This window comes from Anser cygnoides, chromosome 10, assembly GCF_040182565.1.
Source record: "Anser cygnoides isolate HZ-2024a breed goose chromosome 10, Taihu_goose_T2T_genome, whole genome shotgun sequence".
NCBI classification, from domain to species: Eukaryota; Metazoa; Chordata; class Aves; order Anseriformes; family Anatidae; genus Anser; species Anser cygnoides.
Window position 1 is genome coordinate 23,906,360 of NC_089882.1, and position 288,358 is coordinate 24,194,717.

The following is a 288,358-nucleotide window of genomic DNA, read 5'->3' on the forward strand; positions in this document are numbered from 1 at the left end:
ACTGCAGTGCATCCCCAGTGTTGCCAGTGCACTCTCTGGAATCAGTGCAGTGCATCCCCTGTGGTGCCAGTGCACTCTCTGGACTCACTGCACTGCATCCCCAGTGGTGCCAGTGCACTCTCTGGACTCACTGCACTGCATCCCCAGTGGTGCCTGTGCGTTCTCTGGACTCACTGCACTGCATTACCATTGGTGCCAGGGCACTCTCCGGACTCACTCCGGTGCATCCGCAGTGGTGCCAGTGAACTTTTCCGAGTCACTGCACTGCATCCCCATTAGTGCCAGTGCATTCTCTGGACTCACTGCAGTGCATCCCCAGTGGTGCCAGTGCACTCTCTAGACTCACTGCAGTGCATCCCCAGTAGTGCCAGTGCACTCTCTGGAGTCACTGCAGTGCATCCCCAGTGGTGCCAGTGCACTCTCTGTAGTCACTGCACTGCATCCCCAGTGTTGCCAGTGCACTCTCTAGACTCACTGCACTGCATACCCAGTGGTGCCAGTGCACTCTCTGGACTCACTGCAGTGCATCCCCAGTGGTGCCAGTACACTCTCTGGACTCACTGCACTGCATCCCCAGTGGTGCCAGTGCACTCTCTAGACTCACTGCACTGCATCCCCAGTGGTGCCAGTGCACTCTATGGACTCACTGCAGTGCATCCCCAGTGGTGCCACTGCACTCTCTGGACTCACTGCAGTGCATCCCCAGTGGTGCTAGTGCACTCTCTGGACTCACTACACTAAAGCCCCAGTGGTGCCAGTGCACTCTCTGGACTCACTGCACTGCATCCCCAGTGGTGCCAGTGCACTCTCTGGACTCACTGCACTGCATCCCCATGGTGCCAGTGCACACTCTGGACTCACTGCAGTGCATCCCCAGTGGTGCCAGTGCACTCTCTGGACTCACTGCACTGCATTCCCAGTGGTGCCAGTGCACTCTCTGGACTCACTGCACTCCATCCCCAAGGTGCCAGTGCACTCTCTGGACTCACTGCAGTGCATCCCCAGTGGTGCCAGTGCACTCTCTGGACTCACTGCACTGCATCCCCAGTGGTGCCAGTGCACTCTCTGGACTCACTGCAGTGCATCCCCAGTGGTGCCAGTGCACTCTCTAGAGTCACTGCACTGCATCCCCAGTGGTGCCAGTGCACTCTATGGACTCACTGCAGTGCATCCCCAGTGGTGCCAGTGCACTCTCTGCACTCACTGCACTAAATCCCAAGTGCTGCCAGTGCACTCTCTGGACTCACTGCACTGCATCCCCAGTGGTGCCAGTGCAATCTCTGGACTCACTGCACTGCATCCCCAAGGTGCCAGTGCACTCTCTGGACTCACTGCAGTGCATCCCCAGTGGTGCCAGTGCACTCTCTGGAGTCACTGCAGTGCATCCCCACTGGTGCCAGTGCACTCTCTGGACTCACTGTACTGCATCCCCAGTGGTGCCAGTGCACTCTCTGGACTCACTGCAGTGCATCCCCAGTGGTGCCAGTGCACTCTCTGTAGTCACTGCACTGCATCCCCAGTCGTGCCAGTGCACTCTCTAGACTCACTGCACTGCATCCCCAGTGGTGCCAGTGCACTCTCTGGACTCACTGCACTGCATCCCCTGTGGTGCCAGTACACTCTCTGGAGTCACTGCACTGCATCCCCAGTGGTGCCAGTGCACTCTCTAGACTCACTGCACTGCATCCCCAGTGGTGCCAGTGCACTCTATGGACTCACTACAGTGCATCCCCAGTGGTGCCAGTGCACTCTCTGGACTCACTGCACTGCATCCCCAGTGGTGCCAGTGCAGTCTCTGGACTCACTGCACTGCATCCCCATGGTGCCAGTGAACACTCAGGACTCACTGCAGTGCATCCTCAGTGGTGCCAGTGCACTCTCTGGACTCACTGCACTGCATCCACAGTGGTGCAAGTGGACTTTCTGGACTCACTGCACTGCATCACCAGTGGTGCCAGTGCACTCTCTGGACTCACTGCAGTGCATCCCCAGTGGTGCCAGTGCACTCTCTGGACTCACTGCACTCCATCCCAAAGGTGCCAGTGCACTCTCTGGACTCACTGCACTGCATCCCCAAGGTGCCAGTGCACTCTCTGGACTCACTGCACTGCATCCCCAGTGGTGCCAGTGCACTCTCTGGACTCACTGCAGTGCATCCCCAGTGGTGTCAGTGCACTCTCTGGACTCACGGCACTGCATCCCCAAGGTGCCAGTGCACTCTCTGGAGTCACTGCACTGCATCCCCAGTGGTGCCAGTGCACTCTCTGGACTCACTGCAGTGCATCCCCAGTGGTGTCAGTGCACTCTCTGGACTCACGGCACTGCATCCCCAGTGGTGCCAGTGCACTCTCTGGACTCACTGCAGTGCATCCCTAGTGGTGCCAGTGCACTCTCTGGAGTCACTGCACTAAAACCCCAGTGGTGCCAGTGCACTCTCTGGACTCACTGCACTGCATCCCCAGTGGTGCCAGTGCACTCTCTGGACTCACTGCACTGCATCCCCAGTGGTGCCAGTGCACTCTCTGCACTCACTGCACTGCACCCCCAGTGGTGCCAGTGCACTCTCTGGACTCACTGCAGTGCATCCCCTGTGGTGCCAGTGCATTCTCTGGACTCACTACACTCCATCCCCAAGGTGCCAGTGCACTCTCTGGAGTCACTGCAGTGCATCCCCAGTGGTGCCAGTGCACTCTCTGGACTCACTGCACTGCATCCACAGTGGTGCCAGTGCACTCTCTGGACTCTCTGCACTGCATCCACAGTGGTGCCAGTGCACTCTCTGGACTCACTGCAGTGCATCCCCAGTGGTGCCAGTGCACTCTCTGGACTCACTGCAGTGCATCCCCAAGGTGCCAGTGCACTCTCTGGACTCACTGCACTGCATCCCCAGTGGTGCCAGTGCACTCTCTGGACTCACTGCACTGCATCCCCAGTGGTGCCAGTGCACTCTCTGGACTCACTGCAGTGCATCCCCAGTGGTGTCAGTGCACTCTCTGGACTCACTGCACTGCATCCCCAAGGTGCCAGTGCACTCTCTGGACTCACTGCAGTGCATCCCCAGTGTTGCCAGTGCACTCTCTGGAATCAGTGCAGTGCATCCCCTGTGGTGCCAGTGGACTCTCTGGACTCACTGCACTGCATCCCCAGTGGTGCCAGTGCACTCTCTGGACTCACTGCACTGCATCCCCAGTGGTGCCTGTGCGTTCTCTGGACTCACTGCACTGCATTACCATTGGTGCCAGGGCACTCTCCGGACTCACTCCCGTGCATCCGCAGTGGTGCCAGTGAACTTTTCCGAGTCACTGCACTGCATCCCCATTAGTGCCAGTGCATTCTCTGGACTCACTGCAGTGCATCCCCAGTGGTGCCAGTGCACTCTCTAGACTCACTGCAGTGCATCCCCAGTAGTGCCAGTGCACTCTCTGGAGTCACTGCAGTGCATCCCCAGTGGTGCCAGTGCACTCTCTGTAGTCACTGCACTGCATCCCCAGTGTTGCCAGTGCACTCTCTAGACTCACTGCACTGCATCCCCAGTGGTGCCAGTGCACTCTCTGGACTCACTGCACTGCATCCCCAGTGGTGCCAGTACACTCTCTGGACTCACTGCACTGCATCCCCAGTGGTGCCAGTGCACTCTCTAGACTCACTGCACTGCATCCCCAGTGGTGCCAGTGCACTCTCTGGACTCACTGCACTGCATCCCCAGTGGTGCCACTGCACTCTCTGGACTCACTGCAGTGCATCCCCAGTGGTGCTAGTGCACTCTCTGGACTCACTGCACTGCATCCCCAGTGGTGCCAGTGCACTCTCTGGAGTCACTGCACTGCATCCCCATGGTGCCAGTGCACACTCTGGACTCACTGCAGTGCATCCCCAGTGGTGCCAGTGCACTCTCTGGACTCACTGCACTGCATTCCCAGTGGTGCCAGTGCACTCTCTGGACTCACTGCACTCCATCCCCAAGGTGCCAGTGCACTCTCTGGACTCACTGCAGTGCATCTCCAGTTGTGCTAGTGCACTCTCTGGACTCAATGCAGTGCATCCCCAATGGTGCCAGTGCACTCTCTGGACTCACTGCACTGCATCCCCTGTGGTGCCAGTGCACTCTCTGCACTCACTGCACTAAATCCCAAGTGCTGCCAGTGCACTCTCTGGACTCACTGCACTGCATCCCCAGTGGTGCCAGTGCAATCTCTGGACTCACTGCACTGCATCCCCAAGGTGCCAGTGCACTCTCTGGACTCACTGCAGTGCATCCCCAGTGGTGCCAGTGCACTCTCTGGACTCACTGTACTGCATCCCCAGGGGTGCCAGTGCACTCTCTGGACTCACTGTACTGCATCCCCATTGGTGCCAGTGCACTCTCTGGACTCACTGTACTGCATCCCCAGTGGTGCCAGTGCACTCTCTGGACTCACTGCAGTGCATACCCAGTGGTGCCAGTGCACTCTCTGTAGTCACTGCACTGCATCCCCAGTCGTGCCAGTGCACTCTCTAGACTCACTGCACTGCATCCCCAGTGGTGCCAGTGCACTCTCTGGACTCACTGCACTGCATCCCCAGTGGTGCCAGTACACTCTCAGGAGTCACTGCACTGCATCCCCAGTGGTGCCAGTGCACTCTCTAGACTCACTGCACTGCATCCCCAGTGGTGCCAGTGCACTCTATGGACTCACTACAGTGCATCCCCAGTGGTGCCAGTGCACTCTCTGGACTCACTGCACTGCATCCCCAGTGGTGCCAGTGCAGTCTCTGGACTCACTGCACTGCATCCCCATGGTGCCAGTGAACACTCTGGACTCACTGCAGTGCATCCCCAGTGGTGCCAGTGCACTCTCTGGACTCACTGCACTGCATCACCAGTGGTGCCAGTGCACTCTCTGGACTCACTGCAGTGCATCCCCAGTGGTGCCAGTGCACTCTCTGGACTCACTGCACTCCATCCCAAAGGTGCCAGTGCACTCTCTGGACTCACTGCACTGCATCCCCAAGGTGCCAGTGCACTCTCTGGACTCACTGCACTGCATCCCCAGTGGTGCCAGTGCACTCTCTGGACTCACTGCAGTGCATCCCCAGTGGTGTCAGTGCACTCTCTGGACTCACGGCACTGCATCCCCAAGGTGCCAGTGCACTCTCTGGACTCAACTGCACTGCATCCCCAGTGGTGCCAGTGCACTGTATGGACTCACTGCACTGCATCCTCAGTGGTGCCAGTGCACTCTCTGGACTCACTGCACTGCATCCCCAGTGGTGCAAGTACAGTCTCTGGACTCACTGCACTGCATCCCCAGTGGAGCCAGTGCAATCTCTGGACTCACTGCAGTGCATCCCCAGTGGTGCCAGTGCACTCTCTGGACTCACTGCACTGCATCCCCAGTGGTGCCAGTGCACTCTCTGGAGGCACTGCACTGCATCCCCAGTGGTCCTGGTGCACTCTCTGGACTCAATGCAGTGCATCCCCAAGGTGCCAGTGCACTCTCTAGACTCACTGCAGTGCATCCCCACTGGTGCCAGTGCACTCTCTGGACTCACTGCACTGCATATCCAGTGCTGACAGTGCACTCTCTGGACTCCCTACAGTACATCCCCAGTGGTGCCAGCGCACTCTGTGGACTCACTGCAGTGCATCCCCAGTGGTGCCAGTGCACTCTCTGCACTCACTCCACTGCATCCCCAGTGGGGCCACTGCACTCTCTGGCGTCACTGCACTGCATCCCCAGTGGTGCCAGTGCACTCTCTGGACTCACTGCACTGCATCCCCAGTGGTGCCAGTGCACTATCTGGTCTCACTGCAGTGCATCCCCAGTGGTGCCAGTGCACTCTCTGAGTCACTGCACTGCAATACCAGTGGTGCCAGTGCACTCTCTGGACTCACTGCAGTGCATCCCCAGTGGTGCCACTGCACTCTCTGGACTCACTGCACTGCATCCCCAGTGGTGCCAGTGCAGTCTCTGGACTCACTGCACTGCATCCCCAGTGCTGCCAGTGCAATCTCTGGACTCACTGCAGTGCATCCCTAGTGGTGCCTGTGCAGTCTCTGGAGTCACTGCACTAAAACCCCAGTGGTGCCAGTGCACTCTCTGGACTCAACTGCACTGCATCCCCAGTGGTGCCAGTGCACTGTATGGACTCACTGCAGTGCATCCCCAGTGGTGCCAATGCACTCTCTGGACTCACTGCAGTGCATCCCCAGTGGTGCCAGTGCACTCTCCGGACTCACTGCACTGCATCCCCACTGGTGCCAGTGCACTCTCTGGACTCACTGCACTGCATCCTCAGTGGTGCCAGTGCACTCTCTGGAGTCACTGCACTGCATCCCCAGTGGTGCCAGTGCAGTCTCTGGACTCACTGCACTGCATCCCCAGAGGTGCCAGTACACTCTCTCGACTCACTGCATTGCATCCCCAGTGGTGCAAGTGGACTTTCTGGACTCACTGCACTGCATCCCCAGTGGTGCCAGTGCACTCTCTGGACTCACTGCAGTGCATCCCCAGTGGTGCCAGTGCACTCTCTAGACTCACTGCACTCCATCCGCAGTGGTGCCAGTGCACTCTCTGGACTCACTGCACTATATCCACAGTGGTGCCAGTGCACTCTCTGGACTCACTGCACTGCATCCCCAGTGGTGCCAGTGCACTCTCTGGACTCATTGCACTGCATCCCCAGCGGTGTCAGTGCACTCTCTGGACTCACGGCACTTCATCCCCAAGGTGCCAGTGCACTCTCTGGACTCAACTGCACTGCATCCCCAGTGGTACCAGTGCACTGTATGGACTCACTGCACTGCATATCCTATGCTGACAGTGCACTCTCTGGACTCACTGCAGTGCATCCCCAGTGGTGCCAGTGCACTCTCTGTAGTCACTGCACTGCATCCCCAGTCGTGCCAGTGCACTCTCTAGACTCACTGCACTGCATCCCCAGTGGTGCCAGTGCACTCTCTGGACTCACTGCACTGCATCCCCAGTGGTGCCAGTACACTCTCAGGAGTCACTGCACTGCATCCCCAGTGGTGCCAGTGCACTCTCTAGACTCACTGCACTGCATCCCCAGTGGTGCCAGTGCACTCTATGGACTCACTACAGTGCATCCCCAGTGGTGCCAGTGCACTCTCTGGACTCACTGCACTGCATCCCCAGTGGTGCCAGTGCAGTCTCTGGACTCACTGCACTGCATCCCCATGGTGCCAGTGAACACTCTGGACTCACTGCAGTGCATCCCCAGTGGTGCCAGTGCACTCTCTGGACTCACTGCACTGCATCACCAGTGGTGCCAGTGCACTCTCTGGACTCACTGCAGTGCATCCCCAGTGGTGCCAGTGCACTCTCTGGACTCACTGCACTCCATCCCCTGTGGTGCAGGTGCACTCTCTGGACTCACTGCACTGCATCCCCAAGGTGCCAGTGCACTCTCTGGACTCACTGCAGTGCATCCCCAGTGGTGCCAGTGCACTCTCTGGACTCACTGCAGTGCATCCCCAGTGGTGTCAGTGCACTCTCTGGACTCACGGCACTGCATCCCCAAGGTGCCAGTGCACTCTCTGGACTCAACTGCACTGCATCCCCAGTGGTGCCAGTGCACTGTATGGACTCACTGCACTGCATCCTCAGTGGTGCCAGTGCACTCTCTGGACTCACTGCACTGCATCCCCAGTGGTGCAAGTGCAGTCTCTGGACTCACTGCACTGCATCCCCAGTGGAGCCAGTGCAATCTCTGGACTCACTGCAGTGCATCCCCAGTGGTGCCAGTGCACTCTCTGGACTCACTGCACTGCATCCCCAGTGGTGCCAGTGCACTCTCTGGAGGCACTGCACTGCATCCCCAGTGGTCCTGGTGCACTCTCTGGACTCAATGCAGTGCATCCCCAAGGTGCCAGTGCACTCTCTAGACTCACTGCAGTGCATCCCCACTGGTGCCAGTGCACTCTCTGGACTCACTGCACTGCATATCCAGTGCTGACAGTGCACTCTCTGGACTCCCTACAGTACATCCCCAGTGGTGCCAGCGCACTCTGTGGACTCACTGCAGTGCATCCCCAGTGGTGCCAGTGCACTTTCTGCACTCACTCCACTGCATCCCCAGTGGGGCCACTGCACTCTCTGGACTCACTGCACTGCATCCCCAGTGGTGCCAGTGCACTCTCTGGACTCACTGCACTGCATCCCCAGTGGTGCCAGTGCACTATCTGGTCTCACTGCAGTGCATCCCCAGTGGTGCCAGTGCACTCTCTGAGTCACTGCACTGCAATACCAGTGGTGCCAGTGCACTCTCTGGACTCACTGCAGTGCATCCCCAGTGGTGCCACTGCACTCTCTGGACTCAATGCACTGCATCCCCAGTGGTGCCAGTGCAGTCTCTGGACTCACTGCACTGCATCCCCAGTGCTGCCAGTGCAATCTCTGGACTCACTGCAGTGCATCCCTAGTGGTGCCTGTGCAGTCTCTGGAGTCACTGCACTAAAACCCCAGTGGTGCCAGTGCACTCTCTGGACTCACTGCACTGCATCCCCAAGGTGCCAGTGCACTCTCTGGACTCACTGCTCTGCATCCCCAGTGGTGCCAGTGCACTCTCTGGACTCACTGCAGTGCATCCCCAGTGGTGCCAATGCACTCTCTGGACTCACTGCAGTGCATCCCCAGTGGTGCCAGTGCACTCTCCGGACTCACTGCACTGCATCCCCACTGGTGCCAGTGCACTCTCTGGACTCACTGCACTGCATCCTCAGTGGTGCCAGTGCACTCTCTGGAGTCACTGCACTGCATCCCCAGTGGTGCCAGTGCAGTCTCTGGACTCACTGCAGTGCATCCCCAGAGGTGCCAGTACACTCTCTCGACTCACTGCATTGCATCCCCAGTGGTGCAAGTGGACTTTCTGGACTCACTGCACTGCATCCCCAGTGGTGCCAGTGCACTCTCTGGACTCACTGCAGTGCATCCCCAGTGGTGCCAGTGCACTCTCTAGACTCACTGCACTCCATCCGCAGTGGTGCCAGTGCACTCTCTGGACTCACTGCACTGCATCCACAGTGGTGCCAGTGCACTCTCTGGACTCACTGCACTGCATCCCCAGTGGTGCCAGTGCACTCTCTGGACTCACTGCAGTGCATCCCCAGCGGTGTCAGTGCACTCTCTGGACTCACGGCACTGCATCCCCAAGGTGCCAGTGCACTCTCTGGACTCAACTGAACTGCATCCCCAGTGGTACCAGTGCACTGTATGGACTCACTGCACTCCATCCTCAGTGGTGCCAGTGCACTCTCTGGACTCACTGCACTGCATCCCCAGTGGTGCAAGTGCACTCTCTGGACTCACTGCAGTGCATCCCCAGTGGTGCCAGTGCACTCTCTGGAGTCACTGCACTGCATCCCCAGTGGTGCCAGTGCACTCTCTGGACTCACTGCACTGCATCCCCAGTGGTGCCAGTGCACTCTCTGGACTCACTGCACTGCATCCCCAGTGGTGCCAGTGCACTCTCTGGAGGCACTGCACTGCATCCCCAGTGGTGCTGGTGCACTCTCTGGACTCAATGCAGTGCATCCCCAGTGGTGCCAGTGCACTCTCTGGACTCACTGCAGTGCATCCCCACTGGTGCCAGTGCACTCTCTGGACTCACTGCACTGCATATCCAGTGCTGACAGTGCACTCTCTGGACTCCCTACAGTACATCCCCAGTGGTGCCAGCGCACTCTGTGGACTCACTGCACTGCATACCCAGTGGTGCCAGTGCACTCTCTGGACTCACTGCAGTGCATCCCCATTGGTGCCAGTGCACTCTCTGCACTCACTCCACTGCATCCCCAGTGGGGCCACTGCACTCTCTGGACTCACTGCACTGCATCACCAGTGGTGCCAGTGCAGTCTCTGGACTCACTGCACTCCATCCCCATTGGTGCTAGTGCACTCTCTGGAGTCACTGCACTGCACCCCAGTGGTGCCAGTGCACTCTCTGGACGCACTGCTCTGCATCCCCAGTGGTGCCAGTGCACTCTCTGGACTCACTGCAGTGCATCCCCAGTGGTGCCAGTGCACTCTCTGAGTCACTGCACTGCATTCCCAGTGGTGCCAGTGCACTCTCTGGACTCACTGCAGTGCATCCCCAGTGGTGCCACTGCACTCTCTGGACTCACTGCACTGCATCCCCAGTGGTGCCAGTGCAGTCTCTGGACTCACTGCACTGCATCCCCAGTGCTGCCAGTGCAATCTCTGGACTCACTGCAGTGCATCCCTAGTGGTGCCTGTGCAGTCTCTGGAGTCACTGCACAAAAAACCCAGTGGTGCCAGTGCACTCTCTGGACTCACTGCACTGCATCCCCAAGGTGCCAGTGCACTCTCTGGACTCACTCCACTGCATCCCCAGTGGGGCCACTGCACTCTCTGCACTCACTGCAGTGCATCCCCAGTGGTGCCAGTGCACTCTCTGGACTCACTGCACTGCATCCCCACTGGTGCCAGTGCACTCTCTGGACTCACTGCACTGCATCCTCAGTGGTGCCAGTGCACTCTCTGGAGTCACTGCAGTGCATCCCCAGTGGTGCCAGTGCACTCTCTGGACTCACTGCACTGCATCCCCAGTGGTGCCAGTGCACTCTCTGCACTCACTCCACTGCATCCCCAGTGGGGCCAGTGCACTCTCTGGACTCACTGCACTGCATCCCCAGTGGTGCCAGTGCACTCTCTGGACTCAGTGCAGTGCATCCCCAGTGGTGCCAGTGCACTCTCTGGACTCACTACACTCCATCCCCAAGGTGCCAGTGCACTCTCTGGACTTACTGCAGTGCATCCCCAGTGGTGCCAGTGCACTCTCTGGACTCACTGCACTGCATCCCCAAGGTGCCATTGCACACTCTGGACTCACTGCAGTGCATCCCCAGTGGTGGCAGTGCACTCTCTGGACTCACTGCACTGCATAAACAGTGGTGCCAGTGCACTCTCTGGACTCACTGCACTGCATCCACAGTGGTGCCAGTGCACTCTCTGGACTCACTGCACTGCATCCCCAGTAGTGCCAGTGCACTCTCTGGACTCACTGCAGTGCATATCCTATGCTGACAGTGCACTCTCTGGACTCCCTACAGTACATCCCTGTGGTGCCAGCGCACTCTGTGGACTCACTGCACTGCATCCCCAGTGGTGCCACTGCAGTCTCTGGACTCACTGCACTGCATCCCCAACGTGCCAGTGCACTCTCTGGACTCACTGCACTGCTCCAGCCGCGGCAGCCGCTCAAGCCGCACCAGCCGCGGCAGCCGCTCCATCCGCGGCAGCCGCTCCAGCCGCTCCAGCCGCGGCAGCCGCTCCAGCCGCTCCAACCGCGACAGCCGCTCCATCCGCGGCAGCCGCTCCAGCCGCTCCAGCCGCGGCAGCCGCTCCAACCGCGACAGCAGCTCCAGCCGCTACCGAGTGGAGCGGCTGCCACGGCTGGAGCGGCTGCCGCGGTTGGAGCGGCTGCCGCGTCTGGCGGGGCTGGAGCGGCTGCCGCGGTTGGAGCGTCTGCCGCGTCTGCCGCGGATGGAGCGGCGGCCGCGGCTGGAGCGGCTGCCGCGGATGGAGCGGCTGCCTCGGCTGGAGCGGCTGGAGCGGCTGCCGCGGTTGGAGCGGCTGCCGCGTCTGCCGCGGATGGAGCGGCTGCCGCGGCTGGAGCGACTGCCGCGGCTGGAGCGGCTGGAGCGGCTGGCGAGGCTGGAGGGGCTACCGCGGCTGGAGCGGCTGCCGCGACTGGAGCAGTGCAGTGAGTCCAGAGAGTGCAAACGCACCAGTGAGAATGGAGTGCAGTGAGTCCAGAGAGTGCACTGGCACCACTGGGGATGCACTGCAGTGAGTCCAGACAGTGCCCTGGCAACACTGGGGATGCACTGCAGTGAGTCCAGAGAGTGCACTGGCACCAGTGGGGATGCAGTGCAGTGAGTCCAGAGAGTGCACTGGCACCACTGGGGATGCAGTGCAGTGGGTCCAGAGAGTGCACTGGCACCATTGGAGATGCACTGCAGTGAGTGCAGAGACTGCACTTGTACCAATGGGGATGCACTGCAGTGAGTCCAGAGACTGCACTTGTACCAATGGGGATGCAGTGCAGTGAGTCCAGAGAGTGCACAGGCACCACTGGGGATGCACTTCAGTGAGTGCAGAGAGTGCACTGGCACCACTGGGGAGGCACTGCAGTGGGTCCAGAGAGTGCACTGGCACCACTGGGGATGCACTGCAGTGAGTGCAGAGACTGCACTGGCACCACTTGGGATGCAGTGCAGTGAGTGCAGAGAGTGCACTGGCACCACTGGTGATGCAGTGCAGTGATTCCAGAGAGTGCACTGGCACCACTGGGGATGCAGTGCAGTGAGTCCAGAGAGTGCACTGGCACCACTGGGGATGCAGTGCAGTGACTCCAGAGAGTGCACTGGCACCCCTGGGGATGCAGTCCAGTAACTCCAGAGAGAGCACTGGCACCACGGGGGATGCACTGCCGTGAGTCCAGATAGTGCACTGGCACCACTGGGGATGCAGTGCAGTGAGTCCAGAGAGTGCACTGGCACCACTGGGTCTTTAGTGTAGTGAGTCCAGAGAGTGCAGTGGCACCACTGGGGATGCAGTACAGTGAGTCCAGAGAGTGCACTGGCACCACGGGTGATGCAGTACAGTGAGTCCAGTGAGTGCACTGGCACCACTGGGAATGCACTGCAGTGAGTCCAGAGAGTGCACTGGCACCACTTGGGATGGAGTGCAGTGAGTCCAGAGAGTGCACTCGCACCACTGGGAATGCACTGCAGTGAGTCCAGAGAGTGCACTGGCACCACTGGGGATGCACTGCAGTGAGTCCAGAGAGTGCACTGGCACCACTGGGGATGCAGTGCAGTCAGTCCAGAGAGTGCACTGGCACCACTGGGGATGCACTGCAGTGAGTCCTGAGAATGCGCTGGCACCAATGGGGATGCAGTGCAGTGAGTCCAGAGAGTGCACTCGCACCACTGGGGATGCACTGCAGTGAGTCCAGAGAGTGCACTGGCACCACTGGGGATGCAGTGCAGTGAGTCCAGAGAGTGCACTGGCACCACTGGGGATGCAGTGCAGTGAGTCCAGAGAGTGCACTGGCAACACTGGGGATGCAGTCCAGTGAGTCCAGAGAGTGCACTGGCACCAGTGGTGATGCACTGCAGTGAGTCCAGAGAGTGCACTGGCACCACTTGCGATGCAGTGCAGTGAGTCCAGATAGTGCACTGGCACCACTGGGAATGCACTGCAGTGAGTCCAGAGAGTGCACTGGCACCACAGGGGATGCAGTGCAGTGAGTCCGGAGAGTGCTGTGGCACCACTGGGGATGTAGTACAGTGACGCCAGAGAGTGCACTGGCACCACTGGGGATGCAGTGCAGTGAGTCCAGAGAGTGCACTGGCACCACTGGGCATGCAGTGCAGTGACTCCAGAGAGTGCACTGGCACCACTGGAGATGCAGTCCAGTAACTCCAGAAAGTGCACTGCCACCACTGGGGATGCACTGCAGTGAGTCCAGATAGTGCACTGGCACCACTGGGTATGCAGTGCAGTGAGTCCAGAGAGTGCACTGGCACCACTGGGGATGCACTGCAGTGAGTCCAGAGAGTGCACTGGCACCACTGGGGATGCACTGCAGTGAGTCCAGATAGTGCACTCGCACCACTGGGGATGCAGTGCAGTGACTCCAGAGAGTGCACTGGCACCAGTGGGGATGTAGTGCAGTGAGTCCAGAGAGTGCACTGGCACCACTGGGGATGCAGTGCAGTGAGTCCAGAGAGTGCACTGGCACTACTGGGGATGCACTGCAGTGACACCAGAGAGTGCACTGGCACCACTGGGGATGCACTGCAGTGACTCCAGAGAGTACACTGGCACCACTGGGGATGCAGTGCAGTGAGTCCAGAGAGTGCACTGGCACCACAAGGGATGCAGTGCAGTGACTCCAGAGAGTGCACTGGCACCTTGGGGATGCAGTGCAGTGAGTCCAGAGAGTGCAATGGCACCTTGGGGATGCAGTGCAGTGAGTCCAGAGAGTGCCCTGGCACCACTGGAGATGCACTGCAGTGAGTCCAGAGAGTGCACTGGCACCACTGGGGATGCAGTGCAGTGAATCCAGAGAGTGCACTGGCACCTTGGGGATGCACTGCAGTGTGTCCAGAGAGTGCACTGGCACCACTGGGGATGCAGTGCAGTGAGTCCAGAGAGTGCACTCGCACCACTGGGGATGCACTGCAGTGAGTCCAGAGAGAGCACTGGCACCACTGGGGATGCAGTGCAGTGAGTCCAGAGAGTGCACTGGCACCACTGGGGATGCAGTGCAGTGAGTCCAGAGAGTGCAGTGGCACCACTGGGGATGCAGTGCAGTGACTCCAGAGAGTGCACTGGCACCACTGGGGATGCACTGCAGTGACTCCAGAGAGTGCACTGGCACCACTGGGGATGCACTGCAGTGAGTCCAGAGAGGGCACTGGCACCACTGGGGATGCAGTCCAGTAACTCCAGAGAGTGCACTGGCACCATTGGGGATGCACTGCAGTGAGTCCAGATAGTGCACTGGCACCACTGGGGATGCAGTGCAGTGAGTCCAGAGAGTGCACTGGCACCACTGGGGATGCACTGCAGTGAGTCCAGAGAGTGCACTGGCACCACTGGGGATGCCATGCAGTGAGTCCAGAGAGTGCAGTGGCCCCACTGGGGATGCAGTGCAGTGACTCCAGAGAGTGCACTGGCACCACTGGGGATGCAGTGCAGTGAATCCAGAGAGTGCACTGGCACCACTGGGGATGCAGTGCAGCGAGTCCAGAGAGTGCACTGGCACTACTGGGGATGCACTGCAGTGACTCCAGAGAGTGCACTGGCAGCTTGGGGTTGCAGTGCAGTGAGTCCAGAGAGTGCACTGGCAGCTTGGGGTTGCAGTGCAGTGAGTCCAGAGAGTGCACTGGCACCACTGGAGATGCAGTGCAGTGAGTCCAGAGAGTGCACTGGCACCCTGTGGATGCAGTGCAGTGAGTCCAGAGAGTGCACTGGCACCACTGGGGATGCAGTGCAGTGACTCCAGAGAGTGCACTGGCACCACTGGGGATGCACTGCAGTGAGTCCAGAGAGTGCACTGGCACCACTGGGGATGCAGTCCAGTAACTCCAGAGAGTGCACTGGCACCACTGGGGATGCACTGCAGTGAGTCCAGAGAGTGCACTGGCACCACTGGGGATGCAGTGCAGTGACTCCAGAGAGTGCACTGGCACCACTGGGGATGTAGTGCAGTGAATCCTGAGAGTGCACTGGCACCACTGGGGATGCTGTGCAGTGAGTCCAGAGAGTGCACTGGCACCACTGGGGATGCAGTGCAGTGAGTCCAGAGAGTGCACTGGCACCACTGGGGATGCAGTGCAGTGAGTCTAGAGAGTGCACTGGCACCACTTGAGATTTAGTGCAGTGAGTGCAGAGAGTGCACTGGCACCACTGGGGATGCAGTGCAGTGAGTCCAGAGAGTGCACTGGCACCTTGGGGATTCAGTGCAGTGAGTCCAGAGAGTGCACTGGCAGCTTGGGGTTGCAGTGCAGTGAGTCCAGAGAGTGCACTGGCACCACTGTGGATGCAGTGCAGTGAGTCCAGAGAGTGCACTGGCACCACTTGGGTTTTAGTGCAGTGAGTGCAGATAGTGCACTGGCACCACTGGGGATGCAGTGCAGTGAGTCCAGAGAGTGCACTGGCACCTTGGGGATGCAGTGCAGTGAGTGCACAGAGTGCAGTGGCACTACTGGGTATGCACTGAAGTCAGTCCAGAGAGCGCACTGGCACCACTGGTGATGCAGTACAGTGAGTCCAGTGAGTGCACTGGCACCACTGGGAATGCAGTGCAGTGAGTCGAGAGATTGCACTGGCACCTTGGGGATGCAGTGCAGTGAGTCCAGAGAGTGCACTGGCACCACTGGGGATGCAGTGCAGTGAGTCCAGAGAGTGCACTGGCACCACTGGGAATGCAGTGCAGTGACTCCAGAGAGTGCACTGGCTCCACTGGGGATGCAGTGCTGTGAGTCCAGAGAGTGCACTGGAACCACATGGGATACACTGCAGTGACTCCAGAGAGTGCACTGGCACCACTGGGGATGCAGTGCAGTGAGTCCAGTGAGTGCACTGGCACCACTGGGAATGCACTGCAGTGAGTCCAGAGAATGCAATGGCAACAATGGGTATGCACTGCAGTGAGGCCAGAGAATGCACTGGCACCACTGGTGATGCAGTGCAGTGACTCCAGAGAGTGCACTGGCACCACAGGAGATCTCACTGCAGTGCATCCCCAGTGGTGCTGGTGCACTCTATGGACTCACTGCACTGCATCCCCAGTGTTCCCAGTGCACTCTCTGGAATCACTGCAGTGCATCCCCTGTGGTGCCAGTGCACTCTCTGAACTCATTGCACTGCATCCCCAGTGGTGCCAGTGCACTCTCTGGACTCACTGCACTGCATCCCCAGTGGTGCCAGGGCACTCTCCGGACTCAGTGCCGTGCATCCGCAGTTGTGCCAGTGCACTTTTTCGAGTCACTGCCCTGCATCCCCATTAGTGCCAGTGCACTCTCTGCAGGCACTGCACTGCATCCCCAGTGGTGCTCGTGCACTCTCTGGACTCAATGCAGTGCATCCCCAGTGGTGCCAGTGCACTCTCTGGACTCACTGCACTGCATCCCCAGAGGTGCCAGTGCAATCTCTGGACTCAATGCAGTGCATCCCCAGTGGTGCCAGTGCACTCTCTGGACTCACTGCACTGCATCCCCAGTGGTGCCAGTGCACTCTCTGGAATCATTGCACTGCATCCCCAGTGGTGCCATTGCACTCTCTGGAGGCACTGCACTGCATCCCCAGTGGTGCTGGTGCACTCTCTGCACTCAATGCAGTGTATCCCCAGTGGTGCCAGTGCACTCTCTAGACTCACTGCAGTGCATCCCCAGGGGTGCCAGTGCACTCTCTGGACTCACTGCACTGCATATCCAGTGCTGACAGTGCACTCTCTAGACTCCCTACAGTACATCCCCAGTGGTGCCAGCGCACTCTGTGGACTCACTACACTGCATCCCCAGTGGTGCCAGTGCACTCTCTGGACTCACTGCAGTGCATCCCCTGTTGTGCCAGTGCACTCTCTGCACTCACTCCACTGCATCCCCGGTGGGGCCACTGCACTCTCTGGACTCACTGCACTGCATCTCCAGTGGTGCCAGTGCAGTCTCTGGACTCACTGCACTCCATCCCCATTGGTGCTAGTGCACTCTGTGGAGTCACTGCAGTGCATCCCCAGTGGTGCCAGTGCACTCTCTGGAGTCACTGCACTGCATCCCCAGTGGTGCGAGTGCACTCTCTGGACTCACTGCACTGCATCCCCAGTGGTGCCAGTGCACTCTCTGAGTCACTGTACTGCATTCCCAGTGGTGCCAGTGCACTCTCTGGACTCACTGCAGTGCATCCCCAGTGGTGCCACTGCACTCTCTGGACTCACTGCACTGCATCCCCAGTGGTGCCAGTGCACTCTCTGGACTCACTGCAGTGCATCCCCTGTTGTGCCAGTGCACTCTCTGCACTCACTCCACTGCATCCCCGGTGGTGCCACTGCACTCTCTGGACTCACTGCACTGCATCTCCAGTGGTGCCAGTGCAGTCTCTGGACTCACTGCACTCCATCCCCATTGGTGCTAGTGCACTCTGTGGTGTCACTGCAGTGCATCCCCAGTGGTGCCAGTGCACTCTCTGGACTCACTGCACTGCATCCCCAGTGGTGCGAGTGCACTCTCTGGACTCACTGCACTGCATCCCCAGTGGTGCCAGTGCACTCTCTGAGTCACTGTACTGCATTCCCAGTGGTGCCAGTGCACTCTCTGGACTCACTGCAGTGCATCCCCAGTGGTGCCACTGCACTCTCTGGACTCACTGCACTGCATCCCCAGTGGTGCCAGTGCACTCTCTGGACTCACTGCACTGCATCCCCAGTGCTGCCAGTGCAATCTCTGGACCCACTGCAGTGCATCCCTAGTGGTGCCAGTGCACTCTCTGGAGTCACTGCACTAAAACCCCAGTGGTGCCAGTGTACTCTCTGGACTCACTGCACTGCATCCCCAAGGTGCCAGTGCACTCTCGGGACTCAACTGCACTGCATCCCCAGTGGTGCCAGTGCACTCTCTGGACTCACTGCAGTGCATCCCCAGTGGTGCCAATGCACTCTCTGGACTCACTGCAGTGCATCCCCAGTGGTGCCAGTGCACTCTCTGGACTCACTGCACTGCATCCTCAGTGGTGCCAGTGCACTCTCTGGAGTCACTGCACTGCATCCCCAGTGGTGCCAGTGCACTCTCTGGACTCACTGCACTGCATCCCCAGTGGTGCCAGTGCACTCTCTGCACTCACTGCAGTGCATCCCCAGTGGTGCCAGTGCATTCTCTGGACTCACTACACTCCATCCCCAAGGTGCCAGTGCACTCTCTGGAGTCACTGCAGTGCAACCCCAGTGGTGCCAGTGCACTCTCTGGACTCACTGCAGTACATCCCCAGTGGTGCGAGTGCACTCTCTGGACTCACTGCAGTGCATCCCCTGTTGTGCCAGTGCACTCTCTGGACTCACTCCACTGCATCCCCAAGGTGCCAGTGCACACTCTGGACTCACTGCACTGCATCCCCAGTGGTGCCAGTGCACTCTCTGGACTCACTGCACTGCATCCACAGTGGTGCCAGTGCACTCTCTGGACTCACTGCACTGCATCCCCAGTGGTGCCAGTGCACTCTCTGGACTCACTGCACTGCATCCCCAGTGGTGCCAGTGCACTCTCTGCACTCACTGCACTAAAACCCAAGTGGTGCCAGTGCACTCTCTGGACTCACTGCACTGCATCCCCAAGGTGCCAGTGCACTCTCTGGACTCACTGCAGTGCATCCCCAGTGGTGCCAGTGCACTCTCTGGACTCACTGTACTGTATCCCCAGTGGTGCCAGTGCACTTTCTGGACTCACTGCAGTGCATCCCCAGTGTTGCCAGTGCACTCTCTGGAATCAGTGCAGTGCATCCCCTGTGGTGCCAGTGCACTCTCTGGACTCACTGCACTGCATCCCCAGTGGTGCCAGTGCACTCTCTGGACTCACTGCACTGCATCCCCAGTGGTGCCTGTGCGTTCTCTGGACTCACTGCACTGCATCCCCAGTGGTGCCAGTGCACTCTCTAGACTCACTGCAGTGCATCCCCAGTAGTGCCAGTGCACTCTCTGGAGTCACTGCAGTGCATCCCCAGTGGTGCCAGTACACTCTCTGGACTCACTGCACTGCATCCCCAGTGGTGCCAGTGCACTCTCTGGACTCAATGCACTGCATCTCCAGTGGTGCCAGTGCACTCTCTGGAGGCACTGCACTGCATCCCCAGTGGTGCTGGTGCACTCTCTGGACTCAATGCAGTGCATCCCCAGTGGTGCCAGTGCACTCTCTGGACTCACTGCAGTGCATCCCCACTGGTGCCAGTGCACTCTCTGGACTCACTGCACTGCATATCCAGTGATGACAGTGCACTCTCTGGACTCCCTACAGTACATCCCCAGTGGTGCCAGCGCACTCTGTGGACTCACTGCACTGCATCCCCAGTGGTGCCAGTGCACTCTCTGGACTCACTGCAGTGCATCCCCATTGGTGCCAGTGCACTCTCTGCACTCACTCCACTGCATCCCCAGTGGGGCCACTGCACTCTCTGGACTCACTGCACTGCACCCCCAGTGGTGCGAGTGCAATCTCTGGACTCACTGTTGTGCATCCCTAGTGGTGCCTGTGCAGTCTCTGGAGTCGCTGCAATAAAACCCCAGTGGTGCCAGTGCACTCTCTGGACAAACTGCACTGCATCCCCAAGGTGCCAGTGCACTCTCTGGACTCAACTGCACTGCATCCCCAGTGGTGCCAGTGCACTCTCTGGACTCACTGCAGTGCATCCCCAGTGGTTCCAATGCACTCTCTGGACTCACTGCAGTGCATCCCCAGTGGTGCCAGTGCACTCTCTGGAGTCACTGCAGTGCATCCCCAGTGGTGCCAGTGCACTCTCTGGACTCACTGCACTGCATCCCCAGTGGTGCCAGTGCACTCTCTGCACTCACTGCACTGCATCCCCTGTGGTGCCAGTGCACTCTCTGCACTCACTGCACTGCATCCCCAGTGGTGCCAGTGCACTCTCTGGACTCAGTGCAGTGCATCACCAGTGGTGCCAGTGCACTCTCTGGACTCACTGCACTCCATACCCAAGGTGCCAGTGCACTCTCTGGACTTACTGCAGTGCATCCCCAGTGGTGCCAGTGCACTCTCTGGACTCACTGCACTGCATCCCCAGTGGTGCCAGTGCACTCTCTGGACTCACTGCACTGCATCCCCAAGGTGCCAGTGCACACTCTGGACTCACTGCAGTGCATCCCCAGTGGTGGCAGTGCACTCTCTGGACTTACTGCACTGCATAAACAGTGGTGCCAGTGCACTCTCTGGACTCACTGCACTGCATCCACAGTGGTGCCAGTGCACTCTCTGGACTCACTGCACTGCATCCCCAGTAGTGCCAGTGCACTCTCTGGACTCACTGCACTGCATCCCCAAGGTGCCAGTGCACTCTCTGGACTCACTACACTAAAGCACCAGTGGTGCCAGTGCACTCTCTGGACTCACTGCACTGCATCCCCAAGGTGCCAGTGCACTCTCTGGACTCACTACACTAAAGCACCAGTGGTGCCTGTGCACTCTCTGGACTCACTGCACTGCATCCCCAGTGGTGCTGGTGCACTCTCCGGACTCAATGCAGTGCATCCCCAGTGGTGCCATGGCACTCTCTGGACTCACTGCAGTGCATCCCCAGTGGTGCCAGTGCACTCTCTGGACTCACTGCAGTGCATTCCCAGTGGTGCCAGTGCACTCTCTGGACTCACTGCAGTGCATCCCCAAGGTGCCAGTGCACTCTCTGGACTCACTGCACTGCATCCCCAGTGGTGCCAGTGCACTCTCTGGACTCACTGCACTGCATCCCCAGTGGTGCCAGTGCACTCTCTGCACTCACTGCACTAAAACCCAAGTGGTGCCAGTGCACTCTCTGGACTCACTGCACTGCATCCCCAAGGTGCCAGTGCACTCTCTGGACTCACTGCACTGCATCCCCAAGGTGCCAGTGCACTCTCTGGACTCATTGCAGTGCATCCCCAGTGGTGCCAGTGCACTCTCTGGACTCACTGCAGTGCATCCCCAGTGGTGCCAGTGCACTCTCTGGACTCACTGTACTGTATCCCCAGTGGTGCCAGTGCACTTTCTGGACTCACTGCACTGCATCCCCAGTGTTGCCAGTGCACTCTCTGGAATCAGTGCAGTGCATCACCTGTGGTGCCAGTGCACTCTCTGGACTCACTGCACTGCATCCCCAGTGGTGCCAGTGCACTCTCTGGACTCACTGCACTGCATGCCCAGTGGTGCCTGTGCGTTCTCTGGACTCACTGCACTGCATCCCCAGTGGTGCCAGTGCACTCTCTAGACTCACTGCAGTGCATCCCCAGTAGTGCCAGTGCACTCTCTGGAGTCACTGCAGTGCATCCCCAGTGGTGCCAGTCCACTCTCTGGACTCACTGCACTGCATCCCCAGTGGTGCCAGTGCACTATCTAGACTCACTGCACTGCATCCCCAGTGGTGCCAGTGCACTCTATGGACTCACTGCAGTGCATCCCCAGTGGTGCCAGTGCACTCTCTGGACTCACTGCAGTGCATCCCCAGTGGTGCTAGTGCACTCTCTGGACTCACTACACTAAAGCCCCAGTGGTGCCAGTGCACTCTCTGGACTCACTGCACTGCATCCCCAGTGGTGCCAGTGCACTCTCTGGACTCACTGCACTGCATCCCCATGGTGCCAGTGCACTCTCTGGACTCACTGCACTCCATCCCCAAGGTGCCAGTGCACTCTCTGGACTCACTGCAGTGCATCTCCAGTTGTGCTAGTGCACTCTCAGGACTCACTGCACTGCATCCCCAGTGGTGCCAGTGCACTCTCTGGACTCACTGCAGTGCATACCCAGTGGTGCCAGTGCACTCTCTGGACTCACTGCCGTGCATCCCCAGTGGTGCCAGTGCACTCTCTGGACTCACTGCACTGCATCCCCTGTGGTGCCAGTGCACTCTCTGCACTCACTGCACTAAATTCCAAGTGCTGCCAGTGCACTCTCTGGACTCACTGCACTGCATCCCCAGTGGTGCCAGTGCAATCTCTGGACTCACTGCACTGCATCCCCAAGGTGCCAGTGCACTCTCTGGACTCACTGCAGTGCATCCCCAGTGGTGCCAGTGCACTCTCTGGACTCACTGCAGTGCATCCCCAGTGGTGCCAGTGCACTCTCTGGACTCACTGTTCTGCATCCCCAGTGGTGCCAGTGCACTCTCTGGACTCACTGCAGTGCATCCTCAGTGGTGCCAGTGCACTCTCTGGACTCACTGCAGTGCATCCCCAGTGGTGCCAGTACACTCTCTGGATTCACTGCACTGCATCCCCAGTGGTGCCAGTGCACTCTCTGGACTCACTGCAGTGCATCACCAGTGGTGCCAGTGCACTCTCTGGACTCACTGTACTGCATCCCCAGTGGTGCCAGTGCACTCTCTGGACTCACTGCAGTGCATCCGCAGTGGTGCCAGTGCACTCTCTGTAGTCACTGCACTGCATCCCCAGTCGTGCCAGTGCACTCTCTAGACTCACTGCACTGCATCCCCAGTGGTGCCAGTGCACTCTCTGGACTCACTGCACTGCATCCCCAGTGGTGCCAGTACACTCTCTGGAGTCACTGCACTGCATACCCAGTGGTGCCAGTGCACTCTCTAGACTCACTGCACTGCATCCCCAGTGGTGCCAGTGCACTCTATGGACTCACTACAGTGCATCCCCAGTGGTGCCAGTGCACTCTCTGGACTCACTGCACTGCATCCCCAGTGGTGCCAGTGCAGTCTCTGGACTCACTGCACTGCATCCCCATGGTGCCAGTGAACACTCTGGACTCACTGCAGTGCATCCCCAGTGGTGCCAGTGCACTCTCTGGACTCACTGCACTGCATCCACAGTGGTGCAAGTGGACTTTCTGGACTCACTGCACTGCATCACCAGTGGTGCCAGTGCACTCTCTGGACTCACTGCAGTGCATCCCCAGTGGTGCCAGTGCACTCTCTGGACTCACTGCACTCCATCCCAAAGGTGCCAGTGCACTCTCTGGACTCACTGCACTGCATCCCCAAGGTGCCAGTGCACTCTCTGGACTCACTGCACTGCATCCCCAGTGGTGCCAGTGCACTCTCTGGACTCACTGCAGTGCATCCCCTGTGGTGTCAGTGCACTCTCTGGACTCACTGCACTGCATCCCCAAGGTGCCAGTGCAGTCTCTGGACTCAACTGCACTGCATCCCCAGTGGTGCCAGTGCACTGTATGGACTCACTGCACTGCATCCTCAGTGGTGCCAGTGCACTCTCTGGACTCACTGCACTGCATCCCCAGTGGTGCCAGTGCACTCTCTGGACTCACTGCACTGCATCCCCAGTGGAGCCAGTGCACTCTCTGGACTCACTGCAGTGCATCCCCAGTGGTGCCAGTGCACTCTCTGGACTCACTGCACTGCATCCCCAGTGGTGCCAGTGCACTCTCTGGACTCACTGCACTGCATCCCCAGTGGTGCCAGTGCACTCTCTGGACTCACTGCACTGCATCCCCAGTGGTGCCAGTGCACTCTCTGGAGGCACTGCACTGCATCCCCAGTGGTCCTGGTGCACTCTCTGGACTCAATGCAGTGCATCCCCAGTGGTGCCAGTGCACTCTCTAGACTCACTGCAGTGCATCCCCACTGGTGCCAGTGCACTCTCTGGACTCACTGCACTGCATATCCAGTGCTGACTGTGCACTCTCTGGACTCCCTACAGTACATCCCCAGTGGTGCCAGCGCACTCTGTGGACTCACTGTACTGCATCCCCAGTGGTGCCAGTGCACTCTCTGGGCTCACTGCAGTGCATCCCCAGTGGTGCCAGTGCACTCTCTGCACTCACTCCACTGCATCCCCAGTGGGGCCACTGCACTCTCTGGACTCACTGCACTGCATCCCCAGTGGTGCCAGTGCAGTCTCTGGACTCACTGCACTCCATCCGCATTGGTGCTAGTGCACTCTCTGGAGTCACTGCAGTGCATCCCCAGTGGTGCCAGTGCACTCCCTGGACTCACTGCACTGCATCCCCAGTGGTGCCAGTGCACTATCTGGTCTCACTGAAGTGCATCCCCAGTGGTGCCAGTGCACTCTCTGAGTCACTGCACTGCAATCCCCAGTGGTGCCAGTGCACTCTCTGGACTCACTGCAGTGCATCCCCAGTGGTGCCACTGCACTCTCTGGACTCAATGCACTGCATCCACAGTGGTGCCAGTGCACTCTCTGGACTCACTGCACTGCATCCCCAGTAGTGCCAGTGCACTCTCTGGACTCACTGCACTGCATCCCCAGTAGTGCCAGTGCACTCTCTGGACTCACTACACTAAAGCACCAGTGGTGCCAGTGCACTCTCTGGACTCACTGCACTGCATCCCAAGTAGTGCCAGTGCACTCTCTGGACTCACTGCAGTGCATCCCCAGTGGTGCCAGTGCACTCTCTGGACTCACTGCAGTGCATCCCCAGTGGTGCCAGTGCACTCACTGGACTCACTGCAGTGCATCCCCAGTGGTGCCAGAGCACTCTCTGGACTCACTGCACTGCATCCCCAGTGGTGCCAGTGCACTCTCTGGAGTCACTGCACTGCATCCCCAGTGGTGCCAGTGCACTCTCTGGACTCACTGCACTGCATCAACAGTGGTGCCAGTGCACTCTCTGGACTCACTGCACTGCATCCCCAGTGGTGCCAGTGCACTCTCTGGATTCACTGCACTGCATCCCCAGTGGTGCCAGTGCAGTCTCTGGACTCAATGCACTCCATCCCCAGTGGTGCCAGTGCACTCTCTGGAGGCACTGCACTGCATCCCCAGTGGTGCTGGTGCACTCTCTGGACTCAATGCAGTGCATACCCAGTGGTGCCAGTGCACTCTCTGGACTCACTGCAGTGCATCCCCACTGGTGCCAGTGCACTCTCTGGACTCACTGCACTGCATATCCAGTGATGACAGTGCACTCTCTGGACTCCCTACAGTACATCCCCAGTGGTGCCAGCGCACTCTGTGGACTCACTGCACTGCATCCCCAGTGGTGCCAGTGCACTCTCTGGACTCACTGCAGTGCATCCCCATTGGTGCCAGTGCACTCTCTGCACTCACTCCACTGCATCCCCAGTGGGTCCACTGCACTCTCTGGACTCACTGCACTGCATCACCAGTGGTGCCAGTGCAGTCTCTGGACTCACTGCACTCCATCCCCATTGGTGCTAGTGCACTCTCTGGAGTCACTGCACTGCATCCCCAGTGGTGCCAGTGCACTCTCTGGACTCACTGCACTGCATCCCCAGTGGTGCCAGTGCACTCTCTGGACTCACTGCAGTGCATCCCCAGTGGTGTCAGTGCACTCTCTGAGTCACTGCACTGCATTCCCAGTGGTGCCAGTGCACTCTCTGGACTCACTGCAGTGCATCCCCAGTGGTGCCACTGCACTCTCTGGACTCACTGCACTGCATCCCCAGTGGTGCCAGTGCAGTCTCTGGACTCACTGCACTGCATCCCCAGTGCTGCCAGTGCAATCTCTGGACTCACTGCAGTGCATCCCTAGTGGTGCCTGTGCAGTCTCTGGAGTCACTGCACAAAAACCCCAGTGGTGCCAGTGCACTCTCTGGACTCACTGCACTGCATCCCCAAGGTGCCAGTGCACTCTCTGGACTCACTCCACTGCATCCCCAGTGCCAGTGGGACTCACTGCACTCTCTGCACTCACTGCAGTGCATCCCCAGTGGTGCCAGTGCACTCTCTGGACTCACTGCACTGCATCCCCACTGGTGCCAGTGCACTCTCTGGACTCACTGCACTGCATCCTCAGTGGTGCCAGTGCACTCTCTGGAGTCACTGCAGTGCATCCCCAGTGGTGCCAGTGCACTCTCTGGACTCACTGCACTGCATCCCCAGTGGTGCCAGTGCACTCTCTGCACTCACTCCACTGCATCCCCAGTGGGGCCAGTGCACTCTCTGGACTCACTGCACTGCATCCCCAGTGGTGCCAGTGCACTCTCTGGACTCAGTGCAGTGCATCCCCAGTGGTGCCAGTGCACTCTCTGGACTCACTACACTCCATCCCCAAGGTGCCAGTGCACTCTCTGGACTTACTGCAGTGCATCCCCAGTGGTGCCAGTGCACTCTCTGGACTCACTGCACTGCATCCCCAAGGTGCCATTGCACACTCTGGACTCACTGCAGTGCATCCCCAGTGGTGGCAGTGCACTCTCTGGACTCACTGCACTGCATAAACAGTGGTGCCAGTGCACTCTCTGGACTCACTGCAGTGCATCCACAGTGGTGCCAGTGCACTCCCTGGACTCACTGCACTGCATCCCCAGTGGTGCCAGTGCACTATCTGGTCTCACTGAAGTGCATCCCCAGTGGTGCCAGTGCACTCTCTGAGTCACTGCACTGCAATTCCAGTGGTGCCAGTGCACTCTCTGGACTCACTGCAGTGCATCCCCAGTGGTGCCACTGCACTCTCTGGACTCAATGCACTGCATCCCCAGTGGTGCCAGTGCAGTCTCTGGACTCACTGCACTGCATCCCCAGTGGTGCCACTGCACTCTCTGGACTCAATGCACTGCATCCCCAGTGGTGCCAGTGCAGTCCCTGCACTCAATGCACTGCATCCCCAGTGGTTCCAGTACACTCTCTGGACTCACTGCAGTGCATCCCCAGTGGTGCCAGTGCAATCTCTGGACTCACTGCACTGCATCCCCAAGGTGCCAGTGCACTCTCTGGACTCACTGCAGTGCATCCCCAGTGGTGCCAATGCACTCTCTGGACTCACTGCACTGCATCCCCAGTGGTGCCAGTGCACTCTCTGCACTCACTGTACTGCATCCCCAGTGGTGCCAGTGCACTCTCTGGACTCACTGCAGTGCATCCCCAGTGGTGCCAGTGCACTCTCTGGACTCACTGCAGTGCATCCCCAGTGGTGCCAGTGCACTCTCTGGACTCACTGTAACGCATCCCCAGTGGTGCCAGTGCACTCTCTGGACTCACTGCAGTGCATCCCCAGTGGTGCCAGTGCACTCTGTGGACTCACTGCACTGCATCCCCAGTCGTGCCAGTGCACTCTCTAGACTCACTGCAGTGCATCCCCAGTGGTGCCAGTGCACTCTCTGGAGTCACTGCACTGCATCCCCAGTGGTGCCAGGACACTCTCTGGAGTCACTGCACTGCATCCCCAGTGGTGCAAGTGGACTTTCTGGACTCACTGCACTGCATCCCCAGTGGTGCCAGTGCACTCTCTGGACTCACTGCAGTGCATCCCCAGTGCTGCCAGTGCACTCTCTAGACGCACTGCACTGCATCCACAGTGGTGCAAGTGGACTTTCTGGACTCACTGCACTGCATCACCAGAGGTGCCAGTGCACTCTCTGGACTCACTGCAGTGCATCCCCAAGGTGCCAGTGCACTCTCTGGACTCAACTGCACTGCATCACCAGTGGTGCCAGTGCACTGTATGGACTCACTGCACTGCATCCTCAGTGGTGCCTGTGCACTCTCTGGACTCACTGCAGTGCATCCCCAGTGGTGCCAGTGCAATCTCTGGACTCACAGCAGTGCATCCCCAGTGGTGCCAGTGCACTCTCTGGACTCACTGCACTGCATCCCCAGTGGTGCCAGTGCACTCTCTGGACTCACTGCAGTGCATCCCCAGTGGTGCCAGTGCACTCTCTGGACTCACTGCACTGCTTCCCCAGTGGTGCCAGTGTACTCTCTGGAGGCACTGCACTGCATCCCCAGTGGTGCTGGTGCACTCTCTGGACTCAATGCAGTGCATCCCCAGTGGTGCCAGTGCACTCTCTGGACTCACTGCAGTGCATCCCCACTTGTGCCAGTGCACTCTCTGGACTCACTGCACTGCATATCCAGTGCTGACAGTGCACTCTCTGGACTCCCTACAGTACATCCCCAGTGGTGCCAGCGCACTCTGTGGACTCACTGCACTGCATCCCCAGTGGTGCCAGTGCACTCTCTGGACTCACTGCAGTGCATCCCCATTGGTGCCAGTGCACTCTCTGCACTCATTCCACTGCATCCCCAGTGGGGCCACTGCACTCTCTGGACTCACTGCACTGCATCACCAGTGGTGCCAGTGCAGTCTCTGGACTCACTGCACTCCATCCCCATTGGTGCTATTGCACTCTCTGGAGTCACTGCACTGCATCCCCAGTGGTGCCAGTGCACTCTCTGGACTCACTGCACTGCATCCCCAGTAGTGCCAGTGCACTCTCTGGACTCAACTGCACTGCATCACCAGTGGTGCCAGTGCACTGTATGGACTCACTGCAGTGCATCCCCAGTGGTTCCAATGCACTCTCTGGACTCACTGCAGTGCATCCCCAGTGGTGCCAGTGCACTCTCTGGACTCACTGCACTGCATCCCCACTGGTGCCAGTGCACTCTCTGGACTCACTGCACTGCATCCCCAGTGGTGCCAGTGCACTCTCTGGAGTCACTGCAGTGCATCCCCAGTGGTGCCAGTGCACTCTATGGACTCACTGCACTGCATCCCCAGTGGTGCCAGTGCACTCTCTGCACTCACTGCACTGCATCCCCTGTGGTGCCAGTGCACCCTCTGCACTCACTGCACTGCATCCCCAGTAGTGCCAGTGCACTCTCTGGACTCACTGCACTGCATCCCCAGTAGTGCCAGTGCACTCTCTGGACTCACTACACTAAAGCACCAGTGGTGCCAGTGCACTCTCTGCACTCACTGCAGTGCATCCCCAGTGGTGCCAGTGCATTCTCTGGACTCACTACACTCCATCCCCAAGGTGCCAGTGCACTCTCTGGAGTCACTGCAGTGCAACCCCAGTGGTGCCAGTGCACTCTCTGGACTCACTGCAGTACATCCCCAGTGGTGCGAGTGCACTCTCTGGACTCACTGCAGTGCATCCCCTGTTGTGCCAGTGCACTCTCTGGACTCACTCCACTGCATCCCCAAGGTGCCAGTGCACACTCTGGACTCACTGCACTGCATCCCCAGTGGTGCCAGTGCACTCTCTGGACTCACTGCACTGCATCCACAGTGGTGCCAGTGCACTCTCTGGACTCACTGCACTGCATCCCCAGTGGTGCCAGTGCACTCTCTGGACTCACTGCACTGCATCCCCAGTGGTGCCAGTGCACTCTCTGCACTCACTGCACTAAAACCCAAGTGGTGCCAGTGCACTCTCTGGACTCACTGCACTGCATCCCCAAGGTGCCAGTGCACTCTCTGGACTCACTGCAGTGCATCCCCAGTGGTGCCAGTGCACTCTCTGGACTCACTGTACTGTATCCCCAGTGGTGCCAGTGCACTTTCTGGACTCACTGCAGTGCATCCCCAGTGTTGCCAGTGCACTCTCTGGAATCAGTGCAGTGCATCCCCTGTGGTGCCAGTGCACTCTCTGGACTCACTGCACTGCATCCCCAGTGGTGCCAGTGCACTCTCTTTACTCACTGCACTGCATCCCCAGTGGTGCCTGTGCGTTCTCTGGACTCACTGCACTGCATCCCCAGTGGTGCCAGTGCACTCTCTGGAGTCACTGCAGTGCATCCCCAGTGGTGCCAGTACACTCTCTGGACTCACTGCACTGCATCCCCAGTGGTGCCAGTGCACTCTCTGGACTCAATGCACTGCATCTCCAGTGGTGCCAGTGCACTCTCTGGAGGCACTGCACTGCATCCCCAGTGGTGCTGGTGCACTCTCTGGACTCAATGCAGTGCATCCCCAGTGGTGCCAGTGCACTCTCTGGACTCACTGCAGTGCATCCCCACTGGTGCCAGTGCACTCTCTGGACTCACTGCACTGCATATCCAGTGATGACAGTGCACTCTCTGGACTCCCTACAGTACATCCCCAGTGGTGCCAGCGCACTCTGTGGACTCACTGCACTGCATCCCCAGTGGTGCCAGTGCACTCTCTGGACTCACTGCAGTGCATCCCCATTGGTGCCAGTGCACTCTCTGCACTCACTCCACTGCATCCCCAGTGGGTCCACTGCACTCTCTGGACTCACTGCACTGCATCACCAGTGGTGCCAGTGCAGTCTCTGGACTCACTGCACTCCATCCCCATTGGTGCTAGTGCACTCTCTGGAGTCACTGCACTGCATCCCCAGTGGTGCCAGTGCACTCTCTGGACTCACTGCACTGCATCCCCAGTGGTGCCAGTGCACTCTCTGGACTCACTGCAGTGCATCCCCAGTGGTGCCAGTGCACTCTCTGAGTCACTGCACTGCATTCCCAGTGGTGCCAGTGCACTCTCTGGACTCACTGCAGTGCATCCCCAGTGGTGACACTGCACTCTCTGGACTCACTGCACTGCATCCCCAGTGGTGCCAGTGCAGTCTCTGGACTCACTGCACTGCATCCCCAGTGCTGCCAGTGCAATCTCTGGACTCACTGCAGTGCATCCCTAGTGGTGCCTGTGCAGTCTCTGGAGTCGCTGCAATAAAACCCCAGTGGTGCCAGTGCACTCTCTGGACTCACTGCACTGCATCCCCAAGGTGCCAGTGCACTCTCTGGACTCAACTACACTGCATCCCCAGTGGTGCCAGTGCACTCTCTGGACTCACTGCAGTGCATCCCCAGTGGTTCCAATGCACTCTCTGGACTCACTGCAGTGCATCCCCAGTGGTGCCAGTGCACTCTCTGGAGTCACTGCAGTGCATCCCCAGTGGTGCCAGTGCACTCTCTGGACTCACTGCACTGCATCCCCAGTGGTGCCAGTGCACTCTCTGCACTCACTGCACTGCATCCCCTGTGGTGCCAGTGCACTCTCTGCACTCACTGCACTGCATCCCCAGTGGTGCCAGTGCACTCTCTGGACTCAGTGCAGTGCATCCCCAGTGGTGCCAGTGCACTCTCTGGACTCACTGCACTCCATCCCCAAGGTGCCAGTGCACTCTCTGGACTTACTGCAGTGCATCCCCAGTGGTGCCAGTGCACTCTCTGGACTCACTGCACTGCATCCCCAGTGGTGCCAGTGCACTCTCTGGACTCACTGCACTGCATCCCCAAGGTGCCAGTGCACACTCTGGACTCACTGCAGTGCATCCCCAGTGGTGGCAGTGCACTCTCTGGACTTACTGCACTGCATAAACAGTGGTGCCAGTGCACTCTCTGGACTCACTGCACTGCATCCACAGTGGTGCCAGTGCACTCTCTGGACTCACTGCACTGCATCCCCAGTAGTGCCAGTGCACTCTCTGGACTCACTGCACTGCATCCCCAAGGTGCCAGTGCACTCTCTGGACTCACTACACTAAAGCACCAGTGGTGCCAGTGCACTCTCTGGACTCACTGCACTGCATCCCCAAGGTGCCAGTGCACTCTCTGGACTCACTACACTAAAGCACCAGTGGTGCCAGTGCACTCTCTGCACTCACTGCACTGCATCCCCTGTGGTGCCAGTGCACTCTCTGCACTCACTGCACTGCATCCCCAGTGGTGCCAGTGCACTCTCTGGACTCACTGCAGTGCATCCCCAAGGTGCCAGTGCACTCTCTGGACTCACTGCACTGCATCCCCAGTGGTGCCAGTGCACTCTCTGGACTCACTGCACTGCATCCCCAGTGGTGCCAGTGCACTCTCTGCACTCACTGCACTAAAACCCAAGTGGTGCCAGTGCACTCTCTGGACTCACTGCACTGCATCCCCAAGGTGCCAGTGCACTCTCTGGACTCACTGCACTGCATCCCCAAGGTGCCAGTGCACTCTCTGGACTCATTGCAGTGCATCCCCAGTGGTGCCAGTGCACTCTCTGGACTCACTGCAGTGCATCCCCAGTGGTGCCAGTGCACTCTCTGGACTCACTGTACTGTATCCCCAGTGGTGCCAGTGCACTTTCTGGACTCACTGCACTGCATCCCCAGTGTTGCCAGTGCACTCTCTGGAATCAGTGCAGTGCATCCCCTGTGGTGCCAGTGCACTCTCTGGACTCACTGCACTGCATCCCCAGTGGTGCCAGTGCACTCTCTGGACTCACTGCACTGCATGCCCAGTGGTGCCTGTGCGTTCTCTGGACTCACTGCACTGCATCCCCAGTGGTGCCAGTGCACTCTCTAGACTCACTGCAGTGCATCCCCAGTAGTGCCAGTGCACTCTCTGGAGTCACTGCAGTGCATCCCCAGTGGTGCCAGTACACTCTCTGGACTCACTGCACTGCATCCCCAGTGGTGCCAGTGCACTATCTAGACTCACTGCACTGCATCCCCAGTGGTGCCAGTGCACTCTATGGACTCACTGCAGTGCATCCCCAGTGGTGCCAGTGCACTCTCTGGACTCACTGCAGTGCATCCCCAGTGGTGCTAGTGCACTCTCTGGACTCACTACACTAAAGCCCCAGTGGTGCCAGTGCACTCTCTGGACTCACTGCACTGCATCCCCAGTGGTGCCAGTGCACTCTCTGGACTCACTGCACTGCATCCCCATGGTGCCAGTGCACTCTCTGGACTCACTGCACTCCATCCCCAAGGTGCCAGTGCACTCTCTGGACTCACTGCAGTGCATCTCCAGTTGTGCTAGTGCACTCTCAGGACTCACTGCACTGCATCCCCAGTGGTGCCAGTGCACTCTCTGGACTCACTGCAGTGCATACCCAGTGGTGCCAGTGCACTCTCTGGACTCACTGCACTGCATCCCCAGTGGTGCCAGTGCACTCTCTGGACTCACTGCACTGCATCCCCTGTGGTGCCAGTGCACTCTCTGCACTCACTGCACTAAATCCCAAGTGCTGCCAGTGCACTCTCTGGACTCACTGCACTGCATCCCCAGTGGTGCCAGTGCAATCTCTGGACTCACTGCACTGCATCCCCAAGGTGCCAGTGCACTCTCTGGACTCACTGCAGTGCATCCCCAGTGGTGCCAGTGCACTCTCTGGACTCACTGCAGTGCATCCCCAGTGGTGCCAGTGCACTCTCTGGACTCACTGTTCTGCATCCCCAGTGGTGCCAGTGCACTCTCTGGACTCACTGCAGTGCATCCCCAGTGGTGCCAGTGCACTCTCTGGACTCACTGCAGTGCATCCCCAGTGGTGCCAGTACACTCTCTGGATTCACTGCACTGCATCCCCAGTGGTGCCAGTGCACTCTCTGGACTCACTGCAGTGCATCACCAGTGGTGCCAGTGCACTCTCTGGACTCACTGTACTGCATCCCCAGTGGTGCCAGTGCACTCTCTGGACTCACTGCAGTGCATCCGCAGTGGTGCCAGTGCACTCTCTGTAGTCACTGCACTGCATCCCCAGTCGTGCCAGTGCACTCTCTAGACTCACTGCACTGCATCCCCAGTGGTGCCAGTGCACTCTCTGGACTCACTGCACTGCATCCCCAGTGGTGCCAGTACACTCTCTGGAGTCACTGCACTGCATACCCAGTGGTGCCAGTGCACTCTCTAGACTCACTGCACTGCATCCCCAGTGGTGCCAGTGCACTCTATGGACTCACTACAGTGCATCCCCAGTGGTGCCAGTGCACTCTCTGGACTCACTGCACTGCATCCCCAGTGGTGCCAGTGCAGTCTCTGGACTCACTGCACTGCATCCCCATGGTGCCAGTGAACACTCTGGACTCACTGCAGTGCATCCCCAGTGGTGCCAGTGCACTCTCTGGACTCACTGCACTGCATCCACAGTGGTGCAAGTGGACTTTCTGGACTCACTGCACTGCATCACCAGTGGTGCCAGTGCACTCTCTGGACTCACTGCAGTGCATCCCCAGTGGTGCCAGTGCACTCTCTGGACTCACTGCACTCCATACCAAAGGTGCCAGTGCACTCTCTGGACTCACTGCACTGCATCCCCAAGGTGCCAGTGCACTCTCTGGACTCACTGCACTGCATCCCCAGTGGTGCCAGTGCACTCTCTGGACTCACTGCAGTGCATCCCCTGTGGTGTCAGTGCACTCTCTGGACTCACTGCACTGCATCCCCAAGGTGCCAGTGCACTCTCTGGACTCAACTGCACTGCATCCCCAGTGGTGCCAGTGCACTGTATGGACTCACTGCACTGCATCCTCAGTGGTGCCAGTGCACTCTCTGGACTCACTGCACTGCATCCCCAGTGGTGCCAGTGCAGTCTCTGGACTCACTGCACTGCATCCCCAGTGGAGCCAGTGCACTCTCTGGACTCACTGCAGTGCATCCCCAGTGGTGCCAGTGCACTCTCTGGACTCACTGCACTGCATCCCCAGTGGTGCCAGTGCACTCTCTGGACTCACTGCACTGCATCCCCAGTGGTGCCAGTGCACTCTCTGGACTCACTGCACTGCATCCCCAGTGGTGCCAGTGCACTCTCTGGAGGCACTGCACTGCATCCCCAGTGGTCCTGGTGCACTCTCTGGACTCAATGCAGTGCATCCCCAGTGGTGCCAGTGCACTCTCTAGACTCACTGCAGTGCATCCCCACTGGTGCCAGTGCACTCTCTGGACTCACTGCACTGCATATCCAGTGCTGACTGTGCACTCTCTGGACTCCCTACAGTACATCCACAGTGGTGCCAGCGCACTCTGTGGACTCACTGTACTGCATCCCCAGTGGTGCCAGTGCACTCTCTGGGCTCACTGCAGTGCATCCCCAGTGGTGCCAGTGCACTCTCTGCACTCACTCCACTGCATCCCCAGTGGGGCCACTGCACTCTCTGGACTCACTGCACTGCATCACCAGTGGTGCCAGTGCAGTCTCTGGACTCACTGCACTCCATCCCCATTGGTGCTAGTGCACTCTCTGGACTCACTGCAGTGCATCTCCAGTTGTGCTAGTGCACTCTCAGGACTCACTGCACTGCATCCCCAGTGGTGCCAGTGCACTCTCTGGACTCACTGCAGTGCATACCCAGTGGTGCCAGTGCACTCTCTGGACTCACTGCCGTGCATCCCCAGTGGTGCCAGTGCACTCTCTGGACTCACTGCACTGCATCCCCTGTGGTGCCAGTGCACTCTCTGCACTCACTGCACTAAATCCCAAGTGCTGCCAGTGCACTCTCTGGACTCACTGCACTGCATCCCCAGTGGTGCCAGTGCAATCTCTGGACTCACTGCACTGCATCCCCAAGGTGCCAGTGCACTCTCTGGACTCACTGCAGTGCATCCCCAGTGGTGCCAGTGCACTCTCTGGACTCACTGCAGTGCATCCCCAGTGGTGCCAGTGCACTCTCTGGACTCACTGTTCTGCATCCCCAGTGGTGCCAGTGCACTCTCTGGACTCACTGCAGTGCATCCCCAGTGGTGCCAGTGCACTCTCTGGACTCACTGCAGTGCATCCCCAGTGGTGCCAGTGCACTCTCTGGACTCACTGTTCTGCATCCCCAGTGGTGCCAGTGCACTCTCTGGACTCACTGCAGTGCATCCCCAGTGGTGCCAGTGCACTCTCTGGACTCACTGCAGTGCATCCCCAGTGGTGCCAGTACACTCTCTGGATTCACTGCACTGCATCCCCAGTGGTGCCAGTGCACTCTCTGGACTCACTGCAGTGCATCCGCAGTGGTGCCAGTGCACTCTCTGTAGTCACTGCACTGCATCCCCAGTCGTGCCAGTGCACTCTCTAGACTCACTGCACTGCATCCCCAGTGGTGCCAGTGCACTCTCTGGACTCACTGCACTGCATCCCCAGTGGTGCCAGTACACTCTCTGGAGTCACTGCACTGCATACCCAGTGGTGCCAGTGCACTCTCTAGACTCACTGCACTGCATCCCCAGTGGTGCCAGTGCACTCTATGGACTCACTACAGTGCATCCCCAGTGGTGCCACTGCACTCTCTGGACTCACTGCACTGCATCCACAGTGGTGCCAGTGCAGTCTCTGGACTCACTGCACTGCATCCCCATGGTGCCAGTGAACACTCTGGACTCACTGCAGTGCATCCCCAGTGGTGCCAGTGCACTCTCTGGACTCACTGCACTGCATCCACAGTGGTGCAAGTGGACTTTCTGGACTCACTGCACTGCATCACCAGTGGTGCCAGTGCACTCTCTGGACTCACTGCAGTGCATCCCCAGTGGTGCCAGTGCACTCTCTGGACTCACTGCACTCCATACCAAAGGTGCCAGTGCACTCTCTGGACTCACTGCACTGCATCCCCAAGGTGCCAGTGCACTCTCTGGACTCACTGCACTGCATCCCCAGTGGTGCCAGTGCACTCTCTGGACTCACTGCAGTGCATCCCCTGTGGTGTCAGTGCACTCTCTGGACTCACTGCACTGCATCCCCAAGGTGCCAGTGCACTCTCTGGACTCAACTGCACTGCATCCCCAGTGGTGCCAGTGCACTGTATGGACTCACTGCACTGCATCCTCAGTGGTGCCAGTGCACTCTCTGGACTCACTGCACTGCATCCCCAGTGGTGCCAGTGCAGTCTCTGGACTCACTGCACTGCATCCCCAGTGGAGCCAGTGCACTCTCTGGACTCACTGCAGTGCATCCCCAGTGGTGCCAGTGCACTCTCTGGACTCACTGCACTGCATCCCCAGTGGTGCCAGTGCACTCTCTGGACTCACTGCACTGCATCCCCAGTGGTGCCAGTGCACTCTCTGGACTCACTGCACTGCATCCCCAGTGGTGCCAGTGCACTCTCTGGAGGCACTGCACTGCATCCCCAGTGGTCCTGGTGCACTCTCTGGACTCAATGCAGTGCATCCCCAGTGGTGCCAGTGCACTCTCTAGACTCACTGCAGTGCATCCCCACTGGTGCCAGTGCACTCTCTGGACTCACTGCACTGCATATCCAGTGCTGACTGTGCACTCTCTGGACTCCCTACAGTACATCCACAGTGGTGCCAGCGCACTCTGTGGACTCACTGTACTGCATCCCCAGTGGTGCCAGTGCACTCTCTGGGCTCACTGCAGTGCATCCCCAGTGGTGCCAGTGCACTCTCTGCACTCACTCCACTGCATCCCCAGTGGGGCCACTGCACTCTCTGGACTCACTGCACTGCATCACCAGTGGTGCCAGTGCAGTCTCTGGACTCACTGCACTCCATCCCCATTGGTGCTAGTGCACTCTCTGGAGTCACTGCAGTGCATCCCCAGTGGTGCCAGTGCACTCCCTGGACTCACTGCACTGCATCCCCAGTGGTGCCAGTGCACTATCTGGTCTCACTGAAGTGCATCCCCAGTGGTGCCAGTGCACTCTCTGAGTCACTGCACTGCAATTCCAGTGGTGCCAGTGCACTCTCTGGACTCACTGCAGTGCATCCCCAGTGGTGCCACTGCACTCTCTGGACTCAATGCACTGCATCCCCAGTGGTGCCAGTGCAGTCTCTGGACTCACTGCACTGCATCCCCAGTGGTGCCACTGCACTCTCTGGACTCAATGCACTGCATCCCCAGTGGTGCCAGTGCAGTCTCTGCACTCAATGCACTGCATCCCCAGTGGTTCCAGTGCACTCTCTGGACTCACTGCAGTGCATCCCCAGTGGTGCCAGTGCAATCTCTGGACTCACTGCACTGCATCCCCAAGGTGCCAGTGCACTCTCTGGACTCACTGCAGTGCATCCCCAGTGGTGCCAATGCACTCTCTGGACTCACTGCACTGCATCCCCAGTGGTGCCAGTGCACTCTCTGCACTCACTGTACTGCATCCCCAGTGGTGCCAGTGCACTCTCTGGACTCACTGCAGTGCATCCCCAGTGGTGCCAGTGCACTCTCTGGACTCACCGCAATGCATCCCCAGTGGTGCCAGTACACTCTCTGGATTCACTGCAGTGCATCCCCAGTGGTGCCAGTGCACTCTCTGGACTCACTGTAACGCATCCCCAGTGGTGCCAGTGCACTCTCTGGACTCACTGCAGTGCATCCCCAGTGGTGCCAGTGCACTCTGTGGACTCACTGCACTGCATCCCCAGTCGTGCCAGTGCACTCTCTAGACTCACTGCACTGCATCCCCAGTGGTGCCAGTGCACTCTCTGGACTCACTGCACTGCATCCACAGTGGTGCAAGTGGACTTTCTGGACTCACTGCACTGCATCACCAGTGGTGCCAGTGCACTCTCTGGACTCACTGCAGTGCATCCCCAGTGGTGCCAGTGCACTCTCTGGACTCACTGCACTCCATACCAAAGGTGCCAGTGCACTCTCTGGACTCACTGCACTGCATCCCCAAGGTGCCAGTGCACTCTCTGGACTCACTGCACTGCATCCCCAGTGGTGCCAGTGCACTCTCTGGACTCACTGCAGTGCATCCCCTGTGGTGTCAGTGCACTCTCTGGACTCACTGCACTGCATCCCCAAGGTGCCAGTGCACTCTCTGGACTCAACTGCACTGCATCCCCAGTGGTGCCAGTGCACTGTATGGACTCACTGCACTGCATCCTCAGTGGTGCCAGTGCACTCTCTGGACTCACTGCACTGCATCCCCAGTGGTGCCAGTGCAGTCTCTGGACTCACTGCACTGCATCCCCAGTGGAGCCAGTGCACTCTCTGGACTCACTGCAGTGCATCCCCAGTGGTGCCAGTGCACTCTCTGGACTCACTGCACTGCATCCCCAGTGGTGCCAGTGCACTCTCTGGACTCACTGCACTGCATCCCCAGTGGTGCCAGTGCACTCTCTGGACTCACTGCACTGCATCCCCAGTGGTGCCAGTGCACTCTCTGGAGGCACTGCACTGCATCCCCAGTGGTCCTGGTGCACTCTCTGGACTCAATGCAGTGCATCCCCAGTGGTGCCAGTGCACTCTCTAGACTCACTGCAGTGCATCCCCACTGGTGCCAGTGCACTCTCTGGACTCACTGCACTGCATATCCAGTGCTGACTGTGCACTCTCTGGACTCCCTACAGTACATCCACAGTGGTGCCAGCGCACTCTGTGGACTCACTGTACTGCATCCCCAGTGGTGCCAGTGCACTCTCTGGGCTCACTGCAGTGCATCCCCAGTGGTGCCAGTGCACTCTCTGCACTCACTCCACTGCATCCCCAGTGGGGCCACTGCACTCTCTGGACTCACTGCACTGCATCACCAGTGGTGCCAGTGCAGTCTCTGGACTCACTGCACTCCATCCCCATTGGTGCTAGTGCACTCTCTGGAGTCACTGCAGTGCATCCCCAGTGGTGCCAGTGCACTCCCTGGACTCACTGCACTGCATCCCCAGTGGTGCCAGTGCACTATCTGGTCTCACTGAAGTGCATCCCCAGTGGTGCCAGTGCACTCTCTGAGTCACTGCACTGCAATTCCAGTGGTGCCAGTGCACTCTCTGGACTCACTGCAGTGCATCCCCAGTGGTGCCACTGCACTCTCTGGACTCAATGCACTGCATCCCCAGTGGTGCCAGTGCAGTCTCTGGACTCACTGCACTGCATCCCCAGTGGTGCCACTGCACTCTCTGGACTCAATGCACTGCATCCCCAGTGGTGCCAGTGCAGTCTCTGCACTCAATGCACTGCATCCCCAGTGGTTCCAGTGCACTCTCTGGACTCACTGCAGTGCATCCCCAGTGGTGCCAGTGCAATCTCTGGACTCACTGCACTGCATCCCCAAGGTGCCAGTGCACTCTCTGGACTCACTGCAGTGCATCCCCAGTGGTGCCAATGCACTCTCTGGACTCACTGCACTGCATCCCCAGTGGTGCCAGTGCACTCTCTGCACTCACTGTACTGCATCCCCAGTGGTGCCAGTGCACTCTCTGGACTCACTGCAGTGCATCCCCAGTGGTGCCAGTGCACTCTCTGGACTCACCGCAATGCATCCCCAGTGGTGCCAGTACACTCTCTGGATTCACTGCAGTGCATCCCCAGTGGTGCCAGTGCACTCTCTGGACTCACTGTAACGCATCCCCAGTGGTGCCAGTGCACTCTCTGGACTCACTGCAGTGCATCCCCAGTGGTGCCAGTGCACTCTGTGGACTCACTGCACTGCATCCCCAGTCGTGCCAGTGCACTCTCTAGACTCACTGCACTGCATCCCCAGTGGTGCCAGTGCACTCTCTGGAGTCACTGCACTGCATCCCCAGTGGTGCCAGTACACTCTCTGGAGTCACTGCACTGCATCCCCAGTGGTGCAAGTGGACTTTCTGGACTCACTGCACTGCATCCCCAGTGGTGCCAGTGCACTCTCTGGACTCACTGCAGTGCATCCCCAGTGCTGCCAGTGCACTCTCTAGACTCACTGCACTGCATCCACAGTGGTGCAAGTGGACTTTCTGGACTCACTGCACTGCATCACCAGAGGTGCCAGTGCACTCTCTGGACTCACTGCAGTGCATCCCCAAGGTGCCAGTGCACTCTCTGGACTCAACTGCACTGCATCACCAGTGGTGCCAGTGCACTGTATGGACTCACTGCACTGCATCCTCAGTGGTGCCAGTGCACTCTCTGGACTCACTGCACTGCATCCCCAGTGGTGCAAGTGCAGTCTCTGGACTCACTGCACTGCATCACCAGTGGTGCCAGTGCAATCTCTGGACTCACAGCAGTGCATCCCCAGTGGTGCCAGTGCACTCTCTGGACTCACTGCACTGCATCCCCAGTGGTGCCAGTGCACTCTCTGGACTCACTGCAGTGCATCCCCAGTGGTGCCAGTGCACTCTCTGGACTCACTGCACTGCTTCCCCAGTCGTGCCAGTGCACTCTCTGGACTCACTGCAGTGCATCCCCAGTGGTGCTGGTGCACTCTCTGGACTCAATGCAGTGCATCCCCAGTGGTGCCAGTGCACTCTCTGGACTCACTGCAGTGCATCCCCACTGGTGCCAGTGCACTCTCTGGACTCACTGCACTGCATATCCAGTGCTGACAGTGCACTCTCTGGACTCCCTACAGTACATGCCCAGTGGTGCCAGCGCACTCTGTGGACTCACTGCACTGCATCCCCAGTGGTGCCAGTGCACTCTCTGGACTCACTGCACTGCATCCCCATTGGTGCCAGTGCACTCTCTGCACTCATTCCACTGCATCCCCAGTGGGGCCACTGCACTCTCTGGACTCACTGCACTGCATCACCAGTGGTGCCAGTGCAGTCTCTGGACTCACTGCACTCCATCCCCATTGGTGCTATTGCACTCTCTGGAGTCACTGCACTGCATCCCCAGTGGTGCCAGTGCACTCTCTGGACTCACTGCACTGCATCCCCAGTAGTGCCAGTGCACTCTCTGGACTCAACTGCACTGCATCACCAGTGGTGCCAGTGCACTGTATGGACTCACTGCAGTGCATCCCCAGTGGTTCCAATGCACTCTCTGGACTCACTGCAGTGCATCCCCAGTGGTGCCAGTGCACTCTCTGGACTCACTGCACTGCATCCCCACTGGTGCCAGTGCACTCTCTGGACTCACTGCACTGCATCCCCAGTGGTGCCAGTGCACTCTCTGGAGTCACTGCAGTGCATCCCCAGTGGTGCCAGTGCACTCTCTGGACTCACTGCACTGCATCTCCAGTGGTGCCAGTGCACTCTCTGCACTCACTGCACTGCATCCCCTGTGGTGCCAGTGCACCCTCTGCACTCACTGCACTGCATACCCAGTGGTGCCAGTGCACTCTCCGGACTCACTGCACTGCATCCCCAGTGGTGCCAGTGCACTCTCTGGACTCACTGCACTCCATCCCCAAGGTGCCAGTGCACTCTCTGGACTTACTGCAGTGCATCCCCAGTGGTGCCAGTGCACTCTCTGGACTCACTGCAGTGCATCCCCAGTGGTGGCAGTGCACTCTCTGGACTCACTGCACTGCATCCCCTGTGGTGCCAGTGCACTCTCTGGACTCACTGCACTGCATCCACAGTGGTGCCAGTGCACTCTCTGGACTCACTGCACTGCATCCCCAGTAGTGCCAGTGCACTCTCTGGACTCACTGCACTGCATCCCCAGTAGTGCCAGTGCACTCTCTGGACTCACTACACTAAAGCACCAGTGGTGCCAGTGCACTCTCTGGACTCACTGCACTGCATCACAAGTAGTGCCAGTGCACTCTCTGGACTCACTGCAGTGCATCCCCAGTGGTGCCAGTGCACTCTCTGGACTCACTGCAGTGCATCCCCAGTGGTGCCAGTGCACTCACTGGACTCACTGCAGTGCATCCCCAGTGGTGCCAGAGCACTCTCTGGACTCACTGCACTGCATCCCCAGTGGTGCCAGTGCACTCTCTGGAGTCACTGCACTGCATCCCCAGTGGTGCCAGTGCACTCTCTGGACTCACTGCACTGCATCAACAGTGGTGCCAGTGCACTCTCTGGACTCACTGCACTGCATCCCCAGTGGTGCCAGTGCACTCTCTGGATTCACTGCACTGCATCCCCAGTGGTGCCAGTGAAGTCTCTGGACTCAATGCACTCCATCTCCAGTGGTGCCAGTGCACTCTCTGGAGGCACTGCACTGCATCCCCAGTGGTGCTGGTGCACTCTCTGGACTCAATGCAGTGCATACCCAGTGGTGCCAGTGCACTCTCTGGACTCACTGCAGTGCATCCCCACTGGTGCCAGTGCACTCTCTGGACTCACTGCACTGCATATCCAGTGATGACAGTGCACTCTCTGGACTCCCTACAGTACATCCCCAGTGGTGCCAGCGCACTCTGTGGACTCACTGCACTGCATCCCCAGTGGTGCCAGTGCACTCTCTGGACTCACTGCAGTGCATCCCCATTGGTGCCAGTGCACTCTCTGCACTCACTCCACTGCATCCCCAGTGGGTCCACTGCACTCTCTGGACTCACTGCACTGCATCACCAGTGGTGCCAGTGCAGTCTCTGGACTCACTGCACTCCATCCCCATTGGTGCTAGTGCACTCTCTGGAGTCACTGCACTGCATCCCCAGTGGTGCCAGTGCACTCTCTGGACTCACTGCACTGCATCCCCAGTGGTGCCAGTGCACTCTCTGGACTCACTGCAGTGCATCCCCAGTGGTGTCAGTGCACTCTCTGAGTCACTGCACTGCATTCCCAGTGGTGCCAGTGCACTCTCTGGACTCACTGCAGTGCATCCCCAGTGGTGCCACTGCACTCTCTGGACTCACTGCACTGCATCCCCAGTGGTGCCAGTGCAGTCTCTGGACTCACTGCACTGCATCCCCAGTGCTGCTAGTGCAATCTCTGGACTCACTGCAGTGCATCCCTAGTGGTGCCTGTGCAGTCTCTGGAGTCACTGCACTAAAACCCCAGTGGTGCCAGTGCACTCTCTGGACTCACTGCACTGCATCCCCAAGGTGCCAGTGCACTCTCTGGAGTCACTGCAGTGCATCCCCAGTGGTGCCAGTGCACTCTCTGGACTCACTGCACTGCATCCCCAGTGGTGCCAGTGCACTCTCTGCACTCACTGCACTGCATCCCCTGTGGTGCCAGTGCACTCTCTGCACTCACTGCACTGCATCCCCAGTGGTGCCAGTGCACTCTCTGGACTCAGTGCAGTGCATCCCCAGTGGTGCCAGTGCACTCTCTGGACTCACTGCACTCCATCGCCAAGTTGCCAGTGCACTCTCTGGACTTACTGCAGTGCATCCCCAGTGGTGCCAGTGCACTCTCTGGACTCACTGCACTGCATCCCCAAGGTGCCAGTGCACACTCTGGACTCACTGCAGTGCATCCCCAGTGGTGGCAGTGCACTCTCTGGACTCACTGCACTGCATAAACAGTGGTGCCAGTGCACTCTCTGGAGTCACTGCAGTGCATCCCCAGTGGTGCCAGTGCACTCCCTGGACTCACTGCACTGCATCCCCAGTGGTGCCAGTGCACTCTCTGGTCTCACTGAAGTGCATCCCCAGTGGTGCCAGTGCACTCTCTGAGTCACTGCACTGCAATTCCAGTGGTGCCAGTGCACTCTCTGGACTCACTGCAGTGCATCCCCAGTGGTGCCACTGCACTCTCTGGACTCAATGCACTGCATCCCCAGTGGTGCCAGTGCAGTCTCTGGACTCACTGCACTGCATCCCCAGTGGTGCCACTGCACTCTCTGGACTCAATGCACTGCATCCCCAGTGGTGCCAGTGCAGTCTCTGCACTCAATGCACTGCATCCCCAGTGGTTCCAGTGCACTCTCTGGACTCACTGCAGTGCATCCCCAGTGGTGCCAGTGCACTCTCTGGACTCACTGCACTGCATCCCCAAGGTGCCAGTGCACTCTCTGGACTCACTGCAGTGCATCCCCAGTGGTGCCAATGCACTCTCTGGACTCACTGCACTGCATCCCCAGTGGTGCCAGTGCACTCTCTGCACTCACTGTACTGCATCCCCAGTGGTGCCAGTGCACTCTCTGGACTCACTGCACTGCATCCCCAGTGGTGCCAGTGCACTCTCTGGACTCACTGCAGTGCATCCCCAGTGGTGCCAGTACACTCTCTGGATTCACTGCAGTGCATCCCCAGTGGTGCCAGTGCACTCTCTGGACTCACTGTAACGCATCCCCAGTGGTGCCAGTGCACTCTCTGGACTCACTGCAGTGCATCCCCAGTGGTGCCAGTGCACTCTGTGGACTCACTGCACTGCATCCCCAGTCGTGCCAGTGCACTCTCTAGACTCACTGCACTGCATCCCCAGTGGTGCCAGTGCACTCTCTGGAGTCACTGCACTGCATCCCCAGTGGTGCCAGTACACTCTCTGGAGTCACTGCACTGCATCCCCAGTGGTGCAAGTGCACTTTCTGGACTCACTGCACTGCATCCCCAGTGGTGCCAGTGCACTCTCTGGACTCACTGCAGTGCATCCCCAGTGCTGCCAGTGCACTCTCTAGACGCACTGCACTGCATCCACAGTGGTGCAAGTGGACTTTCTGGACTCACTGCACTGCATCACCAGAGGTGCCAGTGCACTCTCTGGACTCACTGCAGTGCATCCCCAAGGTGCCAGTGCACTCTCTGGACTCAACTGCACTGCATCACCAGTGGTGCCAGTGCACTGTATGGACTCACTGCACTGCATCCTCAGTGGTGCCTGTGCACTCTCTGGACTCACTGCAGTGCATCCCCAGTGGTGCCAGTGCAATCTCTGGACTCACAGCAGTGCATCCCCAGTGGTGCCAGTGCACTCTCTGGACTCACTGCACTGCATCCCCAGTGGTGCCAGTGCACTCTCTGGACTCACTGCAGTGCATCCCCAGTGGTGCCAGTGCACTCTCTGGACTCACTGCACTGCTTCCCCAGTGGTGCCAGTGTACTCTCTGGAGGCACTGCACTGCATCCCCAGTGGTGCTGGTGCACTCTCTGGACTCAATGCAGTGCATCCCCAGTGGTGCCAGTGCACTCTCTGGACTCACTGCAGTGCATCCCCACTGGTGCCAGTGCACTCTCTGGACTCACTGCACTGCATATCCAGTGCTGACAGTGCACTCTCTGGACTCCCTACAGTACATCCCCAGTGGTGCCAGCGCACTCTGTGGACTCACTGCACTGCATCCCCAGTGGTGCCAGTGCACTCTCTGGACTCACTGCAGTGCATCCCCATTGGTGCCAGTGCACTCTCTGCACTCATTCCACTGCATCCCCAGTGGGGCCACTGCACTCTCTGGACTCACTGCACTGCATCACCAGTGGTGCCAGTGCAGTCTCTGGACTCACTGCACTCCATCCCCATTGGTGCTATTGCACTCTCTGGAGTCACTGCACTGCATCCCCAGTGGTGCCAGTGCACTCTCTGGACTCACTGCACTGCATCCCCAGTAGTGCCAGTGCACTCTCTGGACTCAACTGCACTGCATCACCAGTGGTGCCAGTGCACTGTATGGACTCACTGCAGTGCATCCCCAGTGGTTCCAATGCACTCTCTGGACTCACTGCAGTGCATCCGCAGTGGTGCCAGTGCACTCTCTGGACTCACTGCACTGCATCCCCAGTCGTGCCAGTGCACTCTCTGGACTCACTGCACTGCATCCCCAGTGGTGCCAGTGCACTCTCTGGAGTCACTGCAGTGCATCCCCAGTGGTGCCAGTGCACTCTATGGACTCACTGCACTGCAACCCCAGTGGTGCCAGTGCACTCTCTGCACTCACTGCACTGCATCCCCTGTGGTGCCAGTGCACCCTCTGCACTCACTGCACTGCATACCCAGTGGTGCCAGTGCACTCTCCGGACTCACTGCACTGCATCCCCAGTGGTGCCAGTGCACTCTCTGGACTCACTGCACTCCATCCCCAAGGTGCCAGTGCACTCTCTGGACTTACTGCAGTGCATCCCCAGTGGTGCCAGTGCACTCTCTGGACTCACTGCAGTGCATCCCCAGTGGTGGCAGTGCACTCTCTGGACTCACTGCACTGCATCCCCTGTGGTGCCAGTGCACTCTCTGGACTCACTGCACTGCATCCACAGTGGTGCCAGTGCACTCTCTGGACTCACTGCACTGCATCCCCAGTAGTGCCAGTGCACTCTCTGGACTCACTGCACTGCATCCCCAGTAGTGCCAGTGCACTCTCTGGACTCACTACACTAAAGCACCAGTGGTGCCAGTGCACTCTCTGGACTCACTGCACTGCATCCCAAGTAGTGCCAGTGCACTCTCTGGACTCACTGCAGTGCATCCCCAGTGGTGCCAGTGCACTCTCTGGACTCACTGCAGTGCATCCCCAGTGGTGCCAGTGCACTCACTGGACTCACTGCAGTGCATCCCCAGTGGTGCCAGAGCACACTCTGGACTCACTGCACTGCATCCCCAGTGGTGCCAGTGCACTCTCTGGAGTCACTGCAGTGCATCCCCAGTGGTGCCAGTGCACTCTCTGGACTCACTGCACTGCATCCCCAGTGGTGCCAGTGCACTCTCTGGACTCACTGCACTGCATCCCCAGTGGTGCCAGTGCACTCTCTGGATTCACTGCACTGCATCCCCAGTGGTGCCAGTGCAGTCTCTGGACTCAATGCACTCCATCTCCAGTGGTGCCAGTGCACTCTCTGGAGGCACTGCACTGCATCCCCAGTGGTGCTGGTGCACTCTCTGGACTCAATGCAGTGCATACCCAGTGGTGCCAGTGCACTCTCTGGACTCACTGCAGTGCATCCCCACTGGTGCCAGTGCACTCTCTGGACTCACTGCACTGCATATCCAGTGATGACAGTGCACTCTCTGGACTCCCTAAAGTACATCCCCAGTGGTGCCAGCGCACTCTGTGGACTCACTGCACTGCATCCCCAGTGGTGCCAGTGCACTCTCTGGACTCACTGCAGTGCATCCCCATTGGTGCCAGTGCACTCTCTGCACTCACTCCACTGCATCCCCAGTGGGTCCACTGCACTCTCTGGACTCACTGCACTGCATAACCAGTGGTGCCAGTGCAGTCTCTGGACTCACTGCACTCCATCCCCATTGGTGCTAGTGCACTCTCTGGAGTCACTGCACTGCATCCCCAGTGGTGCCAGTGCACTCTCTGGACTCACTGCACTGCATCCCCAGTGGTGCCAGTGCACTCTCTGGACTCACTGCAGTGCATCCCCAGTGGTGTCAGTGCACTCTCTGAGTCACTGCACTGCATTCCCAGTGGTGCCAGTGCACTCTCTGGACTCACTGCAGTGCATCCCCAGTGGTGCCACTGCACTCTCTGGACTCACTGCACTGCATCCCCAGTGGTGCCAGTGCAGTCTCTGGACTCACTGCACTGCATCCCCAGTGCTGCCAGTGCAATCTCTGGACTCACTGCAGTGCATCCCTAGTGGTGCCTGTGCAGTCTCTGGAGTCACTGCACTAAAACCCCAGTGGTGCCAGTGCACTCTCTGGACTCACTGCACTGCATCCCCAAGGTGCCAGTGCACTCTCTGGACTCAACTGCACTGCATCCCCAGTGGTGCCAGTGCACTCTCTGGACTCACTGCAGTGCATCCCCAGTGGTGCCAGTGCACTCTCTGGACTCACTGCACTGCATCCCCACTGTTGCCAGTGCACTCTCTGGACTCACTGCACTGCATCCTCAGTGGTGCCAGTGCACTCTCTGGAGTCACTGCAGTGCATCCCCAGTGGTGCCAGTGCACTCTCTGGACTCACTGCACTGCATCCCCAGTGGTGCCAGTGCACTCTCTGCACTCACTGCACTGCATCCCCTGTGGTGCCAGTGCACTCTCTGCACTCACTGCACTGCATCCCCAGTGGTGCCAGTGCACTCTCTGGACTCACTGCACTGCATCCCCAGTGGTGCCAGTGCACTCTCTGGACTCACTGCACTCCATCCCCAAGTTGCCAGTGCACTCTCTGGACTTACTGCAGTGCATCCCCAGTGGTGCCAGTGCACTCTCTGGACTCACTGCACTGCATCCCCAAGGTGCCAGTGCACACTCTGGACTCACTGCAGTGCATCCCCATTGGTGGCAATGCACTCTCTGGACTCACTGCACTGCATAAACAGTGGTGCCAGTGCACTCTCTGGACTCACTGCACTGCATCCACAGTGGTGCCAGTGCACTCTCTGGACTCACTGCACTGCATCCCCAGTAGTGCCAGTGCACTCTCTGGACTCACTGCACTGCATCCCCAAGGTGCCTGTGCACTCTCTGGACTCACTACACTAAAGCACCAGTGGTGCCAGTGCACTCTCTGGACTCACTGCACTGCATCCCAAGTGGTGCCAGTGCACTCTCTGGACTCACTGCAGTGCATCCCCAGTGGTGCCAGTACACTCTCTGGACTCACTGGAGTGCATCCCCAGTGGTGCCAGTGCACTCTCTGGACTCACTGCAGTGCATCCCCAGTGGTGCCAGAGCACTCTCTGGACTCACTGCACTGCATCCCCAGTGGTGCCAGTGCACTCTCTGGACTCACTGCAGTGCATCACCAGTGGTGCCAGTGCACTCTCTAGAGTCACTGCACTGCATCCCCAGTTGTGCCAGTGCACTCTCTGGACTCACTGCACTGCATCCACAGTGGTGCCAGTGCACTCTCTGGACTCACTGCACTGCATTCCCAGTGGTGCCAGTGCACTCTCTGGAGTCAGTGCACTGCATCCCCGAGGTGCCAGTGCACTCTCTGGACTCACTGCACTGCATCCCCAGTGGTGCCAGTGCACTCTCTGGACTCACTGCACTGCATATCCAGTGGTGCCAGTGCAATCTCTGGACTCACTGCACTGCATCCCCAGTGGTGCCAGTGCACTCTCTGGACTCACTGCAGTGCATCCCCAGTGGAGCCAGTGCACTCTCTGGAGGCACTGCACTGCATCCCCAGTGGTGCTGGTGCACTCTCTGGACTCACTGCACTGCATCCCCAATGGTGCCAGTGCACTCTCTGGACTCACTGCACTGCATCCCCAGTGGTGTCAGTGCACTCTCCTTAGGCACTGCACTGCATCCCCAGTGGTGCCAGTGCACTCTCTGGACTCACTGCACTCCATCCCAGGTGGTGCCAGTCCACTCTGTGGACTCACTGCAGTGCTTTCCCAGTGGTGCCAGTGCACTCTCTAAACTCACTGCACTGCATATCCAGTGCTGACAGTGCACTCTCTGGACTCCCTACAGTGCATCCCCAGTGGTGCCAGCGCACTCTCTGGACTCACTCCACTGCATCCCCAGTGGGGCCAGTGCACTCTCTGGACTCCCTACAGTACATCCCTGTGGTGCCAGCGCACTCTGTGGACTCACTGCAGTGCATCCCCAGTGGTGCCAGTGCACTCTCTGGACTCACTGCAGTGCATCCCCTGTTGTGCCAGTGCACTCTCTGCACTGAATCCACTGCATCCCCAGTGGTGCCACTGCAGTCTCTGGACTCACTGCACTGCATCCCCAACGTGCCAGTGCACTCTCTGGACTCACTGCACTGCTCCAGCCGCGGCAGACGCTCAAGCCGCACCAGACGCGGCAGCCGCTCCAGCCTCGGCATCCGCTCCAGCCGCGTCAGCCGATCATGCCGCGGTAGCCCCTCCAGCCGTGAAAGCCGCTCTAGACGCTCCAGCCGCGGCAGCCGCTCCAGCCGCTCCAACCGCGACAGCCGCTCCAACCGCGACAGCCGCTCCAGCCGCTACCGAGTGGAGCGGCTGCCACGGCTGGAGCGGCTGCCGCGGTTGGAGCGGCTGCCGCGTCTGGCGGGGCTGGAGCGGCTGCCGCGGTTGGAGCGTCTGCCGCGTCTGCCGCGGATGGAGCGGCTGCCGCGGCTGGAGCGGCTGCCGCGGATGGAGCGGCTGCCTCGGCTGGAGCGGCTGGAGCGGCTGCCGCGGTTGGAGCGGCTGCCGCGTCTGCCGCGGATGGTCGGCTGCCGCGGCTGGAGCGACTGACGCGGCTGGAGCGGCTGGAGCGGCTGGCGAGGCTGGAGGGGCTACCGCGGCTGGAGCGGCTGCCGCGGCTGGAGCAGTGCAGTGAGTCCAGAGAGTGCAAACGCACCAGTGAGAATGGAGTGCAGTGAGTCCAGAGAGTGCCCTGGCACCACTGGGGATGCACTGCAGTGAGTCCAGAGAGTGCCCTGGCAACACTGGGGATGCACTGCAGTGAGTACAGAGAGTGCACTGGCACCACTGGGGATGCACTGCAGTGAGTCCAGAGAGTGCACTGGCACCACTGGGGATGCAGTGCAGTGGGTCCAGAGAGTGCACTGGCAACACTGGGGATGCACTGCAGTGAGTGCAGAGACTGCACTTGTACCAATGGGGATGCACTGCAGTGAGTCCAGAGACTGCACTTGTACCAACGGGGATGCAGTGCAGTGAGTCCAGAGAGTGCACAGGCACCACTGGGGATGCACTGCAGTGAGTGCAGAGAGTGCACTGGCACCACTGGGGATGCACTGCGGTGAGTCCAGATAGTGCACTGGCACCACTGGGGATGCACTGCAGTGAGTGCAGAGACTGCACTGGCACCACTTGGGATGCAGTGCAGTGAGTGCAGAGAGTGCACTGGCGCCACTGGTGATGCAGTGCAGTGAGTCCAGAGAGTGCACTGGCAACATTGGGCATGCAATGCAGTGAGTCCAGAGAGTGCACTGGCACCACTGGGGATGCACTGCAGTGACTCTAGAGTGTGCACTGGCACCACTGGGGATGCAGTGCAGTGACTCCAGAGAGTGCACTGGCACCACTTGGGTTTTAGTGCAGTGAGTGCAGAGAGTGCAATGGCTCCACTTGGGATGCAGTGCAGTGAGTCCAGAGATTGCACTGGCACCACTGGGGATGTAGTGCACTGAATCCAGAGAGTGCACTGGCACCACTGGGGATGCAGTGCAGTGAGTCCAGAGAGTGCACTGGCACCACTGGTGATGAAGTGCAATGAGCGCAGAGAGTGCACTGGCACCACTTGGGATTTAGTGCAGTGAGTGCAGAGAGTGCACTGGCACCACTGGGGATGCACTGCAGTGAGTCCAGAGAGTTCACTGGCACCTTGGGGATGCAGTGCAGTGAGTCCAGAGAGTGCACTGGCACCACTGGGGATGCACTGTAGTGAGTCGAGATATTGCACTGGCACCACTGGGGATGCACTGCAGTGAGTCCAGAGAGTGCACTGGCACCACTGGGGATGTACTGCAGTGAGTCCAGAGAGTGCACTGGCACCACTGGGGATGCAGTGCAGTGAGTCCAGAGAGTGCACTGGCACCACTGGTGATGAAGTGCAATGAGTCCAGAGAGTGCACTGGCACCACTTGGGATTTAGTGCAGTGAGTGCAGAGAGTGCACTGGCACCACTGGGGATGCAGTGCAGTGAGTCCAGAGAGTGCACTGGCACCTTGGGGATGCAGTGCAGTGAGTCCAGAGAGTGCACTGGCACCACTGGGGATGCAGTGCAGTGAGTCCAGAGAGTGCACTGGCACCACTGGGGATGCACTGCAGTCAGTCCAGAGAGTGCACTGGCACCACTGGGAATGCACTGCAGTGAGTCCACAGAGTGCAGTGGCACCACTGGGTATGCAGTGCAGTGAGTCCACTGAGTGCACTGGCACCACTGGTGATGCAGTACAGTGAGTCCACTGAGTGCACTGGCACCACTGGGGATGCAGTGCAGTGTGTCCAGAGAGTGCGCTGGCACCAATGGGGATGAAGTGCAGTGAGTCCAGAGAGTGCACTCGCACCACTGGGGATGCACGGCAGTGAGTCCAGAGAGTGCACTGGCACCACTGGGGATGCAGTGCAGTGTGTCCAGAGAGTGCGCTGGCACCACTGGTGATGCAGTACAGTGAGTCCAGTGAGTGCACTGGCACCACTGGGGCTGCACGGCAGTGAGTCCAGAGAGTGCACTGGCACCACTGGGGATGCAGTGCAGTGAGTCCAGAGAGTGCACTGGCACCACTGGGGATGCACTGCAGTGAGCCCAGAGAGTGCAATGGCACCACTGGGGATGCAGTCCAGTAACTCCAGAGAGTGCACTGGCACCACGGGGGATGCACTGCAGTGAGTCCAGATAGTGCACTGGCACCACTGGGGATGCAGTGCAGTGTGTCCAGAGAGTGCGCTGGCACCAATGGGGATGCAGTGCAGTGAGTCCAGAGAGTGCACTCGCACCACTGGGAATGCACTGCAGTGAGTCCAGAGAGTGCACTGGCACCACTGGGGATGCAGTGCAGTGCCTCCAGAGAGTGCGCTGGCACCACTGGTGATGCAGTACAGTGAGTCCAGTGAGTGCACTGGCACCACTGGGGCTGCACGGCAGTGAGTCCAGAGAGTGCACTGGCACCACTGGGGATGCAGTGCAGTGAGTCCAGAGAGTGCACTGGCACCACTGGGGATGCACTGCAGTGAGCCCAGAGAGTGCAATGGCACCACTGGGGATGCAGTCCAGTAACTCCAGAGAGTGCACTGGCACCACGGGGGATGCACTGCAGTGAGTCCAGATAGTGCACTGGCACCACTGGGGATGCACTGCAGTGAGTCCAGAGAGTGCACTGGCACCACTGGGGATGCACTGCAGTGAGTCCAGAGAGTGCAGTGGCACCACTGGGGATGCAGTACAGTGAGTCCAGAGAGTGCACTGGCACCACTGGTGATGCAGTAGAGTGAGTCCAGTGAGTGCACTGGCACCACTGGGAATGCACTGCAGTGAGTCCAGAGAGTGCACTGGCACCACTGGGGATGCAGTGCAGTGAGTCCAGAGAGTGCACTGGCACCACTGGGTATGCAGTGCAGTGAGTCCAGAGAGTGCACTGGCACCACTGGGGATGCAGTGCAGTGAGTCCAGAGAGTGCACTGGCACCACTGGGGATGCAGTCCAGTGAGTCCAGAGAGTACACTGGCACCACAGGGGATGCAGTGCAGTGAGTCCGGAGAGTGCTGTGGCACCAATGGGGATGCAGTGCAGTGACGCCAGAGAGTGCACTGGCACCACTTGCGATGCAGTGCAGTGAGTCCAGAGAGTGCACTGGCACCACTGGGGATGCAGTCCAGTGAGTCCAGAGAGTACACTGGCACCACAGGTGATGCAGTGCAGTGAGTCCGGAGAGTGCTGTGGCACCACTGGGGATGCAGTGCAGTGAGTCCAGAGAGTGCACTGGCACCACTGGGGATGCAGTGCAGTGAGTCCAGAGAGTGCACTGGCACCACAGGGGATGCAGTGCAGTGAGTCCGGAGAGTGCTGTGGCACCACTGGGGATGCAGTGCAGTGACGCCAGAGAGTGCACTGGCACCACTGGGGATGCAGTGCAGTGACTCCAGAGAGTGCACTGGCACCACTGGGGATGCAGTGCAGTGAGTCCAGAGAGTGCACTGGCACCACTGGGGATGCAGTGCAGTAACTCCAGAGAGTGCACTGGCACCACTGGGGATGCACTGCAGTCAGTCCAGATAGTGCACTGGCACCACTGGGGATGCAGTGCAGTGAGTCCAGAGAGTGCACTGGCACCACTGGGGATGAACTGCAGTGAGTCCAGAGAGTGCACTGGCACCACTGGGGATGCAGTCCAGTGAGTCCAGAGAGTGCACTGGCACCACTGGGGATGCAGTCCAGTAACTCCAGAGAGTGCACTGGCACCACTGGGGATGCACTGCAGTGAGTCCAGAGAGTGCACTGGCACCACTGGGGATGCACTGCAGTGAGTCCAGAGAGTGCAGTGGCACCACTGGGGATGCAGTACAGTGAGTCCAGAGAGTGCACTGGCACCACTGGGGATGCAGTACAGTGAGTCCAGTGAGTGCACTGGCACCACTGGGAATGCACTGCAGTGAGTCCAGATAGTGCACTGGCACCACTGGGGATGCAGTCCAGTGAGTCCAGAGAGTGCACTGGCACCACTGGGGATGCAGTGCAGTGAGTCCAGAGAGTGCACTGGCACCACTGGGGATGCAGTGCAGTAACTCCAGAGAGTGCACTGGCACCACTGGGGATGCACTGCAGTGAGTCCAGATAGTGCACTGGCACCACTGGGGATGCAGTGCAGTGAGTCCAGAGAGTGCACTGGCACCACTGGGGATGAACTGCAGTGAGTCCAGAGAGTGCACTGGCACCACTGGGGATGCAGTCCAGTGAGTCCAGAGAGTGCACTGGCACCACTGGGGATGCAGTCCAGTAACTCCAGAGAGTGCACTGGCACCACTGGGGATGCACTGCAGTGAGTCCAGATAGTGCACTGGCACCACTGGGGATGCACTGCAGTGAGTCCAGAGAGTGCACTGGCACCACTGGGAATGCACTGCAGTGAGTCCAGAGAGTGCACTGGCACCACTGGGGATGCAGTGCAGTGAGTCCAGAGAGTGCACTGGCACCACTGGGGATGCAGTCCAGTGAGTCCAGAGAGTGCACTGGCACCACAGGGGATGCAGTGCAGTGAGTCCGGAGAGTGCTGTGGCACCAATGGGGATGCAGTGCAGTGACGCCAGAGAGTGCACTGGCACCACTTGCGATGCAGTGCAGTGAGTCCAGAGAGTGCACTGGCACCACTGGGGATGCAGTCCAGTGAGTCCGGAGAGTGCTGTGGCACCACTGGGGATGCAGTGCAGTGACGCCAGAGAGTGCACTGGCACCACTGGGGATGCAGTGCAGTGAGTCCAGAGAGTGCACTGGCACCACAGGGGTTGCAGTGCAGTGAGTCCGGAGAGTGCTGTGGCACCACTGGGGATGCAGTGCAGTGACGCCAGAGAGTGCACTGGCACCACTGGGGATGCAGTGCAGTGACTCCAGAGAGTGCACTGGCACCACTGGGGATGCAGTGCAGTGAGTCCAGAGAGTGCACTGGCACCACTGGGGATGCAGTGCAGTGAGTCCAGAGAGTGCACTGGCACCACTGGGGATGCACTGCAGTGAGTCCAGAGAGTGTACTGGCACCACTGGGGATGCAGTGCAGTGAGTCCAGAGAGTGCACTGGCACCACTGGGGATGAACTGCAGTGAGTCCAGAGAGTGCACTGGCACCACTGGGGATGCAGTCCAGTGAGTCCAGAGAGTGCACTGGCACCACTGGGGATGCACTGCAGTGAGTCCAGAGAGTGCACTGGCACCACTGGGGATGCACTGCAGTGATTCCAGAGAGTGCACTGGCACCACTGGGGATGCAGTGCAGTGAGTCCAGAGAGTGCACTGGCACCACTGGGGATGAACTGCAGTGAGTCCAGAGAGTGCACTGGCACCACTGGGGATGCAGTCCAGTGAGTCCAGAGAGTGCACTGGCACCACTGGGGATGCAGTCCAGTAACTCCAGAGAGTGCACTGGCACCACTGGGGATGCACTGCAGTGAGTCCAGATAGTGCACTGGCACCACTGGGGATGCACTGCAGTGAGTCCAGAGAGTGCACTGGCACCACTGGGGATGCACTGCAGTGAGTCCAGAGAGTGCAGTGGCACCACTGGGGATGCAGTGCAGTGAGTCCAGTGAGTGCACTGGCACCACAGGGGATGCAGTGCAGTGAGTCCGGAGAGTGCTGTGGCACCACTGGGGATGCAGTGCAGTGACGCCAGAGAGTGCACTGGCACCACTTGCGATGCAGTGCAGTGAGTCCAGAGAGTGCACTGGCACCACTGGGGATGCAGTGCAGTGAGTCCAGAGAGTGCACTGGCACCACTGGGGATGCAGTCCAGTGAGTCCAGAGAGTACACTGGCACCACAGGGGATGCAGTGCAGTGAGTCCGGAGAGTGCTGTGGCACCACTGGGGATGCAGTGCAGTGACGCCAGAGAGTGCAGAGGCACAACTGGGGATGCAGTGCAGTGAGTCCAGAGAGTGCACTGGCACCACAGGGGATGCAGTGCAGTGAGTCCGGAGAGTGCTGTGGCACCACTGGGGATGCAGTGCAGTGACGCCAGAGAGTGTACTGGCACCACTGGGGATGCAGTGCAGTGACTCCAGAGAGTGCACTGGCACCACTGGGGATGCAGTCCAGTGAGTCCAGAGAGTTCACTGGCACCACTGGGGATGCAGTCCAGTAACTCCAGAGAGTGCACTGGCACCACTGGGGATGCACTGCAGTGAGTCCAGATAGTGCACTGGCACCACTGGGGATGCACTGCAGTGAGTCCAGAGAGTGCAGTGGCACCACTGGGGATGCACTGCAGTGAGTCCAGAGAGTGCAGTGGCACCACTGGGGATGCAGTGCAGTGAGTCCAGTGAGTGCACTGGCACCACTGGTGATGCAGTACAGTGAGTCCAGTGAGTGCACTGGCACCACAGGGGATGCAGTGCAGTGAGTCCGGAGAGTGCTGTGGCACCACTGGGGATGCAGTGCAGTGACGCCAGAGAGTGCACTGGCACCACTTGCGATGCAGTGCAGTGAGTCCAGAGAGTGCACTGGCACCACTGGGGATGCAGTGCAGTGAGTCCAGAGAGTGCACTGGCACCACTGGGGATGCAGTCCAGTGAGTCCAGAGAGTACACTGGCACCACAGGGGATGCAGTGCAGTGAGTCCGGAGAGTGCTGTGGCACCACTGGGGATGCAGTGCAGTGACGCCAGAGAGTGCAGAGGCACAACTGGGGATGCAGTGCAGTGAGTCCAGAGAGTGCACTGGCACCACAGGGGATGCAGTGCAGTGAGTCCGGAGAGTGCTGTGGCACCACTGGGGATGCAGTGCAGTGACGCCAGAGAGTGTACTGGCACCACTGGGGATGCAGTGCAGTGACTCCAGAGAGTGCACTGGCACCACTGGGGATGCAGTCCAGTGAGTCCAGAGAGTGCACTGGCACCACTGGGGATGCAGTCCAGTAACTCCAGAGAGTGCACTGGCACCACTGGGGATGCACTGCAGTGAGTCCAGATAGTGCACTGGCACCACTGGGGATGCACTGCAGTGAGTCCAGAGAGTGCACTGGCACCACTGGGGATGCACTGCAGTGAGTCCAGAGAGTGCAGTGGCACCACTGGGGATGCAGTGCAGTGAGTCCAGTGAGTGCACTGGCACCACTGGTGATGCAGTACAGTGAGTCCAGTGAGTGCACTGGCACCACTGGGGCTGCATGGCAGTGAGTCCAGAGAGTGCACTGGCACCACTTGGGATGGAGTGCAGTGTGTCCAGAGAGTACGCTGGCACCAATGGGGATGCAGTGCAGTGAGTCCAGAGAGTGCACTGGCACCAGTGGGGATGCACTGCAGTGAGTCCAGAGAGTGCACTGGCACCACTGGGGATGCAGTGCAGTGAGTCCAGAGAGTGCACTGGCACCACGGGGGATGCAGTCCAGTAACTCCAGAGAGTGCACTGGCACCACGGGGGATGCACTGCTGTGAGTCCAGAGAGTGCACTGGCACCACTGGGGATGCACTGCAGTGAGTCCAGAGAGTGCACTGGCACCACTGGGGATGCACTGCAGTGAGTCCAGAGAGTGCAGTGGCACCACTGGGGATGCAGTACAGTGAGTCCAGAGAGTGCACTGGCACCACTGGTGATGCAGTACAGTGAGTCCAGTGAGTGCACTGGCACCACTGGGAATGCACTGCAGTGAGTCCAGAGAGTGCACTGGCACCACTTGGGATGGAGTGCAGTGTGTCCAGAGAGTGCGCTGGCACCACTGGGGATGCAGTGCAGTGAGTCCAGAGAGTGCACTGGCACCTTGGGGATGCACTGCAGTGAGTCCAGAGAGTGCACTGGCACCACTGGGGATGCAGTGCAGTGAGTCCAGAGAGTGCACTGGCACCACTGGGGATGCACTGCAGTGAGTCCAGAGAGTGCACTGGCACCACTGGGGATGCAGTCCAGTGAGTCCAGAGAGTGCACTGGCACCAGTGGTGATGCACTGCAGTGAGTCCAGAGAGTGCACTGGCACCACTTGCGATGCAGTGCAGTGAGTCCAGAGAGTGCACTGGCACCACTGGGGATGCAGTGCAGTGAGTCCAGAGAGTGCACTGGCACCACTGGGGATGCAGTGCAGTGAGTCCAGAGTGCACTGGCACCACTGGGGATGCAGTGCAGTGAGTCCAGAGAGTGCACTGGCACCACTGGGGATGCAGTGCAGTGACTCCAGAGAGTGCACTGGCACCAGTGGGGATGCAGTACAGTGAGCCCAGTGAGTGCACTGGCACCACTGGGGCTGCATGGCAGTGAGTCCAGAGAGTGCACTGGCACCACTTGGGATGGAGTGCAGTGTGTCCAGAGAGTACGCTGGCACCAATGGGGATGCAGTGCAGTGAGTCCAGACAGTGCATTGGCACCAGTGGGGATGCACTGCAGTGAGTCCAGAGAGTGCACTGGCAACACTGGGGATGCAGTGCAGTGAGTCCAGAGAGTGCACTGGCACCACTGGGGATGCACTGCAGTGAGCCCAGAGAGTGCAATGGCACCACTGGGGATGCAGTCCAGTAACTCCAGAGAGTGCACTGGCACCACGGGGGATGCACTGCTGTGAGTCCAGAGAGTGCACTGGCACCACTGGGGATGCACTGCAGTGAGTCCAGAGAGTGCACTGGCACCACTGGGGATGCACTGCAGTGAGTCCAGAGAGTGCAGTGGCACCACTGGAGATGCAGTACAGTGAGTCCAGAGAGTGCACTGGCACCACTGGTGATGCAGTACAGTGAGTCCAGTGAGTGCACTGGCACCACTGGGAATGCACTGCAGTGAGTCCAGAGAGTGCACTGGCACCACTTGGGATGGAGTGCAGTGTGTCCAGAGAGTGCACTGGCACCACTGGGGATGCAGTGCAGTGAGTCCAGAGAGTGCACTGGCACCTTGGGGATGCACTGCAGTGAGTCCAGAGAGTGCACTGGCACCACTGGGGATGCAGTGCAGTGAGTCCAGAGAGTGCACTGGCACCACTGGGGATGCACTGCAGTGAGTCCAGAGAGTGCACTGGCACCACTGGGGATGCAGTCCAGTGAGTCCAGAGAGTGCACTGGCACCAGTGGTGATGCACTGCAGTGAGTCCAGAGAGTGCACTGGCACCACTTGCGATGCAGTGCAGTGAGTCCAGAGAGTGCACTGGCACCACTGGGGATGCAGTGCAGTGAGTCCAGAGAGTGCACTGGCACCACTGGGGATGCAGTGCAGTGAGTCCAGAGTGCACTGGCACCACTGGGGATGCAGTGCAGTGAGTCCAGAGAGTGCACTGGCACCACTGGGGATGCAGTGCAGTGACTCCAGAGAGTGCACTGGCACCAGTGGGGATGTAGTGCAGTGAATCCAGAGAGTGCACTGGCACCACTGGGGATGCAGTGCAGTGAGTCCAGAGAGTGCAGTGGCACCACTGGGGATGCAGTGCAGTGAATCCAGAGAGTACACTGGCACCACTGGGGATGCAGTGCAATGAGTCCAGAGAGTGCACTGGCACCACTTGGGATTTAGTGCAGTGAGTGCAGAGAGTGCACTGGCACCACTGGGGATGCAGTGCAGTGAGTCCAGAGAGTGCACTGGCACCTTGGGGATGCAGTGCAGTGAGTTCAGAGAGTGCACTGGCACTACTGGGGATGCACTGCAGTGACTCCAGAGAGTGCACTGGCACCACTGGGGATGCAGTGCAGTGACTCCTGAGAGTACACTGGCACCACTGGGGATGCAGTGCAGTGAGTCCAGAGAGTGCACTGGCACCACTTGGGATTTAGTGCAGTGAGTGCAGAGAGTGCACTGGCACCACTGGGGATGCAGTGCAGTGACTCCAGAGAGTGCACTGGCACCAGTGGGGATGTAGTGCAGTAAATCCAGAGAGTGCACTGGCACTACTGGGGATGCACTGCAGTGACTCCAGAGAGTGCACTGGCACCACTGGGGATGCAGTGCAGTGACTCCAGAGAGTACACTGGCACCACTGGGGATGCAGTGCAATGAGTCCAGAGAGTGCACTGGCACCACTGGGGATGCAGTGCAGTGAGTCCAGAGAGTGCACTGGCAGCTTGGGGATGCAGTGCAGTGAGTCCAGAGAGTGCACTGGCAGCTTGGGTTTGCAGTGCAGTGAGTCCAGAGAGTGCACTGGCACCACTGGGGATGCACTGCAGTGAGTCCAGAGAGTGCACTGGCACCACTGGGGATGCACTGCAGTGAGTCCAGTGAGTGCACTGGCACCACTGGAAATGCACTGCAGTGAGTCCAGAGTGCACTGGCACCACTGGGGATGCAGTGCAGTGAGTCCAGAGAGTGCACTGGCACCACTGGGGATGCAGTACAGTGAGTCCATAGAGTGCACTGGCACCACTGGGGATGCAGTACAGTGAGTCCAGTGAGTGCAATGGCACCACTGGGAATGCACTGTAGTGAGTCCAGAGAATGCACTGGCACCACTTGGGATGGAGTGCAGTGTGTCCAGAGAGTGCGCTGGCACCAATGGGGATGCAGTGCAGTGAGTCCAGAGAGTGCACTCGCACCACTGGGGATGCACTGCAGTGAGTCCAGAGAGTGCACTGGCACCACTGGGGATGCAGTGCAGTGAGTCCAGAGAGTGCACTGGCACCACTGGGGATGCAGTGCAGTGAGTCCAGAGAGTGCACTGGCACCACTGGGGATGCAGTCCAGTAACTCCAGAGAGTGCACTGGCACCACGGGAGATGCACTGCAGTGTGTCCAGATAGTGCACTGGCACCACTTGGGATGGAGTGCAGTTTGTCCAGAGAGTGCGCTGGCACCAATGGGGATGCAGTGCATTGAGTCCAGAGAGTGCACTCGCACCACTGGAGATGCACTGCAGTGAGTCCAGAGAGTGCACTGGCACCACTGGGGATGCACTGCAGTGAGTCCAGAGAGTGCACTGGCACCACTGGGGATGCAGTCCAGTGAGTCCAGAGAGTGCACTGGCACCAGTGGTGATGCACTGCAGTGAGTCCAGAGAGTGCACTGGCACCACTTGCGATGCAGTGCAGTGAGTCCAGAGAGTGCACTGGCACCACTGGGAATACACTGCAGTGAGTCCAGAGAGTGCACTGGCACCACAGGGGATGCAGTGCAGTGAGTCCGGAGAGTGCTGTGGCACCACTCGGGATGCAGTGCAGTGACGCCAGAGAGTGCACTGGCACCACTGGGGATGCAGTGCAGTGAGTCCAGAGAGTGCACTGGCACCACTGGGAATGCAGTGCAGTGAGTCCAGAGAGTGCACTGGCACCACTGGGGATGCAGTGCAGTGAGTCCAGAGAGTGCACTGGCACCACTGGGGATGCAGTCCAGTGAGTCCAGAGAGTGCACTGGCACCAGTGGTGATGCACTGCAGTGAGTCCAGAGAGTGCAGTGGCACGACTGGGGATGCAGTGCAGTGACTCCAGAGAGTGCACTGGCACCACTGGGGATGCAGTGCAGTGACTCCAGAGAGCACACTGGCACCACTGGGGATGCAGTGCAATGAGTCCAGAGAGTGCACTGGCACCACTTGGGATTTAGTGCAGTGAGTGCAGAGAGTGCACTGGCACCACTGGGGATGCACTGCAGTGAGTCCAGAGAGTGCACTGGCACCTTGGGGATGCAGTGCAGTGAGTCCAGAGAGTGCACTGGCACTACTGGGGATGCACTGCAGTGACTCCAGAGAGTGCACTGGCACCACTGGGGATGCAGTGCAGTGACTCCAGAGAGTACACTGGCACCACTGGGGATGCAGTGCAATGAGTCCAGAGAGTGCACTGGCACCACTTGGGATTTAGTGCAGTGAGTGCAGAGAGTGCACTGGCACCACTGGGGATGCAGTGCAGTGAGTCCAGAGAGTGCACTGGCACCAGTGGGGATGTAGTGCAGTGAATCCAGAGAGTGCACTGGCACTACTGGGGATGCAGTCCAGTAACTCCAGAGAGTGCACTGGCACCACTGGGGATGTAGTGCAGTGAATCCTGAGAGTGCACTGGCACCACGGGGGATGCAGTGCAGTGAGTCTAGAGAGTGCACTGGCACCACTTGAGATTTAGTGCAGTGAGTGCAGAGAGTGCACTGGCACCACTGGGGATGCAGTGCAGTGAGTCCAGAGAGTGCACTGGCACCTTGGGGATGCAGTGCAGTGAGTCTAGAGAGTGCACTGGCAGCTTGGGGTTGCAGTGCAGTGAGTCCAGAGAGTGCACTGGCACCACTGTGGATGCAGTGCAGTGACTTCAGAGAGTGCACTGGCACCAGTGGGGATGCAGTGCAGTGAGTCCAGGGAGTGCACTGGCACCTTGGGGATGCAGTGCAGTGAGTCCAGAGAGTGCACTGGCAGCTTGGGGTTGCAGTGCAGTGAGTTCAGAGAGTGCACTGGCACCACTGGGGATGCAGTGCAGTGACTTCAGAGAGTGCACTGGCACCAGTGGGGATGCAGTGCAGTGAGTCCAGAGAGTGCACTGGCACCACTGGGGATGCAGTGCAGTGAGTCCAGAGAGTGCACTGGCACCACTGGGCATGCAGTGCAGTGACTCCAGAGAGTGCACTGGCACCACTGGGGATGCAGTGCAGTGAGTCTAGAGAGTGCACTGGCACCACTTGAGATTTAGTGCAGTGAGTGCAGAGAGTGCACTGGCACCACTGGGGATGCAGTGCAGTGAGTCCAGAGAGTGCACTGGCACCTTGGGGATGCAGTGCAGTGAGTCTAGAGAGTGCACTGGCAGCTTGGGGTTGCAGTGCAGTGAGTCTAGAGAGTGCACTGGCACCACTGGGGATGCAGTGCAGTGACTCCAGAGAGTGCACTGGCACCACTGGGAATGCAGTGCAGTGACTCCAGAGAGTGCACTGGCACCACTGGGGATGCAGTGCAGTGAGTCCAGTGAGTGCACTGGCACCACTGGGAATGCACTGCAGTGAGTCCAGAGAGTGCACTGGCCCCAATGGGTATGCACTGCAGTGAGTCCAGAGAATGCACTGGCACCACTGGTGATGCAGTGCAGTGACTCCAGAGAGTGCACTGGCACCACTGGGGATGCAGTGCAGTGAGTCCAGTGAGTGCACTGGCACCACTGGGAATGCACTGCAGTGAGTCGAGAGATTGCACTGGCACCACTGGGGATGCAGTGCAGTGAGTCCAGAGAGTGCACTGGCACCACTGGAGATGCAGTGCAGTGAGTCCAGAGAGTGCACTGGCACCACTGGGGATGCAGTGCAGTGATTCCAGAGAGTGCACTGGCACCACTGGGGATGCAGTCCAGTGAGTCCAGAGAGTGCACTGGCACCACTGGGGATGCAGTCCAGTAACTCCAGAGAGTGCACTGGCACCACTGGGGATGCACTGCAGTGAGTCCAGATAGTGCACTGGCACCACTGGGGATGCACTGCAGTGAGTCCAGAGAGTGCACTGGCACCACTGGGGATGCACTGCAGTGAGTCCAGAGAGTGCAGTGGCACCACTGGGGATGCAGTGCAGTGAGTCCAGTGAGTGCACTGGCACCACAGGGGATGCAGTGCAGTGAGTCCGGAGAGTGCTGTGGCACCACTGGGGATGCAGTGCAGTGACGCCAGAGAGTGCACTGGCACCACTTGCGATGCAGTGCAGTGAGTCCAGAGAGTGCACTGGCACCACTGGGGATGCAGTGCAGTGAGTCCAGAGAGTGCACTGGCACCACTGGGGATGCAGTCCAGTGAGTCCAGAGAGTACACTGGCACCACAGGGGATGCAGTGCAGTGAGTCCGGAGAGTGCTGTGGCACCACTGGGGATGCAGTGCAGTGACGCCAGAGAGTGCAGAGGCACAACTGGGGATGCAGTGCAGTGAGTCCAGAGAGTGCACTGGCACCACAGGGGATGCAGTGCAGTGAGTCCGGAGAGTGCTGTGGCACCACTGGGGATGCAGTGCAGTGACGCCAGAGAGTGTACTGGCACCACTGGGGATGCAGTGCAGTGACTCCAGAGAGTGCACTGGCACCACTGGGGATGCAGTCCAGTGAGTCCAGAGAGTGCACTGGCACCACTGGGGATGCAGTCCAGTAACTCCAGAGAGTGCACTGGCACCACTGGGGATGCACTGCAGTGAGTCCAGATAGTGCACTGGCACCACTGGGGATGCACTGCAGTGAGTCCAGAGAGTGCACTGGCACCACTGGGGATGCACTGCAGTGAGTCCAGAGAGTGCAGTGGCACCACTGGGGATGCAGTGCAGTGAGTCCAGTGAGTGCACTGGCACCACTGGTGATGCAGTACAGTGAGTCCAGTGAGTGCACTGGCACCACAGGGGATGCAGTGCAGTGAGTCCGGAGAGTGCTGTGGCACCACTGGGGATGCAGTGCAGTGACGCCAGAGAGTGCACTGGCACCACTGGGGATGCAGTGCAGTGAGTCCAGAGAGTGCACTGGCACCACTGGGGATGCAGTCCAGTGAGTCCAGAGAGTACACTGGCACCACAGGGGATGCAGTGCAGTGAGTCCGGAGAGTGCTGTGGCACCACTGGGGATGCAGTGCAGTGACGCCAGAGAGTGCAGAGGCACAACTGGGGATGCAGTGCAGTGAGTCCAGAGAGTGCACTGGCACCACAGGGGATGCAGTGCAGTGAGTCCGGAGAGTGCTGTGGCACCACTGGGGATGCAGTGCAGTGACGCCAGAGAGTGTACTGGCACCACTGGGGATGCAGTGCAGTGACTCCAGAGAGTGCACTGGCACCACTGGGGATGCAGTCCAGTGAGTCCAGAGAGTGCACTGGCACCACTGGGGATGCAGTCCAGTAACTCCAGAGAGTGCACTGGCACCACTGGGGATGCACTGCAGTGAGTCCAGATAGTGCACTGGCACCACTGGGGATGCACTGCAGTGAGTCCAGAGAGTGCACTGGCACCACTGGGGATGCACTGCAGTGAGTCCAGAGAGTGCAGTGGCACCACTGGGGATGCAGTGCAGTGAGTCCAGTGAGTGCACTGGCACCACTGGTGATGCAGTACAGTGAGTCCAGTGAGTGCACTGGCACCACTGGGGCTGCATGGCAGTGAGTCCAGAGAGTGCACTGGCACCACTTGGGATGGAGTGCAGTGTGTCCAGAGAGTACGCTGGCACCAATGGGGATGCAGTGCAGTGAGTCCAGAGAGTGCACTGGCACCAGTGGGGATGCAGTGCAGTGAGTCCAGAGAGTGCACTGGCACCACTGGGGATGCAGTGCAGTGAGTCCAGAGAGTGCACTGGCACCACGGGGGATGCAGTCCAGTAACTCCAGAGAGTGCACTGGCACCACGGGGGATGCACTGCTGTGAGTCCAGAGAGTGCACTGGCACCACTGGGGATGCACTGCAGTGAGTCCAGAGAGTGCACTGGCACCACTGGGGATGCACTGCAGTGAGTCCAGAGAGTGCAGTGGCACCACTGGGGATGCAGTACAGTGAGTCCAGAGAGTGCACTGGCACCACTGGTGATGCAGTACAGTGAGTCCAGTGAGTGCACTGGCACCACTGGGAATGCACTGCAGTGAGTCCAGAGAGTGCACTGGCACCACTTGGGATGGAGTGCAGTGTGTCCAGAGAGTGCGCTGGCACCACTGGGGATGCAGTGCAGTGAGTCCAGAGAGTGCACTGGCACCTTGGGGATGCACTGCAGTGAGTCCAGAGAGTGCACTGGCACCACTGGGGATGCAGTGCAGTGAGTCCAGAGAGTGCACTGGCACCACTGGGGATGCACTGCAGTGAGTCCAGAGAGTGCACTGGCACCACTGGGGATGCAGTCCAGTGAGTCCAGAGAGTGCACTGGCACCAGTGGTGATGCACTTCAGTGAGTCCAGAGAGTGCACTGGCACCACTTGCGATGCAGTGCAGTGAGTCCAGAGAGTGCACTGGCACCACTGGGGATGCAGTGCAGTGAGTCCAGAGAGTGCACTGGCACCACTGGGGATGCAGTGCAGTGAGTCCAGAGTGCACTGGCACCACTGGGGATGCAGTGCAGTGAGTCCAGAGAGTGCACTGGCACCACTGGGGATGCAGTGCAGTGACTCCAGAGAGTGCACTGGCACCAGTGGGGATGCAGTACAGTGAGCCCAGTGAGTGCACTGGCACCACTGGGGCTGCATGGCAGTGAGTCCAGAGAGTGCACTGGCACCACTTGGGATGGAGTGCAGTGTGTCCAGAGAGTACGCTGGCACCAATGGGGATGCAGTGCAGTGAGTCCAGACAGTGCATTGGCACCAGTGGGGATGCACTGCAGTGAGTCCAGAGAGTGCACTGGCAACACTGGGGATGCAGTGCAGTGAGTCCAGAGAGTGCACTGGCACCACTGGGGATGCACTGCAGTGAGCCCAGAGAGTGCAATGGCACCACTGGGGATGCAGTCCAGTAACTCCAGAGAGTGCACTGGCACCACGGGGGATGCACTGCTGTGAGTCCAGAGAGTGCACTGGCACCACTGGGGATGCACTGCAGTGAGTCCAGAGAGTGCACTGGCACCACTGGGGATGCACTGCAGTGAGTCCAGAGAGTGCAGTGGCACCACTGGAGATGCAGTACAGTGAGTCCAGAGAGTGCACTGGCACCACTGGTGATGCAGTACAGTGAGTCCAGTGAGTGCACTGGCACCACTGGGAATGCACTGCAGTGAGTCCAGAGAGTGCACTGGCACCACTTGGGATGGAGTGCAGTGTGTCCAGAGAGTGCACTGGCACCACTGGGGATGCAGTGCAGTGAGTCCAGAGAGTGCACTGGCACCTTGGGGATGCACTGCAGTGAGTCCAGAGAGTGCACTGGCACCACTGGGGATGCAGTGCAGTGAGTCCAGAGAGTGCACTGGCACCACTGGGGATGCACTGCAGTGAGTCCAGAGAGTGCACTGGCACCACTGGGGATGCAGTCCAGTGAGTCCAGAGAGTGCACTGGCACCAGTGGTGATGCACTGCAGTGAGTCCAGAGAGTGCACTGGCACCACTTGCGATGCAGTGCAGTGAGTCCAGAGAGTGCACTGGCACCACTGGGGATGCAGTGCAGTGAGTCCAGAGAGTGCACTGGCACCACTGGGGATGCAGTGCAGTGAGTCCAGAGTGCACTGGCACCACTGGGGATGCAGTGCAGTGAGTCCAGAGAGTGCACTGGCACCACTGGGGATGCAGTGCAGTGACTCCAGAGAGTGCACTGGCACCAGTGGGGATGTAGTGCAGTGAATCCAGAGAGTGCACTGGCACCACTGGGGATGCAGTGCAGTGAGTCCAGAGAGTGCAGTGGCACCACTGGGGATGCAGTGCAGTGAATCCAGAGAGTACACTGGCACCACTGGGGATGCAGTGCAATGAGTCCAGAGAGTGCACTGGCACCACTTGGGATTTAGTGCAGTGAGTGCAGAGAGTGCACTGGCACCACTGGGGATGCAGTGCAGTGAGTCCAGAGAGTGCACTGGCACCTTGGGGATGCAGTGCAGTGAGTTCAGAGAGTGCACTGGCACTACTGGGGATGCACTGCAGTGACTCCAGAGAGTGCACTGGCACCACTGGGGATGCAGTGCAGTGACTCCTGAGAGTACACTGGCACCACTGGGGATGCAGTGCCGTGAGTCCAGAGAGTGCACTGGCACCACTTGGGATTTAGTGCAGTGAGTGCAGAGAGTGCACTGGCACCACTGGGGATGCAGTGCAGTGACTCCAGAGAGTGCACTGGCACCAGTGGGGATGTAGTGCAGTAAATCCAGAGAGTGCACTGGCACTACTGGGGATGCACTGCAGTGACTCCAGAGAGTGCACTGGCACCACTGGGGATGCAGTGCAGTGACTCCAGAGAGTACACTGGCACCACTGGGGATGCAGTGCAATGAGTCCAGAGAGTGCACTGGCACCACTGGGGATGCAGTGCAGTGAGTCCAGAGAGTGCACTGGCAGCTTGGGGATGCAGTGCAGTGAGTCCAGAGAGTGCACTGGCAGCTTGGGTTTGCAGTGCAGTGAGTCCAGAGAGTGCACTGGCACCACTGGGGATGCACTGCAGTGAGTCCAGAGAGTGCACTGGCACCACTGGGGATGCACTGCAGTGAGTCCAGTGAGTGCACTGGCACCACTGGAAATGCACTGCAGTGAGTCCAGAGTGCACTGGCACCACTGGGGATGCAGTGCAGTGAGTCCAGAGAGTGCACTGGCACCACTGGGGATGCAGTACAGTGAGTCCATAGAGTGCACTGGCACCACTGGGGATGCAGTACAGTGAGTCCAGTGAGTGCAATGGCACCACTGGGAATGCACTGTAGTGAGTCCAGAGAATGCACTGGCACCAGTTGGGATGGAGTGCAGTGTGTCCAGAGAGTGCGCTGGCACCAATGGGGATGCAGTGCAGTGAGTCCAGAGAGTGCACTCGCACCACTGGGGATGCACTGCAGTGAGTCCAGAGAGTGCACTGGCACCACTGGGGATGCAGTGCAGTGAGTCCAGAGAGTGCACTGGCACCACTGGGGATGCAGTGCAGTGAGTCCAGAGAGTGCACTGGCACCACTGGGGATGCAGTCCAGTAACTCCAGAGAGTGCACTGGCACCACGGGAGATGCACTGCAGTGTGTCCAGATAGTGCACTGGCACCACTTGGGATGGAGTGCAGTTTGTCCAGAGAGTGCGCTGGCACCAATGGGGATGCAGTGCATTGAGTCCAGAGAGTGCACTCGCACCACTGGAGATGCACTGCAGTGAGTCCAGAGAGTGCACTGGCACCACTGGGGATGCACTGCAGTGAGTCCAGAGAGTGCACTGGCACCACTGGGGATGCAGTCCAGTGAGTCCAGAGAGTGCACTGGCACCAGTGGTGATGCACTGCAGTGAGTCCAGAGAGTGCACTGGCACCACTTGCGATGCAGTGCAGTGAGTCCAGAGAGTGCACTGGCACCACTGGGAATACACTGCAGTGAGTCCAGAGAGTGCACTGGCACCACAGGGGATGCAGTGCAGTGAGTCCGGAGAGTGCTGTGGCACCACTCGGGATGCAGTGCAGTGACGCCAGAGAGTGCACTGGCACCACTGGGGATGCAGTGCAGTGAGTCCAGAGAGTGCACTGGCACCACTGGGAATGCAGTGCAGTGAGTCCAGAGAGTGCACTGGCACCACTGGGGATGCAGTGCAGTGAGTCCAGAGAGTGCACTGGCACCACTGGGGATGCAGTCCAGTGAGTCCAGAGAGTGCACTGGCACCAGTGGTGATGCACTGCAGTGAGTCCAGAGAGTGCAGTGGCACGACTGGGGATGCAGTGCAGTGACTCCAGAGAGTGCACTGGCACCACTGGGGATGCAGTGCAGTGACTCCAGAGAGCACACTGGCACCACTGGGGATGCAGTGCAATGAGTCCAGAGAGTGCACTGGCACCACTTGGGATTTAGTGCAGTGAGTGCAGAGAGTGCACTGGCACCACTGGGGATGCACTGCAGTGAGTCCAGAGAGTGCACTGGCACCTTGGGGATGCAGTGCAGTGAGTCCAGAGAGTGCACTGGCACTACTGGGGATGCACTGCAGTGACTCCAGAGAGTGCACTGGCACCACTGGGGATGCAGTGCAGTGACTCCAGAGAGTACACTGGCACCACTGGGGATGCAGTGCAATGAGTCCAGAGAGTGCACTGGCACCACTTGGGATTTAGTGCAGTGAGTGCAGAGAGTGCACTGGCACCACTGGGGATGCAGTGCAGTGACTTCAGAGAGTGCACTGGCACCAGTGGGGATGTAGTGCAGTGAATCCAGAGAGTGCACTGGCACTACTGGGGATGCAGTCCAGTAACTCCAGAGAGTGCACTGGCACCACTGGGGATGTAGTGCAGTGAATCCTGAGAGTGCACTGGCACCACGGGGGATGCAGTGCAGTGAGTCTAGAGAGTGCACTGGCACCACTTGAGATTTAGTGCAGTGAGTGCAGAGAGTGCACTGGCACCACTGGGGATGCAGTGCAGTGAGTCCAGAGAGTGCACTGGCACCTTGGGGATGCAGTGCAGTGAGTCTAGAGAGTGCACTGGCAGCTTGGGGTTGCAGTGCAGTGAGTCCAGAGAGTGCACTGGCACCACTGTGGATGCAGTGCAGTGACTTCAGAGAGTGCACTGGCACCAGTGGGGATGCAGTGCAGTGAGTCCAGGGAGTGCACTGGCACCTTGGGGATGCAGTGCAGTGAGTCCAGAGAGTGCACTGGCAGCTTGGGGTTGCAGTGCAGTGAGTTCAGAGAGTGCACTGGCACCACTGGGGATGCAGTGCAGTGACTTCAGAGAGTGCACTGGCACCAGTGGGGATGCAGTGCAGTGAGTCCAGAGAGTGCACTGGCACCACTGGGGATGCAGTGCAGTGAGTCCAGAGAGTGCACTGGCACCACTGGGCATGCAGTGCAGTGACTCCAGAGAGTGCACTGGCACCACTGGGGATGCAGTGCAGTGAGTCTAGAGAGTGCACTGGCACCACTTGAGATTTAGTGCAGTGAGTGCAGAGAGTGCACTGGCACCACTGGGGATGCAGTGCAGTGAGTCCAGAGAGTGCACTGGCACCTTGGGGATGCAGTGCAGTGAGTCTAGAGAGTGCACTGGCAGCTTGGGGTTGCAGTGCAGTGAGTCTAGAGAGTGCACTGGCACCACTGGGGATGCAGTGCAGTGACTCCAGAGAGTGCACTGGCACCACTGGGAATGCAGTGCAGTGACTCCAGAGAGTGCACTGGCACCACTGGGGATGCAGTGCAGTGAGTCCAGTGAGTGCACTGGCACCACTGGGAATGCACTGCAGTGAGTCCAGAGAGTGCACTGGCCCCAATGGGTATGCACTGCAGTGAGTCCAGAGAATGCACTGGCACCACTGGTGATGCAGTGCAGTGACTCCAGAGAGTGCACTGGCACCACTGGGGATGCAGTGCAGTGAGTCCAGTGAGTGCACTGGCACCACTGGGAATGCACTGCAGTGAGTCGAGAGATTGCACTGGCACCACTGGGGATGCAGTGCAGTGAGTCCAGAGAGTGCACTGGCACCACTGGGGATGCAGTGCAGTGAGTCCAGAGAGTGCACTGGCACCACTGGGGATGCAGTGCAGTGACTCCAGAGAGTGCACTGGCACCACTGGGAATGCAGTGCAGTGACTCCAGAGAGTGCACTGGCACCACTGGGGATGCAGTGCAGTGAGTCCAGTGAGTGCACTGGCACCACTGGGAATGCACTGCAGTGAGTCCAGAGAGTGCACTGGCCCCAATGGGTATGCACTGCAGTGAGTCCAGAGAATGCACTGGCACCACTGGTGATGCAGTGCAGTGACTCCAGAGAGTGCACTGGCACCACAGGGGATCTCACTGCAGTGCATCCCCAGTGGTGCTGGTGCACTCTATGGACTCACTGCACTGCATCCCCAGTGGTGCCACTGCACTCTCTGGACTCACTGCAGTGCATCCCCAGTGGTGCCAGTGCATTCTCTGGACTCACTGCACTAAAACCCCAGTGGTGCCAGTGCACTCTCTGGACTCACTGCAATGCATCCCCAGTGTTCCCAGTGCACTCTCTGGAATCACTGCAGTGCATCCCCAGTGGAGTCAGTGCACTCTCTGCACTCACTGCAGTACATCCCCAGTGGTGCCAGTGCACTCTCTGGACTCACTGCAGTGCATCCCCTGTTGTGCCAGTGCACTCTCTGGACTCACTGCACTGCATCCCCAAGGTGCCAGTGTACACTCTGGACTCACTGCAGTGCATCCCCAGTGGTGCCAGTGCACTCTCTGGACTCACTGCAGTGCATCCACAGTGGTGCCAGTGCACTCTGTGGACTCACTGCACTGCATCGCCAGTGGTGCCAGTGCACTCTCTGGACTCACTGCAGTGCATCCCCAGTGGTGCCAGTGCACTCTCTGGACTCACTGCAGTGCATTCCCAGTGGTGCCAGTGCACTCTCTGGACTCACTGCAGTGCATCCCCAAGGTGCCAGTGCACTCTCTGGACTCACTGCACTGCATCACCTGTGGTGCCAGTGCACTCTCTGGACTCACTGCACTGCATCCCCAGTGGTGCCTGTGCATTCTCTGGAGTCACTGCACTGCATTACCATTGGTGCCAGGGCACTCTCCGGACTCACTCCCGTGCATCCGCAGTGGTGCCAGTGAACTTTTCCGAGTCACTGCACTGCATCCCCATTAGTGCCAGTGCATTCTCTGGACTCACTGCAGTGCATCCCCAGTGGTGCCAGTGCACTCTCTAGACTCACTGCAGTGCATCCCCAGTAGTGCCAGTGCACTCTCTGGAGTCACTGCAGTGCATCCCCAGTGGTGCCAGTGCACTCTCTGTAGTCACTGCACTGCATCCCCAGTCGTGCCAGTGCACTCTCTAGACTCACTGCACTGCATCCCCAGTGGTGCCAGTGCACTCTCTGGACTCAATGCAGTGCATCCCCAGTGGTGCCAGTACACTCTCTGGACTCACTGCACTGCATCCCCAGTGGTGCCAGTGCACTCTCTAGACTCACTGCACTGCATCCCCAGTGGTGCCAGTGCACTCTCTGGAGTTACTGCACTGCATCCCCAGTGGTGCCAGTGCACTCTCTGGAGTCACTGCACTGCAGCCCCAGTGGTGCCAGTGCACTCTCTGGAGTAATTGCACTGCATCCCCAGTGGTGCCAGTGCACTCTCTGGAGGCACTGCACTGCATCCCCAGTGGTGCTGGTGCACTCTCTGCACTCAATGCAGTGCATCCCCAGTGGTGCCAGTGCACTCTCTAGACTCACTGCAGTGCATCCCCAGGGGTGCCAGTGCACTCTCTGGACTCACTGCACTGCATATCCAGTGCTGACAGTGCACTCTCTAGACTCCCTACAGTACATCCCCAGTGGTGCCAGCGCACTCTGTGGACTCACTGCACTGAATCCCCAGTGGTGCCAGTGCACTCTCTGGACTCACTGCAGTGCATCCCCTGTTGTGCCAGTGCACTCTCTGCACTCACTCCACTGCATCCCCGGTGGGGCCACTGCACTCTCTGGACTCACTGCACTGCATCTCCAGTGGTGCCAGTGCAGTCTCTGGACTCACTGCACTCCATCCCCATTGGTGCTAGTGCACTATCTGGACTCACTGCACTGCATCCCCAGTGGTACCATTGCACTCTCTGAGTCACTGCACTGCATTCCCAGTGGTGCCAGTGGACTGTCTGGACTCACTGCAGTGCATCCCCAGTGGTGCCACTGCACTCTCTGGAGTCACTGCACTGCATCCCCAGTGGTGCCAGTGCAGTCTCTGGACTCACTGCACTGCATCCCCAGTGCTGCCAGTGCAATCTCTGGACTCACTGCAGTGCATCCCTAGTGGTGCCAGTGCACTCTCTGGAGTCACTGCACTAAAACACCAGTGGTGCCAGTGTACTCTCTGGACTCACTGCACTGCATCCCCAAGGTGCCAGTGCACTCTCTGGACTCAACTGCACTGCATCCCCAGTGGTGCCAGTGCACTGTATGGACTCATTGCAGTGCATCCCCAGTGGTGCCAATGCACTCTCTGGACTCACTGCAGTGCATCCCCAGTGGTGCCAGTGCACTCTCTGGACTCACTGCACTGCATCCCCAGTGGTGCCAGTGCACTCTCTGGACTCACTGCACTGCATCCCCAGTGGTGCCAGTGCACTCTCTGCACTCACTGCACTGCATCCCCAGTGGTGCCAGTGCACTCTCTGGACTCACTGCAGTGCGTCCCCAGTGGTGCCAGTGCATTCTCTGGACTCACTGCACTCCATCCCCAAGGTGCCAGTGCACTCTCTGGACTCACTGCAGTGCATCCCCAGTGGTGCCAGTGCACTCTCTGGACTCACTGCAGTACATCCCCAGTGGTGCCAGTGCACTCTCTGGACTCACTGCACTGCAGCCCCAGTGGTGCCAGTGCACTCTCTAGACTCCCTACAGTACATCCCCAGTGGTGCCAGCGCACTCTGTGGACTCACTGCACTGCATCCCCAGTGGTGCCAGTGCACTCTCTGGACTCACTGCAGTGCATCCCCTGTTGTGCCAGTGCACTCTCTGCACTCACTCCACTGCATCCCCGGTGGGGCCACTGCACTCTCTGGACTCACTGCACTGCATCTCCAGTGGTGCCAGTGCAGTCTCTGGACTCACTGCACTCCATCCCCATTGGTGCTAGTGCACTATCTGGACTCACTGCACTGCATCCCCAGTGGTACCATTGCACTCTCTGAGTCACTGCACTGCATTCCCAGTGGTGCCAGTGCACTCTCTGGACTCACTGCAGTGCATCCCCAGTGGTGCCACTGCACTCTCTGGAGTCACTGCACTGCATCCCCAGTGGTGCCAGTGCAGTCTCTGGACTCACTGCACTGCATCCCCAGTCCTGCCAGTGCAATCTCTGGACTCACTGCAGTGCATCCCTAGTGGTGCCAGTGCACTCTCTGGAGTCACTGCACTAAAACACCAGTGGTGCCAGTGCACTGTATGGACTCATTGAAGTGCATCCCCAGTGGTGCCAATGCACTCTCTGGACTCACTGCAGTGCATCCCCAGTGGTGCCAGTGCACTCTCTGGACTCACTGCACTGCATCCCCAGTGGTGCCAGTGCACTCTCTGGACTCACTGCACTGCATCCCCAGTGGTGCCAGTGCACTCTCTGCACTCACTGCACTGCATCCCCAGTGGTGCCAGTGCACTCTCTGGACTCACTGCAGTGCGTCCCCAGTGGTGCCAGTGCATTCTCTGGACTCACTGCACTCCATCCCCAAGGTGCCAGTGCACTCTCTGGACTCACTGCAGTGCATCCCCAGTGGTGCCAGTGCACTCTCTGGACTCACTGCAGTACATCCCCAGTGGTGCCAGTGCACTCTCTGGACTCACTGCACTGCAGCCCCAGTGGTGCCAGTGCACTCTCTGGACTCACTGCAGTGCATCCCCAAGGTGCCAGTGCACTCTCTGGAGTCACTGCAGTGCATCCCCAGTGGTGCCAGTGCACTCTCTGGACTCACTGCACTGCATCCCCAGTGGTGCCAGTGCACTCTCTGGACTCACTGCACTGCATCCCCAAGGTGCCAGTGCACTCTCTGGACTCACTGCACTGCATCCCCAAGGTGCCAGTGCACTCTCTGGACTCACTGCAGTGCATCCCCAGTGGTGCCAGTGCACTCTCTGGACTCACTGTACTGCATCCCCAGTGGTGCCAGTGCACTTTCTGGACTCACTGCAGTGCATCCCCAGTGTTGCCAGTGCACTCTCTGGAATCAGTGCAGTGCATCCCCTGTGGTGCCAGTGCACTCTCTGGACTCACTGCATTGCATCCCCAGTGGTGCCAGTGCACTCTCTGGACTCACTGCACTGCATCCCCAGTGGTGCTTGTGCGTTCTCTGGACTCACTGCACTGCATTACCATTGGTGCCAGGGCACTCTCCGGACTCACTCCCGTGCATCCGCAGTGGTGCCAGTGAACTTTTCCGAGTCACTGCACTGCATCCCCATTAGTGCCAGTGCATTCTCTGGACTCACTGCAGTGCATCCCCAGTGGTGCCAGTGCACTCTCTAGACTCACTGCAGTGCATCTCCAGTGGTGCCAGTGCACTCTCTGGACTCACTGCAGTGCATTCCCAGTGGTGCCAGTGCACTCTCTGGACTCACTGCAGTGCATTCCCAGTGGTGCCAGTGCACTCTCTGGACTCACTGCACTCCATCCCCAAGGTGCCAGTGCACTCTCTGGACTCACTGCAGTGCATCTAAAGTTGTGCTAGTGCACTCTCAGGACTCACTGCAGTGCATCCCCAGTGGTGCCAGTGCACTCTCTGGACTCACTGCAGTGCATACCCAGTGGTGCCAGTGCACTCTCTGGACTCACTGCACTGCATCCCCAGTGGTGCCAGTGCACTCTCTGGACTCACTGCAGTGCATCACAAGTGGTGCCAGTGCACTCTCTAGAGTCACTGCACTGCATCCCCAATGGTGCCAGTGCACTCTCTGGACTTACTGCAGTGCATCCCCAGTGGTGCCAGTGCACTCTCTGGACTCACTGCACTGCATCCACAGTGGTGCCAGTGCACTCTCTGGACTCACTGCACTGCATCCCCAGTGGTTCCAGTGCACTCTCTGGACTCACTGCACTGCACCCCAAGGTGCCAGTGCACTCTCTGGACTCACTGCAGTGCATCCCCAGTGGTGCCAGTGCACTCTCTGGACTCACTGCAGTGCATCCCCAGTGGTGCCAGTGCACTCTCTGGACTCACTGTACTGCATCCCCAGTGGTGCCAGTGCACTCTCTACACTCACTGCAGTGCATCCCCAGTGGTGCCAGTGCACTCTCTGAACTCACTGCAGTGCATCCCCAGTGGTGCCAGTACACTCTCTGGATTCACTGCACTGCATCCCCAGTGGTGCCAGTGCACTCTCTGGACTCACTGTACTGCATCCCCAGTGGTGCCAGTGCACTCTCTGGACTCACTGCAGTGCATCCCCAGTGGTGCCAGTGCACTCTCTGTAGTCAATGCACTGCATCCCCAGTCGTGCCAGTGCACTCTCTAGACTCACTGCACTGCATCCCCAGTGGTGCCAGTGCACTCTCTGGACTCACTGCACTGCATCCCCAGTGGTGCCAGTACACTCTCTGGAGTCACTGCACTGCATCCCCAGTGGTGCCAGTGCACTCTCTAGACTCACTGCACTGCATCCCCAGTGGTGCCAGTGCACTCTATGGACTCACTACAGTGCATCCCCAGTGGTGCCAGTGCACTCTCTGGACTCACTGCACTGCATCCCCAGTGGTGCCAGTGCAGTCTCTGGACTCACTGCACTGCATCCCCATGGTGCCAGGGAACACTCTGGACTCACTGCAGTGCATCCCCAGTGGTGCCAGTGCACTCTCTGGACTCACTGCACTGCATCCCCAGTGGTGCCAGTGCACTCTCTGGACTCACTGCACTGCATCCCCAGTGGTGCCAGTGCACTCTCTGGACTCACTGCACTGCATCCCCAGTGGTGCCAGTGCACTCTCTGGACTCACTGCACTGCATCCCCAAGGTGCCAGTGCACTCTCTGGACTCACTGCAGTGCATCCCCAGTGGTGCCAGTGCACTCTCTGGACTCACTGCACTGCATCCCCAGTGGTGTCAGTGCACTCGCTGGACTCACGGCACTGCATCCCCAGTGGTGCCAGTGCAGTCTCTGGACTCACTGCAGTGCATTCCCAGTGGTGCCAGTGCACTCTCTAGACTCACTGCAGTGCATTCCCAGTGGTGCCAGTGCACTCTCTGGACTCACTGCACTCCATCCCCAAGGTGCCAGTGCACTCTCTGGACTCACTGCAGTGCATCTCCAGTTGTGCTAGTGCACTCTCAGGACTCACTGCAGTGCATCACCAGTGGTGCCAGTGCACTCTCTGGACTCACTGCAGTGCATCACAAGTGGTGCCAGTGCACTCTCTAGAGTCACTGCACTGCATCCCCAGTGGTGCCAGTGCACTCTCTGGACTCACTGCAGTGCATCCCCAGTGGTGCCAGTGCACTCTCTGGACTCACTGCACTGCATCCCCAGTGGTGCCAGTGCACTCTCTGGACTCACTGCACTGCATCCCCAGTGGTTCCAGTGCACTCTCTGGACTCACTGCAGTGCATCCCCAGTGGTGCCAGTGCACTCTCTGGACTCACTGCACTGCACCCCAAGGTGCCAGTGCACTCTCTGGACTCACTGCAGTGCATCCCCAGTGGTGCCAGTGCACTCTCTGGACTCACTGCAGTGCATCCCCAGTGGTGCCAGTGCACTCTCTGGACTCACTGTACTGCATCCCCAGTGGTGCCAGTGCACTCTCTACACTCACTGCAGTGCATCCCCAGTGGTGCCAGTGCACTCTCTGAACTCACTGCAGTGCATCCCCAGTGGTGCCAGTACACTCTCTGGATTCACTGCACTGCATCCCCAGTGGTGCCAGTGCACTCTCTGGACTCACTGTACTGCATCCCCAGTGGTGCCAGTGCACTCTCTGCACTCACTGCAGTGCATCCCCAGTGGTGGCAGTGCACTCTCTGTAATCAATGCACTGCATCCCCAGTCGTGCCAGTGCACTCTCTAGACTCACTGCACTGCATCCCCAGTGGTGCCAGTGCACTCTCTGGACTCACTGCACTGCATCCCCAGTGGTGCCAGTACACTCTCTGGAGTCACTGCACTGCATCCCCAGTGGTGCCAGTGCACTCTCTAGACTCACTGCACTGCATCCCCAGTGGTGCCAGTGCACTCTATGGGCTCACTACAGTGCATCCCCAGTGGTACCAGTGCACTCTCTGGACTCACTGCACTGCATCCCCAGTGGTGCCAGTGCAGTCTCTGGACTCACTGCACTGCATCCCCATGGTGCCAGTGAACACTCTGGACTCACTGCAGTGCATCCCCAGTGGTGCCAGTGCACTCTCTGGACTCACTGCACTGCATCCAGAGTGGTGCAAGTGGACTTTCTGGACTCATTGCACTGCATCCCCAGTGGTGCCAGTGCACTCTCTGGACTCACTGCAGTGCATCCCCAGTGGTGCCAGTGCACTCTCTGGACTCACTGCACTGCATCCCCAAGGTGCCAGTGCACTCTCTGGACTCACTGCACTGCATCCCCAGTGGTGTCAGTGCACTCTCTGGACTCACGGCACTGCATCCCCAAGGTGCCAGTGCACTCTCTGGACTCAACTGCACTGCATCCCCAGTGGTGCCAGTGCACTGTATGGACTCACTGCACTGCATCCTCAGCGGTGCCAGTGCACTCTCTGGACTCACTGCACTGCATCCCCATTGGTGCAAGTGCAGTCTCTGGACTCACTGCACTGCATCCCCAGTGGAGCCAGTGCAATCTCTGGACTCACTGCAGTGCATCCCCAGTGGTGCCAGTGCACTCTCTGGACTCACTGCACTGCATCCCCAGTGGTGCCAGTGCACTCTCTGGAGGCACTGCACTGCATCCCCAGTGGTCCTGGTGCACTCTCTGGACTCAATGCAGTGCATCCCCAGTGGTGCCAGTGCACTCTCTAGACTCACTGCAGTGCATCCCCACTGGTGCCAGTGCACTCTCTGGACTCACTGCACTGCATTCCCAGTGGTGCCAGTGCACTCTCTGGACTCACTGCACTGCATCCCCAGTGGTGCCAGTGCACTCTCTGGACTCACTGCACTGCATCCCCAGTGGTGCCAGTGCACTCTCTGGACTCACTGCACTGCATCCCCAGTGCTGCCAGTGCACTCTCTGGACTCACTGCAGTGCATCCCTAGTGGTGCCTGTGCAGTCTCTGGAGTCACTGCACTAAAACCCCAGTGGTGCCAGTGCACTCTCTGGACTCACTGCACTGCATCCCCAAGGTGCCAGTGCACTCTCTGGACTCAACTGCACTGCATCCCCAGTGGTGCCAGTGCACTGTATGGACTCACTGCAGTGCATCCCCAGTGATGCCAATGCACTCTCTGGACTCACTGCAGTGCATCCCCAGTGGTGCCAGTGCACTCACTGGACTCACTGCAGTGCATCCCCAGTGGTGCCAGTGCACTCTCTGGACTCACTGCACTGCATCCCCACTGGTGCCAGTGCACTCTCTGGACTCACTGCACTGCATCCTCAGTGGTGCCAGTGCACTCTCTGGAGTCACTGCACTGCATCCCCAGTGGTGCCAGTGCACTCTCTGGACTCACTGCACTGCATCCCCAGTGGTGCCAGTGCACTCTCTGCACTCACTGCACTGCATCCCCTGTGGTGCCAGTGCAATCTCTGCACTCACTGCACTGCATCCCCAGTGGTTCCAGTGCACTCTCTGGACTCACTGCAGTGCATCCCCAGTGGTGCCAGTGTAATCTCTGGACTCACTGCACTGCATCCCCAAGGTGCCAGTGCACTCTCTGGACTCACTGCAGTGCATCCCCAGTGGTGCCAGTGCACTCTCTGGACTCACTGCAGTGCATCCCCAGTGGTGCCAGTGCACTCTCTGGACTCACTGCAGTGCATCCCCAGTGGTGCCAGTGCACTCTCTGGATTCACTGCACTGCATCCCCAGTGGTGCCAGTGCACTCTCTGGACTCACTGTACTGCATCCTCTGTGGTGCCAGTGCACTCTCTGGACTCACTGCAGTGCATCCCCAGTGGTGCCAGTGCACTCTCTGTAGTCACTGCACTGCATCCCCAGTCGTGCCAGTGCACTCTCTGGACTCACTGTACTGCATCCCCAGTGGTGCCAGCGCACTCTCTGGGCTCACTGCAGTGCATCCCCAGTGGTGCCAGTGCACTCTCTGGATTCACTGCAGTGCATCCCCAGTGGTGCCAGTGCACTCTCTGGACTCACTGTACTGCATCCTCTGTGGTGCCAGTGCACTCTCTGGACTCACTGCAGTGCATCCCCAGTGGTGCCAGTGCACTCTCTGTAGTCACTGCACTGCATCCCCAGTCGTGCCAGTGCACTCTCTAGACTCACTGCACTGCATCCCCAGGGGTGCCAGTGCACTCTCTGGACTTACTGCAGTGCATCCCCAGTGGTGCCAGTGAACACTCTGGACTCACTGCAGTGCATCCCCACTGGTGCCAGTGCACTCTCTGGACTCACTGCACTGCATCCACAGTGGTGCAAGAGGACTTTCTGGACTCACTGCACTGCATCACCAGTGGTGCCAGTGCACTCTCTGGACTCACTGCAGTGCATCCCCAGTGGTGCCAGTGCACTCTCTGGACTCAATGCACTGCATCACCAGTGGTGCCAGTGCACTCTCTGGACTCACTGCAGGGCAACCACAGTGGTGTCAGTGCACTCTCTGTAGTCAATGCACTGCATCCCCAGTGGTGCCATTGCACTCTCTGGACTCACTGCAGTGCATCCCCAGTGGTGTCAGTGCACTCTCTGGACTCACGGCACTGCATCCCCAAGGTGCCAGTGCACTCTCTGGACTCACTGCACTGCATCCCCATGGTGCCAGGGAACACTCTGGACTCACTGCAGTGCATCCCCAGTGGTGCCAGTGCACTCTCTGGACTCACTGCACTGCATCCCCAGTGGTGCCAGTGCACTCTCTGGACTCACTGCACTGCATCCCCAGTGGTGCCAGTGCACTCTCTGGACTCACTGCACTGCATCCCCAGTGGTGCCAGTGCACTCTCTGGACTCACTGCACTGCATCCCCAAGGTGCCAGTGCACTCTCTGGACTCACTGCAGTGCATCCCCAGTGGTGCCAGTGCACTCTCTGGACTCACTGCACTGCATCCCCAGTGGTGTCAGTGCACTCGCTGGACTCACGGCACTGCATCCCCAGTGGTGCCAGTGCAGTCTCTGGACTCACTGCAGTGCATTCCCAGTGGTGCCAGTGCACTCTCTAGACTCACTGCAGTGCATTCCCAGTGGTGCCAGTGCACTCTCTGGACTCACTGCACTCCATCCCCAAGGTGCCAGTGCACTCTCTGGACTCACTGCAGTGCATCTCCAGTTGTGCTAGTGCACTCTCAGGACTCACTGCAGTGCATCACCAGTGGTGCCAGTGCACTCTCTGGACTCACTGCAGTGCATCACAAGTGGTGCCAGTGCACTCTCTAGAGTCACTGCACTGCATCCCCAGTGGTGCCAGTGCACTCTCTGGACTCACTGCAGTGCATCCCCAGTGGTGCCAGTGCACTCTCTGGACTCACTGCACTGCATCCCCAGTGGTGCCAGTGCACTCTCTGGACTCACTGCACTGCATCCCCAGTGGTTCCAGTGCACTCTCTGGACTCACTGCAGTGCATCCCCAGTGGTGCCAGTGCACTCTCTGGACTCACTGCACTGCACCCCAAGGTGCCAGTGCACTCTCTGGACTCACTGCAGTGCATCCCCAGTGGTGCCAGTGCACTCTCTGGACTCACTGCAGTGCATCCCCAGTGGTGCCAGTGCACTCTCTGGACTCACTGTACTGCATCCCCAGTGGTGCCAGTGCACTCTCTACACTCACTGCAGTGCATCCCCAGTGGTGCCAGTGCACTCTCTGAACTCACTGCAGTGCATCCCCAGTGGTGCCAGTACACTCTCTGGATTCACTGCACTGCATCCCCAGTGGTGCCAGTGCACTCTCTGGACTCACTGTACTGCATCCCCAGTGGTGCCAGTGCACTCTCTGCACTCACTGCAGTGCATCCCCAGTGGTGGCAGTGCACTCTCTGTAATCAATGCACTGCATCCCCAGTCGTGCCAGTGCACTCTCTAGACTCACTGCACTGCATCCCCAGTGGTGCCAGTGCACTCTCTGGACTCACTGCACTGCATCCCCAGTGGTGCCAGTACACTCTCTGGAGTCACTGCACTGCATCCCCAGTGGTGCCAGTGCACTCTCTAGACTCACTGCACTGCATCCCCAGTGGTGCCAGTGCACTCTATGGGCTCACTACAGTGCATCCCCAGTGGTACCAGTGCACTCTCTGGACTCACTGCACTGCATCCCCAGTGGTGCCAGTGCAGTCTCTGGACTCACTGCACTGCATCCCCATGGTGCCAGTGAACACTCTGGACTCACTGCAGTGCATCCCCAGTGGTGCCAGTGCACTCTCTGGACTCACTGCACTGCATCCAGAGTGGTGCAAGTGGACTTTCTGGACTCATTGCACTGCATCCCCAGTGGTGCCAGTGCACTCTCTGGACTCACTGCAGTGCATCCCCAGTGGTGCCAGTGCACTCTCTGGACTCACTGCACTGCATCCCCAAGGTGCCAGTGCACTCTCTGGACTCACTGCACTGCATCCCCAGTGGTGTCAGTGCACTCTCTGGACTCACGGCACTGCATCCCCAAGGTGCCAGTGCACTCTCTGGACTCAACTGCACTGCATCCCCAGTGGTGCCAGTGCACTGTATGGACTCACTGCACTGCATCCTCAGCGGTGCCAGTGCACTCTCTGGACTCACTGCACTGCATCCCCATTGGTGCAAGTGCAGTCTCTGGACTCACTGCACTGCATCCCCAGTGGAGCCAGTGCAATCTCTGGACTCACTGCAGTGCATCCCCAGTGGTGCCAGTGCACTCTCTGGACTCACTGCACTGCATCCCCAGTGGTGCCAGTGCACTCTCTGGAGGCACTGCACTGCATCCCCAGTGGTCCTGGTGCACTCTCTGGACTCAATGCAGTGCATCCCCAGTGGTGCCAGTGCACTCTCTAGACTCACTGCAGTGCATCCCCACTGGTGCCAGTGCACTCTCTGGACTCACTGCACTGCATTCCCAGTGGTGCCAGTGCACTCTCTGGACTCACTGCACTGCATCCCCAGTGGTGCCAGTGCACTCTCTGGACTCACTGCACTGCATCCCCAGTGGTGCCAGTGCACTCTCTGGACTCACTGCACTGCATCCCCAGTGCTGCCAGTGCACTCTCTGGACTCACTGCAGTGCATCCCTAGTGGTGCCTGTGCAGTCTCTGGAGTCACTGCACTAAAACCCCAGTGGTGCCAGTGCACTCTCTGGACTCACTGCACTGCATCCCCAAGGTGCCAGTGCACTCTCTGGACTCAACTGCACTGCATCCCCAGTGGTGCCAGTGCACTGTATGGACTCACTGCAGTGCATCCCCAGTGATGCCAATGCACTCTCTGGACTCACTGCAGTGCATCCCCAGTGGTGCCAGTGCACTCACTGGACTCACTGCAGTGCATCCCCAGTGGTGCCAGTGCACTCTCTGGACTCACTGCACTGCATCCCCACTGGTGCCAGTGCACTCTCTGGACTCACTGCACTGCATCCTCAGTGGTGCCAGTGCACTCTCTGGAGTCACTGCACTGCATCCCCAGTGGTGCCAGTGCACTCTCTGGACTCACTGCACTGCATCCCCAGTGGTGCCAGTGCACTCTCTGCACTCACTGCACTGCATCCCCTGTGGTGCCAGTGCAATCTCTGCACTCACTGCACTGCATCCCCAGTGGTTCCAGTGCACTCTCTGGACTCACTGCAGTGCATCCCCAGTGGTGCCAGTGTAATCTCTGGACTCACTGCACTGCATCCCCAAGGTGCCAGTGCACTCTCTGGACTCACTGCAGTGCATCCCCAGTGGTGCCAGTGCACTCTCTGGACTCACTGCAGTGCATCCCCAGTGGTGCCAGTGCACTCTCTGGACTCACTGCAGTGCATCCCCAGTGGTGCCAGTGCACTCTCTGGATTCACTGCACTGCATCCCCAGTGGTGCCAGTGCACTCTCTGGACTCACTGTACTGCATCCTCTGTGGTGCCAGTGCACTCTCTGGACTCACTGCAGTGCATCCCCAGTGGTGCCAGTGCACTCTCTGTAGTCACTGCACTGCATCCCCAGTCGTGCCAGTGCACTCTCTGGACTCACTGTACTGCATCCCCAGTGGTGCCAGCGCACTCTCTGGGCTCACTGCAGTGCATCCCCAGTGGTGCCAGTGCACTCTCTGGATTCACTGCAGTGCATCCCCAGTGGTGCCAGTGCACTCTCTGGACTCACTGTACTGCATCCTCTGTGGTGCCAGTGCACTCTCTGGACTCACTGCAGTGCATCCCCAGTGGTGCCAGTGCACTCTCTGTAGTCACTGCACTGCATCCCCAGTCGTGCCAGTGCACTCTCTAGACTCACTGCACTGCATCCCCAGGGGTGCCAGTGCACTCTCTGGACTTACTGCAGTGCATCCCCAGTGGTGCCAGTGAACACTCTGGACTCACTGCAGTGCATCCCCACTGGTGCCAGTGCACTCTCTGGACTCACTGCACTGCATCCACAGTGGTGCAAGAGGACTTTCTGGACTCACTGCACTGCATCACCAGTGGTGCCAGTGCACTCTCTGGACTCACTGCAGTGCATCCCCAGTGGTGCCAGTGCACTCTCTGGACTCAATGCACTGCATCACCAGTGGTGCCAGTGCACTCTCTGGACTCACTGCAGGGCAACCACAGTGGTGTCAGTGCACTCTCTGTAGTCAATGCACTGCATCCCCAGTGGTGCCATTGCACTCTCTGGACTCACTGCAGTGCATCCCCAGTGGTGTCAGTGCACTCTCTGGACTCACGGCACTGCATCCCCAAGGTGCCAGTGCACTCTCTGGACTCACTGCACTGCATCCCCTGTGGTGCCAGTGCAATCTCTGGACTCACTGCAGTGCATCCCCAGTGGTGCCAGTGCACTCTCTGGACTCACTGCACTGCATCCCCAGTGGCGCTGGTGCACTCTCTGGACTCAATGCAGAGCATCCCCAGTGGTGCCAGTGCACTCTCTAGACTCACTGCAGTGCATGGCCACTGGTGCCAGTGCACTCTCTGGCTTCACTGCAGTGCATCCCCAGTGGTGCCAGTGCACTCTCTGCACTGACTCCACTGCATCCCCAGTGGGGCCAATGCACTCTCTGGACTCACTGCACTGCATCACCAGTGGTGCCAGTGCACTCTCTGGACTCACTGCACTCCATCCCCATTGGTGCTAGTGCACTCTGTGGAGTCACTGCAGTGCATCCCCAGTGGTGCCAGTGCACTCTCTGGACTCACTGCAGTGCATCCCCAGTGGTGCCAGTGCACTCTCTGGACTCACTGCACTGCATCCCCAGTGGAGCCAGTGCAATCTCTGGACTCACTGCAGTGCATCCCCAGTGGTGCCAGTGCACTCTCTGGACTCACTGCACTGCATCCCCAATGGTGCCAGTGCACTCTCTGGACTCACTGCACTGCATCCCCAGTGGTGCCAGTGCACTCTCTGGACTCACTGCACTGCATCCCCAAGGTGCCTGTGCACACTCTAGACTCACTGCAGTGCATCCCCAGTGGTGCCAGTGCACTCTCTGGACTCACTGCACTGCATCCACAGTGGTGCCAGTGCACTCTCTGGACTCACTGCACTGCATCCACAGTGGTGCCAGTGCACTCTCTGGACTCACTGCACTGCATCCCCAGTGGTGCCAGTGCACTCTCTGGACTCACTGCACTGCATCCCCAAGGTGCCAGTGCACTCTCTGGACTCACTACACTAAAGCACCAGTGGTGCCAGTGCACTCTCTGGACTCACTGCACTGCATCCCCAGTGGTGCCAGTGCACTCTCTGGACTCACTGCACTGCATCCTCATGGTGCCAGTGCACACTCTGGACTCACTGCACTGCATCCCCAGTGGTGCCAGTACACTCTCTGGACTCACTGCAGTGCATCCCCATTCGTGCCAGTGCACTCTCTGGACTCACTGCACTGCATCACCAGTGGTGCCAGTGCACTCTCTGGACTCACTGCAGGGCATCCACCGTGGTGCCAGTGCACTCTCTGTAGTCAATGCACTGCATCCCCAGTCGTGCCAGTGCACTCTCTAGACTCACTGCACTGCATCCCCAGTGGTGCCAGTGCACTCTCTGGACTCACTGCACTGCATCCCCAGTGGTGCCAGTACACTCTCTGGAGTCACTGCACTGCATCCCCAGTGGTGCCAGTGCACTCTCTAGACTCACTGCACTGCATCCCCAGTGGTGCCAGTGCACTCTATGGACTCACTACAGTGCATCCCCAGTGGTGCCAGTGCACTCTCTGGACTCACTGCACTGCATCCCCAGTGGTGCCAGTGCAGTCTCTGGACTCACTGCACTGCATCCCCATGGTGCCAGTGAACACTCTGGACTCACTGCAGTGCATCCCCAGTGGTGCCAGTGCACTGTATGGACTCACTGCACTGCATCCAGAGTGGTGCAAGTGGACTTTCTGGACTCACTGCACTGCATCCCCAGTGGTGCCAGTGCACTCTCTGGACTCACTGCAGTGCATCCCCAGTGGTGCCAGTGCACTCTCTGGACTCACTGCACTGCATCCCCAAGGTGCCAGTGCACTCTCTGGACTCACTGCACTGCATCCCCAGTGGTGTCAGTGCACTCTCTGTAGGCACTGCACTGCATCCCCAGTGGTGCCAGTGCACTCTCTGGACTCACTGCACTCCATCCCAAGTGGTGCCAGTCCACTCTGTGGACTCACTGCAGTGCTTTCCCAGTGGTGCCAGTGCACTCTCTAAACTCACTGCACTGCATATCCAGTGCTGACAGTGCACTCTCTGGACTCCCTACAGTGCATCCCCAGTGGTGCCAGCGCACTCTGTGGACTCACTCCACTGCATCCCCAGTGGGGCCAGTGCACTCTCTGGACTCCCTACAGTACATCCCTGTGGTGCCAGCGCACTCTGTGGACTCACTGCAGTGCATCCCCAGTGGTGCCAGTGCACTCTCTGGACTCACTGCAGTGCATCCCCAGTGGTGCCAGTGCACTCTCTGCACTGAATCCACTGTATCCCCAGTGGTGCCACTGCAGTCTCTGGACTCACTGCATTGCATCCCCAACGTGCCAGTGCACTCTCTGGACTCACTGCACTGCTCCAGCCGCGGCAGACGCTCAAGCCGCACCAGACGCGGCAGCCGCTCCAGCCTCGGCATCCGCTCCAGCCGCGTCAGCCGATCATGCCGCGGTAGCCCCTCCAGCCGTGAAAGCCGCTCTAGACGCTCCAGCCGCGGCAGCCGCTCCAGCCGCGGCAGCCGCTCCAGCCGCTCCAACCGCGACAGCCGCTCAATCCGCGGCAGCCGCTCCACCCGCTCCAGCCGCGGCAGCCGCTCCAACCGCGACAGCCGCTCCAGCCGCTACCGAGTGGAGCGGCTGCCACGGCTGGAGCGGCTGCCGCGGTTGGAGCGGCTGGCGCGTCTGGCGGGGCTGGAGCGGCTGCCGCGGTTGGAGCGTCTGCCGCGTCTGCCGCGGATGGAGCGGCTGCCGCGGCTGGAGCGGCTGCCGCTGATGGAGCGGCTGCCTCGGCTGGAGCGGCTGGAGCGGCTGCCGCGGTTGGAGCGGCTGCCGCGTCTGCCGCGGATGGTCGGCTTCCGCGGCTGGAGCGACTGCCGCGGCTGGAGCGGCTGGAGCGGCTGGCGAGGCTGGAGGGGCTACCGCGGCTGGAGCGGCTGCCGCGGCTGGAGCAGTGCAGTGAGTCCAGAGAGTGCAAACGCACCAGTGAGAATGGAGTGCAGTGAGTCCAGAGAGTGCCCTGGCACCACTGGGGATGCAGTGCAGTGAGTCCAGAGAGTGCCCTGGCAACACTGGGGATGCACTGCAGTGAGTCCAGAGAGTGCACTGGCACCACTGGGGATGCAGTGCAGTGGGTCCAGAGAGTGCACTGGCAACACTGGGGATGCACTGCAGTGAGTGCAGAGACTGCACTTGTACCAATGGGGATGCACTGCAGTGAGTCCAGAGACTGCACTTGTACCAACGGGGATGCACTGCAGTGAGTCCAGAGAGTGCACTGGCACCACTGGGGATGCACTGCAGTGAGTGCAGAGAGTGCACTGGCACCACTGGGGATGCACTGCGGTGAGTCCAGATAGTGCACTGGCACCACTGGGGATGCACTGCAGTGAGTGCAGAGACTGCACTGGCACCACTTGGGATGCAGTGCAGTGAGTGCAGAGAGTGCACTGGCACCACTGGGGATGCAGTGCAGTGAGTCCAGAGAGTGCACTGGCAACATTGGGCATGCAATGCAGTGAGTCCAGAGAGTGCACTGGCACCACTGGGGATGCACTGCAGTGACTCTAGAGTGTGCACTGGCACCACTGGGGATGCACTGCAGTGACTACAGAGAGTGCACTGGAACCACAGGGGATGCACTGCAGTGACTCTAGAGTGTACACTGGCACCACTGGGGATGCACTGCAGTGAGTCCAGAGAGTGCACTGGCACCACTGGGGATGCAGTGCAGTGAGTCCAGAGAGTGCACTGGCACCACTTGGGTTTTAGTGCAGTGAGTGCAGAGAGTGCAATGGCTCCACTTGGGATGCAGTGCAGTTAGTCCAGAGATTGCACTGGCACCACTGGGGATGCAGTGCAGTGAGTCCAGAGAGTGCACTGGCACCTCTGGTTATGAAGTGCAATGAGCGCAGAGAGTGCACTGGCACCACTTGGGATTTAGTGCAGTGAGTGCAGAGAGTGCACTGGCTCCACTGGTGATGCAGTGCAGTGAGTCCAGAGAGTGCACTGGCACCTTGGGGATGCAGTGCAGTGAGTCCAGAGAGTGCACTGACACCACTGGGGATGCACTGCAGTGAGTCGAGATATTGCACTGGCACCACTGGGGATGCACTGCAGTGAGTCCAGAGAGTGCACTGACAGCACTGGGGATGTACTGCAGTGAGTCCAGAGAGTGCACTGGCACCACTGGGGATGCAGTGCAGTGAGTCCAGAGAGTGCACTGGCACCACTGGTGATGAAGTGCAATGAGTCCAGAGAGTGCACTGGCACCACTTGGGATTTAGTGCAGTGAGTGCAGAGAGTGCACTGGCACCTTGGGGATGCACTGCAGTGAGTCCAGAGAGTGCACTGGCACCTTGGGGATGCAGTGCAGTGAGTCCAGAGAGTGCACTGGCACCACTGGGGATGCAGTGCAGTGAGTCCAGAGAGTGCACTGGCACCACTGGGGATGCACTGCAGTCAGTCCAGAGAGTGCACTGGCACCACTGGGAATGCACTGCAGTGAGTCCAGAGAGTGCAGTGGCACCACTGGGTATGCAGTGCAGTGAGTCCACTGAGTGCACTGGCACCACTGGTGATGCAGTACAGTGAGTCCAGTGAGTGCACTGGCACCACTGGGAATACACTGCAGTGAGTCCAGAGAGTGCACTGGCACCACTTGGGATGGAGTGCAGTGTGTCCAGAGAGTGCGCTGGCACCAATGGGGATGCAGTGCAGTGAGTCCAGAGAGTGCACTCGCACCACTGGGGATGCACTGCAGTGAGTCCAGAGAGTGCACTGGCACCACTGGGGATGCAGTGCAGTGAGTCCAGAGAGTGCACTGGCACCACTGGGGATGCAGTGCAGTGAGTCCAGAGAGTGCACTGGCACCACTGGGGATGCAGTCCAGTGAGTCCAGAGAGTACACTGGCACCACAGGGGATGCAGTGCAGTGAGTCCGGAGAGTGCTGTGGCACCACTGGGGATGCAGTGCAGTGACGCCAGAGAGTGCACTGGCACCACTTGCGATGCAGTGCAGTGAGTCCAGAGAGTGACTGGGGATGCAGTGCCTTGACGCCAGAGAGTGCACTGGCACCACTGGGGATGCAGTGCAGTGAGTCCAGAGAGTGCACTGGCACCACAGGGGATGCAGTGCAGTGAGTCCGGAGAGTGCTGTGGCACCACTGCAGTGCACTGGCACCACTGGGGATGAACTGCAGTGAGTCCAGAGAGTGCACTGGCACCACTGGGGATGCACTGCAGTGAGTCCAGAGAGTGCAGTGGCACCACTGGGGATGCAGTCCAGTAACTCCAGAGAGTGCACTGGCACCACTGGGGATGCACTGCAGTGAGTCCAGATAGTGCACTGGCACCACTGGGGATGCACTGCAGTGAGTCCAGAGAGTGCACTGGCACCACTGGGGATGCACTGCAGTGAGTCCAGAGAGTGCACTGGCACCACTTGGGATGGAGTGCAGTGTGTCCAGAGAGTACGCTGGCACCAATGGGGATGCAGTGCAGTGAGTCCAGAGAGTGCACTGGCACCACTGGGGATGCACTGCAGTGAGTCCAGAGAGTGCACTGGCACCACTGGGGATGCAGTGCAGTGAGTCCAGAGAGTGCACTGGCACCACTGGGGATGCACTGCAGTGAGCCCAGAGAGTGCAGTGGCACCACTGGGGATGCAGTACAGTGAGTCCAGAGAGTGCACTGGCACCACTGGTGATGCAGTACAGTGAGTCCAGTGAGTGCACTGGCACCACTGGGAATGCACTGCAGTGAGTCCAGAGAGTGCACTGGCACCACTGGGGATGCAGTGCAGTGAGTCCAGAGAGTGCACTGGCACCGCTGGGTATGCAGTGCAGTGAGTCCAGAGAGTGCACTAGCACCACTGGGGATGCAGTGCAGTGAGTCCAGAGAGTGCACTGGCACCACTGGGGATGCAGTCCAGTGAGTCCAGAGAGTACACTGGCACCACAGGGGATGCAGTGCAGTGAGTCCGGAGAGTGCTGTGGCACCACTGGGGATGCAGTGCAGTGACGCCAGAGAGTGCACTGGCACCACTTGCGATGCATTGCAGTGAGTCCAGAGAGTGCACTTGCACCACTGGGGATGCAGTGCAGTGAGTCCAGAGAGTGCACTGGCACCACTGGGGATGCAGTCCAGTGAGTCCAGAGAGTACACTGGCACCACAGGGGATGCAGTGCAGTGAGTCCGGAGAGTGCTGTGGCACCACTGGGGATGCAGTGCAGTGACGCCAGAGAGTGCACTGGCACCACTGGGGATGCAGTGCAGTGAGTCCAGAGAGTGCACTGGCACCACAGGGGATGCAGTGCAGTGAGTCCGGAGAGTGCTGTGGCACCACTGGGGATGCAGTGCAGTGACGCCAGAGAGTGCACTGGCACCACTGGGGATGCAGTGCAGTGACTCCAGAGAGTGCACTGGCACCACTGGGGATGCAGTGCAGTGAGTCCAGAGAGTGCACTGGCACCACTGGGGATGCAGTGCAGTAACTCCAGAGAGTGCACTGGAACCACTGGGGATGCACTGCAGTGAGTCCAGATAGTGCACTGGCACCACTGGGGATGCAGTGCAGTGAGTCCAGAGAGTGCACTGGCACCACTGGGGATGAACTGCAGTGAGTCCAGAGAGTGCACTGGCACCACTGGGGATGCAGTCCAGTGAGTCCAGAGAGTGCACTGGCACCACTGGGGATGCACTGCAGTGAGTCCAGAGAGTGCACTGGCACCACTGGGGATGCAGTGCAGTGAGTCCAGAGAGTGCACTGGCACCACTGGGGATGCAGTGCAGTGAGTCCAGAGAGTGCACTGGCACCACTGGGGATGCAGTCCAGTGAGTCCAGAGAGTACACTGGCACCACAGGGGATGCAGTGCAGTGAGTCCGGAGAGTGCTGTGGCACCACTGGGGATGCAGTGCAGTGACGCCAGAGAGTGCACTGGCACCACTTGCGATGCAGTGCAGTGAGTCCAGAGAGTGACTGGGGATGCAGTGCAGTGACGCCAGAGAGTGCACTGGCACCACTGGGGATGCACTGCAGTGAGTCCAGAGAGTGCACTGGCACCACAGGGGATGCAGTGCAGTGAGTCCGGAGAGTGCTGTGGCACCACTGCAGTGCACTGGCACCACTGGGGATGAACTGCAGTGAGTCCAGAGAGTGCACTGGCACCACTGGGGATGCACTGCAGTGAGTCCAGAGAGTGCAGTGGCACCACTGGGGATGCAGTCCAGTAACTCCAGAGAGTGCACTGGCACCACTGGGGATGCAGTGCAGTGAGTCTAGAGAGTGCACTGGCAGCTTGGGGTTGCAGTGCAGTGAGTCCAGAGAGTGCACTGGCACCACTGTGGATGCAGTGCAGTGACTTCAGAGAGTGCACTGGCACCAGTGGGGATGCAGTGCAGTGAGTCCAGAGAGTGCACTGGCACCTTGGGGATGCAGTGCAGTGAGTCCAGAGAGTGCACTGGCAGCTTGGGGTTGCAGTGCAGTGAGTTCAGAGAGTGCACTGGCACCACTGGGGATGCAGTGCAGTGACTTCAGAGAGTGCACTGGCACCACTGGGGATGCACTGCAGTGAGTCCAGAGAGTGCACTGGCACCACTGGGGATGCAGTGCAGTGAGTCCAGAGAGTGCACTGGCACCACTGGGCATGCAGTGCAGTGACTCCAGAGAGTGCACTGGCACCACTGGGGATGCAGTGCAGTGAGTCTAGAGAGTGCACTGGCACCACTTGAGATTTAGTGCAGTGAGTGCAGAGAGTGCACTGGCACCACTGGGGATGCAGTGCAGTGAGTCCAGAGAGTGCACTGGCACCTTGGGGATGCAGTGCAGTGAGTCTAGAGAGTGCACTGGCAGCTTGGGGTTGCAGTGCAGTGAGTCTAGAGAGTGCACTGGCACCACTGGGGATGCAGTGCAGTGACTCCAGAGAGTGCACTGGCACCACTGGGAATGCAGTGCAGTGACTCCAGAGAGTGCACTGGCACCACTGGGGATGCAGTGCAGTGAGTCCAGTGAGTGCACTGGCACCACTGGGAATGCACTGCAGTGAGTCCAGAGAGTGCACTGGCCCCAATGGGTATGCACTGCAGTGAGTCCAGAGAATGCACTGGCACCACTGGTGATGCAGTGCAGTGACTCCAGAGAGTGCACTGGCACCACTGGGGATGCAGTGCAGTGAGTCCAGTGAGTGCACTGGCACCACTGGGAATGCACTGCAGTGAGTCGAGAGATTGCACTGGCACCACTGGGGATGCAGTGCAGTGAGTCCAGAGAGTGCACTGGCACCACTGGGGATGCAGTGCAGTGAGTCCAGAGAGTGCACTGGCACCACTGGGGATGCAGTGCAGTGACTCCAGAGAGTGCACTGGCACCACTGGGAATGCAGTGCAGTGACTCCAGAGAGTGCACTGGCACCACTGGGGATGCAGTGCAGTGAGTCCAGTGAGTGCACTGGCACCACTGGGAATGCACTGCAGTGAGTCCAGAGAGTGCACTGGCCCCAATGGGTATGCACTGCAGTGAGTCCAGAGAATGCACTGGCACCACTGGTGATGCAGTGCACTGACTCCAGAGAGTGCACTGGCACCACAGGGGATCTCACTGCAGTGCATCCCCAGTGGTGCTGGTGCACTCTATGGACTCACTGCACTGCATCCCCAGTCGTGCCACTGCTCTCTCTGGACTCACTGCAGTGCATCCCCAGTGGTGCCAGTGCATTCTCTGGACTCACTGCACTAAAACCCCAGTGGTGCCAGTGCACTCTCTGGACTCACTGCAATGCATCCCCAGTGTTCCCAGTGCACTCTCTGGAATCACTGCACTGCATCCCCAGTGGAGTCAGTGCACTCTCTGCACTCACTGCAGTACATACCCAGTGGTGCCAGTGCACTCTCTGGACTCACTGCAGTGCATCCCCTGTTGTGCCAGTGCACTCTCTGGACTCACTGCACTGCATCCCCAAGGTGCCAGTGTACACTCTGGACTCACTGCAGTGCATCCCCAGTGGTGCCAGTGCACTCTCTGGACTCACTGCAGTGCATCCACAGTGGTGCCAGTGCACTCTGTGGACTCACTGCACTGCATCGCCAGTGGTGCCAGTGCACTCTCTGGACTCACTGCAGTGCATCCCCAGTGGTGCCAGTGCACTCTCTGGACTCACTGCAGTGCATTCCCAGTGGTGCCAGTGCACTCTCTGGACTCACTGCAGTGCATCCCCAAGGTGCCAGTGCACTCTCTGGACTCACTGCACTGCATCACCTGTGGTGTCAGTGCACTCTCTGGACTCACTGCACTGCATCCCCAGTGGTGCCTGTGCATTCTCTGGAGTCACTGCACTGCATTACCATTGGTGCCAGGGCACTCTCCGGACTCACTCCCGTGCATCCGCAGTGGTGCCAGTGAACTTTTCCGAGTCACTGCACTGCATCCCCATTAGTGCCAGTGCATTCTCTGGACTCACTGCAGTGCATCCCCAGTGGTGCCAGTGCACTCTCTAGACTCACTGCAGTGCATCCCCAGTAGTGCCAGTGCACTCTCTGGAGTCACTGCAGTGCATCCCCAGTGGTGCCAGTGCACTCTCTGTAGTCACTGCACTGCATCCCCAGTCGTGCCAGTGCACTCTCTAGACTCACTGCACTGCATCCCCAGTGGTGCCAGTGCACTCTCTGGACTCAATGCAGTGCATCCCCAGTGGTGCCAGTACACTCTCTGGACTCACTGCACTGCATCCCCAGTGGTGCCAGTGCACTCTCTAGACTCACTGCACTGCATCCCCAGTGGTGCCAGTGCACTCTCTGGAGTTACTGCACTGCATCCCCAGTGGTGCCAGTGCACTCTCTGGAGTCACTGCACTGCAGCCCCAGTGGTGCCAGTGCACTCTCTGGAGTAATTGCACTGCATCCCCAGTGGTGCCAGTGCACTCTCTGGAGGCACTGCACTGCATCCCCAGTGGTGCTGGTGCACTCTCTGCACTCAATGCAGTGCATCCCCAGTGGTGCCAGTGCACTCTCTAGACTCACTGCAGTGCATCCCCAGGGGTGCCAGTGCACTCTCTGGACTCACTGCACTGCATATCCAGTGCTGACAGTGCACTCTCTAGACTCCCTACAGTACATCCCCAGTGGTGCCAGCGCACTCTGTGGACTCACTGCACTGCATCCCCAGTGGTGCCAGTGCACTCTCTGGACTCACTGCAGTGCATCCCCTGTTGTGCCAGTGCACTCTCTGCACTCACTCCACTGCATCCCCGGTGGGGCCACTGCACTCTCTGGACTCACTGCACTCCATCCCCATTGGTGCTAGTGCACTATCTGGACTCACTGCACTGCATCCCCAGTGGTACCATTGCACTCTCTGAGTCACTGCACTGCATTCCCAGTGGTGCCAGTGGACTGTCTGGACTCACTGCAGTGCATCCCCAGTGGTGCCACTGCACTCTCTGGAGTCACTGCACTGCATCCCCAGTGGTGCCAGTGCAGTCTCTGGACTCACTGCACTGCATCCCCAGTGCTGCCAGTGCAATCTCTGGACTCACTGCAGTGCATCCCTAGTGGTGCCAGTGCACTCTCTGGAGTCACTGCACTAAAACACCAGTGGTGCCAGTGTACTCTCTGGACTCACTGCACTGCATCCCCAAGGTGCCAGTGCACTCTCTGGACTCAACTGCACTGCATCCCCAGTGGTGCCAGTGCACTGTATGGACTCATTGCAGTGCATCCCCAGTGGTGCCAATGCACTCTCTGGACTCACTGCAGTGCATCCCCAGTGGTGCCAGTGCACTCTCTGGACTCACTGCACTGCATCCCCAGTGGTGCCAGTGCACTCTCTGGACTCACTGCACTGCATCCCCAGTGGTGCCAGTGCACTCTCTGCACTCACTGCACTGCAGCCCCAGTGGTGCCAGTGCACTCTCTGGACTCACTGCAGTGCGTCCCCAGTGGTGCCAGTGCATTCTCTGGACTCACTGCACTCCATCCCCAAGGTGCCAGTGCACTCTCTGGACTCACTGCAGTGCATCCCCAGTGGTGCCAGTGCACTCTCTGGACTCACTGCAGTACATCCCCAGTGGTGCCAGTGCACTCTCTGGACTCACTGCACTGCAGCCCCAGTGGTGCCAGTGCACTCTCTAGACTCCCTACAGTACATCCCCAGTGGTGCCAGCGCACTCTGTGGACTCACTGCACTGCATCCCCAGTGGTGCCAGTGCACTCTCTGGACTCACTGCAGTGCATCCCCTGTTGTGCCAGTGCACTCTCTGCACTCACTCCACTGCATCCCCGGTGGGGCCACTGCACTCTCTGGACTCACTGCACTGCATCTCCAGTGGTGCCAGTGCAGTCTCTGGACTCACTGCACTCCATCCCCATTGGTGCTAGTTCACTATCTGGACTCACTGCACTGCATCCCCAGTGGTACCATTGCACTCTCTGAGTCACTGCACTGCATTCCCAGTGGTGCCAGTGGACTGTCTGGACTCACTGCAGTGCATCCCCAGTGGTGCCACTGCACTCTCTGGAGTCACTGCACTGCATCCCCAGTGGTGCCAGTGCAGTCTCTGGACTCACTGCACTGCATCCCCAGTCCTGCCAGTGCAATCTCTGGACTCACTGCAGTGCATCCCTAGTGGTGCCAGTGCACTCTCTGGAGTCACTGCACTAAAACACCAGTGGTGCCAGTGTACTCTCTGGACTCACTGCACTGCATCCCCAAGGTGCCAGTGCACTCTCTGGACTCAACTGCACTGCATCCCCAGTGGTGCCAGTGCACTGTATGGACTCATTGCAGTGCATCCCCAGTGGTGCCAATGCACTCTCTGGACTCACTGCAGTGCATCCCCAGTGGTGCCAGTGCACTCTCTGGACTCACTGCACTGCATCCCCAGTGGTGCCAGTGCACTCTCTGGACTCACTGCACTGCATCCCCAGTGGTGCCAGTGCACTCTCTGCACTCACTGCACTGCATCCCCAGTGGTGCCAGTGCACTCTCTGGACTCACTGCAGTGCGTCCCCAGTGGTGCCAGTGCATTCTCTGGACTCACTGCACTCCATCCCCAAGGTGCCAGTGCACTCTCTGGACTCACTGCAGTGCATCCCCAGTGGTGCCAGTGCACTCTCTGGACTCACTGCAGTACATCCCCAGTGGTGCCAGTGCACTCTCTGGACTCACTGCACTGCAGCCCCAGTGGTGCCAGTGCACTCTCTGGACTCACTGCAGTGCATCCCCAAGGTGCCAGTGCACTCTCTGGAGTCACTGCAGTGCATCCCCAGTGGTGCCAGTGCACTCTCTGGACTCACTGCACTGCATCCCCAGTGGTGCCAGTGCACTCTCTGGACTCACTGCACTGCATCCCCAAGGTGCCAGTGCACTCTCTGGACTCACTGCACTGCATCCCCAAGGTGCCAGTGCACTCTCTGGACTCACTGCAGTGCATCCCCAGTGGTGCCAGTGCACTCTCTGGACTCACTGTACTGCATCCCCAGTGGTGCCAGTGCACTTTCTGGACTCACTGCAGTGCATCCCCAGTGTTGCCAGTGCACTCTCTGGAATCAGTGCAGTGCATCCCCTGTGGTGCCAGTGCACTCTCTGGACTCACTGCATTGCATCCCCAGTGGTGCCAGTGCACTCTCTGGACTCACTGCACTGCATCCCCAGTGGTGCTTGTGCGTTCTCTGGACTCACTGCACTGCATTACCATTGGTGCCAGGGCACTCTCCGGACTCACTCCCGTGCATCCGCAGTGGTGCCAGTGAAATTTTCCGAGTCACTGCACTGCATCCCCATTAGTGCCAGTGCATTCTCTGGACTCACTGCAGTGCATCCCCAGTGGTGCCAGTGCACTCTCTAGACTCACTGCAGTGCATCTCCAGTGGTGCCAGTGCACTCTCTGGACTCACTGCAGTGCATTCCCAGTGGTGCCAGTGCACTCTCTGGACTCACTGCAGTGCATTCCCAGTGGTGCCAGTGCACTCTCTGGACTCACTGCACTCCATCCCCAAGGTGCCAGTGCACTCTCTGGACTCACTGCAGTGCATCTAAAGTTGTGCTAGTGCACTCTCAGGACTCACTGCAGTGCATCCCCAGTGGTGCCAGTGCACTCTCTGGACTCACTGCAGTGCATACCCAGTGGTGCCAGTGCACTCTCTGGACTCACTGCACTGCATCCCCAGTGGTGCCAGTGCACTCTCTGGACTCACTGCAGTGCATCACAAGTGGTGCCACTGCACTCTCTAGAGTCACTGCACTGCATCCCCAATGGTGCCAGTGCACTCTCTGGACTTACTGCAGTGCATCCCCAGTGGTGCCAGTGCACTCTCTGGACTCACTGCACTGCATCCACAGTGGTGCCAGTGCACTCTCTGGACTCACTGCACTGCATCCCCAGTGGTTCCAGTGCACTCTCTGGACTCACTGCACTGCACCCCAAGGTGCCAGTGCACTCTCTGGACTCACTGCAGTGCATCCCCAGTGGTGCCAGTGCACTCTCTGGACTCACTGCAGTGCATCCCCAGTGGTGCCAGTGCACTCTCTGGACTCACTGTACTGCATCCCCAGTGGTGCCAGTGCACTCTCTGGACTCACTGCAGTGCATCCCCAGTGGTGCCAGTGCACTCTCTGTAGTCAATGCACTGCATCCCCAGTCGTGCCAGTGCACTCTCTAGACTCACTGCACTGCATCCCCAGTGGTGCCAGTGCACTCTCTGGACTCACTGCACTGCATCCCCAGTGGTGCCAGTACACTCTCTGGAGTCACTGCACTGCATCCCCAGTGGTGCCAGTGCACTCTCTAGACTCACTGCACTGCATCCCCAGTGGTGCCAGTGCACTCTATGGACTCACTACAGTGCATCCCCAGTGGTGCCAGTGCACTCTCTGGACTCACTGCACTGCATCCCCAGTGGTGCCAGTGCAGTCTCTGGACTCACTGCACTGCATCCCCATGGTGCCAGGGAACACTCTGGACTCACTGCAGTGCATCCCCAGTGCTGCCAGTGCACTCTCTGGACTCACTGCACTGCATCCACAGTGGTGCCAGTGCACTCTCTGGACTCACTGCACTGCATCCCCAGTGGTGCCAGTGCACTCTCTGGACTCACTGCACTGCATCCCCAGTGGTGCCAGTGCACTCTCTGGACTCACTGCACTGCATCCCCAAGGTGCCAGTGCACTCTCTGGACTCACTGCACTGCATCCCCAGTGGTGCCAGTGCACTCTCTGGACTCACTGCACTGCATCCCCAGTGGTGTCAGTGCACTCGCTGGACTCACGGCACTGCATCCCCAGTGGTGCCAGTGCAGTCTCTGGACTCACTGCAGTGCATTCCCAGTGGTGCCAGTGCACTCTCTAGACTCACTGCAGTGCATTCCCAGTGGTGCCAGTGCACTCTCTGGACTCACTGCACTCCATCCCCAAGGTGCCAGTGCACTCTCTGGACTCACTGCAGTGCATCTCCAGTTGTGCTAGTGCACTCTCAGGACTCACTGCAGTGCATCACTAGTGGTGCCAGTGCACTCTCTGGACTCACTGCAGTGCATCACAAGTGGTGCCAGTGCACTCTCTAGAGTCACTGCACTGCATCCCCAGTGGTGCCAGTGCACTCTCTGGACTCACTGCAGTGCATCCCCAGTGGTGCCAGTGCACTCTCTGGACTCACTGCACTGCATCCCCAGTGGTGCCAGTGCACTCTCTGGACTCACTGCACTGCATCCCCAGTGGTTCCAGTGCACTCTCTGGACTCACTGCAGTGCATCCCCAGTGGTGCCAGTGCACTCTCTGGACTCACTGCACTGCACCCCAAGGTGCCAGTGCACTCTCTGGACTCACTGCAGTGCATCCCCAGTGGTGCCAGTGCACTCTCTGGACTCACTGCAGTGCATCCCCAGTGGTCCCAGTGCACTCTCTGGACTCACTGTACTGCATCCCCAGTGGTGCCAGTGCACTCTCTACACTCACTGCAGTGCATCCCCAGTGGTGCCAGTGCACTCTCTGAACTCACTGCAGTGCATCCCCAGTGGTGCCAGTACACTCTCTGGATTCACTGCACTGCATCCCCAGTGGTGCCAGTGCACTCTCTGGACTCACTGTACTGCATCCCCAGTGGTGCCAGTGCACTCTCTGCACTCACTGCAGTGCATCCCCAGTGGTGGCAGTGCACTCTCTGTAATCAATGCACTGCATCCCCAGTCGTGCCAGTGCACTCTCTAGACTCACTGCACTGCATCCCCAGTGGTGCCAGTGCACTCTCTGGACTCACTGCACTGCATCCCCAGTGGTGCCAGTACACTCTCTGGAGTCACTGCACTGCATCCCCAGTGGTGCCAGTGCACTCTCTAGACTCACTGCACTGCATCCCCAGTGGTGCCAGTGCACTCTATGGGCTCACTACAGTGCATCCCCAGTGGTACCAGTGCACTCTCTGGACTCACTGCACTGCATCCCCAATGGTGCCAGTGCAGTCTCTGGACTCACTGCACTGCATCCCCATGGTGCCAGTGAACACTCTGGACTCACTGCAGTGCATCCCCAGTGGTGCCAGTGCACTCTCTGGACTCACTGCACTGCATCCAGAGTGGTGCAAGTGGACTTTCTGGACTCATTGCACTGCATCCCCAGTGGTGCCAGTGCACTCTCTGGACTCACTGCAGTGCATCCCCAGTGGTGCCAGTGCACTCTCTGGACTCACTGCACTGCATCCCCAAGGTGCCAGTGCACTCTCTGGACTCACTGCACTGCATCCCCAGTGGTGTCAGTGCACTCTCTGGACTCACGGCACTGCATCCCCAAGGTGCCAGTGCACTCTCTGGACTCAACTGCACTGCATCCCCAGTGGTGCCAGTGCACTGTATGGACTCACTGCACTGCATCCTCAGCGGTGCCAGTGCACTCTCTGGACTCACTGCACTGCATCCCCATTGGTGCAAGTGCAGTCTCTGGACTCACTGCACTGCATCCCCAGTGGAGCCAGTGCAATCTCTGGACTCACTGCAGTGCATCCCCAGTGGTGCCAGTGCACTCTCTGGACTCACTGCACTGCATCCCCAGTGGTGCCAGTGCACTCTCTGGAGGCACTGCACTGCATCCCCAGTGGTCCTGGTGCACTCTCTGGACTCAATGCAGTGCATCCCCAGTGGTGCCAGTGCACTCTCTAGACTCACTGCAGTGCATCCCCACTGGTGCCAGTGCACTCTCTGGACTCACTGCACTGCATTCCCAGTGGTGCCAGTGCACTCTCTGGACTCACTGCACTGCATCCCCAGTGGTGCCAGTGCACTCTCTGGACTCACTGCACTGCATCCCCAGTGGTGCCAGTGCACTCTCTGGACTCACTGCACTGCATCCCCAGTGCTGCCAGTGCACTCTCTGGACTCACTGCAGTGCATCCCTAGTGGTGCCTGTGCAGTCTCTGGAGTCACTGCACTAAAACCCCAGTGGTGCCAGTGCACTCTCTGGACTCACTGCACTGCATCCCCAAGGTGCCAGTGCACTCTCTGGACTCAACTGCACTGCATCCCCAGTGGTGCCAGTGCACTGTATGGACTCACTGCAGTGCATCCCCAGTGATGCCAATGCACTCTCTGGACTCACTGCAGTGCATCCCCAGTGGTGCCAGTGCACTCTCTGGACTCACTGCAGTGCATCCCCAGTGGTGCCAGTGTAATCTCTGGACTCACTGCACTGCATCCCCAAGGTGCCAGTGCACTCTCTGGACTCACTGCAGTGCATCCCCAGTGGTGCCAGTGCACTCTCTGGACTCACTGCAGTGCATCCCCAGTGGTGCCAGTGCACTCTCTGGACTCACTGTACTGCATCCCCAGTGGTGCCAGTGCACTCTCTGGACTCACTGCAGTGCATCCCCAGTGGTGCCAGTGCACTCTCTGGATTCACTGCACTGCATCCCCAGTGGTGCCAGTGCACTCTCTGGACTCACTGTACTGCATCCTCTGTGGTGCCAGTGCACTCTCTGGACTCACTGCAGTGCATCCCCAGTGGTGCCAGTGCACTCTCTGTAGTCACTGCACTGCATCCCCAGTCGTGCCAGTGCACTCTCTGGACTCACTGTACTGCATCCCCAGTGGTGCCAGCGCACTCTCTGGGCTCACTGCAGTGCATCCCCAGTGGTGCCAGTGCACTCTCTGGATTCACTGCACTGCATCCCCAGTGGTGCCAGTGCACTCTCTGGACTCACTGTACTGCATCCTCTGTGGTGCCAGTGCACTCGCTGGACTCACTGCAGTGCATCCCCAGTGGTGCCAGTGCACTCTCTGTAGTCACTGCACTGCATCCCCAGTCGTGCCAGTGCACTCTCTAGACTCACTGCACTGCATCCCCAGGGGTGCCAGTGCACTCTCTGGACTTACTGCAGTGCATCCCCAGTGGTGCCAGTGAACACTCTGGACTCACTGCAGTGCATCCCCACTGGTGCCAGTGCACTCTCTGGACTCACTGCACTGCATCCACAGTGGTGCAAGAGGACTTTCTGGACTCACTGCACTGCATCACCAGTGGTGCCAGTGCACTCTCTGGACTCACTGCAGTGCATCCCCAGTGGTGCCAGTGCACTCTCTGGACTCAATGCACTGCATCACCAGTGGTGCCAGTGCACTCTCTGGACTCACTGCAGGGCAACCACAGTGGTGTCAGTGCACTCTCTGTAGTCAATGCACTGCATCCCCAGTGGTGCCATTGCACTCTCTGGACTCACTGCAGTGCATCCCCAGTGGTGTCAGTGCACTCTCTGGACTCACGGCACTGCATCCCCAAGGTGCCAGTGCACTCTCTGGACTCACTGCACTGCATCCCCTGTGGTGCCAGTGCAATCTCTGGACTCACTGCAGTGCATCCCCAGTGGTGCCAGTGCACTCTCTGGACTCACTGCACTGCATCCCCAGTGGCGCTGGTGCACTCTCTGGACTCAATGCAGAGCATCCCCAGTGGTGCCAGTGCACTCTCTAGACTCACTGCAGTGCATGGCCACTGGTGCCAGTGCACTCTCTGGCTTCACTGCAGTGCATCCCCAGTGGTGCCAGTGCACTCTCTGCACTGACTCCACTGCATCCCCAGTGGGGCCAATGCACTCTCTGGACTCACTGCACTGCATCACCAGTGGTGCCAGTGCACTCTCTGGACTCACTGCACTCCATCCCCATTGGTGCTAGTGCACTCTGTGGAGTCACTGCAGTGCATCCCCAGTGGTGCCAGTGCACTCTCTGGACTCACTGCACTGCATCCCCAGTGGTGCAAGTGCAGTCTCTGGACTCACTGCACTGCATCCCCAGTGGAGCCAGTGCAATCTCTGGACTCACTGCAGTGCATCCCCAGTGGTGCCAGTGCACTCTCTGGACTCACTGCACTGCATCCCCAATGGTGCCAGTGCACTCTCTGGACTCACTGCACTGCATCCCCAGTGGTGCCAGTGCACTCTCTGGACTCACTGCACTGCATCCCCAAGGTGCCTGTGCACACTCTGGACTCACTGCAGTGCATCCCCAGTGGTGCCAGTGCACTCTCTGGACTCACTGCACTGCATCCACAGTGGTGCCAGTGCACTCTCTGGACTCACTGCACTGCATCCACAGTGGTGCCAGTGCACTCTCTGGACTCACTGCACTGCATCCCCAGTGGTGCCAGTGCACTCTCTGGACTCACTGCACTGCATCCCCAAGGTGCCAGTGCACTCTCTGGACTCACTACACTAAAGCACCAGTGGTGCCAGTGCACTCTCTGGACTCACTGCACTGCATCCCCAGTGGTGCCAGTGCACTCTCTGGACTCACTGCACTGCATCCTCATGGTGCCAGTGCACACTCTGGACTCACTGCACTGCATCCCCAGTGGTGCCAGTACACTCTCTGGACTCACTGCAGTGCATCCCCATTCGTGCCAGTGCACTCTCTGGACTCACTGCACTGCATCACCAGTGGTGCCAGTGCACTCTCTGGACTCACTGCAGGGCATCCACCGTGGTGCCAGTGCACTCTCTGTAGTCAATGCACTGCATCCCCAGTCGTGCCAGTGCACTCTCTAGACTCACTGCACTGCATCCCCAGTGGTGCCAGTGCACTCTCTGGACTCACTGCACTGCATCCCCAGTGGTGCCAGTACACTCTCTGGAGTCACTGCACTGCATCCCCAGTGGTGCCAGTGCACTCTCTAGACTCACTGCACTGCATCCCCAGTGGTGCCAGTGCACTCTATGGACTCACTACAGTGCATCCCCAGTGGTGCCAGTGCACTCTCTGGACTCACTGCACTGCATCCCCAGTGGTGCCAGTGCAGTCTCTGGACTCACTGCACTGCATCCCCATGGTGCCAGTGAACACTCTGGACTCACTGCAGTGCATCCCCAGTGGTGCCAGTGCACTGTATGGACTCACTGCACTGCATCCAGAGTGGTGCAAGTGGACTTTCTGGACTCACTGCACTGCATCCCCAGTGGTGCCAGTGCACTCTCTGGACTCACTGCAGTGCATCCCCAGTGGTGCCAGTGCACTCTCTGGACTCACTGCACTGCATCCCCAAGGTGCCAGTGCACTCTCTGGACTCACTGCACTGCATCCCCAGTGGTGTCAGTGCACTCTCTGTAGGCACTGCACTGCATCCCCAGTGGTGCCAGTGCACTCTCTGGACTCACTGCACTCCATCCCAAGTGGTGCCAGTCCACTCTGTGGACTCACTGCAGTGCTTTCCCAGTGGTGCCAGTGCACTCTCTAAACTCACTGCACTGCATATCCAGTGCTGACAGTGCACTCTCTGGACTCCCTACAGTGCATCCCCAGTGGTGCCAGCGCACTCTGTGGACTCACTCCACTGCATCCCCAGTGGGGCCAGTGCACTCTCTGGACTCCCTACAGTACATCCCTGTGGTGCCAGCGCACTCTGTGGACTCACTGCAGTGCATCCCCAGTGGTGCCAGTGCACTCTCTGGACTCACTGCAGTGCATCCCCAGTGGTGCCAGTGCACTCTCTGCACTGAATCCACTGTATCCCCAGTGGTGCCACTGCAGTCTCTGGACTCACTGCATTGCATCCCCAACGTGCCAGTGCACTCTCTGGACTCACTGCACTGCTCCAGCCGCGGCAGACGCTCAAGCCGCACCAGACGCGGCAGCCGCTCCAGCCTCGGCATCCGCTCCAGCCGCGTCAGCCGATCATGCCGCGGTAGCCCCTCCAGCCGTGAAAGCCGCTCTAGACGCTCCAGCCGCGGCAGCCGCTCCAGCCGCGGCAGCCGCTCCAGCCGCTCCAACCGCGACAGCCGCTCAATCCGCGGCAGCCGCTCCACCCGCTCCAGCCGCGGCAGCCGCTCCAACCGCGACAGCCGCTCCAGCCGCTACCGAGTGGAGCGGCTGCCACGGCTGGAGCGGCTGCCGCGGTTGGAGCGGCTGGCGCGTCTGGCGGGGCTGGAGCGGCTGCCGCGGTTGGAGCGTCTGCCGCGTCTGCCGCGGATGGAGCGGCTGCCGCGGCTGGAGCGGCTGCCGCTGATGGAGCGGCTGCCTCGGCTGGAGCGGCTGGAGCGGCTGCCGCGGTTGGAGCGGCTGCCGCGTCTGCCGCGGATGGTCGGCTTCCGCGGCTGGAGCGACTGCCGCGGCTGGAGCGGCTGGAGCGGCTGGCGAGGCTGGAGGGGCTACCGCGGCTGGAGCGGCTGCCGCGGCTGGAGCAGTGCAGTGAGTCCAGAGAGTGCAAACGCACCAGTGAGAATGGAGTGCAGTGAGTCCAGAGAGTGCCCTGGCACCACTGGGGATGCACTGCAGTGAGTCCAGAGAGTGCCCTGGCAACACTGGGGATGCACTGCAGTGAGTCCAGAGAGTGCACTGGCACCACTGGGGATGCACTGCAGTGAGTCCAGAGAGTGCACTGGCACCACTGGGGATGCAGTGCAGTGGGTCCAGAGAGTGCACTGGCAACACTGGGGATGCACTGCAGTGAGTGCAGAGACTGCACTTGTACCAATGGGGATGCACTGCAGTGAGTCCAGAGACTGCACTTGTACCAACGGGGATGCACTGCAGTGAGTCCAGAGAGTGCACTGGCACCACTGGGGATGCACTGCAGTGAGCGCAGAGAGTGCACTGGCACCACTGGGGATGCACTGCGGTGAGTCCAGATAGTGCACTGGCACCACTGGGGATGCACTGCAGTGAGTGCAGAGACTGCACTGGCACCACTTGGGATGCAGTGCAGTGAGTGCAGAGAGTGCACTGGCACCACTGGGGATGCAGTGCAGTGAGTCCAGAGAGTGCACTGGCAACAATGGGCATGCAATGCAGTGAGTCCAGAGAGTGCACTGGCACCACTGGGGATGCACTGCAGTGACTCTAGAGTGTGCACTGGCACCACTGGGGATGCACTGCAGTGACTACAGAGAGTGCACTGGAACCACAGGGGATGCACTGCAGTGACTCTAGAGTGTACACTGGCACCACTGGGGATGCACTGCAGTGAGTCCAGAGAGTGCACTGGCACCACTGGGGATGCAGTGCAGTGACTCCAGAGAGTGCACTGGCACCACTTGGGTTTTAGTGCAGTGAGTGCAGAGAGTGCAATGGCTCCACTTGGGATGCAGTGCAGTGAGTCCAGAGATTGCACTGGCACCACTGGGGATGCAGTGCAGTGAGTCCAGAGAGTGCACTGGCACCTCTGGTTATGAAGTGCAATGAGCGCAGAGAGTGCACTGGCACCACTTGGGATTTAGTGCAGTGAGTGCAGAGAGTGCACTGGCTCCACTGGTGATGCAGTGCAGTGAGTCCAGAGAGTGCACTGGCACCTTGGGGATGCAGTGCAGTGAGTCCAGAGAGTGCACTGACACCACTGGGGATGCACTGCAGTGAGTCGAGATATTGCACTGGCACCACTGGGGATGCACTGCAGTGAGTCCAGAGAGTGCACTGACAGCACTGGGGATGTACTGCAGTGAGTCCAGAGAGTGCACTGGCACCACTGGGGATGCAGTGCAGTGAGTCCAGAGAGTGCACTGGCACCACTGGTGATGAAGTGCAATGAGTCCAGAGAGTGCACTGGCACCACTTGGGATTTAGTGCAGTGAGTGCAGAGAGTGCACTGGCACCTTGGGGATGCACTGCAGTGAGTCCAGAGAGTGCACTGGCACCTTGGGGATGCAGTGCAGTGAGTCCAGAGAGTGCACTGGCACCACTGGGGATGCAGTGCAGTGAGTCCAGAGAGTGCACTGGCACCACTGGGGATGCACTGCAGTCAGTCCAGAGAGTGCACTGGCACCACTGGGAATGCACTGCAGTGAGTCCAGAGAGTGCAGTGGCACCACTGGGTATGCAGTGCAGTGAGTCCACTGAGTGCACTGGCACCACTGGTGATGCAGTACAGTGAGTCCAGTGAGTGCACTGGCACCACTGGGAATACACTGCAGTGAGTCCAGAGAGTGCACTGGCACCACTTGGGATGGAGTGCAGTGTGTCCAGAGAGTGCGCTGGCACCAATGGGGATGCAGTGCAGTGAGTCCAGAGAGTGCACTCGCACCACTGGGGATGCACTGCAGTGAGTCCAGAGAGTGCACTGGCACCACTGGGGATGCAGTGCAGTGAGTCCAGAGAGTGCACTGGCACCACTGGGGATGCAGTCCAGTGAGTCCAGAGAGTACACTGGCACCACAGGGGATGCAGTGCAGTGAGTCCGGAGAGTGCTGTGGCACCACTGGGGATGCAGTGCAGTGACGCCAGAGAGTGCACTGGCACCACTTGCGATGCATTGCAGTGAGTCCAGAGAGTGCACTGGCACCACTGGGGATGCAGTGCAGTGAGTCCAGAGAGTGCACTGGCACCACTGGGGATGCAGTCCAGTGAGTCCAGAGAGTACACTGGCACCACAGGGGATGCAGTGCAGTGAGTCCGGAGAGTGCTGTGGCACCACTGGGGATGCAGTGCAGTGACGCCAGAGAGTGCACTGGCACCACTGGGGATGCAGTGCAGTGAGTCCAGAGAGTGCACTGGCACCACAGGGGATGCAGTGCAGTGAGTCCGGAGAGTGCTGTGGCACCACTGGGGATGCAGTGCAGTGACGCCAGAGAGTGCACTGGCACCACTGGGGATGCAGTGCAGTGACTCCAGAGAGTGCACTGGCACCACTGGGGATGCAGTGCAGTGAGTCCAGAGAGTGCACTGGCACCACTGGGGATGCAGTGCAGTAACTCCAGAGAGTGCACTGGCACCACTGGGGATGCACTGCAGTGAGTCCAGATAGTGCACTGGCACCACTGGGGATGCAGTGCAGTGAGTCCAGAGAGTGCACTGGCACCACTGGGGATGAACTGCAGTGAGTCCAGAGAGTGCACTGGCACCACTGGGGATGCAGTCCAGTGAGTCCAGAGAGTGCACTGGCACCACTGGGGATGCAGTCCAGTAACTCCAGAGAGTGCACTGGCACCACTGGGGATGCACTGCAGTGAGTCCAGATAGTGCACTGGCACCACTGGGGATAAACTGCAGTGAGTCCAGAGAGTGCACTGGCACCACTGGGGATGCACTGCAGTGAGTCCAGAGAGTGCACTGGCTCCACTGGGGATGCAGTGCAGTGAGTCCAGAGAGTGCACTGGCACCACTGGGGATGAACTGCAGTGAGTCCAGAGAGTGCACTGGCACCACTGGGGATGCAGTGCAGTGAGTCCAGAGAGTGCACTGGCACCACTGGGGATGCAGTGCAGTGAGTCCAGAGAGTGCACTGGCACCACTGGGGATGCAGTCCAGTGAGTCCAGAGAGTACACTGGCACCACAGGGGATGCAGTGCAGTGAGTCCGGAGAGTGCTGTGGCACCACTGGGGATGCAGTGCAGTGACGCCAGAGAGTGCACTGGCACCACTTGCGATGCAGTGCAGTGAGTCCAGAGAGTGACTGGGGATGCAGTGCAGTGACGCCAGAGAGTGCACTGGCACCACTGGGGATGCACTGCAGTGAGTCCAGAGAGTGCACTGGCACCACAGGGGATGCAGTGCAGTGAGTCCGGAGAGTGCTGTGGCACCACTGCAGTGCACTGGCACCACTGGGGATGAACTGCAGTGAGTCCAGAGAGTGCACTGGCACCACTGGGGATGCACTGCAGTGAGTCCAGAGAGTGCAGTGGCACCACTGGGGATGCAGTCCAGTAACTCCAGAGAGTGCACTGGCACCACTGGGGATGCACTGCAGTGAGTCCAGATAGTGCACTGGCACCACTGGGGATGCACTGCAGTGAGTCCAGAGAGTGCACTGGCACCACTGGGGATGCACTGCAGTGAGTCCAGAGAGTGCACTGGCACCACTTGGGATGGAGTGCAGTGTGTCCAGAGAGTACGCTGGCACCAATGGGGATGCAGTGCAGTGAGTCCAGAGAGTGCACTGGCACCACTGGGGATGCACTGCAGTGAGTCCAGAGAGTGCACTGGCACCACTGGGGATGCAGTGCAGTGAGTCCAGAGAGTGCACTGGCACCACTGGGGATGCACTGCAGTGAGCCCAGAGAGTGCAATGGCACCACTGGGGATGCAGTCCAGTAACTCCAGAGAGTGCACTGGCACCACGGGGGATGCACTGCAGTGAGTCCAGATAGTGCACTGGCACCACTGGGGATGCACTGCAGTGAGTCCAGAGAGTGCACTGGCACCACTGGGGATGCACTGCAGTGAGTCCAGAGAGTGCAGTGGCACCACTGGGGATGCAGTACAGTGAGTCCAGAGAGTGCACTGGCACCACTGGTGATGCAGTACAGTGAGTCCAGTGAGTGCACTGGCACCACTGGGAATGCACTGCAGTGAGTCCAGAGAGTGCAGTGGCACCACTGGGGATGCAGTGCAGTGAGTCCAGAGAGTGCACTGGCACCACTGGGTATGCAGTGCAGTGAGTCCAGAGAGTGCACTAGCACCACTGGGGATGCAGTGCAGTGAGTCCAGAGAGTGCACTGGCACCACTGGGGATGCAGTCCAGTGAGTCCAGAGAGTACACTGGCACCACAGGGGATGCAGTGCAGTGAGTCCGGAGAGTGCTGTGGCACCACTGGGGATGCAGTGCAGTGACGCCAGAGAGTGCACTGGCACCACTGGGGATGCAGTGCAGTGAGTCCAGAGAGTGCACTGGCACCACAGGGGATGCAGTGCAGTGAGTCCGGAGAGTGCTGTGGCACCACTGGGGATGCAGTGCAGTGACGCCAGAGAGTGCACTGGCACCACTGGGGATGCAGTGCAGTGACTCCAGAGAGTGCACTGGCACCACTGGGGATGCAGTGCAGTGAGTCCAGAGAGTGCACTGGCACCACTGGGGATGCAGTGCAGTAACTCCAGAGAGTGCACTGGCACCACTGGGGATGCACTGCAGTGAGTCCAGATAGTGCACTGGCACCACTGGGGATGCAGTGCAGTGAGTCCAGAGAGTGCACTGGCACCACTGGGGATGAACTGCAGTGAGTCCACAGAGTGCACTGGCACCACTGGGGATGCAGTCCAGTGAGTCCAGAGAGTGCACTGGCACCACTGGGGATGCAGTCCAGTAACTCCAGAGAGTGCACTGGCACCACTGGGGATGCACTGCAGTGAGTCCAGATAGTGCACTGGCACCACTGGGGATAAACTGCAGTGAGTCCAGAGAGTGCACTGGCACCACTGGGGATGCACTGCAGTGAGTCCAGAGAGTGCACTGGCTCCACTGGGGATGCAGTGCAGTGAGTCCAGAGAGTGCACTGGCACCACTGGGGATGAACTGCAGTGAGTCCAGAGAGTGCACTGGCACCACTGGGGATGCAGTCCAGTGAGTCCAGAGAGTGCACTGGCACCACTGGGGATGCAGTCCAGTAACTCCAGAGAGTGCACTGGCACCACTGGGGATGCACTGCAGTGAGTCCAGATAGTGCACTGGCACCACTGGGGATGCACTGCAGTGAGTCCAGAGAGTGCACTGGCACCACTGGGGATGCAGTGCAGTGAGTCCAGAGAGTGCAGTGGCACCACTGGGGATGCAGTGCAGTGAGTCCAGTGAGTGCACTGGCACCACTGGGGATGCAGTGCAGTGAGTCCAGAGAGTGCACTGGCACCACTGGGGATGCAGTCCAGTGAGTCCAGAGAGTACACTGGCACCACTGGGGATGCAGTGCAGTGAGTCCGGAGAGTGCACTGGCACCACTGGGGATGCAGTGCAGTGACGCCAGAGAGTGCACTGGCACCACTTGCGATGCAGTGCAGTGAGTCCAGAGAGTGCACTGGCACCACTGGGGATGCAGTGCAGTGAGTCCAGAGAGTGCACTGGCACCACTGGGGATGCAGTCCAGTGAGTCCAGAGAGTACACTGGCACCACAGGGGATGCAGTGCAGTGAGTCCGGAGAGTGCTGTGGCACCACTGGGGATGCAGTGCAGTGACGCCAGAGAGTGCACTGGCACCACTGGGGATGCAGTGCAGTGAGTCCAGAGAGTGCACTGGCACCACTGGGGATGCAGTGCAGTGAGTCCGGAGAGTGCTGTGGCACCACTGGGGATGCAGTGCAGTGACGCCAGAGAGTGCACTGGCACCACTTGGGATGCAGTGCAGTGACTCCAGAGAGTGCACTGGCACCACTGGGGATGCAGTGCAGTGAGTGCAGAGAGTGCACTGGCACCACTGGGGAAGCAGTGCAGTGAGTCCAGAGAGTGCACTGGCACCACTGGGGATGCACTGCAGTGAGTCCAGATAGTGCACTGGCACCACTGGGGATGCAGTGCAGTGAGTCCAGAGAGTGCACTGGCACCATTGGGGATGAACTGCAGTGAGTCCAGAGAGTGCACTGGCACCACTGGGGATGCAGTCCAGTGAGTCCAGAGAGTGCACTGGCACCACTGGGGATGCAGTCCAGTAACTCCAGAGAGTGCACTGGCACCACTGGGGATGCACTGCAGTGAGTCCAGATAGTGCACTGGCACCACTGGGGATGCACTGCAGTGAGTCCAGAGAGTGCACTGGCACCACTGGGGATGCACTGCAGTGAGTCCAGAGAGTGCAGTGGCACCACTGGGGATGCAGTGCAGTGAGTTCAGTGAGTGCACAGGCACCACTGGTGATGCAGTACAGTGAGTCCAGTGAGTGCACTGGCACCAGTGGGGCTGCATGGCAGTGAGTCCAGAGAGTGCACTGGCACCACTTGGGGTGGAGTGCAGTGTGTCCAGAGAGTACGCTGGCACCAATGGGGATGCAGTGCAGTGAGTCCAGAGAGTGCACTGGCACCACTGGGGATGCACTGCAGTGAGTCCAGAGAGTGCACTGGCACCACTGGGGATGCAGTGCAGTGAGTCCAGAGAGTGCACTGGCACCACTGGGGATGCACTGCAGTGAGCCCAGAGAGTGCAATGGCACCACTGGGGATGCAGTCCAGTAACTCCAGAGAGTGCACTGGCACCACGGGGGATGCACTGCAGTGAGTCCAGAGAGTGCACTGGCACCACTGGGGATGCACTGCAGTGAGTCCAGAGAGTGCACTGGCACCACTGGGGATGCACTGCAGTGAGTCCAGAGAGTGCAGTGGCACCACTGGGGATGCAGTACAGTGAGTCCAGAGAGTGCACTGGCACCACTGGTGATGCAGTACAGTGAGTCCAGTGAGTGCACTGGCACCACTGGGAATGCACTGCAGTGAGTCCAGAGAGTGCACTGGCACCACTTGCGATGCAGTGCAGTGAGTCCAGAGAGTGACTGGGGATGCAGTGCAGTGACGCCAGAGAGTGCACTGGCACCACTGGGGATGCAGTGCAGTGAGTCCAGAGAGTGCACTGGCACCACAGGGGATGCAGTGCAGTGAGTCCGGAGAGTGCTGTGGCACCACTGCAGTGCACTGGCACCACTGGGGATGAACTGCAGTGAGTCCAGAGAGTGCACTGGCACCACTGGGGATGCACTGCAGTGAGTCCAGAGAGTGCAGTGGCACCACTGGGGATGCAGTCCAGTAACTCCAGAGAGTGCACTGGCACCACTGGGGATGCACTGCAGTGAGTCCAGATAGTGCACTGGCACCACTGGGGATGCACTGCAGTGAGTCCAGAGAGTGCACTGGCACCACTGGGGATGCACTGCAGTGAGTCCAGAGAGTGCACTGGCACCACTTGGGATGGAGTGCAGTGTGTCCAGAGAGTACGCTGGCACCAATGGGGATGCAGTGCAGTGAGTCCAGAGAGTGCACTGGCACCACTGGGGATGCACTGCAGTGAGTCCAGAGAGTGCACTGGCACCACTGGGGATGCAGTGCAGTGAGTCCAGAGAGTGCACTGGCACCACTGGGGATGCACTGCAGTGAGCCCAGAGAGTGCAATGGCACCACTGGGGATGCAGTCCAGTAACTCCAGAGAGTGCACTGGCACCACGGGGGATGCACTGCAGTGAGTCCAGATAGTGCACTGGCACCACTGGGGATGCACTGCAGTGAGTCCAGAGAGTGCACTGGCACCACTGGGGATGCACTGCAGTGAGTCCAGAGAGTGCAGTGGCACCACTGGGGATGCAGTACAGTGAGTCCAGAAAGTGCACTGGCACCACTGGTGATGCAGTACAGTGAGTCCAGTGAGTGCACTGGCACCACTGGGAATGCACTGCAGTGAGTCCAGAGAGTGCACTGGCACCACTGGGGATGCAGTGCAGTGAGTCCAGAGAGTGCACTGGCACCACTGGGTATGCAGTGCAGTGAGTCCAGAGAGTGCACTAGCACCACTGGGGATGCAGTGCAGTGAGTCCAGAGAGTGCACTGGCACCACTGGGGATGCAGTCCAGTGAGTCCAGAGAGTACACTGGCACCACAGGGGATGCAGTGCAGTGAGTCCGGAGAGTGCTGTGGCACCACTGGGGATGCAGTGCAGTGACGCCAGAGAGTGCACTGGCACCACTTGCGATGCATTGCAGTGAGTCCAGAGAGTGCACTGGCACCACTGGGGATGCAGTGCAGTGAGTCCAGAGAGTGCACTGGCACCACTGGGGATGCAGTCCAGTGAGTCCAGAGAGTACACTGGCACCACAGGGGATGCAGTGCAGTGAGTCCGGAGAGTGCTGTGGCACCACTGGGGATGCAGTGCAGTGACGCCAGAGAGTGCACTGGCACCACTGGGGATGCAGTGCAGTGAGTCCAGAGAGTGCACTGGCACCACAGGGGATGCAGTGCAGTGAGTCCGGAGAGTGCTGTGGCACCACTGGGGATGCAGTGCAGTGACGCCAGAGAGTGCACTGGCACCACTGGGGATGCAGTGCAGTGACTCCAGAGAGTGCACTGGCACCACTGGGGATGCAGTGCAGTGAGTCCAGAGAGTGCACTGGCACCACTGGGGATGCAGTGCAGTAACTCCAGAGAGTGCACTGGCACCACTGGGGATGCACTGCAGTGAGTCCAGATAGTGCACTGGCACCACTGGGGATGCACTGCAGTGAGTCCAGAGAGTGCACTGGCACCACTGGGGATGAACTGCAGTGAGTCCAGAGAGTGCACTGGCACCACTGGGGATGCAGTCCAGTGAGTCCAGAGAGTGCACTGGCACCACTGGGGATGCAGTCCAGTAACTCCAGAGAGTGCACTGGCACCACTGGGGATGCACTGCAGTGAGTCCAGAGAGTGCACTGGCACCACTGGGGATAAACTGCAGTGAGTCCAGAGAGTGCACTGGCACCACTGGGGATGCACTGCAGTGAGTCCAGAGAGTGCACTGGCTCCACTGGGGATGCAGTGCAGTGAGTCCAGAGAGTGCACTGGCACCACTGGGGATGAACTGCAGTGAGTCCAGAGAGTGCACTGGCACCACTGGGGATGCAGTGCAGTGAGTCCAGAGAGTGCACTGGCACCACTGGGGATGCAGTGCAGTGAGTCCAGAGAGTGCACTGGCACCACTGGGGATGCAGTCCAGTGAGTCCAGAGAGTACACTGGCACCACAGGGGATGCAGTGCAGTGAGTCCGGAGAGTGCTGTGGCACCACTGGGGATGCAGTGCAGTGACGCCAGAGAGTGCACTGGCACCACTTGCGATGCAGTGCAGTGAGTCCAGAGAGTGACTGGGGATGCAGTGCAGTGACGCCAGAGAGTGCACTGGCACCACTGGGGATGCAGTGCAGTGAGTCCAGAGAGTGCACTGGCACCACAGGGGATGCAGTGCAGTGAGTCCGGAGAGTGCTGTGGCACCACTGCAGTGCACTGGCACCACTGGGGATGAACTGCAGTGAGTCCAGAGAGTGCACTGGCACCACTGGGGATGCACTGCAGTGAGTCCAGAGAGTGCAGTGGCACCACTGGGGATGCAGTCCAGTAACTCCAGAGAGTGCACTGGCACCACTGGGGATGCACTGCAGTGAGTCCAGATAGTGCACTGGCACCACTGGGGATGCACTGCAGTGAGTCCAGAGAGTGCACTGGCACCACTGGGGATGCACTGCAGTGAGTCCAGAGAGTGCACTGGCACCACTTGGGATGGAGTGCAGTGTGTCCAGAGAGTACGCTGGCACCAATGGGGATGCAGTGCAGTGAGTCCAGAGAGTGCACTGGCACCACTGGGGATGCACTGCAGTGAGTCCAGAGAGTGCACTGGCACCACTGGGGATGCAGTGCAGTGAGTCCAGAGAGTGCACTGGCACCACTGGGGATGCACTGCAGTGAGCCCAGAGAGTGCAATGGCACCACTGGGGATGCAGTCCAGTAACTCCAGAGAGTGCACTGGCACCACGGGGGATGCACTGCAGTGAGTCCAGATAGTGCACTGGCACCACTGGGGATGCACTGCAGTGAGTCCAGAGAGTGCACTGGCACCACTGGGGATGCACTGCAGTGAGTCCAGAGAGTGCAGTGGCACCACTGGGGATGCAGTACAGTGAGTCCAGAGAGTGCACTGGCACCACTGGTGATGCAGTACAGTGAGTCCAGTGAGTGCACTGGCACCACTGGGAATGCACTGCAGTGAGTCCAGAGAGTGCACTGGCACCACTGGGGATGCAGTGCAGTGAGTCCAGAGAGTGCACTGGCACCACTGGGTATGCAGTGCAGTGAGTCCAGAGAGTGCACTAGCACCACTGGGGATGCAGTGCAGTGAGTCCAGAGAGTGCACTGGCACCACTGGGGATGCAGTCCAGTGAGTCCAGAGAGTACACTGGCACCACAGGGGATGCAGTGCAGTGAGTCCGGAGAGTGCTGTGGCACCACTGGGGATGCAGTGCAGTGACGCCAGAGAGTGCACTGGCACCACTGGGGATGCAGTGCAGTGAGTCCAGAGAGTGCACTGGCACCACAGGGGATGCAGTGCAGTGAGTCCGGAGAGTGCTGTGGCACCACTGGGGATGCAGTGCAGTGACGCCAGAGAGTGCACTGGCACCACTGGGGATGCAGTGCAGTGACTCCAGAGAGTGCACTGGCACCACTGGGGATGCAGTGCAGTGAGTCCAGAGAGTGCACTGGCACCACTGGGGATGCAGTGCAGTAACTCCAGAGAGTGCACTGGCACCACTGGGGATGCACTGCAGTGAGTCCAGATAGTGCACTGGCACCACTGGGGATGCAGTGCAGTGAGTCCAGAGAGTGCACTGGCACCACTGGGGATGAACTGCAGTGAGTCCACAGAGTGCACTGGCACCACTGGGGATGCAGTCCAGTGAGTCCAGAGAGTGCACTGGCACCACTGGGGATGCAGTCCAGTAACTCCAGAGAGTGCACTGGCACCACTGGGGATGCACTGCAGTGAGTCCAGATAGTGCACTGGCACCACTGGGGATAAACTGCAGTGAGTCCAGAGAGTGCACTGGCACCACTGGGGATGCACTGCAGTGAGTCCAGAGAGTGCACTGGCTCCACTGGGGATGCAGTGCAGTGAGTCCAGAGAGTGCACTGGCACCACTGGGGATGAACTGCAGTGAGTCCAGAGAGTGCACTGGCACCACTGGGGATGCAGTCCAGTGAGTCCAGAGAGTGCACTGGCACCACTGGGGATGCAGTCCAGTAACTCCAGAGAGTGCACTGGCACCACTGGGGATGCACTGCAGTGAGTCCAGATAGTGCACTGGCACCACTGGGGATGCACTGCAGTGAGTCCAGAGAGTGCACTGGCACCACTGGGGATGCACTGCAGTGAGTCCAGAGAGTGCAGTGGCACCACTGGGGATGCAGTGCAGTGAGTCCAGTGAGTGCACTGGCACCACTGGGGATGCAGTGCAGTGAGTCCAGAGAGTGCACTGGCACCACTGGGGATGCAGTCCAGTGAGTCCAGAGAGTACACTGGCACCACTGGGGATGCAGTGCAGTGAGTCCGGAGAGTGCACTGGCACCACTGGGGATGCAGTGCAGTGACGCCAGAGAGTGCACTGGCACCACTTGCGATGCAGTGCAGTGAGTCCAGAGAGTGCACTGGCACCACTGGGGATGCAGTGCAGTGAGTCCAGAGAGTGCACTGGCACCACTGGGGATGCAGTCCAGTGAGTCCAGAGAGTACACTGGCACCACAGGGGATGCAGTGCAGTGAGTCCGGAGAGTGCTGTGGCACCACTGGGGATGCAGTGCAGTGACGCCAGAGAGTGCACTGGCACCACTGGGGATGCAGTGCAGTGAGTCCAGAGAGTGCACTGGCACCACTGGGGATGCAGTGCAGTGAGTCCGGAGAGTGCTGTGGCACCACTGGGGATGCAGTGCAGTGACGCCAGAGAGTGCACTGGCACCACTTGGGATGCAGTGCAGTGACTCCAGAGAGTGCACTGGCACCACTGGGGATGCAGTGCAGTGAGTGCAGAGAGTGCACTGGCACCACTGGGGAAGCAGTGCAGTGAGTCCAGAGAGTGCACTGGCACCACTGGGGATGCACTGCAGTGAGTCCAGATAGTGCACTGGCACCACTGGGGATGCAGTGCAGTGAGTCCAGAGAGTGCACTGGCACCATTGGGGATGAACTGCAGTGAGTCCAGAGAGTGCACTGGCACCACTGGGGATGCAGTCCAGTGAGTCCAGAGAGTGCACTGGCACCACTGGGGATGCAGTCCAGTAACTCCAGAGAGTGCACTGGCACCACTGGGGATGCACTGCAGTGAGTCCAGATAGTGCACTGGCACCACTGGGGATGCACTGCAGTGAGTCCAGAGAGTGCACTGGCACCACTGGGGATGCACTGCAGTGAGTCCAGAGAGTGCAGTGGCACCACTGGGGATGCAGTGCAGTGAGTCCAGTGAGTGCACAGGCACCACTGGTGATGCAGTACAGTGAGTCCAGTGAGTGCACTGGCACCAGTGGGGCTGCATGGCAGTGAGTCCAGAGAGTGCACTGGCACCACTTGGGGTGGAGTGCAGTGTGTCCAGAGAGTACGCTGGCACCAATGGGGATGCAGTGCAGTGAGTCCAGAGAGTGCACTGGCACCACTGGGGATGCACTGCAGTGAGTCCAGAGAGTGCACTGGCACCACTGGGGATGCAGTGCAGTGAGTCCAGAGAGTGCACTGGCACCACTGGGGATGCACTGCAGTGAGCCCAGAGAGTGCAATGGCACCACTGGGGATGCAGTCCAGTAACTCCAGAGAGTGCACTGGCACCACGGGGGATGCACTGCAGTGAGTCCAGAGAGTGCACTGGCACCACTGGGGATGCACTGCAGTGAGTCCAGAGAGTGCACTGGCACCACTGGGGATGCACTGCAGTGAGTCCAGAGAGTGCAGTGGCACCACTGGGGATGCAGTACAGTGAGTCCAGAGAGTGCACTGGCACCACTGGTGATGCAGTACAGTGAGTCCAGTGAGTGCACTGGCACCACTGGGAATGCACTGCAGTGAGTCCAGAGAGTGCACTGGCACCACTTGGGATGGAGTGCAGTGTGTCCAGAGAGTGCGCTGGCACCACTGGGGATGCAGTGCAGTGAGTCCAGAGAGTGCACTCGCACCACTGGGGATGCACTGCAGTGAGTCCAGAGAGTGCACTGGCACCACTGGGGATGCAGTGCAGTGAGTCCAGAGAGTGCACTGGCACCACTGGGGATGCAGTCCAGTGAGTCCAGAGAGTGCACTGGCACCAGTGGTGATGCACTGCAGTGAGTCCAGAGAGTGCACTGGCACCACTTGCGATGCAGTGCAGTGACTCCAGAGAGTGCACTGGCACCACTGGGGATGCAGTGCAGTGAGTCCAGACTGTGCACTGGCACCACTGGGGATGCAGTGCAGTGAGTCCAGAGAGTGCACTGGCACCACTGGAGATGCAGTCCAGTAACTCCAGAGAGTGCACTGGCACCACTGGGGATGCACTGCAGTGAGTCCAGATAGTGCACTGGCACCACTGGGGATGCAGTCCAGTGAGTCCAGAGAGTGCACTGGCACCACTGGGGATGCAGTCCAGTAACTCCAGAGAGTGCACTGGCACCACTGGGGATGCACTGCAGTGAGTCCAGATAGTGCACTGGCACCACTGGGGATGCACTGCAGTGAGTCCAGAGAGTGCACTGGCACCACTGGGGATGCACTGCAGTGAGTCCAGAGAGTGCAGTGGCACCACTGGGGATGCAGTGCAGTGAGTCCAGTGAGTGCACTGGCACCACTGGGGATGCAGTGCAGTGAGTCCAGAGAGTGCACTGGCACCACTGGGGATGCAGTCCAGTGAGTCCAGAGAGTACACTGGCACCACTGGGGATGCAGTGCAGTGAGTCCGGAGAGTGCACTGGCACCACTGGGGATGCAGTGCAGTGACGCCAGAGAGTGCACTGGCACCACTTGCGATGCAGTGCAGTGAGTCCAGAGAGTGCACTGGCACCACTGGGGATGCAGTGCAGTGAGTCCAGAGAGTGCACTGGCACCACTGGGGATGCAGACCAGTGAGTCCAGAGAGTACACTGGCACCACAGGGGATGCAGTGCAGTGAGTCCGGAGAGTGCTGTGGCACCACTGGGGATGCAGTGCAGTGACGCCAGAGAGTGCACTGGCACCACTGGGGATGCAGTGCAGTGAGTCCAGAGAGTGCACTGGCACCACAGGGGATGCAGTGCAGTGAGTCCGGAGAGTGCTGTGGCACCACTGGGGATGCAGTGCAGTGACGCCAGAGAGTGCACTGGCACCACTGGGGATGCAGTGCACTGACTCCAGAGAGTGCACTGGCACCACTGGGGATGCAGTGCAGTGAGTGCAGAGAGTGCACTGGCACCACTGCACTGCAGTGAGGGATGGAGTGCAGTGAGTCCAGAGAGTGCACTGGCACCACTGGGGATGCACTGCAGTGAGTCCAGAGAGTGCACTGGCACCACTGGGGATGCAGTGCAGTGAGTCCAGAGAGTGCAGCACCAGAGTGCAGTGTGTCCAGAGAGTGCACTGGCACCACTGGGGATGCAGTGCAGTGAGTCCAGAGAGTGCACTCGCACCACTGGGGATGCACTGCAGTGAGTCCAGAGAGTGCACTGGCACCACTGGGGATGCAGTGCAGTGAGTCCAGAGAGTGCACTGGCACCACTGGGGATGCAGTCCAGTGAGTCCAGAGAGTGCACTGGCACCAGTGGTGATGCACTGCAGTGAGTCCAGAGAGTGCACTGGCACCACTTGCGATGCAGTGCAGTGAGTCCAGAGAGTGCACTGGCACCACTGGGGATGCAGTGCAGTGAGTCCAGACTGTGCACTGGCACCACTGGGGATGCAGTGCAGTGAGTCCAGAGAGTGCACTGGCACCACTGGATATGCAGTCCAGTAACTCCAGAGAGTGCACTGGCACCACTGGGGATGCACTGCAGTGAGTCCAGATAGTGCACTGGCACCACTGGGGATGCAGTGCAGTGAGTCCAGAGAGTGCACTGGCACCACTGGGGATGCAGTGCAGTGACTCCAGAGAGTGCACTGGCACCAGTGGGGATGTAGTGCAGTGAATCCAGAGAGTGCACTGGCACCACTGGGGATGCAGTGCAGTGAGTGCAGAGAGTGCAGTGGCACCACTGGGGATGCAGTGCAGTGAATCCAGAGAGTACACTGGCACCACTGGGGATGCAGTGCAATGAGTCCAGAGAGTGCACTGGCACCACTTGGGATTTAGTGCAGTGAGTGCAGAGAGTGCACTGGCACCACTGGGGATGCAGTGCAGTGAGTCCAGAGAGTGCACTGGCACCTTGGGGATGCAGTCCAGTAACTCCAGAGAGTGCACTGGCACCACTGGGGATGCACTGCAGTGAGTCCAGATAGTGCACTGGCACCACTGGGGATGCACTGCAGTGAGTCCAGATAGTGCACTGGCACCACTGGGGATGCACTGCAGTGAGTCCAGAGAGTGCACTGGCACCACTGGGGATGCACTGCAGTGAGTCCAGAGAGTGCACTGGCACCACTGGGGATGCAGTGCAGTGAGTCCAGTGAGTGCACTGGCACCACTGGTGATGCAGTACAGTGAGTCCAGTGAGTGCACTGGCACCACTGGGGCTGCATGGCAGTGAGTCCAGAGAGTGCACTGGCACCACTTGGGATGGAGTGCAGTGTGTCCAGAGAGGACGCTGGCACCAATGGGGATGCAGTGCAGTGAGTCCAGAGAGTGCACTGGCACCACTGGGGATGCACTGCAGTGTGTCCAGAGAGTGCACTGGCACCACTGGGGATGCAGTGCAGTGAGTCCAGAGAGTGCACTGGCACCACTGGGGATGCACTGCAGTGAGCCCAGAGAGTGCAATGGCACCACTGGGGATGCAGTCCAGTAACTCCAGAGAGTGCACTGGCACCACGGGGGATGCACTGCAGTGAGTCCAGAGAGTGCACTGGCACCACTGGGGATGCACTGCAGTGAGTCCAGAGAGTGCACTGGCACCACTGGGGATGCACTGCAGTGAGTCCAGAGAGTGCAGTGGCACCACCGGGGATGCAGTACAGTGAGTCCAGAGAGTGCACTGGCACCACTGGTGATGCAGTACAGTGAGTCCAGTGAGTGCACTGGCACCACTGGGAATGCACTGCAGTGAGTCCAGAGAGTGCACTGGCACCACTTGGGATGGAGTGCAGTGTGTCCAGAGAGTGCGCTGGCACCACTGGGGATGCAGTGCAGTGAGTCCAGAGAGTGCACTGACACCGCTGGGGATGCACTGCAGTGAGTCCAGAGAGTGCACTGGCACCACTGGGGATGCAGTGCAGTGAGTCCAGAGAGTGCACTGGCACCACTGGGGATGCAGTCCAGTGAGTCCAGAGAGTGCACTGGCACCAGTGGTGATGCACTGCAGTGAGTCCAGAGAGTGCACTGGCACCACTTGCGATGCAGTGCAGTGAGTCCAGAGAGTGCACTGGCACCACTGGGGATGCAGTGCAGTGAGTCCAGACTGTGCACAGGCACCACTGGGGATGCAGTGCAGTGAGTCCAGAGAGTGCACTGGCACCACTGGAGATGCAGTCCAGTAACTCCAGAGAGTGCACTGGCACCACTGGGGATGCACTGCAGTGAGTCCAGATAGTGCACTGGCACCACTGGGGATGCAGTGCAGTGAGTCCAGAGAGTGCACTGGCACCACTGGGGATGCAGTGCAGTGACTCCAGAGAGTGCACTGGCACCAGTGGGGATGTAGTGCAGTGAATCCAGAGAGTGCACTGGCACCACTGGGGATGCAGTGCAGTGAGTGCAGAGAGTGCAGTGGCACCACTGGGGATGCAGTGCAGTGAATCCAGAGAGTACACTGGCACCACTGGGGATGCAGTGCAATGAGTCCAGAGAGTGCACTGGCACCACTTGGGATTTAGTGCAGTGAGTGCAGAGAGTGCACTGGCACCACTGGGGATGCAGTGCAGTGACTCCAGAGAGTGCACTGGCACCAGTGGGGATGTAGTGCAGTGAATCCAGAGAGTGCACTGGCACTACTGGGGATGCACTGCAGTGACTCCAGAGAGTGCACTGGCACCACTGGGGATGCAGTGCAGTGACTCCAGAGAGTACACTGGCACCACTGGGGATGCAGTGCAATGAGTCCAGAGAGTGCACTGGCACCACTGGGGATGCAGTGCAGTGAGTCCAGAGAGTGCACTGGCACCTTGGGGATGCAGTGCAGTGAGTCCAGAGAGTGCACTGGCAGCTTGGGTTTGCAGTGCAGTGAGTCCAGAGAGTGCACTGGCACCACTGGGGATGCAGTGCAGTGAGTCCAGAGAGTGCACTGGCACCACTGGGAATGCACTGCAGTGAGTCCAGTGAGTGCACTGGCACCACTGGAAATGCACTGCAGTGAGTCCAGAGTGCACTGGCACCACTGGGGATGCAGTGCAGTGAGTCCAGAGAGTGCACTGGCACCACTGGGGATGCAGTGCAGTGAGTCCAGTGAGTGCACTGGCACCACTGGGGATGCAGTGCAGTGAGTCCAGAGAGTGCACTGGCACCACTGGGGATGCAGTCCAGTGAGTCCAGAGAGTGCACTGGCACCAGTGGTGATGCACTGCAGTGAGTCCAGAGAGTGCACTGGCACCACTTGCGATGCAGTGCAGTGAGTCCAGAGAGTGCACTGGCACCACTGGGAATACGCTGCAGTGAGTCCAGAGAGTGCACTGGCACCACAGGGGATGCAGTGCAGTGAGTCCGGAGAGTACTGTGGCACCACTCGGGATGCAGTGCAGTGACGCCAGAGAGTGCACTGGCACCACTGGGGATGCAGTGCAGTGACTCCAGAGAGTGCACTGGCACCACTGGGAATGCAGTGCAGTGAGTCCAGAGAGTGCACTGGCACCACTGGGGATGCAGTGCAGTGAGTCCAGAGAGTGCACTGGCACCACTGGGGATGCAGTCCAGTCAGTCCAGAGAGTGCACTGGCACCAGTGGTGATGCACTGCAGTGAGTCCAGAGAGTGCACTGGCACCACTTGCGATGCAGTGCAGTGAGTCCAGAGAGTGCAGTGGCACCACTGGGAATACACTGCAGTGAGTCCAGAGAGTGCACTGGCACCACAGGGGATGCAGTGCAGTGAGTCCGGAGAGTGCTGTGGCACCACTCGGGATGCAGTGCAGTGAGTCCAGAGAGTGCACTGGCACCACTGGGAATGCAGTGCAGTGAGTCCAGAGAGTGCACTGGCACCACTGGGGATGCACTGCAGTGAGTCCAGATAGTGCACTGGCACCACTGGGGATGCAGTGCAGTGAGTCCAGAGAGTGCACTGGCACCACTGGGGATGCACTGCAGTGAGTCCAGAGAGTGCACTGGCACCACTGGGGATGCAGTGCAGTGAGTCCAGAGAGTGCAGTGGCACCACTGGGGATGCAGTGCAGTGACTCCAGAGAGTGCACTGGCACCAGTGGGGATGTAGTGCAGTGAATCCAGAGAGTGCACTGGCACCACTGGGGATGCAGTGCAGTGAGTCCAGAGAGTGCACTGGCACCACTGGGGATGCAGTGCAGTGACTCCAGAGAGCACACTGGCACCACTGGGGATGCAGTGCAATGAGTCCAGAGAGTGCACTGGCACCACTTGGGATTTAGTGCAGTGAGTGCAGAGAGTGCACTGGCACCACTGGGGATGCAGTGCAGTGAGTCCAGAGAGTGCACTGGCACATTGGGGATGCAGTGCAGTGAGTCCAGAGAGTGCACTGGCACTACTGGGGATGCACTGCAGTGACTCCAGAGAGTGCACTGGCACTACTGGGGATGCACTGCAGTGACTCCAGAGAGTACACTGGCAGCACTGGGGATGCAGTGCAATGAGTCCAGAGAGTGCACTGGCACCACTTGGGATTTAGTGCAGTGAGTGCAGAGAGTGCACTGGCACCACTGGGGATGCAGTGCAGTGACTTCAGAGAGTGCACTGGCACCACTGGGGATGTAGTGCAGTGAATCCAGAGAGTGCACTGGCACTACTGGGGATGCAGTCCAGTAACTCCAGACAGTGCACTGGCACCACTGGGGATGCAGTGCAGTGACTTCAGAGAGTGCACTGGCACCAGTGGGGATGTAGTGCAGTGACTCCAGAGAGTGCACTGGCACCACTGGGGATGCAGTCCAGTAACTCCAGAGAGTGCACTGGCACCACTGGGGATGTAGTGCAGTGAATCCTGAGAGTGCACTGGCACCACTGGGGATGCACTGCAGTGAGTGCAGAGAGTGCACTGGCACCACTGGGGATGCAGTGCAGTGAGTCCAGAGAGTGCACTGGCACCACTGGGCATGCAGTGCAGTGACTCCAGAGAGTGCACTGGCACCACTGGGGATGCAGTGCAGTGAGTCTAGAGAGTGCACTGGCACCACTTGAGATTTAGTGCAGTGAGTGCAGAGAGTGCACTGGCACCACTGGGGATGCAGTGCAGTGAGTCCAGAGAGTGCACTGGAACCTTGGGGATGCAGTGCAGTGAGTCTAGAGAGTGCACTGGCAGCTTGGGGTTGCAGTGCAGTGAGTCCAGAGAGTGCACTGGCACCACTGTGGATGCAGTGCAGTGAGTCCAGAGAGTGCACTGGCACCACTTGGGTTTTAGTGCAGTGAGTGCAGATAGTGCACTGGCACCACTGGGGATGCAGTGCAGTGAGTCCAGAGAGTGCACTGGCACCTTGGGGATGCAGTGCAGTGAGTGCACAGAGTGCAGTGGCACCACTGGGTATGCACTGAAGTCAGTCCAGAGAGCGCACTGGCACCACTGGTGATGCAGTACAGTGAGTCCAGTGAGTGCACTGGCACCACTGGGAATGCACTGCAGTGAGTCGAGAGATTGCACTGGCACCACTGGGGATGCAGTGCAGTGAGTCCAGAGAGTGCACTGGCACCACTGGGGATGCAGTGCAGTGAGTCCAGAGAGTGCACTAGCACCACTGGGGATGCAGTGCAGTGACTCCAGAGAGTGCACTGGCACCACTGGGAATGCAGTGCAGTGACTCCAGAGAGTGCACTGGCACCACTGGGGATGCAGTGCAGTGAGTCCAGTGAGTGCACTGGCACCACTGGGGATGCAGTGCAGTGAGTCCAGAGAGTGCACTGGCCCCAATGGGTATGCACTGCAGTGAGTCCAGAGAATGCACTGGCACCACTGGTGATGCAGTGCAGTGACTCCAGAGAGTGCACTGGCACCACAGGGGATCTCACTGCAGTGCATCCCCAGTGGTGCCACTGCACTCTCTGGACTCACTGCAGTTCATCCCCAGTGGTGCCAGTGCATTCTCTGGACTCACTGCACTAAAACCCCAGTGGTGCCAGTGCACTCTCTGGACTCACTGCAATGCATCCCCAGTGGTCCCAGTGCACTCTCTGGAATCACTGCAGTGCATCCCCAGTGGAGTCAGTGCACTCTCTGGACTCACTGCAGTACATCCCCAGTGGTGCCAGTGCACTCTCTGGACTCACTGCAGTGCATCCCCTGTAGTGCCAGTGCACTCTCTGGACTCACTGCACTGCATCCCCAAGGTGCCAGTGCACTCTCTGGACTCACTGCACTGCATCCACAGTGGTGCCAGTGCACTCTGTGGACTCACTGCACTGCATCGCCAGTGGTGCCAGTGCACTCTCTGGACTCACTGCAGTGCATCCCCAGTGGTGCCAGTGCACTCTCTGGACTCACTGCAGTGCATTCCCAGTGGTGCCAGTGCACTCTCTGGACTCACTGCAGTGCATCCCCAAGGTGCCAGTGCACTCTCTGGACTCACTGCACTGCATCCCCAGTGGTGCCAGTGCACTCTCTGGACTCACTGCACTGCATCCCCAGTGGTGCCTGTGCGTTCTCTGGAGTCACTGCACTGCATTACCATTGGTGCCAGGGCACTCTCCGGACTCACTCCCGTGCATCCGCAGTGGTGCCAGTGAACTTTTCCGAGTCACTGCACTGCATCCCCATTAGTGCCAGTGCATTCTCTGGACTCACTGCAGTGCATCCCCAGTGGTGCCAGTGCACTCTCTAGACTCACTGCAGTGCATCCCCAGTAGTGCCAGTGCACTCTCTGGACTCACTGCAGTGCATCCCCAGTGGTGCCAGTGCACTATCTGGACTCACTGCAGTGCATCCCCAGTGGTGCCAGTGCACTCTCTAGACTCACTGCACTGCATCCCCAGTGGTGCCAGTGCACTCTCTGGACTGAATGCAGTGCATCCCCAGTGGTGCCAGTACACTCTCTGGACTCACTGCACTGCATACCCAGTGGTGCCAGTGCACTCTCTGGACTCACTGCACTGCATCCCCAGTGGTGCCAGTGCACTCTCTGGACTCACTGCAGTGCATTCCCAGTGGTGCCAGTGCACTCTCTGGAGTCACTGCACTGCAGCCCCAGTGGTGCCAGTGCACTCTCTGGAGTAATTGCACTGCATCCCCAGTGGTGCCAGTGCACTCTCTGGAGGCACTGCACTGCATCCCCAGTGGTGCTGGTGCACTCTCTGCACTCAATGCAGTGCATCCCCAGTGGTGCCAGTGCACTCTCTAGACTCACTGCAGTGCATCCCCAGGGGTGCCAGTGCACTCTCTGGACTCACTGCACTGCATATCCAGTGCTGACAGTGCACTCTCTAGACTCCCTACAGTACATCCCCAGTGGTGCCAGCGCACTCTGTGGACTCACTGCACTGCATCCCCAGTGGTGCCAGTGCACTCTCTGGACTCACTGCAGTGCATCCCCTGTTGTGCCAGTGCACTCTCTGCACTCACTCCACTGCATCCCCGGTGGGGCCACTGCACTCTCTGGACTCACTGCACTGCATCCCCAGTGGTGCCAGTGCAGTCTCTGGACTCACTGCACTGCATCCCCAGTGCTGCCAGTGCAATCTCTGGACTCACTGCAGTGCATCCCTAGTGGTGCCAGTGCACTCTCTGGAGTCACTGCACTAAAACCCCAGTGGTGCCAGTGTACTCTCTGGACTCACTGCACTGCATCCCCAAGGTGCCAGTGCACTCTCTGGACTCAACTGCACTGCATCCCCAGTGGTGCCAGTGCACTGTATGGACTCACTGCAGTGCATCCCCAGTGGTGCCAATGCACTCTCTGGACTCACTGCAGTGCATGCCCAGTGGTGCCAGTGCACTCTCTGGACTCACTGCACTGCATCCCCAGTGGTGCCAGTGCACTCTCTGGACTCACTGCACTGCATCCCCAGTGGTGCCAGTGCACTCTCTGCACTCACTGCACTGCATCCCCAGTGGTGCCAGTGTACTCTCTGGACTCACTGCAGTGCGTCCCCAGTGGTGCCAGTGCATTCTCTGGACTCACTGCACTCCATCCCCAAGGTGCCAGTGCACTCTCTGGACTCACTGCAGTGCATTCCCAGTGGTGCCAGTGCACTCTCTGGACTCACTGCAGTACATCCCCAGTGGTGCCAGTGCACTCTCTGGACTCAATGCAGTGCATCCCCAGTGGTGCCAGTGCACTCTCTGGACTCACTGCACTGCATCCCCAGTGGTGCCAGTGCACTCTCTGGACTCACTGCACTGCATCCCCAGTGGTGCCAGTGCACTCTCTGCACTCACTGCACTGCATCCCCAGTGGTGCCAGTGTACTCTCTGGACTCACTGCAGTGCGTCCCCAGTGGTGCCAGTGCATTCTCTGGACTCACTGCACTCCATCCCCAAGGTGCCAGTGCACTCTCTGGACTCACTGCAGTGCATCCCCAGTGGTGCCAGTGCACTCTCTGGACTCACTGCAGTACATCCCCAGTGGTGCCAGTGCACTCTCTGGACTCACTGCACTGCAGCCCCAGTGGTGCCAGTGCACTCTCTGGACTCACTGCAGTGCATCCCCAAGGTGCCAGTGCACTCTCTGGAGTCACTGCAGTGCATCCCCAGTGGTGCCAGTGCACTCTCTGGACTCACTGCACTGCATCCCCAGTGGTGCCAGTGCACTCTCTGGACTCACTGCACTGCAGCCCCAAGGTGCCAGTGCACTCTCTGGACTCACTGCACTGCATCCCCAAGGTGCCAGTGCACTCTCTGGACTCACTGCAGTGCATCCCCAGTGGTGCCAGTGCACTCTCTGGACTCACTGTACTGCATCCCCAGTGGTGCCAGTGCACTTTCTGGACTCACTGCAGTGCATCCCCAGTGTTGCCAGTGCACTCTCTGGAATCAGTGCAGTGCATCCCCTGTGGTGCCAGTGCACTCTCCGGACTCACTCCCGTGCATCCGCAGTGGTGCCAGTGAACTTTTCCGAGTCACTGCACTGCATCCCCATTAGTGCCAGTGCATTCTCTGGACTCACTGCAGTGCATCCCCAGTGGTGCCAGTGCACTCTCTAGACTCACTGCAGTGCATCTCCAGTGGTGCCAGTGCACTCTCTGGACTCACTGCAGTGCATTCCCAGTGGTGCCAGTGCACTCTCTGGACTCACTGCAGTGCATTCCCAGTGGTGCCAGTGCACTCTCTGGACTCACTGCACTCCATCCCCAAGGTGCCAGTGCACTCTCTGGACTCACTGCAGTGCATCTCCAGTTGTGCTAGTGCACTCTCAGGACTCACTGCAGTGCATCCCCAGTGGTGCCAGTGCACTCTCTGGACTCACTGCAGTGCATACCCAGTGGTGCCAGTGCACTCTCTGGACTCACTGCACTGCATCCCCAGTGGTGCCAGTGCACTCTCTGGACTCACTGCAGTGCATCACAAGTGGTGCCAGTGCACTCTCTAGAATCACTGCACTGCATCCCCAATGGTGCCAGTGCACTCTCTGGACTCACTGCAGTGCATCCCCAGTGGTGCCAGTGCACTCTCTGGACTCACTGCACTGCATCCACAGTGGTGCCAGTGCACTCTCTGGACTCACTGGACTGCATCCCCAGTGGTTCAAGTGCACTCTCTGGACTCACTGCAGTGCATCCCCAGTGGTGCCAGTGCACTCTCTGGACTCACTGCACTGCACCCCAAGGTGCCAGTGCACTCTCTGGACTCACTGCAGTGCATCCCCAGTGGTGCCAGTGCACTCTCTGGACTCACTGCAGTGCATCCCCAGTGGTGCCAGTGCACTCTCTGGACTCACTGTACTGCAACCCCAGTGGTGCCAGTGCACTCTCTGGACTCACTGCAGTGCATCCCCAGTGGTGCCAGTGCACTCTCTGAACTCACTGCAGTGCATCCCCAGTGGTGCCAGTACACTCTCTGGATTCACTGCACTGCATCCCCAGTGGTGCCAGTGCACTCTCTGGACTCACTGTACTGCATCCCCAGTGGTGCCAGTGCACTCTCTGGACTCACTGCAGTGCATCCCCAGTGGTGCCAGTGCACTCTCTGTAGTCAATGCACTGCATCCCCAGTCGTGCCAGTGCACTCTCTAGACTCACTGCACTGCATCCCCAGTGGTGCCAGTGCACTCTCTGGACTCACTGCACTGCATCCCCAGTGGTGCCAGTACACTCTCTGGAGTCACTGCACTGCATCCCCAGTGGTGCCAGTGCACTCTCTAGACTCACTGCACTGCATCCCCAGTGGTGCCAGTGCACTCTATGGACTCACTACAGTGCATCCCCAGTGGTGCCAGTGCACTCTCTGGACTCACTGCACTGCATCCTCAGTGGTGCCAGTGCAGTCTCTGGACTCACTGCACTGCATCCCCATGGTGCCAGTGAACACTCTGGACTCACTGCAGTGCATCCCCAGTGGTGCCAGTGCACTCTCTGGACTCACTGCACTGCATCCACAGTGGTGCCAGTGCACTCTCTGGACTCACTGCACTGCATCCCCAGTGGTGCCAGTGCACTCTCTGGACTCACTGCAGTGCATCCCCAGTGGTGCCAGTGCACTCTCTGGACTCACTGCACTGCATCCCCAAGGTGCCAGTGCACTCTCTGGACTCACTGCACTGCATCCCCAGTGGTGCCAGTGCACTCTCTGGACTCACTGCACTGCATCCCCAGTGGTGTCAGTGCACTCGCTGGACTCACGGCACTGCATCCCCAGTGGTGCCAGTGCACTCTCTGGACTCACTGCAGTGCATTCCCAGTGGTGCCAGTGCACTCTCTGGACTCACTGCAGTGCATTCCCAGTGGTGCCAGTGCACTCTCTGGACTCACTGCACTCCATCCCCAAGGTGCCAGTGCACTCTCTGGACTCACTGCAGTGCATCTCCAGTTGTGCTAGTGCACTCTCAGGACTCACTGCAGTGCATCCCCAGTGGTGCCAGTGCACTCTCTGGACTCACTGCAGTGCATACCCAGTGGTGCCAGTGCACTCTCTGGACTCACTGCACTGCATCCCCAGTGGTGCCAGTGCACTCTCTGGACTCACTGCAGTGCATCACAAGTGGTGCCAGTGCACTCTCTAGAGTCACTGCACTGCATCCCCAGTGGTGCCAGTGCACTCTCTGGACTCACTGCAGTGCATCCCCAGTGGTGCCAGTGCACTCTCTGGACTCACTGCACTGCATCCCCAGTGGTTCCAGTGCACTCTCTGGACTCACTGCAGTGCATCCCCAGTGGTGCCAGTGCACTCTCTGGACTCACTGCACTGCACCCCAAGGTGCCAGTGCACTCTCTGGACTCACTGCAGTGCATCCCCAGTGGTGCCAGTGCACTCTCTGGACTCACTGCAGTGCATCCCCAGTGGTGCCAGTGCACTCTCTGGACTCACTGTACTGCATCCCCAGTGGTGCCAGTGCACTCTCTGGACTCACTGCAGTGCATCCCCAGTGGTGCCAGTGCACTGTATGGACTCACTGCACTGCATCCTCAGTGGTGCCAGTGCACTCTCTGGACTCACTGCACTGCATCCCCATTGGTGCAAGTGCAGTCTCTGGACTCACTGCACTGCATCCCCAGTGGTGCCAGTGCAATCTCTGGACTCACTGCAGTGCATCCCCAGTGGTGCCAGTGCACTCTCTGGACTCACTGCACTGCATCCCCAGTGGTGCCAGTGCACTCTCTGGACTCACTGCACTGCATCCCCAGTGGTGCCAGTGCACTCTCTGGACTCACTGCACTGCATCCCCAGTGGTGCCAGTGCACTCTCTGGAGGCACTGCACTGCATCCCCAGTGGTCCTGGTGCACTCTCTGGACTCAATGCAGTGCATCCCCAGTGGTGCCAGTGCACTCTCTAGACTCACTGCAGTGCATCCCCACTGGTGCCAGTGCACTCTCTGGACTCACTGCACTGCATTCCCAGTGGTGCCAGTGCACTCTCTGGACTCACTGCAGTGCATCCCCAGTGGTGCCACTGCACTCTCTGGACTCACTGCACTGCATCCCCAGTGGTGCCAGTGCACTCTCTGGACTCACTGCACTGCATCCCCAGTGCTGCCAGTGCAATCTCTGGACTCACTGCAGTGCATCCCTAGTGGTGCCTGTGCAGTCTCTGGAGTCACTGCACTAAAACCCCAGTGGTGCCAGTGCACTCTCTGGACTCACTGCACTGCATCCCCAAGGTGCCAGTGCACTCTCTGGACTCAACTGCACTGCATCCCCAGTGGTGCCAGTGCACTGTATGGACTCACTGCAGTGCATCCCCAGTGGTGCCAATGCACTCTCTGGACTCACTGCAGTGCATCCCCAGTGGTGCCAGTGCACTCACTGGACTCACTGCAGTGCAACCCCAGTGGTGCCAGTGCACTCTCTGGACTCAGTGCACTGCATCCCCACTGGTGCCAGTGCACTCTCTGGACTCACTGCACTGCATCCTCAGTGGTGCCAGTGCACTCTCTGGAGTCACTGCACTGCATCCCCAGTGGTGCCAGTGCACTCTCTGAACTCACTGCACTGCATCCCCAGTGGTGCCAGTGCACTCTCTGCACTCACTGCACTGCATCCCCTGTGGTGCCAGTGCAATCTCTGCACTCACTGCACTGCATCCCCAGTGGTTCCAGTGCACTCTCTGGACTCACTGCAGTGCATCCCCAGTGGTGCCAGTGTAATCTCTGGACTCACTGCACTGCATCCCCAAGGTGCCAGTGCACTCTCTGGACTCACTGCAGTGCATCCCCAGTGGTGCCAGTGCACTCTCTGGACTCACTGCAGTGCATCCCCAGTGGTGCCAGTGCACTCTCTGGACTCACTGTACTGCATCCCCAGTGGTGCCAGTGCACTCTCTGGACTCACTGCAGTGCATCCCCAGTGGTGCCAGTGCACTCTCTGGATTCACTGCACTGCATCCCCAGTGGTGCCAGTGCACTCTCTGGACTCACTGTACTGCATCCTCTGTGGTGCCAGTGCACTCTCTGGACTCACTGCAGTGCATCCCCAGTGGTGCCAGTGCACTCTCTGGAGTCACTGCACTGCATCCCCAGTCGTGCCAGTGCACTCTCTGGACTCACTGTACTGCATCCCCAGTGGTGCCAGTGCACTCTCTGGACTCACTGCAGTGCATCCCCAGTGGTGCCAGTGCACTCTCTGGATTCACTGGTCTGCATCCCCAGTGGTGCCAGTGCACTCTCTGGACTCACTGTACTGCATCCCCAGTGGTGCCAGTGCACTCTCTGGACTCACTGCAGTGCATCCCCAGTGGTGCCAGTGCACTCTCTGTAGTCAATGCACTGCATCCCCAGTCGTGCCAGTGCACTCTCTAGACTCACTGCACTGCATCCCCAGTGGTGCCAGTGCACTCTCTGGACTCACTGCACTGCATCCCCAGTGGTGCCAGTACACTCTCTGGAGTCACTGCACTGCATCCCCAGTGGTGCCAGTGCACTCTCTAGACTCACTGCACTGCATCCCCAGTGGTGCCAGTGCACTCTATGGACTCACTACAGTGCATCCCCAGTGGTGCCAGTGCACTCTCTGGACTCACTGCACTGCATCCTCAGTGGTGCCAGTGCAGTCTCTGGACTCACTGCACTGCATCCCCATGGTGCCAGTGAACACTCTGGACTCACTGCAGTGCATCCCCAGTGGTGCCAGTGCACTCTCTGGACTCACTGCACTGCATCCACAGTGGTGCCAGTGCACTCTCTGGACTCACTGCACTGCATCCCCAGTGGTGCCAGTGCACTCTCTGGACTCACTGCAGTGCATCCCCAGTGGTGCCAGTGCACTCTCTGGACTCACTGCACTGCATCCCCAAGGTGCCAGTGCACTCTCTGGACTCACTGCACTGCATCCCCAGTGGTGCCAGTGCACTCTCTGGACTCACTGCACTGCATCCCCAGTGGTGTCAGTGCACTCGCTGGACTCACGGCACTGCATCCCCAGTGGTGCCAGTGCACTCTCTGGACTCACTGCAGTGCATTCCCAGTGGTGCCAGTGCACTCTCTGGACTCACTGCAGTGCATTCCCAGTGGTGCCAGTGCACTCTCTGGACTCACTGCACTCCATCCCCAAGGTGCCAGTGCACTCTCTGGACTCACTGCAGTGCATCTCCAGTTGTGCTAGTGCACTCTCAGGACTCACTGCAGTGCATCCCCAGTGGTGCCAGTGCACTCTCTGGACTCACTGCAGTGCATACCCAGTGGTGCCAGTGCACTCTCTGGACTCACTGCACTGCATCCCCAGTGGTGCCAGTGCACTCTCTGGACTCACTGCAGTGCATCACAAGTGGTGCCAGTGCACTCTCTAGAGTCACTGCACTGCATCCCCAGTGGTGCCAGTGCACTCTCTGGACTCACTGCAGTGCATCCCCAGTGGTGCCAGTGCACTCTCTGGACTCACTGCACTGCATCCCCAGTGGTTCCAGTGCACTCTCTGGACTCACTGCAGTGCATCCCCAGTGGTGCCAGTGCACTCTCTGGACTCACTGCACTGCACCCCAAGGTGCCAGTGCACTCTCTGGACTCACTGCAGTGCATCCCCAGTGGTGCCAGTGCACTCTCTGGACTCACTGCAGTGCATCCCCAGTGGTGCCAGTGCACTCTCTGGACTCACTGTACTGCATCCCCAGTGGTGCCAGTGCACTCTCTGGACTCACTGCAGTGCATCCCCAGTGGTGCCAGTGCACTGTATGGACTCACTGCACTGCATCCTCAGTGGTGCCAGTGCACTCTCTGGACTCACTGCACTGCATCCCCATTGGTGCAAGTGCAGTCTCTGGACTCACTGCACTGCATCCCCAGTGGTGCCAGTGCAATCTCTGGACTCACTGCAGTGCATCCCCAGTGGTGCCAGTGCACTCTCTGGACTCACTGCACTGCATCCCCAGTGGTGCCAGTGCACTCTCTGGACTCACTGCACTGCATCCCCAGTGGTGCCAGTGCACTCTCTGGACTCACTGCACTGCATCCCCAGTGGTGCCAGTGCACTCTCTGGAGGCACTGCACTGCATCCCCAGTGGTCCTGGTGCACTCTCTGGACTCAATGCAGTGCATCCCCAGTGGTGCCAGTGCACTCTCTAGACTCACTGCAGTGCATCCCCACTGGTGCCAGTGCACTCTCTGGACTCACTGCACTGCATTCCCAGTGGTGCCAGTGCACTCTCTGGACTCACTGCAGTGCATCCCCAGTGGTGCCACTGCACTCTCTGGACTCACTGCACTGCATCCCCAGTGGTGCCAGTGCACTCTCTGGACTCACTGCACTGCATCCCCAGTGCTGCCAGTGCAATCTCTGGACTCACTGCAGTGCATCCCTAGTGGTGCCTGTGCAGTCTCTGGAGTCACTGCACTAAAACCCCAGTGGTGCCAGTGCACTCTCTGGACTCACTGCACTGCATCCCCAAGGTGCCAGTGCACTCTCTGGACTCAACTGCACTGCATCCCCAGTGGTGCCAGTGCACTGTATGGACTCACTGCAGTGCATCCCCAGTGGTGCCAATGCACTCTCTGGACTCACTGCAGTGCATCCCCAGTGGTGCCAGTGCACTCACTGGACTCACTGCAGTGCAACCCCAGTGGTGCCAGTGCACTCTCTGGACTCAGTGCACTGCATCCCCACTGGTGCCAGTGCACTCTCTGGACTCACTGCACTGCATCCTCAGTGGTGCCAGTGCACTCTCTGGAGTCACTGCACTGCATCCCCAGTGGTGCCAGTGCACTCTCTGAACTCACTGCACTGCATCCCCAGTGGTGCCAGTGCACTCTCTGCACTCACTGCACTGCATCCCCTGTGGTGCCAGTGCAATCTCTGCACTCACTGCACTGCATCCCCAGTGGTTCCAGTGCACTCTCTGGACTCACTGCAGTGCATCCCCAGTGGTGCCAGTGTAATCTCTGGACTCACTGCACTGCATCCCCAAGGTGCCAGTGCACTCTCTGGACTCACTGCAGTGCATCCCCAGTGGTGCCAGTGCACTCTCTGGACTCACTGCAGTGCATCCCCAGTGGTGCCAGTGCACTCTCTGGACTCACTGTACTGCATCCCCAGTGGTGCCAGTGCACTCTCTGGACTCACTGCAGTGCATCCCCAGTGGTGCCAGTGCACTCTCTGGATTCACTGCACTGCATCCCCAGTGGTGCCAGTGCACTCTCTGGACTCACTGTACTGCATCCTCTGTGGTGCCAGTGCACTCTCTGGACTCACTGCAGTGCATCCCCAGTGGTGCCAGTGCACTCTCTGGAGTCACTGCACTGCATCCCCAGTCGTGCCAGTGCACTCTCTGGACTCACTGTACTGCATCCCCAGTGGTGCCAGTGCACTCTCTGGACTCACTGCAGTGCATCCCCAGTGGTGCCAGTGCACTCTCTGGATTCACTGCACTGCATCCCCAGTGGTGCCAGTGCACTCTCTGGACTCACTGTACTGCATCCTCTGTGGTGCCAGTGCACTCTCTGGACTCACTGCAGTGCATCCCCAGTGGTGCCAGTACACTCTCTGGAGTCACTGCACTGCATCCCCAGTGGTGCCAGTGCACTCTCTGGACTCACTGCACTGCATCCCCAGTGGTGCCAGTGCAGTCTCTGGACTCACTGCACTGCATCCCCATGGTGCCAGTGAACACTCTGGACTCACTGCAGTGCATCCCCACTGGTGCCAGTGCACTCTCTGGACTCACTGCACTGCATCCACAGTGGTGCAAGAGGACTTTCTGGACTCACTGCACTGCATCACCAGTGGTGCCAGTGCACTCTCTGGACTCACTGCAGTGCATCCCCAGTGGTGCCAGTGCACTCTCTGGACTCACTGCACTCCATCCCCAAGGTGCCAGTGCACTCTCTGGACTCACTGCACTGCATCCCCAAGGAGCCAGTGCACTCTCTGGACTCACAGCACTGCATCCCCAGTGGTGCCAGTGCACTCTCTGGACTCACTGCAGTGCATCCCCAGTGGTGTCAGTGCACTCTCTGGACTCACGGCACTGCATCCGCAAGGTGCCAGTGCACTCTCTGGACTCACTGCACTGCATCCCCTGTGGTGCAAGTGCAGTCTCTGGACTCACTGCACTGCATCCCCAGTGGTGCCAGTGCAATCTCTGGACTCACTGCAGTGCATCCCCAGTGGTGCCAGTGCACTCTCTGGACTCACTGCACTGCATCCCCAGTGGTGCCAGTGCACTCTCTGGAGGCACTGCACTGCATCCCCAGTGGTGCTGGTGCACTCTCTGGACTCAATGCAGAGCATCCCCAGTGGTGCCAGTGCACTCTCTAGACTCACTGCAGTGCATGGCCACTGGTGCCAGTGCACTCTCTGGCTTCACTGCAGTGCATCCCCAGTGGTGCCAGTGCACTCTCTGCACTGACTCCACTGCATCCCCAGTGGGGCCACTGCACTCTCTGGACTCACTGCACTGCATCACCAGTGGTGCCAGAGCAGTCTCTGGACTCACTGCACTCCATCCCCATTGGTGCTAGTGCACTCTGTGGAGTCACTGCAGTGCAACCCCAGTGGTGCCAGTGCACTCTCTGGACTCACTGCACTGCATCCCCAGTGGTGCCAGTGCACTATCTGGTCTCACTGCAGTGCATCCCCAGTGAGGCCAGTGCACTCTCTGAGTCACTGCACTGCATTCCCAGTGGTGCCAGTGCACTCTCTGGACTCACTGCACTGCATCCCCAGTGCTGCCAGTGCAATCTCTGGACTCACTGCAGTGCATCCCTAGTGGTGCCTGTGCAGTCTCTGGAGTCACTGCACTAAAACCCCAGTGGTGCCAGTGCACTCTCTGGACTCAATGAACTGCATCCCCAAGGTGCCAGTGCACTCTCTGGACTCAACTGCACTGCATCACTAGTGGTGCCATTGCACTCTCTGGACTCACTGCAGTGCATCCCCATTGGTGCCAATGCACTCTCTGGACTCACTGCAGTGCATCCCCAGTGGTGCCAGTGCACTCTCTGGACTCACTGCACTGCATCCCCAGTGGTGCCAGTGCACTCTCTGGACTCACTGCACTGCATCCCCACTGGTGCCAGTGCACTCTCTGGACTCACTGCACTGCATCCTCAGTGGTGCCAGTGCACTCTCTGGACTCACTACACTGCATCCCCAGTGGTGCCAGTGCACTCTCTGGACTCACTGCACTGCATCCCCAGTGGTGCCAGTGCACTCTCTGCACTCACTGCACTGCATCCCCTGTGGTGCCAGTGCACTCTCTGCACTCACTGCACTGCATCCCCAGTGGTGCCAGTGCACTCTCTGGACTCACTGCAGTGCATCCCCAGTGGTGCCAGTGCACTCTCTGGACTCACTGCACTGCATCCCCAGTGGTGCCAGTGCACTCTCTGGACTCACTGCACTGCATCCCCAAGGTGCCAGTGCACACTCTGGACTCACTGTACTGCATCCCCAGTGGTGCCAGTGCACTCTCTGGACTCACTGCACTGCATCCACAGTGGTGCCAGTGCACTCTCTGGACTCACTGCACTGCATCCACAGTGGTGCCAGTGCACTCTCTGGACTCACTGCACTGCATCCCCAGTGGTGCCAGTGCACTCTCTGGACTCACTGCACTGCATTCCCAGTGGTGCCAGTGCACTCTCTGGACTCACTACACTGCATCCCCAGTGGTGCCAGTGCACTCTCTGGACTCACTGCACTGCATCCCCAGTGGTGCCAGTGCACTCTCTGGACTCACTGCACTGCATCCCCATGGTGCCAGTGCACTCTCTGGACTCACTGCAGTGCATCCCCAGTGGTGCCAGTGCACTCTCTGGACTCACTGCAGTGCATCCCCAGTGGTGCCAGTGCACTCTCTGGACTCACTGCACTGCACCCCAAGGTGCCAGTGCACTCTCTGGACTCACTGCAGTGCATCCCCAGTGGTGCCAGTGCACTCTCTGGACTCACTGCAGTGCATCCCCAGTGGTGCCAGTGCACTCTCTGGACTCACTGTACTGCATCCCCAGTGGTGCCAGTGCACTCTCTGGACTCACTGCAGTGCATCCCCAGTGGTGCCAGTGCACTGTATGGACTCACTGCACTGCATCCTCAGTGGTGCCAGTGCACTCTCTGGACTCACTGCACTGCATCCCCATTGGTGCAAGTGCAGTCTCTGGACTCACTGCACTGCATCCCCAGTGGTGCCAGTGCAATCTCTGGACTCACTGCAGTGCATCCCCAGTGGTGCCAGTGCACTCTCTGGACTCACTGCACTGCATCCCCAGTGGTGCCAGTGCACTCTCTGGACTCACTGCACTGCATCCCCAGTGGTGCCAGTGCACTCTCTGGACTCACTGCACTGCATCCCCAGTGGTGCCAGTGCACTCTCTGGAGGCACTGCACTGCATCCCCAGTGGTCCTGGTGCACTCTCTGGACTCAATGCAGTGCATCCCCAGTGGTGCCAGTGCACTCTCTAGACTCACTGCAGTGCATCCCCACTGGTGCCAGTGCACTCTCTGGACTCACTGCACTGCATTCCCAGTGGTGCCAGTGCACTCTCTGGACTCACTGCAGTGCATCCCCAGTGGTGCCACTGCACTCTCTGGACTCACTGCACTGCATCCCCAGTGGTGCCAGTGCACTCTCTGGACTCACTGCACTGCATCCCCAGTGCTGCCAGTGCAATCTCTGGACTCACTGCAGTGCATCCCTAGTGGTGCCTGTGCAGTCTCTGGAGTCACTGCACTAAAACCCCAGTGGTGCCAGTGCACTCTCTGGACTCACTGCACTGCATCCCCAAGGTGCCAGTGCACTCTCTGGACTCAACTGCACTGCATCCCCAGTGGTGCCAGTGCACTGTATGGACTCACTGCAGTGCATCCCCAGTGGTGCCAATGCACTCTCTGGACTCACTGCAGTGCATCCCCAGTGGTGCCAGTGCACTCACTGGACTCACTGCAGTGCAACCCCAGTGGTGCCAGTGCACTCTCTGGACTCAGTGCACTGCATCCCCACTGGTGCCAGTGCACTCTCTGGACTCACTGCACTGCATCCTCAGTGGTGCCAGTGCACTCTCTGGAGTCACTGCACTGCATCCCCAGTGGTGCCAGTGCACTCTCTGAACTCACTGCACTGCATCCCCAGTGGTGCCAGTGCACTCTCTGCACTCACTGCACTGCATCCCCTGTGGTGCCAGTGCAATCTCTGCACTCACTGCACTGCATCCCCAGTGGTTCCAGTGCACTCTCTGGACTCACTGCAGTGCATCCCCAGTGGTGCCAGTGTAATCTCTGGACTCACTGCACTGCATCCCCAAGGTGCCAGTGCACTCTCTGGACTCACTGCAGTGCATCCCCAGTGGTGCCAGTGCACTCTCTGGACTCACTGCAGTGCATCCCCAGTGGTGCCAGTGCACTCTCTGGACTCACTGTACTGCATCCCCAGTGGTGCCAGTGCACTCTCTGGACTCACTGCAGTGCATCCCCAGTGGTGCCAGTGCACTCTCTGGATTCACTGCACTGCATCCCCAGTGGTGCCAGTGCACTCTCTGGACTCACTGTACTGCATCCTCTGTGGTGCCAGTGCACTCTCTGGACTCACTGCAGTGCATCCCCAGTGGTGCCAGTGCACTCTCTGGAGTCACTGCACTGCATCCCCAGTCGTGCCAGTGCACTCTCTGGACTCACTGTACTGCATCCCCAGTGGTGCCAGTGCACTCTCTGGACTCACTGCAGTGCATCCCCAGTGGTGCCAGTGCACTCTCTGGATTCACTGCACTGCATCCCCAGTGGTGCCAGTGCACTCTCTGGACTCACTGTACTGCATCCTCTGTGGTGCCAGTGCACTCTCTGGACTCACTGCAGTGCATCCCCAGTGGTGCCAGTACACTCTCTGGAGTCACTGCACTGCATCCCCAGTGGTGCCAGTGCACTCTCTGGACTCACTGCACTGCATCCCCAGTGGTGCCAGTGCAGTCTCTGGACTCACTGCACTGCATCCCCATGGTGCCAGTGAACACTCTGGACTCACTGCAGTGCATCCCCACTGGTGCCAGTGCACTCTCTGGACTCACTGCACTGCATCCACAGTGGTGCAAGAGGACTTTCTGGACTCACTGCACTGCATCACCAGTGGTGCCAGTGCACTCTCTGGACTCACTGCAGTGCATCCCCAGTGGTGCCAGTGCACTCTCTGGACTCACTGCACTCCATCCCCAAGGTGCCAGTGCACTCTCTGGACTCACTGCACTGCATCCCCAAGGAGCCAGTGCACTCTCTGGACTCACAGCACTGCATCCCCAGTGGTGCCAGTGCACTCTCTGGACTCACTGCAGTGCATCCCCAGTGGTGTCAGTGCACTCTCTGGACTCACGGCACTGCATCCGCAAGGTGCCAGTGCACTCTCTGGACTCACTGCACTGCATCCCCTGTGGTGCAAGTGCAGTCTCTGGACTCACTGCACTGCATCCCCAGTGGTGCCAGTGCAATCTCTGGACTCACTGCAGTGCATCCCCAGTGGTGCCAGTGCACTCTCTGGACTCACTGCACTGCATCCCCAGTGGTGCCAGTGCACTCTCTGGAGGCACTGCACTGCATCCCCAGTGGTGCTGGTGCACTCTCTGGACTCAATGCAGAGCATCCCCAGTGGTGCCAGTGCACTCTCTAGACTCACTGCAGTGCATGGCCACTGGTGCCAGTGCACTCTCTGGCTTCACTGCAGTGCATCCCCAGTGGTGCCAGTGCACTCTCTGCACTGACTCCACTGCATCCCCAGTGGGGCCACTGCACTCTCTGGACTCACTGCACTGCATCACCAGTGGTGCCAGAGCAGTCTCTGGACTCACTGCACTCCATCCCCATTGGTGCTAGTGCACTCTGTGGAGTCACTGCAGTGCAACCCCAGTGGTGCCAGTGCACTCTCTGGACTCACTGCACTGCATCCCCAGTGGTGCCAGTGCACTATCTGGTCTCACTGCAGTGCATCCCCAGTGAGGCCAGTGCACTCTCTGAGTCACTGCACTGCATTCCCAGTGGTGCCAGTGCACTCTCTGGACTCACTGCACTGCATCCCCAGTGCTGCCAGTGCAATCTCTGGACTCACTGCAGTGCATCCCTAGTGGTGCCTGTGCAGTCTCTGGAGTCACTGCACTAAAACCCCAGTGGTGCCAGTGCACTCTCTGGACTCAATGAACTGCATCCCCAAGGTGCCAGTGCACTCTCTGGACTCAACTGCACTGCATCACTAGTGGTGCCATTGCACTCTCTGGACTCACTGCAGTGCATCCCCATTGGTGCCAATGCACTCTCTGGACTCACTGCAGTGCATCCCCAGTGGTGCCAGTGCACTCTCTGGACTCACTGCACTGCATCCCCAGTGGTGCCAGTGCACTCTCTGGACTCACTGCACTGCATCCCCACTGGTGCCAGTGCACTCTCTGGACTCACTGCACTGCATCCCCAGTGGTGCCAGTGCACTCTCTGGACTCACTACACTGCATCCCCAGTGGTGCCAGTGCACTCTCTGGACTCACTGCACTGCATCCCCAGTGGTGCCAGTGCACTCTCTGCACTCACTGCACTGCATCCCCTGTGGTGCCAGTGCACTCTCTGCACTCACTGCACTGCATCCCCAGTGGTGCCAGTGCACTCTCTGGACTCACTGCAGTGCATCCCCAGTGGTGCCAGTGCACTCTCTGGACTCACTGCACTGCATCCCCAGTGGTGCCAGTGCACTCTCTGGACTCACTGCACTGCATCCCCAAGGTGCCAGTGCACACTCTGGACTCACTGTACTGCATCCCCAGTGGTGCCACTGCACTCTCTGGACTCACTGCACTGCATCCACAGTGGTGCCAGTGCACTCTCTGGACTCACTGCACTGCATCCACAGTGGTGCCAGTGCACTCTCTGGACTCACTGCACTGCATCCCCAGTGGTGCCAGTGCACTCTCTGGACTCACTGCACTGCATTCCCAAGGTGCCAGTGCACTCTCTGGACTCACTACACTAAAGCACCAGTGGTGCCAGTGCACTCTCTGGACTCACTGCACTGCATCCCCAGTGGTGCCAGTGCACTCTCTGGACTCACTGCACTGCATCCTCATGGTGCCAGTGCACACTCTGGACTCACTGCAGTGCATCCCCAGTGGTGCCAGTGCACTCTCTGGACTCACTGCAGTGCATCCCCAGTGGTGCCAGTGCACTCTCTGGACTCAATGCACTGCATCACCAGTGGTGCCAGTGCACTCTCTGGACTCACTGCAGGGCATCCACCGTGGTGTCAGTGCACTCTCTGTAGTCAATGCACTGCATCCCCAGTCGTGCCAGTGCACTCTCTAGACTCACTGCACTGCATCCCCAGTGGTGCCAGTGCACTCTCTGGACTCACTGCACTGCATCCCCAGTGGTGCCAGTACACTCTCTGGAGTCACTGCACTGCATCCCCAGTGGTGCCAGTGCACTCTCTAGACTCACTGCACTGCATCCCCAGTGGTGCCAGTGCACTCTATGGACTCACTACAGTGCATCCCCAGTGGTGCCAGTGCACTCTCTGGACTCACTGCACTGCATCCCCAGTGGTGCCAGTGCAGTCTCTGGACTCACTGCACTGCATCCCCATGGTGCCAGTGAACACTCTGGACTCACTGCAGTGCATCCCCAGTGGTGCCAGTGCACTCTCTGGACTCACTGCACTGCATCCAGAGTGGTGCAAGTGGACTTTCTGGACTCACTGCACTGCATCCCCAGTGGTGCCAGTGCACTCTCTGGACTCACTGCAGTGCATCCCCAGTGGTGCCAGTGCACTCTCTGCACTCACTGCACTGCATCCCCAGTGGTGCCAGTGCACTCTCTGGACTCACTGCACTGCATCCCCAGTGGTGTCAGTGCACTCTCTGGACTCACGGCACTGCATCCCCAAGGTGCCAGTGCACTCTCTGGACTCAACTGCACTGCATCCCCAGTGGTGCCAGTGCACTGTATGGACTCACTGCACTGCATCCTCAGTGGTGCCAGTGCACTCTCTGGACTCACTGCACTGCATCCCCAGTGGTGCAAGTGCAGTCTCTGGACTCACTGCACTGCATCCCCAGTGGAGCCAGTGCAATCTCTGGACTCACTGCAGTGCATCCCCAGTGGTGCCAGTGCACTCTCTGGACTCACTGCACTGCATCCCCAGTGGTGCCAGTGCACTCTCTGGACTCACTGCACTGCATCCCCAAGGTGCCAGTGCACACTCTGGACTCACTGCAGTGCATCCCCAGTGGTGCCAGTGCACTCTCTGGACTCACTGCACTGCATCCACAGTGGTGCCAGTGCACTCTCTGGACTCACTGCACTGCATCCCCAGTGGTGCCAGTGCACTCTCTGGACTCACTGCACTGCATCCCCAAGGTGCCAGTGCACTCTCTGGACTCACTCCACTAAAGCACCAGTGGTGCCAGTGCACTCTCTGGACTCACTGCACTGCATCCCCAGTGGTGCAAGTGCACTCTCTGGACTCACTGCACTGCATCCTCATGGTGCCAGTGCACACTCTGGACTCACTGCACTGCATCCCCAGTGGTGCCAGTGCACTCTCTGGACTCACTGCAGTGCATCCCCATTCGTGCCAGTGCACTCTCTGGACTCAATGCACTGCATCACCAGTGGTGCCAGTGCACTCTCTGGACTCACTGCAGGGCATCCACCGTGGTGCCAGTGCACTCTCTGTAGTCAATGCACTGCATCCCCAGTCGTGCCAGTGCACTCTCTAGACTCACTGCACTGCATCCCCAGTGGTGCCAGTGCACTCTCTGGACTCACTGCACTGCATCCCCAGTGGTGCCAGTACACTCTCTGGAGTCACTGCACTGCATCCCCAGTGGTGCCAGTGCACTCTCTAGACTCACTGCACTGCATCCCCAGTGGTGCCAGTGCACTCTATGGACTCACTACAGTGCATCCCCAGTGGTGCCAGTGCACTCTCTGGACTCACTGCACTGCATCCCCAGTGGTGCCAGTGCAGTCTCTGGACTCACTGCACTCCATCCCCATTGGTGCTAGTGCACTCTGTGGAGTCACTGCAGTGCATCCCCAGTGGTGCCAGTGCACTCTCTGGACTCACTGCACTGCATCCCCAGTGGTGCCAGTGCACTCTCTGGACTCACTGCAGTGCATCCCCAGTGGTGCCAGTGCACTCTCTGGACTCACTGCACTGCATCCCCAGTGGTGCCAGTGCACTCTCTGGACTCACTGCACTGCATCCCCAAGGTGCCAGTGCACACTCTGGACTCACTGTACTGCATCCCCAGTGGTGCCACTGCACTCTCTGGACTCACTGCACTGCATCCACAGTGGTGCCAGTGCACTCTCTGGACTCACTGCACTGCATCCACAGTGGTGCCAGTGCACTCTCTGGACTCACTGCACTGCATCCCCAGTGGTGCCAGTGCACTCTCTGGACTCACTGCACTGCATTCCCAAGGTGCCAGTGCACTCTCTGGACTCACTACACTAAAGCACCAGTGGTGCCAGTGCACTCTCTGGACTCACTGCACTGCATCCCCAGTGGTGCCAGTGCACTCTCTGGACTCACTGCACTGCATCCTCATGGTGCCAGTGCACACTCTGGACTCACTGCAGTGCATCCCCAGTGGTGCCAGTGCACTCTCTGGACTCACTGCAGTGCATCCCCAGTGGTGCCAGTGCACTCTCTGGACTCAATGCACTGCATCACCAGTGGTGCCAGTGCACTCTCTGGACTCACTGCAGGGCATCCACCGTGGTGTCAGTGCACTCTCTGTAGTCAATGCACTGCATCCCCAGTCGTGCCAGTGCACTCTCTAGACTCACTGCACTGCATCCCCAGTGGTGCCAGTGCACTCTCTGGACTCACTGCACTGCATCCCCAGTGGTGCCAGTACACTCTCTGGAGTCACTGCACTGCATCCCCAGTGGTGCCAGTGCACTCTCTAGACTCACTGCACTGCATCCCCAGTGGTGCCAGTGCACTCTATGGACTCACTACAGTGCATCCCCAGTGGTGCCAGTGCACTCTCTGGACTCACTGCACTGCATCCCCAGTGGTGCCAGTGCAGTCTCTGGACTCACTGCACTGCATCCCCATGGTGCCAGTGAACACTCTGGACTCACTGCAGTGCATCCCCAGTGGTGCCAGTGCACTCTCTGGACTCACTGCACTGCATCCAGAGTGGTGCAAGTGGACTTTCTGGACTCACTGCACTGCATCCCCAGTGGTGCCAGTGCACTCTCTGGACTCACTGCAGTGCATCCCCAGTGGTGCCAGTGCACTCTCTGCACTCACTGCACTGCATCCCCAGTGGTGCCAGTGCACTCTCTGGACTCACTGCACTGCATCCCCAGTGGTGTCAGTGCACTCTCTGGACTCACGGCACTGCATCCCCAAGGTGCCAGTGCACTCTCTGGACTCAACTGCACTGCATCCCCAGTGGTGCCAGTGCACTGTATGGACTCACTGCACTGCATCCTCAGTGGTGCCAGTGCACTCTCTGGACTCACTGCACTGCATCCCCAGTGGTGCAAGTGCAGTCTCTGGACTCACTGCACTGCATCCCCAGTGGAGCCAGTGCAATCTCTGGACTCACTGCAGTGCATCCCCAGTGGTGCCAGTGCACTCTCTGGACTCACTGCACTGCATCCCCAGTGGTGCCAGTGCACTCTCTGGACTCACTGCACTGCATCCCCAAGGTGCCAGTGCACACTCTGGACTCACTGCAGTGCATCCCCAGTGGTGCCAGTGCACTCTCTGGACTCACTGCACTGCATCCACAGTGGTGCCAGTGCACTCTCTGGACTCACTGCACTGCATCCCCAGTGGTGCCAGTGCACTCTCTGGACTCACTGCACTGCATCCCCAAGGTGCCAGTGCACTCTCTGGACTCACTCCACTAAAGCACCAGTGGTGCCAGTGCACTCTCTGGACTCACTGCACTGCATCCCCAGTGGTGCAAGTGCACTCTCTGGACTCACTGCACTGCATCCTCATGGTGCCAGTGCACACTCTGGACTCACTGCACTGCATCCCCAGTGGTGCCAGTGCACTCTCTGGACTCACTGCAGTGCATCCCCATTCGTGCCAGTGCACTCTCTGGACTCAATGCACTGCATCACCAGTGGTGCCAGTGCACTCTCTGGACTCACTGCAGGGCATCCACCGTGGTGCCAGTGCACTCTCTGTAGTCAATGCACTGCATCCCCAGTCGTGCCAGTGCACTCTCTAGACTCACTGCACTGCATCCCCAGTGGTGCCAGTGCACTCTCTGGACTCACTGCACTGCATCCCCAGTGGTGCCAGTACACTCTCTGGAGTCACTGCACTGCATCCCCAGTGGTGCCAGTGCACTCTCTAGACTCACTGCACTGCATCCCCAGTGGTGCCAGTGCACTCTATGGACTCACTACAGTGCATCCCCAGTGGTGCCAGTGCACTCTCTGGACTCACTGCACTGCATCCCCAGTGGTGCCAGTGCAGTCTCTGGACTCACTGCACTCCATCCCCATTGGTGCTAGTGCACTCTGTGGAGTCACTGCAGTGCATCCCCAGTGGTGCCAGTGCACTCTCTGGACTCACTGCACTGCATCCCCAGTGGTGTCAGTGCACTATCTGGTCTCACTGCAGTGCATCCCCAGTGGTGCCAGTGCACTCTCTGAGTCACTGCACTGCATTCCCAGTGGTGCCAGTGCACTCTCTGGACTCACTGCAGTGCATCCCCAGTGGTGCCAGTGCACTCTCTGGACTCACTGCACTGCATCCTCAGTGGTGCCAGTGCACTCTCTGGACTCACTACACTGCATCCCCAGTGGTGCCAGTGCACTCTCTGGACTCACTGCACTGCATCCCCAGTGGTGCCAGTGCACTCTCTGCACTCACTGCACTGCATCCCCTGTGGTGCCAGTGCACTCTCTGCACTCACTGCACTGCATCCCCAGTGGTGCCAGTGCACTCTCTGGACTCACTGCAGTGCATCCCCAGTGGTGCCAGTGCACTCTCTGGACTCACTGCACTGCATCCCCAGTGGTGCCAGTGCACTCTCTGGACTCACTGCACTGCATCCCCAAGGTGCCAGTGCACACTCTGGACTCACTGTACTGCATCCCCAGTGGTGCCACTGCACTCTCTGGACTCACTGCACTGCATCCACAGTGGTGCCAGTGCAGTCTCTGGACTCACTGCACTGCATCCCCAGTGGAGCCAGTGCACTCTCTGGACTCACTGCAGTGCATCCCCAGTGGTGCCAGTGCACTCTCTAAACTCACTGCACTGCATCCCCAAGGTGCCAGTGCACTCTCTGGACTCACTGCAGTGCATCCCCTGTTGTGCCAGTGCACTCTCTGCACTCACTCCACTGCATCCCCAGTGGGGCCACTGCACGCTCTGGAGTCACTGCACTGCATCTCCAGTGGTGCCAGTGCAGTCTCTGGACTCACTGCACTCCATCCCCATTCGTGCTAGTGCACTCTCTGGACTCACTGCAGTGCATCCCCAGTGGTGCCAGTGCACTCTCTGGACTCACTGCAGTGCATCACCAGTGGTACCAGTGCACAATCTGGACTCACTGCACTCCATCCCCAGTGGGGCCACTGCACTCTCTGGACTCACTGCACTGCATCTCCAGTGGTGCCAGTGCAGTCTCTGGACTCACTGCACTCCATCCCCAGTGGGGCCAGTGCACTCTCTGGACTCACTGCACTGCATCCCCAGTGGTGCCAGTGCACTCTCTGGAGGCACTGCACTGCATCCCCAGTGGTGCTCGTGCACTCTCTGGACTCAATGCAGTGCATCCCCAGTGGTGCCAGTGCACTCTCTAGACTCACTGCAGTGCATCGCCTGTGGTGCCAGTGCACTCTCTGGACTCACTGCACTGCATCCCCAGTGGTGCCAGTGCACTCTCTGGACTCACTGCACTGCATTCCCAAGGTGCCAGTGCACTCTCTGGACTCACTACACTAAAGCACCAGTGGTGCCAGTGCACTCTCTGGACTCACTGCACTGCATCCCCAGTGGTGCCAGTGCACTCTCTGGACTCACTGCACTGCATCCTCATGGTGCCAGTGCACACTCTGGACTCACTGCAGTGCATCCCCAGTGGTGCCAGTGCACTCTCTGGACTCACTGCAGTGCATCCCCAGTGGTGCCAGTGCACTCTCTGGACTCAATGCACTGCATCACCAGTGGTGCCAGTGCACTCTCTGGACTCACTGCAGGGCATCCACCGTGGTGTCAGTGCACTCTCTGTAGTCAATGCACTGCATCCCCAGTCGTGCCAGTGCACTCTCTAGACTCACTGCACTGCATCCCCAGTGGTGCCAGTGCACTCTCTGGACTCACTGCACTGCATCCCCAGTGGTGCCAGTACACTCTCTGGAGTCACTGCACTGCATCCCCAGTGGTGCCAGTGCACTCTCTAGACTCACTGCACTGCATCCCCAGTGGTGCCAGTGCACTCTATGGACTCACTACAGTGCATCCCCAGTGGTGCCAGTGCACTCTCTGGACTCACTGCACTGCATCCCCAGTGGTGCCAGTGCAGTCTCTGGACTCACTGCACTGCATCCCCATGGTGCCAGTGAACACTCTGGACTCACTGCAGTGCATCCCCAGTGGTGCCAGTGCACTCCCTGGACTCACTGCACTGCATCCAGAGTGGTGCAAGTGGACTTTCTGGACTCACTGCACTGCATCCCCAGTGGTGCCAGTGCACTCTCTGGACTCACTGCAGTGCATCCCCAGTGGTGCCAGTGCACTCTCTGCACTCACTGCACTGCATCCCCAGTGGTGCCAGTGCACTCTCTGGACTCACTGCACTGCATCCCCAGTGGTGTCAGTGCACTCTCTGGACTCACGGCACTGCATCCCCAAGGTGCCAGTGCACTCTCTGGACTCAACTGCACTGCATCCCCAGTGGTGCCAGTGCACTGTATGGACTCACTGCACTGCATCCTCAGTGGTGCCAGTGCACTCTCTGGACTCACTGCACTGCATCCCCAGTGGTGCAAGTGCAGTCTCTGGACTCACTGCACTGCATCCCCAGTGGAGCCAGTGCAATCTCAGGACTCACTGCAGTGCATCCCCAGTGGTGCCAGTGCACTCTCTGGACTCACTGCACTGCATCCCCAGTGGTGCCAGTGCACTCTCTGGACTCACTGCACTGCATCCCCAAGGTGCCAGTGCACACTCTGGACTCACTGCAGTGCATCCCCAGTGGTGCCAGTGCACTCTCTGGACTCACTGCACTGCATCCCCAGTGGTGCCAGTGCACTCTCTGGACTCACTGCACTGCATCCCCAAGGTGCCAGTGCACTCTCTGGACTCACTCCACTAAAGCACCAGTGGTGCCAGTGCACTCTCTGGACTCACTGCACTGCATCCCCAGTGGTGCAAGTGCACTCTCTGGACTCACTGCACTGCATCCTCATGGTGCCAGTGCACACTCTGGACTCACTGCACTGCATCCCCAGTGGTGCCAGTGCACTCTCTGGACTCACTGCAGTGCATCCCCATTCGTGCCAGTGCACTCTCTGGACTCAATGCACTGCATCACCAGTGGTGCCAGTGCACTCTCTGGACTCACTGCAGGGCATCCACCGTGGTGCCAGTGCACTCTCTGTAGTCAATGCACTGCATCCCCAGTCGTGCCAGTGCACTCTCTAGACTCACTGCACTGCATCCCCAGTGGTGCCAGTGCACTCTCTGGACTCACTGCACTGCATCCCCAGTGGTGCCAGTACACTCTCTGGAGTCACTGCACTGCATCCCCAGTGGTGCCAGTGCACTCTCTAGACTCACTGCACTGCATCCCCAGTGGTGCCAGTGCACTCTATGGACTCACTACAGTGCATCCCCAGTGGTGCCAGTGCACTCTCTGGACTCACTGCACTGCATCCCCAGTGGTGCCAGTGCAGTCTCTGGACTCACTGCACTGCATCCCCATGGTGCCAGTGAACACTCTGGACTCACTGCAGTGCATCCCCAGTGGTGCCAGTGCACTCTCTGGACTCACTGCACTGCATCCAGAGTGGTGCAAGTGGACTTTCTGGACTCACTGCACTGCATCCCCAGTGGTGCCAGTGCACTCTCTGGACTCACTGCAGTGCATCCCCAGTGGTGTCAGTGCACTCTCTGGACTCACGGCACTGCATCCCCAAGGTGCCAGTGCACTCTCTGGACTCAACTGCACTGCATCCCCAGTGGTGCCAGTGCACTGTATGGACTCACTGCACTGCATCCTCAGTGGTGCCAGTGCACTCTCTGGACTCACTGCACTGCATCCCCAGTGCTGCAAGTGCAGTCTCTGGACTCACTGCACTGCATCCCCAGTGGAGCCAGTGCAATCTCTGGACTCACTGCAGTGCACCCCCAGTGGTGCCAGTGCACTCTCTGGACTCACTGCACTGCATCCCCAGTGGTGCCAGTGCACTCTCTGGACTCACTGCACTGCATCCCCAGTGGTGCCAGTGCACTCTCTGGAGGCACTGCACTGCATCCCCAGTGGTCCTGGTGCACTCTCTGGACTCAATGCAGTGCATCCCCAGTGGTGCCAGTGCACTCTCTAGACTCACTGCAGTGCATCCCCACTGGTTACAGTGCACTCTCTGGACTCACTGCACTGCATTCCCAGAGGTGCCAGTGCACTCTCTGGACTCACTGCAGTGCATCCCCAGTGGTGCCACTGCACTCTCTGGACTCACTGCACTGCATCCCCAGTGGTGCCAGTGCAGTCTCTGGACTCACTGCACTGCATCCCCAGTGCTGCCAGTGCAATCTCTGGACTCACTGCAGTGCATCCCTAGTGGTGCCTGTGCAGTCTCTGGAGTCACTGCACTAAAACCCCAGTGGTGCCAGTGCACTCTCTGGACTCTCTGCACTGCATCCCCAAGGTGCCAGTGCACTCTCTGGACTCAACTGCACTGCATCCCCAGTGGTGCCAGTGCACTGTATGGACTCACTGCAGTGCATCCCCAGTGGTGCCAATGCACTCTCTGGACTCACTGCAGTGCATCCCCAGTGGTGCCAGTGCACTCTCTGGACTCACTGCAGTGCATCCCCAGTGGTGCCAGTGCACTCTCTGGACTCACTGCACTGCATCCCCAGTGGTGCCAGTGCACTCTCTGGACTCACTGCACTGCATACTCAGTGGTGCCAGTGCACTCTCTGGAGTCACTGCACTGCATCCCCAGTGGTTCCAGTGCACTCTCTGGACTCACTGTACTGCATCCTCTGTGGTGCCAGTGCACTCTCTGGACTCACTGCAGTGCATCCCCAGTGGTGCCAGTGCACTCTCTGTAGTCACTGCACTGCATCCCCAGTCGTGCCAGTGCACTCTCTAGACTCACTGCACTGCATCCCCAGTGGTGCCAGTGCACTCTCTGGACTCACTGCACTGCATCCCCAGTGGTGCCAGTACACTCTCTGGATTCACTGCACTGCATCCCCAATGGTGCCAGTGCACTCTCTAGACTCACTGCACTGCATCCCCAGTGGTGCCAGTGCACTCTCTGGACTCACTGCAGTGCATCCCCAGTGGTGCCAGTGCACTCTCTGGACTCACTGCACTGCATCCCCAGTGGTGCCAGTGCAGTCTCTGGACTCACTGCACTGCATCCCCATGGTGCCAGTGAACACTCTGGACTCACTGCAGTGCATCCCCAGTGGTGCCAGTGCACTCTCTGGACTCACTGCTCTGCATCCACAGTGGTGCGAGAGGACTTTCTGGACTCACTGCACTGCATCACCAGTGGTGCCAGTGCACTCTCTGGACTCACTGCAGTGCATCCCCAGTAGTGCCAGTGCACTCTCTGGACTCACTGCACTCCATTCCCAAGGTGCCAGTGCACTCTCTGGACTCACTGCACTGCATCCCCAAGGAGCCAGTGCACTCTCTGGACTCACAGCACTGCATCCCCAGTGGTGCCAGTGCACTCTCTGGACTCACTGCAGTGCATCCCCAGTGGTGTCAGTGCACTCTCTGGACTCACGGCACTGCATCCCCAAGGTGCCAGTGCACTCTCTGGACTCACTGCACTGCATCCCCTGTGGTGCAAGTGCAGTCTCTGGACTCACTGCACTGCATCCCCAGTGGTGCCAGTGCAATCTCTGGACTCACTGCAGTGCATCCCCAGTGGTGCCAGTGCACTCTCTGGACTCACTGCAGTGCATCCCCAGTGGTGCCAGTGCACTCTCTGGACTCACTGCACTGCATCCCCAGTGGTGCCAGTGCACTCTCTGGAGGCACTGCACTGCATCCCCAGTGGTGCTCGTGCACTCTCTGGACTCAATGCAGAGCATCCCCAGTGGTGCCACTGCACTCTCTAGACTCACTGCAGTGCATGGCCACTGGTGCCAGTGCACTCTCTGGCTTCACTGCAGTGCATCCCCAGTGGTGCCAGTGCACTCTCTGCACTGACTCCACTGCATCCCCAGTGGGGCCACTGCACTCTCTGGACTCACTGCACTGCATCACCAGTGGTGCCAGTGCAGTCTCTGGACTCACTGCACTCCATCCCCATTGGTGCTAGTGCACTCTGTGGAGTCACTGCAGTGCATCCCCAGTGGTGCCAGTGCACTCTCTGGACTCACTGCACTGCATCCCCAGTGGTGTCAGTGCACTATCTGGTCTCACTGCAGTGCATCCCCAGTGGTGCCAGTGCACTCTCTGAGTCACTGCACTGCATTCCCAGTGGTGCCAGTGCACTCTCTGGACTCACTGCAGTGCATCTCCAGTGGTGCCACTGCACTCTCTGGACTCACTGCACTGCATCCCCAGTGGTGCCAGTGCAGTCTCTGGACTCACTGCAGTGCATCCCCATGGTGCCAGTGCACTCTCTGGACTCACTGCACTGCATCCCCAGTGGTGCCAGTGCACTCTCTGGACTCACTGCACTGCATCCCCAGTGGTGCCAGTGCACTCTCTGGACTCACTGCAGTGCATCCCCAGTGGTGCCAGTGCACTCTCTGGACTCACTGCACTGCATCCCCAGTGGTGCCAGTGCACTCTCTGGACTCACTGCACTGCATCCAGAGCGGTGCCAGTGCACTCTCTGGACTCACTCCACTGCATTCCCATTGGTGCCAGTGCACTCTCTGGAGTCACTGCACTGCATCCCCAAGGTGCCAGTGCACTCTCTGGACTCACTGCACTGCATCCCCAGTGGTGCCAGTGCACTCTCTGGACTCACTGCACTGCATCCCCAGTGGTGCCAGTGCACTCTCTGGACTCACTCCACTGCATCCCGAAGGTTCCAGCGCACTCTCTGGACTCACTGCACTGCATCCCCAGTCGTGCCAGAGCACTCTCTAGACTCACTGCACTGCATCCCCAGTGGTGCCAGTGCACTCTCTGGACTCACTGCAGTGCATCCCCAGTGGTGCCAGTGCACTCTCTAGAGTCACTGCACTGCATCCCCAGTGGTGCCAGTGCACTCTCTGGACTCACTGCACTGCATCCACAGTGGTGCCAGTGCACTCTCTGGACTCACTGCACTGCATTCCCAGTAGTGCCAATGCACTCTCTGGAGTCACTGCACTGCATCCCCAAGGTGCCAGTGCACTCTCTGGACTCACTGCACTGCATCCCCAGTGGTGCCAGTGCACTCTCTGGACTCACTGCACTGCATCCCCAGTGGTGCCAGTGCACTCTCTGGACTCACTGCAGTGCATCCCCAGTGGTGCCAGTGCAATCTCTGGACTCACTGCACTGCATCCCCAAGGTGCCAGTGCACTCTCTGGACTCACTGCACTGCATCCCGAAGGTTCCAGCGCACTCTCTGGACTCACTGCACTGCATCCCCAGTGGTGCCAGTGCACTCTCTGGACTCACTGCACTGCATCCCCAGTCGTGCCAGAGCACTCTCTAGACTCACTGCACTGCATCCCCAGTGGTGCCAGTGCACTCTCTGGACTCACTGCAGTGCATCCCCACTGGTGCCAGTGCACTCTCTGGACTCACTGCAGTGCATCCCCAGTGGTGCCAGTGCACTCTCTAAACTCACTGCACTGCATCCCCAAGGTGCCAGTGCACTCTCTGGACTCACTGCAGTGCATCCCCAGTGGTGCCAGTGCACTCTCTGCACTCACTCCACTGCATCCCCAGTGGGGCCACTGCACGCTCTGGAGTCACTGCACTGCATCTCCAGTGGTGCCAGTGCAGTCTCTGGACTCACTGCACTCCATCCCCATTCGTGCTAGTGCACTCTCTGGACTCACTGCACTGCATCCCCAGTGGTGCCAGTGCACTCTCTGGACTCACTGCAGTGCATCACCAGTGGTACCAGTGCACAATCTGGACTCACTGCACTCCATCCCCAGTGGGGCCACTGCACTCTCTGGACTCACTGCACTGCATCTCCAGTGGTGCCAGTGCAGTCTCTGGACTCACTGCACTCCATCCCCAGTGGGGCCAGTGCACTCTCTGGACTCACTGCACTGCATCCCCAGTGGTGCCAGTGCACTCTCTGGAGGCACTGCACTGCATCCCCAGTGGTGCTCGTGCACTCTCTGGACTCAATGCAGTGCATCCCCAGTGGTGCCAGTGCACTCTCTAGACTCACTGCAGTGCATCGCCTGTGGTGCCAGTGCACTCTCTGGACTCACTGCAGTGCATCCCCAGTGGTGCCAGTGCACTCTCTGGACTCACTGCACTCCATTCTCACTGGTGCGTTTGCACTCTCTGGACTCACTGCACTGCTCCAGCCGCGGCAGCCGCTCCAGCCGCGGTAGCCCCTCCAGCCTCGCCAGCCGCTCCAGCCGCTCCTGCCGCGGCAGTCGCCCCAGCCGCGGCAGCCGCTCCATCCGCGGCAGACGCGGCAGCCGCTCCAACCGCGGCAGCCGCTCCAGCCGCTCCAGCCGAGGCAGCCGCTCCAACCGCGGCAGCCGCTCCAGCCGCGGCAGCCGCTCCATCCGCGGCATACGCGGCAGACGCTCCAACCGCGACAGCCGCTCCAGCCGCTACCGAGTGGAGCGGCTGCCACGGCTGGAGCGGCTGCCGCGGTTGGAGCGGCTGCCGCGTCTGGCGGGGCTGGAGCGGCTGCCGTGGTTGGAGCGTCTGCCGCGTATGCCGCGGATGGAGCGGCTGCCGCGGCTGGAGCGGCTGCCGCGGTTGGAGCGGCTTCCTCGGCTGGAGCGGCTGGAGCGGCTGCCGCGGTTGGAGCGGCTGCCGCGTCTGCCGCGGATGGAGCGGCTGCCGCGGCTGGGGCGACTGCCGCGGCTGGAGCGGCTGGGGCGGCTGGCGAGGCTGGAGGGGCTACCGCGGCTGTGAGCAGTGCAGTGAGTCCAGAGAGTGCAAACGCACCAGTGAGCAATGGGGAGTGCAGTGAGTCCAGAGAGTGCACTGCACTGCACCACTGGCACCACTGGGGATGCACTGCAGTGAGTCCAGAGAGTGCCCTGGCAAACACTGAAACACTGGGGATGCACTGCAGTGAGTCCAGAGAGTGCACTGGCACCAGTGGGGATGCACTGCAGTGAGTCCAGAGAGTGCACTGGCACCATTGGGGATGCAGTGCAGTTGGTCCAGAGAGTGCACTGGCACCACAGGAGATGCACTGCAGTGAGTGCAGAGACTGCACTTGTACCAATGGGGATGCACTGCAGTGAGTCCAGAGACTGCACTTGTACCAATGGGGATGCACTGCAGTGAGTCCAGAGAGAGCACAGGCACCACTGGGGATGCACTGCAGTGAGTGCAGAGAGTGCACTGGCACCACTGGGGATGCACTGCAGTGGGTCCAGAGAGTGCACTGGCACCACTGGGGATGCAGTGCAGTGAGTGCAGAGAGTGCACTGGCACCACTGGTGATGCAGTGAAGTGAGTCCAGAGAGTGCACTGGCAACATTGGGCATGCAATGCAGTGAGTCCAGAGAGTGCACTGGCACCACTGGGGATGCACTGCAGTGACTCTAGAGTGTGCACTGGCACCACTGGGGATGCACTGCAGTGACTACAGAGAGTGCACTGGAACCACAGGGGATGCACTGCAGTGACTCTAGAGTGTGCACTGGCACCACTGGGGATGCACTGCAGTGAGTCCAGAGAGTGCACTGGCACCACTGGGGATGCAGTGCAGTGACTCCAGTGAGTGCACTGGCACCACTGGGGATGCACTACAGTGAGTCCAGAGAGTGCAATGGCTCCACTTGGGATGCAGTGCAATGAGTCCAGAGAGTGCACTGGCACCACTGGGGATGCAGTACAGTGAGTCCAGAGAGTGCACTGGCACCACTGGTGATGCAGTACAGTGAGACCAGAGAGTGCACTGGCACCACTGCGAATGCACTGCAGTGAGTCCAGAGAGTGCACTGGCACCACTTGGGATGGAGTGCAGTGTGTCCAGAGAGTGTGCTGGCACCAATGGGGATGCAGTGCAGTGAGTCCAGAGAGTGCACTGGCACCACTGGGAATGCACTGCAGTGAGTCCAGAGAGTGCACTGGCACCACTGGGGATGCAGTGCAGTGAGTCCAGAGAGTGCACTGGCACCACTGGGGATGCACTGCAGTGAGTCCAGAGAGTGCACTGGCACCACTGGGGATGCACTGCAGTGAGTCCAGAGAGTGCACTGGCACCACTGGGGATGCAGTGCAGTGAGTCCAGAGAGTGCACTGGCACCACTGGGGATGCACTGCAGTGAGTCCAGAGAGTGCACAGGCACCACTGGGGATGCACTGAAGTGAGTCCAGAGAGCGCACTGGCACCACGGGTGATGCAGTACAGTGAGTCCAGTGAGTGCACTGGCTCCTTGGGGATGCAGTGCAGTGAGTCCAGAGAGTGCACTGGCACCACTGGGGATGCAGTGCAGTGAGTCCAGAGAGTGCACTGGCACCACAGAGGATGCACTGCAGTGAATCCAGAGAGTGCACTGGCACCACAGGGGATGCACTGCAGTGAGTCCAGAGAGTGCACTGGCACCACTGCGGATGCACTGAAGTGAGTCCAGGGAGCGCACTGGCACCACGGGTGATACAGTACAGTGAGTCCAGTGAGTGCACTGGCTCCTTGGGGATGCGCTGCAGTGAGTCCGGAGAGTGCACTGGCACCACTGGGGATGCAGTGCAGTGAGTCCAGAGAGTGCACTGGCACCACTGGGGATGCAGTGCAGTGAGTTCAGAGAGTGCACTGGCACCCCTGGGGATGCAGTGCAGTGAGTCCAGAGAGTGCACTGGCACCACTGGGGATGCACTGCAGTGAGTCCAGAGAGTGCACTGGCACCACTGGGGATGCACTGAAGTGAGTCCAGGGAGCGCACTGGCACCACGGGTGATGCAGTACAGTGAGTCCAGTGAGTGCACTGGCTCCTTGGGGATGCAGTGCAGTGAGTCCAGTGAGTGCACTGGCACCACTGGGGATGCAGAGCAGTGAGTCCGGAGAGTGCACTGGCACCACTGGGGATGCAGTGCAGTGAGTCCAGAGAGTGCACTGGCACCACTGGGGATGCACTGCAGTGAGTCCACAGAGTGCACTGGCACCCCTGGGGATGCAGTGCAGTGACTCCAGAGAGTGCACTGGCACCACTGGGGATGCAGTGCAGTGAGCCCAGAGAGTGCACTGACTCCACTTGGGTTTTAGTGCAGTGAGTGCAGAGAGTGCACTGGCACCACTGGTGTTACACTGCAGTGAGTCCGGAGAGTGCAGAGGCACCACTGGGGATGCAGTGCAGTGACTCCAGAGAGTGCACTGGCACCACTGGGGATGTAGTGCAGTGAAACCAGAGAGTGCACTGGCACCACTGGGGATGCACTGCAGTGAGTCCAGAGAGTGCACTGGCAGCACTGGGGATGCACTGAATTGAGTCCAGAGAGTGCACTGGCACCACTGCGGATGCACTGCAGTGACTCCAGAGAGTGCACTGGTACCACTGTGGATGCAGTGCAGTGAGTCCAGAGAGTGCACTGGCACCACTGGGGATGCAGTGCAATGAGTCCAGAGAGTGCACTGGCACCGCTGGGGATGCACTGCAGTGAGTCCAGAGAGTGCACTGGCACCACTGGGGATGAAGTGCAATGAGTCCAGAGAGTGCACTGGCACCAGTTGGGATTTAGTGCAGTGAGTGCAGAGAGTGCACTGGCACCACTGGGGATGCAGTGCAGTGAGTCCAGAGAGTGCACTGGCACCTTGGGGATGCAGTGCAGTGAGTCCAGAGAGTGCACTGGCACCAATGGGGATGCAGTCCAGTAACTCCAGAGAGTGCAATGCCACCACGGGGGATGCACTGCAGTGAGTCCAGATAGTGCACTGGCACCACTGGGGATGCACTGCAGTGAGTCCAGAGAGTGCACTGTCACCACTGGGGATGCACTGCAGTGAGTCCAGAGAGTGCACTGGCACCACTGGGGATGCACTGCAGTGAGTCCTGAGAGTGCACTGGCACCACTGGGAATGCACTGCAGTGAGTCCAGAGAGTGCACTGGCACCACTTGGGATGGAGTGCAGAGTGTCCAGAGAGTACGCTGGCACCAATGGGGATGCAGTGCAGTGACTCCAGAGAGTGCACTCGCACCACTGGGGATGCACTGCAGTGAGTCCAGAGAGTGCACTGGCACCACTGGGGATGCAGTGCAGTGAGTCCAGAGAGTGCACTGGCACCACTGGGGATGCAGTGCAGTGAGTCCAGAGAGTGCACTGGCACCACTGGGGATGCAGTCCAGTGAGTCCAGAGAGTGCACTGGCACCAGTGGTGATGCCCTGCAGTGAGTCCAGAGAGTGCACTGGCACCACTTGCGATGCAGTGCAGTGAGTCCAGAGAGTGCACTGGCACCACTGGGAATGCACTGCAGTGAGTCCAGAGAGTGCACTGGCACCACAGGGGATGCACTGCAGTGAGTCCGGAGAGTGCACTGGCACCACTGGGGATGCAGTGCAGTTACTCCAGAGGGTGCACTGGCACCACTGGGGATGCAGTGCAGTGAGTCCAGAGAGTGCACTGGCACCACTGGGGATGCAGTGCAGTGAGTCCAGAGAGTGCACTGGCACCACTGGGGATGCACTGCAGTGAGTCCAGATAGTGCACTGGCACCTCTGGGGATGCAGTGCAGTGAGTCCAGAGAGTGCACTGGCACCACTGGGGATGCACTGCAGTGAGTCCAGAGAGTGCACTGGCACCACCGGGGATGCACTGCAGTGAGTCCAGAGAGTGCAGTGGCACCACTGGGGATGCACTGCAGTGAGTCCAGAGAGTGCAGTGGCACCAGTGGGGATGCAGTGCAGTGAGTCCAGTGAGTGCACTGGCACCACTGGTGATGCAGTACAGTGTGTCCAGTGAGTGCACTGGCACCACTGGGAATGCACTGCAGTGAGTCCAGAGAGTGCACTGGCACCACTTGGGATGGAGTGCAGTGTGTCCAGAGAGTGCGCTGGCACCAATGGGGATGCAGTGCAGTGAGTCCAGAGAGTGCACTCGCACCACTGGGGATGCACTGCAGTGAGCCCAGAGAGTGCACTGGCACCACTGGGGATGCAGTCCAGTAACTCCAGAGAGTGCACTGGCACCACGGGGGATCTGCAGTGAGTCCAGATAGTGCACTGGCACCACTGGGGATGCACTGCAGTGAGTCCAGAGAGTGCACTGGCACCACTGGGGATGCACTGCAGTGAGTCCAGAGAGTGCAGTGGCACCACTGGGGATGCAGTACAGTGAGTCTAGAGAGTGCACTGGCACCTCTGGGGATGCAGTACAGTGAGTCCAGTGAGTGCACTGGCACCACTGGGAATGCACTGCAGTGAGTCCAGAGAGTGCACTGGCACCATTGGAGATGCAGTCCAGTAACTCCAGAGAGTGCACTGGCACCACAGGGGATGCACTGCAGTGAGTCCAGAGATTGCACTGGCACCACTGGGGATGCAGTGCAGTGAGTCCAGAGAGTGCACTGGCACCACTGGGGATGCACTGCAGTGAGTCCAGAGAGTGCACTGGCACCACTGGGGATGCAGTGCAGTGAGTCCAGAGAGTGCACTGGCACCACTGGGAATGCACTGCAGTGAGTCCAGAGAGTGCACTGGCACCACAGGGGATGCAGTGCAGTGAGTCCGGAGAGTGCTGTGGCACCACTGGGGATGCAGTGCAGTGACGCCAGAGAGTGCACTGGCACCACTGGGGATGCAGTGCAGTGACTCCAGAGAGTGCACTGGCACCACTGGGGATGCAGTGCAGTGAGTCCAGAGAGTGCACTGGCACCATTGGAGATGCAGTCCAGTAACTCCAGAGAGTGCACTGGCACCACAGGGGATGCACTGCAGTGAGCCCAGATAGTGCACTGGCACCACTGGGGATGCACTGCAGTGAGTCCAGAGAGTGCACTGGCACCACTGGTGATGCACTGCAGTGAGTCCAGAGAGTGCACTGGCACCACTGGGTATGCAGTGCAGTGAGTCCAGAGAGTGCACTGGCACCACTGGGGATGTAGTGCAGTGAATCCAGAGAGTGCCCTGGCACTACTGGGGTTGCAGTCCAGTGAGTCCAGAGAGTGCACTGGCACCACTGGGGATGCACTGCAGTGAGTCCAGAGAGTGCACTGGCACCACTGGGGATGCAGTGCAGTGACTCCAGAGAGTGCACTGGCACCACTGGGGATGCAGTGCAGTGAGTCCAGAGAGTGCACTGGCACCACACGGGATACACTGCAGTGACTCCAGAGAGTGCACTGGCACCACTGGGGATGCAGTGCAGTGAGTCCAGTGAGTGCACTGGCACCACTGGGAATGCACTGCATTGAGTCCAGAGAGTGCACTGGCACCAATGGGTATGCACTGCAGTGAGTCCAGAGAATGCACTGGCACCACTGGCGATGCAGTGCAGTGACTCCAGAGAGTGCACTGGCACCACAGGGGATCTCACTGCAGTGCATCCCCAGTGGTGCCACTGCACTCTCTGGACTCACTGCAGTGCATCCCCGGTGGTGCCAGTGCACTCTCTGGACTCACTGCACTAAAACCCCAGTGGTGCCAGTGCACTCTCTGGACTCACTGCAATGCATCCCCAGTGTTCCCAGTGCACTCTCTGGAATCACTGCAGTGCATCCCCTGTGGTGCCAGTGCACTCTCTGAACTCATTGCACTGCATCCCCAGTGGTGCCAGTGCACTCTCTGGACTCACTGCATTGCATCCCCAGTGGTTCCAGTGCACTCTCTGGACTCACTGCACTGCATCACCATTGGTGCCAGGGCACTCTCCGGACTCACTGCCGTGCATCCGCAGTTGTGCCAGTGCACTTTTTCGAGTCACTGCACTGCATCCCCATTAGTGCCAGAGCATTCTCTGGACTCACTGCAGTGCATCCCCACTGGTGCCAGTGCACTCTCTGGAGGCACTGCACTGCATGCCCAGTGGTGCCAGTGCACTCTCTGGACTCACTGCACTGCATCCCCAGTGGTGCCAGTGCACTCTCTGGACTCACTGCACTGCATCCCCAGTGGTGCCAGTGCACTCTCTGCACTCACTGCACTACATCCCCAGTGGTGCCAGTGCACTCTCTGGAGGCACTGCACTGAATCCCCAGTGGTGCTGGTGCACTCTCTGGACTCAATGCAGTGCATCCCCAGTGGTGCCAGTGCACTCTATGGACTCACTGCACTGCATCCCCAGTGGTGCCAGTGCAATCTCTGGACTCAATGCAGTGCATCCCCAGTGGTGCCAGTGCACTCTCTGGACTCACTGCACTGCATCCCCAGTGGTGCCAGTGCACTCTCTGGAGTAATTGCACTGCATCCCCAGTGGTGCCAGTGCACTCTCTGGAGGCACTGCACTGCATCCCCAGTGGTGCTGGTGCACTCTCTGCACTCAATGCAGTGCATCCCCAGTGGTGCCAGGGCACTCTCTAGACTCACTGCAGTGCATCCCCAGGGGTGCCAGTGCACTCTCTGGACTCACTGCACTGCATATCCAGTGCTGACAGTGCACTCTCTAGACTCCCTACAGTACATCCCCAGTGGTGCCAGCGCACTCTCTGGACTCACTGCACTGCATCCCCAGTGGTGCCAGTGCACTCTCTGGACTCACTGCAATGCATCCCCTGTTGTGCCAGTGCACTCTCTGCACTCACTCCACTGCATCCCCGGTGGGGCCACTGCACTCTCTGGACTCACTGCACTGCATCTCCAGTGGTGCCACTGCACTCTCTGGACTCACTGCACTGCATCACCAGTGGTGCCAGTGCACTCTCTGGACTCACTGCAGGGCATCCACCGTGGTGCCAGTGCACTCTCTGTAATCAATGCACTGCATCCCCAGTCGTGCCAGTGCACTCTCTAGACTAACTGCACTGCATCCCCAGTGGTGCCAGTGCACTCTCTGGACTCACTGCACTGCATCCCCAGTGGTGCCAGTACACTCTCTGGAGTCACTGCACTGCATCCCCAGTGGTGCCAGTGCACTCTCTAGACTCACTGCACTGCATCCCCAGTGGTGCCAGTGCACTCTATGGACTCACTACAGTGCATCCCCAGTGGTGCCAGTGCACTCTCTGGACTCACTGCACTGCATCCCCAGTGGTGCCAGTGCAGTCTCTGGACTCACTGCACTGCATCCCCATGGTGCCAGTGAACACTCTGGACTCACTGCAGTGCATCCCCAGTGGTGCCAGTGCACTCTCTGGACTCACTGCACTGCATCCAGAGTGGTGCAAGTGGACTTTCTGGACTCACTGCACTGCATCCCCAGTGGTGCCAGTGCACTCTCTGGACTCACTGCAGTGCATCCCCAGTGGTGCCAGTGCACTCTCTGGACTCACTGCACTGCATCCCCAAGGTGCCAGTGCACTCTCTGGACTCACTGCACTGCATCCCCAGTGGTGTCAGTGCACTCTCTGTAGGCACTGCACTGCATCCCCAGTGGTGCCAGTGCACTCTCTGGACTCACTGCACTCCATCCCAAGTGGTGCCAGTCCACTCTGTGGACTCACTGCAGTGCTTTCCCAGTGGTGCCAGTGCACTCTCTAAACTCACTGCACTGCATATCCAGTGCTGACAGTGCACTCTCTGGACTCCCTACAGTGCATCCCCAGTGGTGCCAGCGCACTCTGTGGACTCACTCCACTGCATCCCCAGTGGGGCCAGTGCACTCTCTGGACTCCCTACAGTACATCCCTGTGGTGCCAGTGCACTCTGTGGACTCACTGCAGTGCATCCCCAGTGGTGCCAGTGCACTCTCTGGACTCACTGCAGTGCATTCCCAGTGGTGCCAGTGCACTCTCTGCACTGAATCCACTGTATCCCCAGTGGTGCCACTGCAGTCTCTGGACTCACTGCATTGCATCCCCAAGGTGCCAGTGCACTCTCTGGACTCACTGCACTGCTCCAGCCGCGGCAGACGCTCAAGCCGCACCAGACGCGGCAGCCGCTCCAGCCTCGGCATCCGCTCCAGACGCGTCAGCCGATCATGCCGCGGTAGCCCCTCCAGCCGTGAAAGCCGCTCTATACGCTCCAGCCGCGGCAGCCGCTCCAGCCGCGGCAGCCGCTCCAGCCGCTCCAACCGCGACAGCCGCTCAATCCGCGGCAGCCGCTCCACCCGCTCCAGCCGCGGCAGCCGCTCCAACCGCGACAGCCGCTCCAGCCGCTACCGAGTGGAGCGGCTGCCACGGCTGGAGCGGCTGCTGCGGTTGGAGCGGCTGGCGCGTCTGGCGGGGCTGGAGCGGCTGCCGCGGTTGGAGCGTCTGCCGCGTCTGCCGCGGATGGAGCGGCTGCCGCGGCTGGAGCGGCTGCCGCTGATGGAGCGGCTGCCTCGGCTGGAGCGGCTGGAGCGGCTGCCGCGGTTGGAGCGGCTGCCGCGTCTGCCGCGGATGGTCGGCTTCCGCGGCTGGAGCGACTGCCGCGGCTGGAGCGGCTGGAGCGGCTGGCGAGGCTGGAGGGGCTACCGCGGCTGGAGCGGCTGCCGCGGCTGGAGCAGGGCAGTGAGTCCAGAGAGTGCAAACGCACCAGTGAGAATGGAGTGCAGTGAGTCCAGAGAGTGCCCTGGCACCACTGGGGATGCACTGCAGTGAGTCCAGAGAGTGCCCTGGCAACACTGGGGATGCACTGCAGTGAGTCCAGAGAGTGCACTGGCACCACTGGGGATGCACTGCAGTGAGTCCAGAGAGTGCACTGGCACCACTGGGGATGCAGTGCAGTGGGTCCAGAGAGTGCACTGGCAACACTGGGGATGCACTGCAGTGAGTGCAGAGACTGCACTTGTACCAATGGGGATGCACTGCAGTGAGTCCAGAGACTGCACTTGTACCACTGGGGATGCACTGCAGTGAGTCCAGAGAGTGCACTGGCACCACTGGGGATGCACTGCAGTGAGTGCAGAGAGTGCACTGGCACCACTGGGGATGCACTGCGGTGAGTCCAGATAGTGCACTGGCACCACTGGGGATGCACTGCAGTGAGTGCAGAGACTGCACTGGCACCACTTGGGATGCAGTGCAGTGAGTCCAGAGAGTGCACTGGCACCACTGGGGATGCACTGCAGTGAGTCCAGAGAGTGCACTGGCAACATTGGGCATGCAATGCAGTGAGTCCAGAGAGTGCACTGGCACCACTGGGGATGCACTGCAGTGACTCTAGAGTGTGCACTGGCACCTCTGGGGATGCACTGCAGTGACTACAGAGAGTGCACTGGAACCACAGGGAATGCACTGCAGTGACTCTAGAGTGTACACTGGCACCACTGGGGATGCACTGCAGTGAGTCCAGAGAGTGCACTGGCACCATTGGGGATGCAGTGCAGTGACTCCAGAGAGTGCACTGGCACCACTTGGGTTTTAGTGCAGTGAGTGCAGAGAGTGCAATGGCTCCACTTGGGATGCAGTGCAGTGAGTCCAGAGATTGCACTGGCACCACTGGGGATGCAGTGCAGTGAGTCCAGAGAGTGCACTGGCACCTCTGGTGATGAAGTGCAATGAGCGCAGAGAGTGCACTGGCACCACTTGGGATTTAGTGCAGTGAGTGCAGAGAGTGCACTGGCTCCACTGGGGATGCAGTGCAGTGAGTCCAGAGAGTGCACTGGCACCTTGGGGATGCAGTGCAGTGAGTCCAGAGAGTGCACTGACACCACTGGGGATGCACTGCAGTGAGTCGAGATACTGCACTGGCACCACTGGGGATGCACTGCAGTGAGTCCAGAGAGTGCACTGACAGCACTGGGGATGTACTGCAGTGAGTCCAGAGAGTGCACTGGCACCACTGGGGATGCAGTGCAGTGAGTCCAGAGAGTGCACTGGCACCACTGGTGATGAAGTGCAATGAGTCCAGAGAGTGCACTGGCACCACTTGGGATTTAGTGCAGTGAGTCCAGAGAGTGCACTGGCACCACTGGGGATGCAGTGCAGTGAGTCCAGAGAGTGCACTGGCACCACTGGGGATGCAGTGCAGTGAGTCCAGAGAGTGCACTGGCACCACTGGGGATGCACTGCAGTCAGTCCAGAGAGTGCACTGGCACCACTGGGAATGCACTGCAGTGAGTCCAGAGAGTGCAGTGGCACCACTGGGTATGCAGTGCAGTGAGTCCACTGAGTGCACTGGCACCACTGGTGATGCAGTACAGTGAGTCCAGTGAGTGCACTGGCACCACTGGGAATACACTGCAGTGAGTCCAGAGAGTGCACTGGCACCACTTGGGATGGAGTGCAGTGTGTCCAGAGAGTGCGCTGGCACCAATGGGGATGCAGTGCAGTGAGTCCAGAGAGTGCACTCGCACCACTGGGGATGCACTGCAGTGAGTCCAGAGAGTGCACTGGCACCACTGGGGATGCAGTGCAGTGAGTCCAGAGAGTGCACTGGCACCACTGGGGATGCAGTGCAGTGAGTCCAGAGAGTGCACTGGCACCACTGGGGATGCAGTCCAGTGAGTCCAGAGAGTACACTGGCACCACAGGGGATGCAGTGCAGTGAGTCCGGAGAGTGCTGTGGCACCACTGGGGATGCAGTGCAGTGACGCCAGAGAGTGCACTGGCACCACTTGCGATGCAGTGCAGTGAGTCCAGAGATTGACTGGGGATGCAGTGCAGTGACGCCAGAGAGTGCACTGGCACCACTGGGGATGCAGTGCAGTGAGTCCAGAGAGTGCACTGGCACCACAGGGGATGCAGTGCAGTGAGTCCGGAGAGTGCTGTGGCACCACTGCAGTGCACTGGCACCACTGGGGATGAACTGCAGTGAGTCCAGAGAGTGCACTGGCACCACTGGGGATGCACTGCAGTGAGTCCAGAGAGTGCAGTGGCACCACTGGGGATGCAGTCCAGTAACTCCAGAGAGTGCACTGGCACCACTGGGGATGCACTGCAGTGAGTCTAGAGAGTGCACTGGCACCACTGGGGATGCACTGCAGTGAGTCCAGAGAGTGCACTGGCACCACTGGGGATGCACTGCAGTGAGTCCAGAGAGTGCACTGGCACCACTGGGGATGCAGTGCAGTGAGTCCAGTGAGTGCACTGGCACCACTGGTGATGCAGTACAGTGAGTCCAGTGAGTGCACTGGCACCACTGGGGCTGCACGGCAGTGAGTCCAGAGAGTGCACTGGCACCACTTGGGATGGAGTGCAGTGTGTCCAGAGAGTACGCTGGCACCAATGGGGATGCAGTGCAGTGAGTCCAGAGAGTGCACTGGCACTGGGGATGCACAGTGAGTCCAGAGAGTGCACTGGCACCACTGGGGATGCAGTGCAGTGAGTCCAGAGAGTGCACTGGCACCACTGGGGATGCACTGCAGTGAGCCCAGAGAGTGCAATGCAGTGCAGTCCAGTAACTCCAGAGAGTGCACTGGCACCAGAGACTGCACTGAGTCCAGAGACAGTGGCACCACTGGGGATGCAGTACAGTGAGCAGAGAGTGCACTGGCACCACTGGTGATGAGTACAGTGAGTCCAGTGAGTGCACTGGCACCACTGGGGATGCAGTCCAGTGAGTCCAGAGAGTGCACTGGCACCACTATGCACTGCAGTGAGCCCAGAGAGTGCAATGGCACCACTGCAGTCCAGTAACTCCAGAGAGTGCACTGGCACCACGGGGGATGCACTGCAGTGAGTCCAGATAGTGCACTGGCACCACTGGGGATGCACTGCAGTGAGTCCAGAGAGTGCACTGGCACCACTGGGGATGCACTGCAGTGAGTCCAGAGAGTGCAGTGGCACCACTGGGGATGCAGTACAGTGAGTCCAGAGAGTGCACTGGCACCACTGGTGATGCAGTACAGTGAGTCCAGTGAGTGCACTGGCACCACTGGGAATGCACTGCAGTGAGTCCAGAGAGTGCACTGGCACCACTGGGGATGCAGTGCAGTGAGTCCAGAGAGTGCACTGGCACCACTGGGTATGCAGTGCAGTGAGTCCAGAGAGTGCACTAGCACCACTGGGGATGCAGTGCAGTGAGTCCAGAGAGTGCACTGGCACCACTGGGGATGCAGTCCAGTGAGTCCAGAGAGTACACTGGCACCACAGGGGATGCAGTGCAGTGAGTCCGGAGAGTGCTGTGGCACCACTGGGGATGCAGTGCAGTGACGCCAGAGAGTGCACTGGCACCACTTGCGATGCATTGCAGTGAGTCCAGAGAGTGCACTGGCACCACTGGGGATGCAGTGCAGTGAGTCCAGAGAGTGCACTGGCACCACTGGGGATGCAGTCCAGTGAGTCCAGAGAGTACACTGGCACCACTGGGGATGCAGTGCAGTGAGTCCGGAGAGTGCTGTGGCACCACTGGGGATGCAGTGCAGTGACGCCAGAGAGTGCACTGGCACCACTGGGGATGCAGTGCAGTGAGTCCAGAGAGTGCACTGGCACCACAGGGGATGCAGTGCAGTGAGTCCGGAGAGTGCTGTGGCACCACTGGTGATGCAGTGCAGTGACGCCAGAGAGTGCACTGGCACCACTGGGGATGCAGTGCAGTGCCTACAGAGAGTGCACTGGCACCACTGGGGATGCAGTCCAGTGAGTCCAGAGAGTGCACTGGCACCACTGGGGATGCAGTCCAGTAACTCCAGAGAGTGCACTGGCACCACTGGGGATGCACTGCAGTGAGTCCAGATAGTGCACTGGCACCACTGGGGATGCAGTGCAGTGAGTCCAGAGAGTGCACTGGCACCACTGGGGATGCACTGCAGTGAGTCCAGAGAGTGCAGTGGCACCACTGGGGATGCAGTGCAGTGAGTCCAGTGAGTGCACTGGCACCACTGGGGATGCAGTGCAGTGAGTCCAGAGAGTGCACTGGCACCACTGGGGATGCAGTCCAGTCAGTCCAGAGAGTACACTGGCACCACTGGGGATGCAGTGCAGTGAGTCCGGAGAGTGCACTGGCACCACTGGGGATGCAGTGCAGTGACGCTAGAGAGTGCACTGGCACCACTTGCGATGCAGTGCAGTGAGTCCAGAGAGTGCACTGGCACCACTGGTGATGCAGTGCAGTGAGTCCAGAGAGTGCACTGGCACCACTGGGGATGCAGTCCAGTGAGTCCAGAGAGTACACTGGCACCACAGGGGATGCAGTGCAGTGAGTCCGGAGAGTGCTGTGGCACCACTGGGGATGCAGTGCAGTGACGCCAGAGAGTGCACTGGCACCACTGGGGATGCAGTCCAGTGAGTCCAGAGAGTGCACTGGCACCACTGGGGATGCAGTGCAGTGAGTCCGGAGAGTGCTGTGGCACCACTGGGGATGCAGTGCAGTGACGCCAGAGAGTGCACTGGCACCACTGGGGATGCAGTGCAGTGACTCCAGAGAGTGCACTGGCACCACTGGGGATGCAGTGCAGTGACTCCAGAGAGTGCACTGGCACCACTGGGGATGCAGTGCAGTGAGTCCAGAGAGTGCACTGGCACCACTGGGGATGCACTGCAGTGAGTCCAGATAGTGCACTGGCACCACTGGGGATGCAGTGCAGTGAGTCCAGAGAGTGCACTGGCACCACTGGGGATGAACTGCAGTGAGTCCAGAGAGTGCACTGGCACCACTGGGGATGCAGTGCAGTGAGTCCAGAGAGTGCACTGGCACCACTGGGGATGCAGTCCAGTAACTCCAGAGAGTGCACTGGCACCACTGGGGATGCACTGCAGTGAGTCCAGATAGTGCACTGGCACCACTGGGGATGCACTGCAGTGAGTCCAGAGAGTGCACTGGCACCACTGGGGATGCACTGCAGTGAGTCCAGAGAGTGCAGTGGCACCACTGGGGATGCACTGCAGTGAGTCCAGTGAGTGCACTGGCACCACTGGTGATGCAGTACAGTGAGTCCAGTGAGTGCACTGGCACCAGTGGGGCTGCATGGCAGTGAGTCCAGAGAGTGCACTGGCACCACTTGGGGTGGAGTGCAGTGTGTCCAGAGAGTACGCTGGCACCAATGGGGATGCAGTGCAGTGAGTCCAGAGAGTGCACTGGCACCACTGGGGATGCACTGCAGTGAGTCCAGAGAGTGCACTGGCACCACTGGGGATGCAGTGCAGTGAGTCCAGAGAGTGCACTGGCACCACTGGGGATGCACTGCAGTGAGCCCAGAGAGTGCAATGGCACCACTGGGGATGCAGTCCAGTAACTCCAGAGAGTGCACTGGCACCACGGGGGATGCACTGCAGTGAGTCCAGAGAGTGCACTGGCACCACTGGGGATGCACTGCAGTGAGTCCAGAGAGTGCACTGGCACCACTGGGGATGCACTGCAGTGAGTCCAGAGAGTGCAGTGGCACCACTGGGGATGCAGTACAGTGAGTCCAGAGAGTGCACTGGCACCACTGGTGATGCAGTACAGTGAGTCCAGTGAGTGCACTGGCACCACTGGGAATGCACTGCAGTGAGTCCAGAGAGTGCACTGGCACCACTTGGGATGGAGTGCAGTGTGTCCAGAGAGTGCGCTGGCACCACTGGGGATGCAGTGCAGTGAGTCCAGAGAGTGCACTCGCACCACTGTGGATGCACTGCAGTGAGTCCAGAGAGTGCACTGGCACCACTGGGGATGCAGTGCAGTGAGTCCAGAGAGTGCACTGGCACCACTGGGGATGCAGTGCAGTGAGTCCAGAGAGTGCACTGGCACCAGTGGTGATGCACTGCAGTGAGTCCAGAGAGTGCACTGGCACCACTGGGGATGCACTGCAGTGAGTCCAGAGAGTGCAGTGGCACCACTGGGGATGCAGTACAGTGAGTCCAGAGAGTGCACTGGCACCACTGGTGATGCAGTACAGTGAGTCCAGTGAGTGCACTGGCACCACTGGGAATGCACTGCAGTGAGTCCAGAGAGTGCACTGGCACCACTTGGGATGGAGTGCAGTGTGTCCAGAGAGTGCGCTGGCACCACTGGGGATGCAGTGCAGTGAGTCCAGAGAGTGCACTCGCACCACTGGGGATGCACTGCAGTGAGTCCAGAGAGTGCACTGGCACCACTGGGGATGCAGTGCAGTGAGTCCAGAGAGTGCACTGGCACCACTGGGGATGCACTGCAGTGACTCTAGAGTGTGCACTGGCACCACTGGGGATGCACTGCAGTGACTACAGAGAGTGCACTGGAACCACAGAGGATGCACTGCAGTGACTCTAGAGTGTACACTAGCACCACTGGGGATGCACTGCAGTGAGTCCAGAGAGTGCACTGGCACCACTGGGGATGCAGTGCAGTGACTCCAGAGAGTGCACTGGCACCACTTGGGTTTTAGTGCAGTGAGTGCAGAGAGTGCAATGGCTCCACTTGGGATGCAGTGCAGTGAGTCCAGAGATTGCACTGGCACCACTGGGGATGCAGTGCAGTGAGTCCAGAGAGTGCACTGGCACCTCTGGTGATGAAGTGCAATGAGCGCAGAGAGTGCACTGGCACCACTTGGGATTTAGTGCAGTGAGTGCAGAGAGTGCACTGGCTCCACTGGGGATGCAGTGCAGTGAGTCCAGAGAGTGCACTGGCACCTTGGGGATGCAGTGCAGTGAGTCCAGAGAGTGCACTGACACCACTGGGGATGCACTGCAGTGAGTCGAGATATTGCACTGGCACCACTGGGGATGCACTGCAGTGAGTCCAGAGAGTGTACTGACAGCACTGGGGATGTACTGCAGTGAGTCCAGAGAGTGCACTGGCACCACTGGGGATGCAGTGCAGTGAGTCCAGAGAGTGCACTGGCACCACTGGTGATGAAGTGCAATGAGTCCAGAGAGTGCACTGGCACCACTTGGGATTTAGTGCAGTGAGTGCAGAGAGTGCACTGGCACCTTGGGGATGCACTGCAGTGAGTCCAGAGAGTGCACTGGCACCTTGGGGATGCAGTGCAGTGAGTCCAGAGAGTGCACTGGCACCACTGGGGATGCAGTGCAGTGAGTCCAGAGAGTGCACTGGCACCACTGGGGATGCACTGCAGTCAGTCCAGAGAGTGCACTGGCACCACTGGGAATGCACTGCAGTGAGTCCAGAGAGTGCAGTGGCACCACTGGGTATGCAGTGCAGTGAGTCCACTGAGTGCACTGGCACCACTGGTGATGCAGTACAGTGAGTCCAGTGAGTGCACTGGCACCACTGGGAATGCACTGCAGTGAGTCCAGAGAGTGCACTGGCACCACTTGGGATGGAGTGCAGTGTGTCCAGAGAGTGCGCTGGCACCAATGGGGATGCAGTGCAGTGAGTCCAGAGAGTGCACTCGCACCACTGGGGATGCACTGCAGTGAGTCCAGAGAGTGCACTGGCACCACTGGGGATGCAGTGCAGTGAGTCCAGAGAGTGCACTGGCACCACTGGGGATGCAGTGCAGTGAGTCCAGAGAGTGCACTGGCACCACTGGGGATGCAGTCCAGTGAGTCCAGAGAGTACACTGGCACCACAGGGGATGCAGTGCAGTGAGTCCGGAGAGTGCTGTGGCACCACTGGGGATGCAGTGCAGTGACGCCAGAGAGTGCACTGGCACCACTGGGGATGCAGTGCAGTGAGTCCAGAGAGTGCACTGGCACCACAGGGGATGCAGTGCAGTGAGTCCGGAGAGTGCTGTGGCACCACTGCAGTGCACTGGCACCACTGGGGATGAACTGCAGTGAGTCCAGAGAGTGCACTGGCACCACTGGGGATGCACTGCAGTGAGTCCAGAGAGTGCAGTGGCACCACTGGGGATGCAGTCCAGTAACTCCAGAGAGTGCACTGGCACCACTGGGGATGCACTGCAGTGAGTCCAGAGAGTGCACTGGCACCACTGGGGATGCAGTCCAGTAACTCCAGAGAGTGCACTGGCACCACTGGGGATGCACTGCAGTGAGTCCAGAGAGTGCAGTGGCACCACTGGGGATGCAGTACAGTGAGTCCAGAGAGTGCACTGGCACCAGTGGTGATGCAGTACAGTGAGTCCAGTGAGTGCACTGGCACCACTGGGAATGCACTGCAGTGAGTCCAGAGAATGCACTGGCACCACTTGGGATGGAGTGCAGTGTGTCCAGAGAGTGCGCTGGCACCACTGGGGATGCAGTGCAGTGAGTCCAGAGAGTGCACTCGCACCACTGGGGATGCACTGCAGTGAGTCCAGAGAGTGCACTGGCACCACTGGGGATGCAGTGCAGTGAGTCCAGAGAGTGCACTGGCACCACTGGGGATGCACTGCAGTGACTCTAGAGTGTGCACTGGCACCACTGGGGATGCACTGCAGTGACTACAGAGAGTGCACTGGAACCACAGGGGATGCACTGCAGTGACTCTAGAGTGTACACTGGCACCACTGGGGATGCACTGCAGTGAGTCCAGAGAGTGCACTGGCACCACTGGGGATGCAGTGCAGTGACTCCAGAGAGTGCACTGGCACCACTTGGGTTTTAGTGCAGTGAGTGCAGAGAGTGCAATGGCTCCACTTGGGATGCAGTGCAGTGAGTCCAGAGATTGCACTGGCACCACTGGGGATGCAGTGCAGTGAGTCCAGAGAGTGCACTGGCACCTCTGGTGATGAAGTGCAATGAGCGCAGAGAGTGCACTGGCACCACTTGGGATTTAGTGCAGTGAGTGCAGAGAGTGCTCTGGCTCCACTGGGGATGCAGTGCAGTGAGTCCAGAGAGTGCACTGGCACCTTGGGGATGCAGTGCAGTGAGTCCAGAGAGTGCACTGACACCACTGGGGATGCACTGCAGTGAGTCGAGATATTGCACTGGCACCACTGGGGATGCACTGCAGTGAGTCCAGAGAGTGCACTGACAGCACTGGGGATGTACTGCAGTGAGTCCAGAGAGTGCACTGGCACCACTGGGGATGCAGTGCAGTGAGTCCAGAGAGTGCACTGGCACCACTGGGGATGCAGTGCAGTGAGTCCAGAGAGTGCACTGGCACCACTGGGGATGCACTGCAGTCAGTCCAGAGAGTGCACTGGCACCACTGGGAATGCACTGCAGTGAGTCCAGAGAGTGCAGTGGCACCACTGGGTATGCAGTGCAGTGAGTCCACTGAGTGCACTGGCACCACTGGTGATGCAGTACAGTGAGTCCAGTGAGTGCACTGGCACCACTGGGAATGCACTGCAGTGAGTCCAGAGAGTGCACTGGCACCACTTGGGATGGAGTGCAGTGTGTCCAGAGAGTGCGCTGGCACCAATGGGGATGCAGTGCAGTGAGTCCAGAGAGTGCACTCGCACCACTGGGGATGCACTGCAGTGAGTCCAGAGAGTGCACTGGCACCACTGGGGATGCAGTGCAGTGAGTCCAGAGAGTGCACTGGCACCACTGGGGATGCAGTGCAGTGAGTCCAGAGAGTGCACTGGCACCACTGGGGATGCAGTCCAGTGAGTCCAGAGAGTACACTGGCACCACAGGGGATGCAGTGCAGTGAGTCCGGAGAGTGCTGTGGCACCACTGGGGATGCAGTGCAGTGACGCCAGAGAGTGCACTGGCACCACTTGCGATGCAGTGCAGTGAGTCCAGAGAGTGACTGGGGATGCAGTGCAGTGACGCCAGAGAGTGCACTGGCACCACTGGGGATGCAGTGCAGTGAGTCCAGAGAGTGCACTGGCACCACAGGGGATGCAGTGCAGTGAGTCCGGAGAGTGCTGTGGCACCACTGCAGTGCACTGGCACCACTGGGGATGAACTGCAGTGAGTCCAGAGAGTGCACTGGCACCACTGGGGATGCACTGCAGTGAGTCCAGAGAGTGCAGTGGCACCACTGGGGATGCAGTCCAGTAACTCCAGAGAGTGCACTGGCACCACTGGGGATGCACTGCAGTGAGTCCAGATAGTGCACTGGCACCACTGGGGATGCACTGCAGTGAGTCCAGAGAGTGCACTGGCACCACTGGGGATGCACTGCAGTGAGTCCAGAGAGTGCACTGGCACCACTGGGGATGCAGTCCAGTAACTCCAGAGAGTGCACTGGCACCACTGGGGATGCACTGCAGTGAGTCCAGATAGTGCACTGGCACCACTGGGGATGCACTGCAGTGAGTCCAGAGAGTGCACTGGCACCACTGGGGATGCACTGCAGTGAGTCCAGAGAGTGCAGTGGCACCACTGGGGATGCAGTGCAGTGAGTCCAGTGAGTGCACTGGCACCACTGGGGATGCAGTGCAGTGAGTCCAGAGAGTGCACTGGCACCACTGGGGATGCAGTCCAGTGAGTCCAGAGAGTACACTGGCACCACTGGGGATGCAGTGCAGTGAGTCCGGAGAGTGCACTGGCACCACTGGGGATGCACTGCAGTGAGTCCAGAGAGTGCACTGGCACCACTGGGGATGCAGTGCAGTGGGTCCAGAGAGTGCACTGGCAACACTGGGGATGCACTGCAGTGAGTGCAGAGACTGCACTTGTACCAATGGGGATGCACTGCAGTGAGTCCAGAGACTGCACTTGTACCAACGGGGATGCACTGCAGTGAGTCCAGAGAGTGCACTGGCACCACTGGGGATGCACTGCAGTGAGTGCAGAGAGTGCACTGGCACCACTGTGGATGCACTGCGGTGAGTCCAGATAGTGCACTGGCACCACTGGGGATGCACTGCAGTGAGTGCAGAGACTGCACTGGCACCACTTGGGATGCAGTGCAGTGAGTGCAGAGAGTGCACTGGCACCACTGGTGATGCAGTGCAGTGAGTCCAGAGAGTGCACTGGCAACATTGGGCATGCAATGCAGTGAGTCCAGAGAGTGCACTGGCACCACTGGGGATGCACTGCAGTGACTCTAGAGTGTGCACTGGCACCACTGGGGATGCACTGCAGTGACTACAGAGAGTGCACTGGAACCACAGGGGATGCACTGCAGTGACTCTAGAGTGTACACTGGCACCACTGGGGATGCACTGCAGTGAGTCCAGAGAGTGCACTGGCACCACTGGGGATGCAGTGCAGTGACTCCAGAGAGTGCACTGGCACCACTTGGGTTTTAGTGCAGTGAGTGCAGAGAGTGCAATGGCTCCACTTGGGATGCAGTGCAGTGAGTCCAGAGATTGCACTGGCACCACTGGGGATGCAGTGCAGTGAGTCCAGAGAGTGCACTGGCACCTCTGGTGATGAAGTGCAATGAGCGCAGAGAGTGCACTGGCACCACTTGGGATTTAGTGCAGTGAGTGCAGAGAGTGCACTGGCTCCACTGGGGATGCAGTGCAGTGAGTCCAGAGAGTGCACTGGCACCTTGGGGATGCAGTGCAGTGAGTCCAGAGAGTGCACTGACACCACTGGGGATGCACTGCAGTGAGTCGAGATATTGCACTGGCACCACTGGGGATGCACTGCAGTGAGTCCAGAGAGTGCACTGACAGCACTGGGGATGTACTGCAGTGAGTCCAGAGAGTGCACTGGCACCACTGGGGATGCAGTGCAGTGAGTCCAGAGAGTGCACTGGCACCACTGGTGATGAAGTGCAATGAGTCCAGAGAGTGCACTGGCACCACTTGGGATTTAGTGCAGTGAGTGCAGAGAGTGCACTGGCACCTTGGGGATGCACTGCAGTGAGTCCAGAGAGTGCACTGGCACCACTGGGGATGCAGTGCAGTGAGTCCACTGAGTGCACTGGCACCACTGGTGATGCAGTACAGTGAGTCCAGTGAGTGCACTGGCACCACTGGGAATGCACTGCAGTGAGTCCAGAGAGTGCACTGGCACCACTTGGGATGGAGTGCAGTGTGTCCAGAGAGTGCGCTGGCACCAATGGGGATGCAGTGCAGTGAGTCCAGAGAGTGCACTCGCACCACTGGGGATGCAGTCCAGTGAGTCCAGAGAGTGCACTGGCACCACTGGGGATGCAGTGCAGTGAGTCCAGAGAGTGCACTGGCACCACTGGGGATGCAGTGCAGTGAGTCCAGAGAGTGCACTGGCACCACTGGGTATGCAGTGCAGTGAGTCCAGAGAGTGCACTGGCACCACTGGGGATGCAGTGCAGTGAGTCCAGAGAGTGCACTGGCACCACTGGGGATGCAGTCCAGTGAGTCCAGAGAGTACACTGGCACCACAGGGGATGCAGTGCAGTGAGTCCGGAGAGTGCTGTGGCACCACTGGGGATGCAGTGCAGTGACGCCAGAGAGTGCACTGGCACCACTTGCGATGCAGTGCAGTGAGTCCAGAGAGTGACTGGGGATGCAGTGCAGTGACGCCAGAGAGTGCACTGGCACCACTGGGGATGCAGTGCAGTGAGTCCAGAGAGTGCACTGGCACCACAGGGGATGCAGTGCAGTGAGTCCGGAGAGTGCTGTGGCACCACTGCAGTGCACTGGCACCACTGGGGATGAACTGCAGTGAGTCCAGAGAGTGCACTGGCACTACTGGGGATGCACTGCAGTGAGTCCAGAGAGTGCAGTGGCACCACTGGGGATGCAGTCCAGTAACTCCAGAGAGTGCACTGGCACCACTGGGGATGCACTGCAGTGAGTCCAGATAGTGCACTGGCACCACTGGGGATGCACTGCAGTGAGTCCAGAGAGTGCACTGGCACCACTGGGGATGCACTGCAGTGAGTCCAGAGAGTGCACTGGCACCACTGGGGATGCAGTGCAGTGAGTCCAGTGAGTGCACTGGCACCACTGGTGATGCAGTACAGTGAGTCCAGTGAGTGCACTGGCACCACTGGGGCTGCACGGCAGTGAGTCCAGAGAGTGCACTGGCACCACTTGGGATGGAGTGCAGTGTGTCCAGAGAGTACGCTGGCACCAATGGGGATGCAGTGCAGTGAGTCCAGAGAGTGCACTGGCACCACTGGGGATGCACTGCAGTGAGTCCAGAGAGTGCACTGGCACCACTGGGGATGCAGTGCAGTGAGTCCAGAGAGTGCACTGGCACCACTGGGGATGCACTGCAGTGAGCCCAGAGAGTGCAATGGCACCACTGGGGATGCAGTCCAGTAACTCCAGAGAGTGCACTGGCACCACGGGGGATGCACTGCAGTGAGTCCAGAGAGTGCACTGGCACCACTGGGGATGCACTGCAGTGAGTCCAGAGAGTGCACTGGCACCACTGGGGATGCACTGCAGTGAGTCCAGAGAGTGCAGTGGCACCACTGGGGATGCAGTACAGTGAGTCCAGAGAGTGCACTGGCACCACTGGTGATGCAGTACAGTGAGTCCAGTGAGTGCACTGGCACCACTGGGAATGCACTGCAGTGAGTCCAGAGAGTGCACTGGCACCACTGGGGATGCAGTGCAGTGAGTCCAGAGAGTGCACTGGCACCACTGGGTATGCAGTGCAGTGAGTCCAGAGAGTGCACTGGCACCACTGGGGATGCACTGCAGTGAGCCCAGAGAGTGCAATGGCACCACTGGGGATGCAGTCCAGTAACTCCAGAGAGTGCACTGGCACCACGGGGGATGCACTGCAGTGAGTCCAGATAGTGCACTGGCACCACTGGGGATGCACTGCAGTGAGTCCAGAGAGTGCACTGGCACCACTGGGGATGCACTGCAGTGAGTCCAGAGAGTGCAGTGGCACCACTGGGGATGCAGTACAGTGAGTCCAGAGAGTGCACTGGCACCACTGGTGATGCAGTACAGTGAGTCCAGTGAGTGCACTGGCACCACTGGGAATGCACTGCAGTGAGTCCAGAGAGTGCACTGGCACCACTGGGTATGCAGTGCAGTGAGTCCACTGAGTGCACTGGCACCACTGGTGATGCAGTACAGTGAGTCCAGTGAGTGCACTGGCACCACTGGGAATGCACTGCAGTGAGTCCAGAGAGTGCACTGGCACCACTTGGGATGGAGTGCAGTGTGTCCAGAGAGTGCGCTGGCACCAATGGGGATGCAGTGCAGTGAGTCCAGAGAGTGCACTCGCACCACTGGGGATGCAGTCCAGTGAGTCCAGAGAGTGCACTGGCACCACTGGGGATGCAGTGCAGTGAGTCCAGAGAGTGCACTGGCACCACTGGGGATGCAGTGCAGTGAGTCCAGAGAGTGCACTGGCACCACTGGGTATGCAGTGCAGTGAGTCCAGAGAGTGCACTGGCACCACTGGGGATGCAGTGCAGTGAGTCCAGAGAGTGCACTGGCACCACTGGGGATGCAGTCCAGTGAGTCCAGAGAGTACACTGGCACCACAGGGGATGCAGTGCAGTGAGTCCGGAGAGTGCTGTGGCACCACTGGGGATGCAGTGCAGTGACGCCAGAGAGTGCACTGGCACCACTTGCGATGCAGTGCAGTGAGTCCAGAGAGTGACTGGGGATGCAGTGCAGTGACGCCAGAGAGTGCACTGGCACCACTGGGGATGCAGTGCAGTGAGTCCAGAGAGTGCACTGGCACCACAGGGGATGCAGTGCAGTGAGTCCGGAGAGTGCTGTGGCACCACTGCAGTGCACTGGCACCACTGGGGATGAACTGCAGTGAGTCCAGAGAGTGCACTGGCACCACTGGGGATGCACTGCAGTGAGTCCAGAGAGTGCAGTGGCACCACTGGGGATGCAGTCCAGTAACTCCAGAGAGTGCACTGGCACCACTGGGGATGCACTGCAGTGAGTCCAGATAGTGCACTGGCACCACTGGGGATGCACTGCAGTGAGTCCAGAGAGTGCACTGGCACCACTGGGGATGCACTGCAGTGAGTCCAGAGAGTGCACTGGCACCACTGGGGATGCAGTGCAGTGAGTCCAGTGAGTGCACTGGCACCACTGGTGATGCAGTACAGTGAGTCCAGTGAGTGCACTGGCACCACTGGGGCTGCACGGCAGTGAGTCAAGAGAGTGCACTGGCACCACTTGGGATGGAGTGCAGTGTGTCCAGAGAGTACGCTGGCACCAATGGGGATGCAGTGCAGTGAGTCCAGAGAGTGCACTGGCACCACTGGGGATGCACTGCAGTGAGTCCAGAGAGTGCACTGGCACCACTGGGGATGCAGTGCAGTGAGTCCAGAGAGTGCACTGGCACCACTGGGGATGCACTGCAGTGAGCCCAGAGAGTGCAATGGCACCACTGGGGATGCAGTCCAGTAACTCCAGAGAGTGCACTGGCACCACGGGGGATGCACTGCAGTGAGTCCAGATAGTGCACTGGCACCACTGGGGATGCACTGCAGTGAGTCCAGAGAGTGCACTGGCACCACTGGGGATGCACTGCAGTGAGTCCAGAGAGTGCAGTGGCACCACTGGGGATGCAGTACAGTGAGTCCAGAGAGTGCACTGGCACCACTGGTGATGCAGTACAGTGAGTCCAGTGAGTGCACTGGCACCACTGGGAATGCACTGCAGTGAGTCCAGAGAGTGCACTGGCACCACTGGGGATGCAGTGCAGTGAGTCCAGAGAGTGCACTGGCACCACTGGGTATGCAGTGCAGTGAGTCCAGAGAGTGCACTAGCACCACTGGGGATGCAGTGCAGTGAGTCCAGAGAGTGCACTGGCACCACTGGGGATGCAGTCCAGTGAGTCCAGAGAGTACACTGGCACCACAGGGGATGCAGTGCAGTGAGTCCGGAGAGTGCTGTGGCACCACTGGGGATGCAGTGCAGTGACGCCAGAGAGTGCACTGGCACCACTTGCGATGCATTGCAGTGAGTCCAGAGAGTGCACTGGCACCACTGGGGATGCAGTGCAGTGAGTCCAGAGAGTGCACTGGCACCACTGGGGATGCAGTCCAGTGAGTCCAGAGAAAACACTGGCACCACAGGGGATGCAGTGCAGTGAGTCCGGAGAGTGCTGTGGCACCACTGGGGATGCAGTGCAGTGACGCCAGAGAGTGCACTGGCACCACTGGGGATGCAGTGCAGTGAGTCCAGAGAGTGCACTGGCACCACAGGGGATGCAGTGCAGTGAGTCCGGAGAGTGCTGTGGCACCACTGGGGATGCAGTGCAGTGACGCCAGAGAGTGCACTGGCACCACTGGGGATGCAGTGCAGTGAGTCCAGAGAGTGCACTGGCACCACTGGGGATGCAGTCCAGTGAGTCCAGAGAGTGCACTGGCACCACTGGGGATGCAGTCCAGTAACTCCAGAGAGTGCACTGGCACCACTGGGGATGCACTGCAGTGAGTCCAGATAGTGCACTGGCACCACTGGGGATGCACTGCAGTGAGTCCAGAGAGTGCACTGGCACCACTGGGGATGCACTGCAGTGAGTCCAGAGATTGCAGTGGCACCACTGGGGATGCAGTGCAGTGAGTCCAGTGAGTGCACTGGCACCACTGGGGATGCAGTGCAGTGAGTCCAGAGAGTGCACTGGCACCACTGGGGATGCAGTCCAGTGAGTCCAGAGAGTACACTGGCACCACTGGGGATGCAGTGCAGTGAGTCCGGAGAGTGCACTGGCACCACTGGGGATGCAGTGCAGTGACGCCAGAGAGTGCACTGGCACCACTTGCGATGCAGTGCAGTGAGTCCAGAGAGTACACTGGCACCACTGGGGATGCAGTGCAGTGAGTCCAGAGAGTGCACTGGCACCACTGGGGATGCAGTCCAGTGAGTCCAGAGAGTACACTGGCACCACAGGGGATGCAGTGCAGTGAGTCCGGAGAGTGCTGTGGCACCACTGGGGATGCAGTGCAGTGACGCCAGAGAGTGCACTGGCACCACTGGGGATGCAGTCCAGTGAGTCCAGAGAGTGCACTGGCACCACTGGGGATGCAGTGCAGTGAGTCCGGAGAGTGCTGTGGCACCACTGGGGATGCAGTGCAGTGACGCCAGAGAGTGCACTGGCACCACTGGGGATGCAGTGCAGTGACTCCAGAGAGTGCACTGGCACCACTGGGGATGCAGTGCAGTGAGTGCAGAGAGTGCACTGGCACCACTGGGGATGCAGTGCAGTGAGTCCAGATAGTGCACTGGCACCACTGGGGATGCAGTGCAGTGAGTCCAGAGAGTGCACTGGCACCACTGGGGATGAACTGCAGTGAGTCCAGAGAGTGCACTGGCACCACTGGGGATGCAGTCCAGTGAGTCCAGAGAGTGCACTGGCACCACTGGGGATGCAGTCCAGTAACTCCAGAGAGTGCACTGGCACCACTGGGGATGCACTGCAGTGAGTCCAGATAGTGCACTGGCACCACTGGGGATGCACTGCAGTGAGTCCAGAGAGTGCACTGGCACCACTGGGGATGCACTGCAGTGAGTCCAGAGAGTGCAGTGGCACCACTGGGGATGCAGTGCAGTGAGTCCAGTGAGTGCACTGGCACCACTGGTGATGCAGTACAGTGAGTCCAGTGAGTGCACTGGCACCAGTGGGGCTGCATGGCAGTGAGTCCAGAGAGTGCACTGGCACCACTTGGGGTGGAGTGCAGTGTGTCCAGAGAGTACGCTGGCACCAATGGGGATGCAGTGCAGTGAGTCCAGAGAGTGCACTGGCACCACTGGGGATGCACTGCAGTGAGTCCAGAGAGTGCACTGGCACCACTGGGGATGCAGTGCAGTGAGTCCAGAGAGTGCACTGGCACCACTGGGGATGCACTGCAGTGAGCCCAGAGAGTGCAATGGCACCACTGGGGATGCAGTCCAGTAACTCCAGAGAGTGCACTGGCACCACGGGGGATGCACTGCAGTGAGTCCAGAGAGTGCACTGGCACCACTGGGGATGCACTGCAGTGAGTCCAGAGAGTGCACTGGCACCACTGGGGATGCACTGCAGTGAGTCCAGAGAGTGCAGTGGCACCACTGGGGATGCAGTACAGTGAGTCCAGAGAGTGCACTGGCACCACTGGTGATGCAGTACAGTGAGTCCAGTGAGTGCACTGGCACCACTGGGAATGCACTGCAGTGAGTCCAGAGAGTGCACTGGCACCACTTGGGATGGAGTGCAGTGTGTCCAGAGAGTGCGCTGGCACCACTGGGGATGCAGTGCAGTGAGTCCAGAGAGTGCACTCGCACCACTGGGGATGCACTGCAGTGAGTCCAGAGAGTGCACTGGCACCACTGGGGATGCAGTGCAGTGAGTCCAGAGAGTGCACTGGCACCACTGGGGATGCAGTCCAGTGAGTCCAGAGAGTGCACTGGCACCAGTGGTGATGCACTGCAGTGAGTCCAGAGAGTGCACTGGCACCACTTGCGATGCAGTGCAGTGAGTCCAGAGAGTGCACTGGCACCACTGGGGATGCAGTGCAGTGAGTCCAGACTGTGCACTGGCACCACTGGGGATGCAGTGCAGTGAGTCCAGAGAGTGCACTGGCACCACTGGAGATGCAGTCCAGTAACTCCAGAGAGTGCACTGGCACCACAGAGGATGCACTGCAGTGAGTCCAGATAGTGCACTGGCACCACTGGGGATGCAGTCCAGTGAGTCCAGAGAGTGCACTGGCACCACTGGGGATGCAGTCCAGTAACTCCAGAGAGTGCACTGGCACCACTGGGGATGCACTGCAGTGAGTCCAGATAGTGCACTGGCACCACTGGGGATGCACTGCAGTGAGTCCAGAGAGTGCACTGGCACCACTGGGGATGCACTGCAGTGAGTCCAGAGAGTGCAGTGGCACCACTGGGGATGCAGTGCAGTGAGTCCAGTGAGTGCACTGGCACCACTGGGGATGCAGTGCAGTGAGTCCAGAGAGTGCACTGGCACCACTGGGGATGCAGTCCAGTGAGTCCAGAGAGTACACTGGCACCACTGGGGATGCAGTGCAGTGAGTCCGGAGAGTGCACTGGCACCACTGGGGATGCAGTGCAGTGACGCCAGAGAGTGCACTGGCACCACTTGCGATGCAGTGCAGTGAGTCCAGAGAGTGCACTGGCACCACTGGGGATGCAGTGCAGTGAGTCCAGAGAGTGCACTGGCACCACTGGGGATGCAGTCCAGTGAGTCCAGAGAGTACACTGGCACCACAGGGGATGCAGTGCAGTGAGTCCGGAGAGTGCACTGGCACCACTGGGGATGCAGTGCAGTGACGCCAGAGAGTGCACTGGCACCACTGGGGATGCAGTGCAGTGAGTCCAGAGAGTGCACTGGCACCACAGGGGATGCAGTGCAGTGAGTCCGGAGAGTGCTGTGGCACCACTGGGGATGCAGTGCAGTGACGCCAGAGAGTGCACTGGCACCACTGGGGATGCAGTGCAGTGACTCCAGAGAGTGCACTGGCACCACTGGGGATGCAGTGCAGTGAGTGCAGAGAGTGCACTGGCACCACTGGGGATGCACTGCAGTGAGTCCAGAGAGTGCACTGGCACCACTGGGGATGCACTGCAGTGAGTCCAGATAGTGCACTGGCACCACTGGGGATGCAGTGCAGTGAGTCCAGAGAGTGCACTGGCACCACTGGGGATGAACTGCAGTGAGTCCAGAGAGTGCACTGGCACCACTGGGGATGCAGTCCAGTGAGTCCAGAGAGTGCACTGGCACCACTGGGGATGCAGTCCAGTAACTCCAGAGAGTGCACTGGCACCACTGGGGATGCACTGCAGTGAGTCCAGATAGTGCACTGGCACCACTGGGGATGCACTGCAGTGAGTCCAGAGAGTGCACTGGCACCACTGGGGATGCACTGCAGTGAGTCCAGAGAGTGCAGTGGCACCACTGGGGATGCAGTGCAGTGAGTCCAGTGAGTGCACTGGCACCACTGGTGATGCAGTACAGTGAGTCCAGTGAGTGCACTGGCACCACTGGGGCTGCATGGCAGTGAGTCCAGAGAGTGCACTGGCACCACTTGGGATGGAGTGCAGTGTGTCCAGAGAGGACGCTGGCACCAATGGGGATGCAGTGCAGTGAGTCCAGAGAGTGCACTGGCACCACTGGGGATGCACTGCAGTGAGTCCAGAGAGTGCACTGGCACCACTGGGGATGCAGTGCAGTGAGTCCAGAGAGTGCACTGGCACCACTGGGGATGCACTGCAGTGAGCCCAGAGAGTGCAATGGCACCACTGGGGATGCAGTCCAGTAACTCCAGAGAGTGCACTGGCACCACGGGGGATGCACTGCAGTGAGTCCAGAGAGTGCACTGGCACCACTGGGGATGCACTGCAGTGAGTCCAGAGAGTGCACTGGCACCACTGGGGATGCACTGCAGTGAGTCCAGAGAGTGCAGTGGCACCACTGGGGATGCAGTACAGTGAGTCCAGAGAGTGCACTGGCACCACTGGTGATGCAGTACAGTGAGTCCAGTGAGTGCACTGGCACCACTGGGAATGCACTGCAGTGAGTCCAGAGAGTGCACTGGCACCACTTGGGATGGAGTGCAGTGTGTCCAGAGAGTGCGCTGGCACCACTGGGGATGCAGTGCAGTGAGTCCAGAGAGTGCACTCGCACCACTGGGGATGCACTGCAGTGAGTCCAGAGAGTGCACTGGCACCACTGGGGATGCAGTGCAGTGAGTCCAGAGAGTGCACTGGCACCACTGGGGATGCAGTCCAGTGAGTCCAGAGAGTGCACTGGCACCAGTGGTGATGCACTGCAGTGAGTCCAGAGAGTGCACTGGCACCACTTGCGATGCAGTGCAGTGAGTCCAGAGAGTGCACTGGCACCACTGGGGATGCACTGCAGTGAGTCCAGAGAGTGCACTGGCACCACTGGGGATGCAGTGCAGTGAGTCCAGAGAGTGCACTGGCACCACTGGAGATGCAGTCCAGTAACTCCAGAGAGTGCACTGGCACCACTGGGGATGCACTGCAGTGAGTCCAGATAGTGCACTGGCACCACTGGGGATGCAGTTCAGTGAGTCCAGAGAGTGCACTGGCACCACTGGGGATGCAGTGCAGTGACTCCAGAGAGTGCACTGGCACCAGTGGGGATGTAGTGCAGTGAATCCAGAGAGTGCACTGGCACCACTGGGGATGCAGTGCAGTGAGTGCAGAGAGTGCAGTGGCACCACTGGGGATGCAGTGCAGTGAATCCAGAGAGTACACTGGCACCACTGGGGATGCAGTGCAATGAGTCCAGAGAGTGCACTGGCACCACTTGGGATTTAGTGCAGTGAGTGCAGAGAGTGCACTGGCACCACTGGGGATGCAGTGCAGTGAGTCCAGAGAGTGCACTGGCACCTTGGGGATGCAGTCCAGTAACTCCAGAGAGTGCACTGGCACCACTGGGGATGCACTGCAGTGAGTCCAGATAGTGCACTGGCACCACTGGGGATGCACTGCAGTGAGTCCAGAGAGTGCACTGGCACCACTGGGGATGCACTGCAGTGAGTCCAGAGAGTGCACTGGCACCACTGGGGATGCACTGCAGTGAGTCCAGAGAGTGCAGTGGCACCACTGGGGATGCAGTGCAGTGAGTCCAGTGAGTGCACTGGCACCACTGGTGATGCAGTACAGTGAGTCCAGTGAGTGCACTGGCACCACTGGGGCTGCATGGCAGTGAGTCCAGAGAGTGCACTGGCACCACTTGGGATGGAGTGCAGTGTGTCCAGACAGGACGCTGGCACCAATGGGGATGCAGTGCAGTGAGTCCAGAGAGTGCACTGGCACCACTGGGGATGCACTGCAGTGAGTCCAGAGAGTGCACTGGCACCACTGGGGATGCAGTGCAGTGAGTCCAGAGAGTGCACTGGCACCACTGGGGATGCACTGCAGTGAGCCCAGAGAGTGCAATGGCACCACTGGTGATGCAGTCCAGTAACTCCAGAGAGTGCACTGGCACCACGGGGGATGCACTGCAGTGAGTCCAGAGAGTGCACTGGCACCACTGGGGATGCACTGCAGTGAGTCCAGAGAGTGCACTGGCACCACTGGGGATGCACTGCAGTGAGTCCAGAGAGTGCAGTGGCACCACTGGGGATGCAGTACAGTGAGTCCAGAGAGTGCACTGGCACCACTGGTGATGCAGTACAGTGAGTCCAGTGAGTGCACTGGCACCACTGGGAATGCACTGCAGTGAGTCCAGAGAGTGCATTGGCACCACTTGGGATGGAGTGCAGTGTGTCCAGAGAGTGCGCTGGCACCACTGGGGATGCAGTGCAGTGAGTCCAGAGAGTGCACTCGCACCACTGGGGATGCACTGCAGTGAGTCCAGAGAGTGCACTGGCACCACTGGGGATGCAGTGCAGTGAGTCCAGAGAGTGCACTGGCACTACTGGGGATGCAGTCCAGTGAGTCCAGAGAGTGCACTGGCACCAGTGATGATGCACTGCAGTGAGTCCAGAGAGTGCACTGGCACCAGTGGTGATGCACTGCAGTGAGTCCAGAGAGTGCACTGGCACCACTTGCGATGCAGTGCAGTGAGTCCAGAGAGTGCACTGGCACCACTGGGGATGCAGTGCAGTGAGTCCAGACTGTGCACTGGCACCACTGGGGATGCAGTGCAGTGAGTCCAGAGAGTGCACTGGCACCACTGGAGATGCAGTCCAGTAACTCCAGAGAGTGCACTGGCACCACTGGGGATGCAGTGCAGTGAGTCCAGAGAGTGCACTGGCACCTTGGGGATGCAGTGCAGTGAGTTCAGAGAGTGCACTGGCACCACTGGGGATGCAGTGCAGTGACTCCTGAGAGTACACTGGCACCACTGGGGATGCAGTGCAGTGAGTCCAGAGAGTGCACTGGCACCACTTGGGATTTAGTGCAGTGAGTGCAGAGAGTGCACTGGCACCACTGGGGATGCAGTGCAGTGACTCCAGAGAGTGCACTGGCACCAGTGGGGATGTAGTGCAGTGAATCCAGAGAGTGCACAGGCACTACTGGGGATGCACTGCAGTGACTCCAGAGAGTGCACTGGCACCACTGGGGATGCAGTGCAGTGACTCCAGAGAGTACACTGGCACCACTGGGGATGCAGTGCAATGAGTCCAGAGAGTGCACTGGCACCACTGGGGATGCAGTGCAGTGAGTCCAGAGAGTGCACTGGCACCTTGGGGATGCAGTGCATGAGTCCAGAGAGTGCACTGGCAGCTTGGGTTTGCAGTGCAGTGAGTCCAGAGAGTGCACTGGCACCACTGGGGATGCAGTGCAGTGAGTCCAGAGAGTGCACTGGCACCACTGGGAATGCACTGCAGTGAGTCCAGTGAGTGCACTGGCACCACTGGAAATGCACTGCAGTGAGTCCAGAGTGCACTGGCACCACTGGGGATGCAGTGCAGTGAGTCCAGAGAGTGCACTGGCACCACTGGGGATGCACTGCAGTGAGTCCAGTGAGTGCACTGGCACCACTGGGGATGCAGTGCAGTGAGTCCAGAGAGTGCACTGGCACCACTGGGGATGCAGTCCAGTGAGTCCAGAGAGTGCACTGGCACCAGTGGTGATGCACTGCAGTGAGTCCAGAGAGTGCACTGGCACCACTGGGGATGCAGTGCTGTGAGTCCAGAGAGTGCACTGGCACCACTGGGAATACACTGCAGTGAGTCCAGAGAGTGCACTGGCACCACAGGGGATGCAGTGCAGTGAGTCCGGAGAGTACTGTGGCACCACTCGGGATGCAGTGCAGTGACGCCAGAGAGTGCACTGGCACCACTGGGGATGCAGTGCAGTGACTCCAGAGAGTGCACTGGCACCACTGGGAATGCAGTGCAGTGAGTCCAGAGAGTGCACTGGCACCACTGGGGATGCAGTGCAGTGAGTCCAGATAGTGCACTGGCACCACTGGGGATGCAGTCCAGTCAGTCCAGAGAGTGCACTGGCACCAGTGGTGATGCACTGCAGTGAGTCCAGAGAGTGCACTGGCACCACTTGCGATGCGGTGCAGTGAGTCCAGAGAGTGCAGTGGCACCACTGGGAATACACTGCAGTGAGTCCAGAGAGTGCACTGGCACCACAGGGGATGCAGTGCAGTGAGTCCGGAGAGTGCTGTGGCACCACTCGGGATGCAGTGCAGTGAGTCCAGAGAGTGCACTGGCACCACTGGGAATGCAGTGCAGTGAGTCCAGAGAGTGCACTGGCACCACTGGGGATGCACTGCAGTGAGTCCAGATAGTGCACTGGCACCACTGGGGATGCAGTGCAGTGAGTCCAGAGAGTGCACTGGCACCACTGGGGATGCACTGCAGTGAGTCCAGAGAGTGCACTGGCACCACTGGGGATGCAGTGCAGTGAGTCCAGAGAGTGCAGTGGCACCACTGGGGATGCAGTGCAGTGACTCCAGAGAGTGCACTGGCACCAGTGGGGATGTAGTGCAGTGAATCCAGAGAGTGCACTGGCACCACTGGGGATGCAGTGCAGTGAGTCCAGAGAGTGCACTGGCACCACTGGGGATGCAGTGCAGTGACTCCAGAGAGCACACTGGCACCACTGGGGATGCAGTGCAATGAGTCCAGAGAGTGCACTGGCACCACTTGGGATTTAGTGCAGTGAGTGCAGAGAGTGCACTGGCACCACTGGGGATGCAGTGCAGTGAGTCCAGAGAGTGCACTGGCACATTGGGGATGCAGTGCAGTGAGTCCAGAGAGTGCACTGGCACTACTGGGGATGCACTGCAGTGACTCCAGAGAGTGCACTGGCACCACTGGGGATGCAGTGCAGTGACTCCAGAGAGTACACTGGCACCACTGGGGATGCAGTGCAATGAGTCCAGAGAGTGCACTGGCACCACTTGGGATTTAGTGCAGTGAGTGCAGAGAGTGCACTGGCACCACTGGGGATGCAGTGCAGTGACTTCAGAGAGTGCACTGGCACCACTGGGGATGTAGTGCAGTGAATCCAGAGAGTGCACTGGCACTACTGGGGATGCAGTCCAGTAACTCCAGACAGTGCACTGGCACCACTGGGGATGCAGTGCAGTGACTTCAGAGAGTGCACTGGCACCAGTGGGGATGTAGTGCAGTGACTCCAGAGAGTGCACTGGCACCACTGGGGATGCAGTCCAGTAACTCCAGAGAGTGCACTGGCACCACTGGGGATGTAGTGCAGTGAATCCTGAGAGTGCACTGGCACCACTGGGGATGCAGTGCAGTGAGTCCAGAGAGTGCACTGGCACCACTGGGGATGCAGTGCAGTGAGTCCAGAGAGTGCACTGGCACCACTGGGCATGCAGTGCAGTGACTCCAGAGAGTGCACTGGCACCACTGGGGATGCAGTGCAGTGAGTCTAGAGAGTGCACTGGCACCACTTGAGATTTAGTGCAGTGAGTGCAGAGAGTGCACTGGCACCACTGGGGATGCAGTGCAGTGAGTCCAGAGAGTGCACTGGAACCTTGGGGATGCAGTGCAGTGAGTCTAGAGAGTGCACTGGCAGCTTGGGGTTGCAGTGCAGTGAGTGCAGAGAGTGCACTGGCACCACTGTGGATGCAGTGCAGTGAGTCCAGAGAGTGCACTGGCACCACTTGGGTTTTAGTGCAGTGAGTGCAGATAGTGCACTGGCACCACTGGGGATGCAGTGCAGTGAGTCCAGAGAGTGCACTGGCACCTTGGGGATGCAGTGCAGTGAGTGCTCAGAGTGCAGTGGCACCACTGGGTATGCACTGAAGTCAGTCCAGAGAGCGCACTGGCACCACTGGTGATGCAGTACAGTGAGTCCAGTGAGTGCACTGGCACCACTGGTGATGCACTGCAGTGAGTCGAGAGATTGCACTGGCACCAGTGGGGATGCAGTGCAGTGAGTCCAGAGAGTGCACTGGCACCACTGGGGATGCAGTGCAGTGAGTCCAGAGAGTGCACTAGCACCACTGGGGATGCAGTGCAGTGACTCCAGAGAGTGCACTGGCACCACTGGGAATGCAGTGCAGTGACTCCAGAGAGTGCACTGGCACCACTGGGGATGCAGTGCAGTGAGTCCAGTGAGTGCACTGGCACCACTGGGGATGCAGTGCAGTGAGTCCAGAGAGTGCACTGGCCCCAATGGGTATGCACTGCAGTGAGTCCAGAGAATGCACTGGCACCACTGGTGATGCAGTGCAGTGACTCCAGAGAGTGCACTGGCACCACAGGGGATCTCACTGCAGTGCATCCCCAGTGGTGCTGGTGCACTCTATGGACTCACTGCACTGCATCCCCAGTGGTGCCACTGCACTCTCTGGACTCACTGCAGTGCATCCCCAGTGGTGCCAGTGCATTCTCTGGACTCACTGCACTAAAACCTTAGTGGTGCCAGTGCACTCTCTGGACTCACTGCAATGCATCCCCAGTGGTCCCAGTGCACTCTCTGGAATCACTGCATTGCATCCCCAGTGGAGTCAGTGCACTCTCTGGACTCACTGCAGTACATCCCCAGTGGTGCCAGTGCACTCTCTGGACTCACTGCAGTGCATCCCCTGTAGTGCCAGTGCACTCTCTGGACTCACTGCACTGCATCCCCAAGGTGCCAGTGCACTCTCTGGACTCACTGCACTGCATCCACAGTGGTGCCAGTGCACTCTGTGGACTCACTGCACTGCATCGCCAGTGGTGCCAGTGCACTCTCTGGACTCACTGCAGTGCATCCCCAGTGGTGCCAGTGCACTCTCTGGACTCACTGCAGTGCATTCCCAGTGGTGCCAGTGCACTCTCTGGACTCACTGCAGTGCATCCCCAAGGTGCCAGTGCACTCTCTGGACTCACTGCACTGCATCCCCAGTGGTGCCAGTGCACTCTCTGGACTCACTGCACTGCATCCCCAGTGGTGCCTGTGCGTTCTCTGGAGTCACTGCACTGCATTACCATTGGTGCCAGGGCACTCTCCGGACTCACTCCCGTGCATCCGCAGTGGTGCCAGTGAACTTTTCCGAGTCACTGCACTGCATCCCCATTAGTGCCAGTGCATTCTCTGGACTCACTGCAGTGCATCCCCAGTGGTGCCAGTGCACTCTCTAGACTCACTGCAGTGCATCCCCAGTAGTGCCAGTGCACTCTCTGGACTCACTGCAGTGCATCCCCAGTGGTGCCAGTGCACTCTCTGTAGTCACTGCACTGCATCCCCAGTGGTGCCAGTGCACTCTCTAGACTCACTGCACTGCATCCCCAGTGGTGCCAGTGCACTCTCTGAACTCACTGCACTGCATCCCCAGTGGTGCCAGTGCACTCTCTGGACTCACTGCACTGCATACCCAGTGGTGCCAGTGCACTCTCTGGACTCACTGCACTGCATCCCCAGTGGTGCCAGTGCACTCTCTGGACTCACTGCAGTGCATTCCCAGTGGTGCCAGTGCACTCTCTGGAGTCACTGCACTGCAGCCCCAGTGGTGCCAGTGCACTCTCTGGAGTAATTGCACTGCATCCCCAGTGGTGCCAGTGCACTCTCTGGAGGCACTGCACTGCATCCCCAGTGGTGCTGGTGCACTCTCTGCACTCAATGCAGTGCATCCCCAGTGGTGCCAGTGCACTCTCTAGACTCACTGCAGTGCATCCCCAGGGGTGCCAGTGCACTCTCTGGACTCACTGCACTGCATATCCAGTGCTGACAGTGCACTCTCTGGACTCCCTACAGTACATCCCCAGTGGTGCCAGCGCACTCTGTGGACTCACTGCACTGCATCCCCAGTGGTGCCAGTGCACTCTCTGGACTCACTGCAGTGCATCCCCTGTTGTGCCAGTGCACTCTCTGCACTCACTCCACTGCATCCCCGGTGGGGCCACTGCACTCTCTGGACTCACTGCACTGCATCCCCAGTGGTGCCAGTGCAGTCTCTGGACTCACTGCACTGCATCCCCAGTGCTGCCAGTGCAATCTCTGGACTCACTGCAGTGCATCCCTAGTGGTGCCAGTGCACTCTCTGGAGTCACTGCACTAAAACCCCAGTGGTGCCAGTGTACTCTCTGGACTCACTGCACTGCATCTCCAAGGTGCCAGTGCACTCTCTGGACTCAACTGCACTGCATCCCCAGTGGTGCCAGTGCACTGTATGGACTCACTGCAGTGCATCCCCAGTGGTGCCAATGCACTCTCTGGACTCACTGCAGTGCATGCCCAGTGGTGCCAGTGCACTCTCTGGACTCACTGCACTGCATCCCCAGTGGTGCCAGTGCACTCTCTGGACTCACTGCACTGCATCCCCAGTGGTGCCAGTGCACTCTCTGCACTCACTGCACTGCATCCCCAGTGGTGCCAGTGTACTCTCTGGACTCACTGCAGTGCGTCCCCAGTGGTGCCAGTGCATTCTCTGGACTCACTGCACTCCATCCCCAAGGTGCCAGTGCACTCTCTGGACTCACTGCAGTGCATTCCCAGTGGTGCCAGTGCACTCTCTGGACTCACTGCAGTACATCCCCAGTGGTGCCAGTGCACTCTCTGGACTCACTGCAGTGCATCCCCAGTAGTGCCAGTGCACTCTCTGGACTCACTGCACTGCATCCCCAGTGGTGCCAGTGCACTCTCTGTAGTCACTGCACTGCATCCCCAGTGGTGCCAGTGCACTCTCTAGACTCACTGCACTGCATCCCCAGTGGTGCCAGTGCACTCTCTGGACTCAATGCAGTGCATCCACAGTGGTGCCAGTACACTCTCTGGACTCACTGCACTGCATACCCAGTGGTGCCAGTGCACTCTCTGGACTCACTGCACTGCATCCCCAGTGGTGCCAGTGCACTCTCTGGACTCACTGCAGTGCATTCCCAGTGGTGCCAGTGCACTCTCTGGAGTCACTGCACTGCAGCCCCAGTGATGCCAGTGCACTCTCTGGAGTAATTGCACTGCATCCCCAGTGGTGCCAGTGCACTCTCTGGAGGCACTGCACTGCATCCCCAGTGGTGCTGGTGCACTCTCTGCACTCAATGCAGTGCATCCCCAGTGGTGCCAGTGCACTCTCTAGACTCACTGCAGTGCATCCCCAGGGGTGCCAGTGCACTCTCTGGACTCACTGCACTGCATATCCAGTGCTGACAGTGCACTCTCTAGACTCCCTACAGTACATCCCCAGTGGTGCCACTGCACTCTCTGGACTCACTGCACTGCATCCCCAGTGGTGCCAGTGCACTCTCTGGACTCACTGCAGTGCATCCCCTGTTGTGCCAGTGCACTCTCTGCACTCACTCCACTGCATCCCCGGTGGGGCCACTGCACTCTCTGGACTCACTGCACTGCATCCCCAGTGGTGCCAGTGCAGTCTCTGGACTCACTGCACTGCATCCCCAGTGCTGCCAGTGCAATCTCTGGACTCACTGCAGTGCATCCCTAGTGGTGCCAGTGCACTCTCTGGAGTCACTGCACTAAAACCCCAGTGGTGCCAGTGTACTCTCTGGACTCACTGCACTGCATCCCCAAGGTGCCAGTGCACTCTCTGGACTCAACTGCACTGCATCCCCAGTGGTGCCAGTGCACTGTATGGACTCACTGCAGTGCATCCCCAGTGGTGCCAATGCACTCTCTGGACTCACTGCAGTGCATGCCCAGTGGTGCCAGTGCACTCTCTGGACTCACTGCACTGCATCCCCAGTGGTGCCAGTGCACTCTCTGGACTCACTGCACTGCATCCCCAGTGGTGCCAGTGCACTCTCTGCACTCACTGCACTGCATCCCCAGTGGTGCCAGTGTACTCTCTGGACTCACTGCAGTGCGTCCCCAGTGGTGCCAGTGCATTCTCTGGACTCACTGCACTCCATCCCCAAGGTGCCAGTGCACACTCTGGACTCACTGCAGTGCATCCCCAGTGGTGCCAGTGCACTATCTGGACTCACTGCAGTACATCCCCAGTGGTGCCAGTGCACTCTCTGGACTCACTGCACTGCAGCCCCAGTGGTGCCAGTGCACTCTCTGGACTCACTGCAGTGCATCCCCAAGGTGCCAGTGCACTCTCTGGAGTCACTGCAGTGCATCCCCAGTGGTGCCGGTGCACTCTCTGGACTCACTGCACTGCATTCCCAGTGGTGCCAGTGCACTCTCTGGACTCACTGCACTGCAGCCCCAAGGTGCCAGTGCACTCTCTGGACTCACTGCACTGCATCCCCAAGGTGCCAGTGCACTCTCTGGACTCACTGCAGTGCATCCCCAGTGGTGCCAGTGCACTCTCTGGACTCACTGTACTGCATCCCCAGTGGTGCCAGTGCACTTTCTGGACTCACTGCAGTGCATCCCCAGTGTTGCCAGTGCACTCTCTGGAATCAGTGCAGTGCATCCCCTGTGGTGCCAGTGCACTCTCCGGACTCACTCCCGTGCATCCGCAGTGGTGCCAGTGAACTTTTCCGAGTCACTGCACTGCATCCCCATTAGTGCCAGTGCATTCTCTGGACTCACTGCAGTGCATCCCCAGTGGTGCCAGTGCACTCTCTAGACTCACTGCAGTGCATCTCCAGTGGTGCCAGTGCACTCTCTGGACTCACTGCAGTGCATTCCCAGTGGTGCCAGTGCACTCTCTGGACTCACTGCAGTGCATTCCCAGTGGTGCCAGTGCACTCTCTGGACTCACTGCACTCCATCCCCAAGGTGCCAGTGCACTCTCTGGACTCACTGCAGTGCATCTCCAGTTGTGCTAGTGCACTCTCAGGACTCACTGCAGTGCATCCCCAGTGGTGCCAGTGCACTCTCTGGACTCACTGCAGTGCATACCCAGTGGTGCCAGTGCACTCTCTGGACTCACTGCACTGCATCCCCAGTGGTGCCAGTGCACTCTCTGGACTCACTGCAGTGCATCACAAGTGGTGCCAGTGCACTCTCTAGAATCACTGCACTGCATCCCCAATGGTGCCAGTGCACTCTCTGGACTCACTGCAGTGCATCCCCAGTGGTGCCAGTGCACTCTCTGGACTCACTGCACTGCATCCACAGTGGTGCCAGTGCACTCTCTGGACTCACTGGACTGCATCCCCAGTGGTTCAAGTGCACTCTCTGGACTCACTGCAGTGCATCCCCAGTGGTGCCAGTGCACTCTCTGGACTCACTGCACTGCACCCCAAGGTGCCAGTGCACTCTCTGGACTCACTGCAGTGCATCCCCAGTGGTGCCAGTGCACTCTCTGGACTCACTGCAGTGCATCCCCAGTGGTGCCAGTGCACTCTCTGGACTCACTGTACTGCATCCCCAGTGGTGCCAGTGCACTCTCTGGACTCACTGCAGTGCATCCCCAGTGGTGCCAGTGCACTCTCTGAACTCACTGCAGTGCATCCCCAGTGGTGCCAGTACACTCTCTGGATTCACTGCACTGCATCCCCAGTGGTGCCAGTGCACTCTCTGGACTCACTGTACTGCATCCCCAGTGGTGCCAGTGCACTCTCTGGACTCACTGCACTGCATCCTCAGTGGTGCCAGTGCAGTCTCTGGACTCACTGCACTGCATCCCCATGGTGCCAGTGAACACTCTGGACTCACTGCAGTGCATCCCCAGTGGTGCCAGTGCACTCTCTGGACTCACTGCACTGCATCCACAGTGGTGCCAGTGCACTCTCTGGACTCACTGCACTGCATCCCCAGTGGTGCCAGTGCACTCTCTGGACTCACTGCAGTGCATCCCCAGTGGTGCCAGTGCACTCTCTGGACTCACTGCACTGCATCCCCAAGGTGCCAGTGCACTCTCTGGACTCACTGCACTGCATCCCCAGTGGTGCCAGTGCACTCTCTGGACTCACTGCACTGCATCCCCAGTGGTGTCAGTGCACTCGCTGGACTCACGGCACTGCATCCCCAGTGGTGCCAGTGCACTCTCTGGACTCACTGCAGTGCATTCCCAGTGGTGCCAGTGCACTCTCTGGACTCACTGCAGTGCATTCCCAGTGGTGCCAGTGCACTCTCTGGACTCACTGCACTCCATCCCCAAGGTGCCAGTGCACTCTCTGGACTCACTGCAGTGCATCTCCAGTTGTGCTAGTGCACTCTCAGGACTCACTGCAGTGCATCCCCAGTGGTGCCAGTGCACTCTCTGGACTCACTGCAGTGCATACCCAGTGGTGCCAGTGCACTCTCTGGACTCACTGCACTGCATCCCCAGTGGTGCCAGTGCACTCTCTGGACTCACTGCAGTGCATCACAAGTGGTGCCAGTGCACTCTCTAGAGTCACTGCACTGCATCCCCAGTGGTGCCAGTGCACTCTCTGGACTCACTGCAGTGCATCCCCAGTGGTGCCAGTGCACTCTCTGGACTCACTGCACTGCATCCCCAGTGGTGCCAGTGCACTCTCTGGACTCACTGCACTGCATCCCCAGTGGTTCCAGTGCACTCTCTGGACTCACTGCAGTGCATCCCCAGTGGTGCCAGTGCACTCTCTGGACTCACTGCACTGCACCCCAAGGTGCCAGTGCACTCTCTGGACTCACTGCAGTGCATCCCCAGTGGTGCCAGTGCACTCTCTGGACTCACTGCAGTGCATCCCCAGTGGTGCCAGTGCACTCTCTGGACTCACTGTACTGCATCCCCAGTGGTGCCAGTGCACTCTCTGGACTCACTGCAGTGCATCCCCAGTGGTGCCAGTGCACTCTCTGAACTCACTGCAGTGCATCCCCAGTGGTGCCAGTACACTCTCTGGATTCACTGCACTGCATCCCCAGTGGTGCCAGTGCACTCTCTGGACTCACTGTACTGCATCCCCAGTGGTGCCAGTGCACTCTCTGGACTCACTGCAGTGCATCCCCAGTGGTGCCAGTGCACTCTCTGTAGTCAATGCACTGCATCCCCAGTCGTGCCAGTGCACTCTCTAGACTCACTGCACTGCATCCCCAGTGGTGCCAGTGCACTCTTTGGACTAACTGCACTGCATCCCCAAGGTGCCAGTGCACTCTCTGGACTCAACTGCACTGCATCCCCAGTGGTGCCAATGCACTCTCTGGACTCACTGCAGTGCATCCCCAGTGGTGCCAGTGCACTCACTGGACTCACTGCAGTGCAACCCCAGTGGTGCCAGTGCACTCTCTGGACTCAGTGCACTGCATCCCCACTGGTGCCAGTGCACTCTCTGGACTCACTGCACTGCATCCTCAGTGGTGCCAGTGCACTCTCTGGACTCACTGCACTGCATCCCCAGTGGTGCCAGTGCACTCTCTGAACTCACTGCACTGCATCCCCAGTGGTGCCAGTGCACTCTCTGCACTCACTGCACTGCATCCCCTGTGGTGCCAGTGCAATCTCTGCACTCACTTCACTGCATCCCCAGTGGTTCCAGTGCACTCTCTGGACTCACTGCAGTGCATCCCCAGTGGTGCCAGTGTAATCTCTGGACTCACTGCACTGCATCCCCAAGGTGCCAGTGCACTCTCTGGACTCACTGCAGTGCATCCCCAGTGGTGCCAGTGCACTCTCTGGACTCACTGCACTGCATCCCCAGTGGTGCCAGTGCACTCTCTGGACTCACTGTACTGCATCCCCAGTGGTGCCAGTGCACTCTCTGGACTCACTGCAGTGCATCCCCAGTGGTGCCAGTGCACTCTCTGGATTCACTGCACTGCATCCCCAGTGGTGCCAGTGCACTCTCTGGACTCACTGTACTGCATCCTCTGTGGTGCCAGTGCACTCTCTGGACTCACTGCAGTGCATCCCCAGTGGTGCCAGTGCACTCTCTGGAGTCACTGCACTGCATCCCCAGTCATGCCAGTGCACTCTCTGGACTCACTGTACTGCATCCCCAGTGGTGCCAGTGCACTCTCTGGACTCACTGCAGTGCATCCCCAGTGGTGCCAGTGCACTCTCTGGATTCACTGCACTGCATCCCCAGTGGTGCCAGTGCACTCTCTGGACTCACTGTACTGCATCCTCTGTGGTGCCAGTGCACTCTCTGGACTCACTGCAGTGCATCCCCAGTGGTGCCAGTACACTCTCTGGAGTCACTGCACTGCATCCCCAGTGGTGCCAGTGCACTCTCTGGAGTAACTGCACTGCATCCCCAGTGGTGCCAGTGCAGTCTCTGGACTCACTGCACTGCATCCCCATGGTGCCAGTGAACACTCTGGACTCACTGCAGTGCATCCCCACTGGTGCCAGTGCACTCTCTGGACTCACTGCACTGCATCCACAGTGGTGCAAGAGGACTTTCTGGACTCACTGCACTGCATCACCAGTGGTGCCAGTGCACTCTCTGGACTCACTGCAGTGCATCCCCAGTGGTGCCAGTGCACTCTCTGGACTCACTGCACTCCATCCCCAAGGTGCCAGTGCACTCTCTGGACTCACTGCACTGCATCCCCAAGGAGCCAGTGCACTCTCTGGACTCACAGCACTGCATCCCCAGTGGTGCCAGTGCACTCTCTGGACTCACTGCAGTGCATCCCCAGTGGTGTCAGTGCACTCTCTGGACTCACGGCACTGCATCCGCAAGGTGCCAGTGCACTCTCTGGACTCACTGCACTGCATCCCCTGTGGTGCAAGTGCAGTCTCTGGACTCACTGCACTGCATCCCCAGTGGTGCCAGTGCAATCTCTGGACTCACTGCAGTGCATCCCCAGTGGTGCCAGTGCACTCTCTGGACTCACTGCACTGCATCCCCAGTGGTGCCAGTGCACTCTCTGGAGGCACTGCACTGCATCCCCAGTGGTGCTGGTGCACTCTCTGGACTCAATGCAGAGCATCCCCAGTGGTGCCAGTGCACTCTCTAGACTCACTGCAGTGCATGGCCACTGGTGCCAGTGCACTCTCTGGCTTCACTGCAGTGCATCCCCAGTGGTGCCAGTGCACTCTCTGCACTGACTCCACTGCATCCCCAGTGGGGCCACTGCACTCTCTGGACTCACTGCACTGCATCACCAGTGGTGCCAGAGCAGTCTCTGGACTCACTGCACTCCATCCCCATTGGTGCTAGTGCACTCTGTGGAGTCACTGCAGTGCAACCCCAGTGGTGCCAGTGCACTCTCTGGACTCACTGCACTGCATCCCCAGTGGTGCCAGTGCACTATCTGGTCTCACTGCAGTGCATCCCCAGTGAGGCCAGTGCACTCTCTGAGTCACTGCACTGCATTCCCAGTGGTGCCAGTGCACTCTCTGGACTCACTGCACTGCATCCCCAGTGCTGCCAGTGCAATCTCTGGACTCACTGCAGTGCATCCCTAGTGGTGCCTGTGCAGTCTCTGGAGTCACTGCACTAAAACCCCAGTGGTGCCAGTGCACTCTCTGGACTCAATGAACTGCATCCCCAGAGGTGCCAGTGCACTCTCTGGACTCAACTGCACTGCATCACTAGTGGTGCCATTGCACTCTCTGGACTCACTGCAGTGCATCCCCATTGGTGCCAATGCACTCTCTGGACTCACTGCAGTGCATCCCCAGTGGTGCCAGTGCACTCTCTGGACTCACTGCAGTGCATCCCCAGTGGTGCCAGTGCACTCTCTGGACTCACTGCACTGCATCCCCAGTGGTGCCAGTGCACTCTGTGGACTCACTCCACTAAAGCACCAGTGGTGCCAGTGCACTCTCTGGACTCACTGCACTGCATCCCCAGTGGTGCCAGTGCACTCTCTGGACTCACTGCACTGCATCCTCATGGTGCCAGTGCACACTCTGGACTCACTGCACTGCATCCCCAGTGGTGCCAGTGCACTCTCTGGACTCACTGCAGTGCATCCCCATTCGTGCCAGTGCACTCTCTGGACTCAATGCACTGCATCACCAGTGGTGCCAGTGCACTCTCTGGACTCACTGCAGGGCATCCACCGTGGTGCCAGTGCAATCTCTGTAGTCAATGCACTGCATCCCCAGTCGTGCCAGTGCACTCTCTAGACTCACTGCAGTGCATCCCCAGTGGTGCCAGTGCACTCTCTGGACTCACTGCACTGCATCCCCAGTGGTGCCAGTACACTCTCTGGAGTCACTGCACTGCATCCCCAGTGGTGCCAGTGCACTCTCTAGACTCACTGCACTGCATCCCCAGTGGTGCCAGTGCACTCTATGGACTCACTACAGTGCATCCCCAGTGGTGCCAGTGCACTCTCTGGACTCACTGCACTGCATCCCCAGTGGTGCCAGTGCAGTCTCTGGACTCACTGCACTGCATCCCCATGGTGCCAGTGAACACTCTGGACTCACTGCAGTGCATCCCCAGTGGTGCCAGTGCACTCTCTGGACTCACTGCACTGCATCCAGAGTGGTGCAAGTGGACTTTCTGGACTCACTGCACTGCATCCCCAGTGGTGCCAGTGCACTCTATGGACTCACTGCAGTGCATCCCCAGTGGTGTCAGTGCACTCTCTGGACTCACGGCACTGCATCCCCAAGGTGCCAGTGCACTCTCTGGACTCAACTGCACTGCATCCCCAGTGGTGCCAGTGCACTGTATGGACTCACTGCACTGCATCCTCAGTGGTGCCAGTGCACTCTCTGGACTCACTGCACTGCATCCCCAGTGCTGCAAGTGCAGTCTCTGGACTCACTGCACTGCATCCCCAGTGGAGCCAGTGCAATCTCTGGACTCACTGCAGTGCATCCCCAGTGGTGCCAGTGCACTCTCTGGACTCACTGCACTGCATCCCCAGTGGTGCCAGTGCACTCTCTGGACTCACTGCACTGCATCCCCAGTGGTGCCAGTGCACTCTCTGGAGGCACTGCACTGCATCCCCAGTGGTCCTGGTGCACTCTCTGGACTCAATGCAGTGCATCCCCAGTGGTGCCAGTGCACTCTCTAGACTCACTGCAGTGCATCCCCACTGGTTACAGTGCACTCTCTGGACTCACTGCACTGCATTCCCAGTGGTGCCAGTGCACTCTCTGGACTCACTGCAGTGCATCCCCAGTGGTGCCACTGCACTCTCTGGACTCACTGCACTGCATCCCCAGTGGTGCCAGTGCAGTCTCTGGACTCACTGCACTGCATCCCCAGTGCTGCCAGTGCAATCTCTGGACTCACTGCAGTGCATCCCTAGTGGTGCCTGTGCAGTCTCTGGAGTCACTGCACTAAAACCCCAGTGGTGCCAGTGCACTCTCTGGACTCACTGCACTGCATCCCCAAGGTGCCAGTGCACTCTCTGGACTCAACTGCACTGCATCCCCATTGGTGCCAGTGCACTGTATGGACTCACTGCAGTGCATCCCCAGTGGTGCCAATGCACTCTCTGGACTCACTGCAGTGCATCCCCAGTGGTGCCAGTGCACTCTCTGGACTCACTGCAGTGCATCCCCAGTGGTGCCAGTGCACTCTCTGGACTCACTGCACTGCATCCCCAGTGGTGCCAGTGCACTCTGTGGACTCACTCCACTAAAGCACCAGTGGTGCCAGTGCACTCTCTGGACTCACTGCACTGCATCCCCAGTGGTGCCAGTGCACTCTCTGGACTCACTGCACTGCATCCTCATGGTGCCAGTGCACACTCTGGACTCACTGCACTGCATCCCCAGTGGTGCCAGTGCACTCTCTGGACTCACTGCAGTGCATCCCCATTCGTGCCAGTGCACTCTCTGGACTCAATGCACTGCATCACCAGTGGTGCCAGTGCACTCTCTGGACTCACTGCAGGGCATCCACCGTGGTGCCAGTGCAATCTCTGTAGTCAATGCACTGCATCCCCAGTCGTGCCAGTGCACTCTCTAGACTCACTGCAGTGCATCCCCAGTGGTGCCAGTGCACTCTCTGGACTCACTGCACTGCATCCCCAGTGGTGCCAGTACACTCTCTGGAGTCACTGCACTGCATCCCCAGTGGTGCCAGTGCACTCTCTAGACTCACTGCACTGCATCCCCAGTGGTGCCAGTGCACTCTATGGACTCACTACAGTGCATCCCCAGTGGTGCCAGTGCACTCTCTGGACTCACTGCACTGCATCCCCAGTGGTGCCAGTGCAGTCTCTGGACTCACTGCACTGCATCCCCATGGTGCCAGTGAACACTCTGGACTCACTGCAGTGCATCCCCAGTGGTGCCAGTGCACTCTCTGGACTCACTGCACTGCATCCAGAGTGGTGCAAGTGGACTTTCTGGACTCACTGCACTGCATCCCCAGTGGTGCCAGTGCACTCTATGGACTCACTGCAGTGCATCCCCAGTGGTGTCAGTGCACTCTCTGGACTCACGGCACTGCATCCCCAAGGTGCCAGTGCACTCTCTGGACTCAACTGCACTGCATCCCCAGTGGTGCCAGTGCACTGTATGGACTCACTGCACTGCATCCTCAGTGGTGCCAGTGCACTCTCTGGACTCACTGCACTGCATCCCCAGTGCTGCAAGTGCAGTCTCTGGACTCACTGCACTGCATCCCCAGTGGAGCCAGTGCAATCTCTGGACTCACTGCAGTGCATCCCCAGTGGTGCCAGTGCACTCTCTGGACTCACTGCACTGCATCCCCAGTGGTGCCAGTGCACTCTCTGGACTCACTGCACTGCATCCCCAGTGGTGCCAGTGCACTCTCTGGAGGCACTGCACTGCATCCCCAGTGGTCCTGGTGCACTCTCTGGACTCAATGCAGTGCATCCCCAGTGGTGCCAGTGCACTCTCTAGACTCACTGCAGTGCATCCCCACTGGTTACAGTGCACTCTCTGGACTCACTGCACTGCATTCCCAGTGGTGCCAGTGCACTCTCTGGACTCACTGCAGTGCATCCCCAGTGGTGCCACTGCACTCTCTGGACTCACTGCACTGCATCCCCAGTGGTGCCAGTGCAGTCTCTGGACTCACTGCACTGCATCCCCAGTGCTGCCAGTGCAATCTCTGGACTCACTGCAGTGCATCCCTAGTGGTGCCTGTGCAGTCTCTGGAGTCACTGCACTAAAACCCCAGTGGTGCCAGTGCACTCTCTGGACTCACTGCACTGCATCCCCAAGGTGCCAGTGCACTCTCTGGACTCAACTGCACTGCATCCCCATTGGTGCCAGTGCACTGTATGGACTCACTGCAGTGCATCCCCAGTGGTGCCAATGCACTCTCTGGACTCACTGCAGTGCATCCCCAGTGGTGCCAGTGCACTCTCTGGACTCACTGCAGTGCATCCCCAGTGGTGCCAGTGCACTCTCTGGACTCACTGCACTGCATTCCCAGTGGTGCCAGTGCACTCTCTGGACTCACTGCACTGCATACTCAGTGGTGCCAGTGCACTCTCTAGAGTCACTGCACTGCATCCCCAGTGGTGCCAGTGCACTCTCTGGACTCACTGCACTGCATCCCCAGTGGTGCCAGTGCACTCTCTGCACTCACTGCACTGCATCCCCTGTGGTGCCAGTGCAATCTCTGCACTCACTGCACTGCATCCCCAGTGGTTCCAGTGCACTCTCTGGACTCACTGTACTGCATCCTCTGTGGTGCCAGTGCACTCTCTGGACTCACTGCAGTGCATCCCCAGTGGTGCCAGTGCACTCTCTGTAGTCACTGCACTGCATCCCCAGTGGTGCCAGTGCACTCTCTAGACTCACTGCACTGCATCCCCAGTGGTGCCAGTGCACTCTCTGGACTCACTGCACTGCATCCCCAGTGGTGCCAGTACACTCTCTGGATTCACTGCACTGCATCCCCAATGGTGCCAGTGCACTCTCTAGACTCAGTGCACTGCATCCCCAGTGGTGCCAGTGCACTCTCTGGACTCACTGCACTGCATCCCCAGTGGTGCCAGTGCAGTCTCTGGACTCACTGCACTGCATCCCCATGGTGCCAGTGAACACTCTGGACTCACTGCAGTGCATCCCCAGTGGTGCCAGTGCACTCTCTGGACTCACTGCTCTGCATCCACAGTGGTGCAAGAGGACTTTCTGGACTCACTGCACTGCATCACCAGTGGTGCCAGTGCACTCTCTGGACTCACTGCAGTGCATCCCCAGTAGTGCCAGTGCACTCTCTGGACTCACTGCACTCCATTCCCAAGGTGCCAGTGCACTCTCTGGACTCACTGCACTGCATCCCCAAGGAGCCAGTGCACTCTCTGGACTCACAGCACTGCATCCCCAGTGGTGCCAGTGCACTCTCTGGACTCACTGCAGTGCATCCCCAGTGGTGTCAGTGCACTCTCTGGACTCACGGCACTGCATCCCCAAGGTGCCAGTGCACTCTCTGGACTCACTGCACTGCATCCCCTGTGGTGCAAGTGCAGTCTCTGGACTCACTGCACTGCATCCCCAGTGGTGCCAGTGCAATCTCTGGACTCACTGCAGTGCATCCCCAGTGGTGCCAGTGCACTCTCTGGACTCACTGCAGTGCATCCCCAGTGGTGCCAGTGCACTCTCTGGACTCACTGCACTGCATCCCCAGTGGTGCCAGTGCACTCTCTGGAGGCACTGCACTGCATCCCCAGTGGTGCTGGTGCACTCTCTGGACTCAATGCAGAGCATCCCCAATGGTGCCAGTGCACTCTCTAGACTCACTGCAGTGCATGGCCACTGGTGCCAGTGCACTCTCTGGCTTCACTGCAGTGCATCCCCAGTGGTGCCAGTGCACTCTCTGCACTGACTCCACTGCATCCCCAGTGGGGCCACTGCACTCTCTGGACTCACTGCACTGCATCACCAGTGGTGCCAGTGCAGTCTCTGGACTCACTGCACTCCATCCCCATTGGTGCTAGTGCACTCTGTGGAGTCACTGCAGTGCATCCCCAGTGGTGCCAGTGCACTCTCTGGACTCACTGCACTGCATCCCCAGTGGTGTCAGTGCACTATCTGGTCTCACTGCAGTGCATCCCCAGTGGTGCCAGTGCACTCTCTGAGTCACTGCACTGCATTCCCAGTGGTGCCAGTGCACTCTCTGGACTCACTGCAGTGCATCTCCAGTGGTGCCACTGCACTCTCTGGACTCACTGCACTGCATCCCCAGTGGTGCCAGTGCACTCTCTGGACTCACTGCAGTGCATCCCCAGTGGTGCCAGTGCACTCTCTGGACTCACTGCACTGCATCCCCAGTGGTGCCAGTGCACTCTCTGGACTCACTGCACTGCATCCAGAGCGGTGCCAGTGCACTCTCTGGACTCACTCCACTGCATTCCCATTGGTGCCAGTGCACTCTCTGGAGTCACTGCACTGCATCCCCAAGGTGCCAGTGCACTCTCTGGACTCACTGCACTGCATCCCCAGTGGTGCCAGTGCACTCTCTGGACTCACTGCACTGCATCCCCAGTGGTGCCAGTGCACTCTCTGGACTCACTGCACTGCATCCCGAAGGTTCCAGCGCACTCTCTGGACTCACTGCACTGCATCCCCAGTCGTGCCAGAGCACTCTCTAGACTCACTGCACTGCATCCCCAGTGGTGCCAGTGCACTCTCTGGACTCACTGCAGTGCATCCCCAGTGGTGCCAGTGCACTCTCTAGAGTCACTGCACTGCATCCCCAGTGGTGCCAGTGCACTCTCTGGACTCACTGCACTGCATCCACAGTGGTGCCAGTGCACTCTCTGGACTCACTGCACTGCATTCCCAGTAGTGCCAATGCACTCTCTGGAGTCACTGCACTGCATCCCCAAGGTGCCAGTGCACTCTCTGGACTCACTGCACTGCATCCCCAGTGGTGCCAGTGCACTCTCTGGACTCACTGCACTGCATCCCCAGTGGTGCCAGTGCACTCTCTGTACTCACTGCAGTGCATCCCCAGTGGTGCCAGTGCAATCTCTGGACTCACTGCACTGCATCCCCAAGGTGCCAGTGCACTCTCTGGACTCACTGCACTGCATCCCGAAGGTTCCAGCGCACTCTCTGGACTCACTGCACTGCATCCCCAGTGGTGCCAGTGCACTCTCTGGACTCACTGCACTGCATCCCCAGTCGTGCCAGAGCACTCTCTAGACTCACTGCACTGCATCCCCAGTGGTGCCAGTGCACTCTCTGGACTCACTGCAGTGCATCCCCACTGGTGCCAGTGCACTCTCTGGACTCACTGCAGTGCATCCCCAGTGGTGCCAGTGCACTCTCTAAACTCACTGCACTGCATCCCCAAGGTGCCAGTGCACTCTCTGGACTCACTGCAGTGCATCCCCTGTTGTGCCAGTGCACTCTCTGCACTCACTCCACTGCATCCCCAGTGGGGCCACTGCACGCTCTGGAGTCACTGCACTGCATCTCCAGTGGTGCCAGTGCAGTCTCTGGACTCACTGCACTCCATCCCCATTCGTGCTAGTGCACTCTCTGGACTCACTGCAGTGCATCCCCAGTGGTGCCAGTGCACTCTCTGGACTCACTGCAGTGCATCACCAGTGGTACCAGTGCACAATCTGGACTCACTGCACTCCATCCCCAGTGGGGCCACTGCACTCTCTGGACTCACTGCACTGCATCTCCAGTGGTGCCAGTGCAGTCTCTGGACTCACTGCACTCCATCCCCAGTGGGGCCAGTGCACTCTCTGGACTCACTGCACTGCATCCCCAGTGGTGCCAGTGCACTCTCTGGAGGCACTGCACTGCATCCCCAGTGGTGCTCGTGCACTCTCTGGACTCAATGCAGTGCATCCCCAGTGGTGCCAGTGCACTCTCTAGACTCACTGCAGTGCATCGCCTGTGGTGCCAGTGCACTCTCTGGACTCACTGCAGTGCATCCCCAGTGGTGCCAGTGCACTCTCTGGACTCACTGCACTCCATTCTCACTGGTGCGTTTGCACTCTCTGGACTCACTGCACTGCTCCAGCCGCGGCAGCCGCTCCAGCCGAGGCAGCCGCTCCAACCGCGGCAGCCGCTCCAGCCGCGGCAGCCGCTCCATCCGCGGCATACGCGGCAGACGCTCCAACCGCGACAGCCGCTCCAGCCGCTACCGAGTGGAGCGGCTGCCACGGCTGGAGCGGCTGCCGCGGTTGGAGCGGCTGCCGCGTCTGGCGGGGCTGGAGCGGCTGCCGTGGTTGGAGCGTCTGCCGCGTATGCCGCGGATGGAGCGGCTGCCGCGGCTGGAGCGGCTGCCGCGGTTGGAGCGGCTGCCTCGGCTGGAGCGGCTGGAGCGGCTGCCGCGGTTGGAGCGGCTGCCGCGTCTGCCGCGGATGGAGCGGCTGCCGCGGTTGGGGCGACTGCCGCGGCTGGAGCGGCTGGAGCGGCTGGCGAGGCTGGAGGGGCTACCGCGGCTGGAGCAGTGCAGTGAGTCCAGAGAGTGCAAACGCACCAGTGAGAATGGAGTGCAGTGAGTCCAGAGAGTGCACTGTCACCACTGGGGATGCACTGCAGTGAGTCCAGAGAGTGCCCTGGAAACACTGGGGATGCACTGCAGTGAGTCCAGAGAGTGCACTGGCACCAGTGGGGATGCAGTGCAGTTGGTCCAGAGAGTGCACTGGCACCACAGGAGATGCACTGCAGTGAGTGCAGAGACTGCACTTGTACCAATGGGGATGCACTGCAGTGAGTCCAGAGACTGCACTTGTACCAATGGGGATGCACTGCAGTGAGTCCAGAGAGAGCACAGGCACCACTGGGGATGCACTGCAGTGAGTGCAGAGAGTGCACTGGCACCACTGGGGATGCACTGCAGTGGGTCCAGAGAGTGCACTGGCACCACTGGGGATGCAGTGCAGTGAGTGCAGAGAGTGCACTGGCACCACTGGTGATGCAGTGAAGTGAGTCCAGAGAGTGCACTGGCAACATTGGGCATGCAATGCAGTGAGTCCAGAGAGTGCACTGGCACCACTGGGGATGCACTGCAGTGACTCTAGAGTGTGCACTGGCACCACTGGGGATGCACTGCAGTGACTACAGAGAGTGCACTGGAACCACAGGGGATGCACTGCAGTGACTCTAGAGTGTGCACTGGCACCACTGGCGATGCACTGCAGTGAGTCCAGAGAGTGCACTGGCACCACTGGGGATGCACTGCAGTGACTCCAGTGAGTGCACTGGCACCAGTGGGGATGCACTACAGTGAGTCCAGAGAGTGCAATGGCTCCACTTGGGATGCAGTGCAGTGAGTCCAGAGAGTGCACTGGCACCACTGGGGATGCAGTACAGTGAGTCCAGAGAGTGCACTGGCACCACTGGGGATGCAGTACAGTGAGACCAGAGAGTGCACTGGCACCACTGCGAATGCACTGCAGTGAGTCCAGAGAGTGCACTGGCACCACTTGGGATGGAGTGCAGTGTGTCCAGAGAGTGTGCTGGCACCAATGGGGATGCAGTGCAGTGAGTCCAGAGAGTGCACTGGCCCCACTGGGAATGCACTGCAGTGAGTCCAGAGAGTGCACTGGCACCACTGGGGATGCAGTGCAGTGAGTCCAGAGAGTGCACTGGCACCACAGGGGATGCACTGCAGTGAGCCCAGAGAGTGCAATGGCACCACTGGGGATGCAGTGCAATGAGTCCAGAGAGTGCACTGGCACCACTTGGGATTTAGTGCAGTGAGTGCAGAGAGTGCACTGGCACCAGTGGGGATGCAGTGCAGTGAGTCCAGAGAGTGCACTGGCACCACTGGTGATGCAGTACAGTGAGACCAGAGAGTGCACTGGCTCCACTGCGAATGCACTGCAGTGAATCCAGAGAGTACACTGGCACCACTGGGGATGCAGTGCAATGAGTCCAGAGAGTGCACTGGCACCACTTGGGATTTAGTGCAGTGAGTGCAGAGAGTGCACTGGCACCACTGGGGATGCAGTGCAGTGAGTCCAGAGAGTGCACTGGCACCTTGGGGATGCAGTCCAGTAACTCCAGAGAGTGCACTGGCACCACTGGGGATGCACTGCAGTGAGTCCAGATAGTGCACTGGCACCACTGGGGATGCACTGCAGTGAGTCCAGATAGTGCACTGGCACCACTGGGGATGCACTGCAGTGAGTCCAGAGAGTGCAGTGGCACCACTGGGGATGCACTGCAGTGAGTCCAGAGAGTGCAGTGGCACCACTGGGGATGCAGTGCAGTGAGTCCAGTGAGTGCACTGGCACCACTGGTGATGCAGTACAGTGAGTCCAGTGAGTGCACTGGCACCACTGGGGCTGCATGGCAGTGAGTCCAGAGAGTGCACTGGCACCACTTGGGATGGAGTGCAGTGTGTCCAGAGAGGACGCTGGCACCAATGGGGATGCACTGCAGTGAGTCCAGAGAGTGCACTGGCACCACTGGGGATGCACTGCAGTGAGTCCAGAGAGTGCACTGGCACCACTGGGGATGCAGTGCAGTGAGTCCAGAGAGTGCACTGGCACCACTGGGGATGCACTGCAGTGAGTCCAGAGAGTGCACTGGCACCACTGGGGATGCACTGCAGTGAGTCCAGAGAGTGCACTGGCACCACTGGGGATGCAGTGCAGTGAGTCCAGAGAGTGCACTGGCACCACTGGGGATGCACTGCAGTGAGTCCAGAGAGTGCACAGGCACCACTGGGGATGCAATGAAGTGAGTCCAGAGAGCGCACTGGCACCACGGGTGATGCAGTACAGTGAGTCCAGTGAGTGCACTGGCTCCTTGGGGATGCAGTGCAGTGAGTCCAGAGAGTGCACTGGCACCACTGGGGATGCAGTGCAGTGAGTCCAGAGAGTGCACTGGCACCACTGGGGATGCAGTGCAGTGAGTTCAGAGAGTGCACTGGCACCCCTGGGGATGCAGTGCAGTGAGTCCAGAGAGTGCACTGGCACCACTGGGGATGCACTGCAGTGAGTCCAGAGAGTGCACTGGCACCACTGGGGATGCACTGAAGTGAGTCCAGGGAGCCCACTGGCACCACGGGTGATGCAGTATAGTGAGTCCAGTGAGTGCACTGGCTCCTTGGGGATGCAGTGCAGTGAGTCCAGTGAGTGCACTGGCACCACTGGGGATGCAGAGCAGTGAGTCCGGAGAGTGCACTGGCACCACTGGGGATGCAGTGCAGTGAGTCCAGACAGTGCACTGGCACCACTGGGGATGCATTGCAGTGAGTCCAGAGAGTGCACTGGCACCACTGGGGTTTTAGTGCAGTGAGTCCAGAGAGTGCACTGGCACTACTGGGGATGCAATGCAGTGAGTCCAGAGAGTGCACTGGCACCACTGGGGATGCACTGCAGTGAGTCCAGAGAGTGCACTGGCACCACTGGGGATGCAGTGCAGTGACTCCAGAGAGTGCACTGGCACCACTGGGGATGCAGTGCAGTGAGTCCAGAGAGTGCACTGGCACCACACGGGATACACTGCAGTGACTCCAGAGAGTGCACTGGCACCACTGGGGATGCAGTGCAGTGAGTCCAGAGAGTGCACTGGCACCAATGGGTATGCACTGCAGTGAGTCCAGAGAATGCACTGGCACCACTGGCGATGCAGTGCAGTGACTCCAGAGAGTGCACTCGCACCACAGGGGATCTCACTGCAGTGCATCCCCAGTGGTGCCACTGCACTCTCTGGACTCACTGCAGTGCATCCCCAGTGGTGCCAGTGCACTCTCTGGACTCACTGCACTAAAACCCCAGTGGTGCCAGTGCACTCTCTGGACTCACTGCAATGCATCCCCAGTGTTCCCAGTGCACTCTCTGGAATCACTGCAGTGCATCCCCTGTGGTGCCAGTGCACTCTCTGAACTCATTGCACTGCATCCCCAGTGGTGCCAGTGCACTCTCTGGACTCACTGCATTGCATCCCCAGTGGTTCCAGTGCACTCTCTGGACTCACTGCACTGCATCACCATTGGTGCCAGGGCACTCTCCGGACTCACTGCCGTGCATCCGCAGTTGTGCCAGTGCACTTTTTCGAGTCACTGCACTGCATCCCCATTAGTGCCAGAGCATTCTCTGGACTCACTGCAGTGCATCCCCAGTGGTGCCAGTGCACTCTCTGGACTCACTGCACTGCATCCCCAAGGTGCCAGTGCAGTCTCTGGACTCACTGCACTGCATCCCCAGTGGTGCCAGTGCACAGTGCTCTGGAGCCAGTGCACTCTCTGGACTCACTGGCATCCCCAGTGGTGCCAGTGCACTCACTGCACTGCATCCCCAAGTGGTGGTGCTAGACTCACTGCAGTGCACTGCTCACTGCACTGCATCCCCAAGGTGCCAGTGCACTCTCTGGACTCAACTGCACTGCATCCCCAGTGGTGCCAGTGCACTGTATGGACTCACTGCAGTGCATCCCCAGTGGTGCCAGTGCACTCTCTGGACTCACTGCAGTGCATCCCCAGTGGTGCCAGTGCACTCTCTGGACTCACTGCAGTGCATCCCCAGTGGTGCCAGTGCACTCTCTGTACTCACTGCACTGCATCCCCAGTGGTGCCAGAGCACTCTCTGGACTCACTGCACTGCATCCTCAGTGGTGCCAGTGCACTCTCTGGAGTCACTGCACTGCATCCCCAGTGGTGCCAGTGCACTCTCTAGACTCACTGCACTGCATCCCCAGTGGTGCCAGTGCACTCTATGGACTCACTACAGTGCATCCCCAGTGGTGCCAGTGCACTCTCTGGACTCACTGCACTGCATCCCCATGGTGCCAGTGCAGTCTCTGGACTCACTGCACTGCATCCCCATGGTGCCAGTGAACACTCTGGACTCACTGCAGTGCATCCCCAGTGGTGCCAGTGCACTCTCTGGACTCACTGCACTGCATCCAGAGTGGTGCAAGTGGACTTTCTGGACTCACTGCACTGCATCCCCAGTGGTGCCAGTGCACTCTCTGGACTCACTGCAGTGCATCCCCAGTGGTGCCAGTGCACTCTCTGGACTCACTGCACTGCATCCCCAAGGTGCCAGTGCACTCTCTGGACTCACTGCACTGCATCCCCAGTGGTGCCAGTGCACTCTCTGGACTCACTGCACTGCATCCCCAGTGGTGTCAGTGCACTCTCTGGACTCACGGCACTGCATCCCCAAGGTGCCAGTGCATCTCTGGACTCAACTGCACTGCATCCCCAGTGGTGCCAGTGCACTGTATGGACTCACTGCACTGCATCCTCAGTGGTGCCAGTGCACTCTCTGGACTCACTGCACTGCATCCCCAGTGGTGCAAGTGCAGTCTCTGGACTCACTGCACTGCATCCCCAGAGGTGCCAGTGCACTCTCTGGACTCACTGCACTGCATCCCCAGTGGTGCCAGTGCACTCTCTGGACTCACTGCACTGCATCCCCAGTGGTGCCAGTGCACTCTCTGGAGGCACTGCACTGCATCCCCAGTGGTCCTGGTGCACTCTCTGGACTCAATGCAGTGCATCCCCAGTGGTGCCAGTGCACTCTCTAGACTCACTGCAGTGCATCCCCACTGGTGCCAGTGCACTCTCTGGACTCACTGCACTGCATTCCCAGTGGTGCCAGTGCACTCTCTGGACTCACTGCAGTGCATCCCCAGTGGTGCCACTGCACACTCTGGACTCACTGCACTGCATCCCCAGTGGTGCCAGTGCAGTCTCTGGACTCACTGCACTGCATCCCCAGTGCTGCCAGTGCAATCTCTGGACTCACTGCAGTGCATCCCTAGTGGTGCCTGTGCAGTCTCTGGAGTCACTGCACTAAAACCCCAGTGGTGCCAGTGCACTCTCTGGACTCACTGCACTGCATCCCCAGTGGTGCCAGTGCACTGTATGGACTCACTGCAGTGCATCCCCAGTGGTGCCAGTGCACTCTCTGGACTCACTGCAGTGCATCCCCATTGGTGCCAATGCACTCTCTGGACTCACTGCAGTACATCCCCATTGGTGCCAGTGCACTCTCTGGACTCACTGCACTGCATCCCCAGTGGCGCCAGTGCACTCTCTGGACTCACTGCACTGCATCCCCACTGGTGCCAGTGCACTCTCTGGACTCACTGCACTGCATCCTCAGTGGTGCCAGTGCACTCTCTGGACTCACTGCACTGCATCCCCAGTGGTGCCAGTGCACTCTCTGGACTCACTGCACTGCATCCCCAGTGGTGCCAGTGCACTCTCTGCACTCACTTCACTGCATCCCCTGTGGTGCCAGTGCACTCTCTGCACTCACTGCACTGCATCCCCAGTGGTGCCAGTGCACTCTCTGGACTCACAGCACTGCATCCCCAGTGGTGCCAGTGCACTCTCTGGACTCACTGCACTTCATCCCCAAGGTGCCAGTGCACTCTCTGGACTTACTGCAGTGCATCCCCAGTGGTGCCAGTGCACTCTCTGGACTCACTGCACTGCATCCCCAGTGGTGCCAGTGCACTCTCTGGACTCACTGCACTGCATCCACAGTGGTGCCAGTGCACTCTCTGGACTCACTGCACTGCATCCACAGTGGTGCCAGTGCACTCTCTGGACTCACTGCAGTGCATCCCCAGTGGTGCCAGTGCACTCTCTGGACTCACTGCACTGCATCCCCAAGGTGCCAGTGCACTCTCTGGACTCACTACACTAAAGCGCCAGTGGTGCCAGTGCACTCTCTGGACTCACTGCACTGCATCCCCAGTGGTGCCAGTGCACTCTCTGGACTTACTGCACTGCATCCCCATGGTGCCAGTGCACACTCTGGACTCACTGCACTGCATCCCCAGTGGTGCCAGTGCACTCTCTGGACTCACTGCAGTGCATCCCCAGTGGTGCCAGTGCACTCTCTGGACTCAATGCACTGCATCACCAGTGGTGCCAGTGCACTCTCTGGACTCACTGCAGTGCATCCCCAGTGGTGCCAGTGCAATCTCTGTAGTCAATGCACTGCATCCCCAGTCGTGCCAGTGCACTCTCTAGACTCACTGCACTGCATCCCCAGTGGTGCCAGTGCACTCTCTGGACTCACTGCACTGCATCCCCAGTGGTGCCAGTACACTCTCTGGAGTCACTGCACTGCATCCCCAGTGGTGCCAGTGCACTCTCTAGACTCACTGCACTGCATCCCCAGTGGTGCCAGTGCACTCTATGGACTCACTACAGTGCATCCCCAGTGGTGCCAGTGCACTCTCTGGACTCACTGCACTGCATCCCCAGTGGTGCCAGTGCAGTCTCTGGACTCACTGCACTGCATCCCCATGGTGCCAGTGAACACTCTGGACTCACTGCAGTGCATCCCCAGTGGTGCCAGTGCACTCTCTGGAGTCACTGCACTGCATCCCCAAGGTGCCAGTGCACTCTCTGGACTCACTGCACTGCATCCCCAGTGGTGCCAGTGCACTCTCTGGACTCACTGCACTGCATCCCCAGTGGTGTCAGTGCACTCTCTGGACTCACAGCACTGCATCCCCAAGGTGCCAGTGCATCTCTGGACTCAACTGCACTGCATCCCCAGTGGTGCCAGTGCACTGTATGGACTCACTGCACTGCATCCTCAGTGGTGCCAGTGCACTCTCTGGACTCACTGCACTGCATCCCCAGTGGTGCAAGTGCAGTCTCTGGACTCACTGCACTGCATCCCCAGTGGTGCCAGTGCACTCTCTGGACTCACTGCACTGCATCCCCAGTGGTGCCAGTGCACTCTCTGGACTCACTGCACTGCATCCCCAGTGGTGCCAGTGCACTCTCTGGACTCACTGCACTGCATCCCCAGTGGTGCCAGTGCACTCTCTGCACTCACTGCACTGCATCCCCAGTGGTCCTGGTGCACTCTCTGGACTCAATGCAGTGCATCCCCAGTGGTGCCAGTGCACTCTCTAGACTCACTGCAGTGCATCCCCACTGGTGCCAGTGCACTCTCTGGACTCACTGCCCTGCATTCCCAGTGGTGCCAGTGCACTCTCTGGACTCACTGCAGTGCATCCCCAGTGGTGCCACTGCACACTCTGGACTCACTGCACTGCATCCCCAGTGGTGCCAGTGCACTCTCTGGACTCACTGCAGTGCATCCCCAGTGGTGCCAGTGCAATCTCTGTAGTCAATGCACTGCATCCCCAGTCGTGCCAGTGCACTCTCTAGACTCACTGCACTGCATCCCCAGTGGTGCCAGTGCACTCTCTGGACTCACTGCACTGCATCCCCAGTGGTGCCAGTACACTCTCTGGAGTCACTGCACTGCATCCCCAGTGGTGCCAGTGCACTCTCTAGACTCACTGCACTGCATCCCCAGTGGTGCCAGTGCACTCTATGGACTCACTACAGTGCATCCCCAGTGGTGCCAGTGCACTCTCTGGACTCACTGCACTGCATCCCCAGTGGTGCCAGTGCAGTCTCTGGTCTCACTGCACTGCATCCCCATGGTGCCAGTGAACACTCTGGACTCACTGCAGTGCATCCCCAGTGGTGCCAGTGCACTCTCTGGAGTCACTGCACTGCATCCCCAAGGTGCCAGTGCACTCTCTGGACTCACTGCACTGCATCCCCAGTGGTGCCAGTGCACTCTCTGGACTCACTGCACTGCATCCCCAGTGGTGTCAGTGCACTCTCTGGACTCACGGCACTGCATCCCCAAGGTGCCAGTGCATCTCTGGACTCAACTGCACTGCATCCCCAGTGGTGCCAGTGCACTGTATGGACTCACTGCACTGCATCCTCAGTGGTGCCAGTGCACTCTCTGGACTCACTGCACTGCATCCCCAGTGGTGCAAGTGCAGTCTCTGGACTCACTGCACTGCATCCCCAGTGGTGCCAGTGCACTCTCTGGACTCACTGCACTGCATCCCCAGTGGTGCCAGTGCACTCTCTGGACTCACTGCACTGCATCCCCAGTGGTGCCAGTGCACTCTCTGGACTCACTGCACTGCATCCCCAGTGGTGCCAGTGCACTCTCTGCACTCACTGCACTGCATCCCCAGTGGTCCTGGTGCACTCTCTGGACTCAATGCAGTGCATCCCCAGTGGTGCCAGTGCACTCTCTAGACTCACTGCAGTGCATCCCCACTGGTGCCAGTGCACTCTCTGGACTCACTGCCCTGCATTCCCAGTGGTGCCAGTGCACTCTCTGGACTCACTGCAGTGCATCCCCAGTGGTGCCACTGCACACTCTGGACTCACTGCACTGCATCCCCAGTGGTGCCAGTGCAGTCTCTGGACTCACTGCACTGCATCCCCAGTGCTGCCAGTGCAATCTCTGGACTCACTGCAGTGCATCCCTAGTGGTGCCTGTGCAGTCTCTGGAGTCACTGCACTAAAACCCCAGTGGTGCCAGTGCACTCTCTGGACTCACTGCACTGCATCCCCAAGGTGCCAGTGCACTCTCTGGACTCAACTGCACTGCATCCCCAGTGGTGCCAGTGCACTGTATGGACTCACTGCAGTGCATCCCCAGTGGTGCCAGTGCACTCTCTGGACTCACTGCAGTGCATCCCCAGTGGTGTCAGTGCACTGTATGGACTCACGGCACTGCATCCCCAAGGTGCCAGTGTAATCTCTGGACTCACTGCACTGCATCCCCAAGGTGCCAGTGCACTCTCTGGACTCACTGCAGTGCATCCCCAGTGGTGCCAGTGCACTCTCTGGACTCACTGCAGTGCATCCCCAGTGGTGCCAGTGCACTCTCTGGATTCCCTGCACTGCATCCCCAGTGGTGCCAGTGCACTCTCTGGACTCACTGTACTGCATCCTCTGTGGTGCCAGTGCACTCTCTGGACTCACTGCAGTGCATCCCCAGTGGTGCCAGTGCACTCTCTGTAGTCACTGCACTGCATCCCCAGTCGTGCCAGTGCACTCTCTAGACTCACTGCACTGCATCCCCAGTGGTGCCAGTGCACTCTCTGGACTCACTGCAGTGCATCCCCAGTGGTGCCAGTACACTCTCTGGACTCACTGCACTGCATCCCCAATGGTGCCAGTGCACTCTCTAGACTCACTGCACTGCATCCCCAGTGGTGCCAGTGCACTCTCTGGACTCACTGCAGTGCATCCCCAGTGGTGCCAGTGCACTCTCTGGACTCACTGCACTGCATCCCCAGTGCTGCCAGTGCAGTCTCTGGACTCACTGCACTGCATCCCCATGGTGCCAGTGAACACTCTGGACTCACTGCAGTGCATCCCCAGTGGTGCCAGTGCACTCTCTGGACTCACTGCACTGCATCCACAGTGGTGCAAGAGGACTTTCTGGACTCACTGCACTGCATCACCAGTGGTGCCAGTGCACTCTCTGGACTCACTGCAGTGCATCCCCAGTGGTGCCAGTGCACTCTCTGGACTCACTGCACTCCATCCCCAAGGTGCCAGTGCACTCTCTGGACTCACTGCACTGCATCCCCAAGGAGCCAGTGCACTCTCTGGACTCACAGCACTGCATCCCCAGTGGTGCCAGTGCACTCTCTGGACTCACTGCAGTGCATCCCCAGTGGTGTCAGTGCACTCTCTGGACTCACGGCACTGCATCCCCAAGGTGCCAGTGCACTCTCTGGACTCACTGCACTGCATTCCCTGTGGTGCAAGTGCAGTCTCTGGACTCACTGCACTGCATCCCCAGTGGTGCCAGTGCAATCTCTGGACTCACTGCAGTGCATCCCCAGTGGTGCCAGTGCACTCTCTGGACTCACTGCACTGCATCCCCAGTGGTGCCAGTGCACTCTCTGGACTCACTGCACTGCATCCCCAGTGGTGCCAGTGCACTCTCTGGAGGCACTGCACTGCATCCCCAGTGGTGCTGGTGCACTCTCTGGACTCAATGCAGAGCATCCCCAGTGGTGCCAGTGCACTCTCTAGACTCACTGCAGTGCATGGCCACTGGTGCCAGTGCACTCTCTGGCTTCACTGCAGTGCATCCCCAGTGGTGCCAGTGCACTCTCTGCACTGACTCCACTGCATCCCCAGTGGGGCCACTGCACTCTCTGGACTCACTGCACTGCATCACCAGTGGTGCCAGTGCAGTCTCTGGACTCACTGCACTCCATCCCCATTGGTGCTAGTGCACTCTGTGGAATCACTGCAGTGCATCCCCAGTGGTGCCAGTGCACTCTCTGGACTCACTGCACTGCATCCCCAGTGGTGCCAGTGCACTATCTGGTCTCACTGCAGTGCATCCCCAGTGGTGCCAGTGCACTCTCTGAGTCACTGCACTGCATTCCCAGTGGTGCCAGTGCACTCTCTGGACTCACTGCACTGCATCCCCAGTGCTGCCAGTGCAATCTCTGGACTCACTGCAGTGCATCCCTAGTGGTGCCTGTGCAGTCTCTGGAGTCACTGCACTAAAACCCCAGTGGTGCCAGTGCACTCTCTGGACTCACTGCACTGCATCCCCAAGGTGCCAGTGCACTCTCTGGACTCAACTGCACTGCATCACTAGTGGTGCCAGTGCACTGTATGGACTCACTGCAGTGCAACCCCATTGGTGCCAATGCACTCTCTGGACTCACTACAGTGCATCCCCAGTGGTGCCAGTGCACTCTCTGGACTCACTGCAGTGCATCCCCAGTGGTGCCAGTGCACTCTCTGGACTCACTGCACTGCATCCCCACTGGTGCCAGTGCACTCTCTGGACTCACTGCACTGCACCCTCAGTGGTGCCAGTGCACTCTCTGGCTTCACTGCAGTGCATCCCCAGTGGTGCCAGTGCACTCTCTGGACTCACTGCACTGCATCCACAGTGGTGCCAGTGCACTCTCTGCACTCACTTCACTGCATCCCCTGTGGTGCCAGTGCACTCTCTGCACTCACTGCACTGCATCCCCAGTGGTGCCAGTGCACTCTCTGGACTCACTGCAGTGCATCCCCAGTGGTGCCAGTGCACTCTCTGGACTCACTGCACTCCATCCCCAAGGTGCCAGTGCACTCTCTGGACTTACTGCAGTGCATCCCCAGTGGTGCCAGTGCACTCTCTGGACTCACTGCACTGCATCCCCAGTGGTGCCAGTGCACTCTCTGGACTCACTGCACTGCATCCCCAAGGTGCCAGTGCACACTGTGGACTCACTGCAGTGCATCCCCAGTGGTGCCAGTGCACTCTCTGGACTCACTGCACTGCATCCACAGTGGTGCCAGTGCACTCTCTGGACTCACTGCACTGCATCCACAGTGGTGCCAGTGCACTCTCTGGACTCACTGCAGTGCATCCCCAGTGGTGCCAGTGCACTCTCTGGAGGCACTGCACTGCATCCCCAAGGTGCCAGTGCACTCTCTGGACTCACTACACTAAAGCGCCAGTGGTGCCAGTGCACTCTCTGGACTCACTGCACTGCATCCCCAGTGGTGCCAGTGCACTCTCTGGACTCACTGCACTGCATCCCCATGGTGCCAGTGCACACTCTGGACTCACTGCACTGCATCCCCAGTGGTGCCAGTGCACTCTCAGGACTCACTGCAGTGCATCCCCAGTGGTGCCAGTGCACTCTCTGGACTCACTGCACTGCATCCCCATGGTGCCAGTGCACTCTCTGGACTCACTGCAGTGCATCCCCAGTGGTGCCAGTGCACTCTCTGTAGTCAACGCACTGCATCCCCAGTCGTGCCAGTGCACTCTCTAGACTCACTGCACTGCATCCCCAGTTGTGCCAGTGCACTCTCTGGACTCACTGCACTGCATCCCCAGTGGTGCCAGTACACTCTCTGGAGTCACTGCACTGCATCCCCAGTGGTGCCAGTGCACTCTCTAGACTCACTGCACTGCATCCCCAGTGGTGCCAGTGCACTCTATGGACTCACTACAGTGCATCCCCAGTGGTGCCAGTGCACTCTCTGGACTCACTGCACTGCATCCCCATGGTGCCAGTGCAGTCTCTGGACTCACTGCACTGCATCCCCATGGTGCCAGTGAACACTCTGGACTCACTGCAGTGCATCCCCAGTGGTGCCAGTGCACTCTCTGGACTCACTGCACTGCATCCAGAGTGGTGCAAGTGGACTTTCTGGACTCACTGCACTGCATCCCCAGTGGTGCCAGTGCACTCTCTGGACTCACTGCAGTGCATCCCCAGTGGTGCCAGTGCACTCTCTGGACTCACTGCACTGCATCCCCAAGGTGCCAGTGCACTCTCTGGACTCACTGCACTGCATCCCCAGTGGTGCCAGTGCACTCTCTGGACTCACTGCACTGCATCCCCAGTGGTGTCAGTGCACTCTCTGGACTCACGGCACTGCATCCCCAAGGTGCCAGTGCATCTCTGGACTCAACTGCACTGCATCCCCAGTGGTGCCAGTGCACTGTATGGACTCACTGCACTGCATCCTCAGTGGTGCCAGTGCACTCTCTGGACTCACTGCACTGCATCCCCAGTGGTGCAAGTGCAGTCTCTGGACTCACTGCACTGCATCCCCAGTGGTGCCAGTGCACTCTCTGCACTCACTGCACTGCATCCCCAGTGGTGCCAGTGCACTCTCTGGACTCACTGCACTGCATCCCCAGTGGTGCCAGTGCACTCTCTGGAGGCTCTGCACTGCATCCCCAGTGGTCCTGGTGCACTCTCTGGACTCAATGCAGTGCATCCCCAGTGGTGCCAGTGCACTCTCTAGACTCACTGCAATGCATCCCCACTGGTGCCAGTGCACTCTCTGGACTCACTGCACTGCATTCCCAGTGGTGCCAGTGCACTCTCTGGACTCACTGCAGTGCATCCCCAGTGGTGCCACTGCACACTCTGGACTCACTGCACTGCATCCCCAGTGGTGCCAGTGCAGTCTCTGGACTCACTGCACTGCATCCCCAGTGCTGCCAGTGCAATCTCTGGACTCACTGCAGTGCATCCCTAGTGGTGCCTGTGCAGTCTCTGGAGTCACTGCACTAAAACCCCAGTGGTGCCAGTGCACTCTCTGGACTCACTGCACTGCATCCCCAAGGTGCCAGTGCACTCTCTGGACTCAACTGCACTGCATCCCCAGTGGTGCCAGTGCACTGTATGGACTCACTGCAGTGCATCCCCAGTGGTGCCAGTGCACTCTCTGGACTCACTGCAGTGCATCCCCATTGGTGCCAATGCACTCTCTGGACTCACTGCAGTGCATCCCCATTGGTGCCAGTGCACTCTCTGGACTCACTGCACTGCATCCCCAGTGGTGCCAGTGCACTCTCTGGACTCACTGCACTGCATCCCCACTGGTGCCAGTGCACTCTCTGGACTCACTGCACTGCATCCTCAGTGGTGCCAGTGCACTCTCTGGACTCACTGCACTGCATCCCCAGTGGTGCCAGTGCACTCTCTGGACTCACTGCACTGCATCCCCAGTGGTGCCAGTGCACTCTCTGCACTCACTTCACTGCATCCCCTGTGGTGCCAGTGCACTCTCTGCACTCACTGCACTGCATCCCCAGTGGTGCCAGTGCACTCTCTGGACTCACAGCACTGCATCCCCAGTGGTGCCAGTGCACTCTCTGGACTCACTGCACTTCATCCCCAATGTGCCAGTGCACTCTCTGGACTTACTGCAGTGCATCCCCAGTGGTGCCAGTGCACTCTCTGGACTCACTGCACTGCATCCCCAGTGGTGCCAGTGCACTCTCTGGACTCACTGCACTGCATCCCCAAGGTGCCAGTGCACACTCTGGACTCACTGCAGTGCATCCCCAGTGGTGCCAGTGCACTCTCTGGACTCACTGCACTGCATCCACAGTGGTGCCAGTGCACTCTCTGGACTCACTGCACTGCATCCCCAGTGGTGCCAGTGCACTCTCTGGACTCACTGCAGTGCATCCCCAGTGGTGCCAGTGCACTCTCTGGACTCACTGCACTGCATCCCCAAGGTGCCAGTGCACTCTCTGGACTCACTACACTAAAGCGCCAGTGGTGCCAGTGCACTCTCTGGACTCACTGCACTGCATCCCCAGTGGTGCCAGTGCACTCTCTGGACTCACTGCACTGCATCCCCATGGTGCCAGTGCACACTCTGGACTCACTGCACTGCATCCCCAGTGGTGCCAGTGCACTCTCTGGACTCACTGCAGTGCATCCCCAGTGGTGCCAGTGCACTCTCTGGACTCACTGCACTGCATCCCCAGTGCTGCCAGTGCAATCTCTGGACTCACTGCAGTGCATCCCTAGTGGTGCCTGTGCAGTCTCTGGAGTCACTGCACTAAAACCCCAGTGGTGCCAGTGCACTCTCTGGACTCACTGCACTGCATCCCCAAGGTGCCAGTGCACTCTCTGGACTCAACTGCACTGCATCACTAGTGGTGCCAGTGCACTGTATGGACTCACTGCAGTGCAACCCCATTGGTGCCAATGCACTCTCTGGACTCACTACAGTGCATCCCCAGTGGTGCCAGTGCACTCTCTGGACTCACTGCACTGCATCCCCAGTGGTGCCAGTGCACTCTCTGGACTCACTGCACTGCATCCCCACTGGTGCCAGTGCACTCTCTGGACTCACTGCACTGCACCCTCAGTGGTGCCAGTGCACTCTCTGGCTTCACTGCAGTGCATCCCCAGTGGTGCCAGTGCACTCTCTGGACTCACTGCACTGCATCCACAGTGGTGCCAGTGCACTCTCTGCACTCACTTCACTGCATCCCCTGTGGTGCCAGTGCACTCTCTGCACTCACTGCACTGCATCCCCAGTGGTGCCAGTGCACTCTCTGGACTCACTGCAGTGCATCCCCAGTGGTGCCAGTGCACTCTCTGGACTCACTGCACTCCATCCCCAAGGTGCCAGTGCACTCTCTGGACTTACTGCAGTGCATCCCCAGTGGTGCCAGTGCACTCTCTGGACTCACTGCACTGCATCCCCAGTGGTGCCAGTGCACTCTCTGGACTCACTGCACTGCATCCCCAAGGTGCCAGTGCACTCTCTGGACTCACTGCAGTGCATCCCCAGTGGTGCCAGTGCACTCTCTGGACTCACTGCACTGCATCCACAGTGGTGCCAGTGCACTCTCTGGACTCACTGCACTGCATCCCCAGTGGTGCCAGTGCACTCTCTGGACTCACTGCAGTGCATCCCCAGTGGTGCCAGTGCACTCTCTGGAGGCACTGCACTGCATCCCCAAGGTGCCAGTGCACTCTCTGGACTCACTACACTAAAGCGCCAGTGGTGCCAGTGCACTCTCTGGAGTCACTGCACTGCATCCCCAGTGGTGCCAGTGCACTCTCTGGACTCACTGCACTGCATCCCCATGGTGCCAGTGCACACTCTGGACTCACTGCACTGCATCCCCAGTGGTGCCAGTGCACTCTCAGGACTCACTGCAGTGCATCCCCAGTGGTGCCAGTGCACTCTCTGGACTCACTGCACTGCATCCCCATGGTGCCAGTGCACTCTCTGGACTCACTGCAGTGCATCCCCAGTGGTGCCAGTGCACTCTCTGTAGTCAACGCACTGCATCCCCAGTCGTGCCAGTGCACTCTCTAGACTCACTGCACTGCATCCCCAGTTGTGCCAGTGCACTCTCTGGACTCACTGCACTGCATCCCCAGTGGTGCCAGTACACTCTCTGGAGTCACTGCACTGCATCCCCAGTGGTGCCAGTGCACTCTCTAGACTCACTGCACTGCATCCCCAGTGGTGCCAGTGCACTCTATGGACTCACTACAGTGCATCCCCAGTGGTGCCAGTGCACTCTCTGTAGTCAACGCACTGCATCCCCAGTCGTGCCAGTGCACTCTCTAGACTCACTGCACTGCATCCCCAGTTGTGCCAGTGCACTCTCTGGACTCACTGCACTGCATCCCCATGGTGCCAGTGCAGTCTCTGGACTCACTGCACTGCATCCCCATGGTGCCAGTGAACACTCTGGACTCACTGCAGTGCATCCCCAGTGGTGCCAGTGCACTCTCTGGACTCACTGCACTGCATCCAGAGTGGTGCAAGTGGACTTTCTGGACTCACTGCACTGCATCCCCAGTGGTGCCAGTGCACTCTCTGGACTCACTGCAGTGCATCCCCAGTGGTGCCAGTGCACTCTCTGGACTCACTGCACTGCATCCCCAAGGTGCCAGTGCACTCTCTGGACTCACTGCACTGCATCCCCAGTGGTGCCAGTGCACTCTCTGGACTCACTGCACTGCATCCCCAGTGGTGTCAGTGCACTCTCTGGACTCACGGCACTGCATCCCCAAGGTGCCAGTGCATCTCTGGACTCAACTGCACTGCATCCCCAGTGGTGCCAGTGCACTCTCTGGACTCACTGCACTGCATCCCCATGGTGCCAGTGCACACTCTGGACTCACTGCACTGCATCCCCAGTGGTGCAAGTGCAGTCTCTGGACTCACTGCACTGCATCCCCAGTGGTGCCAGTGCACTCTCTGGACTCACTGCACTGCATCCCCAGTGGTGCCAGTGCACTCTCTGGACTCACTGCACTGCATCCCCAGTGGTGCCAGTGCACTCTCTGGAGGCTCTGCACTGCATCCCCAGTGGTCCTGGTGCACTCTCTGGACTCAATGCAGTGCATCCCCAGTGGTGCCAGTGCACTCTCTAGACTCACTGCAATGCATCCCCACTGGTGCCAGAGCACTCTCTGGACTCACTGCACTGCATTCCCAGTGGTGCCAGTGCACTCTCTGGACTCACTGCAGTGCATCCCCAGAGGTGCCACTGCACACTCTGGACTCACTGCACTGCATCCCCAGTGGTGCCAGTGCAGTCTCTGGACTCACTGCACTGCATCCCCAGTGCTGCCAGTGCAATCTCTGGACTCACTGCAGTGCATCCCTAGTGGTGCCTGTGCAGTCTCTGGAGTCACTGCACTAAAACCCCAGTGGTGCCAGTGCACTCTCTGGACTCACTGCACTGCATCCCCAAGGTGCCAGTGCACTCTCTGGACTCAACTGCACTGCATCCCCAGTGGTGCCAGTGCACTGTATGGACTCACTGCAGTGCATCCCCAGTGGTGCCAGTGCACTCTCTGGACTCACTGCAGTGCATCCCCATTGGTGCCAATGCACTCTCTGGACTCACTGCAGTGCATCCCCATTGGTGCCAGTGCACTCTCTGGACTCACTGCACTGCATCCCCAGTGGTGCCAGTGCACTCTCTGGACTCACTGCACTGCATCCCCACTGGTGCCAGTGCACTCTCTGGACTCACTGCACTGCATCCTCAGTGGTGCCAGTGCACTCTCTGGACTCACTGCACTGCATCCCCAGTGGTGCCAGTGCACTCTCTGGACTCACTGCACTGCATCCCCAGTGGTGCCAGTGCACTCTCTGCACTCACTTCACTGCATCCCCAGTGGTGCCAGTGCACTCTCTGCACTCACTGCACTGCATCCCCAGTGGTGCCAGTGCACTCTCTGGACTCACAGCACTGCATCCCCAGTGGTGCCAGTGCACTCTCTGGACTCACTGCACTTCATCCCCAAGGTGCCAGTGCACTCTCTGGACTTACTGCAGTGCATCCCCAGTGGTGCCAGTGCACTCTCTGGACTCACTGCACTGCATCCCCAGTGGTGCCAGTGCACTCTCTGGACTCACTGCACTGCATCCCCAAGGTGCCAGTGCACACTCTGGACTCACTGCAGTGCATCCCCAGTGGTGCCAGTGCACTCTCTGGACTCACTGCACTGCATCCACAGTGGTGCCAGTGCACTCTCTGGAGTTACTGGACTGCATCCCCAGTGGTGCCAGTGCACTCTCTGGACTCACTGCAGTGCATCCCCAGTGGTGCCAGTGCACTCTCTGGACTCACTGCACTGCATCCCCAAGGTGCCAGTGCACTCTCTGGACTCACTACACTAAAGCGCCAGTGGTGCCAGTGCACTCTCTGGACTCACTGCACTGCATCCCCAGTGGTGCCAGTGCACTCTCTGGACTCACTGCACTGCATCCCCATGGTGCCAGTGCACACTCTGGACTCACTGCACTGCATCCCCAGTGGTGCCAGTGCACTCTCTGGACTCACTGCAGTGCATCCCCAGTGGTGCCAGTGCACTCTCTGGACTCAATGCACTGCATCACCAGTGGTGCCAGTGCACTCTCTGGACTCACTGCAGTGCATCCCCAGTGGTGCCAGTGCAATCTCTGTAGTCAATGCACTGCATCCCCAGTCGTGCCAGTGCACTCTCTAGACTCACTGCACTGCATCCCCAGTGGTGCCAGTGCACTCTCTGGACTCACTGCACTGCATCCCCAGTGGTGCCAGTACACTCTCTGGAGTCACTGCACTGCATCCCCAGTGGTGCCAGTGCACTCTCTAGACTCACTGCACTGCATCCCCAGTGGTGCCAGTGCACTCTATGGACTCACTACAGTGCATCCCCAGTGGTGCCAGTGCACTCTCTGGACTCACTGCACTGCATCCCCAGTGGTGCCAGTGCAGTCTCTGGACTCACTGCACTGCATCCCCATGGTGCCAGTGAACACTCTGGACTCACTGCAGTGCATCCCCAGTGGTGCCAGTGCACTCTCTGGACTCACTGCACTGCATCCCCAAGGTGCCAGTGCACTCTCTGGACTCACTGCACTGCATCCCCAGTGGTGCCAGTGCACTCTCTGGACTCACTGCACTGCATCCCCAGTGGTGTCAGTGCACTCTCTGGACTCACGGCACTGCATCCCCAAGGTGCCAGTGCATCTCTGGACTCAACTGCACTGCATCCCCAGTGGTGCCAGTGCACTGTATGGACTCACTGCACTGCATCCTCAGTGGTGCCAGTGCACTCTCTGGACTCACTGCACTGCATCCCCAGTGGTGCAAGTGCAGTCTCTGGACTCACTGCACTGCATCCCCAGTGGTGCCAGTGCACTCTCTGGACTCACTGCACTGCATCCCCAGTGGTGCCAGTGCACTCTCTGGACTCACTGCACTGCATCCCCAGTGGTGCCAGTGCACTCTCTGGACTCACTGCACTGCATCCCCAGTGGTGCCAGTGCACTCTCTGCACTCACTGCACTGCATCCCCAGTGGTCCTGGTGCACTCTCTGGACTCAATGCAGTGCATCCCCAGTGGTGCCAGTGCACTCTCTAGACTCACTGCAGTGCATCCCCACTGGTGCCAGTGCACTCTCTGGACTCACTGCACTGCATTCCCAGTGGTGCCAGTGCACTCTCTGGACTCACTGCAGTGCATCCCCAGTGGTGCCACTGCACACTCTGGACTCACTGCACTGCATCCCCAGTGGTGCCAGTGCAGTCTCTGGACTCACTGCACTGCATCCCCAGTGCTGCCAGTGCAATCTCTGGACTCACTGCAGTGCATCCCTAGTGGTGCCTGTGCAGTCTCTGGAGTCACTGCACTAAAACCCCAGTGGTGCCAGTGCACTCTCTGGACTCACTGCACTGCATCCCCAAGGTGCCAGTGCACTCTCTGGACTCAACTGCACTGCATCCCCAGTGGTGCCAGTGCACTGTATGGACTCACTGCAGTGCATCCCCAGTGGTGCCAGTGCACTCTCTGGACTCACTGCAGTGCATCCCCAGTGGTGCCAGTGCACTCTCTGGACTCACTGCAGTGCATCCCCAGTGGTTCCAGTGTAATCTCTGGACTCACTGCACTGCATCCCCAAGGTGCCAGTGCACTCTCTGTAGTCACTGCACTGCATCCCCAGTCGTGCCAGTGCACTCTCTAGACTCACTACACTGCATCCCCAGTGGTGCCAGTGAACTCTCTGGACTCACTGCAGTGCATCCCCAGTGGTGCCAGTACACTCTCTGGATTCACTGCACTGCATCCCCAATGGTGCCAGTGCACTCTCTAGACTCACTGCACTGCATCCCCAGTGGTGCCAGTGCACTCTCTGGACTCACTGCAGTGCATCCCCAGTGGTGCCAGTGCACTCTCTGGACTCACTGCAGTGCATCCCCAGTGGTGCCAGTGCACTCTCTGGACTCACTGCAGTGCATCCCCAGTGGTGCCAGTGCACTCTCTGGACTCACTGCACTCCATCCCCAAGGTGCCAGTGCACTCTCTGGACTCACTGCACTGCATCCCCAAGGAGCCAGTGCACTCTCTGGACTCACAGCACTGCATCCCCAGTGGTGCCAGTGCACTCTCTGGACTCACTGCAGTGCATCCCCAGTGGTGTCAGTGCACTCTCTGGACTCACGGCACTGCATCCCCAAGGTGCCAGTGCACTCTCTGGACTCACTGCACTGCATCCCCTGTGGTGCAAGTGCAGTCTCTGGACTCACTGCACTGCATCCCCAGTGGTTTCTGTGCAATCTCTGGACTCACTGCAGTGCATCCCCAGTGGTGCCAGTGCACTCTCTGGACTCACTGCACTGCATCCCCAGTGGTGCCAGTGCAGTCTCTGGACTCACTGCACTGCATCCCCAGTGGTGCCAGTGCAATCTCTGGACTCACTGCACTGCATCCCCAAGGAGCCAGTGCACTCTCTGGACTCACTGCACTGCATAACGAAGGTTCCAGCGCACTCTCTGGACTCACTGCACTGCATCCCCAGTGGTGCCAGTGCACTCTCTGGACTCACTGCACTGCATCCCCAGTCGTGCCAGAGCACTCTCTAGACTCACTGCACTGCATCCCCAGTGGTGCCAGTGCACTCTCTGGACTCACTGCAGTGCATCCCCACTGGTGCCAGTGCACTCTCTGGACTCAATGCAGTGCATCCCCAGTGGTGCCAGTGCACTCTCTAGACTCACTGCAGTGCATCCCCAGTGGTGCCAGTGCACTCTCTAAACTCACTGCACTGCATCCCCAAGGTGCCAGTGCACTCTCTGGACTCACTGCAGTGCATCCCCTGTTGTGCCAGTGCACTCTCTGCACTCACTCCACTGCATCCCCAGTGGGGCCACTGCACGCTCTGGAGTCACTGCACTGCATCTCCAGTGGTGCCAGTGCAGTCTCTGGACTCACTGCACTCCATCCCCATTCGTGCTAGTGCACTCTCTGGACTCACTGCAGTGCATCCCCAGTGGTGCCAGTGCACTCTCTGGACTCACTGCAGTGCATCACCAGTGGTACCAGTGCACAATCTGGACTCACTGCACTCCATCCCCAGTGGGGCCACTGCACTCTCTGGACTCACTGCACTGCATCTCCAGTGGTGCCAGTGCAGTCTCTGGACTCACTGCACTCCATCCCCAGTGGGGCCAGTGCACTCTCTGGGGTCACTGCACTGCATCCCCAGTGGTGCCAGTGCACTCTCTGGAGGCACTGCACTGCATCCCCAGTGGTGCTCGTGCACTCTCTGGACTCAATACAGTGCATCCCCAGTGGTGCCAGTGCACTCTCTAGACTCACTGCAGTGCATCGCCTGTGGTGCCAGTGCACTCTCTGGACTCACTGCAGTGCATCCCCAGTGGTGCCAGTGCACTCTCTGGACTCACTGCACTCCATTCTCACTGGTGCGTTTGCACTCTCTGGACTCACTGCACTGCTCCAGCCGCGGCAGCCGCTCCAGCCGCGGTAGCCCCTCCAGCCTCGCCAGCCGCTCCAGCCGCTCCAGCCGCGGCAGTCGCCCCAGCCGCGGCAGCCGCTCCATCCGCGGCAGACGCGGCAGCCGCTCCAACCGCGGCAGCCGCTCCAGCCGCTCCAGCCGAGGCAGCCGCTCCAACCGCGGCAGCCGCTCCAGCCGAGGCAGCCGCTCCAACCGCGGCAGACGCTCCAACCGCGACAGCCGCTCCAGCCGCTACCGAGTGGAGCGGCTGCCACGGCTGGAGCGGCTGCCGCGGTTGGAGCGGCTGCCGCGTCTGGCGGGGCTGGAGCGGCTGCCGTGGTTGGAGCGTCTGCCGCGTATGCCGCGGATGGAGCGGCTGCCGCGGCTGGAGCGGCTGCCGCGGTTGGAGCGGCTGCCTCGGCTGGAGCGGCTGGAGCGGCTGCCGCGGTTGGAGCGGCTGCCGCGTCTGCCGCGGATGGAGCGGCTGCCGCGGTTGGGGCGACTGCCGTGGCTGGAGCGGCTGGAGCGGCTGGCGAGGCTGGAGGGGCTACCGCGGCTGGAGCAGTGCAGTGAGTCCAGAGAGTGCAAACGCACCAGTGAGAATGGAGTGCAGTGAGTCCAGAGAGTGCACTGGCACCACTGGGGATGCACTGCAGTGAGTCCAGAGAGTGCCCTGGAAACACTGGGGATGCACTGCAGTGAGTCCAGAGAGTGCACTGGCACCAGTGGGGATGCACTGCAGTGAGTCCAGAGAGTGCACTGGCACCATTGGGGATGCAGTGCAGTTGGTCCAGAGAGTGCACTGGCACCACAGGAGATGCACTGCAGTGAGTGCAGAGACTGCACTTGTACCAATGGGGATGCACTGCAATGAGTCCAGAGACTGCACTTGTACCACTGGGGATGCACTGCAGTGAGTCCAGAGATTGCACTGGCTCCACTGGGGATGCACTGCAGTGAGTGCAGAGAGTGCACTGGCACCACTGGGGATGCAGTGCAGTGGGTCCAGAGAGTGCACTGGCACCACTGGTGATGCAGTGCAGTGAGTGCAGAGAGTGCACTGGCACCACTGGTGATGCAGTGAAGTGAGTCCAGAGAGTGCACTGGCAACATTGGGCATGCAATGCAGTGAGTCCAGAGAGTGCACTGGCACCACTGGGGATGCACTGCAGTGACTCTAGAGTGTGCACTGGCACCACTGGGGATGCACTGCAGTGACTACAGAGAGTGCACTGGAACCACAGGGGATGCACTGCAGTGACTCTAGAGTGTGCACTGGCACCACTGGGGATGCACTGCAGTGAGTCCAGAGAGTGCACTGGCACCACTGGGGATGCAGTGCAGTGACTCCAGTGAGTGCACTGGCACCACTGGGGATGCACTACAGTGAGTCCAGAGAGTGCAATGGCTCCACTTGGGATGCAGTGCAGTGAGTCCAGAGAGTGCACTGGCACCACTGGGGATGCAGTGCAGTGAGTCCAGAGAGTGCACTGGCACCACTGGGGATGCAGTGCAGTGAATCCAGAGAGTGCACTGGCACCACAGGGGATGCACTGCAGTGAGTCCAGAGAGTGCACTGGCACCACTGGGGATGCACTGAAGTGAGTCCAGGGAGCGCACTGGCACCACGGGTGATACAGTACAGTGAGTCCAGTGAGTGCACTGGCTCCTTGGGGATGCAGTGCAGTGAGTCCGGAGAGTGCACTGGCACCACTGGGGATGCAGTGCAGTGAGTCCAGAGAGTGCACTGGCACCACTGGGGATGCAGTGCAGTGAGTCCAGAGAGTGCACTGGCACCCCTGGGGATGCAGTGCAGTGAGTCCAGAGAGTGCACTGGCACCACTGGGGATGCACTGCAGTGAGTCCAGAGAGTGCACTGGCACCACTGGGGATGCACTGAAGTGAGTCCAGGGAGCGCACTGGCACCACGGGTGATGCAGTACAGTGAGTCCAGTGAGTGCACTGGCTCCTTGGGGATGCAGTGCAGTGAGTCCAGTGAGTGCACTGGCACCACTGGGGATGCAGTGCAGTGAGTCCGGAGAGTGCACTGGCACCACTGGGGATGCAGTGCAGTGAGTCCAGAGAGTGCACTGGCACCACTGGGGATGCACTGCAGTGAGTCCAGAGAGTGCACTGGCACCCCTGGGGATGCAGTGCAGTGACTCCAGAGAGTGCACTGGCACCACTGGGGATGCAGTGCAGTGAGCCCAGAGAGTGCACTGGCTCCACTTGGGTTTTAGTGCAGTGAGTGCAGAGAGTGCACTGGCACCACTAGGAATGCAGTGCAGTGAGTCCAGAGAGTGCACTGGCACCACTGGTGTTACACTGCAGTGAGTCCGGAGAGTGCAGAGGCACCACTGGGGATGCAGTGCAGTGACTCCAGAGAGTGCATTGGCACCACTGGGGATGTAGTGCAGTGAAACCAGAGAGTGCACTGGCACCACTGGGGATGCACTGCAGTGAGTCCAGAGAGTGCACTGGCATCACTGGGGATGCACTGAAGTGAGTCCAGAGAGTGCACTGGCACCACTGGGGATGCACTGCAGTGACTCCAGAGAGTGCACTGGCACCACTGTGGATGCAGTGCAGTGAGTCCAGAGAGTGCACTGGCACCACTGGGGATGCAGTGCAGTGAGTCCAGAGAGTGCACTGGCACCGCTGGGGATGCACTGCAGTGAGTCCAGAGAGTGCACTGGCACCACTGGGGATGAAGTGCAATGAGTCCAGAGAGTGCACTGGCACCACTTGGGATTTAGTGCAGTGAGTGCAGAGAGTGCACTGGCACCACTGGGGATGCAGTGCAGTGAGTCCAGAGAGTGCACTGGCACCTTGGGGATGCAGTGCAGTGAGTCCGGAGAGTGCACTGGCACCACTGGGGATGCAGTGCAGTGAAACCAGAGAGTGCACTGGCACCACTGGGGATGCACTGCAGTGAGTCCAGAGAGTGCACTGGCACCACTGGGGATGCACTGAAGTGAGTCCAGAGAGTGCACTGGCACCACTGGGGATGCACTGCAGTGACTCCAGAGAGTGCACTGGCACCACTGTGGATGCAGTGCAGTGAGTCCAGAGAGTGCACTGGCACCACTGGGGATGCACTGCAGTGAGTCCAGAGAGTGCACTGGCACCAATGGGGATGCAGTCCAGTAACTACAGAGAGTGCACAGGCACCACTGGGGATGCACTGCAGTGAGTCCAGATAGTGCACTGGCACCACTGGGGATGCACTGCAGTGAGTCCAGAGAGTGCACTGTCACCACTGGGGATGCACTGCAGTGAGTCCAGAGAGTGCACTGGCACCACTGGGGATGCAGTGCAGTGAGTCCAGAGAGTGCACTGGCACCACTGGGAATGCACTGCAGTGAGTCCAGAGAGTGCACTGGCACCACTTGGGATGGAGTGCAGAGTGTCCAGAGAGTACGCTGGCACCAATGGGGATGCAGTGCAGTGACTCCAGAGAGTGCACTCGCACCACTGGGGATGCCCTGCAGTGAGTCCAGAGAGTGCACTGGCACCACTGGGAATGCACTGCAGTGAGTCCAGAGAGTGCACTGGCACCACAGGGGATGCACTGCAGTGAGTCCGGAGAGTGCACTGGCACCACTGGGGATGCAGTGCAGTGACGCCAGAGAGTGCACTGGCACCACTGGGGATGCAGTGCAGTTACTCCAGAGAGTGCACTGGCACCACTGGGGATGCAGTGCAGTGAGTCCAGAGAGTGCACTGGCACCACTGGAGATGCAGTCCAGTAACTCCAGAGAGTGCACTGGCACCACTGGGGATGCACTGCAGTGAGTCCAGATAGTGCACTGGCACCTCTGGGGATGCAGTGCAGTGAGTCCAGAGAGTGCACTGGCACCACTGGGGATGCACTGCAGTGAGTCCAGAGAGTGCACTGGCACCACCGGGGATGCACTGCAGTGAGTCCAGAGAGTGCAGTGGCACCACTGGGGATGCACTGCAGTGAGTCCAGAGAGTGCAGTGGCACCAGTGGGGATGCAGTGCAGTGAGTCCAGTGAGTGCACTGGCACCACTGGTGATGCAGTACAGTGTGTCCAGTGAGTGCACTGGCACCACTGGGAATGCACTGCAGTGAGTCCAGAGAGTGCACTGGCACCACTTGGGATGGAGTGCAGTGTGTCCAGAGAGTGCGCTGGCACCAATGGGGATGCAGTGCAGTGAGTCCAGAGAGTGCACTCGCACCACTGGGGATGCACTGCAGTGAGTCCAGAGAGTGCACTGGCACCACTGGGGATGCAGTCCAGTAACTCCAGAGAGTGCAGTGGCACCACGGGGGATGCACTGCAGTGAGTCCAGATAGTGCACTGGCACCACTGGGGATGCACTGCAGTGAGTCCAGAGAGTGCACTGGCACCACTGGGGATGCACTGCAGTGAGTCCAGAGAGTGCAGTGGCACCACTGGGGATGCAGTACAGTGAGTCTAGAGAGTGCACTGGCACCTCTGGGGATGCAGTACAGTGAGTCCAGTGAGTGCACTGGCACCACTGGGAATGCACTGCAGTGAGTCCAGAGAGTGCACTGGCACCACTTGGGATGGAGTGCAGTGTGTCCAGAGAGTGCGCTGGCACCACTGGGGATGCAGTGCAGTGAGTCCAGAGAGTGCACTGCACCACTGGGGATGCACAGCAGTGAGTCCAGAGAGTGCACTGGCACCACTGGGGATGCAGTGCAGTGAGTCCAGAGAGTGCACTGGCACCACTGGGGATGCACTGCAGTGAGTCCAGAGAGTGCACTGGCACCACTGGGGATGCAGTGCAGTGAGTCCAGAGAGTGCACTGGCACCACTGGGAATGCACTGCAGTGAGTCCAGAGAGTGCACTGGCACCACAGGGGATGCAGTGCAGTGAGTCCGGAGAGTGCTGTGGCACCACTGGGGATGCAGTGCAGTGACGCCAGAGAGTGCACTGGCACCACTGGGGATGCAGTGCAGTGACTCCAGAGAGTGCACTGGCACCACTGGGGATGCAGTGCAGTGAGTCCAGAGAGTGCACTGGCACCATTGGAGATGCAGTCCAGTAACTCCAGAGAGTGCACTGGCACCACAGGGGATGCACTGCAGTGAGCCCAGATAGTGCACTGGCACCACTGGGGATGCAGTGCAGTGAGTCCAGAGAGTGCACTGGCACCACTGGGGATGCACTGCAGTGAGTCCAGAGAGTGCACTGGCACCACTGGGTATGCAGTGCAGTGAGTCCAGAGAGTGCAGTGGCACCACTGGGGATGCAGTGCAGTGACTCCAGAGAGTGCACTGGCACCACTGGGGATGTAGTGCAGTGAATCCAGAGAGTGCACTGGCACCAGTGGGGATGCACTGCAGTGAGTCCAGAGAGTGCACTGGCACTACTGGGGATGCAGTCCAGTGAGTCCAGAGAGTGCACTGGCACCACTGGGGATGCACTGCAGTGAGTCCAGAGAGTGCACTGGCACCACTGGGGATGCAGTGCAGTGACTCCAGAGAGTGCACTGGCACCACTGGGGATGCAGTGCAGTGAGTCCAGAGAGTGCACTGGCACCTTGGGGATGCAGTGCAGTGAGTCCAGAGAGTGCAATGGCACCTTGGGGATGCAGTGCAGTGAGTCCAGAGAGTGCCCTGGCACCACTGGGGATGCACTGCAGTGAGTCCAGAGAGTGCACTGGCACCACTGGGGATGCACTGAAGTGAGTCCAGAGAGCGCACTGTCACCACTGGTGATGCAGTACAGTGAGTCCAGAGAGTGCACTGGCACCACTGGGGATGCAGTGCAGTGACTCCAGAGAGTGCACTGGCACCACTGGGGATGCACTGCAGTGAGTCCAGAGAGTGCACTGGCACCACTGGGGATGCAGTGCAGTGAGTCCAGAGAGTGCACTGGCACCACTGGGGATGCAGTGCAGTGAGTCCAGAGAGTGCACTGGCACCACTGGGGATGCAGTGCAGTGACTCCAGAGAGTGCACTGGCACCACTGGGGATGTAGTGCAGTGAATCCTGAGAGTGCACTGGCACCACTGGGGATGCAGTGCAGTGAGTCCAGAGAATGCACTGGCACCACTGGGGATGCAGTGCAGTGAGTCCAGAGAGTGCACTGGCACCACTGGAGATGCAGTGCAGTGACTCCAGAGAGTGCACTGGCACCACTGGGGATGCAGTGCAGTGACTCCAGAGAGTGCACTGGCACCACACGGGATACACTGCAGTGACTCCAGAGAGTGCACTGGCACCACTGGGGATGCAGTGCAGTGAGTCCAGTGAGTGCACTGGCACCACTGGGAATGCACTGCAGTGAGTCCAGAGAGTGCACTGGCACCAATGGGTATGCACTGCAGTGAGTCCAGAGAATGCACTGGCACCACTGGCGATGCAGTGCAGTGACTCCAGAGAGTGCACTGGCACCACAGTGGATCTCACTGCAGTGCATCCCCAGTGGTGCCACTGCACTCTCTGGACTCACTGCAGTGCATCCCCAGTGGTGCCAGTGCACTCTCTGGACTCACTGCACTAAAACCCCAGTGGTGCCAGTGCACTCTCTGGACTCACTGCAATGCATCCCCAGTGTTCCCAGTGCACTCTCTGGAATCACTGCAGTGCATCCCCTGTGGTGGCAGTGCACTCTCTGAACTCATTGCACTGCATCCCCAGTGGTGCCAGTGCACTCTCTGGACTCACTGCATTGCATCCCCAGTGGTTCCAGTGCACTCTCTGGACTCACTGCACTGCATCACCATTGGTGCCAGGGCACTCTCCGGACTCACTGCCGTGCATCCGCAGTTGTGCCAGTGCACTTTTTCGAGTCACTGCACTGCATCCCCATCAGTGCCAGAGCATTCTCTGGACTCACTGCAGTGCATTCCCACTGGTGCCAGTGCACTCTCTGGAGGCACTGCTCTGCATGCCCAGTGGTGCCAGTGCACTCTCTGGACTCAATGCAGTGCATCCCCAGTGGTGCCAGTGCACTCTCTGGACTCACTGCACTGCATCCCCAGTGGTGCCAGTGCACTCTCTGGAGTAATTGCACTGCATCCCCAGTGGTGCCAGTGCACTCTCTGGAGGCACTGCACTGCATCCCCAGTGGTGCTGGTGCACTCTCTGCACTCAATGCAGTGCATCCCCAGTGGTGCCAGGGCACTCTCTAGACTCACTGCAGTGCATCCCCAGGGGTGCCAGTGCACTCTCTGGACTCACTGCACTGCATATCCAGTGCTGACAGTGCACTCTCTAGACTCCCTACAGTACATCCCCAGTGGTGCCAGCGCACTCTCTGGACTCACTGCACTGCATCCCCAGTGGTGCCAGTGCACTCTCTGGACTCACTGCAATGCATCCCCTGTTGTGCCAGTGCACTCTCTGCACTCACTCCACTGCATCCCCGGTGGGGCCACTGCACTCTCTGGACTCACTGCAGTGCATCTCCAGTGGTGCCAGTGCAGTCTCTGGACTCACTGCACTGCATCCACAGTGGTGCTAGTGCACTATCTGGACTCACTGCACTGCATCCCCAGTGGTGCCATTGCACTCTCTGAGTCACTGCACTGCATTCCCAGTGGTGCCAGTGCACTCTCTGGACTCACTGCAGTGCATCCCCAGTGGTGCCACTGCACTCTCTGGACTCACTGCACTGCATCCCCAGTGGTGCCAGTGCAGTCTCTGGACTCACTGCACTGCATCCCCAGTGCTGCCAGTGCAATCTCTGGACTCACTGCAGTGCATCCCTAGTGGTGCCAGTGCACTCTCTGGAGTCACTGCACTAAAACCCCAGTGGTGCCAGTGTACTCTCTGTACTCACTGCACTGCATCCCCAAGGTGCCAGTGCACTCTCTGGACTCAACTGCACTGCATCCCCAGTGGTGCCAGTGCACTGTATGGACTCACTGCAGTGCATCCCCAGTGGTGCCAATGCACTCTCTGGACTCACTGCAGTGCATCCCCAGTGGTGCCAGTGCACTCTCTGGACTCACTGCACTGCATCCCCAGTGGTGCCAGTGCACTCTCTGCACTCACTGCACTGCATCCCCAGTGGTGCCAGTGCACTCTCTGGACTCACTGCAGTGCGTCCCCAGTGGTGCCAGTGCATTCTCTGGACTCACTGCACTCCATCCCCAAAGTGCCAGTGCACTCTCTGGACTCACTGCACTGCATCCCCAGTGGTGCCAGTGCACTCTCTGGACTCACTGCAGTACATCCCCAGTGGTGCCAGTGCACTCTCTGGACTCACTGCAGTGCATCCCCAGTGGTGCCAGTGCACTCTCTGGACTCACTGCAGTGCATCCCCAAGGTGCCAGTGCACTCTCTGGACTCACTGCTGTGCATCCCCAGTGGTGCCAGTGCACTCTCTGGACTCACTGCACTGCATCCCCAGTGGTGCCAGTGCACTCTCTGGACTCACTGCACTGCAGCCCCAAGGTGCCAGTGCACTCTCTGGACTCACTGCACTGCATCCCCAAGGTGCCATTGCACTCTCTGGACTCACTGCACTGCATTCCCAGTGGTGCCAGTGCACTCTCTGGACTCACTGTACTGCATCCGCAGTGGTGCCAGTGAAATTTTCCGAGTCACTGCACTGCATCCCCATTAGTGCCAGTGCATTCTCTGGACTCACTGCAGTGCATCCCCAGTGGTGCCAGTGCACTCTCTAGACTCACTGCACTGCATCCCCAGTAGTGCCAGTGCACTCTCTGGAGTCACTGCAGTGCATCCCCAGTGGTGCCAGTGCACTCTCTGTAGTCACTGCACTGCATCCCCAGTCGTGCCAGTGCACTCTGTAGACTCACTGCACTGCATCCCCAGTGGTGCCAGTGCACTCTCTGGACTCACTGCACTGCATCCCCAGTGGTGCCAGTACACTCTCTGGACTCACTGCACTGCATCCCCAGTGGTGCCAGTGCACTCTCTAGACTCACTGCACTGCATCCCCAGTGGTGCCAGTGCACTCTCTGGACTCACTGCACTGCATCCACAGTGGTGCCAGTGCACTCTCTGGACTCACTGCAGTGCATCCCCAGTGGTGCTAGTGCACTCTCTGGACTCACTACACTAAAGCCCCAGTGGTGCCAGTGCAGTCTCTGGACTCACTGCACTGCATCCCCAGTGGTGCCAGTGCACTCTCTGGACTCACTACACTGCATCCCCATGGTGCCAGTGCACACTCTGGACTCACTGCAGTACATCTCCAGTGGTGCCAGTGCACTCTCTGGACTCACTGCAGTGCATTCCCAGTGGTGCCAGTGCACTCTCTGGACTCACTGCACTCCATCCCCAAGGTGCCAGTGCACTCTCTGGACTCACTGCAGTGCATCTCCAGTTGTGCTAGTGCACTCTCAGGACTCACTGCAGTGCATCCCCAGTGGTGCCAGTGCACTCTCTGGACTCACTGCAGTGCATACCCAGTGGTGCCAGTGCACTCTCTGGACTCACTGCACTGCATCCCCAGTGGTGCCAGTGCACTCTCTGGACTCACTGCAGTGCATCACAAGTGGTGCCAGTGCACTCTCTAGAGTCACGGCACTGCATCCCCAGTGGTGCCAGTGCACTCTCTGGACTCACTGCACTGCATCCCCAGTGGTGCCAGTGCACTCTCTGGACTCACTGCACTGCATCCACAGTGGTGCCAGTGCACTCTCTGGACTCACTGCACTGCATCCCCAGTGGTTCCAGTGCACTCTCTGGACTCACTGCAGTGCATCCCCAGTGGTGCCAGTGCACTCTCTGGACTCACTGCACTGCACCCCAAGGTGCCAGTGCACTCTCTGGACTCACTGCAGTGCATTCCCAGTGGTGCCAGTGCACTCTCTGGACTCACTGCAGTGCATCCCCAGTGGTGCCAGTGCACTCTCTGGACTCACTGTACTGCATCCCCAGTGGTGCCAGTGCACTCTCTGGACTCACTGCAGTGCATCCCCAGTGGTGCCAGTGCACTCTCTGAACTCACTGCAGTGCATCCCCAGTGGTGCCAGTACACTCTCTGGATTCACTGCACTGCGTCCCCAGTGGTGCCAGTGCACTCTCTGGACTCACTGTACTGCATCCCCAGTGGTGCCAGTGCACTCTCTGGACTCACTGCAGTGCATCCCCAGTGGTGCCAGTGCACTCTCTGTAGTCAATGCACTGCATCCCCAGTCGTGCCAGTGCACTCTCTAGACTCACTGCACTGCATCCCCAGTGGTGCCAGTGCACTCTCTGGACTCACTGCACTGCATCCCCAGTGGTGCCAGTACACTCTCTGGAGTCACTGCACTGCATCCCCAGTGGTGCCAGTGCACTCTCTAGACTCACTGCACTGCATCCCCAGTGGTGCCAGTGCACTCTATGGACTCACTACAGTGCATCCCCAGTGGTGCCAGTGCACTCTCTGGACTCATTGCACTGCATCCCCAGTGGTGCCAGTGCAGTCTCTGGACTCACTGCACTGCATCCCAATGGTGCCAGTGAACACTCTGGACTCACTGCAGTGCATCCCCAGTGGTGCCAGTGCACTCTCTGGACTCACTGCACTGCATCCAGAGTGGTGCAAGTGGACTTTCTGGACTCACTGCACTGCATCCCCAGTGGTGCCAGTGCACTCTCTGGACTCACTGCAGTGCATCCCCAGTGGTGCCAGTGCACTCTCTGGACTCACTGCACTGCATCCCCAAGGTGCCAGTGCACTCTCTGGACTCACTGCACTGCATCCCCAGTGGTGCCAGTGCACTCTCTGGACTCACTGCACTGCATCCCCAGTGGTGTCAGTGCACTCTCTGGACTCACGGCACTGCATCCCCAGTGGTGCCAGTGCACTCTCTGGACTCACTGCAGTGCATTCCCAGTGGTGCCAGTGCACTCTCTGGACTCACTGCACTGCATCCCCAGTGGTTCCAGTGCACTCTCTGGACTCACTGCAGTGCATCCCCAGTGGTGCCAGTGCACTCTCTGGACTCACTGCACTGCACCCCAAGGTGCCAGTGCACTCTCTGGACTCACTGCAGTGCATCCCCAGTGGTGCCAGTGCACTCTCTGGACTCACTGCAGTGCATCCCCAGTGGTGCCAGTGCACTCTCTGGACTCACTGTACTGCATCCCCAGTGGTGCCAGTGCACTCTCTGGACTCACTGCAGTGCATCCCCAGTGGTGCCAGTGCACTCTCTGTAGTCAATGCACTGCATCCCCAGTCGTGCCAGTGCACTCTCTAGACTCACTGCACTGCATCCCCAGTGGTGCCAGTGCACTCTCTGGACTCACTGCACTGCATCCCCAGTGGTGCCAGTACACTCTCTGGAGTCACTGCACTGCATCCCCAGTGGTGCCAGTGCACTCTCTAGACTCACTGCACTGCATCCCCAGTGGTGCCAGTGCACTCTATGGACTCACTACAGTGCATTCCCAGTGGTGCCAGTGCACTCTCTGGACTCACTGCACTGCATCCCCAGTGGTGCCAGTGCAGTCTCTGGACTCACTGCACTGCATCCCCATGGTGCCAGTGAACACTCTGGACTCACTGCAGTGCATCCCCAGTGGTGCCAGTGCACTCTCTGGACTCACTGCACTGCATCCAGAGTGGTGCAAGTGGACTTTCTGGACTCACTGCACTGCATCCCCAGTGGTGCCACTGCACTCTCTGGACTCACTGCAGTGCATCCCCAGTGGTGCCAGTGCACTCTCTGGACTCACTGCATTGCATCCCCAAGGTGCCAGTGCACTCTCTGGACTCACTGTACTGCATCCCCAGTGGTGCCAGTGCACTCTCTGGACTCACTGCACTGCATCCCCAGTGGTGTCAGTGCACTCTCTGGACTCACGGCACTGCATCCCCAAGGTGCCAGTGCACTCTCTGGACTCAACTGCACTGCATCCCCAGTGGTGCCAGTGCACTGTATGGACTCACTGCACTGCATCCTCAGTGGTGCCAGTGCACTCTCTGGACTCACTGCACTGCATCCCCAGTGGTGCAAGTGCAGTCTCTGGACTCACTGCACTGCATCCCCAGTGGAGCCAGTGCAATCTCTGGACTCACTGCAGTGCATCCCCAGTGGTGCCAGTGCACTCTCTGGACTCACTGCACTGCATCCCCAGTGGTGCCAGTGCACTCTCTGGACTCACTGCACTGCATCCCCAGTGGTGTCAGTGCACTCTCTGGACTCACTGCACTGCATCCCCAGTGGTGCCAGTACACTCTCTGGAGGCACTGCACTGCATCCCCAGTGGTCCTGGTGCACTCTCTGGACTCAATGCAGTGCATCCCCAGTGGTGCCAGTGCACTCTCTAGACTCACTGCAGTGCATCCCCACTGGTGCCAGTGCACTCTCTGGACTCACTGCACTGCATTCCCAGTGGTGCCAGTGCACTCTCTGGACTCACTGCAGTGCATCCCCAGTGGTGCCACTGCACTCTCTGGACTCACTGCACTGCATCCACAGTGGTGCCAGTGCACTCTCTGGACTCACTGCACTGCATCCCCAGTGCTGCCAGTGCAATCTCTGGACTCACTGCAGTGCATCCCTAGTGGTGCCTGTGCAGTCTCTGGAGTCACTGCACTAAAACCCCAGTGGTGCCAGTGCACTCTCTGGACTCACTGCACTGCATCCCCAAGGTGCCAGTGCACTCTCTGGACTAACTGCACTGCATCCCCAGTGGTGCCAGTGCACTCTCTGGACTCACTGCAGTGCATCCCCAGTGGTGCCAGTGCACTCACTGGACTCACTGCAGTGCATCCACAGTGGTGCCAGTGCACTCTCTGGACTCACTGCACTGCATCCCCACTGGTGCCAGTGCACTCTCTGGACTCACTGCACTGCATCCTCAGTGGTGCCAGTGCACTCTCTGGAGTCACTGCACTGCATCCCCAGTGGGGCCAGTACACTCTCTGGACTCACTGCACTGCATCCCCAGTGGTGCCAGTGCACTCTCTGCACTCACTGCACTGCATCCCCTGTGGTGCCAGTGCAATCTCTGCACTCACTGCACTGCATCCCCAGTGGTTCCAGTGCACTCTCTGGACTCACTGCAGTGCATCCCCAGTGGTGCCAGTGTAATCTCTGGACTCACTGCACTGCATCCCCAAGGTGCCAGTGCACTCTCTGGACTCACTGCAGTGCATCCCCAGTGGTGCCAGTGCACTCTCTGGACTCACTGCAGTGCATCCCCAGTGGTGCCAGTGCACTCTCTGGACTCACTGCACTGCATCCCCAGTGGTGCCAGTGCACTCTCTGGACTCACTGTACTGCATCCTCTGTGGTGCCAGTGCACTCTCTGGACTCACTGCAGTGCATCCCCAGTGGTGCCAGTGCACTCTCTGTAGTCACTGCACTGCATCCCCAGTCGTGCCAGTGCACTCTCTAGACTCACTGCACTGCATCCCCAGTGGTGCCAGTGCACTCTCTGGACTCACTGCAGTGCATCCCCAGTGGTGCCAGTACACTCTCTGGACTCACTGCACTGCATCCCCAATGGTGCCAGTGCACTCTCTAGACTCACTGCACTGCATCCCCAGTGGTGCCAGTGCACTCTCTGGACTCACTGCAGTGCATCCCCAGTGGTGCCAGTGCACTCTCTGGACTCACTGAACTGCATCCCCAGTGCTGCCAGTGCAGTCTCTGGACTCACTGCACTGCATCCCCATGGTGCCAGTGAACACTCTGGACTCACTGCAGTGCATGCCCAGTGGTGCCAGTGCACTCTCTGGACTCACTGCACTGCATCCACAGTGGTGCAAGAGGACTTTCTGGACTCACTGCACTGCATCACCAGTGGTGCCAGTGCACTCTCTGGACTCACTGCAGTGCATCCCCAGTGGTGCCAGTGCACTCTCTGGACTCACTGCACTCCATCCCCAAGGTGCCAGTGCACTCTCTGGACTCACTGCACTGCATCCCCAAGGAGCCAGTGCACTCTCTGGACTCACAGCACTGCATCCCCAGTGGTGCCAGTGCACTCTCTGGACTCACTGCAGTGCATCCCCAGTGGTGTCAGTGCACTCTCTGGACTCACGGCACTGCATCCCCAAGGTGCCAGTGCACTCTCTGGACTCACTGCACTGCATTCCCTGTGGTGCAAGTGCAGTCTCTGGACTCACTGCACTGCATCCCCAGTGGTGCCAGTGCAATCTCTGGACTCACTGCAGTGCATCCCCAGTGGTGCCAGTGCACTCTCTGGACTCACTGCACTGCATCCCCAGTGGTGCCAGTGCACTCTCTGGACTCACTGCACTGCATCCCCAGTGGTGCCAGTGCACTCTCTGGAGGCACTGCACTGCATCCGCAGTGGTGCTGGTGCACTCTCTGGACTCAATGCAGAGCATCCCCAGTGGTGCCAGTGCACTCTCTAGACTCACTGCAGTGCATGGCCACTGGTGCCAGTGCACTCTCTGGCTTCACTGCAGTGCATCCCCAGTGGTGCCAGTGCACTCTCTGCACTGACTCCACTGCATCCCCAGTGGGGCCACTGCACTCTCTGGACTCACTGCACTGCATCACCAGTGGTGCCAGTGCAGTCTCTGGACTCACTGCACTCCATCCCCATTGGTGCTAGTGCACTCTGTGGAGTCACTGCAGTGCATCCCCAGTGGTGCCAGTGCACTCTCTGGACTCACTGCACTGCATCCCCAGTGGTGCCAGTGCACTATCTGGTCTCACTGCAGTGCATCCCCAGTGGTGCCAGTGCACTCTCTGAGTCACTGCACTGCATTCCCAGTGGTGCCAGTGCACTCTCTGGACTCACTGCACTGCATCCCCAGTGCTGCCAGTGCAATCTCTGGACTCACTGCAGTGCATCCCTAGTGGTGCCTGTGCAGTCTCTGGAGTCACTGCACTAAAACCCCAGTGGTGCCAGTGCACTCTCTGGACTCACTGCACTGCATCCCCAAGGTGCCAGTGCACTCTCTGGACTCAACTGCACTGCATCACTAGTGGTGCCAGTGCACTGTATGGACTCACTGCAGTGCAACCCCATTGGTGCCAATGCACTCTCTGGACTCACTACAGTGCATCCCCAGTGGTGCCAGTGCACTCTCTGGACTCACTGCACTGCATCCCCAGTGGTGCCAGTGCACTCTCTGGACTCACTGCACTGCATCCCCACTGGTGCCAGTGCACTCTCTGGACTCACTGCACTGCACCCTCAGTGGTGCCAGTGCACTCTCTGGCTTCACTGCAGTGCATCCCCAGTGGTGCCAGTGCACTCTCTGGACTCACTGCACTGCATCCACAGTGGTGCCAGTGCACTCTCTGCACTCACTTCACTGCATCCCCTGTGGTGCCAGTGCACTCTCTGCACTCACTGCACTGCATCCCCAGTGGTGCCAGTGCACTCTCTGGACTCACTGCAGTGCATCCCCAGTGGTGCCAGTGCACTCTCTGGACTCACTGCACTCCATCCCCAAGGTGCCAGTGCACTCTCTGGACTTACTGCAGTGCATCCCCAGTGGTGCCAGTGCACTCTCTGGACTCACTGCACTGCATCCCCAGTGGTGCCAGTGCACTCTCTGGACTCACTGCACTGCATCCCCAAGGTGCCAGTGCACACTCTGGACTCACTGCAGTGCATCCCCAGTGGTGCCAGTGCACTCTCTGGACTCACTGCACTGCATCCACAGTGGTGCCAGTGCACTCTCTGGACTCACTGCACTGCATCCACAGTGGTGCCAGTGCACTCTCTGGACTCACTGCAGTGCATCCCCAGTGGTGCCAGTGCACTCTCTGGAGGCACTGCACTGCATCCCCAAGGTGCCAGTGCACTCTCTGGACTCACTACACTAAAGCGCCAGTGGTGCCAGTGCACTCTCTGGACTCACTGCAGTGCATCCCCAGTGGTGCCAGTGCACTCTCTGGACTCACTGCACTGCATCCCCATGGTGCCAGTGCACACTCTGGACTCACTGCACTGCATCCCCAGTGGTGCCAGTGCACTCTCTGGACTCACTGCAGTGCATCCCCAGTGGTGCCAGTGCACTCTCTGGACTCAATGCACTGCATCACCAGTGGTGCCAGTGCACTCTCTGGACTCACTGCAGTGCATCCCCAGTGGTGCCAGTGCACTCTCTGTAGTCAACGCACTGCATCCCCAGTCGTGCCAGTGCACTCTCTAGACTCACTGCACTGCATCCCCAGTTGTGCCAGTGCACTCTCTGGACTCACTGCACTGCATCCCCAGTGGTGCCAGTACACTCTCTGGAGTCACTGCACTGCATCCCCAGTGGTGCCAGTGCACTCTCTAGACTCACTGCACTGCATCCCCAGTGGTGCCAGTGCACTCTATGGACTCACTACAGTGCATCCCCAGTGGTGCCAGTGCACTCTCTGGACTCACTGCACTGCATCCCCATGGTGCCAGTGCAGTCTCTGGACTCACTGCACTGCATCCCCATGGTGCCAGTGAACACTCTGGACTCACTGCAGTGCATCCCCAGTGGTGCCAGTGCACTCTCTGGACTCACTGCACTGCATCCAGAGTGGTGCAAGTGGACTTTCTGGACTCACTGCACTGCATCCCCAGTGGTGCCAGTGCACTCTCTGGACTCACTGCAGTGCATCCCCAGTGGTGCCAGTGCACTCTCTGGACTCACTGCACTGCATCCCCAAGGTGCCAGTGCACTCTCTGGACTCACTGCACTGCATCCCCAGTGGTGCCAGTGCACTCTCTGGACTCACTGCACTGCATCCCCAGTGGTGTCAGTGCACTCTCTGGACTCACGGCACTGCATCCCCAAGGTGCCAGTGCATCTCTGGACTCAACTGCACTGCATCCCCAGTGGTGCCAGTGCACTGTATGGACTCACTGCACTGCATCCTCAGTGGTGCCAGTGCACTCTCTGGACTCACTGCACTGCATCCCCAGTGGTGCAAGTGCAGTCTCTGGACTCACTGCACTGCATCCCCAGTGGTGCCAGTGCACTCTCTGGACTCACTGCACTGCATCACCAGTGGTGCCAGTGCACTCTCTGGACTCACTGCACTGCATCCCCACTGGTGCCAGTGCAGTCTCTGGACTCACTGCACTGCATCCCCAGTGCTGCCAGTGCAATCTCTGGACTCACTGCAGTGCATCCCTAGTGGTGCCTGTGCAGTCTCTGGAGTCACTGCACTAAAACCCCAGTGGTGCCAGTGCACTCTCTGGACTCACTGCACTGCATCCCCAAGGTGCCAGTGCACTCTCTGGACTCAACTGCACTGCATCCCCAGTGGTGCCAGTGCACTGTATGGACTCACTGCAGTGCATCCCCATTGGTGCCAATGCACTCTCTGGACTCACTGCAGTGCATCCCCATTGGTGCCAGTGCACTCTCTGGACTCACTGCAGTGCATCCCCAGTGGTGCCAGTGCACTCTCTGGACTCACTGCACTGCATCCCCACTGGTGCCAGTGCACTCTCTGGACTCACTGCACTGCATCCTCAGTGGTGCCAGTGCACTCTCTGGACTCACTGCACTGCATCCCCAGTGGTGCCAGTGCACTCTCTGGACTCACTGCACTGCATCCCCAGTGGTGCCAGTGCACTCTCTGCACTCACTTCACTGCATCCCCTGTGGTGCCAGTGCACTCTCTGCACTCACTGCACTGCATCCCCAGTGGTGCCAGTGCACTCTCTGGACTCACAGCACTGCATCCCCAGTGGTGCCAGTGCACTCTCTGGACTCACTGCACTTCATCCCCAAGGTGCCAGTGCACTCTCTGGACTTACTGCAGTGCATCCCCAGTGGTGCCAGTGCACTCTCTGGACTCACTGCACTGCATCCCCAGTGGTGCCAGTGCACTCTCTGGACTCACTGCACTGCATCCCCAAGGTGCCAGTGCACACTCTGGACTCACTGCAGTGCATCCCCAGTGGTGCCAGTGCACTCTCTGGACTCACTGCACTGCATCCACAGTGGTGCCAGTGCACTCTCTGGACTCACTGCACTGCATCCACAGTGGTGCCAGTGCACTCTCTGGACTCACTGCAGTGCATCCCCAGTGGTGCCAGTGCACTCTCTGGACTCACTGCACTGCATCCCCAAGGTGCCAGTGCACTCTCTGGACTCACTACACTAAAGCGCCAGTGGTGCCAGTGCACTCTCTGGACTCACTGCACTGCATCCCCAGTGGTGCCAGTGCACTCTCTGGACTCACTGCACTGCATCCCCATGGTGCCAGTGCACACTCTGGACTCACTGCACTGCATCCCCAGTGGTGCCAGTGCACTCTCTGGACTCACTGCAGTGCATCCCCAGTGGTGCCAGTGCACTCTCTGGACTCAATGCACTGCATCACCAGTGGTGCCAGTGCACTCTCTGGACTCACTGCAGTGCATCCCCAGTGGTGCCAGTGCAATCTCTGTAGTCAATGCACTGCATCCCCAGTCGTGCCAGTGCACTCTCTAGACTCACTGCACTGCATCCCCAGTGGTGCCAGTGCACTCTCTGGACTCACTGCACTGCATCCCCAGTGGTGCCAGTACACTCTCTGGAGTCACTGCACTGCATCCCCAGTGGTGCCAGTGCACTCTCTAGACTCACTGCACTGCATCCCCAGTGGTGCCAGTGCACTCTATGGACTCACTACAGTGCATCCCCAGTGGTGCCAGTGCACTCTCTGGACTCACTGCACTGCATCCCCAGTGGTGCCAGTGCAGTCTCTGGACTCACTGCACTGCATCCCCATGGTGCCAGTGAACACTCTGGACTCACTGCAGTGCATCCCCAGTGGTGCCAGTGCACTCTCTGGACTCACTGCACTGCATCCCCAAGGTGCCAGTGCACTCTCTGGACTCACTGCACTGCATCCCCAGTGGTGCCAGTGCACTCTCTGGACTCACTGCACTGCATCCCCAGTGGTGTCAGTGCACTCTCTGGACTCACGGCACTGCATCCCCAAGGTGCCAGTGCATCTCTGGACTCAACTGCACTGCATCCCCAGTGGTGCCAGTGCACTGTATGGACTCACTGCACTGCATCCTCAGTGGTGCCAGTGCACTCTCTGGACTCACTGCACTGCATCCCCAGTGGTGCCAGTGCAGTCTCTGGACTCACTGCACTGCATCCCCAGTGGAGCCAGTGCACTCTCTGGACTCACTGCACTGCATCCCCAGTGGTGCCAGTGCACTCTCTGGACTCACTGCAGTGCATCCCCAGTGGTGCCAGTGCACTCTCTGGACTCACTGCACTGCATCCCCAGTGGTGCCAGTGCACTCTCTGCACTCACTGCACTGGCTCCCCAGTGGTCCTGGTGCACTCTCTGGACTCAATGCAGTGCATCCCCAGTGGTGCCAGTGCACTCTCTAGACTCACTGCAGTGCATCCCTAGTGGTGCCTGTGCAGTCTCTGGAGTCACTGCACTAAAACCCCCAGTGGTGCCAGTGCACTCTCTGGACTCACTGCACTGCATCCCCAAGGTGCCAGTGCACTCTCTGGACTCAACTGCACTGCATCCCCAGTGGTGCCAGTGCACTGTATGGACTCACTGCAGTGCATCCCCAGTGGTGCCAGTGCACTCTCTGGACTCACTGCAGTGCATCCCCAGTGGTGCCAGTGCACTCTCTGGACTCACTGCACTGCATCCCCAGTGGTGCCAGAGCACTCTCTGGACTCACTGCACTGCATCCTCAGTGGTGCCAGTGCACTCTCTGGAGTCACTGCACTGCATCCCCAGTGGTGCCAGTGCACTCTCTAGACTCACTGCACTGCATCCCCAGTGGTGCCAGTGCACTCTATGGACTCACTACAGTGCATCCCCAGTGGTGCCAGTGCACTCTCTGGACTCACTGCACTGCATCCCCATGGTGCCAGTGCAGTCTCTGGACTCACTGCACTGCATCCCCATGGTGCCAGTGAACACTCTGGACTCACTGCAGTGCATCCCCAGTGGTGCCAGTGCACTCTCTGGACTCACTGCACTGCATCCAGAGTGGTGCAAGTGGACTTTCTGGACTCACTGCACTGCATCCCCAGTGGTGCCAGTGCACTCTCTGGACTCACTGCAGTGCATCCCCAGTGGTGCCAGTGCACTCTCTGGACTCACTGCACTGCATCCCCAAGGTGCCAGTGCACTCTCTGGACTCACTGCACTGCATCCCCAGTGGTGCCAGTGCACTCTCTGGACTCACTGCACTGCATCCCCAGTGGTGTCAGTGCACTCTCTGGACTCACGGCACTGCATCCCCAAGGTGCCAGTGCATCTCTGGACTCAACTGCACTGCATCCCCAGTGGTGCCAGTGCACTGTATGGACTCACTGCACTGCATCCTCAGTGGTGCCAGTGCACTCTCTGGACTCACTGCACTGCATCCCCAGTGGTGCAAGTGCAGTCTCTGGACTCACTGCACTGCATCCCCAGAGGTGCCAGTGCACTCTCTGGACTCACTGCACTGCATCCCCAGTGGTGCCAGTGCACTCTCTGGACTCACTGCAGTGCATCCCCAGTGGTGCCAGTGCACTCTCTGGAGGCACTGCACTGCATCCCCAGTGGTCCTGGTGCACTCTCTGGACTCAATGCAGTGCATCCCCAGTGGTGCCAGTGCACTCTCTAGACTCACTGCAGTGCATCCCCACTGGTGCCAGTGCACTCTCTGGACTCACTGCACTGCATTCCCAGTGGTGCCAGTGCACTCTCTGGACTCACTGCAGTGCATCCCCAGTGGTGCCACTGCACACTCTGGACTCACAGCACTGCATCCCCAGTGGTGCCAGTGCAGTCTCTGGACTCACTGCACTGCATCCCCAGTGCTGCCAGTGCAATCTCTGGACTCACTGCAGTGCATCCCTAGTGGTGCCTGTGCAGTCTCTGGAGTCACTGCACTAAAACCCCAGTGGTGCCAGTGCACTCTCTGGACTCACTGTACTGCATCCCCAGTGGTGCCAGTGCACTCTCTGGACTCAACTGCACTGCATCCCCAGTGGTGCCAGTGCACTGTATGGACTCACTGCAGTGCATCCCCAGTGGTGCCAGTGCACTCTCTGGACTCACTGCAGTGCATCCCCATTGGTGCCAATGCACTCTCTGGACTCACTGCAGTGCATCCCCAGTGGTGCCAGTGCACTCTCTGGACTCACTGCACTGCATCCCCAGTGGTGCCAGTGCACTCTCTGGACTCACTGCACTGCATCCCCACTGGTGCCAGTGCACTCTCTGGACTCACTGCACTGCATCCTCAGTGGTGCCAGTGCACTCTCTGGACTCACTGCACTGCATCCCCAGTGGTGCCAGTGCACTCTCTGGACTCACTGCACTGCATCCCCAGTGGTGCCAGTGCACTCTCTGCACTCACTTCACTGCATCCCCTGTGGTGCCAGTGCACTCTCTGCACTCACTGCACTGCATCCCCAGTGGTGCCAGTGCACTCTCTGGACTCACAGCACTGCATCCCCAGTGGTGCCAGTGCACTCTCTGGACTCACTGCACTTCATCCCCAAGGTGCCAGTGCACTCTCTGGACTTACTGCAGTGCATCCCCAGTGGTGCCAGTGCACTCTCTGGACTCACTGCACTGCATCCCCAGTGGTGCCAGTGCACTCTCTGGACTCACTGCACTGCATCCACAGTGGTGCCAGTGCACTCTCTGGACTCACTGCACTGCATCCACAGTGGTGCCAGTGCACTCTCTGGACTCACTGCAGTGCATCCCCAGTGGTGCCAGTGCACTCTCTGGACTCACTGCACTGCATCCCCAAGGTGCCAGTGCACTCTCTGGACTCACTACACTAAAGCGCCAGTGGTGCCAGTGCACTCTCTGGACTCACTGCACTGCATCCCCAGTGGTGCCAGTGCACTCTCTGGACTCACTGCACTGCATCCCCATGGTGCCAGTGCACACTCTGGACTCACTGCACTGCATCCCCAGTGGTGCCAGTGCACTCTCTGGACTCACTGCAGTGCATCCCCAGTGGTGCCAGTGCACTCTCTGGACTCAATGCACTGCATCACCAGTGGTGCCAGTGCACTCTCTGGACTCACTGCAGTGCATCCCCAGTGGTGCCAGTGCAATCTCTGTAGTCAATGCACTGCATCCCCAGTCGTGCCAGTGCACTCTCTAGACTCACTGCACTGCATCCCCAGTGGTGCCAGTGCACTCTCTGGACTCACTGCACTGCATCCCCAGTGGTGCCAGTACACTCTCTGGAGTCACTGCACTGCATCCCCAGTGGTGCCAGTGCACTCTCTAGACTCACTGCACTGCATCCCCAGTGGTGCCAGTGCACTCTATGGACTCACTACAGTGCATCCCCAGTGGTGCCAGTGCACTCTCTGGACTCACTGCACTGCATCCCCAGTGGTGCCAGTGCAGTCTCTGGACTCACTGCACTGCATCCCCATGGTGCCAGTGAACACTCTGGACTCACTGCAGTGCATCCCCAGTGGTGCCAGTGCACTCTCTGGAGTCACTGCACTGCATCCCCAAGGTGCCAGTGCACTCTCTGGACTCACTGCACTGCATCCCCAGTGGTGCCAGTGCACTCTCTGGACTCACTGCACTGCATCCCCAGTGGTGTCAGTGCACTCTCTGGACTCACGGCACTGCATCCCCAAGGTGCCAGTGCATCTCTGGACTCAACTGCACTGCATCCCCAGTGGTGCCAGTGCACTGTATGGACTCACTGCACTGCATCCTCAGTGGTGCCAGTGCACTCTCTGGACTCACTGCACTGCATCCCCAGTGGTGCAAGTGCAGTCTCTGGACTCACTGCACTGCATCCCCAGTGGTGCCAGTGCACTCTCTGGACTCACTGCACTGCATCCCCAGTGGTGCCAGTGCACTCTCTGGACTCACTGCACTGCATCCCCAGTGGTGCCAGTGCACTCTCTGGACTCACTGCACTGCATCCCCAGTGGTGCCAGTGCACTCTCTGCACTCACTGCACTGCATCCCCAGTGGTCCTGGTGCACTCTCTGGACTCAATGCAGTGCATCCCCAGTGGTGCCAGTGCACTCTCTAGACTCACTGCAGTGCATCCCCACTGGTGCCAGTGCACTCTCTGGACTCACTGCACTGCATTCCCAGTGGTGCCAGTGCACTCTCTGGACTCACTGCAGTGCATCCCCAGTGGTGCCACTGCACACTCTGGACTCACTGCACTGCATCCCCAGTGGTGCCAGTGCAGTCTCTGGACTCACTGCACTGCATCCCCAGTGCTGCCAGTGCAATCTCTGGACTCACTGCAGTGCATCCCTAGTGGTGCCTGTGCAGTCTCTGGAGTCACTGCACTAAAACCCCAGTGGTGCCAGTGCACTCTCTGGACTCACTGCACTGCATCCCCAAGGTGCCAGTGCACTCTCTGGACTCAACTGCACTGCATCCCCAGTGGTGCCAGTGCACTGTATGGACTCACTGCAGTGCATCCCCAGTGGTGCCAGTGCACTCTCTGGACTCACTGCAGTGCATCCCCAGTGGTGTCAGTGCACTGTATGGACTCACTGCACTGCATCCCCAAGGTGCCAGTGTAATCTCTGGACTCACTGCACTGCATCCCCAAGGTGCCAGTGCACTCTCTGGACTCACTGCAGTGCATCCCCAGTGGTGCCAGTGCACTCTCTGGACTCACTGCAGTGCATCCCCAGTGGTGCCAGTGCACTCTCTGGATTCACTGCACTGCATCCCCAGTGGTGCCAGTGCACTCTCTGGACTCACTGTACTGCATCCTCTGTGGTGCCAGTGCACTCTCTGGACTCACTGCAGTGCATCCCCAGTGGTGCCAGTGCACTCTCTGTAGTCACTGCACTGCATCCCCAGTCGTGCCAGTGCACTCTCTAGACTCACTGCACTGCATCCCCAGTGGTGCCAGTGCACTCTCTGGACTCACTGCAGTGCATCCCCAGTGGTGCCAGTACACTCTCTGGACTCACTGCACTGCATCCCCAATGGTGCCAGTCCACTCTCTAGACTCACTGCACTGCATCCCCAGTGGTGCCAGTGCACTCTCTGGACTCACTGCAGTGCATCCCCAGTGGTGCCAGTGCACTCTCTGGACTCACTGCACTGCATCCCCAGTGCTGCCAGTGCAGTCTCTGGACTCACTGCACTGCATCCCCATGGTGCCAGTGAACACTCTGGACTAACTGCAGTGCATCCCCAGTGGTGCCAGTGCACTCTCTGGACTCACTGCACTGCATCCACAGTGGTGCAAGATGACTTTCTGGACTCACTGCACTGCATCACCAGTGCTGCCAGTGCACTCTCTGGACTCACTGCAGTGCATCCCCAGTGGTGCCAGTGCACTCTCTGGACTCACTGCACTCCATCCCCAAGGTGCCAGTGCACTCTCTGGACTCACTGCACTGCATCCCCAAGGAGCCAGTGCACTCTCTGGACTCACAGCACTGCATCCCCAGTGGTGCCAGTGCACTCTCTGGACTCACTGCAGTGCATCCCCAGTGGTGTTAGTGCACTCTCTGGACTCACGGCTCTGCATCCCCAAGGTGCCAGTGCACTCTCTGGACTCACTGCACTGCATTCCCTGTGGTGCAAGTGCAGTCTCTGGACTCACTGCACTGCATCCCCAGTGGTGCCAGTGCAATCTCTGGACTCACTGCAGTGCATCCCCAGTGGTGCCAGTGCACTCTCTGGACTCACTGCACTGCATCCCCAGTGGTGCCAGTGCACTCTCTGGACTCACTGCACTGCATCCCCAGTGGTGCCAGTGCACTCTCTGGAGGCACTGCACTGCATCCCCAGTGGTGCTGGTGCACTCTCTGGACTCAATGCAGAGCATCCCCAGTGGTGCCAGTGCACTCTCTAGACTCACTGCAGTGCATGGCCACTGGTGCCAGTGCACTCTCTGGCTTCACTGCAGTGCATCCCCAGTGGTGCCAGTGCACTCTCTGCACTGACTCCACTGCATCCCCAGTGGGGCCACTGCACTCTCTGGACTCACTGCACTGCATCACCAGTGGTGCCAGTGCAGTCTCTGGACTCACTGCACTCCATCCCCATTGGTGCTAGTGCACTCTGTGGAGTCACTGCAGTGCATCCCCAGTGGTGCCAGTGCACTCTCTGGACTCACTGCACTGCATCCCCAGTGGTGCCAGTGCACTATCTGGTCTCACTGCAGTGCATCCCCAGTGGTGCCAGTGCACTCTCTGAGTCACTGCACTGCATTCCCAGTGGTGCCAGTGCACTCTCTGGACTCACTGCACTGCATCCCCAGTGCTGCCAGTGCACTCTCTGGACTCACTGCACTGCATCCCCAGTGGTGCCAGTGCACTCTCTGGACTCACTGCACTGCATCCACAGTGGTGCCAGTGCACTCTCTGCACTCACTTCACTGCATCCCCTGTGGTGCCAGTGCACTCTCTGCACTCACTGCACTGCATCCCCAGTGGTGCCAGTGCACTCTCTGGACTTACTGCAGTGCATCCCCAGTGGTGCCAGTGCACTCTCTGGACTCACTGCACTGCATCCCCAGTGGTGCCAGTGCACTCTCTGGACTCACTGCACTGCATCCCCAAGGTGCCAGTGCACACTCTGGACTCACTGCAGTGCATCCCCAGTGGTGCCAGTGCACTCTCTGGACTCACTGCACTGCATCCACAGTGGTGCCAGTGCACTCTCTGGACTCACTGCACTGCATCCACAGTGGTGCCAGTGCACTCTCTGGACTCACTGCAGTGCATCCCCAGTGGTGCCAGTGCACTCTCTGGAGGCACTGCACTGCATCCCCAAGGTGCCAGTGCACTCTCTGGACTCACTACACTAAAGCGCCAGTGGTGCCAGTGCACTCTCTGGACTCACTGCACTGCATCCCCAGTGGTGCCAGTGCACTCTCTGGACTCACTGCACTGCATCCCCATGGTGCCAGTGCACACTCTGGACTCACTGCACTGCATCCCCAGTGGTGCCAGTGCACTCTCAGGACTCACTGCAGTGCATCCCCAGTGGTGCCAGTGCACTCTCTGGACTCAATGCACTGCATCACCAGTGGTGCCAGTGCACTCTCTGGACTCACTGCAGTGCATCCCCAGTGGTGCCAGTGCACTCTCTGTAGTCAACGCACTGCATCCCCAGTCGTGCCAGTGCACTCTCTAGACTCACTGCACTGCATCCCCAGTTGTGCCAGTGCACTCTCTGGACTCACTGCACTGCATCCCCAGTGGTGCCAGTACACTCTCTGGAGTCACTGCACTGCATCCCCAGTGGTGCCAGTGCACTCTCTAGACTCACTGCACTGCATCCCCAGTGGTGCCAGTGCACTCTATGGACTCACTACAGTGCATCCCCAGTGGTGCCAGTGCACTCTCTGGACTCACTGCACTGCATCCCCATGGTGCCAGTGCAGTCTCTGGACTCACTGCACTGCATCCCCATGGTGCCAGTGAACACTCTGGACTCACTGCAGTGCATCCCCAGTGGTGCCAGTGCACTCTCTGGACTCACTGCACTGCATCCAGAGTGGTGCAAGTGGACTTTCTGGACTCACTGCACTGCATCCCCAGTGGTGCCAGTGCACTCTCTGGACTCACTGCAGTGCATCCCCAGTGGTGCCAGTGCACTCTCTGGACTCACTGCACTGCATCCCCAAGGTGCCAGTGCACTCTCTGGACTCACTGCACTGCATCCCCAGTGGTGCCAGTGCACTCTCTGGACTCACTGCACTGCATCCCCAGTGGTGTCAGTGCACTCTCTGGACTCACGGCACTGCATCCCCAAGGTGCCAGTGCATCTCTGGACTCAACTGCACTGCATCCCCAGTGGTGCCAGTGCACTGTATGGACTCACTGCACTGCATCCTCAGTGGTGCCAGTGCACTCTCTGGACTCACTGCACTGCATCCCCAGTGGTGCAAGTGCAGTCTCTGGACTCACTGCACTGCATCCCCAGTGGTGCCAGTGCACTCTCTGGACTCACTGCACTGCATCCCCAGTGGTGCCAGTGCACTCTCTGGACTCACTGCACTGCATCCCCAGTGGTGCCAGTGCACTCTCTGGAGGCACTGCACTGCATCCCCAGTGGTCCTGGTGCACTCTCTGGACTCAATGCAGTGCATCCCCAGTGGTGCCAGTGCACTCTCTAGACTCACTGCAGTGCATCCCCACTGGTGCCAGTGCACTCTCTGGACTCACTGCACTGCATTCCCAGTGGTGCCAGTGCACTCTCTGGACTCACTGCAGTGCATCCCCAGTGGTGCCACTGCACACTCTGGACTCACTGCACTGCATCTCCAGTGGTGCCAGTGCAGTCTCTGGACTCACTGCACTGCATCCCCAGTGATGCCAGTGCAATCTCTGGACTCACTGCAGTGCATCCCTAGTGGTGCCTGTGCAGTCTCTGGAGTCACTGCACTAAAACCCCAGTGGTGCCAGTGCACTCTCTGGACTCACTGCACTGCATCCCCAAGGTGCCAGTGCACTCTCTGGACTCAACTGCACTGCATCCCCAGTGGTGCCAGTGCACTGTATGGACTCACTGCAGTGCATCCCCAGTGGTGCCAGTGCACTCTCTGGACTCACTGCAGTGCATCCCCATTGGTGCCAATGCACTCTCTGGACTCACTGCAGTGCATCCCCATTGGTGCCAGTGCACTCTCTGGACTCACTGCACTGCATCCCCAGTGGTGCCAGTGCACTCTCTGGACTCACTGTACTGCATCCCCACTGGTGCCAGTGCACTCTCTGGACTCACTGCACTGCATCCTCAGTGGTGCCAGTGCACTCTCTGGACTCACTGCACTGCATCCCCAGTGGTGCCAGTGCACTCTCTGGACTCACTGCACTGCATCCCCAGTGGTGCCAGTGCACTCTCTGCACTCACTTCACTGCATCCCCTGTGGTGCCAGTGCACTCTCTGCACTCACTGCACTGCATCCCCAGTGGTGCCAGTGCACTCTCTGGACTCACAGCACTGCATCCCCAGTGGTGCCAGTGCACTCTCTGGACTCACTGCACTTCATCCCGAAGCTGCCAGTGCACTCTCTGGACTTACTGCAGTGCATCCCCAGTGGTGCCAGTGCACTCTCTGGACTCACTGCACTGCATCCCCAGTGGTGCCAGTGCACTCTCTGGACTCACTGCACTGCATCCCCAAGGTGCCAGTGCACACTCTGGACTCACTGCAGTGCATCCCCAGTGGTGCCAGTGCACTCTCTGGACTCACTGCACTGCAACCACAGTGGTGCCAGTGCACTCTCTGGACTCACTGCACTGCATCCCCAGTGGTGCCAGTGCACTCTCTGGACTCACTGCAGTGCATCCCCAGTGGTGCCAGTGCACTCTCTGGACTCACTGCACTGCATCCCCAAGGTGCCAGTGCACTCTCTAGACTCACTACACTAAAGCGCCAGTGGTGCCAGTGCACTCTCTGGACTCACTGCACTGCATCCCCAGTGGTGCCAGTGCACTCTCTGGACTCACTGCACTGCATCCCCATGGTGCCAGTGCACACTCTGGACTCACTGCACTGCATCCCCAGTGGTGCCAGTGCACTCTCTGGACTCACTGCAGTGCATCCCCAGTGGTGCCAGTGCACTCTCTGGACTCAATGCACTGCATCACCAGTGGTGCCAGTGCACTCTCTGGACTCACTGCAGTGCATCCCCAGTGGTGCCAGTGCAATCTCTGTAGTCAATGCACTGCATCCCCAGTCGTGCCAGTGCACTCTCTAGACTCACTGCACTGCATCCCCAGTGGTGCCAGTGCACTCTCTGGACTCACTGCACTGCATCCCCAGTGGTGCCAGTACACTCTCTGGATTCACTGCACTGCATCCCCAGTGGTGCCAGTGCACTCTCTAGACTCACTGCACTGCATCCCCAGTGGTGCCAGTGCACTCTATGGACTCACTACAGTGCATCCCCAGTGGTGCCAGTGCACTCTCTGGACTCACTGCACTGCATCCCCAGTGGTGCCAGTGCACTCTCTGGACTCACTGCACTGCATCCCCATGGTGCCAGTGAACACTCTGGACTCACTGCAGTGCATCCCCAGTGGTGCCAGTGCACTCTCTGGACTCACTGCACTGCATCCCCAAGGTGCCAGTGCACTCTCTGGACTCACTGCACTGCATCCCCAGTGGTGCCAGTGCACTCTCTGGACTCACTGCACTGCATCCCCAGTGGTGTCAGTGCACTCTCTGGACTCACGGCACTGCATCCCCAAGGTGCCAGTGCATCTCTGGACTCAACTGCACTGCATCCCCAGTGGTGCCAGTGCACTGTATGGACTCACTGCACTGCATCCTCAGTGGTGCCAGTGCACTCTCTGGACTCACTGCACTGCATCCCCAGTGGTGCAAGTGCAGTCTCTGGACTCACTGCACTGCATCCCCAGTGGTGCCAGTGCACTCTCTGGACTCACTGCACTGCATCCCCAGTGGTGCCAGTGCACTCTCTGGACTCACTGCACTGCATCCCCAGTGGTGCCAGTGCACTCTCTGGACTCACTGCACTGCATCCCCAGTGGTGCCAGTGCACTCTCTGCACTCACTGCACTGCATCCCCAGTGGTCCTGGTGCACTCTCTGGACTCAATGCAGTGCATCCCCAGTGGTGCCAGTGCACTCTCTAGACTCACTGCAGTGCATCCCCACTGGTGCCAGTGCACTCTCTGGACTCACTGCACTGCATTCCCAGTGGTGCCAGTGCACTCTCTGGACTCACTGCAGTGCATCCCCAGTGGTGCCACTGCACACTCTGGACTCACTGCACTGCATCCCCAGTGGTGCCAGTGCAGTCTCTGGACTCACTGCACTGCATCCCCAGTGCTGCCAGTGCAATCTCTGGACTCACTGCAGTGCATCCCTAGTGGTGCCTGTGCAGTCTCTGGAGTCACTGCACTAAAACCCCAGTGGTGCCAGTGCACTCTCTGGACTCACTGCACTGCATCCCCAAGGTGCCAGTGCACTCTCTGGACTCAACTGCACTGCATCCCCAGTGGTGCCAGTGCACTGTATGGACTCACTGCAGTGCATCCCCAGTGGTGCCAGTGCACTCTCTGGACTCACTGCAGTGCATCCCCAGTGGTGCCAGTGCACTCTCTGGACTCACTGCAGTGCATCCCCAGTGGTGCCAGTGTAATCTCTGGACTCACTGCACTGCATCCCCAAGGTGCCAGTGCACTCTCTGGACTCACTGCAGTGCATCCCCAGTGGTGCCAGTGCACTCTCTGGACTCACTGCAGTGCATCCCCAGTGGTGCCAGTGCACTCTCTGGACTCACTGCAGTGCATCCCCAGTGGTGCCAGTGCACTCTCTGTAGTCACTGCACTGCATCCCCAGTCGTGCCAGTGCACTCTCTAGACTCACTACACTGCATCCCCAGTGGTGCCAGTGAACTCTCTGGACTCACTGCAGTGCATCCCCAGTGGTGCCAGTACACTCTCTGGATTCACTGCACTGCATCCCCAATGGTGCCAGTGCACTCTCTAGACTCACTGCACTGCATCCCCAGTGGTGCCAGTGCACTCTCTGGACTCACTGCAGTGCATCCCCAGTGGTGCCAGTGCACTCTCTGGACTCACTGCACTGCATCCCCAGTGGTGCCAGTGCAGTCTCTGGACTCACTGCACTGCATCCCCATGGTGCCAGTGAACACTCTGGACTCACTGCATTGCATCCCCAGTGGTGCCAGTGCACTCTCTGGACTCACTGCACTGCATCCACAGTGGTGCAAGAGGACTTTCTGGACTCACTGCACTGCATCACCAGTGGTGCCAGTGCACTCTCTGGACTCACTGCAGTGCATCCCCAGTGGTGCCAGTGCACTCTCTGGACTCACTGCACTCCATCCCCAAGGTGCCAGTGCACTCTCTGGACTCACTGCACTGCATCCCCAAGGAGCCAGTGCACTCTCTGGACTCAAAGCACTGCATCCCCAGTGGTGCCAGTGCACTCTCTGGACTCACTGCAGTGCATCCCCAGTGGTGTCAGTGCACTCTCTGGACTCACGGCACTGCATCCCCAAGGTGCCAGTGCACTCTCTGGACTCACTGCACTGCATCCCCTGTGGTGCAAGTGCAGTCTCTGGACTCACTGCACTGCATCCCCAGTGGTTTCTGTGCAATCTCTGGACTCACTGCAGTGCATCCCCAGTGGTGCCAGTGCACTCTCTGGACTCACTGCACTGCATCCCCAGTGGTGCCAGTGCACTCTCTGGAGGCACTGCACTGCATCCCCAGTGGTGCTGGTGCACTCTCTGGACTCAATGCAGAGCATCCCCAGTGGTGCCAGTGCACTCTCTAGACTCACTGCAGTGCATGGCCACTGGTGCCAGTGCACTCTCTGGCTTCACTGCAGTGCATCCCCAGTGGTGCCAGTGCACTCTCTGCACTGACTCCACTGCATCCCCAGTGGGGCCACTGCACTCTCTGGACTCACTGCACTACATCACCAGTGGTGCCAGTGCAGTCTCTGGACTCACTGCACTCCATCCCCAGTGGTGCCAGTGCACTCTCTGGACTCACTGCAGTGCATCCCCAGTGGTGCCAGTGCACTCTCTGTAGTCAATGCACTGCATCCCCAGTCATGCCAGTGCACTCTCTAGACTCACTGCACTGCATCCCCAGTGGTGCCAGTGCACTCTCTGGACTCACTGCACTGCATCCCCAGTGGTGCCAGTGCACTCTATGGACTCACTACAGTGCATCCCCAGTGGTGCCAGTGCACTCTCTGGACTCACTGCACTGCATCCCCAGTGGTGCCAGTGCAGTCTCTGGACTCACTGCACTGCATCCCCATGGTGCCAGTGAACACTCTGGACTCACTGCACTGCATCCCCTGTGGTGCAAGTGTAGTCTCTGGACTCACTGCACTGCATCCCCAGTGGTTTCTGTGCAATCTCTGGACTCACTGCAGTGCATCCCCAGTGGTGCCAGTGCACTCTCTGGACTCACTGCACTGCATCCCCACTGGTGCCAGTGCACTCTCTGCACTCACTGCACTGCATCCCCAGTGGTGCCAGTGCACTCTCTGGAGGCACTGCACTGCATCCCCAGTGGTGCTGGTGCACTCTCTGGACTCAATGCAGAGCATCCCCAGTGGTGCCAGTGCACTCTCTAGACTCACTGCAGTGCATGGCCACTGGTGCCAGTGCACTCTCTGGCTTCACTGCAGTGCATCCCCAGTGGTGCCAGTGCACTCTCTGCACTGACTCCACTGCATCCCCAGTGGGGCCACTGCACTCTCTGGACTCACTGCACTGCATCACCAGTGGTGCCAGTGCAGTCTCTGGACTCACTGCACTCCATCCCCAGTGGTGCCAGTGCACTCTCTGGACTCACTGCAGTGCATCCCCAGTGGTGCCAGTGCACTCTCTGTAGTCAATGCACTGCATCCCCAGTCGTGCCAGTGCACTCTCTAGACTCACTGCACTGCATCCCCAGTGGTGCCAGTGCACTCTCTGGACTCACTGCACTGCATCCCCAGTGGTGCCAGTACACTCTCTGGAGTCACTGCACTGCATCCCCAGTGGTGCCAGTGCACTCTCTAGACTCACTGCACTGCATCCCCAGTGGTGCCAGTGCACTCTATGGACTCACTACAGTGCATCCCCAGTGGTGCCAGTGCACTCTCTGGACTCACTGCACTGCATACCCAGTGGTGCCAGTGCAGTCTCTGGACTCACTGCACTGCATCCCCATGGTGCCAGTGAACACTCTGGACTCACTGCAGTGAATCCCCAGTGGTGCCAGTGCACTCTCTGGACTCACTGCACTGCATCCAGAGTGGTGCAAGTGGACTTTCTGGACTCACTGCACTGCATCCCCAGTGGTGCCAGTGCACTCTCTGGACTCACTGCAGTGCATCCCCAGTGGTGCCAGTGCACTCTCTGGACTCACTGCATTGCGTCCCCAAGGTGCCAGTGCACTCTCTGGACTCACTGCACTGCATCCCCAGTGGTGCCAGTGCACTCTCTGGACTCACTGCACTGCATCCCCAGTGGTGTCAGTGCACTCTCTGGACTCACGGCACTGCATCCCCAAGGTGCCAGTGCACTCTCTGGACTCAACTGCACTGCATCCCCAGTGGTGCCAGTGCACTGTATGGACTCACTGCACTGCATCCTCAGTGGTGCCAGTGCACTCTCTGGACTCACTGCACTGCATCCCCAGTGGTGCAAGTGCAGTCTCTGGACTCACTGCACTGCATCCCCAGTGGAGCCAGTGCAATCTCTGGACTCACTGCAGTGCATCCCCAGTGGTGCCAGTGCACTCTCTGGACTCACTGCAGTGCATCCCCAGTGGTGCCAGTGCACTCTCTGGACTCACTGCACTGCATCCCCAGTGGTGCCAGTGCTCTCTCTGGACTCACTGCACTGCATCCCCAGTGGTGCCAGTGCACTCTCTGGAGGCACTGCACTGCATCCCCAGTGGTCCTGGTGCACTCTCTGGACTCAATGCAGTGCATCCCCAGTGGTGCCAGTGCACTCTCTAGACTCACTGCACTGCATCCCCACTGGTGCCAGTGCACTCTCTGGACTCACTGCACTGCATTCCCAGTGGTGCCAGTGCACTCTCTGGACTCACTGCAGTGCATCCCCAGTGGTGCCACTGCACTCTCTGGACTCACTGCACTGCATCCCCAGTGGTGCCAGTGCAGTCTCTGGACTCACTGCACTGCATCCCCAGTGCTGCCAGTGCAATCTCTGGACTCACTGCAGTGCATCCCTAGTGGTGCCTGTGCAGTCTCTGGAGTCACTGCACTAAAACCCCAGTGGTGCCAGTGCACTCTCTGGACTCACTGCACTGCATCCCCAAGGTGCCAGTGCACTCTCTGGACTCAACTGCACTGCATCCCCAGTGGTGCCAGTGCACTGTATGGACTCACTGCAGTGCATCACCAGTGGTGCCAATGCACTCTCTGGACTCACTGCAGTGCATCCCCAAGGTGCCAGTGCACTCACTGGACTCACTGCAGTGCATCCCCAGTGGTGCCAGTGCACTCTCTGGACTCACTGCACTGCATCCCCACTGGTGCCAGTGCACTCTCTGGACTCACTGCACTGCATCCTCAGTGGTGCCAGTGCACTCTCTGGAGTCACTGCACTGCATCCCCAGTGGTGCCAGTGCACTCTCTGGACTCACTGCACTGCATCCCCAGTGGTGCCAGTGCACTCTCTGCACTCACTGCACTGCATCCCCTGTGGTGCCAGTGCAATCTCTGCACTCACTGCACTGCATCCCCTGTGGTGCCAGTGCAATCTCTGCACTCACTGCACTGCATCCCCAGTGGTTCCAGTGCACTCTCTGGACTCACTGCAGTGCATCCCCAGTGGTGCCAGTGTAATCTCTGGACTCACTGCACTGCATCCCCAAGGTGCCAGTGCACTCTCTGGACTCACTGCAGTGCATCCCCAGTGGTGCCAGTGCACTCTCTGGACTCACTGCAGTGCATCCGCAGTGGTGCCAGTGCACTCTCTGGATTCACTGCACTGCATCCCCAGTGGTGCCAGTGCACTCTCTGGACTCACTGTACTGCATCCTCTGTGGTGCCAGTGCACTCTCTGGACTCACTGCAGTGCATCCCCAGTGGTGCCAGTGCACTCTCTGTAGTCACTGCACTGCATCCCCAATCGTGCCAGTGCACTCTCTAGACTCACTGCACTGCATCCCCACTGGTGCCAGTGCACTCTCTGCACACACTGCACTGCATCCCCAGTGGTGCCAGTGCACTCTCTGGAGGCACTGCACTGCATCCCCAGTGGTGCTGGTGCACTCTCTGGACTCAATGCAGAGCATCCCCAGTGGTGCCAGTGCACTCTCTAGACTCACTGCAGTGCATGGCCACTGGTGCCAGTGCACTCTCTGGCTTCACTGCAGTGCATCCCCAGTGGTGCCAGTGCACTCTCTGCACTGACTCCACTGCATCCCCAGTGGGGCCACTGCACTCTCTGGACTCACTGCACTGCATCACCAGTGGTGCCAGTGCAGTCTCTGGACTCACTGCACTCCATCCCCAGTGGTGCCAGTGCACTCTCTGGACTCACTGCAGTGCATCCCCAGTGGTGCCAGTGCACTCTCTGTAGTCAATGCACTGCATCCCCAGTCGTGCCAGTGCACTCTCTAGACTCACTGCACTGCATCCCCAGTGGTGCCAGTGCACTCTCTGGACTCACTGCACTGCATCCCCAGTGGTGCCAGTACACTCTCTGGAGTCACTGCACTGCATCCCCAGTGGTGCCAGTGCACTCTCTAGACTCACTGCACTGCATCCCCAGTGGTGCCAGTGCACTCTATGGACTCACTACAGTGCATCCCCAGTGGTGCCAGTGCAGTCTCTGGACTCACTGCACTGCATCCCAATGGTGCCAGTGAACACTCTGGACTCACTGCAGTGCATCCCCAGTGGTGCCAGTGCACTCTCTGGACTCACTGCACTGCATCCACAGTGGTGCAAGAGGACTTTCTGGACTCACTGCACTGCATCACCAGTGGTGCCAGTGCAGTCTCTGGACTCACTGCAGTGCATCCCCAGTGGTGCCAGTGCACTCTCTGGACTCACTGCACTCCATCCCCAAGGTGCCAGTGCACTCTCTGGACTCACTGCACTGCATCCCCAAGGAGCCAGTGCACTCTCTGGACTCACAGCACTGCATCCCCAGTGGTGCCAGTGCACTCTCTGGACTCACTGCAGTGCATCCCCAGTGGTGTCAGTGCACTCTCTGGACTCACGGCACTGCATCCCCAAGGTGCCAGTGCACTCTCTGGACTCACTGCACTGCATCCCCAGTGGTGCAAGTGCACTCTCTGGACTCACTGCACTGCATCCCCAGTGGTGCCAGTGCAATCTCTGGACTCACTGCAGTGCATCCCCAGTGGTGCCAGTGCACTCTCTGGACTCACTGCACTGCATCCCCACTGGTGCCAGTGCACTCTCTGGACTCACTGCACTGCATCCCCAGTGGTGCCAGTGCACTCTCTGGAGGCACTGCACTACATCCCCAGTGGTGCTGGTGCACTCTCTGGCTTCACTGCAGTGCATCCCCAGTGGTGCCAGTGCACTATCTGAACTCACGGCACTCCATCACCATTGGTGCTAGTGCACTCTGTGGAGTCACTGCAGTGCATCCCCAGTGGTGCCAGTGCACTCTCTGGACTCACTGCACTGCATCCCCAGTGGTGCCAGTGCACTATCTGGTCTCACTGCAGTGCATCCCCAGTGGTGCCAGTGCACTCTCTGAGTCACTGCACTGCATTCCCAGTGGTGCCAGTGCACTCTCTGGACTCACTGCACTGCATCCCCAGTGCTGCCAGTGCAATCTCTGGACTCACTGCAGTGCATCCCCAGTGGTGCCTGTGCAGTCTCTGGAGTCACTGCACAAAAACCCCAGTGGTTCCAGTGCACTCTCTGGACTCACTGCACTGCATCCCCAAGGTGCCAGTGCACTCTCTGGACTCAACTGCACTGCATCACTAGTGGTGCCAGTGCACTGTATGGACTCACTGCAGTGCATCCCCATTGGTGCCAATGCACTCTCTGGACTCACTGCAGTGCATCCCCAGTGGTGCCAGTGCACTCTCTGGACTCACTGCACTGCATCCCCAGTGGTGCCAGTGCACTCTCTGGACTCACTGCACTGCATCCCCACTGGTGCCAGTGCACTCTCTGGACTCACTGCACTGCATCCTCAGTGGTGCCAGTGCACTCTCTGGACTCACTGCACTGCATCCCCAGTGGTGCCAGTGCACTCTCTGGACTCACTGCACTGCATCCCCAGTGGTGCCAGTGCACTCTCTGCACTCACTGCACTGCATCCCCTGTGGTGCCAGTGCACTCTCTGCACTCACTGCACTGCATCCCCAGTGGTGCCAGTGCACTCTCTGGACTCACTGCAGTGCATCCCCAGTGGTGCCAGTGCACTCTCTGGACTCACTGCACTCCATCCCCAAGGTGCCAGTGCACTCTCTGGACTTACTGCAGTGCATCCCCAGTGGTGCCAGTGCACTCTCTGGACTCACTGCACTGCATCCCCAGTGGTGCCAGTGCACTCTCTGGACTCACTGCACTGCATCCCCAAGGTGCCAGTGCACACTCTGGACTCACTGCAGTGCATCCCCAGTGGTGCCATGGCACTCTCTGGACTCACTGCACTGCATCCACAGTGGTGCCAGTGCACTCTCTGGACTCACTGCACTGCATCCACAGTGGTGCCAGTGCACTCTCTGGACTCACTGCACTGCATCCCCAGTGGTGCCAGTGCACTCTCTGGACTCACTGCACTGCATCCCCACTGGTGCCAGTGCACTCTCTGGACTCACTGCAGTGCATCCCCAGTGGTGCCAGTGCACTCTCTGGACTCACTGCACTGCATCCCCAGTGGTGCCAGTGCACTCTCTGGACTCACTGCACTGCATCCCCAGTGGTGCCAGTGCACACTCTGGACTCACTGCACTGCATCCCCAGTGGTGCCAGTGCACTCTCTGGACTCACTGCAGTGCATCCCCAGTGGTGCCAGTGCACTCTCTGGACTCAATGCACTGCATCACCAGTGGTGCCAGTGCACTCTCTGGACTCACTGCAGTGCATCCCCAGTGGTGCCAGTGCACTCTCTGTAGTCAATGCACTGCATCCCCAGTCGTGCCAGTGCACTCTCTAGACTCACTGCACTGCATCCCCAGTGGTGCCAGTGCACTCTCTGGACTCACTGCACTGCATCCCTAGTGGTGCCAGTACACTCTGTGGAGTCACTGCACTGCATCCCCAGTGGTGCCAGTGCACTCTCTAGACTCACTGCACTGCATCCCCAGTGGTGCCAGTGCACTCTATGGACTCACTACAGTGCATCCCCAGTGGTGCCAGTGCACTCTCTGGACTCACTGCACTGCATCCCCAGTGGTGCCAGTGCAGTCTCTGGACTCACTGCACTGCATCCCCATGGTGCCAGTGAACACTCTGGACTCACTGCAGTGCATCCCCAGTGGTGCCAGTGCACTCTCTGGACTCACTGCACTGCATCCAGAGTGGTGCAAGTGGACTTTCTGGACTCACTGCACTGCATCCCCAGTGGTGCCAGTGCACTCTCTGGACTCACTGCAGTGCATCCCCAGTGGTGCCAGTGCACTCTCTGGACTCACTGCACTGCATCCCCAGTGGTTTCTGTGCAATCTCTGGACTCACTGCAGTGCATCCCCAGTGGTGCCAGTGCACTCTCTGGACTCACTGCAGTGCATCCCCAGTGGTGCCAGTGCCATACCAATGAGGGATGCACTGCAGTGAGTCCAGAGAGTGCACTGGCACCACTGGGGATGCAGTGCAGTGAATCCAGAGAGTGCACTGGCACCACTAGGGATGCACTGCACTGAGTCCAGAGAGTGCACTGGCACCACTAGGGATGCACTGCAGTGAGTCCAGAGAGTGCACTGGCACCACTGGGGATGCAGTGCAGTGAGTCCAGAGAGTGCACTGGCACCACTGGGGATGCACTGCAGTGAGTCCAGAGAGTGCACTAGCACGAATGGGGATGGAGTGCAGTGAGTCCAGACACTGCACTGGCACCACTGGAGATGCAGTGCAGTGACTCCAGAGAGTGCAGTGGCCCCACTGGGGATGCAGTGGAGTGAGTGCAGAGAGTGCACTGGCACAACAGGGGATGCAATGCAGTGAGTCCAGAGAGTGCACTGGCACCACTGGGGATGCAGTGCAGTGAGTCTAGAGAGTGCCCTGGCACCAGTGGGGATGCACTGCAGTGAGTCCAGAGAGTGCACTGGCACCAGTGGGGATGCACTGCAGTGAGTCCAGAGAGTGCACTGGCACCACTGGGGATGCAGTGCAGTGAGTCTAGAGAGTGCTCTGGCACGACTGGGGATGCAGTGCAGTGAGTCCAGAGAGTGCACTGGCACCACTGGGGTTGCACTGCAGTGAGTCCAGAGAGTGCACTGGCACCACTGGGGATGCACTGCAGTGAGTCCAGAGAGTGCGCTGGAACCTTCGGGATGCAGTGCAGTGAGTCCAGAGAGTGCACTGGCACCTTGGGGATGCAGTGCAGTGAGTCCAGAGATTGCACTGGCACCACTGGGGATGCAGTGCAGTGAGTCCAGAGAGTGCACTGGCACCACTGGGGATGCAGTGCAGTGAGTCCAGAGAGTGCACTGGCACCACTGGGGATGCAGTGCAGTGAGTCCAGAGAGTGCACTGGCACCTTGGGGATGCAGTGCAGTGACTCCAGAGAGTGCACTGGCACTACTGGGAATGCAGTGCAGTGAGTCCAGAGAGTGCACTGGCACCACTGTGGATGTAGTGCAGTGAGTCCAGAGAGTGCACTGGCACCACTGGGGATGCAGTGCAGTGACTCTAGAGAGTGCAGTGGCACCACTGGGGATGCACTGCAGTGAGTCCAGAGAGTGCACTGGCACCACTGGGGATGCAGTGCAGTGAGTCTAGAGAGTGCTCTGGCACGACTGGGGATGCAGTGCAGTGAGTCCAGAGAGTGCGCTGGAACCTTCGGGATGCAGTGCAGTGAGTCCAGAGAGTGCACTGGCACCACTGGGGATGCAGTGCAGTGAGTCCAGAGAGTGCACTGGCACCACTGGGGATGCAGTGCAGTGAGTCCAGAGAGTGCACTGGCACCTTGGGGATGCAGTGCAGTGACTCCAGAGAGTGCACTGGCACCAATGGGAATGCAGTGGAGTGAGTCCAGAGAGTGCACTGGCACCACTCTGGATGCAGTGCAGTGAGTCCAGAGAGTGCACTGGCACCACTGGGGATGCAGTGCAGTGAGTCCAGAGAGTGCACTGGCACCACTGGGGATGCAGTGCAGTGAGTCCAGAGAGTGCACTGGCACCACTGGGGATGCAGTGCAGTGAGTCCAGAGAGTGCACTGGCACCACTGGGGATGCACTGCAGTGAGTCCAGAGAGTGCACTGGCACCACTGGGGATGCAGTGCAGTGAGTCCAGAGAGTGCACTGGCACCACTGGTGATGCAGTGCATTGAGTCCAGAGAGTGCACTGGCACCACTGGGGATGCACTGCAGTGAGTCCAGAGAGTGCACTGGCACCACTGGGGATGCAGTGCAGTGAGTCCAGAGTGTGCACTGGCACCATGGGGATGCAGTGCAGTGAGTCCAGAGAGTGCACTGGCACCACTGGGGATGCAGTGCAGTGAGTCCAGAGAGTGCCCTGGCACCACTGGTGCTTTAGTGTAGTGAGTCCAGAGAGTGCACTGGCACCTTGGGGATGCAGTGCAGTGAGTCCAGAGAGTGCAATGGCACCACTGGGGATGCAGTGCAGTGAGTCCAGAGAGTGCACTGGCACAACTGAGGATGCAGTGCAGTGAGTCCAGAGAGTGCACTGGCACCACTGTGGATGCAGTGCAGTGAGTCCAGAGAGTGCACTGGCACCACTGGGGATGCACTGCAGTGACTCCAGAGTGTGCACTGGCACCTTGGGGATGCAGTGCAGTGAGTCCAGAGAGTGCACTGGCACCACTGGGGATGCAGTGCAGTGAGTCCAGAGAGTGCACTGGCACCACTGGGGATGCACTGTAGTAAGTCCAGAGAGTGCACTGGCACCTTGGGGATGGAGTTCAGTGAGTCCAGAGAGTGCACTGGCACCACTGGGGATGCACTGCAGTGAGTCCAGAGAGTGCACTGGCACCACTGGGGATGCAGTGCAGTGAGTGCAGAGAGTGCACTGGCACCACAGGGGATGCAGTGCAGTGAGTGCAGAGAGTGCACTGGCACCACTGGGGATGCAGTGCAGTGAGTCCAGAGAGTGCACTGGCACCACTGGGGATGCAGTGCAGTGAGTCCAGAGAGTGCACTGGCACCACTGGGGATGCACTGCAGTGAGTCCAGAGAGTGCACTGGCACCAGTGGGGATGCAGTGCAGTGAGTCCAGAGAGTGCACTGGCACCACTGGGGATGCAGTGCAGTGAGTCCAGAGAGTGCACTGGCACCACTGGGGATGCACTGCAGTGAGTCCAGAGAGTGCATTGGCACCAATGGGGATGCACTGCAGTGAGTCCATACAGTGCACTGGCACCACTAGTGATGCAGTGCAGTTGAGTCCAGAGAGTGCACTGGCACCTTGGGGATGCAGTGCAGTGAGTCCAGAGAGTGCACTGGCACCACTGGGGTTTTAGTGCAGTGACTCCAGAGACTGCACAGGCACCACTAGGGATGCACTGCAGTGGGTCCAGAGATTGCACTGGCAGCACTGGGGATGCACTGCAGTGAGTCCAGAGACTGCACTGGCACCACTGGGGATGCAGTGGAGTGAGTCCAGAGAGTGCAGTGGCACCACTGGAGATGCACTGCAGTGAGTCCAGAGAGTGCACTGGCACCACTGGGAATGCAGTGCAGTGACTCAGAGAGTGCACTGGCACCACTGGGGATGCACTGCAGTGAGACCAGATAGTGCACTGGCACCACTGGGGATGCAGTGCAGTGAGTCCAGAGAGTGCACTGGCACCACTGGGGATGCACTGCAGTGACTCCACAGAGTGCACTAGCACCAATGGGGATGGAGTGCAGTGAGTCCAGAGACTGCACTGGCACCACTGGTGATGCAGTGCAGTGAGTCCAGAGAGTGCAGTGGCCCCACTGGGGATGCAGTGGAGTCAGTGCAGAGAGTGCACTGGCACCACTGGGGATGCACTGCAGTGAAGCCAGAGTGCACTGGCACCAGTGGCCATGCACTGCAGTGAGTCTAGAGAGTGCACTGGCACCACTGGGGATGCTCTGCATTGAGTCCAGAGAGTGCACCAGCACCACTGGGGATGCAGTGCAGTGCCTCCAGAGAGTGCACTGGCACCACTGGGGATGCAGTGCAGTGAGTCCAGAGAGTGCACTGGCACCACTGGGGATGCAGTGCAGTGAGTCCAGAGAGTGCACTGGCACCACTGGGGATGCACTGCAGTGAGTCCAGAGATTGCACAGAAACCACTGGGGATGCAGTGCAGTGAGTCCAGAGACTGCACTTGCACCACAGGGGATGCACTGCAGTGAGTCCAGAGAGTGCACTGGCACCTTGGGGATGCATTGCCGTGAGTCCAGAGAGTGCACTGACACCACTGGGGATGCAGTGCAGTGAGTCCAGAAAGTCCTCTTGCACCACTGTGGATGCAGTGCAGTGAGTCCAGAGAGTGCACTGGCTCCACTGGGGATGCAATGCAGTGAGTCCAGAGTGTTCACTGGCACCATGGGGATGCAGTGCAGTGAGTCCAGAGACTGCACTGGCACCACTGGGGATGCAGTGCAGTGAGTCCAGAGAGTGCACTGGCACCACTGGGGATGCAGTGCAGTGAGTCCAGAGAGTGCACTGGCACCACTGGGGATGCAGTGCAGTGAGTCTAGAGAGTGCACTGGCACCATTGGGGATGCAGTGCAGTGAATCCAGAGAGTGTACTGGCACCACTGGGGATGCACTGCAGTGAGTCCAGAGAGTTACTGGCACCACTGGGGATGCAGTGCAGTGAGTCTAGAGAGTGCACTGGCACGACTGGGGATGCAGTGCAGTGACTACAGAGAGTGCACTGGCACCACTGGGGATGCACTGCAGTGAGTCCAGAGAGTGCACTGGCACCACAGAGGATGCAGTACAGTGAGTCCAGAGAGTGCACTGGCACCACTGGGGATGCAGTGCAGTGAATCCAGAGAGTGCACTGGCACCACTGGGGATGCACTGCAGTGAGTCCAGAGAGTGCACTGGCACCACTGGGGATGCAGTACAGTGAGTCCAGAGAGTGCACTGGCACCACTGGGGATGCACTGCAGTGAGTCCAGAGAGTGCACTGGCACCTTGGGGACGCAGTGCAGTGAGTCCAGAGATTACACTGGCACCACTGGGGATGCACTGCAGTGAGTCCAGAGAGTGCACTGGAACCACTGGGGATGCAGTGCAGTGAGTGCAGAGATTGCACTGGCACCACAGGGGATGCAGTGCAGTGAGTGCAGAGAGTGCACTGGCACCACTGGGGATGCAGTGCAGTGAGTCCAGAGAGTGCACTGGCACCACTGGGGATGCAGTGCAGTGACTCCAGAGAGTGCACTGGCACCACTGAGGATGCAGTGCAGTGAGTCCAGAGAGTGCACTGGCACCACTGGGGATGCAGTGCAGTGAGTCCAGAGAGTGCACTGGCACCACTGGGGATGCACTGCAGTGAGTCCAGAGAGTGGACTGGCACCACTGGGGATGCACTGCAGTGAGTCCAGAGAGTGCATTGGCACCACTGGGGATGCACTGCAGTGAGTCCATACAGTGCACTGGCACCACTGGGGATGCAGTGCAGTTGAGTCCAGAGAGTGCACTGGCACCTTGGGGATGCAGTGCAGTGAGTCCAGAGAGTGCACTGGCACCACTGGGGATGCAGTGCAGTGAGTCCAGAGAGTGCACTGGCACCACTGGGGATGCAGTGCAGTGAGTCCAGAGAGTGCACTGGCACCACTGGTGATGCAGTGCAGTGAGTCCAGAGAGTGCACTGGCACCACTGGGGATGCACTGCAGTGAGTCCAGAGAGTGCACTGGCACCACTGGGGATGCAGTGCAGTGAGTCCAGAGTGTGCACTGGCACCATGGGGATGCAGTGCAGTGAGTCCAGAGAGTGCACTGGCACCACTGGGGATGCAGTGCAGTGAGTCCAGAGAGTGCACTGGCACCACTGGTGCTTTAGTGTAGTGAGTCCAGAGAGTGCACTGGCACCTTGGGGATGCAGTGCAGTGAGTCCAGAGAGTGCAATGGCACCACTGGGGATGCAGTGCAGTGAGTCCAGAGAGTGCACTGGCACAACTGAGGATGCAGTGCAGTGAGTCCAGAGAGTGCACTGGCACCACTGTGGATGCAGTGCAGTGAGTCCAGAGAGTGCACTGGCACCACTGGGGATGCACTGCAGTGAGTCCAGAGTGTGCACTGGCACCTTGGGGATGCAGTGCAGTGAGTCCAGAGAGTGCACTGGCACCACTGGGGATGCAGTGCAGTGAGTCCAGAGAGTGCACTGGCACCACTGGGGATGCACTGCAGTAAGTCCAGAGAGTGCACTGGCACCTTGGGGATGGAGTGCAGTGAGTCCAGAGAGTGCACTGGCACCACTGGGGATGCACTGCAGTGAGTCCAGAGAGTGCACTGGCACCACTGGGGATGCAGTGCAGTGAGTGCAGAGAGTGCACTGGCACCACAGGGGATGCAGTGCAGTGAGTGCAGAGAGTGCACTGGCACCACTGGGGATGCAGTGCAGTGAGTCCAGAGAGTGCACTGGCACCACTGGGGATGCAGTGCAGTGAGTCCAGAGAGTGCACTGGCACCACTGAGGATGCAGTGCAGTGAGTCCAGAGAGTGCACTGGCACCAGTGGGGATACAGTGCAGTGAGTCCAGAGAGTGCACTGGCACCACTGGGGATGCACTGCAGTGAGTCCAGAGAGTGCATTGGCACCAATGGGGATGCACTGCAGTGAGTCCATACAGTGCACTGGCACCACTAGTGATGCAGTGCAGTTGAGTCCAGAGAGTGCACTGGCACCTTGGGGATGCAGTGCAGTGAGTCCAGAGAGTGCACTGGCACCACTGGGGTTTTAGTGCAGTGACTCCAGAGACTGCACAGGCACCACTAGGGATGCACTGCAGTGGGTCCAGAGATTGCACTGGCAGCACTGGGGATGCACTGCAGTGAGTCCAGAGACTGCACTGGCACCACTGGGGATGCAGTGGAGTGAGTCCAGAGAGTGCAGTGGCACCACTGGAGATGCACTGCAGTGAGTCCAGAGAGTGCACTGGCACCACTGGGAATGCAGTGCAGTGACTCAGAGAGTGCACTGGCACCACTGGGGATGCACTGCAGTGAGACCAGAGAGTGCACTGGCACCACTGGGGATGCAGTGCAGTGAGTCCAGAGAGTGCACTGGCACCAATGGGGATGCACTGCAGTGACTCCACAGAGTGCACTAGCACCAATGGGGATGGAGTGCAGTGAGTCCAGAGACTGCACTGGCACCACTGGTGATGCAGTGCAGTGAGTCCAGAGAGTGCAGTGGCCCCACTGGAGATGCAGTGGAGTCAGTGCAGAGAGTGCACTGGCACCACTGGGGATGCACTGCAGTGAAGCCAGAGAGTGCACTGGCACCAGTGGCCATGCACTGCAGTGAGTCTAGAGAGTGCACTGGCACCACTGGGGATGCTCTGCATTGAGTCCAGAGAGTGCACCAGCACCACTGGGGATGCAGTGCAGTGCCTCCAGAGAGTGCACTGGCACCACTGGGGATGCAGTGCAGTGAGTCCAGAGAGTGCACTGGCACCACTGGGGATGCAGTGCAGTGAGTCCAGAGAGTGCACTGGCACCACTGGGGATGCACTGCAGTGAGTCCAGAGATTGCACAGAAACCACTGGGGATGCAGTGCAGTGAGTCCAGAGACTGCACTTGCACCACAGGGGATGCACTGCAGTGAGTCCAGAGAGTGCACTGGCACCACAGGGGATGCAGTGCTGTGAGTCCAGAGAGTGCACTGGCTCCTTGGGGATGCAGTGCAGTGAGTCCAGAGAGTGCACTGGCACCTTGGGGATGGAGTGCAGTGAGTCCAGAGAGTGCACTGGCACCACTGGGGATGCACTGCAGTGAGTCCAGAGAGTGCACTGGCACCACTGGTGATGCAGTGCAGTGAGTCCAGAAAGTCCTCTTGCACCACTGTGGATGCAGTGCAGTGAGTCCAGAGAGTGCACTGGCACCACTGGGGATGCAATGCAGTGAGTCCAGAGTGTTCACTGGCACCATGGGGATGCAGTGCAGTGAGTCCAGAGACTGCACTGGCACCACTGGGGATGCAGTGCAGTGAGTCCAGAGAGTGCACTGGCACCACTGGGGATGCACTGCAGTGAGTCCAGAGAGTGCACTGGCACCACTGGGGATGCAGTGCAGTGAGTCTAGAGAGTGCACTGGCACCATTGGGGATGCAGTGCAGTGAATCCAGAGAGTGTACTGGCACCACTGGGGATGCACTGCAGTGAGTCCAGAGAGTTCACTGGCACCACTGGGGATGCAGTGCAGTGAGTCTAGAGAGTGCACTGGCACGACTGGGGATGCAGTGCAGTGACTACAGAGAGTGCACTGGCACCACTGGGGATGCACTGCAGTGAGTCCAGAGAGTGCACTGGCACCACAGAGGATGCAGTACAGTGAGTCCAGAGAGTGCACTGGCACCACTGGGGATGCAGTGCAGTGAATCCAGAGAGTGCACTGGCACCACTGGGGATGCACTGCAGTGAGTCCAGAGAGTGCACTGGCACCACTGGGGATGCAGTACAGTGAGTCCAGAGAGTGCACTGGCACCACTGGGGATGCACTGCAGTGAGTCCAGAGAGTGCACTGGCACCACTGGGGATGCAGTGCAGTGACTCCAGAGAGTGCACTGGCACCACTGGGGATGCAGTGCCGTGAGTCCAGAGAGTGCACTGGCACCACTGGGGATGCACTGCAGTGAGTCCAGAGAGTGCACTGGCACCACTGGGGATGCACTGCAGTGAGTCCAGAGAGTGCATTGGCACCACTGGGGATGCACTGCAGTGAGTCCATACAGTGCACTGGCACAGTGAGTCCAGAGAGTGCACTGGCACCACTGGGGATGCACTGCAGTGAGTCCAGAGAGTGCACTGGCACCACTGGGGATGCAGTGCAGTGACTCCAGAGAGTGCACTGGCACCACTGGGGATGCAGTGCCACTGGGGATGCAGTGCAGTTGAGTCCAGAGAGTGCACTGGCACCTTGGGGATGCAGTGCAGTGAGTCCAGAGAGTGCACTGGCACCACTGGGGTTTTAGTGCAGTGACTCCAGAGACTGCACAGGCACCACTAGGGATGCACTGCAGTGAGTCCAGAGATTGCACTGGCAGCACTGGGGATGCAGTGCAGTGAGTCCAGAGACTGCACTGGCACCACTGGGGATGCAGTGCAGTGAGTCCAGAGTGTGCAGTGGCACCACTGGGATGCAGTGCAGTGAGCAGTGAGTCCAGAGAGTGCACTGGCACCACTGGGGATGCAGTGCAGTGAGTCTAGAGAGTGCACTGGCACCACTGGGGATGCACTGCAGTGAGTCCAGAGAGTGCACTGGCTCCACTGGGGATGCAGTGCAGTGAGTCCAGAGAGTGCAGTGGCACCACTGGGGATGCAGTGCAGTGAGTCCAGAGAGTGCACTGGCACCACTGAGGATGCAGTGCAGTGAGTCCATACAGTGCACTGGCACCACTGGGGATGCAGTGCAGTTGAGTCCAGAGATGCACTGGCACCTTGGGGATGCAGTGCCGTGAGTCCAGAGAGTGCACTGACACCACTGGGGATGCAGTGCAGTGAGTCCAGAGAGTGCACTGGCACCAGTGGGGATGCAGTGCAGTGAGTCCAGAGAGTGCACTGGCACCTTGGGGATGCAGTGCAGTGAGTCCAGAGAGTGCACTGGCACCACTGGGGATGCACTGCAGTGAGTCCAGAGAGTGCACTGGCACCACTGGGGATGCACTGCAGTGAGTCCAGAGAGTGCACTGGCACCACTGGGGATGCAGTGCAGTGAGTCTAGAGAGTGCACTGGCACGACTGGGGATGCAGTGCAGTGACTACAGAGAGTGCACTGGCACCACTGGGGATGCGGTACAGTGAGTCCAGAGAGTGCACTGGCACCACAGAGGATGCAGTACAGTGAGTCCAGAGAGTGCACTGGCACCACTGGGGATGCAGTGCAGTGAATCCAGAGAGTGCACTGGCACCACTGGGGATGCAGTACAGTGAGTCCAGAGAGTGCACTGGCACCACTGGGGATGCACTGCAGTGAGTCCAGAGAGTGCACTGGCACCACTGGGGATGCAGTGCAGTGAGTCCAGAGAGTGCACTGGCACCACTGAGGATGCAGTGCAGTGAGTCCAGAGAGTGCACTGGCACCAGTGGGGATGCAGTGCAGTGAGTCCAGAGAGTGCACTGGCACCACTGGGGATGCAGTGCAGTGAGTCCAGAGAGTGCACTGGCACCACTGGGGATGCACTGCAGTGAGTCCAGAGAGTGCATTGGCACCAATGGGGATGCACTGCAGTGAGTCCATACAGTGCACTGGCACCACTAGTGATGCAGTGCAGTTGAGTCCAGAGAGTGCACTGGCACCTTGGGGATGCAGTGCAGTGAGTCCAGAGAGTGCACTGGCACGACTGGGGATGCAGTGCAGTGACTACAGAGAGTGCACTGGCACCACTGGGGATGCACTGCAGTGAGTCCAGAGAGTGCACTGGCACCAATGGGGATGCACTGCAGTGAGTCCATACAGTGCACTGGCACCACTAGTGATGCAGTGCAGTTGAGTCCAGAGAGTGCACTGGAACCACTGGGGATGCAGTGCAGTGAGTGCAGAGATTGCACTGGCACCACAGGGGATGCAGTGCAGTGAGTGCAGAGAGTGCACTGGCACCACTGGGGATGCAGTGCAGTGAGTCCAGAGAGTGCACTGGCACCACTGGGGATGCAGTGCAGTGACTCCAGAGAGTGCACTGGCACCACTGAGGATGCAGTGCAGTGAGTCCAGAGAGTGCACTGGCACCACTGGGGATGCAGTGCAGTGAGTCCAGAGAGTGCACTGGCACCACTGGGGATGCACTGCAGTGAGTCCAGAGAGTGCACTGGCACCACTGGGGATGCACTGCAGTGAGTCCAGAGAGTGCATTGGCACCACTGGGGATGCACTGCAGTGAGTCCATACAGTGCACTGGCACCACTGGGGATGCAGTGCAGTTGAGTCCAGAGAGTGCACTGGCACCTTGGGGATGCAGTGCAGTGAGTCCAGAGAGTGCACTGGCACCACTGGGGTTTTAGTGCAGTGACTCCAGAGACTGCACAGGCACCACTAGGGATGCACTGCAGTGAGTCCAGAGATTGCACTGGCAGCACTGGGGATGCAGTGCAGTGAGTCCAGAGACTGCACTGGCACCACTGGGGATGCAGTGCAGTGAGTCCAGAGTGTGCAGTGGCACCACTGGGGATGCAGTGCAGTGAGTCCAGAGAGTGCACTGGCACCACTGGGGATGCAGTGCAGTGAGTCTAGAGAGTGCACTGGCACCACTGGGGATGCACTGCAGTGAGTCCTGAGAGTGCACTGGCTCCACTGGGGATGCAGTGCAGTGAGTCCAGAGACTGCACATGCACCACTGGGGATGCAGTGTAGTGAGTCCAGAGAGTGCACTGGCACCACTGAGGATGCAGTGCAGTGAGTCCATACAGTGCACTGGCACCACTGGGGATGCAGTGCAGTTGAGTCCAGAGATGCACTGGCACCTTGGGGATGCAGTGCCGTGAGTCCAGAGAGTGCACTGACACCACTGGGGATGCAGTGCAGTGAGTCCAGAGAGTGCACTGGCACCACTGGGGATGCAGTGCAGTGAGTCCAGAGAGTGCACTGGCACCTTGGGGATGCAGTGCAGTGAGTCCAGAGAGTGCACTGGCACCACTGGGGATGCACTGCAGTGAGTCCAGAGAGTGCACTGGCACCACTGGGGATGCACTGCAGTGAGTCCAGAGAGTGCACTGGCACCACTGGGGATGCAGTGCAGTGAGTCTAGAGAGTGCACTGGCACGACTGGGGATGCAGTGCAGTGACTACAGAGAGTGCACTGGCACCACTGGGGATGCAGTACAGTGAGTCCAGAGAGTGCATTGGCACCACAGAGGATGCAGTACAGTGAGTCCAGAGAGTGCACTGGCACCACTGGGGATGCAGTGCAGTGAATCCAGAGAGTGCACTGGCACCACTGGGGATGCAGTACAGTGAGTCCAGAGAGTGCACTGGCACCACCGGGGATGCACTGCAGTGAGTCCAGAGAGTGCACTGGCACCACTGGGGATGCAGTGCAGTGAGTCCAGAGAGTGCACTGGCACCACTGAGGATGCAGTGCAGTGAGTCCAGAGAGTGCACTGGCACCAGTGGGGATGCAGTGCAGTGAGTCCAGAGAGTGCACTGGCACCACTGGGGATGCAGTGCAGTGAGTCCAGAGAGTGCACTGGCACCACTGGGGATGCACTGCAGTGAGTCCAGAGAGTGCATTGGCACCAATGGGGATGCACTGCAGTGAGTCCATACAGTGCACTGGCACCACTAGTGATGCAGTGCAGTTGAGTCCAGAGAGTGCACTGGCACCTTGGGGATGCAGTGCAGTGAGTCCAGAGAGTGCACTGGCACCACTGGGGTTTTAGTGCAGTGAGTCCAGAGACTGCACTGGCACGACTGGGGATGCAGTGCAGTGACTACAGAGAGTGCACTGGCACCACTGGGGATGCACTGCAGTGAGTCCAGAGACTGCACTGGCACCACTGGGGATGCAGTGGAGTGAGTCCAGAGAGTGCAGTGGCACCACTGGAGATGCACTGCAGTGAGTCCAGAGAGTGCACTGGCACCACTGGGGATGCAGTGCAGTGAGTCCAGAGAGTGCAGTGGCACCACTGGGGATGCATTACAGTAAATCCAGAGAGTGCACTGGCACCACTGGGGATGCACTGCAGTGAGTCCAGAGAGCGCACTGGCACCACTGGGAAAGCACTGCAGTGAGTCCACAGAGTGCACTGGCACCACTTGGGGTGCACTGCAGTGAGTCCAGAGAGTGCACTGGCACCATTGGGGATGCACTGCAGTGAGTCCAGAGAGTGCACTGGCACCACTGGGGATGCAGTCCAGTAACTCCAGAGAGTGCACTGGCACCACTGGGGATGCACTGCGGTGAGTCCAGATAGTGCACTGGCACCACTGGGGATGCACTGCAGTGAGTCCAGAGAGTGCACTGGCACCACTGGGGATGCAGTGCAGTGAGTCGAGAGAGTGCACTGGCACCACTGGGGATGCAGTGCAGTGACTCCAGAGAGTGCACTGGCACCACTGGGGATGCACTGAAGTGAGTCCAGAGAGTGCTCTGGCACCACTGGTGATGCAGTACAGTGAGTCCAGTGAGTTCACTGGCACCACTGGGAATGCACTGCAGTGTGTCCAGAGAGTGTACTGGCACCAATGGGGATGCAGTGCAGTAGTCCAGAGAGTGCACTGGCTCCACTGGGGATGCAGTACAGTGAGTCCAGAGAGTGCACTGGCACCACTGGGGATGCACTACAGTGAGTCCAGAGAGTGCACTGGCACCACTGGGGATGCAGTGCAGTGAGTCCAGAGAGTGCACTGGCACCACTGGTGATGCAGTCCAGTGAGTCCAGAGAGTGCACTGGCACCTTGGGGATGCAGTGCAGTGAGTCCAGAGAGTGCACTGGCACCACTGGGGATGCACTGCAGTGAGTCCAGAGAGTGCACTGGCACCACAGGGGATGCAGTGCAGTGAGTCCAGAGAGTGCAGTGGCACCACTGGGGATGCAGTGCAGTGACTCCAGATAGTGCACTGGCACCTTGGGGATGCAGTGCAGTGAGTCCAGAGAGTGCACTGGCACCACTGGGGATGCAGTACAGTAAATCCAGAGAGTGCACTGGCACCACTGGGGATGCACTGCAGTGAGTCCAGAGAGTGCTCTGGCACCACTGGTGATGCAGTACAGTGAGTCCAGTGAGTTCACTGGCACCACTGGGAATGCACTGCAGTGTGTCCAGAGAGTGTACTGGCACCAATGGGGATGCAGTTCAGTAGTCCAGAGAGTGCACTGGCTCCACTGGGGATGCAGTACAGTCAGTCCAGAGAGTGCACTGGCACCACTGGGGATGCAGTACAGTGAGTCCAGAGAGTGCACTGGCACCACTGGGGATGCAGTGCAGTGAGTCCAGAGAGTGCACTGGCACCACTGGGGATGCAGTCCAGTGAGTCCAGAGAGTGCACTCGCACCTTGGGGATGCAGTGCAGTGAGTCCAGAGAGTGCACTGGCACCACTGGGGATGCAGTGCAGTGAGTCCAGAGAGTGCACTGGCACCACAGGGGATGCAGTGCAGTGAGTCCAGAGAGTGCAGTGGCACCAGTGGGGATGCAGTGCAGTGAGTCCAGATAGTGCACTGGCACCTTGGGGATGCAGTGCAGTGAGTCCAGAGAGTGCACTGGCACCACTGGGGATGCAGTACAGTAAATCCAGAGAGTGCACTGGCAGCACTGGGGATGCACTGCAGTGAGTCCAGAGAGCGCACTGGCACCACTGGGAAAGCACTGCAGTGAGTCCACAGAGTGCTCTGGCACCACTTGGGATGGAGTGCAGTGAGTCCAGAGAGTGCACTGGCACCACTGGGGATGCACTGCGGTGAGTCCAGATAGTGCACTGGCACCACTGGGGATGCACTGCAGTGAGTCCAGAGAGTGCACTGGCACCACTGGGGATGCAGTGCAGTGAGTCCAGAGAGTGCACTGGCACCACTGGGGATGCAGTGCAGTGACTCCAGAGAGTGCACTGGCACCACTTGCGATGCAGTGCAGTGAGTCCAGAGAGTGCACTGGCTCCACTGGGGATGCACTGCAGTGAGTCCAGAGAGTGCACTGGCACCACTGGGGATGCAGTGCAGTGACTCCAGAGAGTGCACTGGCACCACTGGGGATGCAGTGCAGTGACTCCAGAGAGTGCACTGGCACCACTGGGGATGAAGTGCAATGAGTCCAGAGAGTGCACTGGCACCACTTGGGATTTAGTGCAGTGAGTGCAGAGAGTGCACTGGCAGCACTGGGGATGCACTGAAGTGAGTCCTGAGAGTGCACTGGCACCTTGGGGATGCAGTGCAGTGAGTCCAGAGAGTGCACTGGCACCACTGGGGATGCAGTGCAGTGAGTCCAGAGAGTGCACTGGCACCACTGGGGATGCAGTGCAGTGGGTCCAGAGAGTGCACTGGCTCCACTGGGGATGCAGTGCAGTGAGTCCAGAGAGTGCACTGGCACCACTGGGGATGCAGTGCAGTGAGTCCAGAGAGTGCACTGGCACCACGGGGGATGCACTGCAGTCAGTCCAGATAGTGCACTGGCACCACTGTGGATGCACTGCAGTGAGTCCAGAGAGTGCACTGGCACCACTGGGGATGCAGTGCAGTGAGTCCAGAGAGTGCACTGGCACCACTGGGGATGCAGTGCAGTGACTCCAGAGAGTGCACTGGCACCACTGGGGATGCACTGAAGTGAGTCCAGAGAGTGCACTGGCACCACTGGGGATGCAGTGCAGTGAGTCCAGAGAGTGCAGTGGCACCACTGGGGATGCAGTGCAGTAACTCCAGATAGTGCACTGGCACCTTGGGGATGCAGTGCAGTGAGTCCAGAGAGTGCACTGGCACCACTGGGGATGCAGTACAGTAAATCCAGAGAGTGCACTGGCACCACTGGGGATGCAGTGCAGTGAGTCCAGAGAGTGCACTGGCACCACTGGGGATGCACTGCAGTGAGTCCAGAGAGTGCATTGGCACCAATGGGGATGCAGTGCAGTGAGTCCATACAGTGCACTGGCACCACTAGTGATGCAGTGCAGTTGAGTCCAGAGAGTGCACTGGCACCTTGGGGATGCAGTGCAGTGAGTCCAGAGAGTGCACTGGCACCACTGGGGTTTTAGTGCAGTGACTCCAGAGACTGCACAGGCACCACTAGGGATGCACTGCAGTGGGTCCAGAGATTGCACTGGCAGCACTGGGGATGCACTGCAGTGAGTCCAGAGACTGCACTGGCACCACTGGGGATGCAGTGGAGTGAGTCCAGAGAGTGCAGTGGCACCACTGGAGATGCACTGCAGTGAGTCCAGAGAGTGCACTGGCACCACTGGGGATGCAGTGCAGTGAGTCCAGAGAGTGCAGTGGCACCACTGGGGATGCATTACAGTAAATCCAGAGAGTGCACTGGCACCACTGGGGATGCACTGCAGTGAGTCCAGAGAGCGCACTGGCACCACTGGGAAAGCACTGCAGTGAGTCCACAGAGTGCACTGGCACCACTTGGGGTGCACTGCAGTGAGTCCAGAGAGTGCACTGGCACCATTGGGGATGCACTGCAGTGAGTCCAGAGAGTGCACTGGCACCACTGGGGATGCAGTCCAGTAACTCCAGAGAGTGCACTGGCACCACTGAGGATGCACTGCGGTGAGTCCAGATAGTGCACTGGCACCACTGGGGATGCACTGCAGTGAGTCCAGAGAGTGCACTGGCACCACTGGGGATGCAGTGCAGTGAGTCGAGAGAGTGCACTGGCACCACTGGGGATGCAGTGCAGTGACTCCAGAGAGTGCACTGGCACCACTGGGGATGCACTGAAGTGAGTCCAGAGAGTGCTCTGGCACCACTGGTGATGCAGTACAGTGAGTCCAGTGAGTTCACTGGCACCACTGGGAATGCACTGCAGTGTGTCCAGAGAGTGTACTGGCACCAATGGGGATGCAGTGCAGTAGTCCAGAGAGTGCACTGGCTCCACTGGGGATGCAGTACAGTGAGTCCAGAGAGTGCACTGGCACCACTGGGGATGCACTACAGTGAGTCCAGAGAGTGCACTGGCACCACTGGGGATGCAGTGCAGTGAGTCCAGAGAGTGCACTGGCACCACTGGTGATGCAGTCCAGTGAGTCCAGAGAGTGCACTGGCACCTTGGGGATGCAGTGCAGTGAGTCCAGAGAGTGCACTGGCACCACTGGGGATGCACTGCAGTGAGTCCAGAGAGTGCACTGGCACCACAGGGGATGCAGTGCAGTGAGTCCAGAGAGTGCAGTGGCACCACTGGGGATGCAGTGCAGTGACTCCAGATAGTGCACTGGCACCTTGGGGATGCAGTGCAGTGAGTCCAGAGAGTGCACTGGCACCACTGGGGATGCAGTACAGTAAATCCAGAGAGTGCACTGGCACCACTGGGGATGCACTGCAGTGAGTCCAGAGAGTGCTCTGGCACCACTGGTGATGCAGTACAGTGAGTCCAGTGAGTTCACTGGCACCACTGGGAATGCACTGCAGTGTGTCCAGAGAGTGTACTGGCACCAATGGGGATGCAGTTCAGTAGTCCAGAGAGTGCACTGGCTCCACTGGGGATGCAGTACAGTCAGTCCAGAGAGTGCACTGGCACCACTGGGGATGCAGTACAGTGAGTCCAGAGAGTGCACTGGCACCACTGGGGATGCAGTGCAGTGAGTCCAGAGAGTGCACTGGCACCACTGGGGATGCAGTCCAGTGAGTCCAGAGAGTGCACTCGCACCTTGGGGATGCAGTGCAGTGAGTCCAGAGAGTGCACTGGCACCACTGGGGATGCAGTGCAGTGAGTCCAGAGAGTGCACTGGCACCACAGGGGATGCAGTGCAGTGAGTCCAGAGAGTGCAGTGGCACCAGTGGGGATGCAGTGCAGTGAGTCCAGATAGTGCACTGGCACCTTGGGGATGCAGTGCAGTGAGTCCAGAGAGTGCACTGGCACCACTGGGGATGCAGTACAGTAAATCCAGAGAGTGCACTGGCAGCACTGGGGATGCACTGCAGTGAGTCCAGAGAGCGCACTGGCACCACTGGGAAAGCACTGCAGTGAGTCCACAGAGTGCTCTGGCACCACTTGGGATGGAGTGCAGTGAGTCCAGAGAGTGCACTGGCACCACTGGGGATGCACTGCGGTGAGTCCAGATAGTGCACTGGCACCACTGGGGATGCACTGCAGTGAGTCCAGAGAGTGCACTGGCACCACTGGGGATGCAGTGCAGTGAGTCCAGAGAGTGCACTGGCACCACTGGGGATGCAGTGCAGTGACTCCAGAGAGTGCACTGGCACCACTTGCGATGCAGTGCAGTGAGTCCAGAGAGTGCACTGGCTCCACTGGGGATGCACTGCAGTGAGTCCAGAGAGTGCACTGGCACCACTGGGGATGCAGTGCAGTGACTCCAGAGAGTGCACTGGCACCACTGGGGATGCAGTGCAGTGAGTCCAGAGAGTGCACTGGCACCACTGGGGATGAAGTGCAATGAGTCCAGAGAGTGCACTGGCACCACTTGGGATTTAGTGCAGTGAGTGCAGAGAGTGCACTGGCAGCACTGGGGATGCACTGAAGTGAGTCCTGAGAGTGCACTGGCACCTTGGGGATGCAGTGCAGTGAGTCCAGAGAGTGCACTGGCACCACTGGGGATGCAGTGCAGTGAGTCCAGAGAGTGCACTGGCACCACTGGGGATGCAGTGCAGTGGGTCCAGAGAGTGCACTGGCTCCACTGGGGATGCAGTGCAGTGAGTCCAGAGAGTGCACTGGCACCACTGGGGATGCAGTGCAGTGAGTCCAGAGAGTGCACTGGCACCACGGGGGATGCACTGCAGTCAGTCCAGATAGTGCACTGGCACCACTGTGGATGCACTGCAGTGAGTCCAGAGAGTGCACTGGCACCACTGGGGATGCAGTGCAGTGAGTCCAGAGAGTGCACTGGCACCACTGGGGATGCAGTGCAGTGACTCCAGAGAGTGCACTGGCACCACTGGGGATGCACTGAAGTGAGTCCAGAGAGTGCACTGGCACCACTGGGGATGCAGTGCAGTGAGTCCAGAGAGTGCAGTGGCACCACTGGGGATGCAGTGCAGTAACTCCAGATAGTGCACTGGCACCTTGGGGATGCAGTGCAGTGAGTCCAGAGAGTGCACTGGCACCACTGGGGATGCAGTACAGTAAATCCAGAGAGTGCACTGGCACCACTGGGGATGCAGTGCAGTGAGTCCAGAGAGTGCACTGGCACCACTGGGGATGCACTGCAGTGAGTCCAGAGAGTGCATTGGCACCAATGGGGATGCACTGCAGTGAGTCCATACAGTGCACTGGCACCACTAGTGATGCAGTGCAGTTGAGTCCAGAGAGTGCACTGGCACCTTGGGGATGCAGTGCAGTGAGTCCAGAGAGTGCACTGGCACCACTGGGGTTTTAGTGCAGTGACTCCAGAGACTGCACAGGCACCACTAGGGATGCACTGCAGTGGGTCCAGAGATTGCACTGGCAGCACTGGGGATGCACTGCAGTGAGTCCAGAGACTGCACTGGCACCACTGGGGATGCAGTGGAGTGAGTCCAGAGAGTGCAGTGGCACCACTGGAGATGCACTGCAGTGAGTCCAGAGAGTGCACTGGCACCACTGGGGATGCAGTGCAGTGAGTCCAGAGAGTGCAGTGGCACCACTGGGGATGCATTACAGTAAATCCAGAGAGTGCACTGGCACCACTGGGGATGCACTGCAGTGAGTCCAGAGAGCGCACTGGCACCACTGGGAAAGCACTGCAGTGAGTCCACAGAGTGCACTGGCACCACTTGGGGTGCACTGCAGTGAGTCCAGAGAGTGCACTGGCACCATTGGGGATGCACTGCAGTGAGTCCAGAGAGTGCACTGGCACCACTGGGGATGCAGTCCAGTAACTCCAGAGAGTGCACTGGCACCACTGAGGATGCACTGCGGTGAGTCCAGATAGTGCACTGGCACCACTGGGGATGCACTGCAGTGAGTCCAGAGAGTGCACTGGCACCACTGGGGATGCAGTGCAGTGAGTCGAGAGAGTGCACTGGCACCACTGGGGATGCAGTGCAGTGACTCCAGAGAGTGCACTGGCACCACTGGGGATGCACTGAAGTGAGTCCAGAGAGTGCTCTGGCACCACTGGTGATGCAGTACAGTGAGTCCAGTGAGTTCACTGGCACCACTGGGAATGCACTGCAGTGTGTCCAGAGAGTGTACTGGCACCAATGGGAATGCAGTGCAGTAGTCCAGAGAGTGCACTGGCTCCACTGGGGATGCAGTACAGTGAGTCCAGAGAGTGCACTGGCACCACTGGGGATGCACTACAGTGAGTCCAGAGAGTGCACTGGCACCACTGGGGATGCAGTGCAGTGAGTCCAGAGAGTGCACTGGCACCACTGGTGATGCAGTCCAGTGAGTCCAGAGAGTGCACTGGCACCTTGGGGATGCAGTGCAGTGAGTCCAGAGAGTGCACTGGCACCACTGGGGATGCACTGCAGTGAGTCCAGAGAGTGCACTGGCACCACAGGGGATGCAGTGCAGTGAGTCCAGAGAGTGCAGTGGCACCACTGGGGATGCAGTGCAGTGACTCCAGATAGTGCACTGGCACCTTGGGGATGCAGTGCAGTGAGTCCAGAGAGTGCACTGGCACCACTGGGGATGCAGTACAGTAAATCCAGAGAGTGCACTGGCACCACTGGGGATGCACTGCAGTGAGTCCAGAGAGTGCTCTGGCACCACTGGTGATGCAGTACAGTGAGTCCAGTGAGTTCACTGGCACCACTGGGAATGCACTGCAGTGTGTCCAGAGAGTGTACTGGCACCAATGGGGATGCAGTTCAGTAGTCCAGAGAGTGCACTGGCTCCACTGGGGATGCAGTACAGTCAGTCCAGAGAGTGCACTGGCACCACTGGGGATGCAGTACAGTGAGTCCAGAGAGTGCACTGGCACCACTGGGGATGCAGTGCAGTGAGTCCAGAGAGTGCACTGGCACCACTGGGGATGCAGTCCAGTGAGTCCAGAGAGTGCACTCGCACCTTGGGGATGCAGTGCAGTGAGTCCAGAGAGTGCACTGGCACCACTGGGGATGCAGTGCAGTGAGTCCAGAGAGTGCACTGGCACCACAGGGGATGCAGTGCAGTGAGTCCAGAGAGTGCAGTGGCACCAGTGGGGATGCAGTGCAGTGAGTCCAGATAGTGCACTGGCACCTTGGGGATGCAGTGCAGTGAGTCCAGAGAGTGCACTGGCACCACTGGGGATGCAGTACAGTAAATCCAGAGAGTGCACTGGCAGCACTGGGGATGCACTGCAGTGAGTCCAGAGAGCGCACTGGCACCACTGGGAAAGCACTGCAGTGAGTCCACAGAGTGCTCTGGCACCACTTGGGATGGAGTGCAGTGAGTCCAGAGAGTGCACTGGCACCACTAGGGATGCACTGAAGTGAGTCCTGAGAGTGCACTGGCACCTTGGGGATGCAGTGCAGTGAGTCCAGAGAGA